The 254,487-nt window shown below is 41.5% G+C and overlaps 3 protein-coding genes and 1 pseudogene across 5 annotated transcripts; 1 reads left to right on the top strand and 3 right to left on the bottom strand.

Annotated features, from left to right (window-relative positions):
- The first annotated feature begins 9,862 nt into the window (after window positions 1-9,862).
- NIPAL1 (NIPA like domain containing 1) lies at window positions 9,863-34,635 on the top strand. The gene is made up of 6 exons (XM_072749049.1): window positions 9,863-9,980; window positions 21,070-21,336; window positions 25,920-25,976; window positions 28,149-28,239; window positions 29,865-30,025; window positions 30,783-34,635. Exons 1-6 carry the CDS (start codon window positions 9,935-9,937, stop codon window positions 31,400-31,402), a joined length of 1,242 nt encoding a protein of 413 aa, XP_072605150.1. The 5' UTR covers window positions 9,863-9,934; the 3' UTR covers window positions 31,403-34,635.
- Window positions 34,636-44,391: 9,756 nt separating this feature from the next.
- TXK (TXK tyrosine kinase) lies at window positions 44,392-109,147 on the bottom strand. 2 transcript variants are annotated; one of them, XM_072749048.1, is made up of 15 exons: window positions 109,022-109,147; window positions 91,606-91,660; window positions 90,437-90,539; window positions 89,383-89,588; window positions 86,553-86,618; window positions 80,235-80,289; window positions 72,125-72,204; window positions 71,091-71,218; window positions 63,444-63,518; window positions 60,356-60,527; window positions 57,158-57,374; window positions 55,539-55,603; window positions 53,072-53,190; window positions 51,425-51,582; window positions 44,392-48,406 (listed from the first exon to the last, which is right to left on the bottom strand). In XM_072749048.1, the coding sequence occupies exons 1-15, from the start codon at window positions 109,107-109,109 to the stop codon at window positions 48,338-48,340; spliced, it is 1,656 nt and encodes a 551-aa protein (XP_072605149.1). In that variant the 5' UTR covers window positions 109,110-109,147; the 3' UTR covers window positions 44,392-48,337. The 2 variants fall into 2 exon arrangements, with proteins under 2 accessions (XP_072605149.1, XP_025872326.1); XM_026016541.2 differs by having other exon boundaries at window positions 91,606-91,836; window positions 109,022-109,124.
- A 2,495-nt stretch (window positions 109,148-111,642) lies between these two features.
- Window positions 111,643-242,455, bottom strand: TEC (tec protein tyrosine kinase). Of its 2 annotated transcripts, none has more exons than XM_026016533.2 (18): window positions 242,360-242,455; window positions 193,808-193,993; window positions 145,579-145,683; window positions 143,975-144,056; window positions 143,178-143,306; window positions 141,039-141,079; window positions 139,727-139,902; window positions 136,857-136,922; window positions 131,376-131,430; window positions 128,571-128,650; window positions 127,048-127,181; window positions 122,733-122,807; window positions 121,821-121,992; window positions 121,481-121,697; window positions 116,368-116,432; window positions 113,573-113,691; window positions 113,334-113,491; window positions 111,643-112,106 (listed from the first exon to the last, which is right to left on the bottom strand). In XM_026016533.2, the coding sequence occupies exons 2-18, from the start codon at window positions 193,943-193,945 to the stop codon at window positions 112,023-112,025; spliced, it is 1,896 nt and encodes a 631-aa protein (XP_025872318.2). In that variant the 5' UTR covers window positions 193,946-193,993; window positions 242,360-242,455; the 3' UTR covers window positions 111,643-112,022. The 2 variants fall into 2 exon arrangements, with proteins under 2 accessions (XP_025872318.2, XP_072605148.1); XM_072749047.1 differs by lacking the exon at window positions 242,360-242,455 and adding an exon at window positions 194,084-194,134.
- Window positions 177,733-178,086, bottom strand: LOC112933359 (eukaryotic translation initiation factor 1 pseudogene; annotated as a pseudogene).
- Window positions 242,456-254,487: the final 12,032 nt, after the last annotated feature.

The following is a 254,487-nucleotide window of genomic DNA, read 5'->3' as shown; positions in this document are numbered from 1 at the left end:
CTGTGGACCTTCTTAACATTCTCACTAGATACTACTTCTTGGGAGTAAGGGTTTTCAGAAAATTGCTACTAACGTGGAACTCTTTTGTTCTTAAATCTAGTGTTCACTTTGCCTCTGCCTTTTTTTATGCCAATTATTGCTACCCACTTTTGGGGGGAGGCGGTTTCTGTGACACCATGCTAGATTTAAATGCAGAGGTTTCGGATCACTGGCCTGAGTTTGAATCTCAGCTCCAGCATTCACTGGCTCCGTGAGTGAAACATCTGAGCTTCAGTTTCAGTTTTCGTGGAACAGACATGATAATATCTTGCAGATATGTCATGAGCATAAAAATGAGCTCTAGTAATATGTAGAATTTATTTTAGACCCAAGGCATAGTAAACACTTGATAAGGGGCTGGTATTATACTTTTTAAAAGACAAGTAGCAGAATTAGGATTTATTTTATAATAGTTTGTTGTCATAAAGAATTAGGATTTATTTTATAACAGTTTGTTGTCATGAAGTTGCCTGGTTTCTCTTAAAAGTCAAAAAGACATTTTTCTGGGTAGGAAATATACTTGGTCTAATTAGAGCAATCTTTTTCTAGCCCTATGTCTGACGTGAAAGACAAAACTAAAACAAATACACCTAAAAATAAAACAAGATGACAAGATTAGGAATCTGTTCCCATATAGAGCCATGAAATATTCATTTCCTCTGGATTGTTTCTTATTTGAAACTTTCTTAAATGATTTAATGAGTTAAATAGTTGGAGCAATAATTCTAATAAACCCTTCTTCCTCTTGCCAACTTGACTTCCCGGTTGACATCATGGAACTTCAGAGAACTTGTAATTATAAAATAGCTCTTGCCCCAGTGAATTTTAATGTGAGGTCGTCGAGCGCAACGGCCAAGCAAGAATTCTTGAGACATTTACGTGCCACTTACCGAGTTTATGTAAGAGGTTGGGGGACAGGACCCTTGGGCGTATTTTGCTGTGTGAGGCTGGTGGTTATGGACTCAGTAACCATAGGGAAGGCGGCCTGCAGGAGTATCAGATTACAGAAGTTTCTTCGAATTTCTTTGAATTTCTACTCCTAAAACGACTTTTGCAAGATTCCTCTGGTGCTTATCATTCGGTTCAATATTAACTATTGGTGAGATACAGAGGCAGTGGTGAGACCCTTAAAGAATGTAGCAAACAACACATATTTGATCCTCATCCAAACTATGCAGGCCTTGGGTCAGCCCTCTAGGCTGAGATTAAACATCATCCTGCTTCTGTTCCTCATCAAAGCCCTCAGTCTCACCCCCTCTCTTTCTCTATCTCTTTCTCTCTCTATCTCTTTCTCTCTATCACACACACACACACACACACACACATGAAATTCTTTACCTCTTTGCAATGACTCATTTGTTTTATTTCAAACGCACCTCTCTTTACTGGCTCTCATACTTCTTTCTTGTGCCTTTCCCACTCCACAGCCATAATTAAGGGTAACTGAGTTATTACTGGTTCTTGGGATAATGCCCATTAGCTGTGTTGTCTAGAGAAAATGACTTAATCCCTCTGAGCTTCGGTTTCCTTATCTGTAAAATGAAAACGTAATGCCTACCTCATTAGGTTTTTGTGAAGGTCAATGGAGCAAGGCTCTAGCGCATCACACACTTCTGGTGCACATGGTAAATGTGCTCTCACTCTCCTTCACTTTCCTCTAAGCTCTTGGATTGCATCTAAACAGGAGCTTTGCAGCACATGGCTGAGGCCTCCCCTGTCATCCCTACGCTGTCACAGGACCCCGGTAGCCAGGTACATGCAGCCAGTAAACAGCTAACTTGTGTAAAGCTGTAGAACCATTATTTACACCTTGTTTCTAAATAATGTATCATATAATTCCAGGAAAGCATGATCAAATGAAATAATTCATTGGTTTTATTTTTTAATGAAAATCTGTATTTTATGTATAGAGCTCCTAACACTGTGAAATGATAATCCTTTATAAAGGCATAGAAATTGTTCGAGTTTTGATTCGTTCATTCAACACATGAACGGCCCACACTGTGCTGGGTGCTATTTGAAGGTCTGGAAGCACACGCAAGGCTTTCCCTTGAAGGCAGTACACAGGAGGGAGGTGGGCCAGAGAAGGGATGTTTACAATACAAGGTGATCAAGAGCTGAGGAGGCACTTACAAGGAGCCCTAAGATTTAAGGAGAAAAATCTGGACCAGAAAGCTGGACCAGAAGGCTGCCAGGGGAAATTATCTCTGCTGAAATTGAAGGTATGTGGGAATGTTATTTTTGCACCTAAAACATACATACTAGGATATTTTTCTGATTTATTCAAGCTGGAGAGGGTTAAGAGTGTGTTTTATTTTGTTTGGTTTGGTTTTCTCCTCCAAAGTGTGATTAGCCTGACCTAGTCTATCTATCAATGGATTTCTTTTCCTGGGACCTGCAGTAACCTTGACTGGTGGAAAGAACATAGCCACATTGGATTATCTGTTTAGTAGGCTACTTTTAGTCTGGTTCTGGGAGTTGCTTTGTCAGCTCCCTCTAATCTTTATAATCCTATTTAAACTGCCTCTAACTATAAATGCTCATTTGCATGACATTGACTCCTATATTTTCATTTCAAAAATCATGTGATTTGAGGGATTCTGAATCTTGACCTTAAATTACTAAATATTTGATATCTCTCTTCCAAACCACCAAGACTTTTAAGCCAGAGTAGTCAGTGATGTCTCGTCAACATTTATAACCATAATAATCAGATGTTATGCAATTAACTGTTTAATGTTCGCCTTCCCTGGAAGAACTGTACACTCCATGGAGGCAGTGACTGTGTCCATGCTGTTCATTCCTGTATCTCTACTGTCTAGCATCATTCTGTAGTAACTGAAATTATAAGGCCCCCTCATAAATTATTATGCAATTTAAAATAAATAAAATATCTATTATTATGTCCAAATTTAACTGGCCTCAAAAACTTATAGAATTTTGATTAATCCTCTTATGTATAAGAAGGTGAGTAAAAGAACTTTAACATCTATTGTTAATAGTTGCTTAGAATATCAGAAATAATAGACTTTGCAGTCAGACTAATGTAGACTTGCATCCTTGGTCTTGGGCAAATTATTTAAGTTCCCTACGCCTCTGTTTTTTCATCAGTATAATGGGAAGACTTCTTTTTATTAGGTTATGGTAGTTAGAGATAATCTACATTAAAATTCTTCCCATAGTGTCTGGCACAAATCAGGTCCTCAATCATGTAACTATTAAGATTATTATCATTTTACTGAGGAATAGTTCCTGGAGCTTACTATTAATTAACAATTTACTGTTAAAGTAGCGAATTTCTAGGTAAACAACATAATTAGATAAAGAAAGACTCAAAGGGATTCAGAGTAGGAATGAATTTCTCATGGAGAAGTGGATGGTTGTACCAGAAGATTTTAAGTCTTTTAGGTAAATATTAAAGCATTTCAAATTTTGTAACTTTGTGCCTTCCATATGCTGGGATTTTTGCAGAGTCTACAGTGGAAATATTGTTTGTAACCCTTCCCAAAACTGGCTTTGGATTCAGCTTTCTCAGATAAGCCAAATAATCTGTATGATACGTAACTTTTTAAATTTTGTTGCTGTGCCACTTCTTCCACAGGTCTACCCCTAACATCAGGACTGAGGCAAGAGAACAAATAGAGGCCTACATACCACATGCCTAAATACTTAAAATTCAGTTAATAAAGTACTAAATAAAACGTGTTTTGTTTTTACCTTGAAAAATGTAACTTTGGGGACGCCTGGGTGGCTCAACGGTTGAGCGTCTGCCTTCGGCTCAGGGTCCCAGGGTCCTGGGATCAAGTCCCACATCGGGCTCCCTGCAGGGAGCCTGCTTCTCCCTCTACCTGTGTCTCTGCCTCCCTCTGTGTGTCTCTCATGAATAAATAAATAAAAATCATTTTTTAAAAAAAGAAAATAAAAATGTAGCAATGTAACAAAAAATAATGATCAAATCTGTAAAATGATTGTTTCAATGTGACTGAAACCTGGCAAACTGTTGAAGACAACTAGATTTAATTATTGCACAGGTCTAGGTGGGTCTGTTGATGGGTCAGTTCATATTAGTAATAAAATATATACATAAATGATAAGTTATTATATGTTATATATAATTTTTCTGTCTTTTCAGAAAAATTACTAAATACCATGTACTAATCAAAAGTTTACATTATTAGTGTTCTATTGACAGGAGGGCCGAGTTAGATAATACTTCTTTTCTTTCTTTCTTTCTTTCTTTCTTTCTTTCTTTCTTTCTTTCTCTCTCTTTCTTTCTTAAAGCATTTACTTTGAGACATGATGGAAAAATCTTACAAGTACACATGGAAAAGTAAAACATGATTACAGTTAATAGTGAAGACCATCTAACCAGGAAGCTTTAACATCTGTCGGCTAATGTGGAAACTAAAATTCTGAGTGTGACATGCTGCAGGGCTGAAAGGAATGCTAATTCATATTCCTCTCCTTCTTCTTCTCCCTCTCTTTCAACAGAATCCACACAACCTCCTTATAACCTTCTCAAGGGCAGCCATGCCCTCATGGGCCTCAGAAAACTTTCCTTCTTCCATGCTCTCACCCATATACCAGTGAACAAAGGCATGCTTGGCACACATCAGGTCAAACTTGTGGTCCAGGCGAGCCCAGGCCTCAGCAATGGCTGTGGTGTTGCTCAGCATGCACACAGCTCACCGTACTTTAGCCAGGTCTCCACCAGACACCACAGTGGGAGGCGGGTAATGAATGCCAACTTTGAAGCCCGTGGGGCACTGGTCCCCAAACTGGATGGTACAGTTGATCTTGATGGTGGCAATGGCAGCACTGACATCTTTGGGAACCACATCACCACAGTGATGGCAGCAAGCCATGTGTTTACTGTGGTAAGGGTCACATTTCACCATCTGGTGGGCTCTCTCAAAGCATGCATCGGTGATCTCTACTACTGAAAGCTGTGCAGGGTAGCTTTCTCAGCAGAGATGACAGGTGCATACATGGCCAGAGGGAAGTGGATGTGGGGATAGGGCACCAGGTGTGTCTAGAATGCCATCAGATCAACATCCAGGGTTCCGTCACACCTGAGGGAAGCAGTGGTGGAAGAAATATCTGGCTAATAAGGTGGTTAAGGTCAGTGTAGGTTGGGCATTCAACATCAAGGTTTCTACGACAGATGCCATAGATGCCTTCATTATCTACCAGGAAGGCTCAATCAGTGTTGCAGGGTGGGCAGTAAGGAGTTGCAGGGCTCAACTACAGCCGTGCAAATCTGGGGAGCTGGGTAAATGGATACCTCCAGCTTGAACTTCTTGCCATAATCGATAGAGATGTTCTATCTGCAGGGAGATGAACCTGGAACCAGTGTCCCCTCCAAAGCTGTGTAAAACCAAGAAGCCTTGAAGACCCACACACTGGTCAGCCAGTTTCTGAATTTGGTCCAAGACAAGGTCAATGATCTCCTTGCCAATGGTACAGTGCCCTCAGACATAGTTATTGGCAGCATCTTCCTTGCCTGTGATGAGATGCTCAGTGTGGAAAAGCTGGCAATCGGTGCTGGTGTGAACTTATCAATGACTGTGGGTTCCAGGTCTATAAACACTGAAGAAGGCGTTGAAGGTGTGCTTGCCAGCACCCATCTCACTGAAGAAGGTGTTGCAGGAGTCATCTCCTCCTTCAGTGGTCTTGTCACTTGGCATCTGGCCATTGGGTTGGATGTGTTCCAGGTACTAGAGTTCCCAATGGGCACTGCTGATCTGGAAACCAGCCTGGCCAATGTAGATGGAGATGTGTTCATGCATAGTAGTTGCTTCATAGCAGGTGTCATGACAGGAGCAGACACCAATCCCAGTTATCATCACTGACAAGCTAAGAGTCACAGTAAGTAACACACTCAAGTTAGATCATACTACTTGAGTCATTGTAGAGTTTATATCGTGTTATTAATTTCTATGTGAGCAATCTTTGTGCTGTTTGTCAATACAACTCATAAAATGATACTTATATTCAGAAATGAATCATAAATTTTAAATATCACATTCAAACATTGAATTTGGCTCCTATAAATCACCTATACTATGGACTTAGCTTTGGTTCCTGACAATGTAGCTTGACTCCAGACTGGACAAAAGATATGAAACAACTGTCTTCAAAAAGTAGACAACAGACAGCACAGGCATGTGATACTTGAGAGAAGGAGAGAAAATGAGTTGAACCCTGTCCAGAGGCAATTTCTGAACTGTGATGGAAGAAAAAGGAAATCAGGCAGAGCCTAATGGTCTTGCTTAGTTGAGGAGGCTGAAATATGATCTTGGAGACCAAACTGACTAGAATTTGCAGAACAGAGTTCCAGTGAGGAGGAAGCTATGCAGAGAAAGAGCTCCAGAAATCTGCAGAGGGGTCTTCTCAAGTCTTTGATGGAATAAAATAAAACATCTTTATGTCATTTATAAGAAATTGGTTTTTTTTTAAAGATTTTATTTATTTATTAAAGAGAGAGAGTGTGTGAGTTGAAAGGAGAGAGAGAGAGAAAGGGAGAGAGAGAGAGAGAGAGAGAGAGAGAGAGAGAGAGAAACTAAAGCAGACTCTGCACTGAGCACAGGGCCCAATGTAGGGCCCAATCTCATGACAGTGAGATCATGCCCTGAGCCAAAATCCAGTCAGCTGCTCAACCAATTGAGCCACCCAGGAGCCCCATTTACAAGAAAGGTTTTAAATATAAAGATAAGTTAAAGGTAACAGGATAGAAAAAGGCATAACATGTAAACTCTAGTAATAAAAGAGCTGGTTTTGCTATATTAATATCAGAAAAAGTAAATTCAAATAAAAAAGTATTACTAAAAATAAACAAGAACATTAAATAATGATTAAAGTGTCAATTCATGAAGAACATCTAACAATCCTACTTGTTTATGCATCTAATGACAAATCTTCAAAAATTCATTAATCAAAAACTGACATCATTGTATTTACAGACAAAGTCACAATTATAGGTGATTTTAACACTTCGTTCTCAGCAACTGATAGAACAAATGTAAAAATCAATAATAAAGTAGATTTTGAGCAACAAATTTAACCTGACTTTTATGTAACACTATACCCAACAACTGCAGAATATAAATTCTTTTAAATTTTACTTGGAACAAAAATAAATGAATAATCTAAATAAATAAATAAATAAATAAATAAATAAATAAATAAATAAATTTTACTTGGAACATTCACCAAGATAGGCCATATGCTGCGCCAGAAGCCAAATCTCAATAAATTTCAGAGGACTATCAGTATAAAGAATATATTCTGTGTTCAAAACAGAATTAAATTTAAAAAAACAGAATTAAATCATAAATCAAAAGAAGGATATCTGGAAAATATCTCCAAATATTTGGAAATCAAGAAACATACACCTAAATTGTCCATGATCAAAGAAGAAATCACTAGGAAAGTTTTAAAAATACTTTGAACTAAATGATAAAAACACAACACATCAAAATTTGTTGTATACAGCTAACACTGTATTTGAAGGCAAATTAGTTTTCAATGTTTGAATTAGAAGGAATAAAGATTTAAAATCAATGATCTATGTTTCCACCCTAGAAACTAGAAGAGTAGCAGTTAAAGTCAGTGTAAAAAGGAAAGAAGTAAAAATAAAATAATAAATATATATATTAAATACAATAAGAATACATCATCATAATAATAGCAGAAGCCAATGAAATTTTTAAAAATCCGTAAAGAAAATTAATAAAGGTAAGAGTTGGTTCTTAGAATAATTAATAAAATTGAAAATCTCCTAGGGGCCGAACTGGCTCAGTAGATAGAACATGTGACTCTTGATCTCACGGTTATAAGTTTGAGACTCACACTGGGTACAGAGATTACTTAAAAATAAAATCTTTAAAGAAAATTTAAAAATTATTGAAAATCTTCCAAATAGACTTGGAAGATTCTCCAAATTGAGAAAAAAATAAGGGATCACAAATTCTCAGCCTTAGACTTGGCCCAGCCCACCAGTGGGCCAGTTGGGGATTTTTCAATGTTTTTTGGGGGGGGGATGGTTTACATAAACACCATGCTTTTTGTTGGGAATAAAAATCCCCCAAATTAATGTCACTCAACACAGTCTATGGTGCTGTAATAGCATAATATCCAAAATCATCTAGAAATAGGCCATATAAAGTTCTGCTAGGCAACATTTAAACCGAGAAAACAAGGATCCTAAATCAGTTTAAGTATTTTTTCCTGAGTGTTTTTCTCCTTATTTTCAGAAATGAAAAACAAGAATTACAGCAAAGTGCCTCCTACCTAAAATAGACCCAAGTAAGAAACTGGAATTCAATTCTTAGAAGGAATGATCTGGGTGGTACGTTTTTAGTGTTGTTGTTTTTGTTTTGTTTTTTAAAAAAAATGCAATCAGCAAATGGGTTAAGAGCATTAGTTAGCATCCCAGCTCCACCACTTGCCAGCTAGGTGTCCATAAACAAGTTAATTTCTATGCGCCTCTCTTTCCTTATCTCTAAAGTAGGGATTGATATTCGTATTGTATCAATCCATAATGATGATTCAAAAAGCAAATATTTATAAGTGCTTAGAATAGTGCTTGCTCACATAAATGCTCTATCGCTGCTAAATCATAAATAATATTTTAGATCACATTTACTATCATCAACAATCATTTTTAATAAAGGCAAAATTTTCAAGCTTGATGTTCAAACAAAACGTTTAAATAGAAATCCAAGTTTTAAGGCTTATTATCCAAATTTGGCATAAATCTCCCTCCCTTCCAACTTTCACCCATTCTCCCCATGCTATTTCTTCCCCATCAAGCCATCCACATGCGAAAGTGTGTGCCTTGTTTTGTTGAGCTGACTGTTCTTAACTCTTCGTTCATCAGCCTAGGAACAAGAAAAGCAAGATTGAGGCCGCTGCTATGAAACTCTTAGGTAATAAAGTTAATAGCACTGTTTATACCTAGAGCAAAGGCAAGGTGAGCCGAGGAGAGACTTTTTTCTCTTTTGTTGAAGTCCCAGAGCACAGAGGCACCTCCTTCCTGCCAGGAAGGTTTTAGCAGGAATGATACCCATTTCGCTTTGCATAAGGACCTACTGCTTAAACTAACTAGTTGGTTAAGTTACTTAACCTTCCCTTTGCCTCTGATCCCTCATCTGCAAAAAGTAGCCATTTATAGACTAGATTGTGAGATTTAGGGTTAATACAAAGTGCCTACGTATGCATGGCAAGGCAAGAATACCAGAAATGTTAGCTATTACTGCTTTGTGGGAATAAGCCGATTGAACTTGAGCATTGCCTCTGCTTTAGGATTTATTGCAAATAACTGCATGACTTCAAAAAAGGGAGTGGGGGGAGGTGTTGGGGGACGAGGAGTTTGAAGCTGAGGGATCGCGGGGGGAATCTGATTGCACCAGGCGTGCAAAATCTGTCAAAAATAATAATAATCAATTTTAGCATGGTACCCAGAGCAAAAGCCAAAGGCCAACCACGTCCCTAACGTCCGCAGCAGGGCCTCGGCAAAACTTTTTTGGACCGCGGGAGAAGCTAGGAAGGGGGCGGGGCCCAGCCCGGGCCGCCCTAGGGCGGGAGAGTTGGCCCCGGGACCTCCGCGGCCCCAGCGCGTCTCCCGCCGGCCCCGCCCCCGCAGCCCTGCAGCCCCGCCCCGGCGCCCGGCCCCACCTCCCAGCCTCGGCCTCGGGGGCGGGGCTGGCGCGGAGGCCACACCCCATTGGCTGAGGCTGCCCGGGGGCGGGGCCAGCGCGCCCCGGGCGGGGCCCCTGCAGCTCCGCCCCCTCGCGGGGCCGCCGGCGGAGCAGCCCCGGGAGGAGGAGGCGGAGGAGGCGGAGGAGGAGGAGGAGGAGGGAGCGCTTGCTGGGAGAAGCCCCGACCCGGGGCCATGGGGGGACAGGTGAGGCTGCCGCCTGGAGAGCCCTGCCGAGAGGGTGAGTGTCTGCCCCGAGCCCGGGGAGCCTGCATCTGGGTGGCGATGAGCCCGGGGAGGGGGGGGGGGTCCCGGTACCTGCAGGGAGGAACGACTCCCCCGACTCTCCCGACATCACCCGGCGGTGCCCGCACGCAGGTGCCCTGTGCGGACAAGACCGACTTCCGCGGCTCCCGCCCTGGCCCGGGGGTGGACCCTTCTAAATGACCGCGTGCTGAGTGTCAGACGGGGGGACTTCAGGGTGCTGAGGCGCATCCCCGAGACACGCCTGCCAAGGACGCTGGCTCCGGCCCCCCGCCCCCGCGGCGAGACGTCACCGGCCGGCAGAGCGCGAGCCCCGGGGTCGGGGGGTGTGGTCCCGGGGGGGGCGTGGGACCCGCATCCCTCCTGCGCCTCCAGACGCAAACCTTTGCAGCCCTGCTGGCCGCGTCTGACTCGCCGCGGGGTCACTTCTTGGCTCCTTAGGGCGAGGGACCAAGCGGAGGGGGACGGGGGATGGGGACGGGGCAGGAGGACGGGGGATGGGGACGGGGGAGGAGGACGGGGGAGGGGACGGGGGAGGGGTTCGGGGGAGGGGCCGGTCCGTTCTTGCCCGCGCGGCCCCGGCCGGGTCCTGAGAACTCGCTGGGCGAGGCCACCTGCCCTGCGCCAGGTGTTTACAGCCCAGGCGGACTTTCTGGAGTCCCAGGGCAGAAGGCGCGCGGGGGCCAGAAGGAGCAGGGGCGGGAACCCCTGGGAGCCAGGAAGGGTGTGTCTCAGCCGAGGTGACAGTTTTCGCCGAGCCCGGGCGGGGGCGGATCTCAGATTTACCTGGTGCAGGACCAGGAGCAGGAGGGGAGAGGGGCGTGGCGAGAAAGCCTTTCCCGAGTTGCTGGCAACTTCCCGGGTTTCCTCCCTTCTTGGGTTTCTCCAGATTGTTCTTTTTGTTCATAAGAGACATAGAGAGAGAGAGAGGCAGAGGCCCAGGCAGAGGGAGAAGCAGGCTCCACGCAGGGAGCACGACGCGGGACTCGATCCCAGGTCTCCGGGGTCACGCTCTGGGCTGCAGGCGGCGCTAGACCGCTGGGCCACCCGGGCTGCCCCAATTGTTCTTTGATGCTGAAACTTTAAACTAAAAAAAAAAAAAAAAAAGGAGGCCAGAGAGTTGGGGGATGGGGTGGCAGTGACCTAGTCAAAACTTTGGCAGCAAGGGAGGTGCAGGGGGTGGGGGGACACAGGGAGAAAATGCCTGGACAATTCAGGTGCCGCTCAAAAGCTGAGGTTTGGGAACTGGTTACTAAAGCGGCTGGATCTGGAATTATTTCCTAGATAGGTTGCATGACCTTTGTCTAAATAATTCGTAAAGCAGCAAGTCAGACTGTGGTAGCCGTCCACCCTGTTTATTTTACCCAGGGATCTGTAAGTAAGGAGGGTTTGTGAATTACCATTCACTCGCTTATTCCAACTTCAGTGTTTTTCCTGCTTTACTCAATGCATTTAGTTCCAACAAGATATACTCAGGCTCAGTGCTTAATACCTGTGATTAATTACAATTAATTGTGTGAGAAAGACGAGAGTCCTTATCAACAGTGGGAAGAGATTAGGCTTTGGCATCGATCTTCTCAGCTATGACTTAACCTTGGGCCTTCATCGAGATAGGGGAGTAATTTGTACAGTTGTCAAATGACATGAAGCACATGGTTCGGAGCCTGACGTGGAGTAAAGCCTCGATTTTTTCATTTATTCATTTGTTCAGATGACAGGAGTCTATGTGCCAGGCACTGCCGTGCGTGCGGCTGTGGAGGGATCCTCAAGATAGTCTAGGCCTAGGCTCTAGTAAGCTTCCCATGCAGCTTACTGTGTAGAAGGCAGGTAATATGCAACCTTCAAATGAAAAAAAAGGGATATTACAAGAGTGGTAAGTGTCATGGATAGTGTATTGAGAGAGTTGAGGTTGTTTGGATTGGGTACTCAGGGAAGATCCCTTAGAAAAAGTTATGTTTGAGCTGATATCCAGATGGCAAGGAGTCCATCATGAAATCTAAGAACAGAGCATTCCAGTTGGGCTTCCATAAAGACAAAGTTAACCCCATCCTGTGGCTTTCAGTCTTAAAACCACAGATGCTTCAAAAGACCTAATCCAAAATTTTTTATAAAAAAGAAAAAAAATGTAACACATATGGAAGGTTTTTTTCATTTAGGTTTTTGATACTATGTCACATATTTCACAAATCTCATTTTGATCCAAAAGCCAGTAGAGGCTTATTAATATGAAACTATGACACCATGAAAATACGATGTAAGAAATACACCCATCACCCATGAGGTACCAACTGCATGAAGATCATGTGCATGGGGACTGTACGGGGTTATGAAGGAAATGAGGGACGGGAAGACTAGGCTGTAAGGAGGACAAACCATATATCCCAGTGCATCTGCTTGAGAATTCTGACCTGGTGTGGCAGTAGGGAGAATAAACTGGCAGTGGGGAGGGATCCAATCACTGGTTTTCAAAGCTTTCTTTGACCATGGGGACCACTTTTCCAGGGTGCAGCCCAGCCAGAAGAGCAAAAAATGACATAGATGGTTTTTAGAGTGGATCCAGCCTGTCATGGTTTTGGGAGGAAGAAATTGAGGAACTTCATTCTTTGAGAATTGGCTGTATCTCTCTTGTACTGATTACGATATGTCCCATACTCATGATATAATCTTAAATTTTCAAAATGGGTTTGCATAAAAATGTAAAAGCTTACCGTCACACATAATTAAATTCTGTGAGTTTTATTAGGTAGTCATTATCTCCTTTTTACAGAAAATCCAAGGCCCAAAAAAATGTAATAATGTTTCATAATTTGTGATCAAACCAGGCACAAAATTACTTGTTTTTCAGCCGGTGCCCATCCCCATTCTCTGGCTTTCCTGTATTCAGGAGTATTCATTTTAATTATTCTGAGATTTTACTCTTAAAAAAAACATCTATGTCATAAACATTTCTCAAAATTCCATCAAATGAACACAACTTATATAATCAGGGAAAACTTCATTTTTATGCATGATATATGGCTGATTTTCTATTGCACTAAAAAAATAAAAATTCCTCCAGATTTTTACCAGTTGCTTTTCCAACCATCCATAGATTTCCTAAGTGCTGAAGAGTTAAGGGTAGTGAGAATTCTCCACTAAAGGTTGTTCAAAGAATAGTATCCTAAAAGTAGTTTAGTCTAATATTTATTTATTATGAACTGTACATAATTTTTTAAATTTATTATATTTATTCTGGTTAGTTAGCATACAGTGTCATATTAGTTTCAGGTGTACAGTATAGTGATTCAGCACGTCCATACATCACCCAGTGCTCTTTAATCTCATCCCCTATGTCACCCATGTTCCTCCCTACTCTGGTAACCATCAGTTTGTTCTCTATATAGTTAAGAGTCTGTTTCTCTCTCTCTCTCTCTCTCTCTCTCTCTCTCTTTTAAGATTTCTTAATTTATTTGAAAGAAAGAGAGAAAGCATGAGCAGGGGGTGGAGGGAGCAGAGGGAGAGGTAGAAGCAGATCCTCACTGAGTGAGAAGCCCCACAAGGGGGCTCGATCCCACAACCCCATGATCATGACCTGAGCCAAAGAGAGATGCTTAACCGACTGAGCTCCCCCGCCCCCCCGCCCAGGCACTCCAAAAGTCTGTTTCTTGGTGTATCTCTCTTTCTCTTTTTTCCTCCTTTGCTTGTTTGTTTTGTTGCTTAAATTCTACATATGAGTGAAACCATATGCTATTTGCCTTTCTGCAACTGACTTATTTTGCTTAGCATTATGCTCTCTAGATCCATCTATGTCATTGGAAATGGCAAGATTGCATTCTTTGTTACGGCTGAGTAATATCCCATAGACACACACACACACACACACACACACATATACCATACGTATATATATAATACATATATATGCTCCATTTCTTCTTTTTTTTTAATTTTTATTTATTTATGATAGAGAGAGAGAGAGGGGCAGAGACACAGGCAGAGGGAGAAGCAGGCTCCATGCACCGGGAGCCCAATGTGGGATTCGATCCCGGGTCTCCAGGATCGCGCCCTGGGCCAAAGGCAGGCGCCAAACCGCTGCGCCACCCAGGGATCCACTATATGCTCCATTTCTATCCATTCGTCAATCAGTGGACACTCGTGCTGCTTCCATAATTTGGCTATTGTAAATAATGCTGCTATAAATATAGGGGTGTCCATATCCCTTTGAATTAGTGTATTTATATTCTGGATTGTCGGGTAGCTCTGTTTTTTACATTTTGAGGAACTTCTGTACTGTGTTCCACATTGGCTGCACCAGTTTGCATTCCCACCAACAACGCAAGACGGTTCCCCTTTCTCCACATCCTGGCCAACACCTGTTGTTTCTTACATTGTTAATTTTAGCCATTCTGACCGGTGTGTTATCTCGTAGTTTTGATTTGCATTTCCCTGATGATAAGTGATAATGAACATCTTTTCATGTGTCTGCTGATGATCTCGATGTCCTCTTCAGAGAAATGTCTGTTCATGTCTTCTGCCTGTTTTTAACTGGATTATTTGTTTTGCAGGTGTTGAGTTTTATAAGTTCTTATCTATTTTATCTTTAACAATTGAATAACTTTAGTGATATTCAGGTTGTAAAGTATGAAAAGAGCAGCAGTTTATGAAGGAAGTCTGATGGTCAGCAGTCCTAGAATACTTGGCTTCCAAACATGCTGATAGTGGTAAGACCTTGTTTATTTTTTTTTAAAGATTTATTTGTCTGAGAGAGAGAGAGAGAGAGTGCAAGTGGGGGCAGGGAGAGGCAACGGAGAAAGAGAGAGAGAGAATCCTCAAGCAGACTCCGCTTTGAGTGTGGAGCCTGACAGGGGGCTCAATACTAGGACCCTGAGATCATGACCTGAGCTAAAATCAACAGTAGGTTGTTTAGCCAGCTGAGCCACCCAGGTGCCCCAGGAAGTGACATTTTAAAGTGAGACTCATGGGACACCTGGGTGGCTCAGTATGTTAAGCATCTGCCTTCAGTTCAGGTCATGATCCCAGTTCCTGGGATCAAGCCCCACATTAGGTTCCCTGCTCAGTGGGGAGCCTCCTTTCCCTCTCCCTCTGCTGTTCCTCCTGCTTGTGCTCTCTGGCTCACGCACACGCGCACGCTCTCTCTTAAATAAGTAAAATCTTTAAAAATAAATAAATAGAGACTCAATGAGGAGGGGTTAGCTCTGCCTGCAACAACCAAGGCTTTGAGGTGAGAAGGAATTTGGCCTATGAAAGGAACAGGGCAAATTAAAAAAAAAAAAAAAAAAAGAAAGAAAGAAAACCCCACAATTGTAGGGAATGTGGTTAGAGAGATACCTGGAGGCAGGATTCTGTAGGCCTTTTTTGATTGTGGTGGGGATTTTAGATTTTTCCTAAATGAGAAGGGAAGCCATTGTAGAATTTTAGAGGGAGAAATGACAAGATTGGACCTACTAATCTAAAGATTCATTTCACCTGATCTTGCCTCCTGCTATACTTTGACCTCATCTCAGGCTATCACCCCAGCCTCAGCCTCAAGCACATTCTTGCCTCAGGGTTTTTGTTATACATAGCAGTGAGTTTGTCCACTTAATTAAAAAAAAATTCTTTTATGCTACTTTTACTGCTTTCCATGACACTCAACGTTTTATATAGTCATTAGTTCACTTGTTTATTTTGTTCCCCTCATTAGAATAAATATGAGAGCAGGAATTCTATTTTATTTACCATTGTATTCCCAGTTTCTAGAAAATGCCAGACAAGTACATAGTCAATAATGGTTGAACCAGTGAGTAAGAAGACAGCTAATGTTATTTCAGAGAATGAGTGAGAAAGAGGTATCAATATGATGTCAGAGGTGAGCAAGCTTCAGCACATGGAAAGCTTTTGTTTGTTTGTTTATTTATTTATTTATTTATTTATTTATTTATTTTTCATGGAAAGCTTTTAAAGAAGCCAGGATTAGTTTAGATTTTCTTATCATTGCAATGAAAAGAAACTAAACAGAGGAGTGACATAATCTGATTCACACTGGCTGATGTTTGGAGAATATATTTCAGGAGATGTGAAGAGAGTCATTCATTTTTTTTCTATGCTAATAGGAATAGGCAGGTGTGTCAGTCAGCTATGGCTACGTAATACACAGCCCCCAACTCAGTAGCTGAAAACAACAATCATATATTCTTGCCTATGTGTCTGTAGGTCAGCTGGTGGTTGAATGATCTAGCCTGGGTTCACCAGGGTGTCTCTGCATCGGGCTTCTTCGTGTGGGGTGAGCTTGGATCTGCTCCATGTGTTTCATTCTGGAGCTCGGGCTGAAGGGGCAGCAGCTCCTTAGGGAAGCTCTACTCCTGAGCTATACAGAGGCACAAGAGAGTAAATCTAAGTACATAAGTGCATGTGAAGCCTGTCCTCCTATCACCTCTGCGGCTGTCCCATTGGCCACCAACTCACTTTCAGCCTTGACATCAGGGGAAAGAATAGTCTGCCCACATCAGGAGGGGTAAGGGAGTAACTATTTGCTGAATAACAAATTAAACTAACACATAAAATAGATGATGAGACAATGGTTTCCTCAAACTGGAAATATCTTGCAGTGATTAAAAATGCAGGTTTATGCCATCATTGACTTCTTAGGAGTCAGCTTTCCTACCGTATGTAATAAACTGAAAAAAATTATTATTCTCTCTCTATAGGCAAATCGTACTTGAAAAAAAATTATTCAAAGTATTTAATCTTTGTATAAACATTAGTAATAACTTTCAACTGACTTTATTCATACTTTATGTTTTTACCTTTCTGAAATAAAAAGAATACTGGCCTGGGAACTGGGTTGCTGCTTAGCTGTGATTTTGACAATTATAGGGCTTTGGCAAGTCACTTATATCTTGGCATCAGTTTCTTTAAAACGTCTTTCAACTACAAGTGCGCATGAGTTTAAATTTGGTGTATCTGCAACATTTATGAGCCACTGGGATTGTAAGTAAATTACTCTGGGAACAGAGATAGCACATGATCAAATCACAGAATTATAGAAGGCATCTATGGAATCACTGAGTCAAACTCCCTTATTTCAGAAATGAGGAAACTGAAATCAAGAAGAAATATTCAACTTGTCCATGATTATAGATAGTAACAGAGCTCAAGGTGAGGCAAGGCCTTTTCATATAGAAGATATGTATTAAGTTCAAACGAAGCTACTGTTTTTATGGAGTCAAACACTGTCAAGTATCATTAGTGCATGTGTTTCATCATAACGAAGAATGTTAGCAGCACTCCTTGTGAGAATAAAAACATTGTACATTACTCAGATGTCCACCAATTATAAAATAGGAAAATCAGTTGTGAGATCATCATCCAGTGGAGCTCTGTAGAACAGTGGGCAAAAACAAATCCTACAGCCACATGCATCAACAGTGATAAATCTCAAAAACAAGCAAGCCCCCCCCCAAAGAATACATACTGTATAATTTACATTTTATAAAGTGCAGGAACAAAACTAAACAATTATTCAAAGATATAGCCGTAAAAGGGAAACATTTTTTTTTTAAGAAAATGGATCTTATGCAGGAAATCAGGATAGTTATCACTTGTGAAATGTAATATTTTATTTCTTAAATTAGGTTGTTGACACATTGGTGTATATTGAATTATGTTTCTTTATAACTGACACATACTTCCTAAATATTAATTACTCAATATCTAGAAAAACTAATAATAACTATACCAAAGAAGTCATACTTGCTCCCTGGTGGTAGGAGTATAAGTTGGGACAGCCACTTGGAGGGCTATTATAGTGTCTATTAAAATAAAATATAATAATGTAAAAAATATATATATATAATGAATGTAATAGATTTTTCTCTATGTTGAATAAAGTTTAAACTCCCTGGATAATAACTTTGCTTATTAGAATCTTAAGAAGCCAACTCCACTATCTCCCGATTCCTCTGAAACCCTGTGCACACATTCTACTTCACCCATCAGTTTGTATCTGGCCTCCCATTCCACAGCCCCAACCCATCCTTGTCTCCCCCACTCCCTCCTTCAGTCACATCTGCTGTAGCACCACTCCTCAACAGCCACCCAGAACATAAAACAATTTAAGTTCTAAGGTCAAAAACTCGATACAATTTTTATTATTTTTCCAGCCATAAAACTTGCAGCATTAATAGCTACTGTTTGCAATAGGAACTTACAAAATCCAACAAAGATTATTTGCTTTCCCTTATCACCCTCTGCCCTCACACCCCCTAAAAGGTTGGAAATAGTTTGCTATGTCAACAGCTTAGAAAGAATATTGTTCCACTGGAATGAGACCTGCCCACACTGTTTTCAGAGATGGAGTTTTGGAATGGTTATGTTAAATACATAATAAGTAACACCAGTGCAGTCATAGAATTCACTAGCAGGTCAAGTCAGATGTTTTCTCAGGAATGAATGTAATGGAAATTCTTACTATGAAAATCCATTCTTGGGTTTAGATGAGCTGGACAGTGACAGGAACACGATTGCTAAGGGCTGGCTTATTTGAAAATTTGCAGCAATTCTTATTTTTTTAAAAGATTTATTTATTTATTTTTATTTGTGATAGAGAGAGAGAAAGAGGCAGAGACACAGGAGGAAGGAGAAGCAGGCTCCATGCTGGGAGTCTGACGTGGGACTCGATCCCGGGACTCCAGGATCGCACCCTGGGCCAAAGGCAGGCGCCAAACCGCTGAGCCACCCAGGATCCCCTGCAGCAATTCTTATTAAAACAACCTGCCTGGAGATCCCTCAATGTTACTGAATTTCCCTAAAGCCACATAATTCTCCTTGGAATATTTAGAAGTTTTGACTTAGAGTTTATTCTGTACCTTTGAAACAAAGTTGATTCATTTTCAACTTATTGAAATAAGTGAAATAATAATCATGAAAAGCTTGAATTCAATTATTTTACCTTTTTAGGGATCTGAACTTTATCATTATTTCTTAACTTTGTAAGTGGTAAATTCAGATAACTGCATAATATTTTGCCAGGGAGGCATAGGTCCAGTTACCAAAACTTTGTCCCTAAGATATCATTGGAACAAACTATCTTTTGTTGATCATATGCCTTCTTAGGATTTTTGAGATGTAAAACTAATTTTTTTTCATTGCATTCTAAAATTGGAGTTGATTCATTTTTCTTTGCCTTTTTTGTTTAGAATAATTCAGGATGGGAAAATGTGCTTTTTCAAAGAAAAAAATAAAACTAAAAAGAAAAAGAAAAAAATGAATTAATGTAACACCGTATGTTAATTATACTTGAAATAAAATAATGGGACACCCGGGTAGTGCAGTTGGTTGAGCATCCAACAATTGATCTTGGCTCAGGTCATGATCTCAGGATCATGAGATTGAGCCTTGTGTTGGGCTTCATGCTGAGCTCGGAGTCTGCTTGAGAGTCTCTCTTCCTGTCTCTCTGCCCCTCCCACTCATGCTCCTGGTGCAGCCGCTGTGGAAAACAGTATGGCCATTCCCCCAAAGAGTTAAAAATAAATACCCTATGACCTAGCAATTGCACTACTAGGTATTTATCTAAATGATACAAATGTAGTGATCTGAAGGGTCACCTGCACCCCAATGTTCATAGCAGCAGTGTCCACAGTAGCCAGACTATGGAGGGAGCCCAGATGTCCATCAACAGATGAATGGGTAAAGAAGATGTGGTGTCTATATATATATATACAAAGGAATATTACTCAGCCATTAAGAAGAATGAAATATTACCGTTGGCAACAACATGAATAGAACTAGAAAGTATTTGCTAAGTGAAATAAGTCAAACAGAGAAAGACAATTATCATATGATCTCACTCATATGTGGAGTTTAAGAAACAAAACAAAGGATCATAGGGGAAGAGAGGGAATAATGAAATAAGACAAAACCAGAGAGAGAGACAAACCATAAGAGTCTCTTAGCTATAGGAAACAAACTGGGGGTTGCTGGAGGGGAGGTAGAGGGAGGGATGGAGTAACTGGGTGATGGGCTTTAAGGAGGGCACTCCATGAAATGAGCACTGGGTGTTATATGCAACTGATGCATCACTAAACTCTATCTCCAGAACCCATGATACACTATATGTTAATTAATTGAATTTAAACAAAACTTTAAAAAATAAAAGGGAAAAAAAAAAGTTGAGAAGAGGGTCAGAAAATCTAGTCACAATATCACCTTGTTGACAGCTACCTTTTCAAGTGGAGAACAGATTTAAAAGTTCCTTATATTGTCTACAGTGGGTTCATTTTGCATTTTAGGGGTTTAGATGTGAAATTCCAAGGCCTTTATAATAATAGGTCTGATTCAGTAGATTTATATGTTTACTTGAGTCTTAGTCTAAGAAAAGCCTACCGATGTTTAATTCTTTCTTTCTTTCTTTTTTTTTTTTTTTTTTTACTGGATTTTATTTTGTTTAGGAGAAGGCAGACTAGGAAAGCTAAAAAAATCATTCTTTTCAGGGAAAGTGGTACGGAAACCAAACCCACTTTTTTTTCCCCCAAACCCCCTTTTAAACACATCTTCTGAAATGCACTATCAGATGGGTTAGCTAAATCTTCTGTTACATGCCCACCGGTGGATTGCCGTGCCTGGCCCTACACTCAGGCATCACGAACACTACTTTCCTGGAGCTGTGCTGATCATGTGAAGGCTGGAGGTGGGTCTCGGGGGCCGGGATGAATTAGCTGAGCCCACTTCAGGTGTAGACAGCTACATGCTACTCTTGCTACTCTCATACGTTGCTGTTTTGCTGGAACAAAGAGAGTCAAGCAAGTAAGGCCAGATTCTCCAATTTATAAGAGGAAGGGAGACTTTCAGGTGAAATCTCTCATTTTGAAATGATGACAACTGAACAATTTCTCAAACACTTTTAAGAACCTGTGTGAGCCAAACTGGACGTGTCCACAGGCGTGTGGACCGCTGGCTGAGAACTTTCCTCCACGTGGTTAAGCGGTTTCAGTACTGTCCACTCAGGTTTCTTTCTTGCAGAAAAGGAGTGCATTCGGTGTATCTTTCTTTTGTGTTTGTTGATGTTTCCTTCTTTCCCTTTTTTCCAGGCTACGTGCTGTCTCTGGTCTGCCCCAACTCCTCCCAGGCCTGGTGTGAGATCACCAATGTGTCACAGCCGGTGGCTTCTCCCATCCTCTACGAGGACCTGAACTCCAGCATAAGCAACTTGGGCATTTCTGCAAAAGTAGAAAACAAGTACAGTCTGTATGTAGGCCTGGGGCTGGCAGTAAGTTCCAGTATTTTTATTGGCTCCAGCTTCATACTGAAAAAGAAGGGCCTCTTGCAACTGGCCAAGAAGGGCATTACCAGAGCCGGTAAGAAACGGATGCAACTAGCCAAGTCAGGCCTCGGCAGCAACTGCACAAATAATCCTGTTGTGAGACCTCAGTGCTACCGTAATAATGCTTTACTGTCTCTCTCTCAGGCCTGTCTCTGTGCTTAGCAAATCTGCCCTGCAGCTTCCAGGATTGAGCCAGCTGGGGCTCCTTTCGGGTAAACTGAAGTTCCTGTTTCCAGAGGTTTAGAGTGTGGTATGAGTTCTTCTTTCATAGCTTTTGCGCGCAGTTTTCAGTGTTCAAGGTCAGACGCTGCCTTCCTGCTTAAAACGTCGGTGGCTTTTCTTTGCACTCAGAATAAAACCCTAACAGCCTTCAACAGTTTGTGCAGCATGGCCCTCGCAACCTCTCCAGCTGTGTCCTCTGCTACCCTCCCTGTCACCTACTTTTTTGTGGTTCCTGGAGTAGACTGAGTTCTTTGTCGCCTCAAGGTCCTTTCCCTTTGTCTGGAACTCTCTTCTCCCTGCCTTCCTCATCCTTCAGACTTCAGCTTAGGTATCATCACCTTCGCTGATCTTCCTCTCTGGGGAGGTGCCCCTCACCACCATCCCCGTTACTCTCTATCATGGCTCTAGGGGTTTCCTTCATGGTACCCGAAATAACCTGTTACTGTACATTTATTATTTGTTTATTGATAGTAGATGCACAAGAGCAAGAACCTTCTCCATGGGACCCAATAAATATTTGTTAAATCAATAAATGGATATCAATAGAATTAGGTTGCTATTTATAGTGACATTTCACCTGCTGCTGAGTAACTCAGCTTGACTCCCTTTCATTAACCATGAATTTCTACTCATTCTTTTTTTCCATTTTATTAATGTATAGTCATAAATATTTCGCATGTTTAACATATACAATTTGAGGAGCTTGGACGTAAGGACATACCCATGATACCATCACCATAATCAAGATAATAAACATATATAACCTCTAAAAGTTTCCTTATCTCCCTTTTTTATTTTTTGTTCATCAGAATACTTAACATGAGGGCTACCCTCCTGTATTTTTTTTCTCTTTCAGACATTTCTTTTTATTTACAGCTTATGTTCAATGCAAATCAATTGTATAACATGAAACATGAGAAGTTACAATGAATCAAAGCATAAATACACAAACACAATATACAATCCAAGATAGATATCCAGCATCCAGGTGTGAAACAAAACAGAATTCACACACACAGTAGCTTGACATCTCTCGATAGGGTTGTTTCGGTGTAGGTTCCTAAGGTGGGAAAAAAAGACTTTGGCTATCAAGACCACTGTGGCCATATTAGATATTAGAACATCTAAGCATCAGTGCATGACCATGTAAACAAAATTCCTTACTGTGTCTATTTTTTTTTAAGATTTTATTTATTTTTTCATGAAAGACACAGAGAGAGGCAGAGACACCGGCAGAGGGAGAAGCAGTCCCCCCCACACCCCACCACCCCACCGCCCCACTGCCCCATGCGGTACTTGATCCCAGGATCCCAGGATCATGACTGAAGCCAAAGGCAGATGCTTAACCACTGAGCCACCCAAGCGCCCCCAGTGTCTATTTTTAAAAAGCTTTCTGTGCATCAAGGCAAACATTCAAGAATAGTTAAGAGATGATTTCTTTAAACGTGGCTTAAGAAGTATGGATGTGTAAAGTTCCACCTTGAAAATGAGAATAGATTTTATCTTACCTAGATATAAAGGATGGGATGTGAACAGATTCATCAGTTTTCATTTGGTCTGTTAAATCCTTAAGGCCATGAAACAGGTAATACAGAAATCTTCCATGATTGTATTTATATGCACATTAGAAGGAACTTCCAGGTGTCACTGTAAATCTTCAATGCGTTGTTTCCACAGTCCCACCTTAATGCATATGTATTCCAGATAAAGGTTTACTTTGTTAAGCTCTCACTGTTTCTTGGGAACTGAACTCTTTCCTCTGAGATTCTGTTCATTCTTATCAAGAATATCATAAAAGAGCTAAGTATTATTCAAAGGTTCATATGGAAAAATGACTACAAGTTGCAAACAAATTTATAAAAGTACTATTGGAGGAGATTTGCACTATCAGAAATAAAACATACTATACTGCTATCTTAATTGAAACAGTTTGGTACTGGCACTAAAAAAGATAAACAAAATAGTGAAAGACAATTGCCAAGTACATATAACAATTTAATATGCAATTTTTGAAAGTGGCATTTCAATCCACTGGAGAAAGGATGGATTATTCAATCACAAGTGTTAAGACAATTGGCAAAAATTAGAGGAAAAAAATGTAAAGAGTTCTACTTCTTACCATTCAGGAACTTAAAATGAAATGATTTTTCTCAAAAAAAAAAACCTAAAAGATGGTATTTCTAAGCATTCAGATAAAGGAAGAATCTATTCTGTATAAAGGAAGAGACTACCTGGATTGATTAAAAAAAAAAAAAATCCTACATGGAAACACCTTAACTGAAACCAAAAAGCAAATGACATATGATATATATGGGGGGGGGGGGGGTTTCCAAAATATATGACAAAGGATATTAAGACCCACAGCACAGCATATAAAGAGTGACCATAGTTGATAAGAAAAAGATTAGTACCCTAAGATAAACAGGCAAATACATAAACAAGAAACCCACAAAATAAGAAATACAAGTGGCCAATAAACATATATAAATAATTGTTATTTTGCTAGTACTAAAAAGACATACCATCATATAACAATGAGCTCCTGGGGTTGTTGTCTACTATTTTTTTCTTTTTTTTCCTTCTTTCTTTTTCTTTTTCTTTTTCATTTTCATTTTCTTTTTCTTTTTCTTTTTCTTTTTCTTTTTCTTTTTCTTTTTTTCTTTTTTTTTAGGGAAAGTGAGGGCAGGGACAGAGGGAGAGAGAGAGAATCTTAAGCAGGCTTCACACCCAGCACAGAGCCGATCATGATCCTGAGATCATGACCCCAGCTGAAATCAAGAGTCAGATGCTTGTACGCTTAACCAGCTCAGCCACACAGGCGCCCCTGTTGCCTACCATTTTCATAAGTTTTGCTTTTTCTTTAAAAGGCTCTATATTGGTAAGGGACTTTGGGAAATAATTTGCCTTCCCAAACATTGCTGAAGGCAGTATAAATGGGTACAAACTTTCCTAAGAGCAATATGGTAAAGCTTAAAAATGTCAATGTCTTATAACCTAATAATTCCACTTCTGGAAATTTATCTTAAGATGTGAACAAGGATGCCACCTATAGTTGCATACCAGAATATTTATTTAAGGTTTTTATATAACGAGAACAAATGTAGACACTCAGTGTGCATGTGTGTGTATGTGTGTAGTTGCACACAGGTTAAATAAATAATGATATACCAGATTTTGAAATAATATTCAACCACTAAGGACATGAGAAACTATTTATGATATATCTAGTTTTTTAAAGACAGATTGTGAAATTGTAATACTCATACTCCATTTTAATCATTTGCACATTCTGTAAGAAGAAAATCCTAAATAAACACTTTGCAAGATAATCTTCACCGCTAATACATCCTGTTTAGTTTAATTATAACAAAATCAGAGAGGTCAAATACATAGGATTAAACATATTAAAATTGGTGAGAAAATTCCATTTCCTGTGGCAAACATAACAATGACTTTAGGTCACAGATTACAGTCCAGAGAAGATAACTCTTTAAATACCTCAGGAAAGCTTTTTGTCCTTGTCAGTGGACTAGAGAGAAACTCAACTTCATAATGCCAGCCAAGGTAAGGAATAAGGAGAGTCCAGCTGGCTAAAGCTTGTTATTCTCTGGTTGACTATCCAAAATCTCAAGAGCTCTTATGTCAACTATCTTCTTCCTCCCTTTGAGGTCCTCATTAGGTACCGATATAATTTACAATTTGTGGGTTTCTGTATTTAATTTTAACTGTAGCTGAAATAAAGTATGATATTCTGTGTCCACACCTGTGGCTGGCATAAATATGGTAAGCCTAGTGATTAAATAAAATTTTCTTGCAAATGAAAAAACTTACTTTCTGTAGAAAGCAGTCCAAGATCTTTAGAAATGGCCAAGTAAGTAAGCTGAAGACTAGCTTTACTGAGTTGGCCTTAATGTGGGGTCTGAATGGCGTGTCTCTCGATCAGATGGGGGCCCCCAGTTGTGGGGCAATGATAGGGTGGAAGCCAATGGTGTGGAAGGTGAAAGGATCCACCTGAAGCAGAACAAAGGAGACAGAAGTTTATTAAATACACCTTAAGGGAGCAGTGGGCAGGACAGCAGAGGAGAGGCTGTCTGCCATGGGGGGGGGGGGGGGCTGTTTTTAAAGGGGGAAGATGAGATATGGGGGACGTGTGGAATTCTCTCGTTTTTGGTTAACTGTGCTTAGTTGTAAGTAGCCCAATGGTCACATGGGGCCTGTGGATGTCCTGAGGTGGGTCACCTGATGGGCCTTTTCAGGCTCAAGACTGCCTGAAAGTGGCTCCACATTAAAGTCTTGGCTTCTCCAACCATATTCCACGCCCTCTCCTAGCGATCAGTTCTGCGAGCATTCTCCCTCCAGTTTAGAACTTAATTGTAATTTTTATTATTTTCTTAGGACAAGGTGGACATTCTTACCTCAAGGAATGGCTCTGGTGGGCAGGATTACTCTCAAGTAAGTCCTTACTGGTGAGAATAGCGTGTGCTTGGAAAATTGATACATAAATCACCCTGGATTGTTCAAGATTGATTATCTTCCTAGGAAGGATGGCATGAAAGTCTAGAAATTTTTGTGTGGGTATAATATCTTACATATAAAATAAGTCATATATTTTTAGAATTAATTCCTCCTCTTTTCTCGCTGCACCTCCATGTTCTCAACACTGCCTTGGAATGCAAAGGGAAAAGTTAACATTTAAAATATCTTATCACCCACTTCTCCTTCGGTCTTCCTCCCCAGAGCAATTGAGGAAAATGCCTTCTTCCCACATTTCCCTGCTCCTAATTCGAATCTGTGACTGTTCTTGCTGCATGTCTTCTGAGGAATGGGTACATTTTCCTGGTCAGGACCAAAATATGGGTATATTAAAGTCCCCTCTGGCTGCTTAGCTCCGAACAAATGGAGAGAAGATGAGGGTTGTCAGCACTCCCTCCTCCCAGACTTGCCCTGGGGACTACATGAGACTGTTGGATGGAGACCACTCTACAAAGGCTCAGATGGGGTGCAAAGGGAAGACAGTGTTCTCTCTCTCTCCCAGGCACTTTTGCAGATTTCTGTCCCTCCCCTAACTCCCCTGATTTTTCTTAAATCCCAAAGACAGGAGCTCATAAACTATAGTTTAACCTCACCACCCACTAGCCGACTCCCTCTGCAGCAAGAAGCCTTCTGACTCTCATTGATTCCCACACCAACTGACACAGTTCAGGACTTGTGTGGTCCTCTTATGCAACAGAATTGGATGACTTTAATGTTAGAATCTAAAAATATGATAAATAAAAATATTTAGATTTAAACCTGTATAGCCCTTTCAGTTGTTTAGGTGTTTTCTGTTTTCTTACTTCTTCGGAATAAAAGTTGACAGGGAACGTACTGAGAAGTTTCCCGATAGATATTTTGGATGATTTCTTTTTTCTCCTTTTCTCTCTCCTTCTTGTGTCTCCCCACCCTCTACCCGCACAATAGGATGAAGATCTAAGGAGAATGTTATGTGGCTACATTTACAGTTTTATTCTCATCATGTACAAAGTTCACACTAGTATTGAAGAGAGAAATAGCAGAAGTCTATGACATTAGAGATTTTGCCTAGTGACAAACATACAGCACTTCAATCCTGAAATTAATATTTTCCTGGAAAGCTGTCTGTAGAGATAAAAATATAAATACTATCAAGTATTCAAGATAGGTTCATATTTGAAGAAAATTTGCCATGACTCCTCTTAGAAGAGCAGTCTCCCAATTGTTCTGTTCTGGAAGCTTCTATCTGTTTCATGATATTTTCCCTAAACCTGAGTACTCCTGCAGATTTGGCCGGGGGAGAGGGAAGGCTGGGAGCATAGCAACCAGAGGGAAAAAGAAAAAGTATTCTGGTGTCTTTTATCTGTCCCAGAAGCTCTCTCTACAATGCTAGTGTCTTCCTGGCATAGGTTGCCCTCATGAAATACTACATTCTGTGGGCAAATGTACAGTTGTGACCCCTAAGAATAATTTAGCTCCAAGACAAGAGTCCTGTCCTTGGAGTTTCCCTCTAGAAATCATCTCACCAAAGTCTAGAGTTCCTCAGAAAAGACAAAGATCGCAGGAGCTCATCCTTATGACTTTAAAACAACCCTTTGGATCTCCTTGATACTTCTAAGCACACTAAGGTGCTTCTGGATCATCTACAGTTCAGAGACGCCCGGCCGCCTGGGCCTGTGGTAGGCATTTCTGGCTATCCCCTGCCAGGTCAGTAGATCTGTGCAAAGCATTCTAATTTGCCAGCAGGTATGCTTGAGCAAATAGAATAGTTCTTTGCTTAGGCCCAAACTACCTCTAATTAGATTCTGTAGAAGTGACCAAATACGGTTTTGGTTGTGACATAACTAAAATCTCTACTGGAAGTCGCTTACAGCGTGTATTCATCTGTCACCCCTTTTTGCATCAGCTGAGTTCCTATCACCAGGTAATCACCATTTAGCTACACCCCTTAGTGCCAATCCTCCCCAACCCTCCATGGCAAACAACGTCAAATGGTTCCTTTTAGTGGCCCCGTCAGTATCTTTGGGACAGAAGTCCACCGCTTTGCCTGTCATTCATTTTTCTCTCCTGACAAGTCCATCTCTCACATGACTACCATGGCTTGCTTTCCAGTGGGAGCCGGAGAAGCGGCGAATTTTGCAGCTTATGCTTTTGCACCTGCCACCTTGGTCACCCCGCTGGGGGCTCTGAGTGTGCTCATAAGGTACGTGAGAAAAGAGCTCGGCTTCTGCCGAGATGTCAGGGCCATGATGAATTTAAACCACAAGAAATACGTTGCTGAGCGTATCTCAAAATATCATGCAACTCATTTGAGAAGACACAAGAAAGCGGTAGGAGCGGGGAATAAATTGTGTTATTTAATTGTGTTATTTAATTAATTATTTATTAATTATTTATTTAATTATTTAATTGTGTTATTTAATTTAATTAATTAATTATTAATTTAAATTGTGTTATTTAATTGGGGAATAAATTGTGTTTAGAAAACCTGTGAGAGTGGGCCTGGCTTCCTGCTAACATAAAGTAATCATGTGTTACGTTTGTGTTTATTCAACTAAGTCTAGTGGGTTTTTCTCTCTCTCTCATCTGAACACATGACCACAGTCCATTCAGTCCTTTCTGTCGTCATAGTTAACGACCATAGTGATCAGAGGACTTTGAAAAGCATAGTGTTTGGGTTAAATTTCAACTTCCACTTAAAGTCTTTCATTATTTTCTGGATAGTTATGCTTGGAGACCTTTTCGTTTCTTTTAGCCCTGGAAACAGGAATAATTCTCATATTCATAGAGTGCAGATCCCATTTTTTTTTAGTTGTCTTTATTATGATCCCAAATGAATGTGTTCAATGGGCACATGAACGCTTAGAGCTGAGCGACTGTGTTATTCGTTGTATTTTTCTATCTCTTTTGTCTTCATTCATTATCCACCTGTAGTAGAAAGCCTATGACCAGGCCAACCCTCTTCATCTTCTTTGTAGGACTCTTGTGAGAAGTAAATGAGTCAGCACACCTAGAGCACTAGAACACTGTCTATGCGTGGAACCAGAACTCTTAGTAATAGCAGTGTTTTGGCTGAGGCTAGTGTCCTCACAAGTGGCCACATGAGGATGACTCTAAGAAGGTCCCAGGTAACGGACCACGGTCTCAGGTGCACATTGGCATAGGCAATACCCTGGTGGGAGTGCCAGGGCATCAAGGGAAGGAGGCTGGTGTGCAGGAGCCACAGCAGACCTATTTGGAAGAACAGCAGGATAGCATAGTCTGGAGTCCATGGTGGTGCCAACAGAACTTCCTGGGGCCATGGCACAGTAGTGGGGACTATTGGATAAATGTAGGTATCAGGGCAGTAGCAGCTGGTAAGGAAATACTTCAATATTTTGACAACCTGCATGGTAGTGCCTTACATACTAGCTAAAGATCAGCCCTGAGCAGAGCGACTCTTCTTTAGACATGTATCTTCCTTTGAAGCTTTCACGAGCACACAGATTCTCAGTCGTGCCAGTAAAATGTAAAAGATCTTCCATTTTGCTTGGGTTTATGGGAGAAGATGGGGAAACTGGAAGTTAATTGAGTGGGACCTCTCTCTTGGGAAGATGCCATGGGTACAGAATGTCTGTTAAAACTCTTTTGATAGAAAAGCAATTAAGCAGATTTGATTGACCATTTCTGAGTATTAAGACTAATCAGGTTTTTCGGCATCCTGGAGCATATTCCGATCAGTTGATTGGCAACTGGGGTAGAGTGGCCAGTACCACAGTGTGACTTCCGAGCTGCTATGGAATCCAGTGTTGATTAAATAAGAGTGATTTTTTTTTCGTCTCCCAACAGTGCAATATTGTCTTCCTACTTTTTAAATGAGCACTTGAACATTCATGGGAAAATAGGCTGCATACTAAGTATATTGGGGTCAACTGTGATGGTTATCCATGCCCCACAAGAAGAGGAAGTCACTTCTTTGCATGAAATGGAAATGAAATTGAGAGACCCAGGTCTGTGATTCAACCAAAAGAAACACTCTGATTCTATTTCACTTTCTCTCCTCATCAAATGAATTTGTAATAATACTGTAAAAGGCTCTCTTCAGGCCCGGTTGTGGGTTGTGAGATGCAGTAAGGTTTGACTGGATTACAAGTCTTGTGTAAAGGTGACACACAACTTAGCATTCCATCCATGCGTGTCCTCTACACAATTAAAGGAGATGGGAATAGGAGAGGCAAAAGCATGTACTTCAACCCAAACTTTTGGCCACTTTCCACCTCTGAAAATAAAGTCATTCAGGGACACCTGGGTGGCTCAGTGGTTGAGCATCTGCCTTCGGCTCAGGTGGTGATCCCAGGGTCCTGGGATCCACCTGATCGGGTCCACATCAGGTTCCTCATGGGAAGCCTGCTTCTCCCTCTGCCTGTGTCTCTGCCTCTCTCTCTCTCTGGATCTCTCATAAATAAATAAATAAATAAATAAATAAATAAATAAATAAATGATAAATAAATAAAATCTTTAAAAAAAGTCATTCGGATGATACCTGCCATGGTGTTATCTGTGAAATTCAAATGATACATTTGTGAAAGTCCATTGTAAAATACAGAGAGCCATGCAGTAAAATGTTGTTTTGTTTTTGTTGTTCTAATTTAATCTCACTTTCCTTCCTGAAACACCTATGCTTCTAAACTCATGACTAACAAGATTTCTCAAAGATAGGATCCTATTGGCATTTTCTGAAGTCTAATTCTTTTCTCTTCCAAACAGGATTTATTTCCTTTGCTGTGATCATAATTGTGATCTCGTTGGTGCTGATTTTGATCGTGGCTCCCAAGAAGGGACAGACCAATATATTGGTCTACATTTCAATCTGTTCATTGATTGGAGCATTTTCAGTTTCTTCTGTCAAGGGCCTGGGAATTGCCATTAAGGAACTATTGGAATGGAAGCCAATTTACAAGCATCCTCTGGTCTTTGTTTTGCTGGCCGTACTTGTGCTTTCAGTGATGACACAGATTAACTATCTCAACAAGGCACTGGACACCTTTAATACAGCTCTTGTGACTCCCATTTATTACGTATTTTTCACATCCATGGTAGTAACTTGCTCCGTCATCTTATTCCAAGAATGGTATGGCATGAAAGCCGGAGATATCATCGGGACCCTGAGTGGATTCTTCACCATTATCAATGGCATCTTCCTTCTACATGCTTTTAAACACACTGACATTACCTGGAGTGACCTGACATCCACTACTCAGAAAGAAGTCCTTTCTCTGAATGGTAATGAAGACAAATATGTCTTACTAGAGAACGCAGAATGTTCGACCCCAGGATTCAGTGATGACATTACCTTGTTTAGTAGGACTGATGATCAAAGTCTCTAGAAACCTTGAATTTGAGCCAATATAAGATACTTGGAGAGAACAAGGAATATCTGATTTCTTGAAGAAATATTAGGAGAGCTGGAATTTTTAAAGTTCTAACTAATAATCTAGATGTGAACCCCCCCCCCCCCCAAAAATGCCTTCCTTTTTGGCCATCAAATTTCAAAATCAAGGTTTGGATCCTTCTCCAGAAGACCTCTACTGTTTCGCATGTCTACAAACCTGAAATATTCCCTAAGCACAAAAGAAGTTAAAGAGTTACATGAGTCTCTGAGTAATCTCTTCTGGTCATAATATTTTAGCCTCTGCCAGGTGGATCTTCATTTCTTTGGCTGCTATTCTTAGTAATTCATAGATAAACTTAACTGTGTGCTGATAAGTAGAGCATCAACCATCATTCTCTGATGAGTCATCGTCTCAAATTATTAAAACTGAGAAGTGAGATTATTGATGCTTCCCCCCCACCTTCTATAATGTCCTTCTTTCTAAACTAGATAGCTAAAGAGTAGAGCATTAAAAAAAAAAAAAAAAAATAGGCCTGCCTTGGAAATCTGCTCCTTGGTGGGCTAGAATGTGCAGGACACACAGCCCATGAAGGACTTATGAATTGTAATTTATCGCCATGTGAGAAAAGTTTATTACCAATTCAAAAGAGAAGAGTGGAGGAGGGAGAGAAATAGTTAAATGAAACACAGTGGGGTTTTTTTGTTGTTTTCACAAAAACAAAGGCAAATGATTACATTCAAGGCTTCTTTTAACTCAAACCTGAGCAATGTAAGACAAAATTGAGTTTCTGGAGAAGTCCAAGTGATTTCATGTTTGGAGTTCCTTATATTCACTTTGTCCCTTTCTCTGTTATCCCAAAGGCCATTTTTTCCTGTTGACAGAGAGACTTTTGTAAAAATAACTGGCACATTACTTTAGGATTATATTGTACACTTCAATTTTTCTCAAATGTCTAATCCCCAAAGGGTTAAGTTTTTCACAGACTGTTTGGAAACAATTAGAAAAATCTTTGCCAAAACCTGAATGAGTTATCATAATTGTTCTCTTGAAATTTGGCACTTTTCACGTTTATTAAGGAAATTCTAGTTAGTCACTAACCTTTTTATTTTTTTTCTCACTAACCTTTTTAAAATTATACATATCCTACCACAATAAGTGGCAGATTGTCTTTTTCTGTTGAATTTCATCCTGACTATATTCTCCATATGTTTTATTGATAAGCATTTTGGGAGAATAGGAAGGAACGTTTACCTCCTAGAATACAAAATATTGAGGCCTCAGGGAATGCTACAGGAAAATACCTTTCACATATAATTTTACCGTCTCCAAGTGCAACACGAATAACATTGTTGGCGGGCTTTAATGTTTGTGGACACTTATCACTCACTGATTTCATGAGAAAGAAATTACACATTTCCAGGCCAAACTTATTTCTGTTAAAACAAAAATCCTAGCCAAAAAGTTACAACATTAAGGCAAAAACAAAAACAAAAAACTCTTCAAGTTGATTCAATGTTTCTGTTCCAATATCAGATGTTATTAGTTTTGCTTGTTTGTAATCTAGCTCAAGTCCATTCCAGGTAATAATAGTAAATTCTATTATCAAGAATCCTGTTAAACTGACTTTAGCATTTCCCAGTTCTGTTGAGCTCTGACTGATGTTCCCAGGGATGTCCTGAGATGACCGTGAAGTTGCAAAGGGCTGTCAACGTCTCTTCCAGCACAGCTCAGTGTTGAGTGCACTTCAGTGTGTTCTCATTTTTGAAAATTGATAATCCATGAAAGATACATGTGTTGATACCTCAGGTAAAGTACGTGTTTACTCTGCTGATTGCCGTTTCATTTTAATTGTATATCAGATATATAAGCTATGAACTCAAGTTTGTAGGAAAAGTGTTTTTGGAAAAGTTAGTATTTAAAAATCATAGGAATTCTTTTAAGTTTTTTTTTTTTCTATTGAAAACTTTTACTGATTCCTCCAGGACACTTTCATAGTGAGGAAATTAATGGCATCGAACCTGAGACTGTGGTGGTTCTCCACTCCAGGGAGATCCAGTGTCAGGTATTTCTTAAATGTCACCTATTACAAAGCTTTGCCCTTGTTATATTGAGCCCAGGCTAAAGGTTCGTGGAACACAAGAACTCATGTGTATCCTGGATTGGAAAATGAACCAGTGTTGACATATATGCCCAGGAGAAAGGCTGAGAAAGGTTTAACAAGTTGAAACATGTTAGAGAAAGAATGAAATATTTTTAAAAATCTAAAAATCCCTACTGGGTATATGCATTGAAAAGCCAAAGTGTTATCGTAAATCTAAAACTCACAATAAAACAATGATAATAATAAAAAATAAAACAATAATTTTTCCCAAATAGGAAGATATTATCTAAGGAGGAAGAAAATGCTGGATCCCTGTATTCAGACTATGTTAGTCTTGACTCACATAGATACGTCTTTATCTCACATAGATATCTTAAGATTTATTATGTGAATATCTGCATATGGGCTATTAGGGGTTACAAAGCTGTCTTCACACAGCCAGATTGAAAGCTTTCCCTAATTCTGCGAATATCTTGGTTTTATTTTAATTTTCAACATTAGGTCAATGGTCATAATTTTATTCTTAGGTCAATGGTCACTTTTAGTTCAGATTGCAGAGAATGTTCTTAAAAGTCTTTAGATTTAGCAGCATGCAGTTAACACCTTTCAGAGTACTAAATGACATACATGGAAGGTATCCTGTATCATGCTTGATGTGTGAGGCACTTAATAGAATTTAGTTCTCTTTGAATCAACATTTTGATTCTTATAGTCTTATTACTAGATAAACACCGTTAGTTGCCAATTTTCATACAGTCTTCATCTTAAGTCGTGTCACATTAGCTTGTTTTAAATGATCCAGGAGAATATGAACTCCATCATTGTAACTGTCTCAACACCCAAACAAAATGAATCCAACAAAAATATTTTTTCTTACAGCCCATAAAACTGAACTGAAAATGCAATTGTCACCTTCTAACAAAACTTTGTGGAAACGTGATTTGTAGGAATACATATGAAGATACGTACTTAAGAACACTTGACTGTTTTGAATAAACTCTATAGTCTGGCGATTTTCTATTTTTCAAATGTTTATACGTACTGTTCATTTTTAAAAGTTTATGAATTTTAAATAAATGTTTCTGTATATTTTTATTTGCAATAAAATGTGGTTTAATTATGCTTATTGGAGTTCAAGGTTTCATTTATTGAAGTTAAGTATATGTAATGGCAAAAATATCCCCATTCAGATTTGAGATTCTTTTTAAGTTTTGAGGTTAAAAAAAATAATCTGCACTTAGGTTAATTTTGCTGTCATTTCCCTTAAAATTGAAATCTGTCTTTTAGAAGAAGGTTCTCCACAAAACTGTTTCCTGTACAATTGATTTGGCACCTGAACCAAAGGTAGGAGAAACGGTCTTATCTTTACATGATTATTTGAACAAGACAGGTGTTCAAAGCAGTCAGTATAACGAAATCTCTCAGTTCAGAAATTTAAAAGGAGAAAGCGTTATAAAACTACTTGGCACCACTGCATTTATATTAAAGTCATATTTGCAAACTCAGCAAATTGAAGAAGCAGAGGAAGAGGGAGAAGGCATTATAAAAATATTTGATAGCATTGCATTACTTTAAAATTTACATTTACAAACCCTCAGTGAATTTCCTCCTAGCCCCGCCCTATGGAATGGGACCCCCCACCCCCAGGGGATGGCGTGTCGCTGGCTCAGTCCCAAGAACATGCTACTCTTGATCTCTATGCTGTGAGTTTGGGCCCTGGGTTGGGGGTAGAGTTTACTCAAAAAATAAATAAATAAATAAATAAATAAATAAATAAATAAATAAATAAAAAATAAAACCCCTTCACATATTGACCACATCACTATGACTTTATCAATTTTCCCTATTTTGATTTGAGCTCATGTTTAAGAACAACTCTCTCAGTTGTTTCTATGGAAATGAATGGTCTGGGGTACAAAAGGCCTCTTCCTCTGTCCCACCATGGTATAAATAAAGAAGTAACACGCAATTCCTTAAATCACACAGTTCCTTAGGGCCAGAATGAGGACCAAAATGCAGGCTTGCCAACACCTCGACCAACTCCGTCTACTGAATGTAAGCATCTCTAAGGAGGGCTTGCTGGAGTTGGCTGTGTGTAGAAACACTGCTCTCAGCAAAGGGTTCATCAAATGTTCATCAAACATTTCAGTACCTGGCTTCGGTGTACAGGAAGCCTCTCAGAGGTAAGCAGAGGTCACAAAGAGTCTTAAATGTTATGTATTCCACCGGCCAATGTATTTTTCTCAACTAAAAGCTCTGATTGGTCACAAAAAACAACAGAAAGCCTTTTGTGAGAGTTGGCGGCCTGAACCACCCTTTTACCTCTTCAGCTACAAATCATGAAAGACCTCGCTTCTGGAGGGAAGAGTGCATCTCTGTAAATGCCACGCGTATGGGAGAAAACCTTTGAGTGGGAAGGCAGTTTAGTTTCCATCTGTAGAACTGCCCCTGTGGCCCAGGGGAGAGTAGGGCCTCTGCAGGCCAAGCTCTCCCAGCCCTCGAAGACAAGTGTCACATCAGTTGTCTGTACTGGGGCACTCGGAAGACCACGTCCTCCCTGCCACCCAGGCATGAGTAGATCCCAGCAACTACTTGACTAGCGGGGAAGCCGATGCACAGGGTTGGCAGCAGAGGTAATGGAGCCGCACTCTGACTGCCGTGTCCCTAGAATCCGCTCCCATTTTCTGCTTCTGTGATCCAGCCAGGAACTCCTGAGTGCCAGTAAACAGCACCCATGCACCCTGGCTGGGGAACTCATGCACTGCTTTGCTTGGCTTCTCCAAGGACTCAGGGACCACAGAAAGCATATCCAAGGCCCTAGTCTCTAGGGAGAAAGCCTGTGCTCTTCCCTAGAATGGATTCTAGGGGAATCCTAGAATTGAGGCTACTCCTCATGACATGAGGCTACTCCTTGGGTTCATTGCACCTAATAAACGTCCAGATGGTACAGTCAAGGACATGCATGGTCTAAGCCAATGAAACATTATTTCATAGACCGCGAACGGGCAAAAGAGCCCTCTGTCTGGCCCAGGAAGCCCTCCCTGTCTCTCAATGAGCTTCTGTCTTTGTTTTCACCATTCACATCTCATCATATCACTAGAAGAGTTTTAAACAAAATACACTTGGATAAAGGAGATTTCTCTTCTCCTTAACTCACGGAACCAGAAAGCTGGGTTATAATGGGTGAGCCTCGGTGGAAGCAGACACAAAAATCCCTATCAGTAGAATCAGATTTTATTTACCCTGTTACCTGGCTTGAACCTAATTCCTTCTGAGTAGTCTTGCGTGCACAGGGGCAAAAGGACAAGGCTTTCTACCAGTTTGGAGTCTAAGTTCAGGATCACAGGGTGCAGGCTTCGTAACGCAGCCGCTCAATCTTTCCAGCAGCACCGAGGTGCACGGGCAGGACGGGGAACCAGCGTCTCCAGCTCCACGACCTGGTCTTACTGGGAGAACTGGGCTGGCTTAAGGAATCCAGCGCCGTTCCAGGCTCACGGAGCAGGTCCGCTGCTGGGCAGGTGCCTGCAGATTGAAGATTAGCCTACGGCCAGAGGACAAATAAAAAGCGTGGAGGAACTGGTCAAACAAGGTCAAGTGGCACAGACGCCGCGGGAGTGGCCGGGCGGCGCGTGACCGGCCTGCGGGCAGCCGGCGAGCCCAGGAGCCGAGAGCCCACTCGCGCCCGACACACCCGTGGGGCCCGCGTCTCGGACTTAGAAGCGTCAAGAAACACTAAGGATGAGCTCTGATACCTGTAGCTACGCAGAAACACGTTCGACTTTGTCACCGAGCGCACAAGACAGCGAGGCGCCCTTCGGAGTCCCAGGTGAGCTCAGCTCGCTTGCACCTGCACCAGCCGGACTGCACAGCACACGGTGTCCTGTGAAAAGAGCTGTCCTCGGGTCCCCCGGGGCTCACATGCAGCGGGCTCCCCCGATGGGACAGAGGAGAGCCCACCCCTAACCTGCTTCTTTAAGTTCTCCTGCAGAGCCCCCGACAGCAACAGGATCCTGTCCCCAGTGAGAGGACCCTACAAGCTCCCCGCCTCCGGGTCTCGGGCTCTTTGCAGAAATGCACTGGGTTTCTGGACCCTCAGCTCCGGTTGCACAGCCGCTCAGTGAGGGGACCCTGAAATCTCCCCACCTCTGGGTCTCGGGCTTTTTGCAGAAACTCACTGGGTTTCCTGGACCCCCAGCTCCGGTTGTACAGCTGCTCAGTGAGGAGACGCGGGCGCAGGTGAGCGAAGGCCCACGTCACATCGGCAAGGGGACAGCCTGTGGAACAGCCCTCCGCCAGCAGTCATCGAGGGGACCCCTCTCGTTCGTTGCTCCACCCCTCAAAAGCCTTCGTAACAAGGCTTGACTCCGAGGAAACGCGTGCACCCACACATGAAGTATCTTACCCGGTGCGATGATTTCGGGGCCCGGCCTGCATAATTACTGACACTGAGGAGGCTTTTAAAGATTACCAGGGGCCTGGGCCCAGCCCCAGACCAATTAAATAAAACTTCTGGGGGAGGACACAGGCCACAGTGTTTGTTAAATGCTCCCCAGATTGTTTTAATAAGCAACCAGGGTGGGGAACCACTTAGATTGAAATCTAAGACCTCACCTATTATTATTATAAGTCACGTCCTGATTTCAAAGTTGTTGGGTTTTTTATTATTTATTTATTTATTCTTCAAAGATTTTATCTATTTATACATGAGAGACACACACAGAGAGAGAGAGAGAGAGAGAGAGAGAGAGAGAGGCAGAAACACAGGCAGAGGGAGAAGCAAGCTCCCTGCGATGAGCCCGATTCGGGACTCGATCCCAGGACCCCAGGGTCACACCCTGAGCAAAAGGCAGACGCTCAACCATTGAGCCCCCCAGGTGTCCCCAAAGTTGTTTTTTTTTAAGTGCTGAAATAGACCCCTATTCTATGGTTGTTTTCGATGTCTTGGGCTGATTTGAACAGTCTTTGGAGTCGGTACCTGTAGCAGGTGCGCAATCCGCACGGAGTCGGATCGCGGAGGAGGAGCTGCCCACGGAGGCAACTGAGCTGACCCTTCGGAATGGGCTTGGCTTCGGGTAACTGAGCACCAGGCTAGTCGTGGCTTAAAGAAATAAGTGTTCATTCGTGTCATCTAAGAAGTCTGGAGGTGGACAATTCAGAGCTGGAGCAGGGGCTCCTCCAACCCTAGGAGGGACCCAGGCTTTTCTTTCTGCGCCCCGGATGGGATTGCCAGATTTAACACAAACAACAAAAATGCAAAGACGAGCAGTTAAATTCGAATTCCAGACAAACAACAAACAAATTTAAGATGCATATGTCTCGCATGAAACATTCGGGAGTACTTGCTGGGATGGTCTGACTGCGTTTTCTGATGTCTGCTGACAGCCCTCGAGCCCCCCCTACTCCTCTGGCCTCTTCCCCCAACACCTAAGCAGGCTGACAGGCCAGGCCCGCTGCTTCCCAGCTTGGTACCAGACGGAGGTTCGACCCACAGCACCTCCAAGCCCTTCAGCTCAGCCGCACCCCCATTACCAGGAAACTCCAAGGAGTTGCCCCATCCTGCGCCCCCAAGCTGGTCTTGGAGCTGCTGGGGATGTCCCAGCAGATGTCCCCGGCAACCTTCATCATGGGAGTCATTCGCCTTTCATACCCTCTGGGTACCGGTATGGTGTCAACGGCCTCAACATCTGAACCGAATTTGGGATAGGAGGGGCCCACCCATGTCTGGGGCTAACCGTGACAGGAGAGGTAATCCCAGCATTCAGGGTTCAAAATTATCTGTTGTTGATCTGAAATTTAAGTTGGACCGGACATCCTATGTTTTATCAGGCAACCCCATCCACAGGCCCTCACCTTCACGCCTGTTTCCTCAGAGTCACTGTACTTCAGGTGTCAAAGCCGTGCTCCAACGGGAAGGGACAAAATCTTTTCTTTCTGATGAGCCTTGGCTTTCTGTTTGGGAAGGGAGGGTCTCCTCGCGCTCCTAGCTGCATTTCATTACGTGAAACTTGCCCGAGTAGGAACACCTGCTGCCGGAGAGCCTCAGAAGCTGCGTAATGTCCCTAACGGGGACAGTACAGGGTTGAGGCTGGCTTTTGGAAGATAAGCCCACAGCACTACTGGGAAGTTGTCTGTTGCCATGTGTAATGGGTATATTGTCAAGACATCTTTACTTTTCCATAAGTCAGTGTCCCGCTCCCTGACTCCTGTTAGCCTGCAGGCTATGGGGGTGCAGAAGGATATGATCCAAGGAACTGCACCTTTGACATTGGCTAGGAGCTTGTAAAAATGCAGGATTCAGGACACCCGGGTAGCTCAGCAGTTGAGCATCTGCCTTCTGCTCAGGGCGTGACCCCGGGGTCCTGGGATCGAGTCCCACATCGGGCTCACCGCAGGGAGCCTGCTTCTCCCTCTGCCTGTGTCTCTGCCTCTCTCTGTGTGTCTCTCATGAATAGCCTTTTAAATCTGAGGTCCCACTGAATCAGAACCTGCATTTTAACAAAGTCTCCAGGCGATTGTCTATAAAGTATAAAAACAGAGACAGAAGAACACTGCAGAAGTGAGGAAGAATGTTTTCTGAGCTATTCTCAGTCCCCCCGAGATGTGGATGGGACCCAGAAGCTTCCATATGTGCTCCAGGTGGGACTTGGAAAGCTCCTGAATTAAGACCCAGAAATGCTGTCGTGGCACCTGCCATACAAGAAGGGAGACGACCTGAAGCCTCTGCTGCAGGCCCAGCAGCCCAGGCCCTGGGACCAGTGGAAGCCACGGTGGAGCCCACGAGGGGCCACTGGGGCAGCAAGGCCAGGGGGAGGTCAAGTCAGCCAGGAAGGGGCCCTGACTGCTCAGGAGAGAACACACCGCAGAGCCGCCAGCTTGGTCGCCAATGCCAGCAGGGCGAGCAGCCAGCAGGCTGATGAGAAAGATTGTGGAGACCAGAGGGGCCAGGGGGCCCTGCTCCGATCCAAACAGGCCTCACACCCACAGCACCAGCACAAGGTCACCTTCCCGGGCTGAGAGCCCCAGTCTGCACCCAGTAGGCCAGACGGATGACTGGTGGACAGGCACCCTGACTGGCCTGGGCCTGGGCCAAATCAGTCGTTGAATACTTTGCATATCGCCCCTGGACAAAGCCACCCCTCTGCCTTCTACACCCAGATACCACCTGGGCAGACCCAGAGGGAGGGAAAAGCAAAATCTGAGCCGCTACCCAATTCACTTATGGAGACTATTTCCATTGGCATGCCGGGCTGAAGCTAGGAGATGGAGCTGAATTGAATTTCCCCAGCATAACCCAGCACGCGGGGGAAACTAAGGCAAACCAGGGAGTTGCAGACACAATAAAGTAGCTACAAATGTCTGCATTTGGCAGTAGAGGGGGGAAATTTCCATCGCTGCCAGGGACATGAGGATAATCGACTTCCTCTATTAAATACGTCTATCTCTATGGGTTTCTATTTTTCCGTGGACTTATTCACAGGTGTCCTTTTTCTCGAATAATCAGATGTCAATCCCTAACATAACGTATTTTGTGTTTTTCTGTACATAAGGAGGGGGAAAGGGACGTAGAGAATTGTGTGCAAGGTAGATTGTTCTGGAGAAGGACACAAGAAGAACTGGTGACTCCCTGAGGTTACCCGGTACAACCAGAGGGGAAAGCAGTCCCGGGCTGTGGGGAAATGTCCCCGAGTCCCCAGGCACCCTGCCAGTCACGGGAAGAGCAATACGCCAAAGACAGGCTTTGATTAGAAAGGCACTTAGCAAAAAAATAAATAAAAATTAAAAAAAAGAAGAAGAAGAAAGAAAGGCACTTAGCTGTGTTGGGGAGGGCACCTGGGGGAGAGGTGCAGCGCAGAGGGCGGTGCTGGCCTGGAGGACTTTAAAGGGGTGTAGTTAGTTAGGGGAGGACAGTGGTCCCCGATGCTTCTGGCTGCCAAGTGACTCGATGGCACCAGCCACGGAGCCTGCTTGGAGCCCCTAGGCCGGGCGAGGAGGCCTGGCCCCCCGGCCCCTGGGGCTGTGCACACCACTTCGTTCTGCGGAGGAGGGCGAGGGCTGCCTGGGCAGGGGGCGGTCCGTAAAGTCGTCTGTGTGACCTGTGACAGGACAAGCATGTTGCTGGGGGATGGCCGGGCTCATCAGAAAGCTGCCAAGGTGGCTCGCAGGCCTCCGTGGCCCGGGAATGTTCGGGTCCTTTCCTCCCCAGGGCCAGTGGTGTGCAGATCCCAAAGAAGGCAAACGAGTTCCCTTACAGATCGAGGGCCTTAGGTCATGGAGCAAGGAGGGTGCTAACTTGAAGGGAGTGAGCCCTCCAGACCACGACGGGGCCGGGCTCCCCCAGAAGCCCCGAGACCAGCGGCTTGTCAGACTCACTTCCACCTCTGGCAGATGAAGCTTCTGGAGAGGCAAGCTACTCCCCGCCCCCCCACCCCGGTCATTCCATGAATATTTATTTAGCTTAACTCTGTGCTGGGCCCTGTTCTGGGACCCGGGGATGAAGCAGTGAACGAAACAGACAGAAACACCTGACCCGGGCAGCCCGGTGGCTCAGCGGTCTAGTGTCGCCTTCGGCCTTGGGCCTGATCCTGGAGACCTGGGATCGAGTCCCACGTCGGGCTCCCTGCATGGAGCCTGCTTCTCCCTCAGCCTGTGGCTCTGCCTCTCTCTCTCTCTCTCTCTCTCTGTCTCATGAATAAATAAAAAAATCTTAAAAAAAAAAAAGAAAGAAACACCTGACCCCTGTTACCGCTGCCGAGGGGGGGGGGGGTAGAGAAGGAACAGACAATAGGCTAATTAAATAAGTAGAAATATATGGTTTGTTATGTAGCATTCAGAGGAATAGAGAACAATTGTGCAGAAAAGGGCAACAGGGAATGTCCGCGGCGAAGTTATGATGTCAAATAGGGCAATTCGAGAAAGACTTGAAGGGAGGATAGCATTTGAGCAACAGCCTGCAAGCCTCGAGGACGCGAGGCGGGTGCACGTGCGGAAGGAGCACCCCCAGTAACGGGACTAGCAGGTGCAAGGCCCAGGGGGAGCCAGGCCGGGTGCAGGTCGGGGACCAGGTCGGGGGGGCCCCAACCAGGCAGCGCCTTCGTCCACACTCTCCACCTTCTGGGCGACTGGTGGGACAGCAGAGGTCCCCACCCGGCACCTGGCCCCACAGAAAAGCATCTGCATGGGCTCTCCAGCTTCTTCCCGGGAGCACCCCGCGTTGCTAAGCTCTGTCTCTAACCGTGAGAAAGCTTACTCGGGATCATTTCTAGAGGTTCAAGGCCTGGGGAAAACTCTTAGCATCAGCAAATTCCCCAGTTTTCTTTCTTTTAAAGGATGTTATTTATTTATTCATGAGAGACACAGAGAGAGAGAGAGAGAGAGGCAGAGACACAGCCAGAGGGAGAAGCAGGCCACATGCAGGAGGCCAACGTGGGACTCAATCCCGGGACCCCAGGATCAGGCCCTGGGCTGGAGGCAGGTGCTCAACCGCTGAGCCCCCCCAGGCGTCCCTCCCCAGTTTTCTAACCACGTGGGAGCTGCTCTAGGTCTAAGAAACCCGGATCGTGGCAGGACGGCTCCAGGTGGTGACCGAGGCCAGCGGGCCACGCGGTGCACGGCAGGAAGCGGAGCCTGGGCCATGCACGACTTTCGTGCCAGCTCTGTCCGCAGCCCGGGCACCCCGCCGGCTCCACAAAGGCCACCTCCGAGTGGTGGCGGGCGAACAGATCCGTCCCTGGCCCTTGTGGGAGGCTGAGCCAGCCGAAGCATTCCACGCCTCGAGCTGCAGGGATTTGTTCCAGGAGGCGTGTGGCCCTGAGCCGGTGCGAGAGACCATCGGGCTCTGGTACGAATGCTGGGACGAGGATGTGTTCTCCCTTTGGATGCTCTTGGGGGTCAAGGCGAAGCATGTGGGTACAGCCGCCACTTTTCATCCAGGGGTGGAGAGGGGAGGAGGCAGCCTAAGGACCAAGCAGGGGAGCTGGAAGTATGATGACGTGGTGACTTCTGCACCCCTGGACCTCACGTCAGATGGTCCGCTAACCCCCCACTCAACCCAGCACTATTGACCTGGGGCTGCATGATTCCTCTTTATAAGGGAAGGTGCTATGCCCTGGCAGATGCTCAGCAGCATCCCTGGTCTCTAGATGCCAGATGCCAGGAGCACCTCCCTACCAGGGCTGATAGTCAAAAATGCCTATCTCTCTGGGATTGGGCTTTTATTTTCCCCCTCTTGTTTTGGAAGTAGAACGGAGCCACCCTGGCCTCCCGGGAGATGTGAGGCACTGACCTCTCTCCCTCCAGCTAGCGAGGTGTGGGAGCTCTGGAAGGGAAGAGAGCCTGAAATGCTTGCCTGGAGTTGGAGCCCATGGAGGTTGGAGGGGCCCGTTGCTGTCCAGCTTCCCTTTCTGTGGCCAAACGTGGGAGCGGTTGAGACTCCACTCATCGGCCCCCATCACACTCATCATAGGAGTAGAAGGCAGGTGGAAGAGAGGTCGTGCAAACCAGAACTGAGGACCAACCCTGACAATGCCTGGGGGAGGGGGACAGAGACGGCTCTGAGGATGGAAGGCGCCCGGGGGGAGGTACACACTGGGGAATCAGCCCACAGCACCGGCCAAACTGAATCCTCAAGAGGCTTCTGTTAAAGCAACGATAAGCAGCTGGTCAGTTGTGTGTGGTCCAGCAAAGACCTTTCCAGATTCAGAGATTCAGTTCAATACAGGGGTTCTTAGCTTTTTTATGCTGCAGATCACTGTGGAAGTCTGGTGAAGCCTTTATACTCCTTCTCTGAATAAGGTCTCTAAATGCATAAAATAAAATTACATGAAACTAATAAAGGAACCAATTATATTGGAAATGTTATGAAAATATTTCCAAAACACACTTGTCCCTTAGTAATATGTCTTTTTTATTGCATTAATTCACCATTAGACATGTAGAACGATGGTCATAGCAGCACCTACCCTATTAGCCAAAGACTGGAAATAACCCAAATGTCCACCAAGAGTAGAACAGATAAATCATCCGTGGTGTAATTATACAGTGGAAGACTAAACAGACATGGGATTGGTAAGATATAACTATATGCAACATGGATGGATTAAACAAACATATTAAGTGAAAGAAGCCAGGCACTAAAGGGTGCATACCACAGGATTCCACTCACAGAAAGTTAAAAAAAGCCCACACCAATTAATCCGTGGTGTTGGAAATTAAGATATTGATTACCGTTGGATTAATGACTTGAAGAGGAAATGAGAATGGATTCTGAAACTCTGGAATGTACCATTTCCAGATCTGAGTGCTAGTTACGCCCATCTATTCGCTTTATGACAACTACACCACATCCACGTGATTCTTGTACCTTATTACGAGCAAAGTGTTTGCAGCAGACCTGTATTCTTTTTCTCCCAGACCTAGGTCCACCCGGGAGGGTTTAAGGTTTGTCTTCTCTCAGCACTTGAATAGCACAGTCCCTTGACTATGTCCCAAGGTCAATCGGGAATGTTGGGTCCCAGGGCCAGGCACGTGTGTTGAACACCGTGAAGATGTCTGATCTGTGAAACGGCACGTGGGCTGGGAGACCTGTGAATTGCAGGCCTGCACGACGGGTGGGAAAGCAAGAGAGAAGCTTCCTTGGTTAAAGATGAACTGCACACACCATCGCCTCGCACCAGCAGTCGTACACACTTTCTCACGGGTGAGGAGGGCCCCAAGCCTCTAGGCACATGGACAACTGGGTGGCTTCTTTGAATCTGAAGGGTGTGCATGCTCTTTCCTGTCCTGAACCCCTCTAGCGAGCTGAGCAAACAGTGCTGGATCAGATGCTATCGTGTCATGTGAGTCAAATGTGTTGCCAGTGCGACAGAGGGACCATGCATTGTACTGATAAAAAGTCTACTAAGGGGAAAAAAATCCTATGACTGTTCTTGCCAAGTGGGTATTTACACTGAACATAGTTCATGCTTGGCTCCAAATCCTTTCCATTTTTCTGGGCTTCCCCTCTCTCCTTTGACCCCCCTGTCTTCTCTATTTCATGGCTCTCACTCACAATCAACCCCTAAGCTTCCTGCCCATTTCTTTTTTTTTCTTTTAATATTTTATTTATTTATTCATGAGAGACAGAGAGAGAGAGAGAGCAGAGACACAGGCAGAGGGAGAAGCAGGCTCCATGCCGGGAGCCCGACGTGGGACTAAATCCCAGGTCTCCAGGATCACGCCCTGGGCCAAAGGCAGGCGCTAAACCTCTGAGCCACCCAGGGATCCCTTCCTGCCCATTTCTTATGCAGAGCTGTGTCTTGCACTCTCTCACTCCAAACCATGTAAACTATCCACAGAGAATGCCAGTTGATCAATAACTAATACGAAGATTGGTTGCAAAACATAGTTCCCTCCCAGGAGAAGCTGTGTGTTTCTTTAAAAATTTTTTTTTCTCATTTCCTCTTTAGTCTTTAAGAGATTTTTGTCTTTTGCCAAGGAATGCTGAATGTCTGTCTAGACAAAGACATTCCAAATTCACACATCATCTGGAGCCTCAGTTACATACATGATGGCCCCAGTTAACTCCTGTTTCTCGGTACCTCAAACTTTCTAGAAGTGTTACAACAGAAGGAAGAGAGCTTGACTACCGCCACCAACGTACGTACATGGACGTGCCAGCGGCTGCCACCGACCTCCAGGAGTGACTCATCTCTGGACTCATTCTTGGCCTGTACTCCGTCTCCCTGCATTGCCTTGATGGCAGATGCTCTCTAGTTGACCCTAAGTTTCCAGTGTTTGGGTTCTCCGATTGTCATAGCATGTACCTTCCCCTCGCCTTGGCTTTTGCTGTTTGATAGTCCCATGCCCTCTTGCACTAAACTTCTGCATATCTTACTCGATCTAAGGTCTCAGTCATAGGAGCCTTGTCTCACCTCCTGTAGTCATGAGAGAAAGGGATATGATAGTCTCAGAAACACCACAGGGCCTTGTACAAATATTTCTGAGACCACTACTTGAATCACCAAAAAGTTGAACATTCTCGAGCCTGGTGCTCATTATTTCAGTGCACATTGCCCAAGTACCACTGATAGTCAACAATCTCATTTTTGGAGTGGGGAAATATGACTTAAAAGCCACAACTACTACCGGCCAGCGACTTAGACCATGATGCCGGGTGGATGGCATACAAACACGAGGCCGCCGTTGTGAAACCCGATGGTGAAAACATTTCTACTTTCTGCCACAACCTTCTTCCTCCGACAATTCTGAAGCACTCACAACGATAGAGATAAATTTCCAGTCAGTCCTACAAACGATGCATGAGAAGTTAAGATTGAGTCATGATGACTGGGTATTTTATCTTGAATTCAAAACCCTGGACTTCAGAAGTAATGGAATGTAGGTAATATTTGGATTTCTCGGTTTTTCCCTTACTCGTTCTTATGGAAAAAAACAAGTCATCTTCTAGAAAGTTACTGGACGTACTTTCTACAAGAAAAATGAGGCTTCTTACAAAATCAGACGCATAAATACAGAGAATGAACTGATGGTTTCCATAGGGAAGGGGAGGGAGGGATGGGCAAAATGGGTGAAGGGGAGTGGGAGATACAGGCTTCCAGTCTGGGAATAAATAAATCACGAGAATAAAAGGCACAGCATAGAGAACACAGACCATGATATTGTAACAGCATTCGTGGTACAGGGACAGCCGGTAGCTGCACTTGTGCTGAGCACAGCATAACATAGAGAGATGTTGAGTCACTACGTTTTACACCCAAAATTAATATCACATGTGTGTCAACTATACTCAAGAAAATTTTTTAAGAATTTAACTTAAAAAAGAGGAAACCTCCAAAATGTAGAACATTTCTTTACCTAACTGTGCAATAAGCATTCTTTTACACCATGAGAAAAACAAAAGATACACAACAGATGTTTCTTAAAAGCCTTCTGAAATTGTTCACCTCCACGGACACAAATTTTAGACTGAAATTCAGGTTCTGAATCAACCCTGACAATGGATATTACTGCAAATAGAAATGTCACCAGGGCCTGTTCAAAGAACTTTGCCTTCGCAATGCTTAAAACTGGAATGTGGTGGGGGCGCCTGGGTGGCTCAGTCCACTAAGCATCCAACTCTCGATCTCAACTCAGGCCTTGATCTCAGGGTGAGGAGTTCAAGCCCCACGATGGGCTCCATGCCTACCTAAAAAACAAAATCAAAAACAAAAACAAAAACAAAAAACAAAAAAGCCTGCAATACAAGAAGCTATCTCCAAAGGAATCCGGTATGGGTAAAACTGATTAGTTAAATAACATAGAGAAGATTATAAAAGACAGTTTAAGAATGTTCACATTCATGTGGTTTGTAAAGGTGCATTTTCCATAAGGATCTGTACAGCTCAAAAGCATTAAATTCTGCAGGGGAGGCTCCTTTATTTCAGGAATTAGCTGAATTTCTTTATTTCAGCAAGTCACTGAAGTAACAAATATCACTCCTCTACAAAAAAAGAAATGTCCTCAGCCCTGTAATGGGTCAGGTCTTCATTTACCCTCAGGGGCTCTCGGGGCTATTGTCATGAAGAGCACTGAAGACTGCGATGGAGCATTTTTCCCTTCTTCGTGTATGGGACATGAAGAACATTACAGAAAAAGCCCCTCTCAAACACCTGTGCAGAGAAATTACTGCCAGACTCTTCTTAAGCCTTAAAGTTTAAAAAGTCTGTGATCTTTGCACTGTTTCCAAGAGTCAGCAGCTCTGAAGGAAGGTGTTCACCATCAGTGACCCCACACAGGATTTCCTCTTGTGATAATTTTGCAAGATGATCCTCCGGGTGGGCATTCCATTCAGGTCACCAGGTTTCTGCGATCTCCGTGAGAACCTGCAGTAGCTCAGCAAATGTGGGGCGGCTTTTAGGTTTCTGGAAAAGGGAAACAGAGATGGTCAGCTCAGCCTGAAGCTCACTCAGGAATCAGCTCTGGAATTTGCAGGCAGGGACCTGGATCAGGCTGGTTCTCCACAAAGGGAAGAGGAAGAAACCTGGGCTGACCCATGGGGTGTGATTGGTAGCTGAGTGAAAAATTCTAAGAGTAGAGAGTGCTGCCAAAATAAAATAACTTGAGCTGCAAACCCAAGCCGCCTGTGGCCATTTAAATTTAAATTAATGAAAATCACATACATTTTTAAGTTCAGTTCTCAGTCACACTAGGCACTTTTCAAATCTTCAGTAGCCAGGCGTGAGCACCATAATGGATGCCACATTTCCATCATCACAGAACATTCCATTGGACCACACTGCCCTAGGGATCTAGGTGGGTGACTTGATATGCATGGGGTAAAAAGGAAGAGCTGGGAGAGAATGGGCCCCCAGAGTTCCAGGCTCTCAGGCTCTGCCCACTTATTTGCTAGACTTGATCCCCTGTAGAAAGAAGGATTTCGGTCAGAAAGCAAAAGGTGTGTTTGCAGGTCCTGGAGCAGACACTGTGCTGTCTTAAAGGTTCAGTCAACAAAATCCCTGGTCACGGAGACAAGGATTGGAACATTTTTCCTATTTCACCATGGGGTGTGGTTTGGCTTTGGCTCCATGAGGAAGAAAAGATGACACTGTTGGCATCTTTAAGATCCATGGGAAATAGGGCACCTGGGTGGCTCAGTGGTCGTGATCCCAGAGCCCTGGGATCGAGTCCCACGTGGGGCTCCCCGCAGGGAGCCTGCTTCTCCCTCTGCCTGCGTCTCTCCCTCTCTCTCTGTGTCTCCATGAATGAATAAAATAAAATAAAAAATAAATAAAATCCTCAGGAAATAGAACCACTTTCGTAGCCACATTCTCACAAAGATTACTGGCAGCAGGGTTTGTGGGGAAACACCACCCCCAGTGGTTTATAAACAGAGGGCATCACAGTGAAACGCCGGGACACCTGCACCCCGATGTTCATAGCAGCAATGTCCACAACAGCCAAACTGTGGAAGTAGCCTCGGTGCCCATCGACAGATGATGGATAAAGAAGCTGTGGTCTATGTGTACAGTGGAATATTCCTCAGCCATTAGAAGCAATACCCACCATTTGCTTCAATGTGGGTGGACCTGGAGGGTATTGTGCTGAGTGAAATAAGTCAATTGGAAAAGAACAAACTTAAATGGTCTCATTCATTTGGGGAATAGAAAAATTAGTGAAAGGGAATAAAGGGAAAGGAGAGAAAATGAGTGAAAATAACAGTGAGGGTGACAAAGCATGAGATACACCTAACTCTGAGAAATGAACAAGGAATGGTGGAAAGGGAGGTGGGTTGGGGGTTGGCACTGGGTGACGGGCACTGAGGGGGGCACTTGGCGGGATGAGCACTGGGTGTTATGTTAAATGTTGGCAAATTGAACTCCAATAAAAAAAATAAAAATAAATAAAAATAAAATAAACCAAAAAATAAATAAATAAACAGAGGGCATCAATAAAAAGGTCCGAGCAGAAGGGTGTGTAAGCACACATTGGAGTTCTTGAGATGCCAGGAATAATTTCTGGAATTTTTTGAGGAGGCTCACGTTCTGCAGGTAGGAGAGCCTATGAGACACTATCAGTGTGTGTGTGTGTGTGTGTGTGTGTGAGAGAGAGAGAGAGAGAGAGAGAGAGAGAGATAATATAATCACATTTGAATGTAAAGGTGCTTAAGCACCTAGGGTATTTAGATCATCTTCAAAAGTTGTAGGCAAATCACCTTTTGCAAACAAATAAATCAGCATAACCAAAAACAATGTTTTAATCAATGCTCTGACTACAATTTGAGACTCAACATCATTTACTCTGCCCTCCTGCCAGCCACCCATTTGCTCCCTTTTCTGTTTCCTCTCCACAGATAAATAAAATCTCAAAAACTATTGTGTTTTGTGCACATGGACATGGATGCTGTTCCACATGCAATATATATTTCTGAGCCACTGCATTGTTATTGCGGAGAAGCTCTCCCGTTTGCTACTAATGGCTCACTTGACACTTGCCTATGTTTTCCAAGGCCCCTTGCAGAGCAGTTCATCACACATAAGATATTTTCATGCATCAAGGATCTTTATAAGATTAATACTTCTCCGGAATGTGAACAACTACATTGCTCCTGAAATATTGAGGTTTTCAGGGTTCATGGGTTGCGGATCAAGTGACTTCTTTTTCAGCCAGGAGGAAACTCCTCACCCAAGTGTGGGTTTTCTGGACAGATACTGTCAGCTAGAAAGAGAAAGCTGTCAGAAATCACAGAGGAGTCTGATACGAAGGGGAGAGGTGTGTTGAGTCTGTGCCCAGAAAAGACAGGACGCATCTGACTTTATTTTTAAGCTTGGCATTTCAAGAGGAAGAAAAACTAAACAGACACCCTTCCCTCCCCAGAGAGAATTTCCTGAGTACAAGCTCCTGGCATACTTTCTGCCTTTATTCCTAATCTATCAGGAGTCTTGAGTGCCAAAAAAAAGAAATGAAACCCATTACTGTTAGCCTTGGGAAAGCAAGACAAACTACAGAGGAGTCAAGTAAATAAAAACAACACCTTTCTCTTTCAATGTGGAAGTTTACCAAACCTGATTCTACCCTTAGTGTCCACCCACCAGTTTTCAAGGGGAGTAAAACATCTCATCACTGAGGCTCCACTAACATCAAGAGTTTTTGCAAGAGCCAGTCTCAGAAAAATAAGACTTGAAAAATGTGCTGAAAAAAAAAAAAAGAAAGAAAATAAAGAAAAATGTGCTGAATTCCTCAGATGAAAGGAAAACAAAATGGGTTCATGACTTTGTAGTGCGAGTGTCAGATAGAAATAGCACTTCTGACCCTTAGCGGTCACTCTTCAGAAACAGACCCCTTTTCCTGCCGTGATGGAGACCTGGGGTCACGTTTGACCCTCAGGTCTGTTCTCAGTTGCTGGGACTGCCAACCTACCCAGGAAAGTAGGGGACACTCACCTCATGCCAGCAGCTGTACATGACTTCATATATGGACATTGGTGCCAATTGAGGACGGTAGAGCCTGAAGCCTTTGGAAATGGCTTCCACAACTTGCAGATTCGACTTATTTTCAAACGGCATTTTTCCTTCTGTAAAAACTTCCCACATCAAAACTCCTACACACGAAATGCATGCAAACAAGAGGTTGCTTGAAAGAACGGTTTCAAACCACAAGGCCTTATTTTCCTCTTCCAGCCTTTGAATTATAATCATCCAGAATGAGAGCAGCTCTATCTAGGAATCAGACCATGTGCGTCTCCATTTGCGAACAGGCCTGACATCTGAAAATACTCCAAGTGAAAACAAGGCCTTTCTTTTCCAGGCCTTAACTGCCTCCCCATCGAAAGAAAATGCTGCCAGTGTTTTCATTTCTAAGTATGTTCGTGTCTTCGCACCCTGAGATCAACAAGCCTCTCTTCCATCCCATAGAAAATGATGGAACTGTGCAAGCCTCTGATGCCTGCCCAGGCCAAGAGTTTACCAGCCAGTAGATGGCACGTGTTCCCCTCTTCCCACTGAAAGGTTAGACAGCTGGGTAGAGCAGACTATCTAGCAGGAGCTCGGGACCCACGTAGGTGTTCTAAAATCACTGATAGGTTGATTAGTGAGACTTCCTCAAACTCCCATTTGGACTTCATTTCATTATTCACTTATTCTAAGATGTATTACATATTGATTAGAGGTCAAGCATATGCCAGAGCCAGAAGATTCTAAGAAAGAGGCCGGTCCCTGTGCTCAGGAAGCTCACTGTCCAGAGGGAGATGGAGACAAGTGGTCGGATAAAACTCAGAAATTCTAAATTGTTCTGCAACCACTTGATGAGGTTCCTGTGTTATCAGACATGTTAGTCTGATTTAACTGCTCTCCTGTAGAGCTTAAAAATCTCACCTGTCAAAACCACCAAAAGGCAGGGGAGAGCTAAAGGGTTCAATAATACACACTTAACCTTATGTGGACAATAAAAAATATTCGCACCCTTTTGAGGGTGCAGAGCTCTCTCCAAACCAAAGAAGCCATCCAGGGAGGTCTGGGCTAAAGAGAATAGATAGGTTATTGAACATTTACTGCCACCTTTTTGAAAATCAATTCAAAGAACAAACTCCGCTGGACATAGGTCTACAACATCTCTTTCTCAGTGAAGAACATTACACAATATAACTCCAACTGACAGTCCCCAAGGAGGCCGACAACTAAATTCCACAAAATTTAAAGGTAATGAAGCAAATGCAGTTGGTGCTTCTTAGTAGTTAGACATGAAGTTTATTAATGACATGTGAAATTCAGTGACACCTTAAGATCTATTTTCCTTGCAAGTCTCTGTGGTGTAAAAAAGGTGGCTGCACCTTTTGCTAGATCAGTAGACTCTATGTTATGGCTTTACTGCCATACGTAGGTTCATTGGGAAAGGAAAGATCCAAAAGGCAGACTTATATAAGAAGGTGTCTGACACCAGTTGCCAAAGGCAGCCTGGGTATGTTTAGAACACCTTAGACAGTTACATGAAGACCTTTCTAGGATGCCACATCATGCTAAAAAATCAAAACTTAAAACAGATTGGTCTTTTCTTAAAACAATCTCCAACAAATGAACATCAAATTTACTCACCAAATGACCAGACATCAGATTTGCTGCTGTACTTGTTGAAATGGAAAACTTCAGGAGGGGACCACTTAATTGGGAACTTGGCTCCAGAAGAACTGATATATTCATCATCCAAAACGTACCTAAGGTCATGAGATTCAAAGCACATTGTGCTAATTCCCTCCAAATTCTACTTCATTCCAACTCCCTTCATCTACTATAATTTCTAAAAGAGAAAGCAGGGGATGCCTGGGTGGCATCTGCCTTTGGCTCAGGACGTGATCCTGGAGTTCCAGGATCGACTCCTGCTTCGGGCTCCCACATGGAACCTGCTTCTCCCTCTGCCTATGTCTCTGCCTCTCTCTATGTCTCTCATGAATAAATACATAAAATCTTTAAAAATAAAATAAAAGAGAAAGCAGGGTTCCTGAGTGACGCTATTGGTGAAGTGGTCAGCTCTTGACTTTGGCTCAGGTCATGGTCTCCGGGTCATGGGATCAAGTCCCCTGTAGGGCTCCATGCTCAGTGAGGGTGTTAGCTTGAGGATTCTCTCTTCCTCTCCCTCTGTTCCTCCCCAACTCACTCAATCTCTCTTTCTCTCTCTCTCTCAAATAAATGAATCTTTAAAACAGAAAGCATTTTTACCCCTGAAAATTTCTCTTCTTGTTACCAAAATGGGAAAATATCCTATATAGTGATTCCTCCCCAAACCAAGCCTCATTTGGGTTTGAGTCTCAGAAAACTAGAACGATTCTTCAATCCAAAATCAATTTGAGTCAAGAACCCACTGATTATGTTAGTTTACAAATTCTTAATTCTGCAAAGGAGCATGCTGAGTAGTCTAACAACCAGTGTCGTAAAAAGTACATAAAAGATAAATATATATGGCAAATACATAAAGTCAAAGTTGGATGCCTTATTTTTTCTTCATACATATGTGTTTTATCAGGCAGAGAAATGAGAGTATTGAACATAATACATTTAATGTGAAAAATGTTCAATGCATTACCATGGCCCTATATGAAATCAGGAATAACTACCACCTCCTTTTAAAAAACTACAACAATATTAAACCTCTCTCTGTTGAGAATTGTAGGCAGGAACATCAAGTATGAGAATCTAGAGAGAAGAGAGCCTGGAGTGTGCAGTCTGGTATTTTTGAATTATTTATTAGTGCTTCCTCACACCCTCTTTTTTTTTCCCCACATCCCCTACCTCACACCTCCTTTAAGCGCTTTCTTGAGCCAGAAGCCATCCTACTAAGGGGGAAAAGTAAGTAATAGAAAACAAAAGAGAAAGAGCAATTTTTCATAGCTTTGAGTTTCAAAAGTCTAGGCTTTTCAGAGAAGGAGGAGGATGGAGCTGTTAATAAACTATTTGGGAGAATGGCTCATAAAATAAGAGTAATATCACCCCCCACACACACTCCTGACCACCACCATTCATCCCCCTAGAAAATGACCTCTGGAGCTGGGAGGTGGGAGAGGAGAAAGGAAAGGCGGAGGAGTGTTAGACATCTGTGGGTGGCTGAGGCAGGGTCCTATATAGTATTCACTCTACCGGCACTGCCCAGCTAGCATGGCAGGCAAAGAAGGCCCCACTACAGGTTGCTGGGATTTAAGAGCAAAACAGAGCCTATGCTTCTTCCCCAGGTCAAGCCCCTGGAAAGGCAAAAAAGATTCCAGAAAACAAATAGCTGCAGATGTGCCTAAGGCAACAGGGCCTTGGATATCTCCAGGCATTTTCCTAATCATGGAGAATGTCAGTGCAACAGCATCTTGCAGACAGAAATTGGAGATGAGTCAGCAGCCACCTATGCAGATGTTCAGCCAAGGACAAACAGGAAGATGGTGCCCGCAGGCTACCAGTTGTCAATGGGTAACAACAAGGACCAGACATGCCATCTCCAGTACGTGGCCCCATTAGACATACAGAATCTGAATTTGACCCTAAAATGAGTCAGAGAGAAACCCTGGGTTCACGGGCACTGAATTTTTAGCAGCCTGAAGGAAAGGGCATTGCACTGAGTTGCAGAGAATGAGGTTAGATTCTCCACACTTGAGTTGTCATCTTAAAGTCAACTGTTACCCTTGACAATAGAGTATGAAGATGACATAGAACAATCAGAGCTAAACCAATTTATTTTTTTATCTTTCAGAAATACACACATGTCGGAAAAGCTTTTCTCCTCAATCTTATGCATATGATGAGTAGATTGAGACATTTCTAAAAATGTTATGACTGAGAATGACCTTTTGAAAGAAGATAAGAGTTGTCTCAAGTGTCCATTTGCCTCACAGCTAACATGGGTTTGTGTCAAATTCAAAGCAGGGCAACACACCAAGCATCAACATCAACATTTTCCTCACAGGATTAAAAAAAAAAAAAGAAAAAAGAAAGAAAAAGCAATGCTATCAAATTCTTAAATCTGTTAGGAGACAGATCTAAGATTCCCTCTTATGAGTAAACAAGAAATATTTATATATTATACCTCGTCATTCCAAAGTCCGATATTTTTACTATACTTGCAGCACTGACCAGACAATTCCTTGCTGCCTATAAAAAAGAGAGAGAGAGAAGAATCCATATTTGAATATAGTTTTCTTTCAAGAGTTTCTACTCTCCTTTTCCTCAGTTTACCTGGACCCCCACACTACTTCTCTGTGTGAGCAGACATGTTTCCTTGGTAATACCCATCATGCTATATATGATCAATATATCTGCCCTTACGATGGATTGTATCGATTCTTCAAAGAAATAACAAAAAAAAGTAAAAAACAATTTTAATACTTTTCCTTTTAAAAGTTTTTTAAACCCTCTCAAGAAGTATCTTTGATAAATTGCAAGACTACAGCAGAGATGTTAAACTATGAATCCGGTAATTTAAAAGTGTGCATTAAACCTCTCTCTTGTGAGAGAGAAACCATGTATTTGATGCCAAAATAATCTATTTTCAGAGACCTTAGTCAAAGAAAATCATTGATTTGGTTATTAAGCCCTGTGTAAGACAATAGTTTTATAGATTCTGTTCTCTTCTAAGGTGATATGTGCTTCAGTTAGTCCAAAAACAAAAGCAAAGAACTTAAAAATGGTAAGCCAGGAGTCAGTTTAGAAGATTTTGACAAATGCTAGCAAGGATTTCAAAACCAAACCAAGAGCTAAGCCCTTGACAGGGGAAAGGCTCATGCTTAGCTGATATATTTTAAATGGCATGAAGGTGGATAAAATTTAAAAGGCAAGACTTCAACCCAGCCAGTCTACCTCTAGAGCAGTGGTTCTGAGTCGTGGCTGCCTATTGAACTCGCCAGGGCATTTGGGCTAAGACAAGCCTTAATTTTTTTTTTTTCTTAGGATGTAACGTCCTGAACATTTCAGAACACAATGATTTAACGTTTCCAGTCCTCCTCAGGAATGCCAGGAATGCTGCTGTGATACTATTGCAACCAAATCACCTCCACATGAAAGTAGTTTCATCCCTGGATGGGAGCCAGTAGAGCTATCCTTTACTCCTGTCATCTCCAGCTCCTGGCAAGAGTGCTTGGCATGTACTGGCATTCAATACGTATTCGATTATTGGTTGAAAGGAAGAAAAGTAGAAGTTAATGAAAGAAGAGAGGGAAGGTGAGAGGAAAGAAAAGTAAATTAGTTTTGGTTAGTTGGTTATCATAGTAGTTAATTAGTTCAAGGCATATTTCGGGTAATACCTTATTTGGCCACAGCATCAATGGGCAATTAAAAATAAAGCTACATTTTCCAGAGAATCACATGAATAGAAAAGTGGTCAGAAATTAAGCCAAAGAGGGGCACCTGGATGACTCGGTTGGTTAAGCATGTGCCTTTGGCTCAAGTCATGGTCCTGGTGTCCTGGTATCCAGCCTCTGCATGGATGGAGCCCCCATCAGGTTCCCTGCTCAGTGGGGAGCCTGCTTCTCCCTCTGGTCCTCATCCCTCCCCTATTGTGTTCTCTCTCTCTCTCTCTTTCTCAAATAAATAAAAATCTTTTAAAAAATTAAGCCAAAGATATTTTATTTTAAACACTGAAAGTCCTCAACTGCCATATTCCTCTGAATATAATGCATAAAATAATCAGCGAATTTGTATCATACTTACTAAATCCCTATGAATAAAGCAGTTCCTCTCCAGATACTCCATCCCTTCACAGATATCCTGGCACATGCTCAGCAGCATCTCCCTCGTAAGCGTTCCCCTCCTGTCTCTGAGATAGTTCAGCAGGCAGCCGTTCTCCATAAACTCCGTCACAATGTACAGGGGCTTCTGCTGTATGCACACCCCATAGAGCTGGACTAGCCTTGAATGAGATAATTTCCTGTGGAGGAAAAAAACACACCAGTGAGCAGGTTGGCTTTTCTGCACTTTCAAGTGCTCAGACTCAATGGGTGATATTCACCAACTCTATGTAATTTTTGACACCAAGATATGATAAAAATTAACCCAACCACAGAGAAAGTAGGACAGTTTCCTTTCCACTGTAGGCGCTGAACAAGTGGGGTCAGAGTTCAAGCAGTAGTTCCCAAGTCTGCAGATAAAGAATATTACGTGCTCCGTATTCTATTTTTTCTGTTTGTCATCCTTGCAAGTAAGCCTTTTGCTTCCTTATTGTGACTTCTTGCTCAGGTTTTAACAGAGCTCCTGCTCCTTGAGTTTCAACTTTCCGAACTGCAGCTGCTCAGACCAAAATTCAGGACAGATTGAAGGGAGGAAACCGTGATTGGTGTATGAAGGAAAGGAAAGGAAAGGAAAGGAAAGGGAAGGGAAGGGAAGGGAAGGGAAGGGAAGGGAAGGGAAGGGAAGGGAAGGAAAGGAAAAAAGAAAATGAAAATTAAATTCTAAAAAATAAAGGCATTAAAAAAGAAATATTTAGATAAAGTTGGAGACTGAAAAACACTGGCCAACTTGAAACCCTGCTCTGTATTTAGCAATCACACACACACATACACACACACACACACACACATACACACACACACACACATCCTTGAATATTGTCTATTAAAATACACATGGAAAAAAAAAATACATGGAACCTTTAGTCATCTAAACTTCCAAAGTTTATTGTTCCTTCTGAAGTATAGCATTCAGTCCCTAAAGGCCTGTTATGCCAACTAGGCATCATGGAAAACAATATTCAAGTTAGTGTTTGTAATTTTTGAAGATGTATAATAAGCCAATTTCTGTTAGTCAAAAGTAACTTGAAATGTCACCTCTTTTCATTCATAGAGGCAAAATAAAATCAATGACTCAGGGAGATTATTTATCTTAAAATAATGTATATGGGTGATCAATTGACATATTACCATATAGTTAGCATGCAAAAACACTACCAGTTTGTGGGAAAGAGGCGTTCAGAGAATCTATACATGATTTTAATCTGTAGACATATATCTTGTGTATTTTATCTGATTTATCTCTCTAGTGTATAAAGATATTTTATAAATTCGAAATTTATAAAGAAAAATTTATTTTCAGTTAAGAGAGACAATTCATATGTATACAGAATAATGGCAGGGAAATCACTCTTAACATAGAATATTGATTTGCCATGAGAAAACTGTAACACTGATACCCACGTATAAACATCTGAGAACTGAAACATTACACTGTGTTTGCTTAGCAGTATCACCGGAGTAGTGACAAGGACGGCGAAGGAACTAACAAGTACAGTGAAGGTAAGACAGTGTGACCCAGTTGGGTATTCTTGGCAGATGGAGCTCAGTGTGTGTCAGCTAGGTAATTTTGTAAAGATGAATGGATTTGCAACAGGGAGTTAGAAGGAAATCCTTCTGCCTCACTTTCAAAAAAAAATCAGCAAAAAATAGACTGTGTTCAAACCCAAGAACACAGTATGTCTATCTGAACTGACTTAAAAATAAGCCATTAGCTTCACTCTTGCCTCTGTAAACATCTAGGAGCCATTGATACTTCCACACTCTGCATGTCTTCCACCATCCTCAAAATATCATCCCTGGAAAAATGTGCCCCCAAATGCCCAATAAGGCTTGATCCTTTCAGGAATCCTCTCACCGTAACATCGGACATCTCCAATTCTTTTTTGTTTCATAGAAATTCCAGTATGGCTTCAACTTTCCCCGAAGCACGTTCTTATAACACCTATCTAATCAACACAGGAATATAATAATTTGTCTCTCCTTTAGATGTAGGAAAACTAGGGTCTGATGCAGGTGGTATCAAGGAATATAGGCCAGGGGCCACCTAGCGGCACGAGATCATCTTTGGGAAACTGATATCACTGGAAAATTGTGTTTAGCATAACTTTCCTTGAAGCTCATTTTGTTGTAACTGACTGGAAAGGGTATTTTAATAGGACATTTGCGGTACAGGTTGAGAGTCCCAAGAGATAGCATTGCTCTGCTGTTAAAGGAGAATGGGTCCAGTTAATCCCTTCTAGTTTTTTGGTTTGTCTGTTTGTTGGTTTGCTTGTTTAGTTGACATCTGTATTTTTAGAACAGAACTAAATTTCTTTGGATAACAGAATCTAGGTAATGCCATCTGGGGTTTTCATTTTTCACCACATTGCTGCTCCTTTAAGTGTTGAACAAATACTTATAGAAATTTGATGGCTTTGATCTGTACCAAATTGTTGGCTTGTCCTGATCCAGCCCAGATTATAGACATACACCACGGCCACATATTCAGCTGAGTCGTAATGTTGATCTGGGAAATCACAGAAGTGATCCCATAGGAACAGCGTCCAAAGGGCCACAGAAGTGACTGTTAGAACTCGGGATTCTTAAATTTTCTGAAAGCAAATGCTTTATCCTTATATCACGATTTGGACAAAATCAACATTTTTGCTTCCAGGAAAAGCCAAAGAAGAAGGAGGAGGAAGAGGAGGAGGAGGAGAAGGAGAGGAAGAGGAAGGGAAAGGGGAACAAGAAGGGGAAGAAGGGGGAGGGGAAGAGGGGAAGGGGAAGGGGGGAATGAGAAGGGAAAGGGGAAGAAGGAGAAGGACAAGGACAAGGCAAAGGAAGGAAAGAGCCCTGAAAAGAACACGCATGCTTGTCACTTTCGTGAATTATCTCATTTAATTCACACACTGATGCAGTGACAAGGCTACCATTATCTCCATTTTGCGGGTAAAGAAATCGAGGCTTGGCAAGGTGAAATAACTCACCCAGGTCATGCAGAGGTCAAATAATTTGCCCAGGTCACACCACTAGCTTGGACAGAGTTGTGACAGAAATCCAAGTGGGACTGCCCCAAAATCCATGTTCTTTCCATGATACCCCAGTGTTGTCTGCTATTTATCTGGGTATTGCTTATACTTACATCATCACTTTAGCCTCTTCGATGAAATCCTCCTCAGACATGGAGCCTTCGCTGATGGCCTTGATAGCTACCCGGATGTGCGCTCGCCATTCGCCTAAATGGACCACCCCAAACTGACCACTTCCGATCTCCTTTACAAAAGCCAACTCAGTGGGATCTATCTCCCACTTTTCTAGAAAAGTAAAACATCCATGTTACAAAGTAGGGAAAACTTTTAGAGCTAGAACAGATTCAGGAATTATCTAGACCTACTCTCTTCTTTTATACAGAGGTTAAAATTTTTATAAATGTAAAGGGGGGGAACTGTAACCATTTTCAATACTCTCATGGTGGAATTCCGTGTGCAGTTCCAGAATTCAGGTTTAAAGATACAAACTCGACTTGCTTGGAGAGGAAATTATGGATATCAGAACATTCTTGCTCTTTCCAGAGAGACCCCACATGAAAGGCCTTTTGAAACTAAACCTACCTACCAGAACTAGACCTGGCCCCTTCCGTCTGTATGTCCCCATCAGTTTTTGTCCTGCCAAGTAAACTTGTGAGGCAGGAACATATGGCCCCGTTTCCCCATTTCACTTCCTTCTATGCTCCTCTGCCCATTCCCACCCCTAAGGGGCTTTTCTTGCCTTAGTAGGGTCTTCTCCCTGGAGAAAAGTCTAACAAATTCATCTAATAACTATGTCCAACGCTAGGGTTCTAACTCATATGTATCTAAGTGTATGTTTGAACTGAATTTCACTTCCCTGGAAGCCAAATGAGGGGAAAAAGAACTTTTTAAAATAACCCTCTTGGAAACACTTGTGAAGGAGCCCATCTTTCCCCTTGTAGTATGTCCTTTTCTACAGCAACACTGCCATCTGCTGGAACTTTAATGCGTTTAAAAGAATTGGGACACCTGGGGGTTTCAGGGGTGGAGTGCCTCCTTGGGCTCAGGGTGTGACCCCTAGGGTACAGAGATCGATTCCCGCATCAGGCTCCCCCTGGGGTGACTGTTTCTCCTTCTGCCTATGTCTCTGCCTCTCTCTGTGCATCTCTCATGAATAAATAAAATCTCAAAAATAAATAAATAAATAAATTGCAAAGGCTAATGACTTTCAAGCCAGCTTTGCAAAGGGCTCCCTCTCCCAATAATAGGTATGTTTTTAAAGGAACATGGGAAAATATATTCATGACTTTGATATTGGCATAAATTTATTCAGCAGAATACAGCCATAAAGGAAAATATTGACAAGTGACGCTCCATCAAAATTCTGTTTGTCAAATATGCCCCATTAAGAGAGGGGAAAGGTAAGCTGAAGATTGGGCAAAGATATTTCTGAAACATGTAACCAGTAAAGCATTCCTATTCAAAATATGAAAAAAAAACTAGAAAAGGGCAGATTATATTTTTAAGGGCTACAAAACGTGAATATTCTTTCACAAAAGAGAATATCCAAATAGCCACAAAACCTATAAAAAGTTGATCATAATTATTAGTCACCAGGGATATGCAAATTCCAACCACAGAGAGATACCACTATTACACACATCGGATTGTCTAAAGTGAAAACCAAAGAAAAGAACCCATGAGAATATTAAATATTGGCCAAGGCAAAGGCGTGGGGCAGTGGGAACTCCCACATGCTATTGATTGAAGTGTAATTTGGTATAAGCTTTTTTGAAAACTAACTAAATCTGAGTGTGTACGCACTCTGTGACCTAACAATTCTACCCTCAGGTGTGTATCCAGCATTCCTGGAGCTTAAACGTGTACTGAACTTCATCAAAAGACATGTAGGAATGTCCATAATGATATTAATTATGAGGTAAAAATTGGTTACAACCCAAATGGCCACCTAACGAAGGATGGGTAAACGGTGGCATTGTCAGGCAGTGTCGCACTACACCACAGGGGAGATGAACCAACCACATCAACAACTATGGGTGAAGCACAAGAAGCCAGATACAAATGCATGCTGTCTTATTTATTTCTATTAAATAGTCAAAACCAGGCAAAACTGAGTTGCGGGGTTATGAGTTGTACACCATTCTACATGTTAAAAATTGAGATGTTTATTTTTTAAAATTTTGAACAGGACCACATGTAACTTAAATAAATAGTTAATGGCAGAATTTTGTTATCCACATTGTCTTTAGGGGCAGAGGAATAACCCAGGACCCATGTATCCTGAATCATTCTCCCATTCCAATTAAAATAGAGCCCCTGGGGTCCTGGCTACCTGTTACACAACATAACTATGTTATCATTTTCTCAGAATTTTCTGATTCTCATTAATGAGAGAAATTTAAGGGAATCGGGTGTCATCAAATCACAAAACAGAATTCCTTGGCTCTTATTTGTTCTCACAGTTTGCAGGTATACATCTGCTAGAAGATAGTTCGGATTAAACCTTCTACAAGTTCTATTTTCAAAAGGAGAGGACGACACTTTTAGCAGCTCTTTAAAGCAGGTTCTCTTGGAGGGCGGTCATTTCCCAGCCGCCTTTGTACTGGGAGAGCAACAGCTCAAACACCCAAATAAAAATGAACTAGGGGTGGTGGCAGGGGAGGAGGGCAGGGGGTGGGGGTGAATGGGTGACGGGCACTGAGGGGGGCACTTGATGGGATGACACTGGGTGTTATTTTGTATGTTGGCAAATTGAACACCAATAAAAAATAAATTTATTATTTTAAAAAAATCCTAATTTATCAAAAGAGCTCCTGCTAACGAACAAAGGGTAGTGGATGGGGAGGTGGGCAGGGGGATGGGATGACTGGGTGGCAGACACTGAGGGGGGCACTTGATGGGATGAGCAGTGGGTGTTATACTATATGTTGGCAAATTGAACTCCAAATAAAAATATATATTTAAAAAAAGAGCTCCTGCTAATGTGTAAGGAAATTTGAAGTCAAATTGAAACATTTCTTTCCAAAGTTGAAATTGCTGTTGTGAGATGAATATACTTAAGTATTTCAGAAGGAGGATTTAAACTTTGAGAGGAAACCTGTCTAGGCATCTCATTTGAAGGAGTTAAAGAATGTAGAGGGAACTTGGGACAGGTTCTTTACTGGATTTAACATTGTACTTGGGTACGTGTGCATACATTACCATAGCTAAAGCCAGCTGTGGCTGGCAAACAGCTGCCCATCAGTCCAACTGGGTAGCGGAGACGGGTCATGAGACCTGGGGAGGGAGAGAAATCAGCATTTCAAGTCTACTAACTAGCATAAAAGAAAAAAACAAATATACTAGAAGACAGTGCCAGGCTTCAAATAAATTAGGCAGAAAAATATTCTACATTAGTCTATTTACCTATTTTCCCCACTTTGCATAAAGCAACATTTGCTTATTGGACATACATTCTAAAATCCAAGAAAATTTAAAGACAAAGTAAAGACCTCACAAAATCTCGGCAGCCAGAGATGCGCTGTTATCATTTTGGTGAACACTTTTGCAAAAATCTCTATATAAGTGTTTGAAAGCATATACACACCCAATAAGCTTTCACAGAAAAGTAAATGTTTTGCTGTAAACTTTTTACACTCAGTATATCATTGATATATGTTAGTGACTATCAATAGAGCTTTAAGTTATTTCTAAGATTTCACTACTGTAAAATATGCTGTATGTTCTTGAACATAAATCTTTATGTACCTCTCAATTTACTCTCTCAGAATAAATTCCTTAAAATGTGATTTCTTGAGCAAAGCATGTATAGAAAAATTGTACTAATTCATTCAACCACCAACAGTGTTTAAGTGTACTCATTTCATTACCCTACTTTTTGAGAGTAGTTTTGTTTTATTTATTTATTTTTTAATAGCGTGGTAGTGGGATGCCTGGGTGGCTCAGCATTTGAGCATCTGCCTTCAGCTCAGGTTATGATCCCGGAGTCCCAGGATCGAGTCCCACATCGGGCTCCCTGCAGGGAGCCTAATTCTCCTCTTCCTGTGTCTCTGCCTCTCTCTGTGTGTCTCACGTGAATAAAAATAAAAATAAAATAGAATGGTAGAGTAAATGAGACTTCTTTTGATTGGATCAACATGTAGTATTTTGTTACATCAATTTCAATTTAGTTCAACAAGCTTTTATTATTTATTTCTTCAACTAATGTTGATTAGGGGTCTGCTTTGTGCCGAGCACTATCTAGATGGTGGGAGACAGCAATGAAGCAGTGAATAGGACAGTGATGGTCCCTGCTCCCATAGAGCTTACATTGTAGCAGGGGAAGAGAAAATAAGTGCGCACACACACACACACACATACACACACACCCAAGAAGAAGCAGATGATGAGTTGCAAGCAGAATAGATAAAATATAGCTTCCAGAGAGTGGGTGCTCAGGGAAGGCCTTTCGGACAAGATGACAGCTCTGCAGACATTAACTGACAAGGAGCCATCCTACAAAGGTCAGGAGGAAGAGCATTCTGAGCAGATGGAACAGCAAGTGCAAAGGCTGGAAGACAGAAGCAAACTTGGCCGGTATAAGAACAGAAAGAGGCATCATTAAGTGCCTATTGTGTGCAAGCCACTCTTCTAGGTAGATCTCAAATATTCTGAAGGACCAAAGATGAATAAGGTGAGGACTCTGCACACAGGGGCTCCATCTCAGTGAGGGAAGACAGGCAGAGAAAGGCAACTGCAATATAGAAGGAATAAGTCCTGTGCTGGAGGTACACAAGATGCTCCAGGACATAGCACCTTACATACTTTTGGATTCAAAGTAGTCTAGATGGAAATGATATCCGAGACGAATGTGACAAATGAAGTTAAGCCCTGAAGAGAATCTATGGAAAACATTCTAGGCAGAGGTAACAGATGAGATGATACCTAGAGGTAGGAAGCAGGATGGGCTATTTAAGCAACAGGTGAGAGATAGAAGAGGCCAGAAATTATCCTTGAGAGGTAGGTCATATTCTGGTTACGATAGGCCTTCTAAGCCATGTTAGGGAACATTACACCATCCTGCAGGTAAGAAGGAGCCATTGAAAGTCCCCAATACGGGAGTGACGTCGTCAGATTTACATTTTTGGTAGATCATTCTGGCATCAGCGTAGAGGATGAATTGAAGGGAAGTCAACACTGAAGATAAGACCAGTTAAGAGGCCATTACAGTTGTCTGAATGAACAATGATTAGAGCAGCACTAGGAGACAGAGGCAGGAACCTATATGAGGCATACTTGGGATATGAAACTCTTTGCACTTGATAATGAATCAGAAGTTCTAGAACAAATAGTACTAAAATTTGTCTGGAATCACAAAAGGGCCTGAATAACCAAAGCAATCTTGAGAGAGAGAAAAACAAAGCTGAGGTATCACACTCCCTGACTTCCAATTATATTACAAAGCTATAGTAATTAAAACAGTATGACATTGGCACAACAACAACGGATTGATAGATCAATGGAACAGAATAGGAAGTCCAGAAACAAACCCAAGCTTATAAGATCAATTAATCTTTGACAAAGAAGGCAAACACCTACAATGGGGAAAAGATGGTCTCTTCAATAAATGATGCTGGGAAAACTGGACAACTATATGCCAAAGAATGAAAGTAGACCACTTTTTTACACCATGTACACATACACACAAAATGGATTCAAGATTTAAATGTAAGACCAAAAAACATCAAACTCCTAGAAGAAAACAGAGGTAGTAAGTTCTTGGACATCAGTCTAAGCAATATTTTTTTCATCTGTCTCATCAGGCAAGGTCAACAAAAGCAAAAAGAGACAAACGGGACTATATCAAACTAAAACGCTTTTGCACAGTGAAGAAAACTCCCAATAAAACAAAAGGCAACCTACTTGAATGGGAGAAGATATTGGCGAATGCTATGACCTAAAAGGGGTTAATACCCAAAATACATAAATAATTCCTACAACTCAATATAAAAAAAATTGAGTTTTTAAAATGGGCAGAGGACCAAAAAAAACATTTCCCCAAAGAAGATATACAGATGGTCAACAGACACATGAAAAGCTGCTCAGCATCACTAATCATCCAATACACAATGAGATCTCACCTCACACCTATCAGAATGGCTAATATCAAGCAGACAAAAATTAACAAGTATTGACAAGGATGCAGAGCAAAGAGAACCCTCCCCACTGTTGGTGGGAATGCAAAATGGTGTGGCCACCATGGAAAACAGGGTGGAGGTTCCTCAAAAAAATAAAAATAAAACTACCATACAATCCAGGAATTCCACTTCTGGGTATTTCTCACCAAAAAAAAAAAAAAAAAAAAAGTTTGAAAAAAAAAACCCACTAATTTGAAAAGACATATGCACCCTTATGTTCATTGCCGCGTTATTTAAGCAGCCAAAACACAGAAGCAAACTAAGTGTCCACTGATAGACGAAGGGATAAAGAAAATGTGGCGGGAATAATAAAATATTCTTCAGCCATAAGAAAGAATAAAGTCTTGCCGTTTACAACAACGTGGGTGGACCTGGAGGGTATTATACTAAGTGAAAAAATCCGGGAAAGAAAGACAAATACTGTATGAATTCACTTATATGTGGAATCTAAATAAATAAATAAATAAATAAATAAATAAATAAATAAATAAATAAATAAAGCAAGCAAGCAAGCAACCAAAACAAAACTGAAACTTATTCATAGAAGCAGAACAGTCTGATGGTTCCCGAAGTGAGGGGGTTAGGGGGTGGTAGGATGGGCAAGATAGGGAAAAGGGTTTAAAAGGGACACACCTTTTAGTAGGACATACAATTTTCTTGTAGGAGTTACAACGTATAGCATAGAGAATATAGATAATAATCTGTAACGACTTTGTATGGCAAGAGATGGTAGAGTTCTCCCGGCGACCCCTCTGTGACGTATATACATGTTCAATCACTATGTTATACACCTCAATGTACCATTGTATGGCAACCACACTTCAATTTAAAAAAAAAAAGTTTTCTAATAACTAAAGAAGGAGGAGAAGGAGGAGGGCAAGGGGAAGAGCAGGAAAGGAAGGGAGGTGAAGGGTGGGGAAGGGCGGGAGAGGCGAGGGGGGCAGAGGAGGGGAAAGACATTTTCCTCTAGGGAGAGTGGAATTGTCTCTTGTGACTCCAATGTTTCCAGCCCCTGTAGCCAGCAGGATGGTGACGCTCTTATCTGAGATGGGCAACAGGAAGAGGAGCGAGCAGGCTGGGAGGGAAAGCAGCGGTTAAGATGAAGAATTCCATTTCATCACTGCGGTTCAGGGCCTGTGGGACTGCAAGTGCCTGGGACTCCCAGATGGAAGAGTCCTGCAAAGGGAAATGTCTAGGGCGAGGAGAGAAGAGATCGGGGACAGATCCCTGCAGCATGCCAATGTCTAAGAGCAGAAGTGAGACCCATTGGGAAGAACTTCGAGGAATGATCTGAGTTCAAGAACAAGAAAAGGCAGTGTCAAAACATCTGGAAAGCAGGGAGCTTTAAGGCGTGACACTGCAAATAGAGCAGAGAGGGCGGAAAATACAAGAACTCAAAAGCATCACCCTGTAGGTCAATTCGTAAAACAGTGGGCGACGGAGGCAGAAGCCAGAGTGCAGACGTTTAAAAAGCAAATGGAAAGTGAGCAAGTGGAGACAGGGGATGTGGACACATTTTTCCAAAAGTGTCACTTGGAAGAACAATGTCTAAAGGAAGAAAGGACCAAGGGAGGGCTTTATGGGTTTGTTGGTTTTGTTGTTGTTGTTTGTTTTGTTTTGTTTTGTTTTTTGGCTTTTCTAATAAGAAAGTCTTAAACATGTTTACAGGGTAAAGGGAGAAGGTAAGAAGAAATGGACAAGCTACAGGAGAGAAAGGGTGGTGGGTGGTCTCAGCAGCAGAAGAGTGTAGGGAGCAGGGGCCTAGGCTCGTCCTGGCTACTACTGGAAGGAGGGAGGTGAGGCTGAGAGCTTGGCAGTGGGAAGACAAGGTCGAGGGAGCTCATGTCAGGTGACTTCAAATTTCTTAATAAGGTGGATGGCAAGGGGTTTGCTGATAGGGACAGTGGACAACACTGGAAGTGGGGTCTTGAGGAGAATGGTGAATGTCTGAAGAGAGAATAGGAAAAGCTACTTCACTAGTGACTCTGAAGACTTAGCTGAGGTTGGAGCCCTCATCGAGTTGGGATCCTATAATGCATGATCCGAATGAAGAACAAAATGAGGAATTTCTTTAAGACCGTGATACTTTCTTCTAATTTTCCAAGTTCTTGTTTGCTCAACATTTTTATTCTGTGATTCTCTACCAGTGGTTTAATGAGAGTCTATCTCTCTGACAGAAGGAAGCCTGTCACCCTCTTGGCATTGTCCTTACTTCCGGGAAAGAGATGGATTGTCATGAGCTAAATAGACCAGAAATCAAAAAGTAGACAGGATAGTCATGGGCTCTGATTCACAGCCTCCTCTGAAACTGGACCCTCCCAAGTACTGTCTAATGATAGGACGTGTCTCTTTCTGGAGGCTACAGCAGCCATTGAGTGCAGACTCTGGCGCCAGTGGGTTCAATGGCTCCAATGGTCTCAAAGAGTCCTTGAGTTCCAATCTCAGCACAAACACTTTTTAACTGTGTAATTGTGAGTACCAATCATGCCTCAGTTTCTTCATCTGTAAGATGGAAATACCAACAGCACCTACTTCATAGGATCGTTCTGAAGATTAAATAAATAAATAGACATAAAAGCACTCAGAGCAGGGTCTGGCCCAAAGTAAGTCTTCACTAAGCATCCACTATTTTGGGGTCCCATTCCTTTCCTCTTATCGTCTTTCTTTCTCATTTTCTTCTATATTTTTTAATTTTCTTTTCTCCCTAATAAAGAGCAATTAGAGTTGGAAGGTTTTCTTCTGTTGTTGTTTTGTTTTATCCAGCTTTTTCTTTTCTTCTTCTTTTTTTTTTTTTGTATATAATAACCTCACACTGTCTTCTTCTTTTTTTTTTTTTAAGATTTTATTTATTTATTGGACAGAGAAAGAGAGAACACCTGCAGAGGGAGGAGAAGCAGCTGAGCAAGGAGCACCAATGCAGGGCTCAATCCCATGACCCTGGGAGATGCTTAACCAACTGAGCCACCCAGATACCCCTGATGCAGTTTTCTTTTTAAGTGATCTATATGGTATTTTATACATTATAAGAATAATCATGTATGCTGTAACAAAAAATATCAAACCCTAAAGCGATCTTATAAGGCAGAAAATATAATCTTCCCTTACCCCAGTGTCATTCCCCAGAGGTAAACATTAAGTTTGTAGTATGCTATAATCTTATTAGTTTGAAAATTATTACCTATACTTTAAACAAAATTTCTCTACACACACATGTGTGTATTTTTGTTTATAAAAGTGGGACTATATTCTGAGATATTGCTTTGCACTTTTTTCTCTTTACTGAACAACTTATCATTACCATCTTCTCATGTCAGCACATCTTGATCTACATTAGTAATTTTTTTTTTAATCACACTAGCATAACCACTCTGTTTCTCAATTTTTTTCTTTGAAGGGAAGGAAAAGAGGACTGTAGAGAAAAAAAATTCAGGACTGATCTGATTCTATTTCTATCTCTAGACACAAATATGTCCTCTCTAGCCCCACTCAGACTCACTGCTACTTCCTCTCTAACCAAACTCCCAGTGACCATCTGGAATATCTATGCAGATTCATCCCATAAATGTAGAAAAACTTCCTTTGATTTACTCTTGATATTTGGAAACTGTGTAGTGGAAAAGTGGCCACTTTCCAAAAGGATTTTTTTGTAAACAACTTTTCATGAGAGAAATCTAAAAAAGTACTTTAAAGTACTTTAGTACTTTAGTACTTCTTACAAGAAGTCAAAATAATATGAAAAGTTACAGTAGGTTCCAAATTCTACAATGTCGCAGTTAGAAGATTCCCCGATGGCTTCAAAGTGGTCAAGGACAGGTTGAGTGAGGGCTGAAGGCTAAAGCTGTGATGGTCATTGTGGTGAAATTTTCTAGAATCCTAGATCTTTCCATAGATGATACGTTTGAAAAATTATTGCTAAAGTATTGCAAACACTTGGGGAAGAGGTCAAATGATGATGCCTCTGCTTTATTTAAGTCAAATTCTGCCTGTGAAAGGCTGTGTCCTCTACAGCTTTTTGTGTTCACCAAACAAGAAAGAACAGAGAAGGAGATTTTTTTAAATATTTTAAATTTTTTTTCAATTTATTTAATTTATTTATGATAGTCACAGAGAGAGAGAGAGAGATAGAGGCAGAGACACAGGCAGAGGGAGAAGCAGGCTCCATGCACCGGGAGCCCGATGTGGGATTCGATCCCAGGTCTCCAGGATCACGCCCTGGGCCAAAGGCAGGCGCCAAACTGCTGCGCCACCCAGGGATCCCCAAGAAGGAGATATTTAAGGGTAATTTTCCTATAATTGAAGTAGAAAACAAATTTTGGGGGGCAAAGATAAGGAAGCATGATTATTTAGGACACTTGAAATTCCATTACACTTCACCCTACATAAATTTCAAGAACTAATGCATTGATGATTGCATTGCCTTTTGCTTCTCTGCCAGCTATCATTTTTCTAACCTGACAGAAATGTAAAAATCAACCTACCTCTTGTCCCCTGACTAGAAAAACAAAGAAGCATCAGTGAGGAGACCTGTTCAGAACACAAGTTGTATTTCAGGCTCTTATGCATTTCTTCAGGGGGTGGGGTATTTGCTCCTGTTCAGTATCTGACACCAAAGATGCATTGCCTGTCTGGGGCCTGGCTCCCTGCCTCTCTTCACCTGAAGCTCCTGACTTACCTGCCGCATTGTGCTGGTGATACCAGATTAGCTCAGGGATTGATGGAAAGAGGTGTCTTTCAGCCACGTACCACTGTCCCGAGTCATTCTTTTTAATCTGATAATGTTTGATGGTAGCCTCCATATTTCTACAATCAATAAAATGTGAATTAGTAAACAAGCAAAGATCACTTTGGAACTAAGTCAATTCGTTGAGCAATAGGATTCCACCTTTAAAACTTTTTATTCCAGTGACACTACACACTGCAGAGTGGGTTAGATCCAACTGGTGCCTCACAGCCCCTTGGTAAATTCCTTAGTTATCTTATTGGGTCCATAGATTTGAACATAACTTCAGTCAAAGTTGTCTAGCTGACAATTCCAGTGTCCAAAAATGTAGAGCCCATTAGGGACACGTATAAGTATTTGAGGAATGCCAATATCAGTTCAATGAGTGAATAAATGTACCCCAAGGGGTGTAAGGAGATATCAAACAAAGAGGAAAACTGATAGAGGGTATATGGATGAGCAGGTTTGCTATGAACTACCAGGGCTCTAGGAAGACACAAGAGACTGTGGAACACATCTGAGAATTGTCCCACTAAAGTGCAAAGGAGCTGAGGAGGAGACCTTCCATTCCTCATTGATGGAGAGCTGCTCCTAGGGCGCTGACTCTCAGGCATTCCCAATCTACCCAGGGGGACCATGAGTTCCCACAGCCAGAGAACATCCTCCAGCAGAAAGGCACAGAAGCTTCCTGAGTGCAGGAGAACTCTCTGCAGGAAAACCCCAAGGTAAGCCAAGGAATGTGAGGAAAGCACCGTCACTGTCTACAACTAAGCCAACTTCCTCATGGTTAGGAAAAGGAGATGGCTAAGTCACTGCCCACACACAGAGCTGGTTAGGGTTACAACTTGAGAGGATCAGATGTACTAACTTCCAGGCCAGCAACCTTCCATGCTAAGATCTCTCTTTCTCTACGTGATGGTGTCTCCGTAAGAAGGATTGTCCCAAGGAGTGTTACCTCTAAAGTGATCAAAATCATAACTGCTTACCTTCTAGCTTTTATAAACACAGAAATTGTGTAGGATCCCAAATGTCTTGAGTCTCTGACAATAAATGCACCTTCTTTAGACTGCAAAACAATTCATTGTACACATTTATTCCTTGTTAGGAAGAAAGACAAATCTACATCTCAGGAATGAAAACCAAACCGTTACTAACTTACTATATGTGAATGAGACTGTTTTCACAAATATAGGCAATCTTATCTCCCTTATACATTAAGAAGTCACACCTCTAAAAATACCTAATTGGGACAAGAATTTGTAACATATGAGTATTTTTAAAACCTCGTTCCTGGGAAGCCTGGGTGGTTCAGCAGTTGAGCGCCTGACTTTGGCTCAGGGCCTGATCCTGGATTCCCGAGATCAAGTCCCACATTGGGCTCCCTGCATGGAGCCTGCTTCTCCCTCTACCTGTGTCTCTACCTCTCTTTCTGTGTCTCTCATGAATAAATAAATGAAATCTCAAAAAAAATAAATAAAACCTCGTTCTTGATTTTTCTAAAAATAATCTGCATTTTACAATCATGTACCCCACCATTTATTTTGGTTATTTTTAATTTTTTAAATTTTTATTTATTCACGAGACACAGAAAGAGAGGCTGAGACACAGGCAGAGGGAGAAGCAGGCTTCCCACAGGGAACCCAATGTGGGACTCGATCCTGGGACCCCAGATCACACCCTGAGCCAAAGGCAGATGCTAAACCACTGAGCCACCCAGGTGTCCTCATTATTTTTGTTATATTGATCAAAATAATAGATAAACATAGCTAATGAATAGGAAGCACTCTGAAACAGATTGGCAGGTTGTATTGTGGAAGAAAAACAACACAGAAGGTAGAGTGAGGGAGGCAAGGAGAAACATATCTGGAAAAGCAGGAAGTGGGGAAAGTGAGCAGAATCCATGCTAGGGATGGAGAGAGAAGCTTTGAGAAAGTTTGGAGAGAAGAGTGTTGGGAATCATCTTAGTTTCTCCAGAGTATAGGAGAGACAGGCAGAGAATTGCAGGACAGAAGAATATTACATGTTTGGTGTTAGGTTATGAGTTGGATTCCCACTGACATCCTCTGGGAAATTCCAAGAAAGCTGTGGATTGTTTTCAAAGGACGTTGAATGTTTGGTTTGTGTTAGTTGTTGATACTGTAAGAAGTTTTCATCTTTACTGAATATGTTTACACTTGTGGAGAGTGAAACACCTCAGAAGCTTGCCGAATGTGTGAAAGTTGACACTTAAGAAGTGCCAAGAAGTTAAGAACTGTCCAAACCAAACACCATGATGTGACCCTTAAAATGAACACCATACATTAAGCAGAGTCTTCTCTTTCTTCTAGATGTTCACCAAGGAACAAGCCTCATTTTCCAACCAAACTTTTAAGCCAAAAAACCTCTTATAACCATTTAAAATAATAAAAATCTAGCTTTTATTGAATTCCTACCATGCACAAAGATTGTGTTACATACCATAGAGGACCCAAGATGTAAAAGATGTAAAATACTTAGATATATAAAGCAAAGTTTTATGTACAGTATATAGTATGTAGTGTATATACATAGACACATATGCATCATGCATTTAGTCAAGTTGTATAAGTAGTGACCTCCTCTTCAAAGTGGAAAAAGTACAAATAGTCATGATCACAAAGCAATAAAAATGGAAATTAATAACAATCCCCAAAGGAAAAAGCTACTACTACCTGTATATTTTTAAGTTCTCTTTTATATAATTCAAGGAAATTCAAATAAAAATGAAAACATCTAGAAAATAATAAGGAAATGCCATATATTGAAAACTCTGCTATTCAGTCTTATTACTTGCATCAATAAACAAAGGAGATGCAAAGTAAATGTATCTACCTCAAGAAGTTAGGACAAGAACCAAGTCAAGTAGAAGAAAGAAATGAAAAAAGACAAAAGCAAAATAACAAATTATAAATACAAAAATATAATAGAGCTGGTAATTAAAATCAAAATCTTGTTATAAAAGGAAAACAAGGAAATAGGTAAGTTGCTGACCAATCTAACCAATAAATAATGTGGCTTCAAAAAGTAAGCGACAAGGATCCAGAGAAAAAATGAAAGCATCACCTTGACTCTACACATTTGAAAACTTGAACGAAATGAGTGATTAAGTAGCAAAACATAAATTTTATCAAAATTGATTCCAGAAGATCTAGAAATGTTAATGGATCTACTACATGGGAAAATGGATACGGTTTTAAAAGAGCTACAACATTAAAAACACCACAGAGACATACTGTAATGTTGCATAATTCCAGAGCATGTGAAATAAAGAGAAGCTTCTAAATTTTTACATAAAGTGGGTTTAATATCAATACCAACAACACAGCAAAGATTGTGCACAAAACGGAAATCTACTAGCAAGTCTCATGTCTGCTCAAAAATCCTAACTAAATATTAACAAACTGAATCCGGTAGCACAGCGGAAAAACAATATACTATGACCAAAAGGGATTGCAAACAAGAATGCAAAAGTAATTCAATATTAGGGATTTTATTATTAGAATTCCTTCTATTAATTGATCTGAGGAGAAAAATCCCATGAACATCACATAGACATTGTAAAGGCATTTGAAAAATTTCAACTTCTAGAATCAGTTTTCTTTACATTCTCAGTAAAATAGTAATATATACGTGCTTCCTTAACACAAAAGCCCTAATTTACATTTAGTCCCCAAGTCCAGCATTATGCTCTCTGTGGGCACCATCCCAACTAAAATCAAGAAAAAGAAATGCCCACTGCCAGCACTGGTATTTAATACTGTTCTGAAATACCAGCTCATGCAATTAAATGAGAGGCAAAAAAAAAAAAAAAGAAAAGAAAAGAAAAGAAAAGAAAGAAAAAAACACACCAAGAAATATTGTATTAAATTGTAAAAAAAAAAAAAAAAGCAGTTGAAACCATACTGTTTGCTGTTGATAAAATTCTACCTGAAACCCATGAGAATCAACTGAAAGACTACTAAAAAAACTGTGAGTTCACCAAAGTCGTCAATTACAAAATTAATTCACAGAACTCAAGAGCTTTCATAAGTAAAAAAAGATATACCCATTTATAATAGCAACAACAACAAAATATGTTAAAATAAACTTACAAATAAATGTGCAAGAGCTATACGAAGAAAGCTATAAAATGCTCCTAACAGGGCACCAGGGTGGCACAATCAGTTGGGTGAACACACACTCTTGGTTTCAGCTCAAGTCATGATCTCAGAGACTTGAGATCAAGCCCCGTGCTGGGCTCTATGCTCCTCCCAGAGTCTGCTTAGAGTCCTTCTCTTCCTCTCCTTCTGCTCCTCCTGCTCCTCACCTACCACATGCTCTCTCTCAAATAAATAAATAAATCTTAATAAATAAAGTGCTCCTAAAGAATACAAAGATATTTGCATTTCTCATTAGGTTTTCAGTCCATCCAAGATGTATTTTTGCTTGAAGTAGGGACCTAATTTTAATTTTTTCCATATAATTAATATATGGGTTAAATAATTAATATATGGGTTCCAGAACAAATTGGTCCCAAAACCCCACTGATTTTTTAATGTCCAAACAATTTCCCCTAGGTTATTCTGTAAATCTAATGGACCAGTGAGAAGCTTTTTAAAACTAGGCAAAGTAATTGTGATATCTGCATGTATAAAATATATCTCCAGAGTATTTCTGAAAAAGAAGAGTGAGGGAGGCTAGCTGTACAAAAGAAGCCTCAGTATTTGAAATATTATAAAGTCATCACCAAAACGCACGAGCTGATTAATGAAACCAAGTAGTGAGGCTGGATGTAGTCCAACATGGGAGCTGCATTTATGATGAAAGTGGCACCTCAAATCAAATATGGAAAACATAGACACTTGGTAACCATCTAGAAAAACAATAAATCAGATCCATACCTCACTCTGCATCATGAATAATTACAAATGAATCAAATATGTATATGTAAAAACTAAAACCACTGAAGTAATAAAAAAAATAGGAATTTTTTTTTCATCAGCTCATGATGGGTAAGACAATTCTAACCTGACACAAACCCTAAAGCTTTACAAAAATTTGTATGATAAATTCAAACATATAAAACTCAAGCACTATTCACAGCAAAAAAATAATAAATAATAAAATAAAATAATATATATATGACAATTGAAAAACTGGGAAGAGTATTGCCACATATCACAAAGAGCTAACATCCTTAATGTCACTACGTAGTCCTACAAATCGTGAGGAAAGCATTTAAACAGAAAATTTGCAAAGGATATGAATAGACAGCTTACAGAAAAGGAGATACAAATATATAAAATTTCCTATGCACAGAGATGCTTAGCACTCCTGAGATAAGAGATGTAAACGAAACCCACACTGAGGCGAGATGTCAGAGAGCAAAGTGCCACATGTTTCATTAAATACTTGCTGGACAGGTTGTGAGGAAATGGGCTCTCTTACACTTTTAGGAGGGATGTAAATTGTACAACTCCTATAGATGGCATTTTAACACCTACCAAAATTAGAAATGTACATTCCCTTCCACCCAGAATATCTACCTTAGGGAATTTATCCTACATATATACTCACATAAATGGGAAAAGCTGTGTAGATAGGTTACTGATGGCAGCACTGTTTTAATAGCAAAAGAGTATATACCATATAAATTCCCATGAAATTTCTTTTTTAAAAAATATTTTATTTATTCTAGAGAGAGAAAGAGAGAGAGCACAAGAGGTGGGAGGGGACGAAGAGGAGGGTGAGAGAATCCCAAGCAGCCTCCGGGCCAAGTGCAGAGTCCCACACAGGCGATCCCAAGAGCCCATGATTAAAACCAGTTGGAAACCAAGAATCCAACACTCAATGACTGAGCCACCCAAGCCCCTGTCCATTAAATTTCTTAAATAAGTTGTGATATGTCCAAAGTAAGAAATACTATGCAGATGTAGACTGAATAAGGACACTTTCTGTGTACTGACATGAAAAGTTTCCTTTCCAATACATATTGCTAAGTGAAAAAAGTAATGCACACAAGAATATATATAATATGTTACCATTTGTGTAAAAATAATGATATAAGAAAATATATTTCTATTTGTGTGTGTATTAAACATCTCTGAAAGGGCACAAAATAAACTAATAATAGAAGTTTGTCTCTGGGGAAAGGAATTGGTGTCTTGGGGACAAGGATGGAAGAAAGCTCCAAAATTTTTTGATTTTTAAACTCTATGAACATACTGTTGAAATATGAATTGAGGGCAGCCTGAGTGGCTCAGCAGTTTAAGCGCCTGCCTTCAGCCAGGGCGTGATCCTGGAATCCTGGGATCAAGTCCCACGTCGGGCTCCCTGCATGGAGTCTGCTTCTCCCTCTGCCTGTGTCTCTGCCTCTCTCTCTCTCCCTGTGTCTATCATGAATAAATTAAAAAATCTTTAAAAAAAAGAAATATGAATTGAATAAATTTATAAGATACTTCTATAAAAATTAATGCAATAAATTTGAAAATAACTATAAAGTAGGCAATTCTTCACATAAATTATCAAACATCTCGAGAAGAAAATTAGGGGATCCCTGGGTGGCGCAGCGGTTTGGCGCCTGCCTTTGGCCCAGGGCGCGATCCTGGAGACCCGGGATCGAATCCCACATCGGGCTCCCGGTGCATGGAGCCTGCTTCTCCCTCTGCCTGTGTGTCTGCCCCCCTCTCTCTCTCTCTGTGACTATCATAAATAAATAAAAATTAAAAAAAAAATTTTATTTATCAAACATCTCGAGAAGAAAATTAAATCAGTAGTCAAATATCTATTTGAAAAAGCAGCATGTCCATACTATTTCTATGAGAGATATATATTACTTCAAGGAGCAAATAACTTCTATTCAATATAAACTATTTTAAAGATTGGAAAAAGAGACAAAACTTCATGTCAAAAACAAAAAACTTCATGTCCCAACTCATTTTACGATGCTAATATAGCCTTTATACTAAAACTAAACAAAGAGTGTAGGAAATTAGAAGCCAGGCCTCCTTGTGAGAATAGGACAAATGCTAAATAAAGTATTAGAAAACTCAAACTATCAATATATATGTTTTAAATGCCTCATGAACAAGTAGGGTTCAATCCAGATATTTCTTAAAAAATAGAAAAAAATAGAAAATACATAAATTACAAAAATATGTGAAGATATATACAGGAAAAATATGCATATTTTTTTAAAAATCCCAACACGTAACACACATACACACTTTAGACAGATTAAGACCTAAATATGAAAAGCAAATCTTTAACCATTTAAAAGAAAATATAAACTTCCTTCATTACTTCAGGAGAGAGAAAAATTTATTATACTAAAAGAGGAAAAAAGAGAGATCACAAAATTTGAGACATTTGACATTAACATATTTCAAAATTTAAAATAAGAGCAGAAAAAAAAATGTAGGGCCAAAACTCAGAAGAATATCCTGGTAACATGTAACTGACAAAAGATTCAGGATATACTTTAAAAATACATATTAAGCAGTTACAAATGCAAGCACGCTGTAGAGGAATGAGCAAAGGGTGTCAGCAGAGGAAGCCCGACGGCCAACACACATATGCGAGGTCACTCGACTGAATTGTTAATCAAGGAAAATGCACATTTTTATATATTTTTATAAATATATAAAATATATTTACAGCGTCTCAGAGAATCAAAGAAAAGTATGAAGCTACCAACTGTTGGCAGGAGAGTAGGGGACCAGTCTTCCCTTTCCTTGTATGAGTAGAAATTAGCACAAGTACTTTGAACCACTATTTCAAAATATCTAGTAATGTCAGATCTGCTCATAGTTTCCGACCAGGTCGTTTTTGGGCCTAAGCAGAAGAAATCCTGGCCCCTGTGTACAGGAGGACGTATGCAAGAACGTTCTCGGCAGCGTTGCTCATAAGGCGAAGCGGTGAGCAACAATCCGAATGTTTATCAACCAGACCCGGTTTACTCCTGTAATCAAACACGGCAGCTAAAGCAATGGGTTGGCTCCAGGTGTATCCATGGCAATTAAATGGAAGTACAATGCTTCATTCAAAACTGACACACCAAAAAAATAAAGAAAAAAAATCGACACACCTATGATCGACCTCATGTCAGGGGTTAAAACACATAACCTGGTAGGTGGCTCACGCACCTCTGCATGAGAAAAGTATAAGCACCTGGCCATCTCACCTGGCCCTAGCTTGCTCACCAGGCGCCTAGTGGAGAACTTTCCTTCCCTAGCTCTGCCTCCTTGGCACTACCTCTTTGTCCGTTCCAGGCCTACTAGCGTCACTTTACAGAAGGCCACCTGCTGGCACCGTGCCAGGCGGGCCCACCTTTCCTCCCAGGCAGGTGAGACCGGCTCTGGGTCCCCCTGACTCCGTGTGACCAACCTACTTGCCGCGCACTGACCTCCCCCGGTGTCTTGAGCCATTACCGGCATTGACTTCTTAGCTACAGAAGCGATTCTCACTCATATTTCTAGATTTCCTCAACATCCGACGGCAGTGCAAAATGACACACATACGTCTTACCTAGTTTCTAGGTTTGACTCTACGTTTACCCACAGATCATATTTACCGGCCGTTGGAAACTGTATGCAGTTTTGTTTTGTTCTGACCTAAAAGAGCAGTTTTGATCTGAGTTTGATATGCTGGCTACCCTACTGTTCCTTTGGTTTCCAAAGAACAAAGAAAGCGCAGCCCTGGGCTTGGGTCTGTATCTGTGTCCCTTAGCCCAGGTCATGAAGACAGACTGCAGACTGTATGGTCTGTGATGCAAGGTGCACGGGCCGGTCCCCCGCTGACTTGACTGCAAAGTGCACTTTGGGGGCACGGGGAGTTTCGGTAGGTTGGATCTGAAACCGGTTCAGGAAAAGCGCACCTCCGAAGTTACAATGAAAGTCAGTGAAAAACACGATCTGATACTAATACATCTGGTTTACAACTTCTCGGAAAATGTGCGGTACAGAGAAAGTTGTGATCGTATTTTAGGACCGAAAAGAACAGGAAGTAATAAACCTTTTCAGTTTGGTCGTATCTTTACAATGCATATCTCTGGGAAATTTCGAAAATACACGCAGGATATTAGTGAACAAACTGAATTACCTCTTGTCTCAAAACACGTTCTGCTTGATTTCTGGTAATGTTTCTGTGGTACCACCTGCGAAAGCCGTAAAAAGTCACTTTAAAAATTTATATTCCATTTTTTCCCCAAGAAAAAAAACCCTTGCTTTCATTTCCTTCATTTGTAAGAACTTTACTCCAGAACTGATTTCAGAAAGTTTAGTGTTTTTTAATTCTGATAGACAACAAATGGATTATTCTGTGTCATTAATTCTGCATAATACAGTTTAATTAAGCCCAATACCTGATTTATTCTATCATATCTGAATTCAACTTTCTGACACACACTTAGCATATGATTTGGAGTGGTTTGATCCCCTAAAAATTTTCATAAAAGGTATGTGGTTAAGAAGTCATCATCTTCAAAAAAAAGAATTCATCATCTTCAATAAACATTTACCGAGCTTTGATAGACAAACCAAAAATTGGTAAAAATTGGGTTAAAAAATGGGTAAAAAATACCCATTTCTTTCTTTGCTCTCAGGAATTTCCTACCTGCATGCTTTTTTTTTTTCTTTTTTTTTTCCTGCATGCTTTTATATGTGCTGTATTACCTTTCCAAAATTAAAACCCGCTCTGACCCATCTAACTCCCCCAAGAATGTCACCTTGTAGTAAAGTTAGTGGTTTAATAACTAGCATACACCTTGCTCCCAACATCCTCTTATCCTTCTGCTTGTTCATCCCTCGTTGCTAAGCTCTGGCCACATTGTAGTTTTCCTTCCTCAAATTCACTGAGCCCCTTTCTGCCTCCTCTCTTGCTGTTTCCTCTGCAGGAAGCGTACCATTAAATGACTTCAGAATATCAGAACCACGTATGGCAAATGAGTATAATTGAAACCTATAGTATGGTCGGACAAGATCTAGTCAGTAAGCAAATATTGTACAGGAAAGAGAGAGGAAATGATAGAACAAAGGGAACAGAAGACAAATGGAAAAGCTTTCATTTCAAAATAAGATTTTAAAAAGGAGTTAATGTAATATTACCAGAAATGCTATTTTTGTGAACAGTGAAAGGAAAAATGCATATATAACCATACGCTGAGGTCACAGTGGGTAGGCCAGAGAGCGGCGACATGAAACTCCTATATCTGCCTCTGAGGATGGAATCTATCATATCTTGTGGACTTCTCCTTCAGTAGTAAAAGGCTGCCACTAAATTAGAATGGTCAGGTATTAAAAACACTAATGGCCTCAAGTTAAAAATGAACTTTTAAAAAGATAAGCATAGAGGATGATTACAGGTGATTCTAGATGAAATCATTGGACTACCCATCACTGGTGGGAACAGGACTTAATTGTGATGTTGGACTGTGAATATCAGTATTTTTTAATGAATGTTCACACTGAGGGAGGGACTTTCAGAATGAGTCTGAGACCTCTTGTAGAAAAAAGAAATTCTTTCAAAATAAATGAGACAGTTAAAGACATGGGGTACTAGTTTATTTATTTATTTTTAAGATTTTATTTATTTATTCATGAGAGACACAGAGACACAAACAGAGGGAGAAGCAGGCTCCCTGTGGGGAGCCCAATATGGGACTCAATCCCGGGACCCCAGGGTCATGACCTGAGCCAAAGGCAGATGCTCAACCACTGAGCCACCCAGCTGCCCCCAAAGGGACTAGTTTAAAGATGCTCCCACTCGCCAAGTTGTGAAATGTAGGTGCTAAAAGGAAAAAAAAATGATTACCTCTCACTAAAATATACAACAGGCTGTGAAAAGCCTAGACTGCATATTGATACTCCGAAAGTTCATATATGAGGCACCTGGGTGGCTCGGCCTGTTGAGCATCCAACTGTTGGTTTCAGGTCAGGTCATGATCTCGTGGATCTGCGAGATTGAGCCCCATGTGGGGTTCCGTGCTCAGCGGGGAACCTGCTTGAGATTCTCTCTATATACGTTTCCCCCTACTCATGCTCTAGAGAGAGCATGATTCTTTCTATACACCCTTCCCCTACTCATGCTCGCTTGCTCTCTCTCAAATAAATAAATAAAATCTTTTTTAAAAAAAGAAGTTAAAAAAAATAAAAAATAAAAATAAGTAAAAATAAAAAAGAAGTTCACTTAAATTGTTTTTCTCTAAATGTTTCTCACCTGCACTCACACTGGTGTTAATTGTGTTGTTTCGTACTTATTTACTGTCATGATACATAATACAAGCAAATATATTAGTTTTGCCTAAATGTAAGTTAAAAATCCATCCATATGTGGATGCCATTAGAACGACTTCAAAGTAGTAAGAGGAGAACCAGAGACAAGTATATGATGAATTTAATATCCTTTAAAATAATGCAGAATTTCAACAGGCAGAAAAAAGAATAGAGGGATATGATATAGGAGAGATGGGAGCATGGTGTTTCAGAATTTCACCCGGTTAAATCAGATAGTGGAAGAAGAATTTTGTGGGGTTTTTCAGTAGGTAAGGCTGCAACTCTTAGACCTAGACGACACTGATAGTAAAGCCCACACTGAATGATGTGGACAGAGGGCCTGGGGCGGGGCTGCTACTGGTGTATAAAACCATCCAGTATGTACGGAGAGTACAAATGTCTTGTATACACGTGGGCCTCAGGTTCCCAGTCTGTCTTAGGATCAACAAGTAACAGTACCATGGCCTTGAGTCTTCAACCAAGAAACCCTATTAGATCTAAAACGGTGAATCTGTATCTCTTTAGTCATTTTCTAATCCTGAGAAGATGGAGTCAGTATAGACATAATACAATAAATCAGGCTCAGACTTCTGTAAAATTCAGCATAAGCAATATGTTTGATATTTAAAGTATTTTTTTGGAACGCCTGGGTGGCTCTATCTGTTGAGCATCTGCCTTAAGCTCGGGTCCTGATCCCGGGGTGCTGGGATGGAGGCATCAGGCTCCCTGCTTAGAGGGGTGTCTGCTTCTCCCTCCCCCTCTGCAACCCCCCCTGCTTGTGCACTCTCTCTCACTGTTTCTCTCAAAAAAAATCTTTAAAAAAATAAAATATTATTTTAAGAGAATCTGACATATTAGGTTTTTGCCTCTGATTTTAAATGCATAATTAATTTTAAACTTATAATTGAAAGTTTAAGGAAATTTGACTTTTAAAATATTTGTATGGTTAAGAGAATTTGGCTTACCACATCTAAGTTTAACTTATTAGATTTCCGGGATCACATGTGGACTTACAAAGGGCTATTGAAATTGTAAATTTGCCCTGCCAGGCATGTAAAATATTTAAACAGAAAATTGAATTCATTGAGTTTATTGATGCAAGTGAAATGTTTCAGGAAATTTAATTAACTGAGCTTATAAATAGGATTGATTGTTTAAGGACACTGTCAAATTTGAATTAAAGTGACTGTTCTTATTTTTTTAGATTTATAAACAGACTATCAAGATTTGAAGGCTTACTGAAAACCAGATTTTCATGTTGTAATGTTGATAATTTGGACATTAATTTAAAACCAAAGTAGCCGGGACGCCTGGCTCAGTACTTGAGCATCTGCCTTCAGCTCAGGGTGTGATCCCGGGGTCTTCGGATCAAGTCTCCTCGGGCTCCCTGCATGGAGCCTGCTTCTCCCTCTGCCTGTGTCTCTGCCTCTCTCTGTGTGTCTCTCATGAATAAATAAATAAAATCTTTTTAAAAAATACAATAAAACCAAAGTAGCCATAAATATTTCCAAATATAAAGGTACCCCTGAGTGGTCAGAAGCCTATGCTATGACACAGCATTCCCTCCCCATCGACCCCCTGACTACTTCCTACTACCTTTAGGCCTCAAGTCACTTCCTCAGGTCCTCCCCATCCCAACATCCTCACCTCTGAGCCTTCCCCATTGATTTATCCTAGTGTCCCATCCTGTTCCTTTATAACACCACAATTTAAAATTTTACATTTATTTGTGAATTTGAGGTTAATATTTAAAGTCTATTTCCCCATGAAGCAGAAAGTTCCATGAAAACAGGGAGTGCTTCTATGCATTCCATGTTGTATCCCGAGTACCTAGAACAGCTAATACCTGGTACACCATAAGTGGACAAGAAATACAGACTGAACAGATGAAGTGACTTGGGCTGAAGTAACTATGAAATGTGGTACATCTGTAACAGCAGGAAAACTGGAAGTGCCCTTCCTGTTAGCTTCACAGTTCTAGAATGCATCAAATATTTACTACGTCCTATATGAGATGGGTATCATAGTTCCCAGTTTTCATATCATTTACAGGTTTGTAGATATTCGGTAATTTTGCCCAGAGCCCAATACTAGTCAATGGTGATATCAGGATTTGAACCCAGATTTCCCCAATTTCTAAGCCACATTCTAGTATTTCAGTGGAGGGCAGTAATTTCTACACAGTCATTAGAATGGTGCTTGGAACATAGAAGGGGTTGATATATTTTAGTGATTTATATTGATAATTGTTATATTTTAATGAACCCCTTTAAAAAGAAACAGAAATAAAAATTTTCTCACCATTAGATAATTTTAAAAGATGACTTTTACAAACAATCAAGAAAATGAGATGATTGTTCTAAATTCAGGGTAGTTTCATTCAAACTACCCAGTATATACAGTATGAACAAGCTCTTAAGGGCAGACTACAAGCCTCATCTAAACTAAGGAAGCAGCAAGCAAATTAGTTGATAATGAAAGGAAAGAAAGTCACATTGTTGATTAGTGAGCAGAGAGACAGAGACACAGGCAGAGGGAGAAGCAGGCTCCCTTACAGGGAGCCCGATGCGGGACTCGATCCCAGGACCCCGGGATCACGTCCTGAGCCAAAGGCAGACTCTCAACCACTGAGCCACCCGGGTGCCCCTTAATGGGAGATTTTCAAACCAAACTTCTCCTGACTGGCCTTCAGAGAGACCTATTGTGTTGTGCAGCTTCAGTTGGGGGCAGTGGTGAGCCCTCCAAGGGGTTTGCTGAAGTCACAGTAGATAATCGTGAAACTTTTCTCAGGATGGTGTGTTTGGCCACAAGGGCCTTCATCCTACTGAGTGGAGACTAGAATTTTGGGGCAGCTGAGCTAAATGACTCAAGTCAAGAGAGGGGGCATGACAAGCTGAGTGCAGGAGGAAAAAAGGGTACTGAGGAGAGAGCTTTGGGACAAGGAAGAGAGTGACTAATAGAGAGGCCTGGCAAAGTCACGTGGAGGTGTCATGTGTCTTGTAGTCATCCCTTTGCCCTCTTCAATAAAGTCTACATTATTCACCAATGCTTTTAAAGATTTATTTGAGAGAGAGAGAGGGCATGTGTGTGCATATGAGTCGGGGGCAGAGGGGAGGGAGAGAACCCCAAGCCGACTCCCACTCAGGGCTCCATTGCACAACCTGTTAGATCATGACCTGAGCCGAAACCAAGAGTCAGGTGCTCAATGGCCTGAACCACGCAGGTGCCCCTCACCGGCACTTTTAGAATTGGATTTGCTTTAGGGGAGGGATAGGCTGAGTCTGGCCTCCAGGTGGGGCTTAAATTAGTGGCAAGGGCAGACAGACACCTCGGGGCTGGGAGGGAAGGGTTGGTTCTCATTCAATTGCTATTTGCGGCCTGGTTCTCTGAGAAGCACCTGTTTTAATGTTTCAACCCGCATCACCTACCTCCTCACGCTGGAAGCCAGTGCTAATTGCAAAGCAAGGACCTTAATTGGGGGAGAAGGTCCTCAAGTGCTCAAACAGTAAATCTGAATTTATAAGAGACTGGGCCCACTCCCAGCTCTGGCACTCTCTACATGCAAATTATCCTCACAACCTCAGTTTCTGATCAGCAGAATGAGGGGCTAGAGGAGGGACTGCTAAGATCTCCATCTTCCAGACCTATCATTGTAACCAAAAATAGGTTTCTAAGCAGAACCTAAGCAGGGGATGCTGAAGTGAACACGCCAAAAGCTCCCCCAACTAACTACAATCATTAGCCTACTTCTCATCTTCAGCTATTTCTAAAACATTTCAAAACATGAGCCAAAATACAGTTGTGTGTCTCTATTTGCTACTCATTAAAAAACTAAGGTCAGTTTTGAAATAATTATTTCTCCATTTAGGACATAGAGTCAAACAAGAGCAAATGAGTGTTTGGTTTCCATGTGGCACTGTTAAACCAAAAAAAAAAAAAAAGAAAGAAAAGTGATCATACAAAACAAAAACAAAAGGAAGTTTAAGAAAAAGAAGTTTCTGAATCAACCATCCAAAGGATCAAAGATCTCTTGAACTCAAGCAGCCAAATGTGTTACTTTCTTTTCCTTTTGTAGACCCACACCAGCTTCTCAAATGTACCTGATTTTCATAGATTAACCATAGAGCATATTTCGGAGGAGACTTACTCATATATTTCTAAATTGGTTAGTTTGTTTTCAGTGACATAGTTGCTGGGGATTAAGCCTTCATTCCTACAACAAAAGACAAAGCAAAAATCAAAATGCTTGGCACATTTGTGGCATCATCGTGACAACAATCCTTTTAAAACCCCAAGGACATAGGACGGAAGCAAATTCGTTTCACTGATTTAATTGCTAAAAAAAAAATAAAAATAAAATAAAAGACGCAAAAGGGTTTTTCATTTCCATATTTAACCAGAATCTCTGTATGATAAATACTAAGATTCCGACTTACAATGGAAGTAATCTAATGTTTTGTGACGTCAAAATTTTTCAGAGAGGAAAGGTGGCACTTATGAGATCACCGAGGTGTCATAGTAACTGGATGAAAAAGCGCAGCAATTACAAAGACATCAACTTCTTTCTTTGTAATTGCTGCAAATAGAATAGATACTTGAGTTTAGCCATGTCCCTGTTATAGCAATGCTGTACAGAAATACATGAACACGCTTTCCTGGGCACAGAGAGAAGTATTTCTCTAAGACAGATACCAAGCAGGGAAATTGCTGGGTCACTAAATATGTGCCTCCCCCAGGAGATGCAGCAAATTGCCACTGAAGGAAAATATATCAATTTACACACCTGTCAGTAGGGCAGGGGTTTCTCTTTTTCTATACCTTCACCAATGAAATTTGAAATTATAAAATAACAAAAAGATCTCTGTGACATTATTTGAGAAATCCAAGCAAGTTTCGGGACAGTGCATAAATCATGGTAAGAATCAGGTAAGCTAAATCTGCAAACAATAACGTATATATCAATATGTGCATGAAAGCGCACTGAAGATTTTCCAGAAGGGTACTCACTCAGTAAGTGAGTAACGGTGCTTGGGTTTGGAGGCATTATTTATCATGGTTGCATATTATAAAAAACGATACTCACTTATTAATTTTGAAATGAAAATTAATCAGTTTTTTTTTTAAGTCTGAGCAATACCAACATCCACCTGCAGGTGGATGGAGGACAAATTACATAGTCCTGAACTACTCATACCTCTTTGCCCACTCAACAGTCTCCATCATGTTAAGTCCAAACTAAAAACTGGTAAAAGAGACATATCAGCAGGAAAATATAATTAAAGAAAGAGATATTTAATCTAGATCCTTCTAATACTTAGATACTTCTAATCTCCAAATCATCACAAAGAATAGAAATCAAATGCCAGTGTTCTCTCCCAGGCAGCCCAGATCCCCCTCAGGATTGTCTACCTCGGACTCCAGTCAGGTGCTACAATCTGTTGTCAACAATGACAATCTATTGCCCCTGACATGATGAAGTCTGTTTGCATCCCAAGGTCTTCTTTTACCTTTGGCAAGGACTGCAATGTTTACCTCCAAAACTAGTCACTGCAGAAATACGAAAGTTAGTGAGATACTCTTTCTGTTCCCATCTTAGAACTTAACAAAAACAAACAAACAAACAAACAAACAAACAAACAAACTGAAAACTCAAAGTATCAATCAGAAAAAAAAAACCCTACTATATGGTAGAAATTTTTATCTCCAATTTACAAATAAAGAAGCAAAAACTCATTAAAAAATAGAACTACCGGGGATCCCTGGGTGGCTCAGCAGTTTAGTGTCTGCCTTTGGGCATGATCCTGGAGTCCTGGGATCGAGTCCCTTATCGGGCTCCCTGCATGGAGCCTGCTTCTCCCTCTGCCTGTGTCTCTGCCTCTCTCTGTGGGTCTCTCATGAATAAATAAATAAAATCTTTTAAAAAAATAGAACTACCATATGATCCTGCAATTCCACTTCTGCTATTTATCTAAAGAAAATGAAAACACATCAAAAAGATGTGTGCACTCCCCATGCTCTTTGCAGCATTGTTTATAGTAGCCAAGATATGGAAACAACTTAAGTGTCTATTGATGGATGAATGGATAAAAGATTTATATATATATATATATATATATATATATATATATACATATATATGTGTATATATGTATATATATATAAAATCAGAATATTAGTCCTAAAACAGGAGAAAATCTTGCTATTTGCAACAACATGGTAGACCTCAAGGGCATTATGCTAAGGGGAATAAAATCAGACAAGATAAAGGCAAATACCGTATGATCTCATATACGGAATCTTAAAATTTTTTAATTAAAAAAAAAAATCCCAAGCTCAGAGATACAGAGCGCAGACTGGTGGTTGCCAGAGGCAGGGAGCGGAGGGTGGGTGAAATAGGTGAAGGGGGTCAAAGGTACAAAGTTTCAGATATAAAATTAGTCATGGGGATGTCATGGACCCCAGGGTGACTAGAGTCAATGACACTATATTGCATAATCAAACATTTCTAAGAGAGTAAATTGTAAAAGTTGTCATCACAAGAAAAAACTTTTTGTGACTATGGGTAGTGATGGAAGTTGACTACACATATTGCGGTGATCGTTCCCTAATCTATATAAATAGCAAATGATGATGCTGCACGCCTGAAACCAACATAATGTTACATGTCGGTTATACCTCAATTTAAAAAAAAAAAGGAAGGAAGGAAGGAAAACTCAGGGCAAGTGGCTTGCGGAAGGACACACCACAGCAAGTAAGGGCACTGAGATGTGAAGCCAGGTGGGTGCAGCTCTGCGACTGCTGAAATCAGGGTGCTGGGATGCTCTCACACATGGGAGGTGTGGGGACAGCTTCTCCTCTGTGCAGGGGGAGGGATGACAAACCCAGAGAAGTCGGGCCAAAAGGCAGATTTTATGCTTCAGGAGTCCTCAGAGGATAAAAGAAGGGGAATTTGGTGAGGACTGTGGCACCAGGCTTACCCCAAACGGTCTCTCGCCTTCCACCAGTGCGGGTTATACTTCTCCAGTATCAGGTACTCCTCTGCTCTCTTCAAAGCTAAATCACATGGCTCTCTGGGCACAAAATCATAGAGCGCCTTTACTTGGATCTTCTCTTCGGTGACCTCGGAGAGCGGGAGGGGAGGCAGAGGCTTGCGTTTGGATGGCTGCGTGTGGCCTCTGTTGGACTGCAAAAACCAAGGAGTGGTTTGTGGTACTGATGTTCTAGTAATCTGCACGAAAACAGACTAGGGACACAGTACATTTCCCTGCTGCCCCAATTCTCCCCTCACCCCACCCTGCTCCCCAGCTGCACCAAAGCAAAAACCAGAGTAGGATCAACATAGGAAATGACTACAAAACAGCTTTTGAATCCAGCAACACACTCATCATTTTGTATGTTTTCAAGATCACAAATGGTCTTGCCAACATTGCATTGCATTCTTTAAAAAAATATATATATACATTTTTTTTTTTAATTTGAAAAGCTCTATGCTCAATATGGGGCTTGAACGCATGACCCTGAGATCAAGAGTCTCAGGTTCCATGATGGAGCCAGCCAGGGGCCTCCTGGATGTTTTTTAAGCCACAATTCTTAAAATTTGATTTCCACCCCAAGAGTTTCACTTTGTTTTATGGGTTTTTCTTTCTTGAGAAAAGAAAAAGAGCCCTTCCCTTTCACAGGCTGCAAACTTGTGTTTGGGTTTATCGCGCTTCTTAAGAGCAATGTTGCCTCCAACACTGAACTGAAAATGAATCCTGGGTTCAAAGTGGCAGTAGCCAGAGTACATTTTCCCCCCATTCACTGTCTAGTTTCAAGTTCTGCCGAAACATCGCCCAGTCGGCTGTTGTAACTGGTCTTTTTCTCTTGGGCTTTCCTCTAAGGCATTTATTCACGACGTGTTTATTAAGCACTTGTTACCTGCTGAGCAGGACACTAGATTCTGGGTTTCGCAGCAAACAGTACCCCGAGGAGGGCAGACCCTAAACATACAAGTCTCCTCTGTTCCTTTTCCCCCATCAAGACGATACTCACTCGCTTCTTACTTGGCAATTCCCTGAACCATAGCCTGCGACGTGGAGTGTATTTTTCTGAAAATTCTTCATCTTTGCTCAGGCTTATTTGTGTTCTTACTTGTCTGAGATTGAAAAACAACCATGTTACCAACGATTTTCTGAATTCAGGGTATCCACACATTCACCACATTGTCATGAATCTTGTCATGAAAGCTCCTGGTATCTTTCTAACTTTTTTCTTACTCAGGAGAGTAAGGTCAGGAGACCTTCCATGGGCAACTTATCTCCTGGAACTGCGTTTTCCTTATTGAGGAGCTAGAGGTGCTAAGAGCATGTGGAGTTGTTATGGGATAAAATTAGGAAAACATATGTCCCATGCCCACACCAAACCTGGTGCATATTGAAGTCATAAAATGATGATCATGATCATGGAAAACTCACTCGGCAGCATGCACAGCGTTGATCATTTTACATGCCTGACCTCAAATGAGATATTTGATGGTATCCATTATTAGAAGGAGACATGGGGTCGCGATTAAGAACATAAGTTTGAATCTCTGTTCTACCATTTCAAAGTGTGGCCTAGAGGAAGCAATTAGAACCTCTCTAGGCCTCAATTCCCTCGTCTATAAAATGGAGATTATAGAAACCATAGGTGTTTTTGAGACTTTGAGACTTACTTGAGCTCAAAAATCCAAATCTTTGAGCACAGTCTTACACAGAGGACACTCCCGTTAAATGCTAGCTGTCCCTATTATCACAGTACATTGCATTTATTCTATACAATCGTTTGCTAGGCGTCGAAGTGCAAGAGACCCTGATCACCTGGGGGAGATAGTCAAATGAATAAGACAGGATTCTCACCCTTAAAGTGTAAAAATTATTGAGCAGAACACAGATAGGCAAAGAGCACACACAAAATAATATATTAAATACAGACCCAAGCCACATGCTGGGGGAAGGCAATGGAAGGAGCAACTCATGCCAAAGGGATCCAGGATGGGTCAGGGAAGACTTACGAAATTTGACTTATGCCTTTAGATCAGTGGACACTCGGCAGGGAGGACACAGTAGAGGGGTTTTCTGTGCAAAGGGAACAGGAGCTCCAAAGAGACACGGACACTCAATAGGCAATGAAGAAACTGGAGGAGTTGATTTCCAGGAAGTTGCCCTGGGAAGTAGACTTACCGCTTCTGCAAGGAACAACAGCAACAGCAACAGAAAATGGACTGGATGGTGTTATCTGAAAAGCAGATCATCGTGAGAGGCCTTTAAGTCCATGACATCGGCTAGATGAGGCTGGTGGTGCTACCCCAAAGGAGTAAATTCCCAAGGGAAATTCCCAAGGAGTGTTGGGAATTATGAAGCAGAGGCTAGGTCTTGACTCTGCCCTCCTTTACTCCAGTGGCAGAAGAGAAACTGTCACAAAAGCAAAAAGAAGTTACTGGCACCCTGGCTGGTGTGGTTTCCCTTCGCAGACTCCTCTAGCCGGGTCTGGTTATGCATTTCCTCTGTCTGTGAATGACAAGTGACCACTGTATTCGACTCTACCGTGATCAGAGCTAATGTCAGCTAATAAATGTGCCAAAATACAGGATTCCGAAAGCAATGTTCTCCTGGGAAATCTGTTAGGGATTTTGAGTTAGGTCCATCACATTTCTTTTAAAACATATTTTTAAATATTTTGTGAGTTAATATGTTGTGTTCCTTAGGACCTGGATTTCCCAGTCAGCTCTTTCTCATAAAGACGGCTGACAATGACGCAGTAAGGACGCAGAGTAGGTTAGACACAAGTTCTGAGGTTAGACAGACCTAGCTTTGGATCCTCATGGTGCCGGTTACTATATCTGGGACGAGCCCCTTTACTTCTCTAAGTCTTTGTCTTCCTACCTGCAAAAATAGGACAATCAGACCTAACCTCTTCTCTTCTAAGAGAAGCCTGAGGAAGCAGAGGTTAATCTCTAACTTTGTGGGTTTGAGGAAGTTACTGAACTGTTCTGTGTTTAAGTTTCCTCGTCTGTAAAATGGGAATAATTGGATACTTAGCCCATAAGGCAACTGGGTGGATTAACTGAATCAATTCTTGGAAAGCACCCAGAACGATGCCAGGTATAGGGAGGAAGGTAATCAAGAAGACCTGTTATTCCTCTAGGGTTGATGAGAAGACTAAATTCGACATCATTTCGAACGTCCCAGGAAAATAGAAGAAAGCTGCAAACAGAGGACGCGCAGTACAGTCTACTCCCCAGCATCCACCCTGTGCCCCCAGAACAGGGGACGCAACGGAGTTTCATCAGCCGTCATGTCAGCACCAGGTGATGTACTGCCATCTGAAGCTTAGTGCATTAACGATTAGGATACTTTAAGTAAGGTTAAGGGGCCCCTGGGGGGCTCAGTGGTTGAGCATCTGCTTGGGCTCAGGTCGTGACCTGGGGTCCTGGGGTCAAGTCCCAGGAGCCTGCTTCTCCCTCTGCCTGTGTCTCTGCCTCTCTCTCTGTGTCTCTCATAAATAAATAAATAAATAAATAATCTTTAAAAAAAAAAGTAAGGTAGGGAAGGAAATAAAGAGAAAAGAAGAGTACATAAAACATAGCTGCTACAATCCCCACATCTACAGCTGTCCCGAGTCCTAAGCTGGTGATCACAGATGCCTCTGTCACTATCCAGCCCATGTTCCCCTTTGCCTTTGCCAACAAAGGTAAAGAAGAAGGTGCTCTATCTGATAGAATAATGTGCGTTCCTGTGGGATCCTTGTTTTTGGTCTTGTTTTCATGGGGCTTTTATAATTTTCCACTGGCCAGGACTATTTTGAATATTTGGAAATACAGCTGGTAAATTCTTGGAGCTCCAAAGTCCTCTTTGTCCTCTCTATGAAGAACCAACCTAGTTCCTTCCTAGTAATCAGGATACTCATCCCAGCTGCACTGACCCCTTTCTGGTCCTATCAATTTAATGACACAGGAATCCCAAAATGGCCAGAGGGCAGTCTCAACTTCCAGTATTCCCTAAGAAACGGATCCTTCTCCAAACCCACCAAACCCAACGTCACAGATAAAAAGATCAAGAGTATTCCAGTGGGTTATTAGATGAAATGGTGAGGGGACCACTCCTTAGTTCCCCAACTCACACGTGCTGGCTACACATGTGCTGCTGGTTTAAGACATTTATTGCATCTGGGGGCACCTGGATGGCTCAGTGGGTGATCCCAGAGTCCTGGGATCGAGTCCCACGTCTGAGTCTCTGTTCAGTGGGAGCCTGCTTCTCCCTCTGCCTATGTCTCTGCCTCTCTCTCTGCCTCTCTCTGTGTATCTCTCATAAAAAATGAATAAATGAATGAATAAATAATTAAAAATTTTAAAAAGACATTTATTGCATCCTATAGAATACCACTCCAACAGTACAAGATGTTACCTCCCAGATGTTATAGTAATAACCGGGCCTTTAGCAGACTCTCTGTCCTCTATCCTATTAAGCCAACTGCTTCTGAATTATGCAAAATCATGGTTAAGAGTATTCAGAGAACCACCGAAGAACAAATGAAACTGAGAAAAAGCTAACAGAATGGATCCTCGTGTAGACTTCTGATTTTTATCTTCCCATTCTGTCCCCATTCCAAGGGTTTCAGCCATATCCCGGATCTTGTCACAAATCCCCTAACCTTGTATTTTCCATGTTCCCAACTAGCAAACCAGCTTTTGTTTTTTTTGTTTTTTTTTTGCCATTGCTCATTAGTTGTCATAGATCAGTATCTCAGACTATCTTTTCCTAATGAAGTATAAACAAACTAAGGCATGTTTTGAAGTGCTGGGAAGATTTTATTTCAGCACCGTCTTCCAGGAGACCTATGAATATGGCCTAGCACAATGAATTTCCCATTCACATGTGCTCAGGATGCAGATCTGTCTACACATCAGGCTTGTTGAGGAGCTCCTCTTGCAGCCTCGCATGTGAGTTGAAGAAGAAGCAGAAAGAACAGGTACTATGTGAAGATAAGTCACCTGCTCAAGAACTATCTTGAGCCCTCTGGATCTCCTGGGGCCCACTTTCAAATATACTGCTTCCCTGTTGTAACGGATTACTGCTGTTCGTGGCTAATTTAATGGTTCATTGAATCAGATAACATTCTGTTTATGATAGGCGGTTTGAATCCCATAAATGTTTCATGATCCGTGGTTGACCATTCAGTCTTCACCAGTAGCAAGCCAGCAGTTACTTTTCAAATTAAAAATAATTGTCAGCACAGTGTCAAGGCATTACTCCTAATTCCTGGGGATTGTGCTATGATTTTCATCCTGAGACTTTACAGAAGATCCACACAGCTAGCGTTTTGCCCTTCATTCCAGGCTGCAACCAATGATAATTCCAGTAATTGACAATTGAGTTATTTTCCCCAACAATGAGGTTTCCTCTAAATATATGACCAAATAAATCTGAGATCCAATTTTGACTCGTTTTCCTGGGGCCACTTCTGATGCCAATTACTGTATCAGTCAGCGTTCCAATATGACACATGACATATTTAAATTAGAATAATTTTTAAAGGGTTCATACACAGAGGAAGGTGTGTTCATATACATCGACAAAGGTGTCGATGGGGGTAAGGGAACCACAAAGGATTATAGGAAACTGGGTCTAACAGTAGTGGAAGTGTCACCATCCCTTGGTCCAAAAAAGACCAGGAAAGTGAGAGAGAGTGAAGTAGATCCAAGACCTCTTTGATAGGAGCAATGATCTGTCGGTGAGGGACATAGCCAACTCAAGGCAGCCTCACCATAACCTCCTTCCAGGACTCCCCATTAGTGTAATCCAACCAGAAGCCAGGGCTTGGAAGCATGTTGATCCAACCTTTCCAAATTAAGTTCTCCAGGTAGAGAAGAAGGAATACCAAGAGACTGGGCTCACTGAGCCATCTTGGAAGCTAGCCACATATTTAATCCCTGTGGATCATCTTTCCAGGGTAATAGGATAGAAAAGAATAAAGATACTTAACACTGTAATAAGTGTATGTTAGCTCCATTTCCTTTCACAGAATTTGACCTTCCGAATCTAGATCCATGCGTTAGTTACTTGCCTTTCTCTGATTTGGGCTACAGAAACAGTGGTGGTCCAGTGGTAAATGTCTCATTTCACCGTGGAGACATAGTTTCAGTGCAAGCCCAGATAAAGACTCATCTCTCCTCCCACTACTGGCTTATCACTCACCCCTGACTTCATAACTTTCTCACTTCTTTTGCCTGCACCCAGAAATCAGCCATTTTCTAAGGATCATTCCAAGGTTTCTAGACATGAAAATAAAAAAAAAAAATTACTGAGCCCCCCAAATCTGCATTATATTGTGTATTATTAGGTTTGGGGATTTCAACTGCTTCTGTCAATTTTCTGGTAGTGTCAGCCAAATGGCCAAAACGCTCCAGAAAAAGAGGGTACATTAGCCCTAAGGGGATCTATTTTGGTGGGACTGGGTCTAATTTACATTCTGGTCAGTTGATTCCAGTATTGTTTTAGAGCCCCGTATAGATCTGTATCTAGCCAGGCCAAGAGATGCAAAGTCAAATGTAGGTTACACAAATGAGTGAAGTGGGTCAGAGTATGGTTTAGAATGTGGCAAAAATTGCCTCTCGGCCTCTTGTCTAAGATCAACTGTAGAATGTGGCAAAAACACTGTGGCCTCACATAGAGGTATTCACATTCAAAGTTTTAAAAAATACTTCTCCCCTCTCTGGTACCACCATTCCCCTCTCCACTGCATTCTTGCCATCAGCATACGCATATGCTGTGACTTCCCTCATTAAAAACAAAAGAAACTACTCTTGATCTTATTTCCTTGATCATGTTTGCTCCCCATTGACAGTAAAATCTAGAAATGAGTAGTCTTTACTTGCTGCTTCCAACTTCCAGTTCTTCTCTCATATTCTCTTAACCCATTCCAGTCAAGCTTTTGGGCCTCCCACTTCTCCCAAACTGCTGTTGTTGGGGTCACCGGTGACCTATGCACCACTCTATCCCATGGTTAATTCTTTGTCCTCAACCTTACTTGACCTCTCAGCAGCACTCAACACTCTTCTTCTCTTGATTTTCTCTTTTCTTGGTCTCTTTTGCCGCTTTCTTCTCTTCCTTCCTACCTTCTCGGCCTGCCTCAAAGCCTTTGATCTCTTCTTTTCTCTGTGTCATTCACTTCTTTGATTATCTCATCCCTGTCTGTGTCTTAAAAACCATCTGTCTGCTGATGCATCCAAAAGCATATCCAGTTCCACAGCATTCCAGACTTGCGTACTCAAATGCAGTCTCGTTTTCTGCACTTGGATGTCTAGTGGACACCTCCAATTCACATGAAGAAATCTGAACTCTTTCTCTTCCTTCCTTCCCAGACTGGCTCCACCCATCCTCTCCATTTTGTCAAGAGCAATTCCATTTTTCCAGTTGCTCAGGTCAATAATCTTGGAGTCGTCCTTGACTCTTCTCTTTCTCTCAACCCTAGTCCAATCTGTCAGCAACATGTTGACTCTGCCTTAAAAAAGTATCCAAGAGTTTCAGTTTGGGATGATGAAAATGTTCTGGAGATGGATAATGGGGACGGTTGCATAATAATTCAAACGTACTTAATGCCACTGGACTGTACACTTACAAATAGTTAAAATAGTAAATTTTGTGTTATGTATATTTCACCATGGTTTAAATCTCTCTCTCTCTCTCTCTCTCTCTCTCTCTCTCTCTCTCTTTCACACACACACACACACACACACACACACACACTGAATTTTACTGCTTCTCCCAACCTTCTATTCCTACTATGGTCTAAGCCATCATTCATCTGGATGATACCAAGAGCCTCCTGACTTCTTCCTGCTTCTGACCTAAACTCTCTATGGTTTCTTCACAGCATAGCAGTCAAAGTAATTAATTTAAAATCTAAGCCGGATAGTGTTGCTCCCTGTCTCCAAATTCCACAGTGATGCCTCATTTCACTGACAGTTACAGCCGAATTTCTCATACTAGCCGATAAAACCATCTGTGATCTGGCCTCTGGTTGCCTCTCATTTCTGTCCAATATGCCCTTGCTCACGTCACCCAGCCACACTGCCCTCCTCGCTGCTTCTGAGGCACGCCAGGCCTGCTGTCCCCACATTCTTTGCTTTTGACCACTCTCCCTTCCAGGCATCAACCTTCTTTTTTTAAGATATTTTTTAAATTGAAGTATAGGTGACATAAAATATTGTATTAGTTTCAGGTGTGCACCACACCGATTCAACAATAACATACATTATGTAATGTTCACCACAGTAAGTGTAGTCACCATCCGTCGCTATACAGAGTCACTACAATATTATTGACTATATTCCCTATGCTGTACTTTTCATCCTTGTGACTTATAACAGAAGGTTTGTACCTCTTAACCCCTTTCACCTATTTTGCCTATGCCCCCATCTCCCTCTCTTTCTGGCAACTACTAGTTTGTTCTCTGTATTTATGAGTCTTGCTGTTTTTGTTTGTTCATTTGTTATGTTTTTTAGATTCTACATGTACGTGAAATCACATGGTATTTGTCTTTTCTGTCTTGTTTCACTTAGCATAATACTCTCTAGGTCCCCTCATGTTGTCATGTTGCCATGAACAGCAAGATTGCATTCTTTCTCATGGCTGAGTCATATCCCATTATATATATTTACTACATCTGCTCTATCCAATCACCCATCAATGGACACTTGGGCTGCTTCCATATCTTGGCTGTTATAAATGATTTTGCAATAAACATAGGGATGCGTATATCTTTTCAAATCAGTGGCTGTTTTCTTCAGGTAAATATCCAGAAGTGGAATTCCTGGATCATATGGTATCAGGAAAGGACCAAAAAAAGGAAATCACTGGGACTACATCAAACTAAAGAGCTTCTACACACCAAAGGAAACCATCAACAAAATAAAAAGGCAGCCTACCGAATGGGAGAAGATATTTGTAAATGATTCATTGGATAAGGCGTTAATACCCAAAATATATAAAGAACTCATATAACTCAAATCAAAAAACCCTCACATAATCCGATTTAAAAATTGGCAGAGGATCTGAATAGGTATTTTTCCAGAGACCCATGAAAGGATTCTCTCAACATCACTAACCCCAGGGAAGTGCAGATCAACACTACAATGAGATGTCATGTCACACCTGTCAGAAGGGCTATTATCAGAAAGACAAGAAATAATAAGTGTTATTGAAGATGTGGAGAAAAGGGAACCCCGGGCATCATCGGTGGGAAAGTGAATCGGTGCAGCTATCGTGGAAAACAGTATGGAGGCTCCCCAAAAATTAAAAATAGAAATACCATCCAACTTTCTTAACTCTCTCCACTCCTTCAAGCCTTTGCTGGAATCCTACCTTCTCAATGAAGAGTAAGTACCCTGACTGATTATGGCTGCCACCTGCACTCCCTGACTTGGCCATTCCTTACTTGGCTCTACTTTTTCTTTTCTTTCTTTCTTCTTTCTCTTTCTTTCTTTCATGGCATTTCTTACCTTTCAACATACTATGCAATTTATTTATTTATTTATTTATTTATTTATTTATTTATTTACTTACTTACTTACTTACTTATTTATTATTTTACTATCTGTCTCCTCTATTGGAATGTAAATGGGGATCTTTGTCTATTTTGTTCAATTATGTCTCAGGAGGCTAGAACAGTTGACATATATATCCAGCAAATATTTGTAGAGTAAATGGATACATTTAAAAATTCATTTGAAGGAGCATCAAATTACACACCTTTTCAGAGCCACCACCCATCTTGATTCAGTCCCAATGGGAAAATGAAAACTGTATTTGAGGACAGAATAAGCAGGTACAATAGGAAGTAGTGAACAGTTAAGAGGGGTGATGTAGGATTAGATCATGAAAGTCCTTGAAATAAGGGAGGATAAGACCCCAGGTGCCCTGAGTAGGAAGTCTTTTTAGATACTGAAGATGAGAACAATTGAGCCACGGGCCAGAGCAGAATAAACTCTGTACTCCATCTATAAACCTTTGTAAGATGGTCCAGCAAGGCGAGCGATGACCATCTATGGCCTCATGCTCTAATATAAACTAAAACCATTTAGTATTGTCAAGGCCAGGAAGGGTCTATAAAGGTCACTTTACTCCTTGAATAGTCACTAGCATGCTATAGTATTCTCTTTATTTGTCCAAATGCTTGAAATATCTCAAAACTAAAATTCATAGATTAAAAAAATTATAGAAAATCAGATAGGTCTGTGGTTCAATAGTCAAGTGCCTATTTCAGGACTGAGAACTTTTTACATGTACGATTTTTAATGATAGTTGAAAAAGTCTTATTTCTCTAATTCAGCCACTGACTCACCATTTGCACAACCTGAATTCTCATCCTCCCCACGAGCTCCAATAAGAAATCTATCCTCCCCACTCCCCATGCCCCCGTCTCTCTTCTCTGCACTGGGAGCTGCTCTCCTGCCACAGCCCCTCATCTCCTGAAGATCCCCTCTCAGATGTTGAGCCGGTCACTGTCCACAGTGGTGCTAAAACCACCAGAAACGCTGATAAATGAGGGTGTCAGCAGCCCCACATCACCTGACCTCACTTATTCCCAGCCACAGCTTCTGAACCAGTGCCATTTCAAGGGACACTGATAAAGCAGCCAAGTCCACGGGGGCTGGTGGGGCTGTGGTAGGAGTGACGGGCTCTAGGACTGGTATTGGGCCTGTGTTTGACAGCCTCACATTGGTCATGCCAAGAACCCTCTCTGGAGCAACAACTCTTCTACCCCATTCTGGGCTCTGTCCTCTTGGCTGTCATGGGGCTCCTTTGCTTGATGGTGGCCTTTCTCATCCTCTTTGCCATGTGACAGAGCCATCTCCACCTCCCCATAGGTCTTTTTCCTGTGTCTCATCTACCCTATATATCCCATTTCCTATACCTCCCCAGGCAGGCTGGGGAAAGTGGTTGGCTCAGGGTTTGACAGAGAGAAGGCAAATAAATACTGTATTAATAGGGAAAGAGAAAGAAAGAAAAAGAAAGAAAGAAGAAAGAAAGAAAGAAAGAAAGAAAGAAAGAAAGAAAGAAAGAAAGAAGAAACTAAGAAATAAGGAAAGAAAGAAAACTACGCTATTGATTCTCCTTTCTAATCTTCCCAAGTCTGAGTATGATTCCACCACAGAAATCTTGAATTATTCCTAGCCCCATCCCTTATATCCAATCTGCCACAAATCTCTTCAAATTGTTTGGTTGTTTACTTCTTCCCTTGTAAGCCCTCATCGGCCCACACCTGCATTTCTGTGAAAACTCACTTAATCCTCATTTAACCCTGTGAAGTAGGTGCCACTTAACAGATGAAGAATCTGAACCACAGAGGGGATCCTCCCTGCCGAGAGCCAAAGCACTTTCACATTGACAGCCAGGATGGGACCCAGGCAGCCTGACTCCAGAGACTCTGCTCTCAACCTCTGGGCACCGTGTTCGCTCCATGACTGAATGAATGAAAGTCCCTGCCTCTGAGCCCTGCTCTTGAGTGTTCTCTCCTTCACTCCACCCTCTGAGTTCATTTCCCTAAAACTCTGTCTCAGCCAACTGCTCTCCATCCGCAGTTCCTAAAAAGACTCTCAACTACACATGGCATCAAGATTACACCTTCCTCTATGTCCCTCCCTTATGTCCATTGCCTGCCATGACCTGGCCAACTTCCGTCCTACTCTCCATGTTCACTGTTCCTCTTGCACCAGCTTCCTCCACTTGCTCTGTTCTCACAAACATCTTGAATAGTTGTGCCTCCAGCCTGAAAAGGACTTCCACTGCAATGCACTCCCATCTCACGGCCCTCTGGGCTCCCAGAGCACAAGCAATCGGTCCTGCCCTGTGGCTCATAATTGGGCGCCATGTTAGATGGCCATTTAAATGACCATCTTTGTGTAGGCTCCATCTCTCATTGGGTTTCTCAACCACACCACAATTGACATTTTAGATTGGATGGTTCTTGGGGGGTTGGGGGATGCTGTTAGTTGTAGGATGTTTAGCAGCACCTCTATGCACTAGGTGTCAACAGCAACCCCTCTCACCCTTTTCACACCCACCCACCCCCCTTCTCAGTTGTGAAAACCCAAAAAACTCCTAGGCATTGTCAAATGTCCTCCTGGGGCGAGGGAGGTAGCAAAATCCTTTGATTCTGAGAACCACTGAGCTACACTGTAAGCAATTTGATTTCAGTGCTTCCCCAGAGCGTCCAGCATTGGTGCCTGGCCACACAGCAAGAACTCAAAGAACAGGCCTCACCAATACCTACACCACCACATGACACCTCTACTTTTCAGTAGCTCCTTCTACCACAGGACATCTCATGGCTCGATGCCGGCCACAGAACAAGCTAGGTTGACCACAACCTTTTGACTAAGTAGAACAGCAAAGTTGAAGAAAACAACTTCCGGAGCTTTGGCTAGTACTTGTAGGTCGTAAGTCCGATGTGCTGCCCCAGAAACATTAAATTAAAGAAGTAACTTAACCAAAATCAAGCACCCATCCCTGAGATGAGAAATGAAAGAGTGAAAACCTCTCTGGTGTTCGACTGTTTTTTCCATATTAGGACAGCGCATGGGGTGGAGTGGGTTTTAGGGTCAGACCTCCCTGCAGTCAAATCATGGCTCCATTCTTTTTGTGGCCACAGTATGATACCTGGGCCATCGCTCAGCAGCCTTATCTGAAAAATATAGGGATGAGACCTATCTCCTAGGAAAGGCAGTTCCCCAACACAGCCCTTACTGTAAGCGGGCGCCCTACTAAGATCTCACCATACTAACTCAGGCCCTGAGCTGAAGGCAGACGCTCAACCACTCAGCTACCCAGGTGCCCAGAAACGTATTCTTGGTAAGGTAAAAATGACGTCATAAACAGATATAATAGTAAACAGGTTGTACTACCTTGTGCTTCTTTTAAAGGCATTTTCGTGTCTGTAAGCACAGCACCTGTGTTAGGGGGAACGGAGAGGTTCATTTGCAAGGGATTGGTCCACATGACTGTGGGGACTGGCAAGTGCAAAATGCAACGGGGTGGGCCGGCAGGCTGGAGACTCTGCGAAGAACTGGGTTTGGGGCTAAAAAGGCACCGCTGCCAGAGTTCCTTCTGCTTAGGTGAGGTCAGGCTTTGTTCTTCTGATGAGATAAAGCCCACCCACACTGTGGAGAGGAATCTGTTTTACTCAAAGATCACCGGTTTAAACCTCAACTTAACTCATCCCCCAAACATCTTCACAGAAGCTTCCAGAATAATGTTGACCCACCATCGGGGCCACATGACTCAGACAAGTTGACCCATAAAATTCCCTGTCTTGATACTTTGCATTTAAATACACAGAACCTTCCAGGAGGAACTGCGGGTGTCAGTCCACGGGTAGGAAAGCTACCTGGGGACTAGGATAAGGCCTTCCCCTACTCCCTGGAAGGACTGCATGCCCACAGGGTGGATTATGAACCCCACAACATCCCCAGGGTTACTTGTGCTCTCTTCTGCAGTCTGCGATTTTCAAAAATACTTCATTTTCCAGATTCAGTGGTGAAGACAGTTCCCTTCAACTAACGGTGCAGACCCTCTGCCGCCACTGATTTAAGTATGAGAAGGTTCTTCTTCTCCCCTCGGAGACCAAGAGCCGCTGTGGCGGGAAGGCCAGCCCTGCCTGGTTCTGCTCCAGCCTCCTGCCCAGCTCAGCTGCTGTCCAAGACACAATTGTTGAGCAAATGAAAAAACAAATCGTGACCCCTGAGAGGCTCCCCAGTGGCCCCTCATTTGGCACAACTTTCCAAGCCCCTAGGCGTCTTTACTTATAGATTGAAATACCGATGCCCTCCAAAGCAGGCATCCACCGTAGGAGACTCGCCAGCGTCTTCAGTTTGCAACAGCACACAGGTCTTGAGGTCTGTGAACACGCGGGGCCCCCTCGGCCCCCCTGATGACAGAAACCCTGGTGAGCGGGCCGCCTGCAGGGAGAGAACCCCTCGGTGCCCTTGGAAGACGCCCAGGTTAGGCGGGAGCTCCTGATATCCCAGGCCTCTGCGAGACTAAGATGCCCCAGGGACAGGCTGAGGCCGAGGATTACCTCCCTCGGGAGGCAGCGTTGCCGCCTCTCTCCATCTGCGCGGACCTTTCTCACCTGCTCCGTATTCCCCAGCAGGTAGCTCTAATTGCACATCAGTATGGCCAAGGCAGGAAAAGGGCACCGCATCCCGGCCTAATCCCTGTGACCTTTCTGGACGCTGGCTCTGCTTCTCGCGCCCCTGCAAGGTGCGTCTCCCCATCTCCCCTGGGGGCTGGGGGGAGGGGGGGTGGGAGGTTTAGGCTGTAGGGGAACGGGCCTCCAGCAGGGGGCAGTGGAAGGGAGCAGCTGAGAGCAGCTCCACCTGTCAGGACAGCTCCCAGGGAGGACGCCTGTCCCTGCCTGGCACCAGCACCTGTCCTGCCCACCAGAACCTGTTGGGCACCAGCACCTGTCGGGCACCCGCACCTGTCCTGCGCACCAGAACCTGTCCTGTGCACCAGCACCTGTGCTGCTCATCAGTACCTGTCCTGCGCACCAGCACCTGTCCTGCTTACCAGCACCTGTCGAGCACCAGCAACTCTTCTGCCCACCAGAACCTGTCCTGCTCACCAGCACCTATTTGCAACCAGTACCTGTCGGGCACCAACACCTGTCCTGCACACTAGCGCCTGTCGGGCACCAGCACCTGTCCAGCACACCAGCACCTGTTGGGCACCAGCACCTGTCCTGTGCCCCAGCACCTGTCGGGCACCAGCACCTGTTGTGCACCAGCACCTGTCCTGCGCCCCAGCACCTGTCCTGCGCCCCAGCACCTGTCGGGCACCAGCACCTGTTGTGCACCAGCACCTGTCCTGTGCCCCAACACCTGTCGGGCACCAGCAACTGTTGTGCACCAGCACCTGTCCTGTGCCCCAGCACCTGTCGGGCACCAGCACCCGCTGGAGGAAAGCTGTGGCCCCACCGTCTGTGAAGCAGCGCCGGCGCCTTCTCTCCGTTTCTAAGGCTTGAGGTTTACAGCAGCATCGCCGCGCCCTCGTCCCCCGGCCTCTCTGACGTCACTGTTGCGTTTTGAGCCAGAGCCTCAAGTGAAATTCAGTCCCCCCGAGTTTGGTCATAACCGGCAGGTGGCTGCCGACCTTTATTCGAGAACGTGACTGAGTGGCTGGGCTTCAAGAGCTGCCTGGAACCAGGGACCAGGCTGGCGGCCCGACGCACACGGCCGGCCGCGGTGTTCAGGCAGGAAAGCTGGCGCCCGCGGCCCTCCGCTCGGCCGGGGAGAGGGAGCGTGTGGCTGTGGGCGCGCACGGGGGCCTCCACCCGCCCTTCAGGACATGCGCCGCCGTTTCCAGAAGGAGAAGGCCACTCCGGATGATCACAAATCCCCACCAGGAGATCTGTTTCTTAAGGGCCTTTTAAAGCCAGACACATTGTGGGGCTTTTGGGGGGCCCCGCGGTTGAGTGTCTACCTTGGGCCCAGGGCGTGACCCCGGGGTCCCAGGATCAAGTCCCACGTCGGGCTGCTGCATGGAGCCTGCATCTCCGCCTCTCTCTGTGTGTCTCTCATGAATAAATACATTTAAAAAATAAATTATTATATCAGACACATTTGAATTGACCGAAGTGACGTCATCTGGGAGGTGTGACACCAGCTAGCTTTTCCTTAGCGTGAAGTTCCACCTCTGATCAGTTACCAGAAAAGGTTTTCCAGATGCCAAACCAAGAACCCACGCCAATGAGGGAGGGGGGGAGGGAAGGAAGGAAAAGACGGAGAAAGGACAAACGGACGGGCAGGGGGGAGGGAGGGAAGAAGTAATACACCAAGGATTTCATAGAGATGATTATTCGATTTAGAAAGCGATCCTTTATCCCGGGTGTACACTTTATATACCTGAGGTGTCGGATTATCCCTGTTTTGTGCATACACTTCCTCTTGATATTATTTTTTTAAGGTTTTGTTTATTTATTCATGAGACACAGAGAGAGAGAGAGGCAGAGACGGGCAGAGAGAGAAGCAGGCTCCATACAGGGAGCCCGATGCAGGACTTGATCCTGGGACCCCGGGGTCACCACCTGGGCCCAAGGCAGGCGCCCAACCGCAGAGCCCCCAGGTGCCCCTCTTCTTGATATTAAAAAGACGCCCCTTCTAGGGCAAATCCTCTAAGAACACTCCAGTGTGTTGCTTTTGGACATTAAATTGTCCCTGCTCCTAAGAAATGAGGGTCACCAGAGAGGTCAGCGCTTTTGAATGTATTGACAAAACAATCTAACAACCCTACATGAACCCCCAAACCAGTGGTTTGACATCACCTCGGCCTGACCTTGGAGGAGGACAAGTAACCACTCGAGGGGGTTCGTCGGTCACTAACAGTTAGTGGGTTCGGAGCTCACGGGACCCGAAACTGGTCAATCTGGTGGAAGACAGAAGGGACCCTCGGCCCGGCCGGGGGAGGAGGTGCTGGCACGGGTGAGGCCTGAGGAGCCGGTGGAGGCCTGAGACGCTGGGTGGGAGCCGGGGCGGGAGTGACGGAGGCCGTGAGGGAAGGCAGCGCCCCCGAAGGCCGCCCGGCTGCCCCCCAGCCCGGCCTCCCAACGTCCTCTGTGCAGGAACAGGGAGTCCCCCCGAGCGGGCTGACGCCAGGCCGGCCCTCGTGCACAGGGCCCCTCCGGCCCCCACATCCCAGAGCACTTTCGGGAAGACTCACGTCTGCGACCTCCAAACTCAGGGCGAGCTCACAAATCCCGAGCCAGCTTGGGGGCGCCGTGTTGAGCCCCCAGGCCCCAGACGACGCGGGGACCTGAGAGAGGCCGTGAGGGGCGGCGACGCCCTTGGCACCTGGACCCACTCTCGGCAGGTGCGGGGCAGGAGCGCGATGACCTACAAGCCCAGAGGCACCTGGGGAGTGTCCGTGACGAACATGAAGCAGCAGTGAAGGGCGGGAGGTTCCTGAAGGCCGGTGCGTCAGGCCCATCCACGTCCTCGCTCGCGGGCCGCGTGGCCCCAAGGCCCGGAGCTGCCAGCCGAGCCGCGGCCCTGCTCCCCCTGCTCTCTCCTCTTGAGATCGGGGTTCAGCTCAGGGACTTGAGGGCAGCAGCGCTGGGGCCTTCTCGGGGGAGGCCAGGCAGCTGCCCCCCGCCCCCGGCCTTCATGCTAATAAGAAGGTAACGACAGAAGACGGCGGCTTATAGGGTTGGTGTGGAAATCGCATGCAACGAGGAAGGAGAGAGGGCTTTAAAAATAGGGGCCCTACATGGGGCACCCGGGGGGCTCAGCGGTTGAGCATCTGCCTTCGGCCCAGGGCATGACCCCGGGGTCCCAGGATCGTGTCCCACACGTTGGGCTCCCTGCATGGGGCCTGCTTCTCCCTCTGCCTGTGTCTCTGCCTCTCTCATGAATAAATAAGTACAATCTTAAAAAAAAAAAGGGTCCCTAGAAAGGCAATCAGGGATGCTTATCTCACCCCCAGATGGAACCATGGAGGGGAGTCTGGAAACCGGCATTTTATCGGGATGCGTGCACCCTCCAGGCACGCTCAGACTTAAGAATCACTGACACACATCGTTATCTTTTTTTTTTTCCTCTTCTACTTCATAAACAGGGAAGAAAAGATAGGCAAGGAAATTAGGTGAAAATGAGGTGGAGGGGAAGGAAGCCGTGAGTCTTCGAAGCCCCAGTTCTTCTCCCTGGGCTTGGTCTTCCAGATAACTGTGCTGGGCGGGGTCTGTCCTCAGGGCCCACCGTCGGGGGGGTAGAAACCTTGACCGTACCCCACTATGCTTCCCCAACTGAACTTCTCTGACGCAGGCCCCCGAGGGCTCGCTCGGGCTCTCCCACCACTCAGGAGGGCAGCATCTCACCTTGCCCACCGTCTCCTCCCACCTACTGCAGCCTGTCAGGCTCCTGGGGTCCTCTTTTTTTTTTTTTTTTTTTTAGGGCCGCTCTTAAAACAGCAAACACGTTTGCCAAATGACCCTGGCCTGGCAAACACACACAAACATTTGCTGATTAGCAGTAATACACCTGGAAGCATCTCTTGGCTTCCCCTTATCAACGGGAAACACTTAGGGTCTTGACCCAGAAGCAAGTAGGGCCATGTCTCTGTGTGGTTCACGGCAGGAATGCAAAAACGATTCTCACATCGAACAACTTACCAGAAGCTGGAAGGAATGGTGAACATTCATCAAACCATGCCCTTCCAGGCCAGCCAGAATGATCCTCAAAACTGTCCCACCAATAGGCAGGCTCCTATTTAATCCCCTGGGCCAAGCAATCCTGTCCCAACCCTCACCATCATTTATTTTATGTATAACCAAATCTTTCCTGTTAAAATTTACAGCCTTTTCTCTAGTTCTGACCTAAGGGAAATGAGGAACAGATTCTCACATAACTTTTAATAAAAAGGTTATTAAGTCACTGCTCACCTTTGTTCTACCATTGGAGGCGGTAGGGACACAAACTGTCGCTTCTTAGCTCCGTTTGCTTGGCTCTGGTTCACCGTATTTCTTTTCCTTTTTTCTTTTTTTTTTTTAAGATTTCATTTATTCATGACAGAGAGAGAGAGAGAGAGGCAGAGACACAGGCAGAGGGAGAAGCAGGCTGTGTGGGGAGCCCGATGCAGGACTCGATTCTGGGACTCTGGGATCACGCCCTGGGCTGAAGGCAGATGCTCAACCGCTGGGCCACCCAGATGTCCCAGGTCACCGCATTTCTGATAACAGGCAGCCCCATTTTGTCTTTGAGTGGATCAAAACTGTAAGTTATACTCAGGTCAGCACAGCTGCAAGAGCCTGCTTTATTTTTTTTTATAAATTCTACCAACAAGTGTTGAGTCCCCTGAGGTGATGTGGCTTAAACAGATGACATTTAAAAAAACTGCCATCAGTTTCTCCTTTTGCCTCTTTAAAGATCAGAAATGTAAAAATTTTGCGAGCTGGTCCCCTGATTGCTTTTATCTGGTATGGCCGAGCTTCGTTAAAACTGGGTGTTATAGTCGTTCAGAGCTAAAAGCAAAGACAGTATTTTCCTTCCTTAATTTTGTTAAAGGAATTTTGCACCTTAAGGCCCTCATACAGAAGTAAATTAATAAGCATTTTCAAAATTGCACATGGAACTGAACAGTCTTCCAAAGCAACTCCAAAATTACGCTCAGGAAGGATGCATCATTTTTTTAGCTCCTGTTTATGGTACCTTGTTGGGAGGTGGGCAGAAAGAGGGCACCACTTTACAGATAAGGACTCGATAGAAGAAGTTGCCAAAGGTTGACCCAGCAAGGCTGCTGCGAATCCAGAAACTAAAACTTGGTCTCCCAGCCCTCAGCTCCTGAGTTCTTTATGCACAATATCCCTCTAAACACCAGCACTTTTCAAACTGCAGGTCCACGGAGAGATTTAAGGACACGGTTTTGTCTCCCTTTGCATTCTCAACACTGAACACTAAAACTGCCTCGCTGCGATGGTCATCTCGAACACAGAACCCTGTCATTGCATCTGGGAAAATTATCCACAAGGCTCCACAAGCCTCAGCTCAAGAGTAACACCCCCAGAACCAGCCCTGAAGGTGCAGGACAAAGTCATCTTACTTACAGGTGGAAAGAATCATGGCTGGGCTTCTGCAGGGAGCAGACCAAACAGCCTTCAGTTCTCGAGCGGCGCTCCAGTCACAAAAACACATCTTTTAACTGAAATCATAGCTCGCCCGAGATGTTTCTCACGAGCAAAGTTAACCCCACCTATTTTCCTGTTCTGAAAACCTCAGAGAAGTATGTGAATGACAACCCAATGGCCTATATAAGAAAAGCTCAATAATCTACATCCAGATCTCTGAGGGTAGTTGCTATGGGTTCCTCATTCCCAACTGTGTGGGTGACTCCAGCAAACAACATTTTCAAGAAATCACAAACATTTTCATGAAAGGGACCTTAAAAAATAAAAAATAAAAAAATAAATCAAATCCAACTGCCCTCTCTGGACAGAGAAGGAAATGGATGCGCCAATAGGACGAGGGACGCAGTGGCAGAAACAGGACGAGATTCTAGGTATTGAAATCTAAAATCTAGAATGTTCTGTCCTCCCACTCAGTACTGACAGTTCAAGGACCGTATTATGAAACTTCTTTGTGTGCGTGTGCGTGTGCGAGGATGGAAAGCCAATGCAACAATACACCTAAAAGGGGAGTGAGCCATGGCTGGGAAATGCAAAAACAACATCGATAAAAATTGCACTTATGGGTTGCACTTCATCCCCTTGGAAAACACAACCAAAAATTGAAACTAAAGGGAACAATTCTAATGAGCACATAGCATCTTCGTATTGCTGCCCTTCCTATTTCCTGCTTTATAGATTAAGATCTCTTTAAGCATTCGGGGTGGATTCTTCTATCTTGACTTCACTGTTTGCCTTCGTTGTGCCTTTAAACGAAACGGTTTTTAAGTCTTGGTGAAAAATGGAGAGAGTTTTGAGGACCATGTGTCCCAAATGTTGCCAGGTATTGTCCATCCCGTGTCCACATCAGTAGTGTACGTAACAATTAGTACAAGGACTATCTTTTGGCCCCCCTTTCTCCAGTACCATCCGGCACTCTGAATGCAGCTCCTCCAGGTGAAAAGGGAAGTATGGGACCGGACAGGGAGGTGTGGGAGGAGGCAGGATGAAGGAGAAGAGGAGGAGAAAGACATCATGGACGGTACTGAGAATCCAGGCTAACGAGACTGACCAACTCCAACGAGTCAGTTAAAAGGTTCGTATGTTTTTGCGATGGGGGTACAGCTACACAGGAAGGTGAGGAGGAAGGTGGCAAACAGACTGTAACAAGCCCTAAGATAATTTTTTTTTTCCATTATAGGGAGGTTAAGGAAGGGTAGACGATAGTTCTCGGTGGATGGACAGGCCAGGAGGGGAAGAGATGGGTCTCCAGGGTCGCAGGGAGACACTGCTCAGAGCAGCCAGCAACAGCTCTACGTTCACACAACAGCTGTGCTACAGGGGACACCACAGCAGTCTCCAGAGCAGTTCAAACTCCAGAAGAAAGGCCCTGCATGTTGTGTGCACCTCGGCTTCCTACCCCCCAAATACCAAGAAAAATGTGTGGGGCCGTACACGGCCTTGGCTACTGACGGCAGAGGCTGTTTCTTTCTCCTGGGCTCAGGGGGAGAAATGAAGGTTCCAGCTCAGCGGGTGTCTTTATCAGCGACCGTATGGGTCAGAAACCCACTCAAACTTGACCACAGAGTCTACCATGAGGCTCTTCTAGGCCATCTCACGGATCCAGGAACTTAAGTCCATCCAGATCTCCCTAAAGCCGTCCAGGAGGCAGCTCAATAAACCATGCTCTCCATTTTCCCTCTCTGCCACAATGGAAGCTTGCTCCTGGGTCTTGCTGGCAGTGGAGGCGGCTTTGTTGGGAACATCACCTCATCATGCTGCCCCAGAGCCCACCACCTCCACTGATGGCATCTATGCCCTGGGGCAGATTCTTAAGAGGTAGAAAGTCACTACTGGTTGGGACGCCTGGGGGCTCAGCGGTTGAGTGTCTACCTTTGGCTCAGGTCATGATCCCGGGGTCCTGGGATCAAGTCCCGCATCGGGCTCCCCACAGGGAACCTGCTTCTCCCTCTGCCTATGTCTCTGCCTCTCTCTGTGTCTCTCATGAGTAAATAAAATCTTTAAATTAAAAGAAAAAAAAAGAAAGTCACTGATTGCCCCTCATTCAATTTTTTACCTAACTCCAATTAGTTATGGATACTAGGGGCAGGGTCACTCAGCCCAAACATGGGGCTGGTTGGGGACACCCCCAAACGTGTCTGCCTATGTGGGGAGGAGGCACTAATGGTAGAAGGGTCCGGGCTTCTTTCTCTTCAGTATGGCATATTTGATCCCTGGGGGAAGAGAAATTAACAGCTGTAAGGCACAGCCCCTAATCCTAAAAAGGTAAACTCTTATGTTACAGAATTAGAATTTTTAATTAAAAGACAACTCATGTTTCTTATAAATATATATCTTTATATATTATATATATTTACAATATATACAGCATACAAATATTTTTTAACAATACTCATGGCAGTCTTGAAAACAGATGTTTTCAAAACAAAGGATGCGTTCTTATCCAAGGTGGGTTCCTGATTCACTCAGAACCCACATTCTAGACAAAGCCTCAGGCCCAGATTTCTGTAGAAGTCAAGGAAAAGAGAAGGGCTGCTGGAATAAGATTCTAATTCCCTTTTCCTTCCCAAATAGCCTGACCTTCCAGTGTACCGGTGTACCAGCTAACGTGGCCCTCCATACACCCCTAAGATGGGCAAAGCGTGGGGCCCGGGCATAGTACCTAGCACACGGTGGGCACTCAAGTACTTGTGGGATGGATAAAAGCGAGTGTTCTTAATCACCCTCCCTAGGCAGCATTTCCATAGTTGGAAGGATTCAGTCCCAGAGCTCCCATTTGGGCTAGAAGCAAATGCTTTAGGTGTTTCCACTTTGTAAGTAAAACCGTCTACATGTCCAAGTACTAAATAAATTAAAAGTTAGCCACAAAGGGCCATCTCTTCCTCATGCTTCAGAAGCTGGATGCCACGGATCACAACACCACTCATCGTCCAAAAGTTTCTTCGCACTCGACTAGCTCATCTATTGTGCGCAGCAAATCTTCAAAGGAAGGCCTTCCCTCTGGTTTCTACGATTCAAAATCAAAGAGAAGCTGTGGGTTCCAGAATTCATCCCCCAAATAATTTCTCACTGCTCAAACTCACGTCACATAGCACACATTGCTTCGGGACTAGAGCACTCAGGTGTCTCCAAATGGGTCTACTCTACCCCGCACATACTGTGGCGAGTGGCGAAACGAACCTTTCTATACGCTGCTTGTGGGTCTCCGTTCAAGGTCTGACAGAGCTCCTTACCGCCTGCAACACCAAGGCCTGCTGACCTGCAGCGCCTCTATAACTTGTCCCTCCTGCACCCTCTTGCTGCCCAATTTCATTTCCCACAAGAACCCTCATGTTGGCTCTCTACTCACTTAGACCAATCTGTACACACCCTGCACTCACTACCACCATCTGACCTTTGCTCCCACCGTCCTCTCCCACCCCCAGCAACACTTCCTGCTCAGGTCTCTCCATCCCAATCAGTGTTCTTTGGAGACAATAATGTCTCCAAAGACATTATTGCAAGAGTTCAAGAGCATGGGCTCTGCTTCTCTATAGCAAAGTGGCCTTGGGCAAGGGTCAGCTTCAGAAGCCCTGGTCTTCTCATCCACAAAGTGGTCACAGTAAAAATCTCTGCATCTCAAAAGGTTCTTCTGAGAACGAAATCTAAAGCACGTAGTACAGTGCCTAGCACACAATACACGTGAGCTGATATTATAACCTTTCCACACAATACATGTGAGCTGATATTATATAATCTTTCCAAAATCATTTTGGTGTCTCATCTATGAAGTGACGTTTTAAAACACCAGGAAGGAAAACTGCCAAAGGCTGTGAGGAAAGAGACCTGGGGGAAGTCGACGTTTGGTGAAAGAAACCCTCTCTGGTCGAAGAGTTTTATACTTCAAAAATCCAAGCAGTCCGGTGAAAGAAGAGCTACTTCTCCGGACTTATTCCCTGAGTCCCTAACTCGGGCAACTGTGACAGGATTTCCACTTGGGCTTGGGGAATTGTTGACTGAATGTCCACAGTTGACTGAATTTATGATTTTAATTTTTATCGTTTTCCACTTCTTCACCACCTTCTTCTCGTTATTCAGAACTGACTTGAGAGGGTTGGCTTTCGACCTAGGGTTTAAAACCATATACACCACGTACTAACTCACCAGGCTGCAAAGACTATACACTCTTAATCTACCAAGCCCAGATACCTAAATGTTTTAGAGATTCAGAAAGAAAGCACAAAAATTTTTCTACCTCCTGCCAACATCTCAGCATCACCTCGTATACGTATTTGGACGCCAACTTCGGCCTGTAGAGTCGGTGGCCCCGGGTAACCATGGTTACCACTTCATAGTTGGTGTTTTTCTCAAAGGGCATCTTGCCTTCAGTGAATATTTCCCACATTAAAACACCTAGGAAAGAATAAGGATTACAAAGGATGCATCCACTGCCTCATCCAAGGAGAGCTGAGGAAAAATGAACCGTGTTCTTACCAAATGACCAGACGTCCGATTTGCTACTAAAGCGGCTGTAATTAAACACCTCGGGTGGACACCACTTCACTGGAAATTTTGCACCAGAAGAACTTGTGTATTGATCATCCAGGACATACCTAAAGTAAGACAAACCATAGGTTTACGCCTCTGAGTTACGAATTACATGTTGTACACGTTCTTTACATTTTTTTGTTCCTCTTAGAATCAAAAACACAGTTGACTGAAGTCCAAGAAGCATCCGGTTGAAGCTAAATGTTTGCCTCAGTGGCCACGCCTGGTGATTTCCATCTTCCTCTCAGCTTCACTTATGTGCTTGAGATGGATGCCCTGTAACATCAGAATCTACACTTTCATTTTTCTGTGCGTTTTTCTTTTTTATAAGGCGATAGGGGCAGAACACATTTAAAGAGTTAGCAAATTTTTTTGTTTTTTTTTTTTTTGCGGGGGGGAGAGGGAGGGGTTAAGCAATTTTGTTCTTTAAACAGAATTTAACCCAAAGGCCCCACATGTAAAACATCTAAAGCGGAGCTGCTCTAAAGGAAGTGGTGCAGGGCGTTTGGGGAGACACGTGCTTTGGGCCCCCACGATTCCACAGAGTACAATTTACACCTACTGCAAATGAAAAAAGCAAATTGCAAAATGACATATGTCAATGGTGGCATATATATTTATATACCATGACATCCCTCCCACACACACACGCACACTCACACACTCACACTCTCACATACACTTTCAAAACAATACTCTGTGATCTTTGCTATGCAAGCACACTTACATCTTTCTGGAAGGACACGCGCCACCTGCAAACTTCTGGCTACCTCTGGGAAAGACCCGTGAGCAGGTGGGAGATATGGAGAACTCAGCCCTTCCTGTGATGTGCTCAGTATGTATTCACAAGAGGAATGCGTTTACGTAGGATCGGAATGTGTAAAGCTAATTTCTAAAACCTCCGTGAGAAAACATTCAAATAATGGCACAAACTTCCTTTGCTGCATGGTAACCATGCTGCCACGAGTTGGCTTAACTTGCCTGTCCGTTGGGGTGGGGGGCGGTTCTGAATTTAATGTCTAACGAGTGTTTTAGAGGGGCTGGTGCAAAAGCACACATTTTCTGAAAGCCAAACACACAAAAAAAATCAAACGTGAAACTAGAGGACTGTCAGGAGCTAAACGTGGCCTGTGTGTCCTGGGGCCGACGTGCCTGGCCCTGGACCAGCAGCCCTGGCCCTCTCTCAGCTCCTTGAGTAGGCCACGCGGGCCCCAGATTTTAAGCTTTTATACTCGCTGTTTCTTCCACCTGGAAGAGTTTATCCTCAGATCTCCACCTAACTGGCTACTTCTGTCTTTTCGGTCTCTCTTCAAGCAGCCCAGTCTCGAAGGGCCTCCCAGAGCTCCAGATCTGAAGCAGCTGCTGCTACCCCGCCCTGCACCATCGCTCAGCACTGCACCACCCCCCACCAGTCCCATGTGCCCCCTACTTTAGGGGTGAGCGCATTTTTTCTGTAAAGGGCCAGACCATGAATATTTCCTATTTCTCGGGCCATACAGTCTCTGTCACCGCTATCCAACTCTGCCTTCGTCGTGTGAAAGCAGCCACAGACAACACCCAACGAGTGGGGCTGGGTCCCAATAACATCTTATTTATGGACACTGATGCCTGAATGTCATATGATTTTCAATGTGTCCGAAAATTCTTTTCATTGTTGCTGACCATTTAAAAATTGGCAAACCACTGTCGGCTCACAAGCCGACAACAACAACAAAAAGGTGTTGAGTTACAACCTGGGCCAGAGGCCTTAGTACGCTGACCCCCGTGCTGGCACATCACTGTGTTTTTCCTCCCTTGGCCATCTCTCAGTTCTTCTGTCTCTCTTTCTCCTCCTGAATACGAGCTGCATAGGGGCAGGGGCTCATATGCCTTACTCCCTGCTATGGGTCAGCCTAACACCCAGCTACACGGTAGGCACCTGAGGGATGTACTACAGAGGGATGTAGGGATGAGTGAATAGAGAGAGAGGAGGGAAAGGACAAACAATACTTTCTAAAGGTCTCTTCTAACACTCTTTTAAAAATGACAAAAATTAAGAGAATGAAAACACAACAGACTTGGGGATTCTAAGAACGTTTACCCCTAAACACATTTCTGTGAAAACAAAGACTCTAGGAACCCAACTCAGGCCAGGGAGAAATGAAAGTAGTATATTTACCAGGCTCTGCTACCACCTAGTGGAGAAAATTATTAACATCGCAATGTATATATGCCTTTTTTTTTTTTTTTTTTTAACAAATTTATGTATCTCACAGCAGCTAACAAGATTTCCTTGCTACTTCATCAGTGCAGATTACCCCCCGGGCTTATTAATTCTACAAGTTAATGTGACTATTACCGGACGCCACATAATAAAGCATAAAGCAGTTATTATTTCTCAACAATTTGTTTACCTGAGAAGCAGCCCATGGTAACAGTCAAAACGGATACATTCAGCAAAGAAAATTTTCAAAATACAGATAATCTAATTTATTTTATTGCCCTACATCAAAAACACATGAAGAAGCAGAAAAGCCAATTAGTTTTCCCATGAAAATGACGGATCCTACAAACATTTTGCTAACAGAACAAAAGATGTGGTTTAAAAACAGCTCTTCGGCAGCCCTCAGAGAAAGAAGCTGACACAGTCAAACTCCCAAAAAAAAATAAATAAATAAAAGGTCAGGCTTTCTATGCCTTCAAAGGTACGTATTAATTTAATCCAAAATTGACAGAAAATATTCACATAGACTCAGCCTTACCTGGCCATTCCAAAATCTGACACTTTCACAACTCCTGCCTCATTTACTAGACAATTTCTGGCAGCCTGGAAAGTAACATTTCAATGGTGTATTAGTTACAAAGCTTTACAGGGTAGAAAAATGTAAATTCTGTTTATATTAAATTTAGTACATCCCAGCCAACATGGACAGAAGGTGGAAATGTCCCTTGATAAATTGGATTTATTGCTATAGAAATGTCTTCAACATATATTTGAAACAATGGGTAGAAAAATCAGAAAGACATAAGTGCGATAAGACTTGATTACATGACTTTACCAACTATCACACCTAAACGAAGACTAACCTGCTTTCCCCCCTCCCATTTCTCTTTTTACTAAATTGTCAGGTTTTCTTATTGATGATGACATCTCTTGAAGTCCTTATTCCAGGTTCTCACTAGGTGAGTTTAATAACACACAACAAAGTGAGAGGTAACTGATCTTTTACCCAACAGGTTTTGCTCAGTGATTGATCATCCTGATCTCAGTCAAAACAAAACAAAACAAAACAAAACAAAACAAAACAAAATGCCAGCCACATGTAACGTAGTTGCCTTGTCATTAAATAATCCAGTATATTGTGATATGACATACGAAATTAGTCAAATGTAATTCTGGATTATTTAATGTATATTTTCTTACCCATTCTTTAAGGTTACAAGACTCAAGAAAACAGTTTGGTAAAAAGACACAGTATTTCTCAGAAGGAAAATAATATCTTTAATGCCATAACCTATGGACTAAGACACATTTTTTATTCCTGACACTTCTAGCATTTTACTCTCTGTAGGTGGCAATTCCACTTATATGAGATTATTCCTGCTGAATGTATTTTAAGAGTCTCTTCTCAAGTTCCCCAGATTTGCCCCCCGATCTTCCTATGGAGATACCTTATAATTACTTCACTTCATGGTCAACAGCATTCTTTGCCCAAAAGGAGCATCACAATCCTCCCCTCAAGGGTGATACAAACTTACTATCGTGATGTCAGTATAATGAGCGCAAAATTATCGGAACTGCTTCCACCAAGATATGATCTGTGTGGACAGATGCAGTCTGCCATATGCAGGTAGGCACTGGACTTTCAGCAGTTTTGAAAGTACAAAATAAAAGAGGAAGGTGCTCAGTTCACAACTTCATTATTTTTTTTAAAGATTTTATTTATGTGACAGAGAAAGGAGAGAAAAAACAAGCAGGGGGAATGGCAGAGGGAGAGGGAGAAGCAGGCTCCCCACTGAGCAGGACCCTGGGATCATGACCTGAGCGGAAGGCTAACACTTAACCGACTGAACTACCCAGGCGCCCCAGTTCACAACTTTCAATATGACAAAGAGACATTCTTTATCATCACTGAGCATAACAACAATAATGAATGTTACATATATATCGCATCTGTTTTACAGACTCTTTGCCCCAATCACATAGTTCGATCTTTAAAACAGTCCTGTACAGGAAAAGCCCAGGGCCAGATGGCTTCACTGGTGAATTCTATGAAACATTTGGAGAAGAATTAACAGCAAATCTTCTCAAGCTCTTCCAAAAAATTGAAGAGGAGAGATTATTGTCAATCTCATTTTGTGAGGTAAGCATTACCCTGACACTAGAACTAGATGAGGATACTACCAGAGAAGAAAAGTACAGGTCAATATCCCTGATGAACACAGATAAAAAGAAATCCTCAACAAAATATTTGCAAACGCAATTCAACAGCACATTAAAGGGACCATACATCATGATCAAGTGGGACTCATCCCCAGGACACAAGGATGGTTCAATATATGCAGATCAATAAATGTGATATACATACCACATTAACAAAATGAAAGATAAAAATCATATGATCATCTCAATAGAAGCAGAAGAAGCATTTGAGAAAATTCAACATCCATTTATAAAAACTCTCAACAAGTCAGTATAGAAGGAATGTACCTCAACAAACTAAATAAAGGTTATGTATGACAAACCCACACCTAACGTCATACTTAGAAGCTAAAACCCTTCCTCTAAGATCGAGAACAAAACAATGATGCCCACTTAACCACATCTATTCCACATTACTGAAAGACCTAGCCAGAGCAACTAAGCAAGAAATAGGAACGGCATCCAAATTGGAAAGCAAAATTAAAGTTTCTGTTTGCAGTTGACATGATATTAGGTATTGAAAACTCTAAATACTCTACCACCAAAAACAAAAAAAAAAAAATAGAATAGATGATCTCAGTAAAGTTGCATGATACAAAATGAACACACAAAAATCAGTTGCATTTCTATACACTAACAATAAAATAGCTGAAAGAAATTAAGAAAACAAGTATACTTAAGATAGCATCAAAAACAATAACATACATAGGAATAAATTTAACCACAAAGGCAAAATCCAGACCCTGAAAACTATAAGACTTCTGATGAAAAAACCTGAAGACAACACAAATAAATGGAAAGCTCCATGTTCATGGGTTGGGAAAATTGATATTAATGAAAAATCTGTACCACCCAAAGCCATCTACAGACTTGATGTAATCTCTTTCAAAAATCCTTTGGCATAGTTCACAAATAGAAAAAACAACCTAAAATTTATATGTAACTACAAAAGACCTCAAGGAGCCACAAACAATCTTGGGAAAGACTGAGAACAAAGCTAGAGGCATCACATGGTCTGATTTCAAACTGTATACAAAGGTATAGTAATCAAAACAGTATGGTACTAGCAGAAAAACAAATACAGACCATTGGAAAAGGATACAGAGTGCAGAAATAAATCCATGCATTCAACTAATCTTTGACAAAGGGGCCAAGAACACACAGTGGGGAAAAGACAGTCTCTTCAACAAATGGTGCTGACAAAACTGGATATTCACATGCAAAAGAATGAAATTGGATCTTGATCTTATACCACACAGAAAAATTAACTTGAAGTGGATTAAAGACTTAAATGTAAGACCTGAAACTATAAAACTCCTAGAAGAAAACATGGAAAAAGCTCCCAGACACGGTCTGGGCAATGAATTTTTGGTATGACACCAAAAGCACAAGCAACAAAAGCAAAAATAAATAAGTGACCTACATCAAACTAAAAACCTTTGCACAGCAAAGGAAACCATCAATAAAATAAAAGGGAAACTACGGAATGGGAAAACATATTTGCAGAACCATATATCTGATAAAGAGTTAATATATAAAATACACAAGGAACTCATACAACTCAAAAAAGTAAATAATCCAATTTTTACAAGGAGCAAAGAACCTGAATACACATTTTTCAGAAAAAACCCCACGTATACAAATGGCCAAGAGGTACATGAGAAGGTGTTTAACATCATTAATTATCAGAGAAATGCAAATCAAAATCACAATGAGATACTATCTCACACCTGCAGGATGGCTATTATCAAAAAATGCAAGAGATAACAAAAGTTGGCAAGGAAGAAAAAATGGAGAAGGGGGAACCCTTGCATACTATTTGAAGGAATGTAAACTGGCACAGCCATTATGGAAAACAGTATGGAGTTTATTAAAAAAAAAATTGAAAGTATGATCCAGTAACTCTACCTCTGAATATATACCAAAGGAAATGAAATCAGAACCTCAGAGAGATCTCTGAACTCCCATATTTATAGGAGCATTACTCACAACAGCCAAGCTAGGAAATAATCTAACTGTCCATCAACTGATGAGTGAATAAAGATGTGGTATATCTATACAGTGGAATATTATTCAGCTAAAAGAAACTTTAGGGCAACATGGATGAACCTGGAGGGCATTATGCTAAATGAAATAAGCCAGATAGAAAGGCAAATACCGTATGATACCATTTATATGTGAAATCTTAAAAAAATGTAGAAGTCAATATGTTCTGAGGATCTAATGGATAGCATGATACCTATAATTCATAATACTTTATTGTTTATTTGTAATTTACTGAGAGTAAATCTTAAGCATTCTCACCATAGTGAGGTATGGATACAATAAATATGACTACGATAATCATTTTACAATGCATATATATGTATTGTTATTATGTTTACTTTAAATATAAGCAATTTCATCAATTATATCTCAATAAAGCTGGGAAACAGTCTTGTGAGCAAATGAATATTATAACCCACTCACAACTTATAAATACAGAAACAGATTCTAAGAGACATTCGATAACTACACTACAACACATCAAGAAGTCAGGCCTTCTATTTACAAACTTTCAGCTCTTAATTATGCCCTAAGTTCAGAGAAGAAAAAGAGAGGAAAAAAAAAAAAAAGAATGGAGGAGATAGGGAGAAAGAGTAGGAGAAAGGAAAGATTGTCTCCACCACCATATTTTAGAACCAATAATATTCCTTTCTCTAGTATTCTCAGGAGTTAACATGAGCCTCCATGTTTACCAAGTGATTTGAGAAATCAGAAAAATAAACCAAGGATTTCTGTTATAGCTTCTGCTTACATTGTGTGAGGTGGAAAAGAGGTCAGGATTTAGTGAAAGGAGGAGTCAACCCTTACACTCCCCCATTTATCACCTTACACAAGTCATTTCACTTCTCTCAAGCTAATTTTATCTGTGAAACAATGATGATCAGAAAGCCTGTTGCGACTATCAGATGGGATTCTTTTGGAGACCAAATAGTTAATATATGTTTAAGTTGCTCAGGAACAGTGACCTATATAATTATGTATTCTTTATACAACTGCCTATGTAATTATGTATTATATGTATTAGATTTAATCAAGATTTTTCTGTCAAAATTATGAGGCGAGTTAAATTTCCCAAGTTTAAAGGTAATGGTAAAACATTGTTGAAAACAAATTGGAGGGGAGCCTGGGGTGGCTCAGCGGTTGGGCATCTGCCTTCAGCTCAGGTCATGATCCTGGGGTCCTGGGATCCAGTCCCACATCGGGCTCCCTGCAGGGAGCCTGCTTCTCCCTCTGCCTATGTCTCTGCCTCTCTCTCTCTGTGTCTCTCATGAATAAATAAATAAAATCTTAAAAAAAGAAAAAAAAAAGAAAACAGAAATTGGATATTAACACGTCACTGCTCATTTGTTGCCCCAGTATGACGAAGGACTTCGGCCAGGGAGGAGAATACAGGTGGTTATGATTACCAGATCTCTGTGGATGAAGCTGTTTCTCTCCAGGTACTCCATCCCTTCACACACATCTTGACACATGCTCAGCAGCACATCTCTACTCAAATGACCTTGTCTCTGTCGGAGGAAATTCAGAAGACAACCCCTTTCCATGAACTCGGTGACGATGTAAATTGGTTTCTGCTGGGTGCACACACCGTAAAGCTGCACTAGCTTCGGGTGTGTCAGCTTCCTGGGAGGGAAGTCATGCATACATACTGTTAACTATAGGAAAAGAAAACCGCAGGCCTATTAGGCTGGTGAGGGGCTACTTTCTGATGCAAAAAGAGGAATCAGAAAGCACGTGGTCACTTACATCATCACTTTAGCTTCTTCTATAAAGTCTTCCTCACACATGGCACCTTCCTTGATAGCTTTGATCGCCACCTTGTACTGGGCTCTCCACTTGCCGAGCCTCACCACTCCAAACAGTCCGCTCCCCAGTTCCCTCATAAAGGTCAGCTCTGAAGGGTTGATCTCCCATTTTTCTGTCAGACAGAGGGGGAAGGTGATAATGTTTAATAAGGAGAACACAGCGTGAAACAGCGGGAAGCAAAGAAACTACAACCAAGGGCCATGTCAAAGTTACAGGATAATGCAATTAGCAGTAAAACATAGACTTGCAACCTGCATCTAAACTACAGAAGGTGGCTTTCCACACCCTGGGGAGGATGCGTCCTTCAAAGCTGTCACAGTGCAAGTAAAGCAAACAGGAGAAGGCAAAAGATGCTGAGTAACAGGCTAATAATAATAGAGCTTAAAGGTACTTAGGAATAAACCTAAATCAAATACTACCTTCTTACCATTCTTCCCCCCTGCCCCCAAGACATCAGCTTGGAAAGAATTTAATCTTCTGTTTAAAAGGCTTTTTGCTAGAAGCAGCAAAGACAATCAAGCTGGATGCCTTCTTTATTACCTTCATCCTTACTTTCCTGTGAGTAACCAATCAAGCTGGTGAGAACCACAAAAGGATTTGATTTATTTTAGAAATGACATGGTAATGCTTATTCTTCACCCAGAGGAAGTTTTCTGCTGCATTATGAATAATGATGAAAACAGAAAACCTAGGGTTACCATAGCTACTAGTATAATCCCCCAAAAACCCGTATTATAAAACTATAAAAGCAGTTCCACTTATGTGGAATTCTAAACCTCTAAACTGGTCTTGTGGTAATGGGTTTTTTTTCCCCCAAGGAAAATTAGCCAATGCAACTAAAAAATGAGTTACCATAGCTGAATCCTGCAGTGGTTGGTGCATTCTTCTCCTTCGTACTAACTGGGTACCGCAGCCTTGTGACAAGTCCTGGAAGTCAGAGAAAGCACTGTGATTGAATTCATTCTAAATCATTCTGCATGGAAATGCACAAACTTAGATGCTCATGTATAAAGGTCATTCATTTATTCACTTAGTGCTCATCCACTGTGTGTACACGCAGCACTCTGCTATATGCTAACAAAATATGAAAAGAGCAGAAGGCAGGCAGGAAGATGATCCTGTTCTTTGAACTGACAATTTCATATTTTTATGGAACATAAAAAACTTTTTAAAATACATTTTTATTCACCCAAAAAACATGGCCTTTTCAATACTAAGTGTTTATCGAGCACTCTGCTAGCATATTCTCAAACATTTTAAATTCTTTCACGTTCTTTTCCAATGTGATCTGAACTATGAAAGGGAATTACAGTAGTCTCAAAAATTAACATGAGTCACCGTGAGTAACTAAACACTAGCAATCTTATCATAAATATGGAGCTCTAAGATATCAACAGCAGGGACCCCAAGTCGCCAAAGTAATGCTGAAAAAGAAAAGCAAAGCTGGAGACATCACGATTCCACGTTTACAAGCTATATTACAAAGCTATAATCATCAAGACAGTACAGTACTGGCACAAAAACCAACACACAGATCAATGGAACAGAACAGAAAACCCAGAAATGAACCCACAGCCATATGGTCAACTCATCTTCAACAAAACAGGGGAAGAATATCCAGTGGAAAAAGGACAGTCTCTTCAACAAGCGGTGTTGGGAAAACTGGACAGTCACATGCAGAAGAATGATATTGGACCATTTCCTCATACTGTACACAAAAATAAATTCAAAATGGATAAAAGACCTAAATGCAAGACAGGAAACCATTAAAATCCCAGAGGAGAATACAGGCAGCAACCTCTTTGACCTTGGCTGTAGCAACTTCTTATTAGACATGTCTCTGGAGGCAAGGGAAACAAAAGTAAAAGTGAACTACTAGGACAAGATAAAAATTTCTGCACAGCACAGGAAACAATCAACAAAACTAAAAGGCAATCTATGGAATGGGAGAAGATATTTGCAAATGACATTATTTGGTAAAGAGTTAGTATGCAAAATTTATGAAGAATTTATCAAACACATAATCTAGCAAAGAAATGGGCAGAAGACATGAATAGACATTTCCCCAAAGAAGACATCCAGACGGCCAACAGGCACATGATAAGATGCTCAACATCACTCATCAACAGGGAAATACAAATCAAAACCACAATGAGATCACACCTCACACCAGTCAAAATGGCTAAAATTAACAATTCAGGAAACAACAGATGTTGGCAAGGATGTGGAGAAAGGGGAACCCTCTTGTACTGTTGGTGAGAAAGCAAACTGGTGCAGCCACTCTGGAGAAAGTAGGAAGTTTCCCTGAAAAGTTAAAAATAGAGCTACCCTATGACTCAGCCATTGCACTATTAGGCATTTACACAAAGGACACAAAAATACCGACTCAAAGGGGTACATGCACCCTGATGTTTATAGCAGCATTATCAACAACAGCCAAACTATGGAAAGATCCCAAATGTCCACTGACTAATAAACAAATAAAGAAGATGGGGCGTATATATAAAATGGACTATTACTCAGCCATCAAAAAGAATGAAATCTTACCATTGGCAATGACATAGATGGAGCCAGAAGATATTATGTCAAGCCAAATAAGTCATTTGTCAAGACAAATACCACATGATCTCATTCATATGTGGTATTTAAGAAACAAAACAGATGAACACATGGGAGGGAGGAAAAAGAGAGAAGGAAACAAACCATAAGAGACTCTTAACAATAGAGAAAAAACTGAGAGTTGATGGAGGGGGTGAGTGGGGAATGGGCTACATGGGTGATGGGTATTAAGGAAGGCACTTGTTGTGATGAGCACTGGGTGTTGTATGTAAGAGATGAACCACTTAATTCTACTCCTCAAACCAATACTGTATGTTAACTAAGCAGGATCAAATTAAAATTTGGGGGAAAAAAAGGATATAAAATATCAACAACTGGGAACACCCAACTACTGGAAATCAGTGAGGTAGGTTAGACACACAGCACTAAACATGAAGAAATGGCAGGTATCTCTCCTATAAGCACCCAGAGCACTCTTCGGTTACGACATATCTCACAGTAACTTTATTTTTTTTTAATTTTTATTTATTTTTATGATAGTGACACAGAGAGAGACAGAGAGAGAGGCAGAGACATAGGCAGAGGGAGAAGCAGGCTCCATGCACCGGGAGCCCGACGTGGGATTCGATCCCGGGTCTCCAGAATCGCACTCTGGGCCAAAGGCAGGCGCTAAACTACTGCGCCACCCAGGAATCCCCTCACAGTAACTTTAAATTGTTCTATATCTCTGTCTCCCTCACCAGATGGTAAGATGAGAGACAGGATCTTACCTGTGAGAGTCACCAGTGACGCCACCATAATCTCCCTAGAGCCAGGCAATAGTTCCTGGCGTGTAATGGGCACTCAAAACATGTTTGCTAAATGAGTGAATTTAGATAATGGTGAAGAATAAAATTTATACAAGAATACAGACACATAAAGAAATAAGGGAATGTGAATAGTAAAAAAAGAAAATAACAGAATAAGAGATCACAAAAAGTTCTTTGGGGGGATAAATTGATATATAAGAAGCTCCCCACATGTTAAACACAGAATTAACACATAACCCAGCAAAATCACTCGTAGGTAAGCCACCAAGAGAAGTGAAAGATATTTCCATGCAAAAACTTGTACACAAATGTTCACAGCAGCATTATTCAGAACAGCCAAAATGTGGAAACACCCCATATGTCCACCAACTGATGAATGATGACAAAATGGATAAATGAAATTAACACAGTAGATTCTTATTTTTCAATAAAAAGGAATGGAGCACGTACAGAGGCTACAATATAGACAAATGTCAGAAACATCACATGAAGTCACACAAGCCAGTCACAACAGACCACATATTGTATGATTCCATTTATATGAAATGTCCAGAATTGGCAAATCTGCAGAGACGGCAGACAGGTTACCAGTTGCCAGGGGCTAGATGAACGAAAGGGGGACAAGGGGTGACAGGTGATGGGTACAAGATTTCTCTTGGGGATGACAAAAATGTTCTTAGATTACGGTGATAGTTGGCACCACTTTAAATATACTAATGACCATTTACCTGTATACTTTAAATGGGTATATTTTATGATATTTAAATTATGCCCCAATGAACTAGTCCTATCATTAGCTAAGGAAATGGGCACCAATGCGGTTTCTGTTTTTGGTGTTTGGTTTGTTCCCATTCTGGTAGTGAGAATAGCAGAGATTCAAGAAGATGGAAAACTTCATGTCCAGGACACGATGACTCCAGTCTTTGGAAGCCAATAGCATAGCCCTAAACCCTGAGCTTGTCTGGCAGCTTCGGTAACAACTCTAACATGGACATACCTTGGGTGTTCGTTTCAGAACCGCTGAAGAAAGGAAACCAGTCAAAGACACTTCTATAGATGGTATAAAGCACACTGTATTCAGGACCACTGTGATTGGAATATGGACCACTGCAATGGGGTTGTAGAGCTTGAGAGAGATTGGGCTCAACTCCAAAGCATGGACAAATGGGAATTTATAGCCAAGGAGTAGGGTAGGAGTCAGTGGATGTTAAACTACTAAGAGAAATGCTGGGCAGTAGGGGTTTCTGGGATACACCAATCTAAAAGGATCTTGCTGAAGACAAGCCAGGGTGACCAGACATCACCTGGTGGAAAATAAGGAACCTGACCAGATATTGAGCATGAGCAGACATCAGATGTCAAGGTGGGAACTCTGGTTCAACTGACTTAGCAGAGTTATTTTGAAAAACTGGATTTTACAAGAAAGTGCACAAATGGGTCTAGAGGATGGTTCAGGAGCCTGACTGACGATTGGTCAGGCAAAGAGCCTTTGTCAGCACCAAGGGTATAAATCACAGAAATGTGAACATTTATCATATACAACAAGAATAACTCATGTTCTAAGGTCAAGACAGCTTTTTATGGGATTTAATATTACTTCCATTTTTTTCTTTGTGTGTGTGTGTGTGTGTGTGTATATATATATATATATATATCTCACTTCCTTAATATGCAATAATTTTTAATCACATTCTAAAATTAACTACAAACTGAAACTGCTCAAGGCAAGAATTCATCACAGTGTCTGTTCATTTTAATCACTACCCTCTATCTGAAAAATGTTTTAATAGATCACTTACCTGCTGCGTTGTGCTTATGATATTCAATAATCTCGGGAATTGAACCAAAAGCATGTTTTTCGGCCAGATAATACTTCTTTGGGGATGTTGTTGTTTCCTTTATATGATAATGCCTGAAACCTGATGAGCCCTCCCTGAAATGGAAATCCAAATGTGTTAGCACCAAGCTGGAATCACGTAACTTCATTCTTAAGATATTTTCCACCAGGCAGCCACAGGTCTCTACATAGAGTCCCTTCTATTCTCTGTACGACTTTATTTTTCCCCATGTTCTTCTTAGCTTCGCCTTTCACATTAACAGGTGGAAGTTCTTAAAGTGGTCACTGATAGTGTACTTGGCCCTTGCATGAGATTATGAAAGAAAAGATTTACCAATTCCATTTACCAACAGTTAAAAGTCTTAAAGTCACTATATTAGCTGGCTACTGTTCTTTGCCTTTGCTATTTTTTAAAAGATTTTATTTATTTATTTGAGAGAGAGAGAGAGCACAAGTGGGGAGAAGGGCAGAGAGGCAAAGAGAAGCAGACTCCCCACTGGGCAGGGAGCCCAACCCGGAGCCGGATTCCAGGACCCCGGGATCATCACCTCAGTGGAAAGCAGCCACTTAACCAACTGAGCCACCCAGGTGCCCCTGTCCCTGCTATCGAGGCAAACCTGCAAACATTCAGAAGACCTATACTTCTAAAAGTGAAAAAACAGACTTATAAAAAGTGTACAAATTCTATTTTTAGAAAGCTTTCTAGAACACAGATCAAGTCATCCCTGGCCAAAAATCCTTTCAAGAGAACTGCCTCTGCTCTTAAAATAAAGCTTCTTGACATTGACGTGACCTGACCTCTACTTTTATCTCTTAGGGTTCCCTTTCCTCCCTACCCCACCCCTCCCATTCTGGCTATAATATGTTTTTGTCAGTTCCTGGAACTCACCATATTCTCACTCAATTCTGGGTCCAAGCAGTTTCCTAAATCAGAAACACTCTTTCCCCTCCCTCCGACTTCTGCCTGCATCACCCATCAGGTCTGGCTAGATGTCTTCAGACAGCATTGGCGACTGACTGGGATACCTCTGGGCTATGGTACCCCAACCCCCTCCTGCCGCCACATACACACATTCTCTCCGAGCATAGGACTTTATGTACTACCTTAAGTGCCTGCTTGCTTGTCTGAATCCCCCACTAAGCTATTGGAGGGCAGGGTCGTGTGTCTATTTTGTTCACTGTGGTATATTTAGTGCTTAGTGAAGCACACGGTCATTATTTCTTGAATGTTGCTAAAGTTTCTGTAGACATTATCAACAGATATGAATGGAAAACCATAAGAAAATTACCAGGTATAGGAAATATGGATATAAGGAAATATGAATAAAAAAAATAGGGCAGACTTTAGAAACCAAGTTTAGATTTCCTTGTTTAATGCTGAAATGCAGCATATTTTTTAAAAATTAGGAATGCATACAAACTATATAGGAACTTCATACAAAAAGACTTAGAGAGAGATGATTGATTGATTGATTGATCACTTACCCTCCAAACTTTGTATAAAGGGAGACGGTGTACATGCCTGGTTGACTGGAATCCCTTACCATAAAACCACCTTCTTTATCCTAAAATCCAAGGTAAGAAAATTTTTTCAACCCAATAACAAGTATCAATGGCATAGAGAAGATTCAAGAAACCAATCTTACAATTTCACGATTATTCTTTGCCTAGAAAATCTGCTTTGGAGAAGCACAATTTACAAACAGGGTGCATCTGCATGACTTTCCCCTTCACGTTACTGTGCTACGAGATTAGCTAAAGAATATACTCTCCCAATTCCCCACAATCACAAATCTTCACATACACCAGCATGAGACATTTCATCAATAGATCTCTCAGGGCCCTTCCAGAACCAATAGACAAGATTTTGCAATTCCTTTAAGTTGTGGACATGTGGGAAAACATTTACTAAAAACTGCATTTCTTAATAACAGGGTTTCATTTCATATACTTTTCATGTTTGCTATAAGCTTTGAATCCTCACTCAATATCATCTTCTATCCACATAGCATTTTCCCTGTAAATATCTCAGTGCTCTTTATAAGAACATTTTTAAAAAATCCCTAATTCCCCTGGAAATCAATGTTAAATATCACTGTTCGGAAAAGGAGAGATGGAAGCACAAGTAAATCAAGCAGAAAAAGCCAAAAGACAAAACAACATGGAATGACTAAAGGTAAGTCCTCATCAGGTTTGAAGCCAAAGAGCAAGAAGCAGAAGCTAGGAACCTCCCATAGCTCTCCACCAATAACACCACAATCAGTCTCCAGCTCTGCAATTGCTTTAAGATGAGAGTGCGTTTAATAGTTGAAAAAAATAATAAATTTTATCATTCAAAGGAAAGACAATGAATTAAAGCCCCACAAATAAATCTGATGAAAACAATTAGGTGCAATTAATGATCATAATAGTTTACCGATCAGTAAAAAAGCGTTTAATAGCTACCATATACTTATTGAGAGCTTACTATTGCTTTGGTGTATGTTCTAATATGTGGATCTATTTAATCCTCATAAATGTCCTATGAGACAGGTATTACTATTAACCCCGCTTTACTTCACAGGTAGGGAAATGGGGCACAGAGAGACTGGATAACTTGCCCCAGATCACACGGCTAGTAGGTAGCAGAGCCAAAATCTGGACCCTAGGCTTCCTAGCTACCCACCCACCTACAGCTGCTTCTCATTGTGCGGGGTCACAGGCAGGCATATAAGGGGAGTAGGTATGATAACATATCATTTGAATCAAGTAGTCACCTGCTTTTGCTCTCTCTCTCTCTCTTTTTCTTTAAAGATTTTATTTTTATTTATCCGAGAGACACACAGAGAGAGGCAGAGACACAGGCAGAGGGAGAGGCAGGCTCCCAGCAGGGAGTCCAACCCGGGACTTGATCCCAGGACCCCGGAATCATGACCTGAGCCAAAGGCGGATGCTCAACCACTGAGCCGCCCCTGCTTTTGCTCTCTTAACATAAACTACAGATATAAGTGTCTAGCAAAACCCTGACTGGTGGTAATAAGCAGGAGATAAAAAGAGAGCATGGGTTTAAAAAAATTGAGAACTACTAAGTAGAATAACAAGATCATAAATGCAGATAATTATACAGATCATCATCTAATCCAACCTCCTTATCTTACAGATGGGCAAAAGAGACTAGAAAAGTCACAGCTAGACTCAGGTCTCCCGACTTGGTCCACTGTAGCTTCCTCTATACTATATCTTATCCTTTCATTTATTTATTTTTAAAGTGTAAGAATATTAAAACACTTATTATTATTATTAGGCATATTTATCTCTAAAGGTAACTCAATACTTATTAAAACTTTATTTATAAAAGATATCAGGTAATACTGATGTAAATTTTTTTTTAAAAGTAACTTCAGGGATCCCTGGGTGGTGCAGCGGTTTGGCGCCTGCCTTTGGCCCAGGGCGCGATCCTGGAGACTCGGGATCGAGTCCCACGTCGGGCTCCCGGTGCATGGAGCCTGCTTCTCCCTCTGCCTATGCCTCTGCCTCTCTCTCTCTCGATGTGACTATCATAAATAAATAAAAATTTTTAAAAAAAGTAACTTCAAACAAAAGGGAAAAACACATTTAAGTACTAACATCAAGGTAGCAAATAATAAATCAGTGAGAAGGGAAGTAATGAAAATGCTACCAATGTATTAGCTGGTACCTATTTTTCGAATGTTGGTCATTAAGCTTTAATTAATTAGCCCAAATATATTAATTCAATTAACCTACTAGGTATAATGGTATGGGTTCGTTTCCCCCTCAAAAGAGGTACGTTGGAGCCCTAACCCCTAGTACTTCAGAATGTGACCTAATTTGGAGATTTACAGAGGGAATAGGGCTGAAATGAGATCTTTAGGCTGGGCCCTAATTCAATGGTGGGATCCTTAAATGAAAGGGAAATCTGGACACGGAGACAGACATGCATGGAGGGATGAAACACAGGGGAAAAGGCAAGAAGCCTAGAACAGATCCCTCCCTCACAGCCCTCAGATGGAGGAACCCTTCTGGCATCCTGATTGCAGATTTCCATCTAACTCTAGAACCATGCAACAATTCACGTCTGTTGCTTAAGCCACTCAGTTTGTGGCTCCTTGCTTTGGCGGCCCCAGAAAACTAACACTATACCGATCCTCCATTTTAAATGATTAAAAAGAACCACTTACATCACAGTGTTTTTTAGGCTAGAGAAACAGTTGTGTGAAATCATTTCTCAGAGATTTGTCATAATTATTTTGTGCTGAAACCAAACCCACAAAACAAGTACAAAACACTTACTTCACTTCTGAGAAGCTGCTCTGCTTTGCTTCTGTTCGTGTTTCTGCAATACCACCTGAACAGAAAAAGGATGTTGAAAGCCTCGGGTTTTTTTAATTATTTTTTATTCTTTGTAGGATTAACAAGGTAATACTGCTCATCAACAACAAATAAAATTAATAAGAACAGAATGTTACTCACAAGCTCAATAATATAAGCAACCGCTAGAAACATTTGGATACATATACTTTCAGACTTCTTCTACCCACCTCTTTTTATGAGGATACACACACATGCCAACATTCGTATTTTTTTATTAAAGTGGGATCAAATGATACTTGCTATATCATAACCAGAATTTTTTTAATATAACAGTATATGAGGCATTGTTGGAAAGCAATCTAGTTCTCTACATCATGGTATGGATATGACATAATTTATTTAAGCTATTCTTCATTATTTAAAACAAAAATCATTTCCAATTTTTCACTATGGTAGGGATAACAAGAACAAATTTCACTGCACAAATTCCAACATGTAGGAAACATTACCTTCCTTTCATTATTGTATGTATTTAATTCAAATTAAATCTTACCCAAGCCCCCGTCCCACCAATAGGCTGTAGATTTCATCTCAAGTCTAAACCGAGGCTCCTCCACTGAATTTCACAAAGGTCCCAAGTGCCAGAAGAAGCAGAGCAAAATAGAAGAGTAGGCTTCCTGGGTCTTCTAGACTTACTAGTTGCAACACACCCCCACCCCTCGGAGGACATCCGAGGCTCTACTGTAGGGATCGTGCCATAGCCACGCAGCAATGCCTGCCCTCCTGCCAGTCCTGCCACCACTCCATGCTACTCCACTCCACTCCCAAACCGTTGTAGCTCAAAGCTCCTTCTTAATCCTTGGGATATCTTTTCCAAGGAAAGGTGGAAACTGCCATGGCCCACCTCATCCTCAGAGACGCTTGGCCCTCTCCCTGCTTCCCCAACCCAGTCTTTCCATGATATTATAAGTCGGCCAAAGAACATGAACTCAGACCGTCTTCTTTGGCTTTCTGTTTTAAACTTTTTATTGTTGTTTGTTTTGGTCGGCTTGCTTTAGACGTCCTTTAGTGAGCAGAGAACCTTCCACCACAGTCCAATTTCTTGAGACTTCCAATGTTATGAAACCAGAGTGACCCCTCTGGACATTTTTGTTTCCCATCACTGGTTCAGCCTTTTATAAAAGAACCAGCACCTGCCTTTGACCCAGCAAGCACCCTGAGACAAGCGAAAATAAAGGCCTTCCCTGATTGTGGAAGGGAAAAGTATAAAGAACAAAATATAAGATCTTTTTTTGGCCTAGATTCTTTTTTTATTTTTATTTTTTAAATATTTTTTTCTTTACTTATTTATGATAGTCACAGAGAGAGAGAGAGAAGCAGAGACACAGCCAGAGGGAGAAGCAGGCTCCATGCACCGGGAGCCCGACGTGGGATTCGATCCCGGGTCTCCAGGATCGCGCCCTGGGCCAAAGGCAGGCGCCAAACCACTGCGCCACCCAGGGATCCCTGGCCTAGATTCTTTATGCACTTGTAGCAGTCAAGCTACAATCTCAATACAGTAACTCTTATTTTCTTTGGAGCCTGAGGTTAATGCTCCACAACTGGAGTTGTGGGCATTAAGATCTCCTTGCGGTGGACCCCACTTTATGAACTGAGACCGAGTTTAACAAAAGTGCAGCTGTAATCAATCAATTTCTGGATGCAACAGAGAGATACAGTAAATGAGGAGAATGGAATGGATTCTGTCCCTAAGCTTTTCCACTGATAAAGACACATTTGTCAGAATGTCAAAAAAGTTATAAAAATTAATTAAGGAAAGGCAACTAGAGCTCTCACGGTGTATTGTAAACCAGCAGGACCTGAAAGACTGGGGGGGGGGGTGGAATTATCTTTATAAATAACAAAGACCCAACCCCGTATCTTCACAGCAAGAGTAAGCAATGGAGGTTTAGTCTCGCATTCAGATGGAAGAAATCAGTAAGGCTATCTCAAGAGGAAATTATATTTAAGATATTCAGAGACAGAATGAGGTCCTTTCCCATCTAGTACATTCAGTTCTTGGGAAGGACAAGGGAATATAAGAAAGAAAAGGTGGGACACCTCGGTGGCTCAGTCATTGAGCGTCTGCCTTTGGCTCAGGTCATGATCCTGGGGTCCTGGGATAGAGATCCACATAGGGCTCCCTGAAGGGAACTGTTTCTCCCTCTGCCTGTGCCTCTGCCTCTCTCTCTGTCTCTCATGAGTAAATAAATAAAAATCTTAAAAAAAAAAAAAAAAAGCGGGGGGGAGAAAGAAAAGGAATCCATGCCACAAAAGGCAGGTAGGCTTTTAAAAATCCTAAATAGGATCATTCTTTATGGCATTTGCAGATTCCCTGGAAAGGATATTTTTCCCTTCCTAGGATATAAACCCAGACCTTTGAGAATATGTTGAAGGAAGGAAAGGAGGAAGGGGTGATAAACAAACAGATGAATCAATTCTTGGTGTTTCCCAATGGCCTGTTGTGAATTCCCTCCCTCCTCTGTGATACTTCTCACCAGGGGAGAAGGGAGGGACAGTGGTGCCTCTGCGGCACTCATCCTGGTGAGAACTCTACACAGAGGTAATGGTGAGGGAGCCCACCTGGTGAGCAGGAGCCCTGGCACAGATGCCAGCCCACCTCAATCTCTCCTCGCCCGTCGCAGAGACATCTCTCTGAGAGAGAGTGTAGTGAGCTCCCCCTGATGAAGGAACTCACTCTACACCCAGAAAGAATGGCCTAGGATTTGTAAATAACTTGTCAGTCCGTCCGTCCCTAGATATCAAAACCCGATGTGAATGAGGTTTTCAGATTGGCTAGTCATTTCGAAAACATTCTGAGGATCAGGACTTCACAATGGTGTCCGAATAGAAAAGGAGATGTGGGGACACTCTGTCTTTTCTGGGAAGTTCGGATGCTGGGCAAGCTTCTTGGGGAGGATGCGTTGAATAAATCACAAAAGGAAGACAACCAGCTTAAATGAGGGAAAAACAGAAACCAACAAACCAACCAACCAACCAGCTATAAACCTTTGCTGGTTCTCTAATTTGACCCTTTCCTCCTGAGCCACCCACTCAAAAGCCTTATCCTAGACTTTGCCCTGTTCTAAGGCCCTTTCCTGTCTGTCACCTCCTGCCTTTAACATCTTTCCATCAAAAACATGTCATGACCATCACCAAGATCCCACTTTGTCTCCTGCAGCAGCTCCTCTGACCTTCTGCTCCTCAAACAGGAGGAGCCTGGGTGTTGCCTCGGTGTGGAGGTCAGAACTAGATTCAGATAGCCCTGGGAGCCTCGGGCCTGGCAGTCCTGTGTCCAGCCCTGTGGACAGTCTGTTGCCTGGGACTCCCAGGCCCAAACAAACAGCAGAAGAACTCTTGATTCAATAGCTGGCAAAAGGTTTTTAACCCTGGGGACATTCAAGACGTGTTACAGCAGGGGCTGTAGCGAAGAACAACACAAATCTTGTCATGGGAAGAAAGTGAGAGAAGACGGGGGATCTCCAATGGTCTACTCTGAGAGGAGGTTTCATCTTTCTCATTGAGCGAGGCACGGCACATGCCATGTGGAATTCCTGACCCTGGGTGGAGGTCTGCGGGGATTCCCATGGCAGACCCTACACAGCAAATTCACTTAGTCACACTGAGGAAGAGGGGAGTCCCTTAGAAGAGAGGAAATTTCCAAACTAAGATAAATCCAAAAAACTCATGGCGATGAATCATAATCTCCATAAAATCCTTATTTGTAATCCCATGAGTCCAGGGAGTTCTCACAGTTAGATAAGGATTATGTGGCTTCCAAGCACAGCCCAGAAACATTATTTATTTTACATATTTTTTGTGCTGTTACCTATTTCTTAAACAACTTCAGGGGAATCACATCACTGAGTGCTATTCATCTTTTTCTAGATTTTAAGGTACACTCACATTACAGAAAGTGCTATGGATGGAAGACACAGCTTTTTAGTGCTGGTGGTGGTGGTGGTATTTTTTTTTAAAGATTCTATTTATTTATTCATGAGAAACAGAGAGAGAGAGGTAGAGACACAGGCAGAGGGAGAAGCAGGCTCCCTGCATGGAGCCCGACATGGGACTCGATCCGGGGCCTCCAGGATCATGCCCTGGGCCGAAGTCGGTGCTAAACTGCTGAGCCACCCAGGCTGCCTGGTGGTAGTATTTTTAAATAAGTGAATGAAGCATCAGAATGACCACAAAAGTCTATTTGGTGTATATTAGCCTCTTCTCATGCACTACTAGTGGGTATAAAAATAGTATGCCCATTGCTTTCTCTGGAAAGTAACTGGACAGCATGTATTAGGAATCTTTTTCTTTTTTTAAGATTTTATTTATTTATTCATGAGAGACAAGGAGGCAGAGACATAGCAGAGGGAGAAGTAAGCTCCTTGCGGAGAACCTGATGTGGGACTTGAGCCCGGGACCTTGGGATCACGACCGGAGTCGAAGGCAGCACGCTCAACTGCTGAGCCACCCAGGCATCCCAATGCATTAGGAGTCTTAACAAGTTCATAACTAGCCTTTAGCCCAGTCCATAAATTTTTAGAGATCAATTTAAAACAATAAGCAGAAAGAGGTTATCAAACACCACAATACCATACAAATAAGGAAATGGTTACACAAATTATTGCACATCCATGTGCCATGTGCCTGGTTGTATCTGCTAAGGCCTAGCACAGTGCCTCAGACATCCTAAGACCTCAGTAAATACTTGATGAATTTATGACTGAATGAAATATAATGCAGTTACGAAAATATTTTTGAAGATTATCTAATGTCATGAGGAAAATTCACATTCCATATACTGTGAAGTAGAATAAAGGAGATAGGACACATACACAGCATGATTCCATGCCGTAAAAAATTTGAAATGAAATTCTCATGTTAACAGAGGACAACTCTAGTTGAGTTAGGGGTAATTTTTCTTATTGACATTTTTCATATTTTGAAACAATTTTAAAAACAGTACTCATATATTGTTATTATAGTTAGAAAAAAAGCAACAAACATTTTTTTTAAGATTTTTTAGTAATCTCTATACCTAATGCGGGGCTCAAACTCATAATGCCAAGATCAAGAGTCACATGTTCTACTGACTGATTCAGCCAGGTGCCCCCAAAACATGTTTTTTTTTAAGGCTACTCTTGGAACTGTATTCTGATTTCTTGAATGAACAACAATCTGTATTTCAAAGTCAGCTAAACTTGATTTGTTTACAATCAGTTCAATTGTATTTGCCCGTGTAACTCCATTCATACACAGTTCCTTCAGGTAACATGTATTGCAGGAACTAATTCTCAGATCTTTTACCACTCTAGAAAACTGAGTTAATGGAAACTATCCATTAATCTCCCAAATGCCTTAAATAACTAGGAAAATGAAAACATATTTTGGTTCTCCACATTCACAAAACAACCATTTACTTACTCATATTGGTCTAAGTTGTTTGATTTCTTTCCTGTTACATAATTACTTGGGATATATCCTTCACTCCTGGAAAAAAGGAAAATGCTTTAGGTAAACTGAAACTATTTTACTGAGAGGTTATTAAAAGAAAAAATATTGCTCTTATGAAACAGTTAGAGCATTATATTGCTTAAAGCTTTAAGTAAAACTAGTCAATTCCCAAGAATTCAATATATCTATAGCATTTGATGCTTTACAAAGTATTTCCTCATTTGACCTTCCCTACAATTCTGAGGTAGGCAGGCACTACTGTCCCCCACTTCCTGGTGGCCAAATCAAGGCTTAGAAAGATTAAGGGACTTTCTCCAGGTCCCAAAGCTAGCCAGTAATAGGGCCAGAACTTAAAATCTGAACTTGTGACTAGGTATGGAGCTCTTCTGAATATTCCATGATGCTTCTCTGGAATTTACAATCTCTTGGGATGTTTGAAAGAAATCACTATTTCAGAAACATTGAAGTGTCAGATAAAAACACCCATTTTGCCAATACTCCAACAAGTGCATGTAGAACACTATTTCATAGAGGGTACATCAGCATCATTTGGGACACTTGCTAAAAAGACAATTCTTGAGTCATACCCTAAGAAAATTGAATGAGACGGTCAAGGAAACTTCAGTTTTATCCCAGATGACTATTACACACGTTAGAGTTGAAGAAGCCCTCATACTTGAAACTTGCTAGAGAAAAATCTCAAATGCTCAAAGGAGGGCTCTTTTCTTGATTGTGCAAATCATTTCACAATGCATACATACATCAAAATGTTACATTGTACACCTTAAATACATGTAATTTTTATTTGTCAATCTTACTTCAATAAAACATAACATTTTAAAAAATTAAAAAAGAAGCAATCATAATAGGAAGAATCTTGGTTAACAGTCAAGATTTGTAGTATAAAAGACATACATGTATAAAATTTTAAAACTGAGTAAAATCCTTATAATCTTAAATTTGAATTGGAACTTTTAGTAAGAACTCATACACACACACACACACACACACACACGTACATATATGTAGCTCTGTTGTACTGAGAAAGGCCTAGAAACAATAACATTCTAGGAGTAATTAGAATCCTAGCAATCCAATTGTTGTCCAAACACTATCTCACTAAAGAAAAGCCAGGATTCCTTGGGAAAATGGCACACTGAAGGTCTGGCCAGGCAAAATACAAGATGAACTTGAGCTGTCTCATTTTACCCAGAAAGCAAGGAAGCTAAGAAAGATCAAAGAGGTCCCAACCAAAACCAGCTATCACTGACCAAAGATGGGTCAATTCAAGCAAAAAAGAGTAACGACCACAATGGTTGCAATATGCATCCATAATAATCCTTAAAACAATTATTGGTTACCACTGTTATCACTAGAGGAGGCTCAGTCATCAACTGATTATCATTCTGAAAATTGATAAAAGGAAAAAAATCAAACATTTTTCTTGCCTTTGTTGCACAAACTAAATAAACTGGTTGATGAGGCAGTTCTTTAGAGAGTCAATAAATGCAGACAGAATGACAAGAGTTAGAAAATTACTATTTTACAACCCCTAATGAAATAATGGATCCAAGCACTAATCACTAATGAATGCCAAAATCATTAGGTGAAACCCTGATGAAGAACTTTATCATCACCTGGACCACTGAGTCATCTTCACCTCATTAGAAGTGGGACAACCAGATATCAACTTCTAATGATCAAGCCTCTAGATTACAAATTATAGGAAATAGAGGCAGAGACATAGTAAATGACACCATGTGAAAGCAATTAGCTTAATCTAGATTGTGGCTCATTTTGTAGGGTAAATGACCTGGTTTCATCAATAAGTCAAAAATGGGGAAAAAAAAAAAAAGGATGGGAACTATTGTAGAATAAAAGACAAATCAGCCAAAGGCAATATGTGGACCTTATTTTCATCTTAACTAAACCAAATAAATATTTATTAGAGCTAGTGAAGGGGAAATGGAATTACATAATCAGTACCATCCTTAGACCTTGACCAGAAGGTCCCCTGCCACAGGAACTCAGAATTTAAACAGGATTCTATTTCAGAGATAGGCACAGGATATTGTTTCTTTAATGAAGCCTAAAAGATACCCCTCTCCTACATTTACCCATATTTACTCATCACTTACCAATGCTAAGGTTGAAACGACTGTTCCCTTAAATCCAAAATTATCTTGTACAAATAATGCTTGTTTTTAAGCATTTCTTTCTCTTTTTTAGATTTTTAGATTTATTTGAGAGAGAGCAAGGAGAGGGAAGAGCAGAGGGAGGGGAAAGAAACTCAGACTTCAGCTCAGTGGAGATCCTGATTCAGGGCTTGATCCCACCACCCTGGGATCATGACCTGAGCTGAAATCAAAAGTCAGACACTCAACAGACTGAGCCACCCAGAAGGCCCATTTTTAAGTGTCTTGCTTATATGTGTATATATGTATTTTTTACAAACACACACATGCACGTATATGCACACACATATACACATACACACATTCTCTATCTCAGAAAAATGTAAGATTACTTACCTCAGGTGAGAAAAACCTACAATGTCACTCCTCCAGGATCAAAATAATCGATTAAACATATAATGAATGAGAAAGAGACAAATGTAATACATTCTAATTTCTAGAAAGAAGTGGCTGATCCATTTACATTTATTGAGTCATGACTAAGAATACGTTGTGTTACTGCAAAGTAATAACGTGTACTTTCATTTACCTTTGGCTGAACTAGTCTCATTACATAATAGTTACAGATGATCCTTTTCTCACTCAGCACTTAACTTCCAACCCAACCCACCCACTGCGTGTCATACACAGAGAGGAAACGCTTACCCGTATTTATCTCTTGCTCTCCACCAATGAACATCATTCTTTTCTAATATAATATACTCTTGTCCTCTCTCTAATCTGAGATCATGTGCCTCTGTTGCTTGGAAATCGTACATGGCTACGACGATTTCTTCACTATTATCCTCTTCTTCGGGTGGAATTGGTGGGGGAGGCCTTCGCTAAGGAAAGACAACAACATATGAAAATTTAGTCATTCTGTTTGAAACTGGGTGTGAAGTAAAACATTAAATGACTCACACACCACCAGAGAATAAAGCAGAAACCTCAAGTCTACCTAATACAATTTGGGGAACCCTCTCGTGACTTTGATGATATGGGTGCTACTGGGTTTCAGAATATAGGACATGAGTAAAAACCCTCTTTAAACATCAAAAAGCCTTTGTTTGGTGTCAGGGTAGCCCTCCCAGGACAGCAATGCACAGTATGTGAGTAGAAACCAGAGGCCCAGTGGCTCAGCGATTTAGCGCGGCCTTCAGCCCATGGTGTGATCCTGGAGACCTGGGATCGAGTTCCACGTTGGGCTTCCTGCATGGAGCCTGTGCCTGTGTCTCTGCCTCTCTGTGTGTGTGTGTGTCTCTCATGAATAAATAAATAAAATCTTAAAAAAAAAAAAAAAAAAAAAAAAAAGAAAAGAAAAGAAACCAGAGGACTAAAGGTAGACCTACCATTCAAATGGCCTGCAAAGGGGAAAAGGTACACTGGAAAATGAGTCTTTCATCAGGTCTCCTCCCAATCAGAGCAATCTGCATTTCTTTGTGCCTACTATGTGCAAGACATGCACTTAGTACCTAACACACTTTTTCTCATTTATTCTTAATATTGATGCTACGAAACAGAGCATATAATTCCCATTTTACAACTGAGGAAATAGTGGTTTAAGTAATCCACCCAGAGTCACTCGTACCACATCACATTGGATCAGGTGCTATCTGGGTCCCAAGTACATGTGTTTCCAACCCTCCCCCACTCTTCAAAGGCATATCATTAAATCACTGAAGTCACTTCTTTGTCATAATACTGTGGTCTTACAACTGAAATATTCCTTTGAAGTCCCACACCTCTTCTACAATTCCCGAGGTCAAAATACAAGCAAAATGCCAGATGAAGAGAGGGCTCCAATGATAATCTCTGATATAATTAAGTTAATATTATTTGATACCAAAAAAAATCAACAAATCCTTAGTATATCTGTTTCTGATATGATATGTGGGGGAAAAGGGGCAGAATCATGTGAATGAGCATAAACTTAATTTATTCAAGCTGCAAATACTTCCAAAAGGTGAAGACCACCTACCTTCTTTGTTTCTGGTGCTGGAGGTAGTGCTTTTTTTATACCTGAAAATGACAACAACAAAAGTAGGTTAAAATGCCAGCTACCAATGACTGAGAGTTTTAACAAAAAAATGAAAATGAACACATAGACAAGAAATCGACTTGGAATCTCTCACTCTGGTGCACGTTGCTTGTATCACTATTTCAGAGAAGAATTTAAAATGCTATAAGCTTGTCTGTTTTCTGCCTTCCTGAATGGGCTAAATGCCAGAGGGATCAGGGCACCATTCTATTCTTGGTAAACAAGTGAGACTGCGACAAACTAAAAAGCTTCTACTCGGCAACGGAAACCATCAAAAAAATGAAAAGGCAGCTTAGAGAGGAAGAGAAAATACTTGTAAACCACATATCTGATACAGGGTTAATATCCAAAATATACAAGGAACTCATGTAACTCAATAGCCAGAAAACTCAAGTAACTCAATTAAAAATGTTGCAAAGGGCCTGAAGAGCTATTTTTCCAAAGAAGACATTCAGATGGCCAAGAGGTACAGTAAGAGGTGCTCATTGTCTGTCATTCATCATCAGGGAAATGCAAATCAAAACCACAATGGAATGTCACCTCAAACCTATCAAAACAACTACTATCAAAAATACAGGAGGTAACAATTGCTAGGAAGGTGTGGAGAAAAGGGAAGCCTCGTGAACTCTTGCTAGAATGCAACCACTATGGAATACAGTATGGTGGCGCCTCAAGAAATTAAAAATAGAGTATCATATGACTCAGCAATCCCACTCTGGGTATATACACAAAGTGAAGGAAAGCAGTAACTTGAAAAGATATTTGCATTTCCATATTCATAGTAGCATTATTCACAATAGCCAAGGTATGAAAACAACCTAAATGTCCATCAACAGATGAATGGATAAAGAAAATGTGTGTGTGTGTGTGTGTGTGTGTGTGTGTGATGGAATGCTGCCCAGCCTTTAAAAAGAAGGAAATCCTGCCATTTGCAACAGCATGGAGGGCATATATTAAATGGATAAGCCAAACAGAAAAAAAAAAAGACAAATATATGGTATCACTTACATGTGGGATTAAAAATAAAAAGTCAAACTCATAGTAACAGAGAATAGAAAAAGTGGTTGTCAGGAGATTGGCAATGAGGGAAGGGAAATAGAGATGTTGGTAGAGGGCACAAAGTTTCACTTTTAAGTTGAATCAGGTCTGAAGGTCTAATGCATAACTTGGTGACTCGAGTTGACAACACTGTAGTGTGTAACTGAAATGTACTAAGAGAGTAGAACTTAAATATTCTCACACATACACACAAAAAGGTAAAAACACGTAAGGTAATGGATGTCATAACTAACTCCATGGAAGAGTTCTTTCACGACACATAAGTATACCAAATCATCACACTGTACACTTTAAATAGCTTGTAATTTTATTTGCCAATTAGACCTTAATAAAGCTGGGTGGGGGAGGGAAGCTGCTGATGGTGCCACACTAGGTTCACACTTTAATAGGGTCGCTTTGAGCAGGCTTCCATATTGTGATAAAAGCTCTAGGGGCACCTGGGTGGCTCAGTCAGTGAAGGGGCTGCCTTCAGCTTAGGTCATGATCCCAGGGTCCTGGAATCAAGCCCTGCACTGGGGCTCAGCAGGGAGCCTGCTTCTCCCTCTCCCCCTACTTGTGTTCTCACTCACTCTGCATACTCTCCAATCAATCAATCAATCAATCAATCTCTTGAAAACAGACCTTTTGATTCCATGGAGACAGCCCCACTGCTAAATAAACATAATTATTCATACAAAATACACCCACTGGGGATCCCTAGGTGGCTCAGAGGTTTAACGCCTGCCTTTGGCCCAGGGTGTGGTCCTGGAGACCCAGGATCGAGTCCCACGTCAAGCTCCCCACATGGAGCCAGCTTCTCCCTCTGCCTGTCTCTGCTTCTCTCTCTTTCTCTGTATTTCTCATGAATAAATAAATAAAATCTTTAAAAAAAAAAAACACCCACCCTACACTTACACGGTGCTATAAGGTGTAAAGGTCATAGTTAACCAACATCAAAATCAAAACCAAGCCACTTTCACGCTATACCAATGGTATGTATATCCTGCACACATATAATTACAAAATAAAATAAATACTTACTACTCTCAAAAAGATTATATTTTTCACATCCAGGGGCTAATTTTTCAGTTTGTCTGCAACACTGATAACTTCCATCTGCCCAGAATTTAGGATGATATTTAATCATGATATTATTGTTGTTCTTTATTTCTGTAATTCACAGACACATTAAATGATTAGTGATGTAAAAACAGAAATGACAGAATGTTTTGTACATAACACTGTCGATCATTCTCGATTTCTCAGATGCTACATTTATTATGAAAACACCTCATACCATTATACAGCCCCGCATGCAGAAAATCTCTATGCTTCTCTTTGACCTTCTTATTTTCACAAAGCCCCCTGTTAGCAGAAGTGACCTCTGCTCTACCATGATGGATAAACACAAAAGTCAGCCCACACCATTCTGTTCAGCAGAAGAAGAGATGGGGCCTGCCCGGTGCAAATCACCCATTTAGACACTCTACACGCAAGTCAATTCATCCACACAAAACACTTACTACATAGGCAATTTCTTAGAAAATAAAATCCTATTATCTTAACAGCCCAGGGCTTTCTCATCTTTAAATGTATTAGACATTAAATGAAAGCAGGCATTTTTTGGAAGCGATGTGTATACCCCTAGAAAGAACCAGATTATAAAAAAAGGAGGTTGTCTTCAACATGGATCAAAGTTGCAGGATGTCCTCAAGAGAAACACTTATTATGGATTAAAAGATTATAAATGTAAAATTCATTAGCTGTATTTCTCTTTTAGTGGTAACAATGTTATATCCTAAAATTATGTGCAGTTAATACTTCATTATGAGTTTTACCTTCTTTTAACTTCTTCACCCACCGGTCCCTGCTTTGTGCACTAGGTGCAAAAACGTAGAGTGTGTTGGCATCGTGAACCACCTAAAATAAAACAAACGATGGGATAGGTGAGAAATACTTCGACACAGCACTACTATCTAGCACAGAGCCCTTGGAACCAAAGGCATCCATAAATGATTCTGAAGTGATCAAATACAAGTGACTTACCTCAGATCCAGAGAACCTACCTTCCCTTCTTACAAAAGCTATCTATTCTTCGTGTCTAGATCAAGTGGGAAACACATTTTGCAAGGGTCTGTGTTTTTATAGAAAAAAAAATATATAGAGGCAAAGAAGCTTCACTAATCTTATTTCTTACAATCTAATTAACTGAAGATCCTCAAGTTTGATGTAGCCTGGCATTATTCTAATCTTGTATTTTTCTGACTAATATTTTACACGAATGGACTACTCTTTCAGCGTCACTGCTATACCTCCCTTTTGCCACTATAAATAATGGCAGTAGCTTACTTTATTAAATACTATCCTGACTCTATACTATGTGCTTTATAGGCATTAACACAATTAATCCTACCAGTGAGGCATCAGTATTTACATTTTACAGAGGAGGAGACTGAAGCTGCCCCCCAGACCTTCCACTGCTGTCTAAATCCAGGCACCATTCATGTACAATACACTGCACAGGGTGCCCCCTAATGTTGTGCTACTTAATCTGGTCCATCTCATCTGGCTAGTAATCCAGAAAACCAGGATCCTGACTGCACAGCCCACTCTGTGAACCACAGTACCTCTTTTAGAGGTAACTCCTGATGCGAAAGTCAAGTCTTATTCTTAATATATATTTTTTTAATATTAGTAATAAAATTCAGCCTGGGAAACTAACCCCCACATTTTGTCTTTGGTCTGTCACTTTACGCTTGATCACAGTCACAAGGCAGGAGCACCCTGACTGGCTAACAAGAAATACAAGGCTAGAAACCCCCTCCCTTCTGACACAGAAAGACAAATACTACATGATCTCACTCTAGGTGGAATCTAAAATAGTCAAATTCATAGACGCAGAGTGGTGGTTTTCAGGGACGGGGAGGAGGGGTAAATAGGGAGATGTTGGCCAGAGCATACAAAGTTCCAGTTAAGCAACACGAATGAGTTCTAGAAATCTAATGTACAGCATGGTGACTACCGTTAATGGTACTGTATTGCATATCTGGAATCTGCTAAGAGGGTAGGTCTCAAGTGCTCACACACAGGAAGGAAGGAAGGAAGGAAGGAAGGAAGGAAGGACGGAAGGAAGGAAGGACGGAAGGAAGGAAGGAAGGAAGGAAGGAAGGAAGGGTAAGTATGTAAAGTGATGAATATGTTAATTAGCTCAACTGTGATCATTTCACAATGGATACATATATCAAAACATCAAGTTGTACACCTTAAATATATACAATTCCTATCTGTCAATTGTACCTCACTAAAGCTGAACAAAAAAATGTTTTTAATCAACCAACAAAGCGATGGCAGGAAACTATAATGTCAAATAGTAAGCATGACTAAAAGCCCAGAATTACACTGTGGCAAAAAAAAAAATTAAAAAAATAACATGTCAGCTCACCTGAAATGGGTATTTATTTTGGCAGGGAATAACAACATCATCATTCTTCACTATTTCCACACACTTGATTTTTGAAACATCAATAAATCCCTTCCTGTATTTTTTCTGTTAAAAGAAAAAAAAAGAACTATTGCAATCATAACATCTAAGAAAAAATGTTATTAATAGAAATGTTTGTTAATGAAGTCATGGATTCAAAATATTACAATTTTCTCATTAATTACCTAAATCATGTCTCCATTTATTGTAAAACTGTTCAAAATACTAACATTGTCAGAACTGTAATAAAAGAGATTATTTTTTTTTAAAAAAGCGATTATTTTCATTTATTTCTAAAGATTAGATTTTCCTATCCTTGCCCCCCAAACACTCTAGAACACAGGAATGGACTCCTTTTTGTCACCTTCCCCTCTTAATCCAATGCCTTGATGACAGCACTCCATCCCCACTCCCCCTGCAACACTGAAGACCAAACCAAGCAAAACTCCAGGTACTTGCGGGGGCACCTGGGTGGCTCAGTTGGTTGCATGCCTGACTCTCGGTTTTGGCTCAGGTAGAGATTTCATGGGTGTGATCTCAGGACTGTGAGGTCAGGCCCTACCCTTGGGCTCCATGCGCAGTGTGGAGTCTACATGAGAGTCTCTCCCTCTCCCTCTGCCGCTCCCCCCGCAACCCACATTCTCTCTCTCTCTCTCTCTCTCTCGCTTGCTCTCTCTCAAATAAATAAATTAAAATAATAGGGATGCCTGGGTGGCTCAGCGGTTGAACATCTGCCTTTGGCTCAGGGTGTGATCCCGGGGTCCTGGGATGGAGTCCCACATCAGGCTCCCCGCAGGGAGCCTGCTTCTCCCTCTGCCTGTCTCTCTCTCTCTCTCTGTCTGTGTGTGTGTGTGTGTGTCTCATGAATACATAAAATCTTAATTAATTAATTAATTAACATAATAATAAATCTTAAAGAAAAAAAACTCCAGGTACTTGATCACAGATGCAAATTCTAACTAGTTACATCTCCTGCAACACACAGAACTCAGGAGGATGTGAGGTGGACCTGGGGTATTCACAAAGAACTTCCATTCAGATTCTATTGTTGGATGTTCTACTTTACTTCTCTATTGCCCTCTTTCTGCTCACTGCAATTCTACCTCCATCAAATAACTAAGGACATATCAAGACCTCCCTCCACCCTTAAGCATAGTAATTTCACACCAGAGAATTTATCAAAGGGAAAAAAATCCATAAGGATACATACTAGCATGTGCAAACATAAGTTGATAAAATACACCCATTAAAATCACATTACAAACACAATGTAGAAATAAAAAATGTTTACTGCACAATAGTAACTGATGTATTACACACACACATACACACACACACACACACACACAAACTGTATAAAGACTAAAGTTACTTTTGGGAAGAGGGCAGTAGATATTCACATGATAAAGAATAGAAGGAAAAGTAGAGAAAGGAAGATCCCTGTAATATTTGGGGTAACCCAGCCACCCCCTGGCACTAGTCATTCAAAATTGCTTCATTGAATATTCTAAAATTGTCCTCTGGTCACAACCTTTGGGCCCCCTATCTGGCTCCCAGGAACCTGCTCTGGCTGGTCACCCTAAGACTTTCAGAGCTTCCCACTCTCCCAGACCACCAGCTCCCATCTGACTGACTAGACGATTCCAGAGGTCATTTCATCATTTCATCTTTCTCTCTCTTTCCTCCCTCCCCCACTCCCTGCACAAATCCCATATATCCCTTGACTATTTTATCAGTGCCTAGTTCTAGCCACACCGTCCTTATTCCTTCACACCTGATTGCAGAAGGTCAATGATAATCCTAATTTTCTTTTCTATGCTTACCCAGGCCCTCAGTGCTGCTCCTCATCTCCTTTGTCTATCTCTAGCGAGAGAACCTGGTGGCCTCCATGGAGAACACCGGTCTTATCAGAACTACAAACCCTTCCCATTCCCTTTGTCCCAGCAGATGAACTCCCTCACTGCTTTATGGGGAAGAGAGCAGCCATCCCACAAGTACATCCTCCAACTTCTTTCATCTGGTGATCAAAAGCATTCTAAGATTTATCTTTTCTCTCTCTCTCTCTCTCTCTCTCTCTCTTCTCTTTTATCCTGTCTCTTGGAGAAGTTAAGGAAACTGCAGCTCAGACCAACTAAATATATTACCCAAGAACCCCAGCGGACTCCAAAGCCTACTGGGCCCTAGCATATCCCAACTGCAAACAAGTAACAGCACGAATGGAGCCAAGTCCCCAGGGAAGGGCAACAAGGATTCTGAGCATGGACCAAGCTTCAGCCAGGGTAGAGAGAGGAACATTCTCCCAGCTGTGCTTTTCTGAGGAACTTCCTTCTACCTATAGACACATTTGGGCCTCCCATCCATACCAAGAACCCTTCTTCTGGCCCTGCTATCGCCCTCACTTTTCTCTTCCCTTTCTGAAATAGAAGACGACTACACCCTTAGCCTTCATTTCCTTCCTGCCCACTCCTCCTCCTTAGCCACTCACAATCTACCTCCCACCTCACCACAGCCTGCTAAGCCGGTCTCAAACACATCACCAGTGATCAAACCCAACAGCCTTTGCTTGACTGTAACCCACTCACATGAGGTCTTTGAAAGTGCCACCACTCTATTCTCCCTGAGTGGCCTTGACTTTGAGTCATCCTAGGTTTTCTTACTCTCTCTTTCCTTCTGTTTCCCACATGACAATACCTGTCCTGTGTCAGCAACTGTGTCAAGGAATACACAGCCTGAGGGGAGCTCACTTCCTGGGCCTGTAGCTCAAATATTATGCCATTTAGTCCTCACAAACTCTGTGAGGGAACTATTACTAGACGCATTTTACAGAGGGAAGGAACTAAAATGAAGTAACTTGCCCAAGAAAGACAGTATTGAGTATACTATGTTGTACATACTATATATAAAAATGATGCACAAAAAAAAAAAAAAAAAAGACGCGCATGGACACAGAGGAGCTGGAGCTGAAAGGCCAATTCTGGAAGAGAAATGCTGATACGACAGGGAGTGACTGAACAGCACATGACAAGGAAGGAGTAAACAGCACCTACGAAGAAAAACATAATCCAGAATGACCTCAGCTGCCTCATATGGAAAACAGGAATAATAGCAGCTAGGAGAATTAAATGACTTAGTATTTACCAAGTGCTTAGAATCGTGTCTGGCTTAGAATATGATGTCTGTAAGTTTGCTACAGGAAATAAGTAAGTAGCAAAAAAAGGCCAGTGTGGCTGAAGTACAGGGTGCATGAGGCAGCATGGAAAGGTGAGCAGGCCTGGTTTGTGAAAAACCTGAGACATGGCGTTAAGAGGTCTGGTCCAACAGGGCCACCCACCTTGCTCCTGGGGCCTGTGCCGGGCAATGGGGTGGAAGAAATTGCCAGAGCATCATCCTCCTATTAACAAATCACATGTGTTCACTGTAGAAACCTTAGAAAATACTAACAGCCTGAAGAAAATCAAATGGCCCTTAGTCTCCCAACCCTGGAGAAAATCACTGTTGACATCATGGTGTTTTTCCCGACATTGCTCTCAGGGGTCATTTATCACCTGACAGCCTCTTCACCCTTGGGCAGCAGGCTATATATGGTCTGTTTCTGAGATACTCATCTCCACCCACCACCTGCCCTTGCAATTAAACACAGCTGTTAAATGCAGATCAATCTATACCAGAAAATTTAGGATGGCCTGTATATTGGGTTGACTTATGCCCCCTAAATTCATGTTCTGTGATATACAATCTATTCATGTACTGTATTAATATTGGGATTTGCAGATAAAGGTTCAAATGTAAGCTGCTCATCCATGATTTTAACTACCGCTCCAGCAAACCCTGATCAGACACCAAGCATGACATTGTGTGCTGGAGCTTCAAAGTTACGGAAGGGGGTTGAGGGTCTCCCTAAGAGGGGTTCACAATAATATACTGGGTGAAAGGAGAAGAGACAAATGATTCATATCAAATAATGACAAACCCATGTGAACTCATGTGTTATGGAGTGGGCCAGTGATTGGGCCAAGAGAAGTTGGAGAAGTTTCAGGGGGGAAGTATCACTTTGATTTGGTTTCTAAAGGATAAGTAGGAATTTTCCTGTAGAGAAAGTAGAGGGGGAAAAAAACTTCAGGCAGAAGCAAAAAAGCACTCATTTAGGGAACAGAAAAAAAATTCATCGTGGCTCAGGGTGGTTGAGGGGAAGTATAGGAAACGACATCAAAAAGGTTATTTAAGACCAAATTAGTAAGATGCCTACATGACCAGCCAGATTTAGGAGTCTGGAATCAAGAATGCTGTGCTGAGGTTTGTTTTTGAAATGGCAAACGTTAATGGCAAGGTGACAAATGGATGGAGACAGGGAGGCTAGCCAGGAGCCTGCTGTGGCAGTTCAGGTGACAGATGATGAGGTCACGAACCCAGTCAATGGTAATAAATCGGGTGAGGAAAGCAGGGACACCCGAGCATTAGAAGAGAGAGTCCACAAAACTCTGGCATCAATTAAGTGTGGAGATTAAGTGAGAGGAAGGAGGCAGGAAACCTCAGGGATTTTGAGCCCGAGTGACCAGTAGACACCAACACCATGAACCACCACAAGGAAAACAGAAGAGTCAGATTTGAGACAACGTTGGGACGTGTTGTCTGAGTTGACTATTGGACAGCCCACTGGAAATGTTTGGAGGGAATTGAAAATATGAGGCTCGTACTCAGCAATGCTTATCAAAATCTCTACAGTAAAGAGAATTCTCAACACATATGTTGTATATATAGCAGAACCTTTTTCTAGTCACACCTCAGGGAACCCTGGGAGGTTAGGTAAGGTTGAGGAAGAAAAGGTTTGGAAGGATTAGGAGACCTGCCTTAGGGAACCCTAAGAGTTACTGAAAGAGCCATGTGCCTGCCCTCTTAACACCTGGTCTTCACACTCTGGTGAACCAGAGTTTACACTGAGAAGAGACATATAACAGATTTTTTTCTCCATTCAGACTATTTATCACTGCTTCGTGATTACTGAAGTATGCTATACAGTATTGTTACTATTATGGCCCAAGGAGAAATACCCAAGGTCGCTACAAGTTTCGTGAGAAGTTTCCCTTTTATTTCTATACCCTTCATGCTGCCCAGATTGAAAATCACGATTAAGCCAACATGTCACCTTACTCATGTTTGAATCACGCAAGCTGAAAAATCTACCTGGCACTTAGCAGATGTTCATTAAACGTGTGTGCTGAGCTAGTGTGCAAAGAAGTCTGCATGACACTGTGTGTGTGTGTATGTGTGTGTATAACACAGGATATATATATCTCCTCTCTTGCGTGCATATCCTCTATATACTTTACCAAGCTTGAGAATGAGTTATGTAATAGCCATTTTACACATTTCTAAACTAGCACAAGTGGGGAAACTAGATCTAGAGATGAACTATAACTTGCTTCAAACTATGCATCAACTGAATGCCAGAACTAGGAGGTAAATGCAAGAAATCCTGTCCCCCAGCCAGTCTTAAAGGTATTCTGTTTCCCTCTAATTTCCAGAACACTCAGTATTTTAAGAATATCAATCCTAACTTAGTGAAATGACATTTTTTTAAATGTATGCAAGCATCCAGGGCTGGCTCCAGGTAAATTTGGGAAGTCAGCCATTTATCTTCAGGACACCCTTTGTCCTCCCTACTCCCCAGGCATTCAAGTCCCCATTAGGCACAGTGAAATACCCAACCAAAAATGTCCTCCCATCTTACAAATGATCCCTCCTCTTTTCCCATCACAGCTTTTATTCCTAATGGGGCTATTCTCAGCTGCATGCCACAGAAGAAATGTGCTGGATGAATCACTCTCACATTGCCATAGGATCTCAGGAAGAGGGCAAGAGCTATGGAAACAGGGAGACCCTGAGAGCGGGCTCTGCTTTGCCACTTAGAAGCCGTATGGCCTAGGGCAAACTCTGTCCCTCTCTCTCAGTTCCCCTGTCTGTAGGAAGAGGACACTACTATTCACTTTGCTAAGCTTTTAGCAGGAATAAAGTTAATGCACATAGGTGCTTAGTACAGAGTATGGCATATGAAGTCATTCCCCTAAATGCAACATTTACTATTAATTAGTTTTCACAACAACTCTGGGAAGTTGTTATGAAACTATGAGCAGTTACAAGATTGGCTAAGAGGTGAGCCACAACTGAACCCAGAGCTCTCAAAAACAAGAATGCGTTTACTTGACTCCAGGTCTCTCAAGCTAGAATATTTTTGGACTCATGATAAAAATTAAAATTATGTCAAAATCTAACAATTGTGGAGCACTCACTATGAATCAGGCACTTGTTAACCTCTTCACAGCGATGATTCAATGAATTTTCACAGCATTATTTGAGAACTGTTGTCACCGCATTTAACAGATGAAGAAATCAAGATTTAAAGGGCATAATTGCCAAAAGTTACACAATGAACCAGGATTTGAACTCTTGTTTAATTTCTCATCTTGTCACACACACTTGAGTAACTTGATATCACTTTACTAACTACACACATAAAATAAGTGGAAATTTCTTATGCTTATGGCTCTTAATGCCTTTAAGACCAAAGCTAGTTCATAAATTAAATACAAACAAAACTACACAAAAAAATAAGATTTAAATTGCCATTACTTGAATGTGATGCATGGATGTTTGCTGGAGTTGAATTTCTGTCCCAAAGCCAGTTCTTTTGGCATCTACAAGCTTGCATTACTATAGCCTGTGTGACAACCACCTCCACCCTTTCTCTCAATTTCAACTACCGGAACCTCTGCTTATACACATGCTGCCATCCTGGCATTAGGCCTCCATTTGGCACTACTAAATTGCTTAGTGTTCAATCAGCCACTGTTTCTTTCTCAATAGGCCACAACAATTAAAACATCATAAATACAAACCCAAAGATGGGCTGCTGACATGGCATATTCAGTGACAAGGAACTACCCAAAAAATACAGACAAAAAATGTAGACAAAATACAGACAAAAAAATTTTTTATATATGTGTGTGTGTGTATATATATATATATATATACACACACACATGCACACACACTTATTATATTGCTGGGGGAGTTGTATAAAATATTGCCATCAAATTAAGAAAACAAAATTTTAAATTCCTAGAACCTGCAGTCCTCAGCAGATGGGTAGCGCGAAAGCTGCTGTTAGCACTCACTGCATTCCATCAGGAGGGTGCTTTCATTTAGCCACATTTATCAAAGACAGGTTTGGCTTCCCCCTACCACCCGCAAGGCACAGATACCGAAGAACCATGATGGAGATGAACAAGTACAGAATCTCTTGGTTTTAAGGTGTTTACAACCAGACATTTGCTAAAGGTCAAGGAGAAGAACAACAGTTGTTCACAAGGAAAGTCCAGATGAGTCAATACGACATAGCTAAACAATTCCTGTCAACTCTTAAAAAGGAAAGGAACAGGGCACCTGGGTGGCTCAGTCAGTTAAGGGGTTCCCTTTGGCTCGGGTCATGATCCCGGGGTCCTGGGATGGAGCCCCATAGTAGGTGCCCTACTTAGCAGAGAGTCTGCTTCTCTCTCTACCCCTCCCCACTGCTTGTGCTCTCTCTCTCTCTCTCTCTCAAATAAATAAAATCTTTAAGAAAAAAAAAAAGGAATGAAAATGACGTAGTCTACTAAAAATCTCCAATGAGCAAGGCCTATTTTATTCATGAGGGTAGTTCTTTTCCCTTTCCCCTCAGGACACAGTTCAAAGAATGGGCCTAAGAGCAGCAGGACACATTAATCATGAGAAACAAAGAAAACCTCAGGATAGATTTGACTTTTGTGTGTATGTGTGTGGATACTGAGAACAATTTGAAGTAGATCTCTATGGCATCAGGAGAAGTAAAATAAATAAAATTTATGGCATTTCTGACTTGATGGCTGTATGATAAAATGCCTCCTTCTTTACCAAGGGCTGAATTCTATTGAAAAATGAAAAAAAAGTAAAAATGAAAACTTGGCATCCTTTTTTTCCCTCCCTTTTAAACAACATATAATAGCAATTGACCTAAGTGCCTCACATTTTGTAGAGTGCTTTTAAACACACACACAACAAAACAAAACAACAACAACAACAACAAAACCCCACAAGGTTTCTGGAGATACTATTTTCACCATATTTAAAAAGTTTTTTTTTTTTCTTTTCTTTTTTTAAGATTTTATTTGTGAGCCTGATGTGAGACTCAATCCCAGGACACAGGACCCCAGGATCATGACCTGAGACAAAGGCAGACGCTCAACCACTGAGTCACCCAGATGCTCCCCAAAAGTTTTTTTTCTTAAATAGCCATTCCCTCTTAGGACTTTTCTATACTTCTGGCAACCCCCTTCCCAAATCACTTTTGTGACCCAAAAACATTTCTAGAAACTATTACCAGCTAGGTTTATTACAGTAGAAAGCAAAACTTATTAACATGTGTGTTTTGAAATAAGTCTAAAAGTGATTTTACTAGTTTAATTTTTTTAATAGGCAAAAATTAGAATGAGTTAGGTAGAAACCAATACATATGGATCCTTTAGTTCATAAATTTCCTGTTAACAGACTTCAGAATTCAAGGAATTCCAGACTTACTAATTCAATCCAAAGATTATAAACCCCTGGGAGCAGAGATGATGCCAATGATCTCAGGTCGCCACATTTTCTTCTTTCTGGGTGCCCAGCTCCACTGTATTTTCTCATCATCATGCGTTTAGGTGAGGGCATAGAACTGAACTCTAGCCAGGGGAGTGCACGTGGAAGTGATCACTACCTGTCCTCTAAAACCTTGCATACCAAAATAAAATAAAATAAAATAAAACCTTGCATACCATCCTTCATGTTTTATCACCTCCTTTGTGATCCAGTTGGATGAGAAAATCCAATGGAAGATTCAGGGGACCACAAGACAATCGGAGTGCTGACAGGCATAAAATTTCTTTTTAAGGGGGGCGTGCCTGGGTGGCTCAGTCAGGTCAGCATCTGACTCTTGATTTCAGCATAGGTCATGATCTCAGGGTCCTAGAATGCAGCCCTGTGTCTAGCTCCATGTTCAGCCAGCAGTCTGCTTGAGATTCTCTCTCTGTCCCTCTCCCTGTGCCCCTCACCCTAGGCACACTCATGCTCTCAGCTCTCTCTCTCTCTCTCTCTAAAATAAATAAGTAAGTCTCAGCTACTTCTCTCCTCAAAGATACACATTCCTACACAATTCCCAATGCCTACTTGTTCCTATTCCACCGAGTTTCAATAGTCCTTACTGATAAGATCCAGAAAATGCAGAAAATAGAGACTAGGTTTTTACAGCAACATTTGAATCCTGGGGCAGTTCTCTTGTTCGGACACATTTACTGCTGAGACTGGTGCACAGGTATATCTTTTAGTGGGAAGTAAGAACTTATCTGAAACTCGGTGTTAGGATTTGGGTTCTGAACCTGACAGCATAGGTGTGAAATGATGAGACGCCCTGGGTGAATAATTGCATAATAAACACAATAATAGGTTATTTGAATAATAAACATATTTGAAAAATGCAGTAATAGGTTGACATGCAGAACTATGTGCCAGCGACTGTCCTATGAATTGATAAAGGCAAACTCAGTTAAGCTTTCTAATAACCATTAGAATAACCATTATTATTATTATTATTATTATTATTATTATTATTAACATTATACTACCCCATCTCTCCAAAAATGTCAAGAGGAGAACACTGGAAAATCTGCAACCAGGCCACAGAGGCAGAAAGGGCTCTCACATGGCAGAGTGGTCAGAAAGGACAGCCCATAGCCAGTACCTAATATATGAAATACCATATGTTTGGCGTGCTGAGCTAGATACCATGGGATTCAGGATGCTTACCACCAGTATATCCTTCAACATTTAGGCCTGTAAGCACAATATCATGGAAATAGTTCAACTCTCCTGACTACTTTCCTATAATCTGAGTATATATGCTGATACCTGGAGCCTTATTTCATATAGTAAAATAGTAGGTAAGTGTTAATCAGATTATAACCATGAATTTTCCAGTTTTTAAAACATGAATCAATTCTATGAATTGCCATACCTAAACACGAGGCTGTCATAGGCCTCCTTTTAAAAAGAGAGAAGCAAGAAGTCACCTTCTACACTAGATTCTGATTATGTTATTACTCCCAAATTAACAAAGCTCTCTTACTCTCACACTACAGTGTTCCTCCCAGGTGCATGTGAAATCTTACTGGGAGATGACCTCTGTAACTCCAGGATTTCCAGCTGGAGTGAAGTCAGAAGACTCTTTAGCAAGAACTAAGAAATTTGGGACACAGGATATACTTCCTACCTGCAGAGACCTTATAATCTAGGTAGTAAGTAAGACACACACACACACAAACACACATTTTGATGCCCAACAGGACTAATGAGGGTTCTCAGCCAAAACTTACTTTAAATTTTGGGCAAGAAGGGATCCCTGGGTGGCGCAGCGGTTTAGCGCCTGTCTTTGGCCCAGGGCGCGATCCTGGAGACCCGGGATCGAATCCCACATCGGGCTCCCCGGTGCATGGAGCCTGCTTCTCCTACTGCCTGTGTCTCTGCCTCTCTCTCTCTCTCTCTCTCTGTGTGACTATCATAAATAAATGAAAATTTAAAAAAAAAAATTTAAATTTTGGGCAAGAAATAGAACAGTAATTACAGACAAAACATTATCTTGGGTCTGTTGGATCTGCAGGTGCCAGACAGCCACAAGTTCCACTGCTAGAGAACAAGAGACTGGATATTTCTGTCCACCTAGAACTCTGCCTAATAGGAGGTGATCAGAAACTGACTGCCCAACGCAAGTGATGAGGAGTATAAAAAGTGACTTTAAATATAAAGTCAGAAGTTATGGGGCACCTGAGGGACTCAGTGGGTTCAGCATCTGCCTTTGGCTCAGGTCAGGATCCCGGGTTCCCAGGATTGAGTCCAGCATGGGGCACCCTGCTCAGTGGGGAGTCTGTTTCTCCCTCTCCCTCTCCTCCTCCTCCTGCTCACGCACTCACTAGCTCGCTCTCTCTCAGTCCCTCTTCCTCTCTCTCTACCTCTCAAATAAATTTAAAAAAAAAAAAAAAAAAAGGAAGCATCCAACTCTTGATTTCAGCTCAGGTCATGATCTCAGGGTCATGAGATGGAGCCCTGCTCTGTATCTGGCTCCAGGCTTAGCAAGGAGTTTAAATGTTTAGTTTAAATGCCAGCTCTATGGCTCCATGCAAATGAATTAACCTCTTTTAGTTTCCATTTCCTCATCTGTCAAATGGGGATATTAAAATGACCCAATGTAGATTATCACGAGGACAAACTGTGATATGCTCATAAAGCACTCAGCATAATATCCAGCCTGTCATAATCATTAATAAAGTTTATTTTTGGGCAGCCCCAGTGGCCCAGCGGTTTGGCGCCACCTTTGGCCTGGGGTGTGATCCTGGAGACCTGGGATGGAGTCCCGGGTCAGGCTCCCTGCATGGAGCCTGCTTCTCCCTCTCCCTCTTCCTGTATCTCTGCCTCTCTGTCTCTCTGTCTCTCTCTCTCTCTCTCTCTCTCTCTGTCTGCCATGAATAAATAAATAAATCTTTAAAAAAAAGTAAAAAAAAATTTTTAAGTTTATTTTTGCATAATTATTTTTTGCCTTTAAAAGTAAGATTTCTAAAAAATTTTTAAATTAAAAAAAAAATAAAAATTAGATTTCTAAAGATTTTCAGCATTGAAATTCTTTTTTCCCCCAAAGATAGTCTCTATTTTTGTTACAGATTTCAATAAGAAAAGAAAGATTTAATGGAGATCTTTTGAATATTTTACTGGCTTTTACATTATTTCTTTGGGTAACATACCAATATTTCTTCACTTTCTCCATTGAGGAATTCAGTAAATAGTCCAAGAACTTCAAAAAAAATTTAGGAGTAGACAATTAAGCTTGACTATAGTGTATAAAATACCACAGAACATACTAGGGAAACAGGACAATAGCAGAACTACTCTTTCTCTTGAAACAAAGCAATATTTTAGGTAGCAATTTTTAAAAGTGCGTGAGTCTTAACCTATCAATTACCATACAAAAGTAGGAAAAATCCAGCAAACTCTGAGGACAACATTTGCTGGTATCTACTAGATGCTAGATAATGTGCTAAGCACAAGAGATATGGAGATTAATACAATACAGTCATTGTATTAACTCAAGATAAATGAAGGCATCTGAGCTCACAAAGACGTGCACAAGAATATTCATAGCAGCTTATTTCTAATAGCTGAAAACTGGAAACAATCCAAATGCCCATCAACGGATGAATGGATACACAAATAGTGTTACCTCCATACCATGGAATATGACTCAGTAATAAAAAATATAATATTGACACAACAAAATAGATGTATTTCAAATTAATCTGCTGAATGAAAGAAGCTAGTTTAAAAAGAGTACGTGGTAAATGACTTTGTTTATTATAGAATACTTGTACATGCAAACATGCTAATCTATAGTGTCAAAAATCAGATCTGCAATACCTAGGGAAAGTGGGACTACAAGGAGAGGTAATGAATTACAGAGGGGCACGAAGAAGCTTTTGGGGATGATGGATGTGTCCATTATTTTATTACAGTGATGGCTTCACAGGTGTGTACATATATCAAAACTCATCAGATAATACAATTCAGGGATGTGTGGGTGGCTCAGTCAGTTAAGCATCTGACTTCGGCTCAGGTCATGATCCTAAGGGTCCTGGGATCGAGCCCCATGTCAGGCTCCCTGCTCCGGAGGGAGTCTGCTTCTCCCTCTCCTTCTGCCGCTTTCCCCTGCTTATGTTCACTGTCTTGCTTGTCTCTCTCAAACAAAATCTTTTTTCTTTTTTCAAATAAAATCTTTAAAAAATAGATAAATAAAAAAAAAGAAAAAACAACAAATTCAACAAGAGAGAAAAAGAGAGGTGTCAAGATGAAGCAAAACAACCTCACTTTGGCATTTATTCCAATTTGCAAACAACTCATCTGCCCGTCTAATTCATCCAGCATTAAATGAATTCCTGATGGAGAAGTAGGATTGATTTTACATCTTCCCCCAAAGTAGGTACCTGGCCCTACCCCTTTTTTTTTCTTTTCTTTTCTTTCTTTTTTTATTTTTTTTTTATTTTTTTTTTTAAGATTTTATTTATTTATTCATAGAGTCAGAGAGAGAGAGAGGCAGAGACACAGGCAGAGGGAGAAGCAGGCCCCATGCAGGAAGCCGGACTTGGGACTCGATCCAGGGTCTCCAGGATCACACCCTGGGCTGTAGGCGGCGCTAAACCGCTGCGCTACTGGGGCTGCCCTCTTCTTTCTTTTCTTTCTTTTCTTTCTTTCCTTCCTTTCTTTTCTTTTCTTTCTTTCTTTCTTTCTTTTTCTTTTTCCTTCCTTCCTTCCTTCCTTCCTTCCTTCTCTCTCTCTCTCATTACTCCCCTCTTTGAGGCAGGCATGGTGAAGGCTACCAACCGGAAGCTCAAAGGGGACGGGCACCCTGCCCCACAGCACCTACGCGATGCTGGCCTATGAGCCTGGCGCAGGGCAGGTGCTCACTGACCCCGGTCGAGCAAGTCATGAGCCAGTGAGGACACACATGAACAGCAGGGCTGCAGTCCTAAGCAGGACTTCCTTGGGTTGAGCTTGCATTATTCAGCCAGAACCACTACCGGACTCTCCGAGTTCACAGGACAGTCGGGCTGCCTGTCTTTTTGCCATGGCTCTCTCGGGAGCTGGCCAGGCAGCCGGTCGCAGGTGCCCTGCTCCCTCGGCCCCTTGCCCAGCCCGGCGAACGCTGCACCAGTGAACACCCGGTGCACAGTGAAGGTCCCGTCACCACTGTCAGAGGCACTCGTCTACTGTCAAGGGATCCGTCCTCGACCACGGATGGTGATCACTGGCTATGTCACTGCAAATCTCTCTGCTTTCTGGTTTTTTGAAGCAGCAGAAGAGAAGGCTCTTCAACCTAGCTGTCGGTTCTTGCGTCTTGGGGGTTAACACCGACCAGCAGCACTTGGTGTCAGGACTAGGGATTCTGAGAGCCGTGTGTACGTGCGTGTGTGTGCTTGTGCACGCACGCACGAGGCTCTCCAGCAGACACGTCACATGTGCAGGCTTTTTTTAGTGACACTTTTATCTATCTTTATGACAGTGACAGCGGAAATACCTAGAATCACACAAACATGATCTCTTGTTAAAAGGCACTTGCGAGAGGGAAGCTTTGGGAGCTTCACGCGGGGGAGGGTCAGGTAGCCGACGGGGCAGGACAGAAAGTGCAATTTCCGGGATAGGTGGCGGGTGGCGGTGGCGACTGGCAGACACGCAGTGGCACCTCTGTGGCCTCCGCCTGCAGCACGAGTGGCACGATGCCCACCCGACCCCGCGTCCCCGTCACAGCCCAGCGGGCTGATGAAAGCCATGAGCGGAGAAGGGCGGCCCTGGACGTGGGAAAGCCCTTGGCCGCGCTGGGCCTGAGACGCAGCACCGTGTTTCTGCACAGGTGCAAAGTGGGGAGGCTCGCAGGCCCCCCAGGACGTTCCTTCCTCACTGCCCACACCCAAGCAGTTCCTCCACTAAGAGGCCCCCACCCTGACATGAGCAGAGAGGGCAGAGCTGCCTGCACACCCGTAGGAAGTGGAAATGCGAATTATTTAAAACTGAACTGAGCTTTGCTAGGATCCCCCCAAAATAGAACATTAACTTGGTCTTTAAATCAACTTCTCTACACTTCTCTAGTTCTCTCGAGTGTTAAGAGGATCACTCTGCAGTTTGTTTTCTAAATATCTCTCAAATGTTAAGCTGCACATATTGGCAGCTTCTCTACACAGGGCCAGTCCCTTTTCTTCCTTTTTTTTTTTTTTTTTTTTTTCAATCTCAGTGAAGACAATCAGCCACTTTGGGAACAATACCTTCCTTTTGCTTCTACCCAAGCCTGGTGGGTGGGGATGGGAGAGAGGAGAGAGTGAGGGGAGGAAGGAAGATGGGGAGGGAGGTGTGGAGAAGAAATCACCACAAGAACAAGGGCAAGAAAGACAAAACATCAGTCCTAGTCTGAGGTCTCTAGTAAGAGAAGAACTGCCCGTCGACTCTCCCCCTGAAAGATATTCAAAGAAAAATACAGAATGGCCTCACTATGAGTTTCTGTGGGCCTAATGGGTACTAATTGTTCCTTTACTATGGTTTCTATAGGAATATTCACTTTGTGTTGCAAATAATTTGCAGAAAACTTTTGTAATACAACCTCTCAACTAGGAACCCTCGATAGATAAAATTATTTTTTAAATAATTTCTTCCAATGACTGGGTGCGTAACGCCATCAAGGAAGCTCTGTTGATATGTTTTGGGGTGAGAGTATTATAAGGTTCTATATAAGATGGATGCTGCCTGTCTTCTAGAGATGGGTACTGAAGCATCTGTAGAAGAAATGACATGACTTCTATAAGGTAATGGGAGCGGTGGGATTGAGGCGATGAGGGTGGAGTGAAGTGTGAGTCAGGGCTAAGGTGGCTGGGTGCTGGTACATGGGGGTCACTGTGCCACTCTGCCTATTCGAGTACATTTGAAATGTTCTGTGATAAAAGGCAAAAAAAAATACTTTATTCCATCACATTTTTCTTAAAAGCCTTTAAAAAAAAAAAAAAAAAAAAAAAAAGGAAGCTCCACACAGGGCTTAAACTCATGACCTTGAGATTAAGGCCTGAGATGAAATCAAGAGGCAGATGCTTAACCAGTAAAGCCACCCAGGCATCCCTACATTTTTGAAAATCATGATCAAAGTTGTAGGATCTTCTAATGAAAAATTTTTTTGCGAGAACACAAGCAGCACCCATTACGAATCGGTAAAAAGGCAGAGATTATCACATCATTTCGTCGCCACTAATAAACCCTGGGCTACATTTGTGGTAATGGGTACACTGGGATTCAGAAGTGGAAACAATCCCAGATGTTCACACAACTGCTCTCGAGGTCACAGGTACACAGCTTCCTGCATCCATCAATCTGAAAAGGATCAGCAATTAGTTCTAGAACTGCTGACCCTGCTGCAGTAATGAGTTATTTAGCCATCTGCTTTTTGCAACGGAGTAAATAAGGCACTGAGGTCAAACAACTGACCAAGGGCAAATGGAAACACAGAAGTCCAGGTTGCTCCACCAGGCCCTTCGGTGGCTATCACAGCTGGGGGCCATCGTTACACTATTCACCCCTTCCTACTTTGCTATTGCTAATGCAATCAGCTCTTGAATACTCCGGCAAAAGTTCATTCGTGTCCCCGAATGCATTCTAAGAGATTCTCCCAATGCCAAATACAGGATCCCCGTGGCCCAAGTAGCCAGTCCACTCTCTGCGAGTCCACCAGCACCTGCAATGGGGATGATATCTGCTTGGTTTTCTCTTCTTCATTCCCTTATCTCCCTTCTGGAAGGACAGAAGCACATCACACCACCCAGACACCAACCAGCCTAGGGAGGCTTTCCAGGAATGCATAGGAGTTTAACTACAGTAACTCCAGTGAGTAGATCTGAAACCTCCACATTACCATGCACGGGCTTTTAAGTGGATTCAGAAAGAGAGGTGGCATTTCTCATCAATTCACTAAGGTAATATATCAAACCATAAGAAACTGCCAATCCAAAACGATCAAGTGGTGATTCCTGATTGTTCAACTTAATTACATTTCACATATTTAATACACTTTGGTCCTACTCACACATCTCACACTCTGAAATACAAACCGTTTGTACTGTTCCTAATTTCTACTTAATCATAATGGTAGTTACGATGTGTGGGGCTCTCAGTAGGTACCCGATGCCCATAACAGACCGAGCAATGCATGAGAATGGGAACAGTGCCCTCCTGTAGTGATCACCACCAGCACTCAGCACAGTCAGAACCCAGTCAATAATTCATACTGACGACCCAGGAAAATGTTGGAATTTGAATTAGGTTTAAGTTAGACAAATTTTAAAAATCAGTTCATCTAGAATAATAGCAGTTCTTCTAAATCATACACTATTTTGATCACTTGATAGCTCTTTCACCATTGCGTGTTTCATGGCTACCGCAACTATGAACTTTGCAGTTTGCAAACTTTTTATTTGTTTTTTAGATTTTATTTATTTATTCATGAGAGACACAGAGAGAGGCAGAGACACAGGCAGAGGGAGATGCAGGCTCCCCGCAGGGAGCACAATGCAGGATTCGATCCCAGGACCCAAAGATCACAACTTGAGCCAAAGACAGATGCTCCACACTGAGCCACCCAGGTGTCCAATATGCAAACTTTTTATTCCCAGTTACAGATGGAAGCAGGTCACACTGAATAGTTTATGTCCCCAAATCAAATATCTTATATGGCCCATAGACAAGATAATAAGTAAAGTCAGAAACTAACTGAAATAGTCTCACGCCTTCTATTGTCTCCCTGACGCCACCACCTTACCCTTTTCACTCTTCTGGACAACATTTATGTAGCATCTGCTGCTCTCGCCCTCAGGAATTTCCAGTGACTGGGAAGAAATGATTACTCATAAGGAAATGAAGAAGAGGTTAATTCCTCCAGAACAAGAGTCAGAGAAGGCTGCATCAGAAGGTGCCTCTTTGAGCAGAGCCTTGAATCACAAATAAGAGTTTTCTCAGCAAAGAAAGGAGAGAAGATTGTACAAAAAAGAGCATCACAAGCAAAGGCCTGTAGTTGCAAAAGAGCGTGGCAGGTTTGAGGACTGCAAGCATGTCAGGGTGTGGTGTGTTGAGATGCACTGAGGGGCAGGCCCGAGAGGCAGGGGAGGAAATCGAGAGGCTGAATCGGGATCATCTTATGAATGGCTCTGCATGTGCATTATTAATCTTCCAGGCAATGAGGAAATGTGGCCTCATGTGATTATATTTTAACTACTGCCAAAGAAGGAAAGCTAAGCCTGGCTCTGTTATTTGGGGTGCTGCTATTCTTCAGAGAGAAGAAAAACTGGGTAGCTTGTTGACAAAATTAAAGGATGAACCACTTTACTTTGTCTTACATATCCTATTATTTCCTTAGACTAAGAACCAGCAGGATTCTGCAACAGAGCTCTTAACTGCTTAAGGGCAAAAACTCTGTGGCCAGACAGCTTGAGTTTACATCCTGATTCTGCCACTTATTTACTTGCTGTGTCTCCTCAAACAGGTTACTTCACTTTTTTTTTTTTTTACTTCACTTCTTTTTGCTTCAGTTTCCTTAGCTACGCAATGGGAAGGAATGATAGCAAATAACTTCATGCATTTGTCATAAGAATTTAAGAAGTCACGTCATGTTCAGCTCTTGGAACAAAATGGACAAATGGTTAAGTGCTCAATAAATTTAGCTATTAGAATATTTTTTTAATTTCTTTTTAAAGCTTTTATTTATTTATTCATGAGAGACAGAGAGAGGCAGAGACACAGGCAGGGGGAGAAGCAGGGTCCATGCAGGGAGCCCAATGCAGGACTCGATCTCAGGACTTCAGGATCACGCTCTGGGCTGAAGGCAGGCACTAAACTGCTGAGCTACCCGGGCTGACCATAGAGTATTTTTTTCAAACCATATTAACCGTAGGGAAAATAAAGGCAAAAGCCACCAGTTTTGTTTAAGGCAAGTCCCTCATACCCACCTTCTAGGCTCCAAGAAAGATCTTCTGGGAATGATATCAAATTTGACTTATAAAATAAAATGAGTATGAATGAGATTATTCCTTGGGCTTCGACAAATATCAGTACCCTAAAATGACAGGACACAATAGAACCAACCAGTATCTATCAATATCTACTCTTTCCAACCAGAAAAAAAAAAAAAGAGAGAGAGAGAGAGAGTAACCTTTACTTATTTGGTTTTACAATTCTGTTTTTAAGAAGGACGGTTGATGCTTCATGTGACTGTGCTATTTTTACTCTTTGAAGCTGTTATTTTAGTTCTGTCTTACAGTATGAAACTAATACTGAATCAGCAAGCGACTTATATTGGCACTTCCTTTTTATGTTAGAAACAGTTAATCTCTGGTAACTCACAGCCTTAACACACAACAGCAGAGAGCACATCTGGTCAAAATTTGGTCAAAGTTTCTCTTCCTACAGAACGTAATAGTAGTTTTATAAAAACACATGTTTCCCAGTCATCAGGCTTCCCTAGAGGCTAATTCATGGTCTAATGACTATAAAGATTAATATGGGTCTGATCCTTACATAAATACATATTAAGCTAGCCAGAAAGTCACAGAATTAACCCAGAAGCACTGCAGTGTAATAGTTCAGAGTCTGAGAATCAGACAGCCTGGGCTGGGGTCCTGGCTCCGCCTCGTAGTGGCTGCTGTGAAACCTGGAGCAAGGTGTTGGACCTCTCAGGACTTCAGTTTCCTGAGCTATAAAATGGGAATGACAACTGTATCTTCCTGACAAAGTTAAAAGGATCACAGTTAATGATTAGGAGGCCCACAGACCCTGCAGGATACATGGTAAGCACTATGGAAGATCTTGTAAATTAAAAAAAAAAAAAAAAAAAACTGAAAAATTTTTAAATTAAATTAAATTAAATTAAATTAAAAAAAAAAAAAAAGCTTACAAAAATCTCCAAATCCCTTCTCCTCCCAAGACCAAACAGCAATCTTTTATGTTCACGATGCAAAAGGATGTATGCTCAGGAGGACCAGAAAGTGACAGAAGGAATGTTCTCATTGTCTCTGCTTTTAAAATAGGAATATCTTCCTTCTTAAGGTTGGTGTTTGTTTTTTTTTTTAACCAGACAGAAAAATTTGCAATATTCCCACCTGCCAGATACTCACATACAAATGACCTTGCAGGCCAGGTATTTTCTCCAATGGTAGACAAAGAAAATGAGACTCAGAGGGTTTTATCAACTGCCCCATGTCACAGCTGGTAAAGGACAGATCAGGTTCATAGCAGATCTGTCTGGCTTCAAAGCCCACTGCGCGTCCCATCAGGAAGCTGCCTCCTTGTGGGACAAAGGGCACTAAGCAGACTAGATCTGACGATTTCAGATTTATTTCTTGAATCCCACCTTCTTACTTGCGCCTGATTCTGAGCATCTGACTCCATAGCGGATACCTGTCCTTTGGTCGTTCTCTTCCCTCTGTGTAGCGCGATTCAAAATAAACCTGATATACACATCCTTGAACCTAAATCCCACTCAGTCACTCAACAACCAGTGATTACTCGCCATAGGTTGCTACACAATGCCCCCCCACCTGCCCTGTGACGTTTACAGATTACAGAGAGACTGAAAACAAATTTTTTTTTTTTACATAGAAAGAGGTGATAACAAAGTAAAAGTGAAAGATGAAATTCTACAGGGAAAACGGATCTAAACTGGAAGATCAGAAAGACTGTACGGAGGAAGTGATATTTAAGTTGAAACCTGAGGATGTCAGCCAGTCGAGGGAGGGGAAGCGTGCGTTCTCGACGGAGGACACAGCAAATGTACATGCTGTGAGGATGGAAAGGAGCAGGATGCCTTCCAGGAACAGAGGCACTGGTGAGCTGGCAGGCTGCAGCGAGGAGCGGAGGGGACAGCCGATGACCACCGACAGGCGGGCAGGCCGCTGCACCACAGGCCATGTGGAGGACTTTCAAGATTTGACCTGGGGAAATGAGAAGCTCCCAAAGGGCTTTAAAAGCAGGGGAGGGACATGATCATATTTGTGTTTTTTAAAGATCACTATGGCCTCTGGGTACAACAGACCAGAGAGGGCATGCACGAAGAGAGGGGCCTTTTAGGACGTGGCGGAGATTCCCAGTTGCCTGCCTCCAGTACCCCCTTCTCGTCGATAACGGAACCCCGACTTTTTCTGGGGTACGCTGATACTGAGACTAAATGATACTGACACTGTTTCTCAGCTGCCTTTGCAGCCAGGTACGGGCCATGCGGTTACACCGTGGTCACTGAGCTCTAGGTGGAAGTCCTGTGTGCGGCACGAAGCTGGTAAAAAGGGACTTCACTCAGAAGGGAAGAGTCCTTTCTTGCTTTTCCGTCCCTCCTTCCTCCAGCCTGCAATACAGTCGAGATGGCTGGAACTCCGGCAGTCATCTCGAGCCAAAATAAAATCTATAAGCTAAAGATGATGGAAGGGAAAGGCAGGATCCAAGATCCTTGGGTTAGAGCCACCACAGGACAGCCTGCTTCCAGCGTTCCCACCAACAGCAACAACCCCCCACCCCACCAATATTGAAAAAGAAAAAAAAAATCTGTTTTGTTTAGGCTACTATAATCTAGGGGTCCTATGTGCTCTCTAACCTCAATCAAAACTAACCGACACAGAGGCTGCTGTTCACTCAAGAGGAGGCAGTGGCAGCTCGGATCGCGGTGGCAAAGAGATGAAGAGAAGGGCCAAAGTGAGATATATTTGGGAGATAGAATCGGCAAAGCCCGTCGAGGGTCCAGACATGAGAGAGGGGGAGGGAGAAGGGTCAGTTCAGACCAACTCCCAGGTGTCCGGCACGAGCGACTGGGTGGACAGGGTACAGTCACTGAGCTGGAGACGGCGGGGACAGCTTGAATTTCTTTTCAGATATTTTGAATTATTTGAGATGCGAAGAAAAAAAAAAACCACCAACCTCTTAGACCACAGAATAGCTATCAGGTTGGGAGACGCGGACTGGAGAAGTCATCAGCACACACTGGCCGTCCCCAAAGCCACCGGAAGAGATGATGCCACTCAAAGCGAGTCCAGAGCGAGAGAAAAGGCCGTGGAAATGGACCCTCGAGGGAGGCCAACTCCCGAAGGAGACCAGAAAGAGCAGCTGAAAGGAAGCCCGCATTAGGAAAGAAAGGCCAGCTCCTCGCGGCTCGAGCAAGAGGGCTTGGGGCTCTCACAGGGGCAGGGGATCACTTCCACCTGCGGCGTCAGCAGGATCTAGGAGACACAGGCAGCCGGAGGAAGGAAAAGGAAAGAGGGGAAAGGAACAGGGGGCACCCGGGTGGCCCAGGGGTTGAGCATCTGGCTTTGGCTCAGGGCATGATCCCGAGGTCTTGGGATCGAATCCTGCATCGGGCTCCCCGTACGGAGCCTGCTTCTCCCCCTGCCTGTGTCTCTGTCTCTCTTGAATAAATAAATAAATCATCTTGGGAATCCCTGGGTAGCTCAGCAGTTCAGCGCCTGCCTTCGGCCCAGGGCATGATCCTGGAGTCCCAGGATCGAGCCCCATGTCAGGCTCCCTGCATGAGCCTGCTTCTCCCTCTGCCTGTGTCTCTGCTTCTCTCTCTCTCTCTCTCTCTGTGTCTATCATGAATAAACAAAATCTTTAAAAAAAAAAGTTTATAAATAAATAAATCATCTTATTTGAAGGAAGGAAGGAAGGAAGGAAGGAAGGAAGGAAGGAAGGAAGGAAGGAAGGAGAATGTTCTGAGTCTGGCCTGGCAGGAGGGGGCTTGGAGACTCGAGACTGGGAGGGGGTGGCACCGCGGGGCAAGGGGTGGAGAAGTGGCTTCCTTTCTCCGCCAGAAAACCGGGAGCCTGGTCAGGGGCTGCCCAGCTCCCAGGGCAGAGCCGCAGGCGCCGTCCTGGGCCTGACCGGTTCCAGCACTCGGTGGCTGGTTGTCAGGTGAGCGCCCGGGAGCTTCTTTCAAACAACAATCTTAGGGTTTCTGTGGTTAATTCCATAAAGTTTTAAAGGAGTGTGGGGCCCAGGGTAAGGGACTCAAAGCAGCAGAAGCAGTCAAAAAGAGCAGATTTTTACATACCCCGAGGGTCTAACCCTAACAGCACCATCACCAACTTTTCTTCCAGGCCCACTCCAGCAGGTTCTGTTTTACATTCCTTTACTGCAGGTTTTAGATGCATATCTCAGCTGAGTCCCCTAACAGCCCTAGGAGGTGGTAACCACTATGGTCCCCATGTCACAGAGGAACCTGGGGTGCAAAGTACTGAAGGTTCCCTTTAGTCTTGACATATACACTAGTGAGTGTCAGAGCCTGGGATCTGGACACCAACGAGCTAACATCAGAACCAATGCTTCTGGTTTTACTCAGAAAACTCACTTCTCATGGGCCCCCCGGGGGTGCTCAGCGGTTGAGCGTCTGCCTTCAGCTCAGGGCGTGACCCCGGGGTCCTGGGATCAGCCTGCTTCACCCTCTGCCTGGGTTCCTGCCTCTCTCTGTGTCTCTCATGAATAAAGAAATAAAATCTTTAAAAAAAAAAAAGAAAGAAAGAAAGAAAATTTGCTTTTCTTAACTCTTAAAAAAGAACATTTCCAGCCATTATATTAAAGAAGTTAGTGGAAAAATAATTATGCAAAACCATAGACAAGAAAATAATTTCTACTTCACTTGAAAACTGAGAGAACTGGCCAAAGAGAAGGTAAGTTGTTTTTCTTTTCTTTAACCGGTCTGTCTGGTAACCCAGAAAAAAAAAGGAACCCGGGTCTTAGTCAGCTCATGGTATCCTGGTCTGCTCTTCCCCAGATCTGTTCCTCCAGAGCAAAGCCCCCCTCTGGAGGTGCCTGTGACAACCGGGGACCGTGCACACAATTCGGTCACCCCCCGCCCGTGGGAACAGGAACGTGCGAGCCCATCGCGGGACCCAGACGCGGAGGAGGCGGCCAGGTGCAGGAAACTGTTCCACTTTTAGCCAAAGTACACCGACGTAAAAGTGAGTCTGAAGCAGTGTGTCTGGGGCACTGGAACAAAAGAAACGATGTTTCCACCGGGGACCCAAATCGCAAGGCTCGGTGTGCCCAACGAAGGCCTCCGTCTCGGGGCAGAAGAGTCGCTGAGAGCTCAGAGTCGGGTCACCAGGCCACAGTGCGAAGCCGGGGCTACGCGGTCATAACTGGGCATGATCTGGGTCAAGGCAGAGAACCTGGCAGGCAGCACCCACACGTGCACACACACACACAGAAGCAGAGTATCAGACTGAGGATGTGCACGGCCCCATGAGCCATTAGTAGAAACCCACCACACGTCGAGTTGTTACGCAGGCGCTGGGAGGGGGAGGCAGAGGCAACAAGACACAAACAGGCCCAGTCTCTGGACTTTTCTCAATCTTCTATTTTTGCATTTAGTTAGCATGCTGAGAAGAGTTAACGGTGCAGGCTTGAGCAAGACTGCTACTCGTAGAAAGGCCTCCTTGCGTTGCGACAGCAGGCCCTTGGTTGGCATCGGGGGACGCAGGCCCTGAGAAGCTCCCACCATTCCCAGCACTGGGAGCACAGCTCACTGTGCCTAAACCGATGCCACAGACAATGTGGCTTATGCTGAGCACCTGCTTGGCCTTCGGGACTCTGGAATTTTGGTACACACTAGACAGGGGGTGCCCCTATCACCAACCAGTCCCCAGTAAAAAAAAGCCTTGGGCACTGAGGGAGTCTCCAATGAGCTTTCTTGATAGATAATATTTCACACATTGTCACAGTTCCCTGCTGGAGGTTTTATGCATGTCCTATGTGACTCCACTGAGGAAGGGCTCTCGCAGGCTTGCATCTGGTCTCCTCTGGACTTGACCCCAACTTTGGGGGGCACCTGGGTGGCTCAGTCGGTTGGGCGTCTGCCTTCAGCTCGGGTCCTGATCCCATGGCCTGTGATGGAGGCCTGCATCAGGCTCTCTGCTCAGTGAGGAGCCTGCTTCTCCCCCTGCCCCCGCCTGCCGCTCCCCCCTGCTTGTGTACTCTCTCTCCCTCTTTCTCTCCCTCCCTCTCTCTCTCTCTTTCTCTGTCAAATAAATAGATAAAATCTTTACTTAAGGAAACAAGATCCCCCAGGGTGATGGGTGTTAAGGAGGATACAGGACAAGCACTGGGCGTTATACTCTATGTTGGCAAATTGAATTTAAATTAAAAAAATAAATCTTTAAAATAAATAAATAGATCTTTAAAATAAATAAATGAATAAATTAAGAACATCCCAACTTTGATGCTTATTCAGTTGTGAATCATCAGTTAATCAACATGTTCTCTAACCCTTGGATTTCTCTGACAGTAAGATAGTAAAATCTGCTTCAAAAGACTGTGGTGAACATTAAATATGTGGTAGATGGTCTATGTATACAATGGAATATTCCTCAGCCATTAGAAATGACAAATACCCAATATTTGTTTCAACACGGATGGAACTGGAGGTTATGCTGAGTGAAATAAGTCAATCGGAGAAGGACAAACATTATATGGTCTCATTCATTTGGGGAATATAAAAAATAGTGAAAGGGAATAAAGGGGAAAGGAGAGAAAATGAGTGGGAAATATCAGAAAGGGAGACAGAACATGGAAGACTCCTAACTCTGGGAAACGAACTAGGGGTGGTGGAAAGGGAGGTGGGCGGGGGGTGGGGGTGACTGGGTGATGGGCACTGAGGGGGGCACTTGATGGGATGAGCACTGGGTGTTATGCCATATGTTGGCAAATTGAACACCAATAAAAAAAATAAAAAATAAATAAATATGTGGTAGACACTCAATGACACTATATCTTTTCCTCTTGAGACTAATGTGAATGGCAGCCCTACAGTTGGGCAGTGTCCACCCTGCACAATACCAGGGAGCCCAAAGGAGGCTCACTTTGCTCCACTGATGCACTAGTCAGCTCATGCCAGCTCATGAGAGCCTACTGTGCATACCACTCCCATGTTCCACTCTCAATGTCCTGTAGGTGGCTGGCAATCTGCCACGGTGGGAGCATAGTCTCTGGACTATACTATTTTCAGCAAACGCTGAAAATCAGGGCTTCTCCCTCAACTACCATTGCTAAACATTTACTAGGACACCACTGTGCCCTTCGTTCCTGCCAGATAGGTGGTTCTGTGTGTGTGTGTGTGTGTGTGTGTGTGTATTTTGGGGGGGGGGGGGGCTAACCAGAGATGGCAAGTATATATGCATTTTTAAAAGAAATAGGCTGCATGAAAAGAAGTTCAACACAATTAGCCATAAAGGAAATGCAAATCAAAACCACAACAAGCTACCACTTCACACCAAGTAGGATGGCTAGAATCAACAAGACTGATAATAACAAGTATCTCACCGAGGATATACAGAAATTGGAACCCTGATACACGCCTGGGGGGGGATAGAAAATATTGCAGCCCCTTTGAAAAACAGCCTAGCATTTCCTCAAAATGTCACACATAGTTATCCAATGGCCCAGCAAAGGAAATGAAAACATAGGTCCACGCAAGAATGTGTGCATGGATATGCAGAGCAGCTCTAGTCACAACAGCCAAAAGGTGAAAACAATCTGAATACCCATCAATGGATGAATGAAAACATGACAGAATATTATTTAGTCATAAGAAGGAAAGGGGGACTAATACATGCTACAGTATGAATGAGCCTTGACAGCATTATGCCAGGTGAAAGGAGCCAGACACAAAAAGTACCATATAAGTCTATTTATATGAAATATACAGAAGAGGTAAATCCATAAGGACAGGAGGCAGACCAGTGCCAGGGGCCGGGAGGAGGGGGAAATAGGGACTGACGGCTTGACACATATGATCGAGCTTTCTTTCTTTTTTCTCCTTTCCTCTTTTCTTTCTTTCACTTCTTTCTTTTCTTTCTTTTCTTCCTTTCTTCTTCTTAATCCATTGGTTTCCTCTCCTGGCCCTCATTGTATCATCTTTAGGATTCTATAATGTTTAGTATATGTGTTTACATGGGCAGCTCTTCCCTTTGAATATTTTAGTCACCTTCTAGATAGCTTCCAGCTGTTTTCTTTTTTCTCTTCTTTTCTTTCTTTTTCTTTCTTTCTTTCTTTCTTTCTTTCTTTCTTTCTTTCTTTCTTTCTTCTTTCACTTCCTTCCTTCCTTCCTTCCTTCCTTCCTTCCTTTGTTTTGAGGAATGATCAAAGCTATATGTAGTTTTTTTTTCAAGTGTTAATTATGTAATTTTGTGCCATCTGGATTTACATGATCTAATATTTTCTGACTTTTCAGATGATTGATAGATAATGGCAATCAAATGAGCATTAACAAAAACTATTTTTTTAAGATGCAAAATATTCTCATCAACGTTTTTTAATACGATTTTCACAACTGTGTGAAATAGGTAAGGCGTATGTTACTCCCCCTGCCCCTGCTCTTTAGGTACAAATGATTGAGGTTCAGAGTAATCATGTGACTCCCTGGTCCCAAAGACCAAACCAGCATGAGACTTCAAGTTAGCTGACTCCTGATTCTTAAAATTGATAATCATAAAGACTCTCAAAAACTAGAGGTAAAAGGGCAGAATGTTATAAGTAGAGCTTAATAATTTAAATTGAGGGACTAGAAATAATTAGCAAGAATCTATACCTCTTTCTAAATAAAAACAAAAAATATTTCTGGTGATGGGCAGGTATCACCGATAAAGGTGAAAGCTACATGTTGACATGCTCAGGAAGCCTCATTTACTCTTGTGCAATATTTGTGAATCTTAGTGCTGAGAAAATTTTACTGCAATTTAGGAACCAATGGATCATCTCACAGAATGTATGGGAAGCGGCTCGTTTTTACTTTCAAAAGATGCTTTAATGAATTTTTTATGTAAAACAAGAGAAACTATGAATTCTAAGTGTGGGTGTGAATTTTTTTGCTCCCGATCACTTTATTTTTAAATGATTTTAAATATCTCACCTCCTGCTCTCCTTCACCATTTCTCCCACCCCAAACTCCCACCTTGGGCAACCACCAATCTGTCCTCTGTAGCCATAAGCTTGGTTTTCTTGTCACTGTTGGGTTTTGGGTTTTATTTTTAGATTCCACATATAAAAGAACTCATACAGCATTTGTCTTGCTCTATTTCACTTAGCACAAAGCCCTTGAGGTCCATCCATGCTGTCACAAATAGTAAGATTTCATTCTTTTTATGGCTGAAATACTCCACTGAAATACTACCACATCCTCTTTAGCCATTCATCCATTGATGACTACTTAGGTTGTTTCTTTACCTTAGCTATTGTAAATAATGCTGCAATGAATATGGGGGTGCCTATGCCTTTTTGAGTTAGTGTTTTTTCCTTCAGGTAAATACCCTGGAATTGCTGGGTCATACGGTAGTTCTATTTTTAATTTTTAAAGGAACTTCCATATTTGTTTCATAGTGTCTGCACCAATTCACATTCCAACAAAGCACAAGAGTTCCCATTTCTCCACATCCTCATTAACACCTGTTACTTCTTGTTTTTGTGATAATACCCATTCTAACAGGTGTGAAGTGATATCTCATTGTGATTTTGGTTTGCATTTCCCGATGGTGAGCATCTTTTTCATGTACCTGTTGGCCATTTGTATGTTTACTTTGGAAAAATACATTTTCAGATCTTCTGCCTATTTTTTTAAAAATCAGATTGGTTTTTCTGCTACTGACTTGTATGAATTATTTATATATTTTGGATATTAACCCTTTATCATCTATATGACTTGCAAATATTTTCTCCTATTCAGTAGATTGCCTTTTCATTTTATTGATGGTTTCCTTTGATGTGCAGAAGACTTTTAGTTTGATGTAGTCCCCTTTAGTTTTGATTTTGTTGCCTTTACCTGTGGTGTCATATCCAAAAAATCATTGCCAAGACTATATCAAGGATTACTACCTATGTTTTCTTCTAGGAGTTTTATGGTTTCAGGTTTTATGTTCAAGTCTTTACCTATTTCGAGTTAATTTTTGTGTATAGTATAAGAAAGTGGTCCAATATCATTCTGTTGCATGTGGCTGTCCAGTTTTCTAAGCACCATTTATCAAAGAGACTATCCTTTCTCCACTGTATATTCTTGCTCCTCTTCATAAATTAATTCACCACATATGCTTAGGTTTATTTCAGGGATCCTATTCCCTATTAATCTGTATGTCTATTTTTATGCTGTACCATACTGTTTTGATTACTATAGCTTTATAATATAGTTTGGAATCAGAGAGGGTGATGCCTCCAGCTATGTTCTTCTTTCTCAAGATTCCTTTGGCTATTTGGAGTCTTTTGCGTTTCCATACAAATTTTAGGATTGTTCCATTTCTTGAAGAATACCATTGGAATTTTGATAGGAGTTGCACTGAGTCTGTAAATCACTTTGGGTAGTATAGACATTTTAAAAATATCAATTCCTCCAATTCATGAAGATGGAATATCTTTCCATTTATCTGTATCTTCTTCAACTTTCTCCATTAATGACTTATAGTTTTCAGCAAATAGGTCTTTTACCTCCTTAATAAAATTGATTTCTAGGAATTTTATTCTTTTTGCTGTAATTTAAATAGGATTGTTTTCTTAATGTCTCTAATAGTTTGTTATTAGTTTGTAGAAATGCAACAGATATTTTTATTGATCTTATGTCCTGCAACTTTGTTGAATTCATTTATCAGTTCTAAGTTTTTTCATGTACTCTTTAGAGTCTTTTACACATAATGTCATGTCATCTGCAAGTACTGATAGTTTTACTTGTTCCTCTCCAATTAGCATGTCTTTTATTTTCTTTTCTTGCTAATTGTTCTGGCCAGGACTTCCAATACTATGTTGAGCAATATTGGTGAAAGTGGACATCATTGCCTTGTTCATCTTAGACGAAAAGCTTTCAGCTTTTCACTACTGAGTATGATGTTAGCTGTAGGTTTGTTATATATGGCCTTTATTATGTTGAGATATGTTCCCCCTATATCTGCTTTATTGAGAGATGTGGTTTTTTTAAGATTTTATTTATTTATTTGAGAGAGTGTGTGCATGCACACACGACTGGGGGTAGAGGCAGAGGGAGAAGGAGACCCCCCCAGCTGAGCAGAGAGCCTGATGCAGGGCATGATCCCAGGACCCCGAGATGGTGATCTGAGCCGAAGGCAGACTCTTCACTGACTGAGCCACGAAGGCACCCTGTTGAGAGTTTTTATCACAAATGGATGTTGAATTTTGTCAATGCTTTTTCTGCATCTACTGAGATGATCAAAGATTTTTATCCATCATTTTGTTAATGTGGCATATCACATTGACTGATTTGCAGATGTTGAACCATCTTTGAGTCCCTGGAATACATTCCACTTGATCATGGCATATAATACTATAAATATACAGCTAAATCAGTGTACTGATATTTGGTTGAGGATTTTTACGTGTATGTTCATAGGAATATTGCTCTGTAATTTTCTTTTCTTGTGACATTCTTGTCTGGTTTCAGTATTAGGGTAATGCAGGCCTCATAAAATGAGTTTGGAAGAGTTCCTTCCTCTTCTACTTCTTGGAAGACTGAGAAGGCAGTTTAGCGCCGCCTTCAGCCCAGGGTGTGATCCTGGAGACCCGAGATCGAGTCCCACGTCGGGCTCCCTGCGAGGAGCCTGCTTCTCCCTCTGACTGTGTCTCTGCCTCTGTGTGTGTGTGTGTGTGTGTCCCTTATGAATAAATAAATAAAATCTTTTTAAAAATTGATAGTATATAATTGTTCATAGTAGTTTCTTAAGATTCTCTGTATTTCTGTGTTTTTACTTATTAACAGCACTTTTGTTTCTCATTTTATTTCTTTGAGATTTCTTTTTTCCTGATGAGTTTAGCTAAAGCTTTGTTGATTTTATGTTTTCAAAGAACCAGCTCTTCACTGATCTTTTCTATTGCCTTTTGAGTCCTTATTTCCTTTATTTCTGTTCTAATCTTTGTTATTTCCTTCCTCCTAACTTCAGGCTTCATTTGTTCTTCTTTTTTTAGTTCCTTAAGGTATAAAGTTAAGTTGTTTGTTTCAAACTTTTCTCATTCTTGAGTTAGACATTTATCACTATGTATTCCCTCTCAAAACTTTTTTGTTGCATTCCATAAATTTTGGTTTATTTTCATTTTCATTCATCTCAGCATATTTTTTATTTCTCTTCTCACTTCTTCATTGATCCATTAGTAGTTCAGTAGTATTTGTTTAATCTCCTTATATTTGTGCTTTTTCCAGTTTTCTTCACATAACTGATCACTACTTTCATACCACTCTGGTCAGATGCCTGATACGATTTTAATTCTCTTAAATTTATTTAGACTTGCTTCAGCAGTTTGCAGTTCATAAGAGAGTGGCATGATAAAATCAAAGAGCTGAAAGAAAAAAACTTCCAACCAAGAATATTCTACCCAACAAAGTTTCTCAGAATCTTTGGAAAAGCCAAAGGAGTTCATCATCACTAACCTGGCCTCAAGAAATGTGGGTTTGTTTGTTTTTTGTTTGTTTGTTTAAGATTTAATTATTTATTTGAGAGAGAGTGAAAGTAAGAGCAGAGGAAGAGGGAGAGAAAGAGAAAATTTCAAGCAGATTCCTCCACTAAGTGCACAGCCCAATATGGTACTTGAGCCCAGAACTCTAGATCATGACCTGAGCTGAAATCAAAAGTTGCTGCTCAACTGACTGTGCCACCCAAGCACCACATGGCCTTACAAGAAATGTTAAAGGAACATCTTTGAGCCACAAAGAAAGGGTACTAATGAGGAACAAGAAAACATATGAAAGAATAAATCTCACTGGAAAGGTACATATATATTAAAAGTAATGGGTTAATTACTTACAAAGGTAGTATGAAGGTGAAAAGACAGGAGTATTAAAAATAACTACTTAATTGTAATAATTGATTACAATTACTAATAAGGGATACATAAGATTAAAAGAGTAAAATGTGACCTCAAAACATGAAGCATGGGGGAGAGTAAAAATGTAGAGTTTTAGAATGTGATCAAACTTAAATTGTTATCAACTAAAAATATATAAGTTGTCATATGTAAGTCTTGTGATAATCACAATGCAAAAACCTACAGTAAATACATAAAAGATAGAAAGGAACATAAGTATACCATTAAAGAAAGTCATCAAACAACAGAGAGAAAAGGAAAAAAAAAAAAAAAAGGATCAGAAAAGGAACTACAAAAACAGCCAGAAGACAATTAACAAAATGGCAATAAGTACACACCTATCAATAATTACTTTGAATGTAAATAAACTAAATTCTCCAATCAAAAGACACAGAGTGGCTATTTGGATTAAAAAAAAAAAAAAAAAACCAAGACCTATATATATGCTGCCTACAAGAGATTCACATTTTTTTTCTTGGCTCTTTTCTGTTTATTGCATGAAGGAGTTACACCATTCCAAGTTAAAAGCAGATCCCAAATAGTAAGAGTCTAAAAGCTGTGAAGTTTTTAAACTTGTGACAAGAGACAGAAGGGAAATTTGACCCATTTCAAGGAAATCCTCACTTAAGCTTCAGTGAGCCAAAAGCACTTAAAACCATGAAGCTTCAGCTGGTTGTCCTCAGCAAATCCAATCTCTGTGAATTAGCACATGTTCTTGTACATTGATCATCTTGGAGCTGAATTACTTCTCCATATTCTGGATGCTCAATTACAGTACCATTACAAGCAAATTTCTTCTTAAACACCTTTTTATGGTAATCATAATGGATCCCTTGGACAGTAGTAAGGGTCTTCCTGCTGTTTCTCTGTTGAATTCGTATATGGATATAGTCCTCAGTGTCAGCAGGAAGCAGATCATCACCCTTAACTTGAATCAGAAAAAAGGTCAAGAGAGTGGAGAGTCCAGAGAGCAGACATAAGATATGACTCATTTTTCTGGATAGAAATGGCCTGCAGAAGGTGGTGGCAGGAGAAGGCCAGCATGGGGGAAGAAGCATCAAGAAGCAAGAAAGCTCAAGGGGGAGGCTGCTGAGTCCTTGGAAGTGGCTCAGTGACTGGGGCCAAGAGACTCACTTCAGATGTAAAGAAACAGACTGAAAGTGAAGATATGGGGGATGCCTGGGTGGCTCAGTGGTTGAGTGTCTGCCTCTAGCTCAGGGCATGATCCCGGGGTCCTGGGATCAAATTCCTCATCGTGCTTCCCGCAGGGAGTCTGCTTATCCTTCTGCCTACATCTCTGCCTCTCTCTCTGTGTCTCTCATGAATAAATAAATAAAATCTCAAAAAAAAAAAAAAAAAAAAAAAACAAAAGAAGAAGAAATGGAAAAAGATATCCATGCAAATAGGAACCAAAAGAGTGTTGGGCTAACTATACTTATATCAGAAAAAAGACTTTAAAACAAAGACTGTAATAAGAATCAAAGAAGGCCATTACATAATGATAAAGGGGTCATTCCAACAAGAGGATATGATATTTGTAAATATTCATGCACCCAACATAGGAGCACCAAAATACATAAAGCTCCTACAAAATACAAATACAAAATACATACTAATCAACTTAAAGGTAGAAATACAGTAATAGTAGGAGTCTGGAATACCCCACTTGCATCAATGTATACAGCATCTAGACAGAAAATCAATAAGCAAATGTCAGCTGTAAACGACACGTCAGACCAGATGGACTTAAGAGATATTTACAGAACACTCCACCCAAAAGCACCAGAATACACACTCTTCTCAAGTGCACACAGAACTTTCTCAAGGTTTCTGTTTGGGGTGATGAAAAGCTTTGGAACTAGAGAGGGGTGCTTATCGCACAACATGATGAATGCACTTGCTGCCACTGAAGTCAAAAATGGTTACAATGGTAAATTTTATCTGTATTGTACCACAATAAGCCAAAAAAAAAAAAAGGCAGTAGGAGACTTCAAAGACAAGCCACAAAGTGGAAATAAGTATTTGCAAAGCATATATGGGCAAGGAGAAAATAAAGAAGAAAAAGTAGAAAGTCTAATTGAAAAAAGGAGGAAAAATACCTAAATGGGCACTTCAACAGAGAGTACATACCAATGGACACTGAAAATATGTAGACTTGCTCATCCTCTGAAGTAATCAGAGAAATGCAGGTAGAAAAGACAGTGAAACACCACTATACACACACCCACACATGGCGGCCCAGAGGCAGGGGTGAGGCTCAGGGCTGAGAGCAGGGAAGTTCCAAAGTCTGAGCAGAAAGTAGGTCTTCTATTCCCCATAGCCAATAACTACTGCCAATATGGTGGACACTTAATAGCTATTTAAAGATCTGAGAATCATATTTGGCCATGAAAAAGATTCTGGTTAACTATTTGCATAATCCAGAATCCTTATTTTAAGGTAGAAACTGGGGCACTGAGTGGATTAATGACCTCCCCCAGGTCAAACTGGCTAGCAGAGCTGAAACTAAGCCTCAAACCTTCACACTGCCAATTCATCTCCCCCTGTGCCACAGAGTCTTGATGTGCAAGGGCCAAATTTTGTCACTCCCCACTCATAACCCTCTAAAATCTTCCTATCACATTAAAAAAGAAAAAAACCCAAAGTTTTTTCCGTGCCCACAAAGCCATTCATGCGTGGGGTGTGGTGACTGGGGGCCTCCTCCTCAACACATCCCACCCCACCCCTGTTCCACTTCAGGCTCTCTGCTGTTCCTTGAGCAAGGAAGCACCTGCTGACCCTCTTGAGGTCTTGCATTCCTGGCTTCCCCTCCCCCAGGGCTTCCATGTGGCCTGCCTTGCTCTTTTTAAGATCTCCATTCCTCCCATCACCTACAAAAAAAAAAAAACAAAAAAACAAAAAAACACACATGCATGCAAGGCTCCACCTCTTCTATCCTGCTTTGCTTTTCATCATGGCAGGAGATATTTATTGGCTTCTTTTGTGCTATCTTTCTCCTCTAAAATTTAAGTCCAGGAGAATAGGACATATGTCTTATCTACTCCTTTGTGGTCTCACGGCCTAGAGCAGTACCTGCCACAAAAGAGGCATTTAAAATATTTTTGTTAAATTAACTTTTTCAAGTAAGAAGTTTTGCTGTTGTGGTGGTTGTTTTTAGCTAGAAAATTAGGATAGAGGTGTCTGGAGAAATGGCCCAGGTTTGAATCTTAGTACCCCACTAATTGGTAGTGATTATGAATTACAAATCTAGATTTCTCTGCCTTTACATTTTATATTTCAATCGATTCAGAAAATTTGCAGATATCGGTTATGTACATTCTTCCACCATCCCCCATCAATCTTTCCCTCCAGCATACACTGTTTATAGCTTGCTCAGCAAAGAAATATTTAATCCCACCCACCCTTTTGAATATTTGTACTTGGAATTTAAGATGCTTTTATTTTTGTTAACTTTTTAAAAACTGTTTTCTTCTCATTATTTGGATTAAATGTAACAGAAAATAACCCTTTTCTTTTCAAAAGATTTTATTTATTTATTCATGAGAGACACACACAGAGAGAGGCAGAGACACAGGCAGAGGGAGAAGCAGGGTCCTTGTGGGGAGCCCAATGCGGGACTCGATCCCAGGACCCCAGGATCAGGACCTGAGCTGAAGGCAGATGTTCAACCGCTAAGCCACCCAGGTGCCCCAGAAAATAACCCTTTTATAGCAAAATTGGCAATAGAAAATTGTGCCTCTATGTCATATTTAGAAATAGCACAGTATACTGGTTAGTTACACAATAGATTTATAAAGATCCAGAGCTTGATTATATGTTCACAATACCTAATTCAAACATTCTATGAAGACCTATAACCATAAACACTCAGGAATTCATTTAACAAGAAAAGTACGGTACTTTAAAAAACAACTCTGAAAATATTAAAGAGAAATAAATGTAAGAGAGGTGGATATATATCACTCTGCTCTTGAAAGGAAGACTTTTCAGAACATAAGCTAATTAGAAATGTGCTTGATTCCTTAGTGATCGTACAGCAGAGACACCTGCAGGTATTTCACTGACAGATTTGTAGACGCGGTCAGATATTAGAGCAAATAAACTCTTCTATACTATGCAGAAACAGATCCAGGGTTTGTTATTTAAAATAAATTTTTTTTATTGAAGTTCGATTTAGATCTAGATTTCGAGTGGCCTGATGCTTATACAGGTTAAGTAGAAGGCTCTTTTTTTTTTCAAGTGCAAAATTATGAGTAGAAAACTGCTAGGATCTTTCCAGGACCCTGAAAAAGGGTTCTGGAATTAAGCCTCTAAGGCTTGCTTTTCTCTAACTTCATAGTAGATCTACCTGCGGTATATGAAAATGTCAGACTGAAGGAACAGTACGTCTCTCACGAGCACTACACTGTCACGTGCTCCACCAACACACACACCCAGGGGAAAACATTCAGAGCAGACGGTCCCCGATGAGAGTCCTACCAACACAGGCCCCGAGATGCCTGGAACGTGAAGTAGCCCTGCTCTGCGTATGCATTTCCACCAGTTACCCCAGCCCCAAAATGCAACTGAGATCAAAGGGAATAGTGGACCCCCTGCGACACCAGGAGAACGGCACAGCTATACTTACTGCAAAAATGTCTGGATCTGGGAAAAGTCAGATTCAAGAGCAAAAACCCTGAAATGCATTCCAAAAAAGGACAAAAGCGAGCGACTGGGCAACCTGCCTTGTGTGTATAGCTATTACAGCAACTGCAGGTGATTATATGGCACTTACTGTATGCCAGGAGCTGTCCTGACCATTTCACTTGTAGTGACCCATTCACTCAACAAAACCTGGGGTGGGGTACTACTTTCTCCCCAGTTTGAAGATGAGAAAAGTGAGGCATTGACCTTAAGTAACTTGTCCAATTATACAAGCTCAAAAGTAAGAAATTTAGGATTTCAATCCAGGTAATCTGGCTCCAGAGTCCATGGTCATAATCTCTCACTTGCAAACACAAAGAAATTCTTGTTAGCTTGGAAATGGGCTGCAGAACACTACTGAAGTTCCCTATTATTAAGAGGGAACAGAAAACTGCTGATAGCTGATTCCAGAACCTCAGGAAATATACTATTTCATCCACTGGATGTTGGTTTTGTTTCCTGTAGATATTTCAGTCACAACCTCTATCCTTAGAAAGTGATTAAATGTGACATGTGAAAATAATGGCCCTGTTAAAAAGAAATTCTGAATTACATATTTGACCTTTAGCATAAAGCTACTCATTCTTTTTCCAAGAAAATTCAAATCTCTATCATTTATTTTGATGATGTACTATAATCAATCCTAGTCAGGACTGAACTAACCCCAAAATCTGCTTACTCTTGTAAAAAAAAAATGTTAAACTTAATAATCTATTATAGAAGATTTAGAGGAGGTCCTTCTCAGTGGTGACACTGTTCTCTCCTGTTAGGGTTGACTATGAACGTGAATACATTCATACTGAATTGAGTTACTTGAAGAACAGCTTTAAGTATTTCTGCAATGAACTATTTAACCAAATCCACTTTAAAGTTCTTAAGAGTTACCATCTGAGTATAACCCTTTAAAAAAAAATTCATTTATTTATTCATGAGAGACACAGAGGCAGAAACACAGGCAGAGGGTGAAGCAGGCTCCCCGCGGGGAACCCGATGTGGGACTCGATCCCAGGACCCTGGGATCATGCCCTGAGCCAAAGGCAGATGCTTAACCACTGAACCACCCAGGTGCCCCTAAGTATAACCCTTTTCAACTTCTTTCATATAACCATTCCCAGAAATATTTTCTTCCTTCTCTTCCACAAACTCCAATTTACTTGCCTGCATAGACTCCCACCACCTCACAGTGGAACAGTGACGAAAGAAGAGACACAAACCAACAATATTAAAAGAACTCCCTTTTCAAGGGCTGATACATAAAGCCAAAGCAGGGAAGGAGGAAGGAAACTATGTATACAGGTGGTCAGTGGAGTTATGTTTAAGGAAGTCCCCCTTTGCGGTCAGTAGCACAATGTGGTTTAACAGATAGCACATTAGACAGAAAGACAAGACATGTTGGTTCACCTACTCAAGTGGGATGTCGATTCAGAGAAGGCGACCTGACTTTGTCCCCCAGTTTCTTCACTTGTAAAATAAGTGGTGGGTAAATGGGTTGGTTATCTACAGATACACTTAATGGGGAGGCTACAGAGAACAGAGCATTGCAAGCATGCATGCAAAACCCTTGTACTTTTGTGAAATCTACAGAAAAATGGAAAAACAGAAGGAAACCCTGAAATCCTGTATGTGTAACTACTCCATTTACACCTGGAAACCCAAGGGCAAGTGAAGTGAAAAGGTCATAGGCCAAGGCAAACAATAGGTGGAGCAGAAGGATGAGAACTCCAGCTCCAAAGTAGAGCAGATACAACATAAGAAAGTTGGTCAGGGGGCACCTGGGGGGCTCAGCGGTTGAGCGTCTGCCTTAGGCTCAGGTCATGATCCTGAGGTCCCAGGATGGAGTCCCGCATCAGGCTCCCTGAGCCTGCTTCTCCCTCTGCCTATGTCTCTGCCTCTTTCTGTGTCTCTCATAAATAAATAAATAAAATCTTAAAAAACAAAAAAGTCAGTCATTATGAACCTATAAAAGTAGAGCTATCTCTTACCTAGACTGTAAGCTTAACAAAGCCAGAATCGTGTATCTTTTAATTCCCCAGTCCCTAGCATACTGTACATAGTAAATCTTTGCTGTACCACTAATGAATAAACTAAAACAAATGAGGTGAGTCCCACATAACAAACAAAAGTGTATGGACTTATGGCCTCTCTTCTGCCACAAAATATATAAATAAAAAACATATTAATATATATTTAAATAAATATATTTAATAAATATATAATACTTTGATATATAAATTCTGTAACTTATAAGTACACAATTCTATATATAATTTATAAATATACAATTATATATGTAACTTACATATCCCTCTAAAATAAGAAAAATTCAGGGGACCCCTGGGTGGCTCAGCAGTTGAGCGCCTGCCTTTGGCCCAGGGCGTGATCCTGGAGACCCGAGATCGAGTCCCACATCAGGCTCCCAGCGTGGAGCCTGCTTCTCTCTTTGCCTGTGTCTCTGCCTGTCTCTCTCTCTCTCTCTCTTTCATAAATGAATTTTTAAAAATCTTTAAAAAAATAAAAAATAGATAAACTAAAATAAGAAAAATTTACATTACAATCTCATGAGCCAGGAATTATACCCATTCATGTTCCTTTTTTGTGGCAAATAAAATTAAGGCACAGCTGTACCTACGTGGTTATGTGGAATCAAGATAGAATGGAAAAACATTTTCTCATACAACTAGGATAATGAGGGGGAGGGGATAATTTTTAATCTATTAAAAATCTTGAGAGATTTACATCTCTTACTTACACATTTAATTTTATTTAGCAAGCAACTATATTCGGTACAATTTTTCATTTTAGGTGTTTAGTTGTGTGGAATCATGTAAGCATTATAGACAATTCTCTATGATTAAAAATTTTTAAAGTAAATGGCTTTGGTAATAAGACAATATCAATGTTTTTAACAATCTCAAGTAGCAATCATCAAACTTCAATATTTTATCTGAGAAGAACACTGTATTCACAAAACCTAAATGCCAACAATGGCAGGAGTTCTCCTATTAGTCAGAATTAATTGCTGAATAACACAGGTGTTTCTAAGCTCCATTCTGCAGATAATCCTCTACAGGCACCTGACCAGCATTGACCAATGGCTAAGACTTAGCATGTCCTGAACAGCCCAGAAACAACTCAACAAGCAGTTTCACTTTCTTAAATTGCTGGGTGATTTCTTCTGACAGTTGAGACTCTAGTTGTTTAAAATAATGTCCACATTTCCATTTGGGGGAGAGGATAACACTAATAAATACCAAATTAAGAAAGAAGTTTTGTTTCTACACTTAAATAATGCATCTCCTAACTAAAACAACAACAACAAAATTGCATGAGAAATAACTATCACAACGTCTCTAAAGATCTCTTTGCTCCTCAGAACAATAACAGACCACCACCATCATAATTATTGCCAACAAAGACTTTTTTGAGAGCCCAATGGGTACAAGGCATTGTGTGATATGTTTCATTTATGAGGCAACAACCTTTGCCCTTGAGAAGATTATTATGTAGTTCATGAGGGGGGAAAAGGCTATAATAATAAAAATATAAAGAAATTTAACAATAATTTTAAAAGGGCAAGACACTTTCAGCTGATGGGGGTGGTACTACAGTTACAAGGAAGAAAACTATTATGTGCAGCAAGAGCCTTTGCTCTTTCTCTGCAAAGGCAGAGAAGCGATCAGTATTTTTAAGCAAAGGTACCTGAAGAATCACTGGTAGTGTCTAGTCTGTGAATAACCATATTGTACCAGCTGTGTAAGTGCTCTCACCTACTTGGGCAACCCAAACACATCCTTTCCCGAACTAAGGCAGTACAATCAGAGGCTAACTCAGGAACATTCAGATCTGGGTCTTGGTCCAGGCTTAGCAATCAGCTTAATGGGTGAACTCGAGCAGATCACTTCCTTAACCTCAGTTCTCACAAGTGAAAAATTTGAGGGTCATTCTTTAAAATACCTTCAAACTCTAAAATTATATAATTCTTTATTACTAACAAACCAACTATCCCCTTGTATGGGCAACTGTCAGTTACAGAAATCTACATAGTTCTAGAACAGAGCAGTTCCACAAACATACCAAATCCCCTTCTACCTCATGGCCTTTGGACATGCTGCTCTCCCTGCATGGAATAGGCACTCCCTGGCCAACATTGCTCATACTCCAACCCTTGGCCAAGTAGAGGCCTTCAACCCTTCCCCAACCTCCACTACCCCCTAAAATCTACATTTCTGCCACCTCCACACATATAATTTAATAATTTAATAATATAACTTAATATAATTTAATAATCCACCTTCAGCTTCCTCCACACATATAATTTATTTGGCCTCTTCTTTGTCCCTCAGGATAAGTGCCATCATACTTATCTTCATCAACAAACACTAGAAGCTACTAATTACAGAAGTAGCTTCAAAGACTTCTAAGAATCCCCAGCCCAGTAGTTCATGATGCAACAGGGAAAAAATAAAACTCATATGTTACAAAATTCATGATGTCAAATATAGTTTTCTTTTTCAAAAACTGCAACAAGTTTGACACACTTCCAATGAAGAGAAGTTTCTTTCAAGATAGGCAGGTGGGAAACCAGAGGTGAGAAGAAACACTGTTTATTTCAACAGTGATGCCATTTCCAAACATTCTGGGACTTGGTCTTTTCCCAACTGCCTTCAGTGCCTATGGCACAAGTCTTTTGAATACATTCAGTGGGAAAGTCGCTAAATAAAACTTTGAGGGAAATCTGATTTTTTGATATCACTAAAAAATGCTAAGAGCCAAGTCTTTTTTGAAAGACTTATTTATTTATTTTAAAGAGAGAGAGTGAGAGAGAGTGTGTGCACACACGCGCACGTCGGAGAGGGACAGGGAGAGACGGAGAGAATCTCCAGCAGACACCACACTGAGCACAGAACCAGATGCAGAGCTTGATCCCACAACCCCAAGATCATAACCTGAGACAAAACCAAGTGTTAGACACTTAACCAACTGTGCCCCTCAGGCACTCCGCTGAGAGCTAAGTCTTATGAATAAAATTAAACTAGGTAATAGCCTATCTGAACAAAAATACTGATTTTCCTTATACTCTGTCTCAAATAATCAATGAATAAAATACGGCGAGGACAGCCAGATCCAAGAATGTTTTGCAAAATATGAACTATTTTTATTATTTCTACTTTTAAGTAGCACAAGCACCAAACCTCTGATTAAACTCCCACTTCATTGACTAATAATTATTAATACTATACGGTCCTTCATAATATGCCTTATATGCCTAACAACTATTTTGAGATGGAGGAATAAAAACTTAAAACTGAAGGTGGGAGGAACATATGGAAACAAGAATAAGTCATTTTTACTCATCCTAATGGACCAGGCTAAAATAATCTCTTTGTCAGGAGGGGGATCTTCATCTCCTAATGATGACCATGAGAATGAGAGAAGAACAGACTATAACGGCTTTTAGATCTGATTTCATGTTTATGGACGTTCACACACAAAAAACCTGATTTCATGTTTATGGACGTTCACACATAATCACTGAGTATTTGTAAGATAGCTGGCATTCCATAGTATGTAACCAAAAAACAGCATTTCTTCTATACAACTCTTCTCCTTGCACCACGTTTAAAACCTTTGTCTTGACCAACAAAATGCAATATATAAACTGGGATTGGATCTTGAACTTGGCAAGGGGAGGAGGTTGAGAAATAGCTATGAAGTCATTAGTGGCATGATGAAGGAAATTTGACCACAGACTCTGGATTTGATCAAAGTGTTGAATCAGTGTTAAAAGTCTTGACTTTGATCATCATACTGTGGTTATAAAAAAGAATGGCTGTTCCTAGACAAAACACAAAGACCCTTTCAGTGGTAAAAGGGGCAACGTCTACAACTTTCTCTCAAATGGTTCAGAAAACAACACACAAAGAGAAAGAGACCAAGGGAACGAGAGAGCAAATGGGGCAACTAGAGACCATACATGAATCTCAGTAAAGGATACTTGAGAATTCCTTGCACTATTCTTCCAATTTTTCTTTAAGTTGAAACTACAGCAAAATAAAAAGTTACCCAAACAATTTCACGAGTGGTATTTTCCCCCCCTTCTGTCTTAAATAAGTTTCAGGATGCCTGGGTGGCTCAGCGGTTGAGCATCTGCCATCGGCTCAGGGCATGATCCCGGAGTTATGGGATCGAGTCCTGCATTGGTCTCCCTGAGAGGAGCCTGCTTCTCCCTCTGCCTGTGTCTCTGCCTCTCTCTCTCTCTCTCTCTCTCTCTCTACCTCTCTCTCATTAATAAATAAATGAAATCTTTTTTTAAAAAAAAGTATTATATAAGTTTCCACTTCCTAGAGAAAAAAATAGTAACTTATGACATAAAAATAAATTAATTTGGCAAATTAAGGAGGTAAAGGACTTCAGACCTGCATCTTCCCCCTTTAACATGACTAATGATGAGGAAACTCAGATCCAAGTCCCTAGAATATAAAACAGATACAACCGAGAAGTAGGAGAAGAGACACAAGAAAGGAAACTGAGACACAAGACATGGAGCTGCTACAACCTAATTTCAGAAACAAGGAAGCTCAACTGCCAATAAGAAAATGAGTTTTCATGGGATAATATAGCTGAGAATTTCCAAAGCCAAAAACAAAACAAAACAAAAAAAACCAAAACAAAACAAAAAAAAAAAAAACAAAAAACCCTAGTATACTAACTATTATATTGTCTGTGGAGTATTTAGAGCTATCCCATTTTTTACAAGCTGGTTGAACTACCTAGTAACCTCTAAAGTCTGATGCAAATGCTTCCAACTGACCTGTAAAAGAAATGATTTTCCCCACTCCACACCCACTCCCCAGAATCCTAAGAAATGCTAGAAGTCATACATGTTCAGATAGTTATTAGAAGGGCCCTGTAATGCTATGCTTCCCACTGGGAGGTCTACCTCGCTTAAAGATAATAAATAACTAAAAAGGAAACATCACATCATCTCAGAACCTTAATAGGCTCTTATCTCTATATCACTAAGAGTCTCCAGGTTCCCAGGCTTGGTCAAGAGAACAACCCTATATGACCCAAAAGACAGAAATATAGGTGGCTGACCAGGGTATTCAAGAAACGTGTGTCATTGTAATTATATAACTCATTGCCGGGATCCCTGGGTGGCGCAGCGGTTTGGCGCCTGTCTTTGGCCCGGGGCGTGATCCTGGAGACCCGGGATCGAATCCCACGTCGGGCTCCCGGTGCATGGAGCCTGCTTCTCCCTCTGCCTATGTCTCTGCTTCTCTCTCTCTCACTGTGTGCCTATCATAAATAAATAAAATTTAAAAAATAATAATAATAATAATAACTCATTGCCTCTACCATCCTAAGAGTTAACCTGTGTAAAAGATTAAAATTTCAATAATCTCATTACAAAGGGTGCATGAATAAAGCACGGGAAGCACCTGTGCATTATAGGAGAGCCTCAAATGCTGTCTCTTCTACATATGAGCAGTGTGACAACCTTTCTGGTTGATCATGATGTATGTTTAAGATAAACCTGTCCTGCCTGCTTCTAAAGGATGAGGCTTGCCCATTCCTCCTTTGATCCATCCAGCCATCCACCATGTACCGAGTAGTCAGCTCTAGACTAGACTCTCAGAAATACAAAGATGGAAAAGCTACTAGCCCTGCCCTCAAAGAGCTTCAAGTCCAATGGAAGACACAGATATGTAAATAAAGTCGGGTAACCAAGATGCCAACAACAAAAGTAGGTATACACAGGATGCAGAGAGCTGAGGTGGGCGGAAGGGATTCCCCCTTTGGTGAGAGGGATACAGGAAAGGCTTCAGAGAAGATAGGCACTGAGGTGAGTCAGAAAAGATGAGTATATGCTAGGCACTCAACACATTTCTGATGGATAAAATAGATAATGGGATGGACAGATGGATCCTCACAGGCTGGTACAGAAATACATCACTCCAAGTACACTGAACAATATTAACAAAGGTATATTGAGAAAGAGAAACTGTAGGTAGAAGACATAATAGGAGGTGGAGAATGGAAAGAGGGAAGACATGGAAAACTGGTATCAAGTACTTTGTTCTCCAAGCTAAGGAGTTTTTACTTGAATCTAGGAGATGAAAAGCTACAGGTTTTAAATATCCCAATGATGGCTGCATAAATAAAATATTAAGGTCCAAGAGGAGAATCAAATAGGGAAGTAATCCAACAAGAGAATGGAGTTGGGAATGGCTATAAGGTTGTAGCTAAAGGAAGGTGAATTCATGGCAGTAGGTTAAAGATCAGATGTGTGTTGTATTGAAATAGAAATGACAAAGGAGGAGTTGAGAGTGTAAAGAGATATATGGGTTGAAGAATATTGTTTATAAAGTCCAATTAGATAGTGGCAGAGCCAGGACAAAAACCTTCCCTAGCAGTGATTTTCTTCAACCAAAAAGAAGTTTTTTTTTTTAAATTATAACCATAAAAGTTCCCGATTTCTTAGCTAATGATAATTGATTTACACACCACTTGAATTTTTTTTATTCCAAATCTCAACACCTAGAAATCTCTCCACCCCTTGTTTTCTCACCAGTTTGTTTTTTTGTTTATTTTACCATTGTTTAATATACCTTTTTCCTGATTAAGCTCCAGCCCTGCTCTTCCCTGAATTCCATCTCAACTCCACATGGAGGTTCCCCGACCATGTCAGGGGGTCTAACCCATGTGTCATTAGTTCCCTGGCCAGAGAATAAGATCACTTACAAAACCCCTAAACTTACTCATAATAACAGCTCTGGGTGTTATGAGTAAGATCAAACAGCATCAATGCCAAGAAGATCTCTTATCGGTTCATTAAAAAATGCAGAAACATGAGCTAATTGAGGGCAGTAAGAGCAAGAAGAGAAAACCAAGAACAGCCCACAGCAGAAACACAACTTTGCCAATATCTGACTTGGAAGAAACAGCTTGGCTGAATTTCTCATCATCTAGCACAGAATTCCTTAGCATACTTTGAAAAGCACAATAAAATACATTTAATAGGAAGAAAAGCTTGTTGCCATCATGTTGGAGGAGCTGGGTTCAGAGAACCAGGGGAGCATGGATGTCTGAGTCACAGTATGATTAACTGAGAGTTTTCATAAAGCATTAATGGCACTTAATTGCCACGAAGACACTAGGAATCATAGTGACTAGATCAATCAAGAGCCTGCCACTATTTTTCTTTTAAAAACAGAACCATGAACAACTAAAACATCTCTAGGGCTATTTATCCTCACCCCTGAATGACACCCAGGGTTTTGGGGGGGGGGGTAAGATTTTATTTATTTATTTATTTGACAGAGAGCACACAAGCAGGGGGAGCAGCAGGCAGAGGGAGAGGGAGAAGTAGACTCCTCGCTGAGCAGAGAGCCTGCTGCAGGGCTCAATCTAGGGACTCCAAGATCATGACCTGAGCCAAAGGTGACACTTAACCGACTGAGCCCCCCAGGTGCCCCTCCCATGGTTTTTCTAATCTACCTCTAGTCTTACATGTTTCAAATACCTATGATTCTTACATGAGTTACCTACATCACAGCCCCTTTTGGGTCAGAGCTTCTAGGGCTGGGAAGATGGAAACCAGAACATTCGTCCATGGAGGATGAATGAGAAAGAAAGAAAGAAAGAAAGAGAAAACATTAACTGCAACCGGGAAGAAACATGACACTGGAGCACTAGGGGGCTTACCCAGAAGCCAGGCCAAGAGAGTTGTCATGCAGGAACTCAGTCCACTTTTGTCAGACTTTTATCTTTACAAAAATTTGAATACTTATCTTAAAATTCCTTACCTTTTTAATATGGACAATGATTTGTTTCTAACTTTGAGAGGCAAACAAATCTGCAACCCTGTTTCAAGCTGAAAGTCCTAAATATATTAGTGAATGTCTGTCCCTGAGAAAAAGTAATCCAGGAGGGATCATGGGAAGAGAAAGGGTTAAAACAGGACTAGACTCCCTGGGCTAATCAGGTCAGAAAGGAGGTGGATCCTGATGCTAGGTGTCAGAAGCGGGGTATTGTGACAACTTCCTCCTCCTGTCCTTTCTGATTCTCTTAGTGGCTAAGGTTGCTCCTAGGCAAGACAGTGGGCCAGGTTCTGAAATAAAAAAAAGTTCCACTGTTCTCTTTATTCCACTTAATCTAAAACAATTAGGGCACTTTTAATTTCATATATTTACCATTTTCAAAGTGACCTAACAATTGAAACATCTCAAATGTATCAGTCCATATTTCTAAGCAGGTAATATTGGCTTCTGAGGTTTTTTGGTTAAGAAACTATTAGGCTTTACCACTTCCACAGTTATATTTCTATTCTTGGTACATTAAATTCAAATTATAACAAATAATTGTCATACAGTAAAAACATTGTTTTCCCTTAAAATCTATACTAGATTTTAAAATAATTTTATTTCTGTTCTTATATGAAACCCTTTTGGAACTCTGAATTTTTCAGATTTAATAAATGAAATATAGCACAAAGGGGCACCTGGATGGCTCAGTGGTTGAGCATCTGCCTTTGGCTCAGGACGTGACCCCGGGGTCCTGGGATCGAGTCCTGCATAGGAATCCCCCTGGGGAGCCTGCTTCTCCCTCTGCCTGTGTCTCTGCCTCTCTCTGTGTCTCTCACAAATAAATAAATAAATAAAATCTTAAAAGAAAAAAAAAAGAAAAGAACTATAGCACATATACCATATACGTATACTCCCAGTGGGGACTGGGATAGCCCCACATAAACAAACACATTAATATTTCTGCATACGTACGTGCAAAAAAAACCCAAAAAGTCCCGGAGACTAGGATAAATTAAGACCAAAAATAGTTTTACAACTAAAAGAGTTTTTCCAGTTTGTGTCTTCAGCATTTCAGGGATTTAGGAAGTTTCATAATTATATGAACCTACAGAATTCCACAAGTTGGAATGACAAGCCGCAGCAGAAATTAATTTCAGGACAACCAGAAAGAAGCAGATGCCATTCTCCCTGAAGTAGGAGAACATAAATACAGAGAAATCAGTGGGAGTTAAAAAAAAACAAAAACAAAACAAAACAAACAACCAAAAAAGCAAATCAATTTCTGAGGAAGGCACTCTTAGGTTTAAAAAAAAAAAAAAGAATCAGAATTAAATAAAACCAAAGAATAGGATCACCAAAAATCCACTGTAACCAACCAGACAATAGCATGTGGTGAACGAGGACAGCACATTCCCTGGAATCCAAGAATATTTGTGGTAGGGAGGAGCATGGCTGGACTTGTGGTCCTAGATGCTGCACTCCCAAGATGTCAGGAGAAAAAAAAGGTTGGCCAGAGGCAACTATACATTCACAAACCTCCTCTAGTGGTAAAACCAGAGGCTAAAACAACTAAAAAGCAAGGAGCTGAGTGACAACTTGCCCTCACTATGCCACATGCTCCCTGACTAGGCTTTCAGCAAGCCACTTCTCCTTATCCCATAAAAGGTACTTTGCGGTAGCTGCTTATCACAAAAAAAAAAAAAAAAAAAAAAGCAGTTCTGCTTTAGCTCAACCTCAGTAATGTGCTGGATCCACCTAATCACTAACCAGTTTTAAATAATTTCCACTTAATAATGAATAACCATTCATATAAAGTAATGGACACAGACACAGTGTACATGTGCTAAAGAAGACTTTGATACCAAATACAGTCATTTATGGGAAGGAGCCATGTGTATACAATATACTTAATGAATTCCACGAGGATCTAAAACCAATACGGAAATCTGTATCCTTGAACAGATTAATTCAGTAGGCTGATATAAAATGTAGACCCATAACTACTAAACCATAAAAAAGAGACTTAGGAATAATTTCTCACCACACTCTAAGTTCTAAGCTTTATCATTCAGATCCAAATGATAACAAATTATTACCTTAACTTCTTTTACCTACAGCTTATTCCATAAGATTTGGGGGGAAGGGGGCGATATGATAAAATATTACCCACATAGAAAGCCGCAAAGTAAATTTTTATTGTCTCCTACCTCTGCTCGACCCTCATAGTAGGTTAACATGGACTTTGTTAGCACAAAAAGTCTCTCTTTGTAGTTTAAGGGCGATGTCTTCTTTTTCTGCTGTGACCTTTTAATAAGAATCTCTTCTAGAATAGTGTTAAAATTCATCTCGGTCTTCTGATCACTCTGTCTCCTGCCATTGAAGATCCCAGTATTCTAAAGTGAGAAAATAAACAGTTGAAATAAAATGCAACATCTTAATTTTCCAAAGCTATTCTCATTCCAAATTACCAAACTAGAATTTACCCTCACCACAGCTGGAGCTAGTGAATGTTAGTCTACAAACCAGGACTAAAACTGCCCAGGGCACAAAAGCTCAACCTCCTCTTTATCCCCAGGCTTATCCTGTTCTTCCATCTCACAAGAAAATCAAATCACGGATTGCTGTGATGATGAGTCACTCCTTTGTACCTTCCCAGCATCCCTTAGGTTTCTGGCACATTCTTCTGCTATCTGACTGCAAGGAAACAAGCATCTCGGATGAAAAAGTACATTTCATCACCTGCTCAGCTGATTTAGGCTGGTATTTAAATTCCCTCAGGATCCTGGTACACAAAACAGATGAGCACATAGACCCAGTGGACGTGTGAACACAGTGAATTTCCACAGTGGTGGATATGAGTCAATCTCCAGCTCTGATAAGAATGTAATCTTGATCAAACATCCTAGTTGCCAGAGCCATGAGAATGTTCTCCAGTGTCTACACCATGCTCCATAGTTCTCCTTCCTATGGCTCCTGTCTCAATCTCAAGAGAAAAGGAAATCCACCTGGTCACAGCTAACCTACTCAGAGAAGAACCTATCTGGACAAGGTCCTCAGCCCTATATTTGGATCCCCACACGCCGATGAAGCCTTTTAAATTCAACAATATTTAGGTATCTGAAAAACCCAAAAATACTCAGAAAAATACATTAAGATTTTTATTTGGTAGAAATTGAATTGACAACAGCCTTTCTTTTCTTCCTTTCACCACACATTAGAGTCACTATACATCAAACCATACAGGTAATAGGAGTCACGCGAAGAACACAAGGGGTTACCTGGGAGCACAGCCAGAGCCTTGACACCGAGTTAGCCACTAGAAATGCTACCATCTCCACATCCAACCTGATGCCTTGGAAGAACCCTGCAACTCCCTATTCCCAATCTCTCATATCCAGTCAGGACCCCCGTTTCTGTAAGGTTACTTCACAACAGTTTAACCTCTGTAAGAAAGAACTTGCTTATAATGAAAACTCTATACAAATGTTTACTATAATTATTATTTTTTTTAATTCCACTACCTTTTTCCTAGCTCAGAGCATTATAGTCTGGACCATGGTAGCAGCTTTCCAACTGGTCTTTCTTTTCACAAGCTCTTGCCTCATTTTGTTCAAATGATTATACCCCTCATTCCTGCTGGATCAATCTTCAAAGACACTGCTTGCACCATGCCAGTTCATTCACCAGAAATCCTCAATGCCTCCTCAGAAGCCTCCCTACCACCTGTAGGATTAAGTTAAAATTCCCATACTGACACAATCACAATCTGTCTACAACCTATCATCCAATCTTTTCTTCCACTGCTCTTCAAACAGTTCCACACCCAGTCAAAATAGTTGGCATGAAAAGTCCACTAGCTCAAAACTCACTTCCTCGATGAAGGGTTTCCTGATGACTACAATTAATTAAATGCCTTCCAATTCATGCCCCATGATCCCTGTATCACTTATCATAGAGCTCATTATAGTCTTCCATATTCTACAGCAATTAATGTACAGTTTTTAACTTTCACCTAGATTTAAAGCTCCTAAGAAAATAGTTCTCAACCTTAAGTGAACATTAAAATCACCTAGGGAGGGGCACCTGGGTGGCACAGTCAATTAAGCATCCAACTCTTGGGATTCAGCAATTCGGTTCAGGTCATGATCTCAGAGTTGTGAGATTGAGCCCTGGGGTGGACTACACACTCAACACGGAGTCTGCTTAAGACTCTCTCTCCCTCTCTCTGTGCCCCGCCCTTGCCCTCGAGCATACTCTCTCACTCTCTCAAATAAATAAATCTTTTTTTTTTTTTAAACATTTTTTTTAATCTTTATTTATTTATGATAGTCACAGAGAGAGAGAGAGAGGCAGAGACACAGGCAGAGGGAGAAGCAGGCTCCATGCACCGGGAGCCCGATGTGGGATTCGATCCCGGGTCTCCAGGATCACGCCCTGGGCCAAAGGCAGGCGCCAAACCGCTGCGCCACCCAGGGATCCCTCAAATAAATAAATCTTAAACAAATAAATCACCTAAGGAGATGTTTTGAAATGTTCAGGCCCCACCCCAGATATTTTTATTCAATTGGCCTGGGGTGGGGCCCAGGATATTATGATTTAATGTACAGGTGGATATGAGAGCCACTATCTTAAAGGAAGAGATTGGGCTCTCAAACTAACTATATATTTATACAAAGCACTCTTTGTATTTATGGTAGCCTCTCAGTAAGCAGCTGGATGATGGACCCAATGAAGCCATCATTATTCTAAGAAGTCATAGAAAAAAGCTCTTGCTTCAGGGAAAGCTGTTGTTCTTTTGCATCTCAGTTGGTCCTCCTTATTCTAAATTAAAATTTTCGTACTTTTTTTTTTTCTGAGACACTGGTTGACATGTAAATACCACTTCAGAAATCATCTTTTCATCTTTGTACAACACATTTTTAATGCAGGTTGAAAACGACAATTCAAAGAATGGATTGTTAAGCAAAAAGCAGGCTATGCCCTGGAAAACAGGCCATATGCAAACATGTAGTTCCTAGGCCAGGGAGTAATACAAGAGTTACCAAATAGAAGGTAGATTTTTGGAAGGCGGATATAGGGTGGTTCATCTGGAGTTTTAGAAGCAAAAGATCTCAACATCCAGGAGCAGAAGAAAATACATCATGTTAAATGCATTGAAAAAAAAAAAAAAGCCCCTTATCTGACTTATAGGAGATATCAGTAGTCTTACAAAGAACACACTATTTGAGTTGAAATAAGTGTTAGCCATCATCTATCTTACTCATTTTGCAAATTAAGAAGCTGAGGTTTAGAAAAGTTTAGCAACTTGCCCAAAGTCACACAAACCAAGACTAAAAGAAAAGTCTGGGCAGCCCGGGTAGCTCAGCAGTTTAGCACCGCCTTCAGCCCAGGGCCTGATCCTGGAGACCTGGGATCGAGTCCCACGTCAGGCTCCCTGCATGGAGCCTGCTTCTCCCTCTGCTTGTGTCTCTGCCTCTCTCTTTCTGTGTCTCTCATGAATAAAATAAATAAATAAAATCTTTAAAAAAGAAAGAAAGAAAGAAAGAAAGAAAGAAAGAAAGAAAGAAAGAAAGAAAGAAAGAAAGAGAAAGAAAGGTCTCCTGGCTCCAAGTGAAGGGCTCTCTCTACCATTTGATACCATACAATTAAAAGCTCACTGTTGTTTTAATAATTCATTGTTTAATGGTAAATCCTGGCTAAAGGAAATTATTGAGGTCCACAGAGGTAAAAACAAAGGAAAATTCTCCTCATATAGACTTCCAGCTAAAGATAGAGGGTTGTATGTGCACAGTAGCATTAGCTCCCTTCTGAAATCCCATTAAATCAGTCCTTTGTTGTTGTTGTTGCTGTTGCTGTTGTTGTTGTTGTTGTTGTCATGAAGAAATTAACTCTTGTGGAAATAGAAAACAGGACAAGAGATAACAACAAAGTTTGGGAAACTGATAAGCAAATAAACATGTGGTAGTTCCAGCTGCAAGGAAGCCTAGAAACAACCCAACTTATGCTGCAAAGCCTCCAAATAATTCAAGAATCAGTAGAACTTGGTGTGTCTGTAAGTGGTGGTGAAGAAGACTTTAAACAAAAGGATTGTTTTCAGGTCTGTATAAGAAACAGGCTCCCCTCTCCTGTGCCACATTATAGCTAGGTGACTAATCCTCCCCAATCCTAGGAGAAAATTGCAGGGTTATTTTCCGAAGGCTATAAAACAGAAGGTCTCTATCCTGGGAGAAACTACAGTTGAGGTGGTACCTCATACTGCAAAGGGGGACTTAAGGAAACCTGTACAAGCATATATACTCAATGTTGAGACCACTCAGCTCTCTTCTTCCACCTGACTCCACAATACTGGATAAGGACCAGACTAAGAGGAAAGCCCTACAGATACAGACACAGGAGAGCTCCTGTGGCCAGAAATGGCCCAGCCAGATCACCCTATAGGAAGTCAGCAAGTGCCACCCACAGCACAAAGCTTCCAATAGACTTTTGGAGCCTAATTCTTGAATGAGAGAAGGCCAAAAATCACCAAACTAAGGAAAGATTCTAATATGAATTCAAAAAAAAAAAAAAAAAAAATAATATGAATTCAAGGTCAAACAATAAAAGGGGGGGGGAGCAACTTGTAGGAAACAAAGACTGCAGAGAAAGAAAATGCTTAAAAAAAGAAAAGTAATAGGGGCAGCCCAGGTGGCTCACCGGTTTAGTGCTGCCTTCAGCCCGTGATCCTAGAGACCTGGGATTGAGTCCCATGTCAGGTTCCCTGCATGGAGCCTGCTTCTCCCTCTGCCTGTGTCTCTGCCTCTCTCTCTCTCTCTCTCTCTCTCTGTCTCTCATGAATAAATAAATAAGATCTTTTAAAAAAAAGTAATAAAAATTAAGGGAAGATACTGTGTACATGAAATGAAGTGAGGATACAGCTAGAATAAAGAACAGAGAACAAAAAAAGAGGAGCATTGGCAAAAAAAATAAAAATAAAAAAAATAAAAATAAAAAGCTCAAAAGAAGGAGTAGAATATAATCTCCCAAGAAATAAAACTAAAAGCAAAAAATATATATATACAAAACTGGAGAGGGGATATAATAAAATTAGAGGACCCATCCGGAAAGTTCAGCAATTGAAAAATAAAATAAAAAGGAGTTCCAGAAAGAGAAAGCAAAGAAAACTAGTGTAAAAACTAATCAGAGAAGAAATTTAGGAAAATTTCCCCACAGGGAAGGTTATTTTCAAATTAAAATAGAACCAATTCAAGGCACAACTCAAAAAATTTCAAAACCATGGAGACAAACAGAAGATTCAGCAGGCTTAAATGTAGGTTTCATGGAAAGGCTCACACTTCAGAATGGCAATCATCAGGCAACATTGGAAGCTGGAAAATAACAGAGAAAAATGCCCCTCCAAATTCAATCTCTAACCTAAAATTCTATGCTCAGCTAAACTACCAATGTGGTAATAGGAGAGAAAAGACACTTTACAAATATGCAAGGCTTTACAAAATTTCTCTTTTTGCCCTTTTTAAAAAGCGACTTGAGGGGTGCCTCTGTGGCTCAGTCGGTTAAGTGTCTGCCTTCGGCTCAGGTCACCATCCTCGGCTTCCCCTGCTCGTGCCCTCTCTCTGTCAAATAAATAAATAAACTCTTAAAAAAAACAAAAAAAAAAGCTACTTGAGAATGTAGTCTACCAAAATAAAAAGTAAACCACAAAATACCTGGAATCCAGGAAACAAAGGGTTCCAGCACAAAAGAGAGGTTAAGAAGGGGGCACCTGGGTGGTTCAGCCAGTTAAGTGTCTGCCTTCAGGTCAGGTCATGATCTCAGGGTCCTGGGATTCAGCCCTGCGTTGGGCTCCCTGCTCAGCTGGGAGTCTGCTTCTGTCTCTCTACTCATGCTCTCTCCCTCTCTCTCTCTCTCTCTCTCAAATAAATAAATAAATAAATAAATAAATAAATAAATAAAATCTTCAAAAAAATTTTTTTAAAAAAGAAGAAAGGTAAGAAGAATCTCCTGGATGATGGTGAAGGGACATCCTAGGATGACATTCAGCTGCAGGCCAACAGAACACTCAGGCCACACTAGATCAAGTTAGAAGGTTCTGGAAAAAAATTCTTCCAGGATATGAACCTGAAAGCACTGGGAGAAGATCTGTAATGAGTTAGTAAAACTTAGCCAACTTAGGAACATCTGGGTAGCTCAGTGATTGAGCACCTGCCTTCAGCTCACAGTGACCCTAAGGTTCTGGGATCGAGTCCCTCATTGGACTCCCTGCAGAGAGCCTGCTTCTCCCTCTGCCTGTGTCTCTGCCTCTCTCTGTGTGTCTCTCATGAATAAATAAATAAAATCTTAAAAAAAAAAAAGCTTTGCCAACTTAAAAAAATAAAATCAATGCATCCCAGTGAAAACAAAAAACTGCAGAAATGGAAAAATAATCATTCTCCAGAGTTCATAATAATGTAAATAATAAATAATATTCTTCTTACTGTTATAAATATATTGAGGGTGAGTGCAGGAAATGTGCTCGTGTGTGGGTGGGAGGGTAACTATGAAAGAGCTGTATTCTCCATGGTACTAGTAGGAAGTTAATAGATCATACCTCAAACAGAAAAAGCAAGAAGTAGCAACTGACATATGTTACTTACAGATGGACAGTACAAAAATATTATTAAAAAATAAGAGTGATTGCCTCTTAGAATGATTGGAAGATGGCAGTGTAAAGGCATGTGTTCTCTACTCTCTTCCCCTAAAAAAACTCTATTAAAACAATAAAACACGAAAACCAGAGGAAAATAATCCCATCGTCCAATGAACAAAAAGATGGTCTTAACTCCAAACTTCAAACTGTGAATACATATTCCTGAAATACTCTGAAAAGTGGACAAAATTGGGAAGACGGCTACATAAATTTCCCTAAAAATAAACATCACTGTCCTAAAAGGTCAATCTAATGAAATTTTCACAAGATCAGTGAAATCCAGAGAGATAAGCAGATCATGGGAAAATTAGGAAGTATCCCTACAGAATGACTATTTATACAGAAAAATAAATAAAAATTATTATAATCACCATTATCAAGCAAAATAGTATTTTGCCATGAGTTAGTACTATTCTAAGCACTAAGCATTTGTGATGGATTAAGTCACTTAATTCTTTCAACAAACCTTCTCCAGTAGGTACTATTACTATTTATATTTTACAAGTCACATTGTAAGAATAAGAGCCAGGTTTTAATACAGGCAGTCTAACCACGGAGCCTACTATTAACAGAAGGAGAGGGAGAACCAGGAAAGAGCATAGTTAACAAGTCACTTCTAGCCTCCTAGTTTAGAGAGATTGCTAAAAGTAAATTACTTCAACAGAAATAATTTATGGCTTCCAAGGCATCACTAAGAGAGAGTGCACCATCTACTCAATTCCAAAAACTGAAGGGAAATGTGCTGAGTGAAGGAAATAATTGGTTTGATAGTCTAAATTAGAAAGCAAAGATGAAACAAAATTTCAGAGTTCCCCAGTTTACTCTCCCAGCTATTCTCCACAAGACAAAGAGCTGACCCACTCAGAAGTAAGAATCACGGGGTGCGTGGGTGGCTCAGTCAGTTAAGTGTCTGCCCTCAGCGCAGGTCATGATCCTAAGGTCCTGGGATTGAGACCCACGCCACCACCACCACCACCACCACCACCACCACCACCGGGTTTCCTGCTCAGCAGGGAGTCTGCTTCTCCCTGTGCCTCTCCCCCACATTTGTGCATGTGTGTGCACATACTCTCTCTCTCCCCCAAATAAATAAATCTTTTAAGAAAAAAAAAAGGAGAAGAATCACAAAGGAACCAAAGCTAGGTTACAAATATCTGCTTAAATACAAGGCAAGGCAGAGCTGCAACATAAGACCCTTGTATCTGTCCCATTGGAGATGAACAGAAGAATGCTATTCTCTTTACCCTGGTTGCTAACGATTAAAAGTTTAGAAGACTTAAAGAACAATTCTAAAATCTCTGTGGAACCATAAAAGACCACACATAGCAGAAGCAATCTTAAGAAGAACAAAACTGGACTCATCACACTCCTTGATTCCAAACTGTATCGCAAAGCTGTAGAAATCCAAACAGCATGGTATTGGCACAGAAATAGACACAAAGATCACTGAAACAGAATAAAGAGCCCAGCAATAAACTTACACAAATATGGTCAATTAATTTACAACAAAGAAGCCAAAAATATACAAAGTGGAAAGGACAGTCTCTTCAACAAATAAATGGTGTTGGGAAAACTGAAAGGCCAGATGCAAAAGAATGAGATTGGACCACTGTCTTACACCATACACAAAAACTAACTCAAAATGTATGGAAAACTTCCACATAAGATCTGAAACCATAAAACGCCTCGGAGAAAACACAGGCCCTAAGCTCCTTGACATAGGTCTTGGTAATTTTTTGGATCTGACAAAAGCAAAAGCAATAAAAGCAAAAATAAAGAACCAAGACCACATTGAACTAAAAAGCTTCTGCACAAAAAAAGGAAACCTTATCAACCAAAGGAAAGTGCAGCCTATTGAATGGGAGATAATATTTTGCAAATTGTAATTCCAATAAGGGGTTAACATCAAAAATATATAAGCAACTCATACAACTCGATAGGAGAAAATCTGATTAAAAGCATGGGCAGAAGATCTGAATAAACATTTTTACAAAGAATACATACAGATGGCCAACGGGTACATGAAAAGGTGGTGTTCAACACCACCAATCATCAGGAAAATGCAAATCAAAATCACAATGAAATGTCACTTCACACCTGTTAGAATGGCTATTATAAAAAAAAATGAAAATAACAAGTACTGGCAAGGACATGGAGAAAAGAAAACTATTGTGTAGGAATGTGAATTGGTTCACCCACTATGGAAAACAGAATGTTGGTTCCTCTAAAAATTAAAAACAGAACTATCACATGATCCAGCAATTCCATTTTGGGGTATTTATCTAAAGAAAACAAAAAACACTAACTCAAGAAGATATATGCACCCCCATGTTCACTTCAGCATTATTCACAATAGCTAAGACACCAAAACACCTAAGTGTTCACCAAATGATGAAGAGATAAAACTGTGGCGTATGTATATATACAGTGGAATATCACCCAGTCATAAAAAGGAATGAAATCTTGCTACTTGCAACCACACGGATGGACCTCAAGAGCATTATGCTAAGTGAAATCAGGCAGAAAGAGAAAGATAAATATCATATGATCTCATTTATATGTAGAATCTTAAAAAAAAGAAAAGTAAAGAAAAGAAAAGAAAGAAAAGAAAAGAAAAGAAAAGAAAAGAAAAGGACCCATCCCAAGCCCGTAGATACAGAGAACCCACTGGTGGGGGATGGGTGTGGGCAAAATAGGTGAAGCGAATCAAAAGCTACAAAGTTTCAGTTATAAAATAAATTAGTCCTCAGGATATAATGTACAGCATGATGACTATAGTTAATAATGCTCTATTACATATTTAAAAGTTGCTAGAGAATAGATCTTAAAAATTCCCATCGGGAAAAAAAAAATGTGTAACCATGAATAGTGATGGATGTTAGCTAGACTTATTATGGTGATCATTTTACGACGTGTACAAATACTGAATCATTATGTGGTACAGCTAAAACTAACACAATGTAATGTACTCATTACACTTCAATTTAAAAATTTTTAGATAAGTATATTTTTAAAGTTTGGAAAACTTAACACATCACTCATTGAAGACCAATATTCCAAAGTAGACAACAGGACCTGTCACTGTTTCATAAATGAGAAACCCAAGCCACCAAGAAGTTATATTTTTTTGTCCAGTGTTGTAAATCTGAGTACCAGACTAATGGCTCTCAATTTCATGGTCTGGTAATTCCAGCCAAAAGATCTTAGAACCTTTTTCATCATGAAAGGTTCTGAGAAAAAAAAGGATTTTTTTTTTTAATTTAAGTAAGAATGTACTAGGACTGGCCATCCTAATCCATACAACTTTTCATAATATTTTTAATCAAAGAACAGAGCTGCTAACCCAGAAAGGTAGTCAGAGACAGACGAAAACAAAGGTGATTATGAGTTATCAAATGATAGGATGGTAAAGAGCCCAGGAAACAGGAAACAAATAGCCTAGTTACCAGAGGAGGGAAAGGATGCACTCTTTACAGGGAAAAGCAAAGAGTGACTTAAGGTCATTGAAATTCTCATCTTATTAGGTTGAATCATGAAATGGCCAGTATCCAGCAGTATTTCATCTACAAAATCATCAATATGATGCAATTCAATCTAATACTCGCTGATGCCCTAAGGTTAGTAGAGCACTAAGCCCCCTGGTTTCAGAACTTCATCAGAACACATTGCCTATTATACATCTCCTCGTAGGTTTGTGACAAGGTTTCTATTTGTGATTTTGGGGAAGCAGCATGAATACACATCACACCGACATCCATCTGAGAAATCAAATACTCTGCGCCTGCCAACAGGATCTGTAGGTTTTATTTCAGTTCCAAAGTACCTAAAATAGGTAGCTATTATACAAGAACCAGTGTAACCATGTTCTCTCCTGCAAGGTTTCATCTCAGCATAAGCCCCGATTTCCTTTTGTAAAAGGAGGAATAAGTAGAAGTAATACAAGCAGAAGGGAAAAAAAATGTTAGGGACGCCTGGGTGGCTCAGCGGTTGAGCATCTGCCTTTGGCTCAGGGCATGATCCCAATTCGGGGATGGAGCCCCACACTGGGCTCCCTGCAGGAAGTCTGCTTCTCCCTCAGTTTCTCTGCCTCTCTCTCTGTGTCTCTCATGAATAAATAAATAAAATCTTAAAAAAAAAAAAAACATGTTAGGATGACTTCAATCAGAATAAAGAGTACATTCTCGGCTCCCCATTTAACAAGACAAATTGGATCTATTCCCAGATTAGGCAACACTTGAGCTCTCAGAAGAAAGCAACCCTCTGTCTTCCTAATCTATTAAAAGAAGGCCCCCAGACAACCTGTATGTTCTTAAAATCTTAACTATTCTCCCTTTCAGCCAGCTGACATGTAGTGGACTACACAGTTTTGAGTACTTGACCTACTGAAGCTGAACCAGTGAGGAGGAATCCAACCATCAAGACATCTAGCAGGGGTGTCTGGGTGGCTCAGCCCGACTCTTGATTTTGGCTCAGGTCATCATCTGAAGGTCATGAGATGGAGCCCCCATTGGGCTCCGCACCGGGCGTCGTGCCTGCTCAAGATTCTAGCTCTCCCTCTCCAACCCCTCCCTTCCTACGTTCACACTCTCTCTCTAAAAAACAAAACAAAACTAGTAAAGCCATAATCACCTAGTACTAACAACATCTAAAAGGAAGGTAAGAGGAGACTCGATGGGTGAAAAGGCAAGAGGCCAGCTGACTTGCCTCATCTCTCCTGGCAATCCCACCCCAGCCCACTGCCATGTGGTGGATGATTAAGGCAGCAGACTGGGGCAAGGGAACCCAGAAATAGACTAAACAGGGCCACACTAAGGACAGTTCTTGCGCTCTGTCCATATCACACTGATATACGCATTAATCTAACACGCACTCCTTAAGAGAGGTTTGGATCTCACATTGTAGTTTCTTCTTGTGGTCTTTGGCTGTAATGAGGTGGGGAGCCTCCCCACTGGAAAAAAAGAAGGAAAAAAAAGAGAGATAAAAGGAGTAATGAATAGAGAAAGACGTCTTGAGAAAAGAAACCATGTGCGATACCTCTAAGCACTGAGAAATATAATTACTATACAGGAGATTCATAGTTAAGTGGTTCTAGAGAGAAGGAGAAATGGTCGGCACATGAAAATATTCATTAATCAGCTTGCCCATGGGCCTCAATCAAATAGTCCTTCCATGGTACTAGGTTCTGCTTCTTTGCTGGTCATTCTGTCTCACTGAATGAGGAACTCCAACAGTCAATAATATCAAATATTCAAAAGATGGGGGTCTTCAAGAAGTCAATAATGGGAGTGATGGTGGAGAATTGCTTTTTTTTTAAAGATGTTTTTATTTATTTATTCATGAGAGACACAGAGATATAGGCAGAGGGAGAAACAGGCTCCCCGCCGAGCAGGGAGCCCAATGTGGGACTTGATCCCAGGACCCCAGGATCATGACCTGAGCAGAAGGCAGATGCTCAACTCCTGAGCCACCCAGGTGTCCCAGTGGAAAATTGCTTTAAACATACTCAATGCCACTGGCAAATGAGGACCTTGCAGTTATAGTTAACTTGTAAAAATATGAAATGAAATGAAATGAAATGAAATGAAATGAAATGAAATGAAATGAAATAAATGAAATGAAACAACAGAAGTACCAAAACATGATTTAAAACTAAAATGCTAAGATACACCGTGACAGGCTATCTCTTGCATCCTCTCTGCCCTACTCCCTCGCCCCCTCCATTCCATCCTTCCTGGACAGATGGGCTAGAGGTATTTCCCAGCCTTCTCTGTAGTCAGGTGTGGCCATCTAAGTTACAGCCAAAGGGATGTGTGCAGAAGTGGTAAGTGGGCCATCTTCAATTTAAACACAAGCTACTTTCCCTGGATTTGGAGCATTCTCTACCTTCTTACAAGCTGGCACATGCACGTAACAAACTCAACTCTCCTGAGGCATTCAAGACATTTTGCAGGTCCTTAAATGACTCCATGGAGCAGCACTGTCCCACCAACCTAGGTTCACTAACCTACTTTGGCAAAGAGGAATATACTTCTATTTTATCTTAGAAACTATATATATATAACGGTTTCTCTGTTATGGTGGCTTAACTTTGATTCTACTCCACAGGCATACCTTTGTAAAAACCAATAAAGCTTTCTCATGCTTTTTTTTGGGGGGGGGGGACGCCCTCCTTAGAACTGTGCTGATGGGGGATCCCTGGGTGGCGCAGCGGTTTGGCGCCTGCCTTTGGCCCAGGGCGCGATCCTGGAGACCCGGGATCGAATCCCACATCGGGCTCCCGGTGCATGGAGCCTGCTTCTCCCTCCGCCTGTGTCTCTGCCTCTCTCTCTCTCTGTGACTATCATAAATAAATAAAAAAAAAAAATTTAAAAAAAAAAAAAAAAAAAAAAAAAAAGAACTGTGCTGATGAATTCAAATATTAAGTGGTCAAATTTTTGGCTGTGCATTTTCATCGGATAAATTATCTCAAGGAAACAACTAATACTTGATTCACACTTTGTTCTAAGACTTAGCAATTATAATCTAAATGGTGCCACACATGCTTTCACTTTATTTTTCAGGAAAAAGTCTGAATCATAACAGTTTTTTTTTTCTTTTACTACTTACTATGTTATGTAACTAGTAGATTCACTATAAGCGACAATACTCTGGCACTGATTCTCCTCCCATGAGGCATTTGCTGATACCCAACAAATGTTTCTCTTTCTGCTTCTTGCTGCTTCAGAGGGAAATAATCACCAGTAGAAACAAGCCATAAAATAGGTAGATGATTTTTAGCACCTTTTACTAGGAGAAAACGTGAGAATTCTTTTAAAAAGTAATTTGGAAGTTATATATAAATACTCAAATACCAGTATGTGTTCCCTCGTTGTGGTATCCTAAATTGTTTTTACTATGAAGCATTCATCTGTGTCAATTTATTCTTTTCTTATTGCATTCAATGTTTTTACAGAATGAGAAAGTTTCTTAACAGAAAGTTTCATGGGGACACCTGGGTGGCTCAATGGTTGAGCATCTGCCTTTGGCTCAGGGCGTGATCCTGGGGTCCTGGGATTGAGTCCCACACTGGGCTCCCCACTGAGAGCCTGCTTCTCCCGCCTGTGTCTCTCATGAATAAACAAAGTCTTTAAAAAAAAAAAAAGTTTCATGAACAAAAGCAGAGAGAGATTAAGGAGGACCCAAGAGATTTTAAAAATCTTCGGAAACATCTTAGCCAGCTGAAATGTAAAGGATGACTATGGCAATGGTGATATGAAGCTTTGCTGGTAAGATCTGTCTGGTGACATTAGGAGTTGATAATATTAAGATAGTTAGGTTGTTTTAGAGTTTTCTGAAGTGTGGTAATGGTATTGCGATTGTATTTTTAAGAGTTCTTATCTTTAAGAGACACATACTAAAAAATTTGCAGATAAAATAATGTCTGTGACTTGCTTCATAATCGAAGGGGAATCCCAGGGTGTAGACAAAATAAAATTGCTCATGAGTTACTAACTATTGAAGCTGAGTGAGACATACGGAGTTCATTATGCTATCCTATTTTTGTTTGTGTTTGAAATTTTCCACCATAAGACATTTCTAAAATATTCTTAAGGAAATAGCCCGGTTTTCCATGTGCCTGTTATCCAACGCTTTGCAACCGGGTAAGAAAGAGAAGAGAAAAAGGTAAAAAGAGGAAGAGAAGGAAGAGAAGGGAAGGAGCGGGGAGAAAAATAAGAACCAAACAGACAAATAGAAGCCGAAAAAGGTGAGTGGGCTCTTCTTCCTCTAAGATGTTATTGCTTCCTATAGGTAGCTCATCACAAAAGCTTTTCCACTGATTCCTTGAGTCAGCAGGGCCCCATGATAGTATAATGTGATACCATTTCTTCTCTGAAAAACAGGAATATGTGGTCTGCAGCAGCCAAACATAAAACCACAGTCCACGCAACATTTGTCTTTGTTATAACTCCTCTCTCTTCTCTATTTCCACTCCTTTCCCCTGTTCAAATTTCTTTTTTTTTTTTTTTAGTGATATCTCGTTATTTTTCCCCCATTCAAATTTCATGGAGGCAGAAGTTAGCTTTCCAAGTCTACTGCATGATAAGAGGAAAATCCTGTACAAATTAATGAAGTACCAAAGCACAGCGAGCAGTCAGGTGAGTAAACTCAAATTGCAGCCTTTTTGTAAAAGAATCCTCAGAGGGGCACTGGGGTGGCTCAGCCAGTTAAGCGGTTAAGCGACTGCTTTCAGCTCAGGTCCGTGATCCCAGGGTCTGGGATGGGGCTCCACGTAGGGCTCCGTCCTCAGCAGGGAGTCTGCTTCTCCCTCTCCCTGCTGCTCCCCCTGCTTATGCTCTGTCTCTGCCAAATAAATAAATAAAATCTTCAAAAAAAATTATTAGAAAGATCACAACAGTATCACAACTGAAACACAGAGCACACTAAAGGAAGAAGGCAAATTTGACCAGAGAAATATCTACCCTTGGGGGGTTGGGGTGACTGGGTGACAGGCACTGAGGGGGGCACTTGATGGGATGAGCACTGGGTGTTATGCTATATGTTGGCAAATTGAACTCCAATAAAAAGAAATTTTAAAAAAGAAGAAGAAAAAAGAAATATCTACCCTTGCTTCTAAAGCTTGTGGGGCTCAGTTAATGGGGAATTCCCAAAACTGAAATGCCAAGTACTCTACACTTGATCTCTACAAGGAAAATTAGTAAACCGATAAAAATGCTAATTTCAAAGAAAATATTTTCATACATCACTTGTAACAAATAAAAACTATAAACCACATTCAAAAAGTATTGTGAATATAAGTCATGTTCTAATGATTGTTTGAAAAACGTCCAGGGATCCCTGGGTGGCGCAGCGGTTTGGCGCCTGCCTTTGGCCCAGGGCGCGGTCCTGGAGACCCGGGATCGAGTCCCACGTCGGGCTCCCGGTGCATGGAGCCTGCTTCTCCCTCTGCCTGTGTCTCTGCCTCTCTCTCTCTCTGTGACTATCATGAATGAATAAAAAATTAAAAAAAAAAAAATATTTGAAAAACGTCCAATGACCGTTTTCATATGTCCTATCTCTAATAAATTGATCACTGATAATATACTTTCCTGTTCTTTGCTTTATCCAACATCATCATCATCTGGCCCATTTGTGATATTGTAATGAGGCAGTTTTAGAAACAGATGCAAATTCATTGACACTCCTCCCATTGAGAGTCAGGGTCTACATCTCTTCCCCTTGAATCTGAGTGGGTCTTTGACTAATATAGGACAGCAGACAGGATACAATACGATCCCTGAGGCTGGGCCAGAAAAGGCCAAGTACCCGATCTGGCTCTTTTGGACTTCTTACTCTGGACAGTTCATCTTGGAATGTAGCCACCATACTGAGAGAAGCCCCTGCCAAGTGGAGAAGCCACACGTAGGCGTTCTAGTGCTTAATTCCCACTGAGCCCAGTCTTCTAATCATCCTAGCCCAGGAGCTAGGCAAATGAGAGACATAACTCTCAGATGATTCCAGCTCCAAATGGTCCAAATCATCCCCAGCTTTCAAGTTTTCCAAGAAAAGAGATATTATGGGGTAGACCCAAGACATTCCCACTGCACTGTCCAATTCTTAACCTACAGAATCTACCCATGTGATGAAACGGTGGTGATTGTGTGTCTGTACAGTTCAAGTGGTTTGTTATATAGCAACAGTTAACTGGGACATATATATACCATATCATTCTTGACTACCCCATTCCCTCATTCCATTCATCTCTAATCTGTCAGCCTTCTTCCTTCCCTTAGAATGTTTCCTCTTCCTCACTCATCCATCTTTTTACCATTCTCGGTTCATGAGCTAATTTGTCCACAGGAACAGTTTTAGACATTCATGTAATCATGCATTCTGACATTTATAGCACAGTCATAATGTATGAGGAACTATGCATTACAAAGATGAACAAGACATGATCTTTGCTCTAGGGAGGCAGGCAGGCATAGGAACAAGTGACTTGAAAACAAAAAGCCACAATATAGTCTGTTAAAGGCTAGAAAAGTGGTACGGGCAAAGAGTTTCAGGACACAGCCCCCAGAAATCGTTAATACATGATCACTGAAGGGGAAACCATTACCCCTCTTCTAAGTATTGTGGACCACTTCAATAAAGAAATGACATACGAACAGGATTTTGACAGTTGGCTAGAGATACATCAAACATATGAATAGAAGTAGATACTAATGTTTGGCCTTTATGATGACTTTCACATATAAAGCATATAAAGATTCTTTCCTAAAAATAGTTTGACGTTAGGGGTGCCTGGCTGGCTCAGTCAGTAGAGCATGAGATTCTTGATCTCGGGGTTATAAGTTCAAGCCTCATACTGGATGTAGACATTACTTTAAAAATCTCTTTAAAAAGTTGTTTGATTTTGATAACTATTAAGAGGAAATACAAGTTAAAAATGGAGGGTGTATGGGTGGCTCAGTCAGTTAAGCATCTGACTTTTGATCTCAGCTCAGGTCTGCATCTCAGGGTCATGGAGTTCAAGCCCAGGGCTGGGCCCCATACTGCATGTGGAGCCTACTTAAAAAAATTTAAGGGACGCCTGGGTGGCTCAGTGGTTGAGAGTCTGCTTTCCACTCAGGACATGATCCCAGGGTCCTGGGATTAAGTCCCACATCGGGCTCCCCTCGGGGAGCCTCCTTGTCCCTCTGTGTCTCCACCTCTCTCTCTGTGTCTCAAATAAATAAATAAATAAATAAATAAATAAATAAATAAATAAATAAAATCTTTTTAAAAGATGTTTTAAAGTTAAAAATGGCACGTGTTCACTATGTCATTCTCAAATTTTATAGTGGCTCTCCACCATGAGTTTTAATTTGGGGTATTTTGTTAATGTAGAAAAGAAGTTAAAGAGAAAATAGCCCTAGTTATGGAAGAATGACTTTTTTTTGAGTATAGATGGAATGCAATGTTATACTAGGTTTAGGTGTTAAACATAGTGATTTGACAAGTTTACACATTATGCTACATAAGTACAGCTATCATCTGTCACCCCACATCACTATTACAGTATCATTGACTATATTCCTTACACTATGCCTTTTATTCCTATGACTATTCACTCCATAAGTAGAAGCCTATATCCCCCACTCCTGACTTCACCCATTTTGCCCAAACCTTCATTTCTCTCCCCTCTGGCAACCATCAGTTTGTTCTCTGTATGTTCAGGTCTGATTCACCTTTGGTTTGCTTATTCGTTTTTTTTAAAGATTTTATTTTTGTTAAGTAATCTCTATACCTGACGTGGGCCGCAAACTCACAACCCCAAGATCAAGAGTTGAATGCTGTACCAACCGCTCCAGCCAGGTACTCCCATTTTTGGGGGGTTTTTTGTTTGTTTGTTTTGTTTTGTTTTTTGGTACTCCCATTTTTATTCTAGATTCCACTTATGAAAGTATATGGTATTTGTCTCTCTCAGCCTGACTTATATCACTTAATATAACATCCTCTAGGCCTGTCCATGTTGTTTCAAATGGCACAATCTCATTCTTTTTTATGACTGATAAGGAATGACTCTTAATTATACAGATTCTTCACTTAACAGACCAGATGCCTTCCAAATACATGGCTGAAAGATTAAAATAAAATTTAACTAGAATAATTTTCCTATTTGGATTCAACTACATTCCCATAGGAAAAAACATTTATTCAGTACACATGATAGAAACCTTCAGAAAGAGTAAATAATGTTGGAATCCAGGCCATCTGCATGTTAGAGAATTGAGGAATGGTTTCAGAGAACTTCCAGGATTTTTCAAAGGCTTAAACTGAAATCTAGTATTTTACAGAACTTTCACTTCACCATCATCTGACTACTTTCTACTACATTCTCCAGAACAAATATTTCTCACTCATAAATATCACGTAACCATACAAAGATTTTCAAGCTAAATACTTTTTTAGGGTGATATCTGAGTATTAAATCTCAATCTTACGTTTTACCAGCAGAGGATCACATATTTCAGTGAGCCTGGAAATTTCCATTATTTGGGAAGCCATCTTCTATTAAAAAAAAAATTAATGCCCAATTTTTTCCAGTGTGAGATGAAATTCTGAAAATCAAATTTACCTAAATAAGCAGCACAGATATTTAGAGAGCCCCACAACTAGTTAATATCTGTATATACGTATGTGTATACCTGCATTACATACACATAAAAATCATTGTTTCATAGAAATTTCTCAAAAACATATTTCCAAATTGTTTTTTCCCTCTGAACACTCTTACACAAATCAAAGACAGGAAAATATAATAGTTGGCATGATCTAGCAACCAGTTCACTACCTGAAACACAGCATATATTCAGTAGGTACTGGAGGACTTAATGATTTCACTTCATTTACGCCTCGATGGTATTTACTTCAGAAGCTAAACCTCAAAGGCAACGGAAGGATCTACTTCAGACCCTTCACTATTTTTAGTTGCTCTTGTTGTCACTGGACAGACTTGAAAGAAAAACCTCATATCAAAAGTATATCCATCTGCATTTTAAATCAGCAGGGTCGTAGAATCACAAATGATCAAACAATCAACAGGATCCTTTTCCACTCGGACAGGCTCCTGAGGATGAATTCTGTCCCAGGCAAGAGGTTCTCTTTTCCGAAGGGGCTGACAGCTTCGAGCTCACACATCACAGAGGCCCAGGCCTGAGTCCCCTCCATCTCCCACGTGTCAAGTGGCAGTATGTCCATCAAGTTTTCCTGCTCTCATCTCCTGAATGTGACAGGTCTTTGTCCAGCCCTATTCCAAATCCCCTGTTAAAATGTAGAGGAAACTTCTCTGCCCTCAATTGAAAATGCAATCGAGAGCAACCACACAAACTGGGAGGGCCCTGCGATGTCATCTGGGAGATTAATGCCCTGAAGCTGATATCTCTAACAGAGTCTCTGGCCCTAGACATTCTAGAAATCCACCTGTTCCCCATACTACTACTACTCTCTGAAAAACAGAAAATTCGACCATTTAGAAGACAGGTCTATGACCTTTCAAAATAATGAACTATCCAAATTTTAATTAATCATCTGATAGAGCTGGAAATACATGAACAGTGGTTCTATCAACATGACCCTAAAGATGTCTTTCCCTTTGTCACCCTCCATGATCTTATTTCACCAATTACTTATGTTGGAACTCCTGGCTGAACAGCAATGAGTTAGTGGAAGGAACCTGAAGAACCTGACAGCCTGACCGACCTGGCTCTAAATTGTAGCTTTGCCATTTATTAGCTGTTTAACACTATGCAAGTTACTTAACCCCTCTGAGATTATTTCCTTATCTGTAAAATGAGGACAGTGGTACCAACCCTAAAGGAGCATCAAGAGGCGTAACTTAGAAAACTCACTTAAGGCTTCCTACCCAGAGCAAACACTCAGGAAAGCTGCTGGCCATTTGGTGGTTGCTTTACCTTTGTTCTGAACTTGTACACATTTACACATTCAGCAACTATCAACTGAGAATCTGTTGAGTGCCAGACATGTTATCAGGCTCTGGGGCACAGAACGAAGCATGAGATACCCACAGCCTAGGAGAAGGAACAGATATGACAAAGCTAACAATTTGTTACCATGTAATAAATGCTGTATCATAGATGCATAAAGCTTCAACTCTGTCTGGAGATGGGAGATGGTTAAGATCATCAGAGAAGATGATGTCCAAGTTGGGCTAAAAGGCTGAAGTAGCCATCACCTGTGGAAGATGGTGAGGCAAGGGCACACCACAGACCAAGGGCCTAGCGTCACAAAATGCAAGGTGAGTTTAAAGACAAACAGTAAAAACAGCTTCTATTAATTGAAGTTTATCCTATTGCAATAATCCTTCCTCTTTCCCACACCCACCCAAAGACACACAGATACTCTCAAAGGAAAGAATGCTTGTTTCACTATTAAAAAGAAATAAATAGTTGCCCAAAGGTTAACATATAACCCAAAATTATTCATTTCCAGCCTGTGTTTATCTGTTCATTCATTTTTTGATGTTTATTTATAATCTACTCAGTATCAAGCACTGTGGCGGGGATACAACGGTGTAAAGGAAAACACAGGCCCTGCCTTTGTGGAGCTTATACTCCAATGGGGTTTCAATCTGATGTCTTAAAGAGCCTTCCCCTGCAACATGCTTCTCAACTCCCACACAAAGGATAGGGGAATGTATCAAATCCAGGTCATTTGATTACAGAAAATGAAATTGAGGCACTCTAATAACCAGAGATCACTGCTCCAAACCTCTCAATTGAGAGAAAAATTAAAGTCCAGAAAAGGTGATTGGATAAATACTACCTCCCACTCTTTGTTCATTAATACTATTACCAATATCTTACTTTTTAAAGATTAACTGTTCACCATTGCTATTTTTTGAGAACCCTGGGTTAAAATTATGCTTTTTCTCCCAAATGTCACTCAAAAGGTAAGGTTTCACACACACACACACACCACATAGTCCTTTAACTTTTAAAACTATATCCACTCAGTATTTAATTTTATTAAATGAGTTAATAAACATAAAACACTCAGAACAGTACCTGGCACATAAGGCACATCTGCTATCAGCCTTATCATTTTAATTTCCATAATATCACTACCAATCACTAACAAATTAAAATGTGAAGGAGTAGATGATACCTTGGCAGGTACCATTTTATAAATGAATAAATAAAAACAAAGAGATTGTAACTGAAATAATAATAATACCTTTGAGACCAGAAATCTAGTATCCTTACTCCCAGATTTCTGGAATAAAAGTCTGGCTACATTAAATAGCTGAAGAGTTACACACACACACACACACACACACACACACACCAAAAAAAACATTTATTTTTATTGATATCTAATTGTACCTTGTATACATCCAGAGATAAATTGAAATACCTTACGATAAAAATACATGAACAAAATTTAACCAAGAAAGTGCAAGACTTGTGCATTGAAAACTACAAAACATTGCTGAAAGAAATTAAAGACCCAAATAAGTGGAAAGATATCCACATCCATGGATTGAAAGATTTAATATTGCTAAAATGGTAATCTTTTCCAAATGGATTTACAGATTGAGTGCAATCTCTATCAAAATTCCAATGCCTTTTTTTTTTTTGCAGAAATGGACAAGCTGATCCCAAAACTCATACAATAATGCTGAACTGTCAAATAAATCTTGAAAAAAAAAGAACAAAATCAAAGGACTCACACCCCCACTTTCAAAACTTAAAACATTACAGTAATTCAAACAGCATGGTCCTACATAAGGATAGATGTAGAGGCCAACAATATAGAACTGAGAGTTCAGAAATAAACCCATGCATCTATGCTCAGTTGATTTTTGACAGGGGTACCAAGACCATTCAATGAGGAAAGAATAGTCTTTTAGACAAATGGTGCCGGGACAAGAAGATGTGAATGACTCTGGACCCCTACTTTACACCATATACAAAAATGATCTCAAAATGGATCAAAGACTTAATATAAGAACTGAAATTATAAAACTCTTAGAAGGAAACATAGCTGCAAATTTTCATGACCTTAGATTAGGGAATGGTTTCTTAAACATGACATCAAGAGCATAAGCAAGAAAAAAAATAGGTAAATTGGACTTCATCAACTTAAAAAGCTTTGTATGTCAAAGGACATGATCAAAGAAGTGAAAGACAACCCACAGGATGGGCATCTGTCTTCAGCTCATGTCATGATCCTGGGGTCCTGGGATTGAGCCCCACACTGGGCTCCCTGCTCAGCATAGAGCCTGCTTCCTCCTCTCCCTCTGCTGCTCCCCCTGTTTCTGCTCTCTCTCACTCTCTCTCTCTCTCTCTCTCTGTCAAACAAATATAATCTTTTATAAAAAAAAATAAAAATAAAAATGGGAAAGAACTTAAATAGACATTTCTTCAAAGAAGATGCACAAATGGCCAATAAACACACGAAAAGATGCTCAACATCATTAGTCATTGGGGAAATGTAAATCAAAACCACATGAGATACTACTTCACACACTAGAAGGTCTGTAATTTTTTTTAAGGGGAAAATAAGAAGTACCGGCAAGAATGTAGAGAAAACTCATACATTGGTGGGAATGTAAAATGGTATAGCCACTGTGAAAAATAGTTTGGTAGTTGCTCAAAGGTTAACATATAACCCAGCATTTCTACTCCTAAGTATAAACTCAAGAGAACCGAAAACCTATTTTCACACAAAAACTCATACATGAATGCTCATAGTGGCATTACTCATAATAGTCAAAAAGTGGAAACAACCCAAATGTCCACCAACTGGTGACATTATTTGTGGAATGTTACTCTACCATAAAAAGGAATCAGGTTCTGGTACATTATACAATGTGGATGAACTCTGAAAACATTATGCTAAGTAAAAGGATCCAGACACAAAAGGCCACAGATAGTGTTAATTCCACATGTATGAAATGTCCAGAATAGGCAAATCCACACAGACACAAAGTACATAACTGGATGGGAAGAGGGGAGAATTGGCTATGTAGGGTTTCTTTTTGGAGTGAGAGAAATCTTCTGGAATTAGTGGTGATGGTTGCACAACATTGTAAATCTAAAAACCACTGTGTTGTACTCTTTAAAAGTGGTTTAAATAGTGATTTTTATTCTCAATAAAAAAAAAAAATTTAAGGGGACGCCTGGGTGGCTCAGCAGTTGAGTGGCTGCCTTTGGCTCAGGGCGTGATCCTGGATTCCCAGGATCAAGTCCTGCATTGGACTCCTCATAGGGAGCCTGCTTCTCCCTCTACCTATGTCTCTGCCTCTCTCTGTGTGTGTCTCTCATAAATAAAGAAATAAAGTCTTAAAAAAGAAAAAGAAAGAAAGAAATTTAAGAAAAAAAATGCATTGCAACATGTCAACAATATACAGATTAAGAATTAAAAGCAAAAGGACAAACCAGAAACCAAAAGGCAGGAAGACACTAGAGTGGTAGCCAAGCTCATGTGGGAGTTGATTCTCGCATAAGCACATATGGCAAAAACTGAATACAGTCAGAATTAGCCTTGACTATTTCCCAGAAGATAGCCACACTGGAGACTGACACATGGTCTCTGCAGATGTCCAAGAGCATCAGCAGAAATGTCTACTAGGACTGGAAGTTATATCAGCATTGGCTTTTAAGAAGAACAACTGCCCAAAAACCCCATTCCATAATTAGTAGCACAAAAACAATAAAAAGGTCTCATTTCTCATTCTGTAGGTTGGAGGGGCAATTCTAACCTAGCTGTCTAGAATGGTCTCACTCCCATTTCTGATACTTGCAGGCTATCGGCCAGGGCACTTCACTTCCCATCTATGTGGCTTTTCAACAGGTCAATTTGGGGTTTTTTTCTTATAGTTCTCAGGATCCCGTGAGCAGTAAGAGGGAGCAAGCCCAGTGCATGACACATTTCACATCTCCGAATGCTTTGCCTTTGCTACTGTCTCTTTGGCCAAGCCCAGGGTCAGTATTAGAGGTGACCACTCAAGATGGAGTAGATATGGGGTGGGGAATTATGGAGGCCTTTTTGCAAACAATCTAGCACAGAGAAAAGTAGATTTGGGGTTTGCATTGGATAAATTAGTTGGCTTGAACTTAGGGGAGAGTTGGCGTGAAAAAGTACTTATGTCTAATTACTGAAATCACGTTCAGCACTGTGAGATGCTCATAGAAAAACCTTTGCAAATTATGTGAGATGCTCATAGAAAAACCTTTGCAAATTATGACCGAGAAGGGAGAAGTAAGTGCACACATCTTCCAATGCTCGTTGAGTAAAATAGACTCATCCATCCTCTTTCAATTGTTTCTTTGCTCTCTTTCCTTTGTCGACCCACACAAAGTTGAATTCTCTTAAATCAAATGTACATGTGCCAACAATTCTGCTAAACACACTGATATCTGGAAGTCTGAGACATGTAATGCAATTGTGCATTAAATTTGGAGCTTCTCAAAATCCAGGAAGCAAAGGATAATATAGAGCCACATAGAATTGTAACTTTTTTATAAGAGATACTGTCCAAAAGAAAATTTTTTCCTGTGATTAAATTCTAAAAAACACGAGTTTGTGGGATCGTAAAATGAAAGATATTACATGCTACATCTTCAATAAGTTTGGGCAGAAATGATAATAATATTCCTCACCTGGTTATTTCTAATATTAACACCTGATAATAGCTTAATAAATAAATCCTTGTAAAAGCATTTCTTTGTGGGCCGAGCTAGCTAGGTTATGCCCTTATTAACTCAAGAAATAGGAATAAAGTATAGAAATAGGTAAATAAGTAATGATCCTTGGCCTGTATCTGTTAAGTATTATCTTGAATGGAATTCAATTTAATATTTGTTCTCCAATATGTGACAGAAATTTTAATATTATGTCAAGAATAGATAAAAATAGTATATTTATTGTGAAATGTTTTAAAGACTAATATGTATCTTGCCATGTATTTTCAGATGTGCGCTTCTGAACAACCCATTATAATAGAAAACGCCAACAGTTCCAAAGATCTATAGCTTCACACGAGAAGCATTTACATTTTAAGATTCTGATTTTATCTGATTTAAGCTCTGCTTCTTGACTCCATGGTATTTCTATGAACACTGAGCCAACACTCGTCAGACTGCTATATATAAGAATTATTAAGACTCTGGCAGGTGTCCTTTTCAGTATTATTTCTGCCAAGTCAGAAAGCTCTAAAAGGCAGAGTGGCAACAGATGTGGTTCTCAGTTCACAATATGAATTGCACAAGTGGATACTAATATTTTAAATGAGTGAAAGAGCAAAGCAGACTTGAAGCAATTGAACAAAAATCCTCCAAAGCTGTCAAAACAACTCTAAGATAGGGTACTGCATTTTTTCACACCACCATCCTCACCCACTAAACACAGGCCACATATCCCAGGAGGGTTGATGAAAATAGTTCCTTAAATACCACCAAATGTATTATTGAACTTACACAAAATACATTTTATTTTTTTATTTTTTTATTTTTTATTTCACAAAATACGTTAATTACCACTTCCTTAACACATTTGCTTTACATGACCGCCCCCTTTTTTTTAGATTTTATTTATTTATTCATGAGAGCCACAGAGAGAGAGAGAGAGAGGCAGAGACCCAGACAAAGGGAGAAGCAGGCTCCATGCAGGGAGCCTGACGTGGGACTCGATCCCAGGTCTCCAGGATCGCGCCCTGGGCTGAAGGCGACGCTAAACCGCTGGGCCACCCGGGCTGCCCTACATGACCCTTTAAAATTGAGTTTACACAGCTTAAAAAACATAAAAAGCAACATTTCTATCACTCAGCTAGAATTCCAGAAGGCATGCCTTATCTAGGATCTACCGAATGGCATTAGCCAATCACCCTAAAGTCTGCTAGTTTATCCATTAATGGTAATACCTATATTGCTGGGTGTAATTGGTTCTTATACCAGTATTCCTGGACAAGGAAATGGCTCGTTAATTTACATTCCCTTCTGAGCTCTGCCCGGGACCTGCCTAACTTGCTACCCATCTCAAAATCTAAGAAACTGAATTGATGGGTTTCACTATCATTATAAGAAACATTGAGCACCACCTACAGAGACAGAATGATTCCAAGGAGGTCTCTCCTCTACAACGGTACCTGAGTGAGCCTGATACAGAAATCAATCTGCCCAGTATGACAATAGAACTCATACTTCCCGACCCTGGCTGATGGCTGGAAGTGTTCCAATAGTGGATATACCCTTCAGTCCCAAAATTAGAAATAGAACATGGAACCCAAATATCCCTTGAAGAAGGTAACGCACGGACTCAAGTTCATTATAATTCTCAATCTCATCCTCTCTTGCCATCTCAAACACTTCTGGGCTGCAGTTACCCCATCCCTACAGTGAACAGGATCCCCTCTTGGGTCACTCCCTTTGGCATAGTTGACATCACTTATGTTCCCGAACAGAAGCTATTCCTTGACCCACATTATCCTCCAACAACCACATCGCTTCTGAGTCTCTATAGCAGAAATTCTTGAAAGACAATATTAGGGTTACTCTCACCCCATGTGCTTTCCTCAAATCACTCCTGTTGGGCTTCTGTCTCCATTATTCTACTAAGACTGCATTTGTCAAGGTCACCAAGGACTTCGTTGTTGCCAAACTCAGTGGTCACCTCTCACTTATCTTATCTCCCAGGAGTGTTGAACATAGCTGACCATTCTCTCCTTGAAATGCTTAGTTTCTCTTGGTTCTCTATGAAACCAATAGAGACGTTTGGACTTTTTTTTTTTTTTTCCAATCTTAAAGGCTGCACCTTCTCAGTCTCCTTTGCCAGCTTCTTTTTTTCCATTTTACTTCTAAACACTGGTATGTACCAGAGCTCTATCCTGAGCTTGCTTGCCTTCTTCATCCACTCTCCTCAGGGGTGGTTGCACCCAGTTGCATAGCTTGAAAGGCCATCTACATGTTGCTAACTCCAGAATCTACAACTTTAACCCTGTCCCCAGAAACCTCAGATTCATTTATCCAACTGCAAACCTGACATCTTCATTTGAATATCTAACAGATACCTCAAACACAACACATCTAAAACAGAATTCAAGATACTCCCCTAAAACTTGCTCTTTACCTAGTCTTCGCCATCTAAGAAAATGGCTTCCCCATCTCCCCAGCTACTAAGCCAAAAATCTAAGAGTTACCTTTGATTCATTCCTCTGTCTCACACCTCAAAATTAATTCATGACCATGTTCTTTGGACTGTACCTCCAAAATATCCTAAATCTGAATATTCAAGTCTTTACTTTTCTCCTCATTCATGCAATCTATTGCACTAATGGCCCTGATTATTCATACCTCTTGGTACCTTTTCACACCTCTCGGATCCTTGTCCCTTTGACAACATCCTCCCACACTAGCTTTGGGTGCACCCACAAAACTTGCCTTGACCAATGGGACAGTAGCAAGCTTGACACAAGCTAAAGTGTTAAAATCTGCTTGCTTGTTTCTACTCCCTTCTGCTTCTTTGCAATCACTATGAGATTATGACTGGGCCAGCCTGAGAATAAGCCCAGGCTACCCTACTAGATGGGCATAATATAAACGCAGAAGAAAGAAGAGTTGTCACAGCCATCTCCACTGAGGCCATGCCACACAGCTGGCAGTCTGATAGCCCTTGCAAACACACCACAGAACCAAGGCAATATTGCAGAGCTCCCTAGCTGACTCAGCGATCAGCTGAGCCGGACCCTGAACCATATCAGAACTACCCAGTTATTCCATCACCTCCTTACCCCTGTACCCCATTGAGTTTATGGGATGTTTGTTACATGGGATTACTGTGGCAATACCTGACAGAGCCACCATCATCCCTTGCCGAGACGACTGCAATATTCTCATAGATCCCCTATTTCCTGGTATGCCGGGGTGGCTCAGGTCACAATCTCAGGATCATGAGACTGAGCACTGCGTCATGCTCCATGCTCGGTGCAGAGTCTGCTTCAGATTCTCTCTCCCTCTGCCCCTGCCACTCATGCTCTTTCTCTCTCTAAAATAAATAAATAAATCTTTAAAAAGAAAATGGATCCACTACTTCCTTCCATATTTTCTTATAATCCTTTCTCCACGTAGCAATGAATGCAAACGTTGAAAAAAATTAAAAGATAAAAAGCATAAATCAGCTCATGTCCCTCAGTACTTTTTTTTAAAGATTTTATTTATTTATTCATGAGAGACACAGAGAGACAGAGACAGAGACATAGAGGGAGAAGCAGGCTCCCTGCAGGGAGCCCGATGCAGGACTCGCTCCCAGGACCCTGGGGGTCATGACTTGAGCCAAAGGCAGACACTCAAACACTGAGCCACTCAGGTGCCCCCTTCAGTCCTACTTAAATCCTCCAATAGTTTCCCCACCCTTAAGCCAAAACCCTGTCTCCTTAACCCAACGTACCACTTACTTGTCCGGCCGTATCTGGTACCACTCTCTCCTGACCCACTATTATTTAACCACATGAGCCTTCTTCTTGCTCTTCAAACACAGCAAAGTCATGGCATGGTGGTATCTTAGTAAATGATGCTCCCTCCACCCAGAAAATCATTCCACCTGCCCTCTGTTGCTCTCTCCCTAGTTAACAACTTCCTGTAACTCCCCTATCAGCTTAAATGTCACTTTTTCCAAAAAAGACCTTCCCTTGACAACCCAATCTAAAGTAGATAACCAGTCACTTTCAGGTCTCTATTCTAATGATTTTAACGATACTGATTATGTCAACTGTACTCAAACAAATGAGAGAATAAACAAATGAAACTTATCTCTACATGATATTTTTGATTATTTAAAAGCGTGTCCTCTCCCCACTGATTGTTAAGTTCCACACAAGCAGAAACCTAGTCAGTGTATTCATCACTGGATCCTCACTATCTAAAATAGTTCCCTCACATAGTAGGTACTCATTAAATATCTGCTGAATGCTACCTGACTTACGGAATAAATGAATGATCAGATCCTTTCTGAGATTAGGTGTTAATAAGGGAGAAGGAGCAAGGTAAGTTGAAATATATAAAATGAAGGTAAGAGTTTAGATTCTGGGCATCTGGGTGGCTCAGTTAGTTAAGCAGCTGCCTTCAGCTCAGGACATGATTCCAGGGTCCTGATATTGAGCCCTGCATGGGGCGGGCGGGGGGCAAGAGGGGGAGTTGTCTTGCACCACGGGGAGTCTGCTTCTCCCTCTCCTGAGTGCTTTCCCAAGTAAATAAATTTTTTTAATCTTTAAAAAAAAAAAAAAAAAAAAAAAGAGCTTGGACTCTGAAAATAGCCTAGTATGGAAGTTTGGCTCTGTTCCTTTGTAGCTGTGTGAACCTGGACACCCTACTCCCCAATCTGAGCTTGTGTCTTCATCTATTAAATGAGGTAATAATTGCTACTGGACTGATATAAAAATTAAATAATAAAAAATATATAAAATGCTTAGTATGATACATGGATCACGCCAATTACTCAATATTAGTGATAAAAATGGCGGTAGTAGTAGTAGTGATACTTAAGTCAGCCCTGCCATTATTGATTAACTTGGCATCATCGATAGCATCTCACTTAACCTGTTCAGTCTATCAAATTTTTTTTCAATTTTCAGGCATTTCAAATTGTTCCTTTCACCAAGATTGGAAGGAGCATAGAACCTAGAGCCACAGAGCTGGGTCCTAGTCCTTGTTCTGCCACTTACTAGCTGGATGACCTCGGCAAGTCACCAACTTCTGAAACCTGATGGTGACTTTGTCATCAGCTCTGTCCATGCCCAAGGCAGGAGATGCGCAGGAAACATTCTGTGGAGAGGTGAAGGAACTGGTGTAACACAGAGACATGGAGGCAAAGAGACAAGCAGGCAGCCAATCACTCCAGTCCGTTCCACAGCACGAACAGGAATACATAAGCACCTTAACTCCAGGCTTCCCAAACTGTATTTCTCAGAACACTAGGACCTATCAGGTTACACCAGACCATAACCTCATAATAGTTATGGCTCATCTTATCCTCTACCACAGGACAAATGGCAGTGCCATTGTCCTGGCACTACCATATGGCCAAGACACATGAAAGATGTTCAACATCACTAATCATCAGGGAAATGCAAATCAAAATGACAGTGAGATATCACCTCATACCTTGTCAGAATGGCTAAAATCAAAAAGACAAGGAATAACAAGTGTTACTGAGGATGTAGAGAAAAGGGAACCCTCCTGCACTCTTGGTGGGAATGTAAACTGGTGCAGCTGTTGTAGAACAATATGGAGGGCCCTCAAAAAATTAAAAATAGAACTACCACACAATCCAGTAATTCCACTACTGGGTATTAATCCAAAGAAAGCAAAAATACAAATTTGAAAAGATATCTATACCCCTGTGCTAATTGTAGTATTATTTACAACAGATAAGATATGGAAGCAACCTGACAGATGAACAGATGAAGATAGGGTATATATACATATCAGTGGAACATTACTCAGCCACTAAAAAAAAGAATGAGGGGATCCCTGGGTGGCTTAGCGGTTTGGCGCCTGTCTTCAGCCCAGGGCGTGATCCTGGAGTCCCGAGATCGAGTCCCACATCGGGCTCCCTGCATGGAGCCTGCTTCTCGCTCTGCCTGTGTCTCTGCCTGTCTCTCTCAATCTCTGTGTGTTTCTCATGAATAAATAAATAAAATCTTTGAAAAAAAAAGACTTAAATAAAAATAGAAAAAAATTTAAAAAGAATGAAATCTTGCCATGTGTGACAACGTGGGTGGACCTAGAGGGTATCATGCTAAGTAAAATAGGTCAGACAGAGAAAGGCAAAGACCATATGATTTCACTTACATGTAAAATCAAAAAAATAAATAAATAAAACAAATGAACAAACAACAAAAAAAGCAGAAGAAGACCCCCTCCCCCCATAAATACATAGAACAAACTGGCAGCTGCCAGAGGGGAGGGAGATTGGGAGGATGGGGAAAATGGGTGAAAGAGAGACGGACATACAGGCTTCCAGGTATGGAATTAGTAAGTCACAGGAATGAAAGGCACAGCATAGGACATACAGTGCACGGTGTTGTAACAGCGTCGCATGCGGACAGATGGCAGCTATTCCCATGGCGAGCACAGCCTAACACAGAGATGTCAAACCCCTGGAAATACACACCTGAAGCTAATGTGACATTGTGTGTCAACTACACTATAATTAAAAATAAATAAATAAAAATGAGGTTATTTCTTATTTATAAATAAATAAATATTTAAACCAAACCAAAACACACTATCATAAGATGTGCTTACCGCAGGCCTGTTGAATGAATGAACAAATATATTCGGGCAAAGCTGTATTACACAATGTGGAACTGGTTTCTTTTTTTTTTTCCGAACTGGTTTCTTAACGTGCGTTCCTCGTGGCCTTTTCTACACCCACAGGCTCCATGAACCACAGAGAATGCAGCCTTCCCAGCCCTACCTGATCACAGAACTCACTCTCCATCCCTTAAACCTCGTTCACAGCTGCCAGAGTTGTAGTATTCCATAAAACAGTTTGAGAAACACGTTAAGCCTACATAATTTCAGTCATTTTCGCCATCGTAAAACATACAAGTTCTCTCACTCTTCACACGCAGCAATCAAAGGCCAGCTGATCTGACTCAGATCTGGTCTGAGCTGTTTCCTCAACCTTCCGATCTCGCACCGCCCCGCAGGGCCTCCACGCCGCTGCCCCTGACGCGGCACGTGGCCTGCCCAGTTTCTCTGCCCTGTTGTAACCAGTCTGCTCTGCAAATCCTTCCACTTTTTTCTTTCACTATCCCTCCTGTCTACATCCCCAGACTTCTTATGAACTTTCTTAAACTGCTTTCAATCTACTCTTCTCTTTTTCCAATCAGCCCAATGTCTCAACCTTGTAATTTAGAGTATCATTCCACCTCTGCAACTTCTCCGAGTACTTCTCCCTTTTAGAATAAAGGCTGTTCCTTCCCTTGCATTCTCTACATTGGACTCTTTTCAGGGTCATTCCTTACTCGTAAGTAAACGTAATCATGTCAGATCCAGCCTGGGTTCCCCCCTTCCTTTCTTACCATTTATTTCCAAGAGTTTGAGAAAGCAAATGCACTAGGCCTTTTCACATCTCCATGCTTTTTTGCTTGAGTTGTTCGACCTGCTGAAATGCTATTCATTTTTTTAAGGCCCTGATCACAGGTAGTCTCTTTCATGAAGTGTCCCTTATTTTCCACTCATGCCATAATTAGCTATTCCCTCTAACCAGCCCAAAGGCAACTGGATAACTCATCACAGACATATCAAGCGAGTTGTGTAGATGAATGCAGAGATGGCAGTTTGGAAAGATCATGAACCAAGAGTCTATCAAGAGGTTGGTGGCAAAAGGAGAGACTACGAAGGTGTCTGCATGAAGGGCTCTACCTCTAAAAGGGAAAGCAGCAAAGGGACACCAGAAGGCTACAGCAGAGAGAGCTACAGAGAAGGGAGTGTTCTCATCATGTGAGGAGGCTGGGGTGTGGGAGCGTTGATTCACAATGGAACAATGCCCTTGGAGGCCGGGAGGAAAGATTGGGAAGGAAGCCAGCAGAAGAATGGAAGTTCAGAATCATAGGGAAGTTGAGAGTATTTAGGAGAGAGCTGATCAGAAAGGCTAGGAGCCAAAGAAACTGGGGTTAAGAGGCAGAGCCTAGGCCTAAGCTGGCTGAGATCCCAGATAATGTCAGAGGCCAGATGAGTTAAGCATTCAACAGTCTTTGATCAGCATTCAAAAGTAGGTTGATGAGTAATTTTGTAATGTCTACAAAAAACAGATTTCTCCAATGATATACCCATGGCATAATACTTATCCCTGTGTGTGGGCTCTGTAATGGGGGGGAGGGGGAAAGAGGTGAGGGGAAAGGGGTGAGAAGGGGGTGGGTGTGGTATCTCTCTTCCTTAGGGCAGAGCTCAGAGACCTAAAAGGGAAAAACCAAGATAAATACTCAGAGTCTCCAGGGATCAAAGGACTCCAGGCGAGGTACAGGCTACAACAGGCACCAAGGCCCAAGAAGCAGGGGGCTCATCCAAAGAGTAGATCAAGAATGACAATGAGGAAAGAATCTATTTATCTTCTGGAAAGTCTGTACATTAGGCAGGGCTTTGTCAATTGTAAATAACTTGATTTAAGTAGACAGCAACTAAAAAGGAATGTACTGGCTCACAAAACCAAGCAGTCTTGGGACACTTCAGGCACATCTGAATTCTGGGTTGGTTTTTTCCATTTTTCTTTTCTTTTTTCTTTTCTTTTCTTTTCTTTTGAGAGAGAAGGAGAGCACCAGGTGGTGGGAGAGGGGGCACAGAGGTAGAGAGAATTTTAAGTAGGCTCCATGCTCAGCACTGAGGCCAGTGAGAGGCTCAATCTCACAACCCTGAGATCATGACCTGAGCCAAAAATCAAGAGTCTGACGCTTAACCGACTGAGCCACCCAGGAGCCCCTGAATCCTGGGGTTTAAACAGTGCTTTCCAGCACTACTGGGTATTACTCCAAAGATACATTTGCAGTGAAATTCCGGGACACCTGCACCCGCAATGTTCATAGCAGCAATGTCCACAACAGCCAAACTGCGTGAGGAGCCACAATGTCCTTTGACAGATGATGGATAGAGAAGATGTGGTCTATACAGACAGTGGAACATTACCCAGCCATCAGAAAGAATAAATATCTACCATTTACATTAGCATAGATAGAACTGGAGGGTATTATGCTGAACGAAATAAGTCAATCAGAGAAAGACTACTATCACTTGGTTTCACTCACATGTGGAATCTAAGAAATAGTGAAAGGGACCATAAGGGAAGGGGGGAAACTGAGTAGCAAAAAATTAGAGAGGAAGACAAACCACGAAAAACTTCTAACTCTGGGAAACAAAGGGTTGTCGAAGGGGAGGAGGGTGGGAGGATGGAGTAACTGGGTGACAGGCATTAGGGAGGGCACATGATGAGATGAGCACTGGGTGTTATACTATATGCTGGCAAATCGAATTTTTAAAAAATAAAAAAATAAAAATAAATAGCACTATCTGTGCTCCCACCACTGCTCGGTGCTACGCCTCACTTCATGCCCGCCTCATTCATTCTCTATTACTTCAAACAGCTTTCCCCAAAGAGCAGGCAAAGATGGCCAGCAGGAGCTCCAAGTCAAATCATTCTAGCAGGGGGAAAAAAAATCCCAGAGGAAAAGAATTCCTCCCTTCCTAGCAGAGCAGAAATGGAGCTTCACTGAGCAAGGCTGGGTCATGTGCTAACCTCTGAACCAATCACTTGGTCAGGTGCAGGCTCTTCTCAGATAGGCCAAAACGAAGTCACATGGCCACCCCGGGGTCCACCCCACCCAAACCATGTGAACTATGGACGGAGAAGTTCCCCCAAAGGAAGGAAGTCCGGGCAAACAAGTCCACCAAGGTGGAGTCACTTGTGAGTCAGGCCCCAGATAACAAAAGAGATGCACAGTCCTGCTGCTTGAAGCATAAAGGGATGCGGGGAACAAAGGCAAAAATAAATGTAGATAAAATTAAATGTCCTTAGAACCTGCAACTCTGACAAATACTGGAGGCTGGCCCAGTACAGCATTCCTCCAGGAACTCCCAATCTTAATGGGAATGCCTTGCTAGAGGTAAAAACAACCTTAGCTGGACAATAGCTAGGCCTCCAAGATCCCATGTCTTCTTCAGCCTGTGAAAGTCATTCTGGAAACTTCCCTTTGTCTTTACCTGCTCTGACTCCATAGTGTAAAATCAGTGACTCCTCACATTCCACGGGCAGCCCTTTCTACCCAAGGGTCCTGTCCCCAGGCTTTACTAACAATCACTTTTTTGGCACAGAAGACATCTCAAGAATCCTTTCTTGGCCCTCAGCTCTGAACCCTAACATTTCCACATCAGAAGGGCTTTGAAGTCAGACAGAACTGGTTTTACATTTCAGCTTTGACACTTACTAGCTGTGTGACCTCGAGTAAATGACTTAATTTCTCAGTGTCTCAGTTTCCTCCTTATAAAATGGGAATAATGAGAGTACCTACTTCCTAGAGATGTTTGGAAAGAGTAAATGGAACAATGCACATAAACTGCTGGATACAACGCTTGACACAAAGTGATCAATAAATGGTCGCTATTATTAGTAATAATAACAATAATGACAGTTATTGTTTAGAACCAGGGTACCACATGAAGGGTGAGCTGTGACTCGGCAAAGAGAGAGCCATGTCAGCACCTGGAAAATCAGCCCTGGGTCAAGTTTCATTAAGAGCAACTCAGGACACAAGATAGGGGCCTGAGTGACACTGAGAGAACCACTGAAATCACTAAATGTGTTAAGCACCCACTGTGTGCCAGGCACTGTGGACACAATCATGAATAAGACACAGGGCTCGGAGGTAAACTACCTCGAAGACTGCAACTTGGTGACATTACTGGGGGAAGGCAGGTGGGAGAGGCCCACCTCATTGCTTTCAGCCACAGGCTGTGGGCACTGGAAAGTGCTCAGCACACAACGGAGCAATGCCTGGGCCCAACTGTTGGAATGCTAAGAAGGAATGACGTGAGTGACAAACAAAGGCAGAAGAAAAATGATTTCTTTACTACTTACGACCCATTGACAAATCCTTGAAACAGGCAGAGTGACCTTCCTCTGGGATCTCAGCTGCCCCCATGTCAACACTTGCCAAGGGCAAAAGGCAATCATAGGCTGACCTCCAGGATCCTGTAAGTCTACTTAACATATAAAAATTCCTTTGGAAGCTTCCTTTATCTCTACCCCCCAAGGTACATATTGGCGATCATCCCCCAAGCACATGACCCACCGATATACATCTGAAGAGTCTCATGACTGAGTTTTTTACTAAACAGTAATAAATGACCTTTTCCTAACAATAGCTAGCCCCCCTCCAGGTCCTGGAAACCTTGTTTCCAAAATATCTGGGAGGCTCACGCTATCCCTAACCCTCTACCAACTTGAAAGTATATCATGGGCCACTCCTCATGACCCCACTGCAGCTCTTTCTGTCCGCAGGTCCTGTTCCTGTGGCTTTAATAAAGCCACCTTTACACACCAAAGACATCTCTGGAATTCTTTCTTGGCCATCGGCTTCTAGCCCTAGCATCTTTCCTACATCAGGAAATAAGAACTACAATTACCTCCCCCCAAAAAAATGCCTTTGCATGAATTAGAAAAACTGTCTCTTCCTTTAAAAACTTTACTTCCATCTTCCAATAACCTGTCACAGTAAATAAACAAATCTCCTACATCTGCAATGCGAATGACACCCCAGAGTTTTACAGTGCCTAACCTACACAACTGTACATGATGGCCCTGGGCAGAGACAAGCAAGTTGAGCTGGGGACTGAGAGGGGTCAGGGCACAGGGGTGGGGACGGAGTATCTGGCAGTCTTGGGGCCTTTGAGAATAGAGAATAACTTTGCTGCACCAATCACTAGGGTAGCCACTTGCCACAAAGAGCTACTGAGCCCTTGAAATGTGGCTAGTGCAAACGAGGGGCTACATTTTGAATTTTATTTAGCTTTAATTAATTTTAATTTAAAATTTAAAACTGAAGCAGTATGAAATGTTTCTCTCTTAACCGCAGCTTTATCGTTTGGTAGGACAACATTTTACATTATCCACTGAACTGCACAAGACACTGTCTTGCACTGCATTGTACTGCTCATAAGCAAGCCCCCGAGTTGTTTCTGGCATCTCATTAATAATCACTGTATGATTAAACCGTGAAATTAGAATGTTTCTTAGCTATTGAGCTACACAAAATATCCTATTAAAGCGAACTTCACCTAGTGTGTTTGGTTTGTTTCACGTGGCTGGTAGGAGCTTTCAAATCACAGAGTATTTCCGTTCAGCCGTGCTGCTATGAAGACATCTCAGAATCTTCAGGGTAAGGGGCTTGGAGGGATACCCAGACCTGGTTGCTTTTGCTCTGTTTGATGTAGACTTTATATTTTCTTCTAGAAAATTCCGTTTTGTTAATGTTTCCATGGCGGGAAATCACAAGAGGAGAGGAGGGTCGCTCAGCGCAGATACTCATAGAACTATAAAAGGACCCTCTGGAGTCAGACTGTACTGTTGCCGGGCTCCACCACTAGGCCACATTTCCCGGAATCTCCAAGCTTCACGCTCTTCATCTGTAAGATGCTGAAAATAATCTTGCCCACTTCGTTGGATTGTAGGGTGGGTTAAATGCGCTAATCCATGTAACGAGCCCCACGTGGAGGCTGGCACATCTTATGGGCTCAGAAACAGTAACTACGGGGGATCCCTGGGTGGCTCAGCGGTTTGGCATCTGCCTTCAGCCCAGGGTGTGACCCTGGGGTCCCAGGATCGAGTCCTGCATCGGGGTCCCTGCATGGAGCCTGCTTCTCCCTCTGCCTGTGTCTCTGCCTCTCTCTCTGTGTGTCTCTCATTAGTAAATAAATAAAATCTTAAAAAAAAAAAACAGTAACTGTGGTGGCAGATGGTATATTATTTGGGACTAAAGAAGGTGCAAATGAATGGTCTCCCTGTATCACCGAGCTCTGCTTGCGTGGTACAAGAAGGCATGCCCTGTCCCTATGTCTCCTCCCCATTTATGCCTCTGGACTGAAGAATTCAATGGGAGTATTTTACTCAATCTTCTCTGCCACCAATAGATGTTTGCTTTTCTCAGCATCTAATATGACTTTAAGGTACACTGATGAAAAGATCTCAGATGCTGAAACTTGAAAATGAGTAGAATGAATTATTTGTAACAACACCCATGATTTGATTAGTGTTTTTTTTTTTTTTTGCTCCAAGTCATACACTTAGTGAATCTCTTCAGTTAAGAGCTCACAGTCATAGTGAATCTCTTTTCTTGCGTAAAAAACTGGAATGTCCATTTGCATATATAGATGGATTCATTTGACCTAAATGCATTCTTCACCACTGCAACACCTGAGACCAGCAGTCTGGCTTTTGGGTGCCCCAATATGTCCATGTTGACTGTCAACTTGGGAGTTTACACTGTGTACTCCCCCTTCTACATCTTTTTTTTTTTTTTTTCAATAATAATGAGACTAGTTTACTCACATTTGTGTTCTAGGAAATGTCCATCTATGCCTACCCTTTGTGATATCCTTGCCCCCCAACCTCCATTCCTGATTTATAAAAACATTTTTCAACTACTCCTACTGACTCAATTTATTTAACAGCCTTTGTGTCCATCAAGTCTTTTCATAGTTACTTTGAAAATCGCAGTTTATCTCTAGTTTCCAAAATTATCTAATGCCCTTTAAGAACTCCAGTGGATGTGTCAAACAGGATCCCCCCCTTACAAAGGAGTAGCCTATGCTTATCCCCGCAGAAGGTTGTACTTGCTTAAAAAGTGCAAAATCCACTTTCCCAACACATACGCACTCACGCAGAACTTATTTTAGATTCCACTTGTTCCACAAAGTTCAAGAAAAATTTCATAGACAGTACATGAAAGTTGCCCTCTGGTTCTCAGCAAGCTATTACCCTCTCAGGCTCACTTTTCTCCTCCGTAAAATGGGCAGACTATCGATGCCCTCTGCTAAACAGAGCAAGTCATCTCATTATTCATAAATGTGTATGAAACACTCTGAGAAACTCAAAGTCCTTTACAAGCATTAGGCCATGAATCTTTCTGAAGTGGACTGTTAATTAGGTGTCATTATGCTTTAATAGGTGGAAACCCTGAGGCATGGGAACATAATACCAGTTAATAGCCAACTTAGAAATCTAACCCAAGCTTTAAACATTATACAGGAAGATATCAAGGGAAAAATCTGAATAGGAATCTACTCTGCTCTGGTTCTTTATCAAGAAAGGATATTAATGCAAAATTCCCTAAAGTTGCTGGCTGACCTGTTCCTCCTACTTCCTCTTACAGTCCAAGAATGGGGAAATGGGTGGGAGGGCTGACGTTCCCGTAGGCATATAATGCCTTCCCCTGCTTACACAAAGGTTCATGAACCCTAGGCCAGGTACTGAGGTCAAATGCTGTTTCACAGATACCATAACAACCTCTCCACCTTTTGTTACTGATCCCTGGAAACTTTTCCTACCACATCCAACAAAATGAAATGCTATAGACATGACCAACCAGAACACAGCCTCCGCAAAGGGACCTGTTGGGTTACTCCGACTTTTTTATCTGGCCTACAACCTAGTCCATAACATGGCCTGAGTAGCTCCAGCTACACTGTATTTCTTCAACAAAGTAGATACTGTTGATCTAAAAGGCCAAAAAAGAGGATAACGGAACTTTAGTTAACTTGACATACCTAGTGAGCTTTTTCAAATTATTATTTTGTGTCCTTCTGACAATGATTAATAGAAACTAGAAATCCTTAGTCCCAGAGTGGTATTTTGAGAAAAACTCAGCAAGAAAATAACCCCCCAAGGGGAAAAGGGATAACAACACTACTCACTTAAAAAAGAGAGAGAAAGAAAGAAAGAAAAAAGCAAAGAACCTCAATTGTCCAACAATTGAGGAATGGTTCAAAATACCATTGTACATTAACAAGACAGTCACCTAGCTATTAAAAATGATCATTATTGCTACAAGAAAATGCCTATATGATATACTGTTAGCCAAAGAACCTTATGCCAGAACTGATTATAATCTCAAAAAGTAACTGCAAAAAAAATTAAAAATTAAATTAAAAAGTAACTGTATATATAGAAATAAATATATACACAAAGTATGATATATATATCTTTTTATATATTGCATATATATAAAGATGATGGAACTCAGTTACATTAACAGCTGCACACAATACTCCTTAAGCTAATTATTTTCTAGAAAGTTGTGGAAGATTTTTAACAAGTCATAGGATGATAGAGATGACTGAGAGGGGTTCACCAAGATTCTCTCCGAAATGGTTTGGGGTTGTTTTAATTTCTTCGTAGGCTTCAGCACTATTTAAATTTTTTAACATTGAGTATATATAAGACAATATTTTTGGGTGGCACCAGGGTGGCTCAGTCAGTTAAGTGTTTGCCTTCAGCTCAGGTCATGATCACGGGGTCCTGGGATCGAGCCCCACACTGGGCTCCACGCTCAGTGGGGAGTCTGCTTCTCCCTCTCCTTCTCACTCTCCCTCTGTGCATGCACGCTCTCTTTCTCTTCTCTCAAATAAATAAATAAAATCTTTATATACTAAATAAATAAACTATTTTTTAAGTGATGGAAGAGAGAATCCACAGAGCACGCTGAGAGCTGAGGAATCTCTGAGGCATCCAGGGATTTATCCGTAGTCTAGGTGAGGCAGGAGGGATGTGTCACCAGCTCTGAACCCCAAAGCCCTTTCAGCTACGACTCCAGAACCTGTGAACAGGGATTCTTTAAGGCAGTGCTTCTATAGCTGGCTTAAATGTCTAACAAATTAAGATGACAATCCTTTAAAAAACAAAATTAAAAAGCATTCATACCTAAATTTACATATCTTTTTCATTCATAACTCAGTTAAGTTGTATTTCTGCTTATCTACATGGCTACAAGATCACGCATTTTTACCAGTCAAGGTGGGAAAATAAGAAAGCTAACCATCTTCTATGAAACAAAATAACCCCAATGGTATAAACCAACTCGATGCACACTTAAATTATACCCACAGAAAAATAAACTTTGAAATCACTCCTTTGTAAGGAAACAACAACAACAAAATAACATGATTTCAGGGACCCTGGGTGGCTCTGTCGGTTGAGTGTCGGACTCTTAATTTCAGCTCAGGTCCTGATCTCAGGGTTGGGGGTGGACACTGTCCCATGTTGGGCTCCCACTCAAAGGGGAGTCTGCTTCTCTCCCCCTCGGCTCCCTCTGCTCCTCCCCCCACTCATGCACCGCTCCCTCCTTCTAAGATAAATAAATTAATCTTTAAACACACACACACACAATTTCATTTTGGGATTTTTGGGGGCAGTCCTGTGGAGAGTCTACATGTTCTGGTTGGAATATAATATTGGGGGGGACATGAGGACATGAGGACATGAGAGTTTCTAAGGAAATAGTAACAGAAAGAATTTGTTGGAACTCTATTCAGGACAAAGAGAAGTTAAAATCTTTTCTTATGAAATCAGGCTAGAATGGAGTAGGATATTCGACAGAGAGTTCTACATTAGAAGTATCTTATGTAGTAAAAGACAATTTAAAATCTGTTACTTTGGGGGCACCTGGGTGGCTCAGCAGTTGAGCATCTGCCTTTGGCTCAGGTCATGATCCTGGGTCCTGGGATCTAGTCCCCTATAGAGCTCCCTGCGGGGAGCCTGCTTCTCCCTCTGCCTATGTCTCTGCCTCTCTCTCTATGTCTCTCATAAATAAATAAGTAAAATCATAAATAAATAAATAAATAAATAAATAAATAAATAAATAAATAAATAATAAAATCTGTCACTTTGATACTCTGTAGCCAATCATTTCAAAAGCTTTTAACCTTCAAAAATAAATGACATGTAGTTACAAAAGGATATATCTATACACTGCTGAAATCCAAAGAGATCTTCCTCCTTTAAAAATGTAAAATTCACCAGTCTAAACAAGCTAATCAGCATGTATTCCCTCCCTCCTCCAAAAGCCACTCTTCTTGGTGATAAGAACCAAGACAATCATAATGCTATGCTAAGAGAAAATACACAGGTGAGAAAAAAAAGTAGTAGTAGTAGTAGTAGTAGTAGTAGTAATAGTAATAGTAATCCGTGTTGTCCTTTTAAGAATGTTTTCAATGAGGGATGCATGGCTGGTTCAGTCAGTGAAACATGCGACTCGAGATTGTGAGTTCAAGCCCCACACTGGGCATCGACATTACACAAAAAATAAAATCTTAAAAAAAAAAAAAGAATGTTATCAGTGAGAACTATTTCTAAGGAATACAAGAAACAATCCACGTGAGAAAACCTATACTGAATGTTCTATATTTCAGTCTATACAGCAAAAATGAAGTGAAAGTCTAATCCAGAATTTAATGAATTTAGGCTATTGGGTCCAACTTCGATCAAGTATCTTTTTTCTCCTAACGGCCAAGTGTCCACAATTATCTGGAAAAGTCATTCAGTGCATTCACTCGGTATTTATTAGGCGGTCTCCTCTCCTAACTGTCTCCTAGGACAGTTTACAATCCTGCTGAGAAGAATTTAGGGGAAGCACTTAGCACAACAGAGAAAAATATACCGCATGGAAAGAGAGGTTGCAATGGTTTCAAAGGTTCTATTAGAAAAGGGAAGGGAGCTCCGAGGGAAGAATGAGCACTTGCAGGTATTTCCCCAGGGGCCAAGTTTCCATTCATCATGATACCTAGCGGGCTCCCGCGTTTCTAACCATCTTATTATTTGCTGTCACCCCCCAGAGAGCAAGTCACTCCTACACTCACTCCAAGGTAGTGATTGCCAGCCCTGGTGCTCTGTATTCCCAGTGCATACGCATCACCTTGGAGCTAGAGCTTTGCTTTCTCTGCACAGATAAGATGGTTTGAGAACAATGCTCCTCCGACGGTGGAAGGCGACCCTCATCATTCCTCCGCATGTGAGCATCAAGTCAGGTAGATGTTGCCAATCTACCTGCAAGATCACACTGAGTTACAGACGCCTAAGGAGTGATTCACTCAGTAAAATGGGGTTGGGAAAGTTGTGATCATCCACGAGGCACTGGAGAGACCAGTCACCGCTGGTCAGCCCAGCCAGAAACAGGAACTGGGTGCACATTCCAAGAAAGACATGAGCTTTGAAACAGGAAGTGAGGATGCTTCTGCTGGTTAAGGCAGTGGTGTGATAAACTGGCCTCCAGAAGGAAACGATGATAACTTCCACTGAGGCCGTGCGGCCACCAACAACACCCGGCCTGCCTTTCAGATTAAGGTATGAGACCTACTGACGACAAGTTTCACCAAAAGGTAAGACAGTCAGAGGTCAAGGTGACAGAAGAGGTCCTCCCAGACTCGGTGGACTGAAGATATAGGAACAGGGAAGGGCTCGATGGCCAGAGAGCTATAGATGGTCCACACGAGGTCTAGAGGCTTGCCTCCCATGACGACTGGAATTTGCTGGAAGCGGATGCTTAAAGTGGTAGAAGAAGAAATTTGAGGTCCAACCTGGTCAAGAACGTGCTTACTGCTGGTAAAGGCAGGCAAAGAGCAGCACAGCGATAAGCCACACACATCTCCCAGCCAAGGCTGTTAAGGCCCCACTGGCAGATTGAACAAAACCTTTCTCTCCCGCCTGAAAGCCCAATAAAATGACAACAAAGGAATCTTTTTTCCCCCCTCTAATGTCTAAACCCACAAGAATGGAGGGAATGGAAGAAGAGAAAATTGTAAAACATCTTGGTGGGGAGATAGCCCCCCTGCCTATCCTTGCAAAAACACCTGGAGTTTCTTTCCCCACCTGCTCTCCCAGAGAGGGTCCTGGAACCGGGTACATCAGGGACAGCTCAGGGGCTCGACTGGAAACACCATGGAGGGGTTGCCTGTACATGTGGATGCTGAGACTTCCAGCCTTCTTCTCCACCTAGTTCCCAGATCACTGGCAGCCAGGCTCCCTTGCCACCACCCAGGAAAAAGAGTGGAAGAGCATTTTCTGAGGACTCTCAGAGTTTCTCCAAATAAAAGTCCCAGCCATATCACCAGACAGTGACATTCCCAGCCAACAAGCCCATATACACATCTTCAGCTTTTAAACCCCCACTGAAATGTGAGCAGACCCCACAGGGTGTTAGAAATATGAAGCAAACCTCTAACATGAAAGTTAGAGACCTAAACAAATAAACAGACAAAAGCAACTTGCGGAAAATGAGTCTGCGAAGGAAGAAAAAAAACTTTCAAAAAAATGAGACTCCTCAGAGAGATAAGACAGTTAAGATACTGAAACCATAAAACAAAAGCAAGAAATAGATATTGATGGGGCCAAGGGCAGGCCACCTCAAAATGCGTCACTTTGACATGCTGATTTTTTTTTAATATTTTATTTATTTATTCAGAGAGACACAGAGAGAGAGGCAGAGACACAGGCAGAGGGAGAAGCAGGCTCCATGCAGGGAGCCCGATGTGGGACTCGATCCCAGGACTTCCAGGATCACGCCCTGGGCCAAAGGCAGACATTCAACCACTGAGCCACCGAGGTGCCCAGCATGTTGATTATTTCAAACAAAAGTTACCTAAGAGACAGCCAATGCAAGAAGAACACTCAGACCCTCCTCTGTCTCCTGAAAGCAGGAAATAAATCTCCCATGTGAAAGGTGCCCTCCCTGTACCAGGAGGTAAAAAGACATCCTTATCGCCAGAGATGGGAAATTTAGGGCTGAGAAGGTTGTATAAAGAACCCTTGTTACTTTTTACTCTTTTACTATCACAGCCCAAATTGTGTTTAGAATTCTTTACTAATTGAAGCTCCCAAATTTTTCTTTGTCCTGTTAATTCCCCAAGATTTCTTGTTTCTTTCTCCAATCTATATAAAAACTGTCTGCTTTAGTTATTTCCTTAGGTCTCAATTCCATAATTGGGCCTCTGTGCCCTTAGAATAAAACTAGGTTTTTCCCCTGTTAATCCGTCTCACTTAAATTTAATTCTTAGTCCAGCTAGAAGATCTTGAGGGTAGAGGAGAATTATTCCTTTCCTTTAGCACACCACACACAAACACACACACCCACACACACACACACTCAAAAAACAAAAAGAGCTTTTAATTTAAAATATTGAAAATGTGATTATACTTATTAAAAACTCAGTGGGAGGACTGGATAATAAAATTAAGACAATCTTCCCAAAAGCAGAACCAAGATACAGAGAGAGGAAAGAAAATATAAGAAAATTAGAATATAAGAAATATAAGAAATATTACATAAGAAATACAAGAAAATATAAGAAAATATCTAATACATGAACAAGAAGAGTTTCTGAAAGAAACATCATAGAAAGTGGAAAGGAGGAAATCATCAATGAGTAATTTCAAGAAAATTTCCCAAACTGAAGGATATAGGTTTCAGGATCCAAAGAGCCCAGAGCAGTAAAAGAAAGTAGATCCATACCAAGGTACAGCATCATGAAATTTCAGAATTATGGAGACCAAGAGAAAATTCTATAAACTTCCATAAAAGACTCAGAAGCCTTGTAAACTGTACACAAAACACAGGCAAAATTTGAGGAATCAGAACAGTTCTGAATTTCTCAACAGCAACACAACCTGAAGGCAAGGAAGCAATGCCTCCCAGATTTCCATTCTAAAATTCTAAACTGTACACTGTCTGGTTGAAAGCAGCTATTTCCAGGCATATGCTGTCTCAAAAAAATTCATATCCCATGCATCTTTTCCAAAAAGCTCCGTGAAGTTGTGCTCCACCAAAACAAGGGAACCCATACCAAGACAGAGGAAGACATGTGCTTAACAAGAGATCCAACACAGGAGAGAAATGATGGGGATCTTCAAGATGATGATGGACATCTTCAGGGTGACCGCTGGGCCCCACGTGTAGAGGGCAACTGTTCCAGATTAGGGCAAGCCAGGAGACTCACCAACAACCTTTCCAGGACAATGAAATTGATGATACCTGATGCATGCGAAGCAAGTTTCAGAAATCTGGCCAAGAGTTTTGGGCCAAATTAATAAGGACATATGAAACTAAATAAATGAACAAACGAAGCAATTATTAACTCCAAAGAAAACAAAAAGTTGTGCTTGGCTTAGCTATGAATATTGATCTAACCAACATTACTGTTTAACTACTGTAAGGATGGGAAAATAAGGAAGCTGTGGTCAAGATGGGGGCGAGAGGAATAAAGGCAGCCACGTCATCATCTTCCACGGTGGGAAGTCAACAGATAATACTTCAAACTGCAAAACTCAAGAAGTAAGAACTGCAAGCAACAGATACCAAAATAACCAGCTCAAAGAATTACAAGTGGTTGTTTCCAGAGAGAGAGCAATGTAATTTAGATTAAAAGTTTATAATTTTTTTTAAAAAACTATATTGACTTCTGTGCCCAGGCAGTTTTACATTTATTTGCTTTCACTTTGTCTCCATAATAGCAATTTGGCAAAATTCCATCCTTGTTTTTCCCAACAAAGGAAAATGTAATTCTCTACATCTAGCCCATAGTAGCTATTGTCATCTGAGCTCTGAGCAGTCAAATGTGGTGGAAAAGGCAATAGTTCTAATCCAACCCAAGGAAGGACTGGTTGAGCTAGGGCAGAAACACAAAGACAAGTCCAGGTCAAGACGACTAAGCCCCTCTCTTCTGGGGTTCTTTTCAACAAAGCTATTCTCATGGCATAATCACATGGTACAGGATAATCTTACAATTGCCAACCACCATGAGCCAATTTCACTCCTATCTAATGGATTCAAATGTCCCCCTTTATGACACTAATCCAACCAAGGCAGCTGGCCCCTAAACCAACTGATCTGAGTTCAACTTCACTCCTCTTTACCTCTGTAGTCTGAATAACAAGAGACAATAAGGAGCACTTTCCTCAACAGACATTTACTAAAGCATCACGGGGGACCCAGCACCAGGCTGGATCAACATCCCTGTGTCAACTATGCAGATCTCATCTCTCTGTCCTGAAAAATAAGTTGCTTCTCCCTAAGGGTGGGAATCCAGGGAAGGGTGGAGCCGGGGTGGAAGCCACAAAACTGGAAGAGCTGGGGCAGGGAGAGGAGGTATCAGCTGGCCAACCTGGAGTAACCTGTAAGCAGAGGTGTGCTTGGAGGCCCAGGACTCAGGCTCCTACTACTTTGGATATGCAGAGGAAGGCAGGGAGTCCCACAATTCTTCCCCAAGCATAAAAGTAGACACAACCCTTCCAACCACCCTATCAACGGTCAACTTTCCAGAGTGAAGGTTACCATTCTCTGAGCTTTACCATGCTTTGATAAAATATAGCCCCTGCCCTGAGTATCTAGCTGCTGAGAAAACATGCTGACTTAGTACAGAATAATTAAACAGGTTGAAAGTGCTAGAGCATACATTTATATTCCATATTCTTTTCTATTTGGGAAGATGTGAAATTTTTAGTTCAAGGACCAATGTGAAGCTAAGGTTTTGCCAACTACAGCAGGGCACTGATGTGCATGAGTCTACAACACCTGCCCTGTACAGTTCCAAAAACTGAAACATATACACACCCTTGTGGGAAGAATCAAACTCAAAAAAAAAAACAAAACAAAACAAAAAAAGAATCAAACTCATTAGCATAAATACACTGCAGTCAGCATCATGAATTGGCAGGACGAGTAATATATTGATCAGATTAATTGGAGTACAGGGAAAGTATAGGTCTTTCCTAAACACTGAAAATGTAACTGAACTAAAAAATGCTTTCAGGTATGCCTGGGTGGCTCAGTGGTTGAGCATCTGCCTTAGGCTCAGGTCATGACCCCGGGCCCTGGGATCAAGTCCCAATTCAGGCTCCTCAGGAGAAGCCTGCTTCTCCCTCTGCCTGTGTCTCTGCCTCTCTGTCTCTCACGAATAAATACATAAAATCTTAAAAAAATAAATACTTTCCAATACACAATAGGAAAATTTCAACATACTTTCTTTTTCTCCGTGTAAGTCATGATATTCCATACCACATGTGACTCCTGCTGGCTGAGCTACCAATGTCACAAACCGATCTGTTTAAACCTAAACTTAATTGAGAAAACCACTGGTTTGTTAAGGTTGTTTTTTCCTCCTCAGTCCTTTAGGGCAGAACCATCTCAAAGAGAGTAAATTCTCAGAATTTCCTAAGAGGAAAATGGGCACTCATTGGAAAAATACAGGGTATACGCTTAACGATTTTGGATAACCTTCAAACCCACTTAGCCACCAGCCCATCCTGTTGTTCCCAACCCTTCTAATCAAATATTCCAGTTTCCAAAGAATGGCAATAGACGAGGCTGTTTCCGAACCTGGTACAGAGAAATGTGTTATTATTCTTTCTTGGGGCGGGGTGGGAGGGTGGTGGTGGGAATCGGATCAAAAAGCAAATTTAGGATCCAAAGAAAAGTGCACACTCCGGTCAAGGTCCTAGTGTTTCCAATGCATACATTCACCGACTCCTATTTTCAAGATTCAAACTATTTCCCAGATTAAAAAAAAAAAAAAAAAAAAAAAAAACACCTGTGAGGTTGGTGGGGTGAGGCCCTCGGGCACGTACGACTGTGGAATGTCTCTGCGGACTGTGCCAACTTTCAGCGGAGCCTGCGCGGCCGCCCAACCGCAGGGGGGGACCCCACCTGGCCGCGCCGCCGGGAGGTGACCCCGGCGCCAGGTGGCCTCGGTCCCGGACCCGAAGGAAAAGGCGGCGGGTGCTCCCCGGGAGAGGCCAGCGCCTGAGCCCACAGGCGGGCGGCGGGGAGGCGGCGGCCGCGGGAGCGCGCACCTGTCCCTTCCTCCCGGACCCGAGGGCCCGGGTCCCTCACCTGGCGTGGCGCCCCCGTGCGCGCCGCGCTGGGGAGAAAACCTTCCTCCTCCCGGGAGGGTCGGCTCCGGGCTCGTGGGAGCCGCCTCTCGCCTCGCGTCCGTCCTGCCCGGCCCTGCCCGCATCCCCCCAGTCCCCGGCCGCCCCTGCGGACCCGCCGCATCCTTACCTGGCGGGAGCGCGCGGGCTGCGCCGAGCCGCGGACACTGCGAAGTCCCGCGGGCCCCAACGCGTCCGCAGCCTGGAGCCCGCAGGCCCCGCCCTCGCCCCCGCAGGCCCCGCCCTCGCCCCGCAGGCCCCGCCCCCGCCCCGCCCCGCAGGCCCCGCTCCGCCCCCGCCACGCAGGACCCGCCACGCCCCCGCCACGCCCCCGCCCCGCAGGCCCCGCCCCCGCCCCGGAGGCCCCACTCCGAGCCCGCCCCTCCCAGCAGGCCCCGCCCCGCCCCGCAGGCCCCGCCCCGCAGGCGCCGCTCCGAGTCCTTCCCGCCCCCGCAGGCCCCGCCCCCGCCCCGCAGGCCCCGCCCCCGCCTCGCCCCGCAGGCCCCGCTCTGCCCCCACCACGCAGGCTCCGCTCCGCCCCCGCCGCGCCCCCGCCCCGCAGGCCCCGCCCCTGCCCCGCCACGCCCCGCAGGCCCCGCTCTGAGCCCGCCCCTCCCGCCGCGCCCCCGCCCCCTCAGGCCCCGCCCCCGCCCGCGGCCACCGGTTCCCACGAGCCCTGCAGAGGTTTTGAGCCCGGAGGCGGGAGTGTCGGGAAAGTGGGGAGCGTCCCTTGTGCTCCCGAACCAGGCGCTGGGACTCCCTAGGCCTAGGCTTCCTGCCCCAGGAGGACCGCCCCGCGGGCTTGGGACCACCCCCGCCCGGGAGAGCCCCGAGCAGTGCCACCTGTGGGTGACTGGGGACTCGGTCGGAATCAGGGACCGCACCTCCCCTTCCGCTAAGGGAAGCGGGCCAGGCGGGTGACACGGTGCAGTGGAGCGAAGCCAGAGTTTTACGAAAAGAATAAGTCTTTTTCTGTCAAGCCTAAGGCATCGGAGCGTATCTGATACACCTATAGGGTCAGGTGCAGTCCCTATTAATATATTAATACTTCGTCACCCACTGAAGAGTGGCAAACAGGACTTGTATAAGACTAGGTGCCCGGCACTGTTTCCATAGTTTACAGGTATTCACATTTCTGCAAAGTGTACATCAGAATCCCCCATTTTACATGTGAAAGTGAGGCACAGAGAAGCTAAATAACCAACCTCATGACACCCGACTTAGTAACCTGAAAAGCTGGTATTTCAGTCCGGGTCGTCCTCCCCGGGAGTCTGCCCTCTGAACCACTGCTACCCCGACTCACCAAAATCTGAGCGTGCACCAGGCCTGGTGAACAGTTACAGGCCTGGGGGACACAAGGGCTCTGTCCTCCAAGGGCTTTTTATTCTAGTCTGGGGAGAAAGACAGTAAGCAAGTACAAAATGGAACCACTGCACCTACAAGAAGTGTCCCGACTATAATGGATAGTGATGAGGAGAGAGAGGTTACCTTACACCTAGTGTCCTGGAGACTTGGCTGAGAAGGTGACAGCAGCGCTCAGCACTGAAGGAAAGGACGGTCCACCTGAAGATGAAGCTAAGGTAGTGGCAAGTACATTCATAGTTATTATAGCTCATGCTTGTTTGGGACTTTAAAACATATATTATCTCTCCTTTGACCATGCAATCACCTTGAGAAGCAGTCTGACAAGATTCATTTTACAGGGGAAAAAAAAAACCATAATCCTAAGGGTTGGGAAGTTTAATGATTTGCCTAAGTTATTAGTTAGGAAAATAAGGTGGGGGTGGGAAGAGGGCACATATTTGAACCAAGGCCTGATGCCAAATCTTTTCTCACTCTGGTGGAGTCCTTGAGTATAATGACCTGAACTTGGGATCTACTGTCTCTTGCCAGCCCCATCTCTCCTGCCTCTTATCCCATCCAGAAACTACTGTTGACTCATTGACATAATTTCCCCCAGGGCAGGTGTTCTTTGAGGGAGCAGAGGTGAAACTATAGGCAAAAAAAAAGAAAAAAGAAATAAAATTGTGTGTATGTAGAGAGAGAGTTATAATTATTTATTATGGTGATAAAGTTGGTTTTCTCCCAAGAAAAATGCTCATAAACATATAAGTGAGAGGACTTAACACTTCCATCAAATTGATCCCAAAAAGGTAGCAGAGCCACTGTCTTAAAGGGTTGGTTGATATTGTGGTGATTAAAAGTTCTCCAGAAAACCAGAGACAACTGATCTGTAAACAAAATATCTAGATAACAGAGTTCATTATCAGTGATAGTTGAGGTAGTTTCCACGATGTTATACTGTTTCCTAAAGAAGACATTCATCATATTATCAGCATAGGTAGGTGGTTGCCACAGGTGTATCATCCCCAAAGCATGCAGTATAGAGTACTGGAAATTGTTTTCAGCAGAAGGTTGATAAGAAGAGAAACAGAGATAACGACAACAGGAGAAACTTTTACAGAATTTCAGCTACACCAGTGAAAAGGTGTAAAACTGAACTCAGGATGTGGTGGGCTACAAAAACCATTTAATCTTTATTATTTCTTATGTGGCAAGTTCAGTAGCTTTAATAGAAAATGGAATACAGTTTAGGCCCATATAACTCAACTTTTACACTGGGCCCTCATAGAAAGAAGGAATCTGGTTGTGCCGGACTTTAAAAGACTTCTTCTGCCATCAAAGAGAAGATTCCAACAATATCATTACTGTCTTCTTTATTTTAAAATAACATTGAGGAACAGGAAAAAAGGCATTAATGTAGACTTCTTGGAGGCGGAGACTCGCTTCTTACAAGTTATCGCTGTGGCTTCTATAAAATTTGTATGTTAAGATGAGCAGTATCAGGTTGACATCATTTTGAGTGAAGTTCATCATTCTTTGAGTGAAGAAAATGGCTCTTTTTAACTTGCACACAGATTCCACATTGTGCATTAAAAGACACAATCAATGTGGAAGGTTTATAAATAAAATGATGTTTGTATTTGGAGCTCATCACACTTTTTTTGTCTTTCTTTTATAATTTTCTTCCTACCCAAAAAAGACCTGACCCACCCTGCATGAATAATTCATGTTTGTTGAATGAATGAATGATGATGCCAATGATGAAAGTAGTATAGACTTTATCAGTCTTTTATCAACAGTCTGTTCCGAGGAGAAAATGATGACTTCACTGTGGTGGTATGATATGTCTGCTTCTCTTTCCATCATGTACTGAAAGTACTTGTTTCTTTGAAACTACATAGAAGGAAAGAAAGTTTTTTTGGTTGTTTGTTTGCTTTTTTAAAGTAAGCTCCACACCCAACATGAGGCTTGAACTCACAGCCCTGAGATCAAGAGCTGTACATTCTACCCACTGAGCCAGCCAGGCACCCCCTGTAGGAAGTTATTTTTTAAGATTTTATTTATTTATTTATTTATTCATTCATTCATTCATTCATTCATTCATTTGAGAGAGAGCAAGCACAAGAGCGGGGAGGGCAGAGGGAGAGGAAGAGAGAGAATCTCAAGCAGACTCCCCACTGAGCATGGAGCCTGATGTGGGGCTTGATCCCAGGGTGCTGAGATCATGACCTGGGCCAAAATCAAGAGTCAGGCACTTAACTGACTGCACCATCCAGGTGCCCCAGGAAGGAGTTTTAAATGTTGGGTGCAAAATCAAGAATTACACTCCTGCAAACAGTTGCTACATAAATCATTCAAAAGAAAGAAAAAGCATCAGATACAAAGTATGTTTATAAGATCATCACTAATAATGAGGCAATAATTAAATGCTCAATAACAAGGCAATATTTAAACAAAACATCAATAGTATAGTATGTCAAGCTGTCACTAAAAATAGTATCTAGGTTAATAAAATAGAAATGAAGAGAAAAACATGAACATTAAATGAAAAAAAAGTAGAACACAATGCTTTATGTATCCTGTGATTGCAACTGAATAAAAAATCATGTGGGAAGTAAATCGTTGGGTTGAAAATAAGAATAATGATGAATAGTTATTGAGCAGGTTGCAGTGTGCCAGCCTCTGTTTTCAGTACATTAGATTAATTCGTCTAATTTTCACAACAGCTGTGTGAGGAAGGTACAGTTGTTATTTTTGTTTTACTGATGAGGAAACTGAAACAGGAAGATCTGAGTAATTTGACCAAAGTCACACAGTTAGTGAGTGACAAAGCTAGGATATGAATATAAAGCAATATGACTCTAAAGCTTGCACGCTTACCCAGGCAAATCTGGCAGAGAAAATAATGTTTGAATCATGGATCATGAGTTTTGGGGTGTTTTTTTTTAAAGATGTATTTATTTATTTTAGAAAGCGTGTGTGCAACCATGCACCCATAAGGTGGGGATGGGCAGAGGAAGAGGGAGAGAGAATCTTGAGCAGACTTCTTGCTGAGTGTGGAGCCTGATGCGGCCCTGAGATCATGACCTAAGCCCAAATCAACAGACATTTAACTAACTGGGCCACCCAGGTGCCCCAGATCATGGTTTTGTTGTTGTTGTTGTTGTTTTAATATTTCCTTGTATAATATTTTTATGTTGATTCAATCGTAAGCAAAAACTTTAAATTGCAGAGTCAGAAAAGAAAGCATAGAGGCTAGACCAGATTACACTCAGAAGAGAGATACAAAGGTAAAGATGAGAAACATACTGAGTGAAATCCTCTGGGTTGGGCCAGTTTATGTTTTGGATTAGGATCTAAATAGTGTTTTCAGGGATCCCTGGGTGGCGCAGCGGTTTGGCGCCTGCTTTTGGCCCAGGGCGCGATCCTGGAGACCCGGATCGAATCCCAGGTCGGGCTCCCGTTGCATGGAGCCTGTTTCTCCCTCTGCCTGTGTCTCTGCCCCTCTCTCTCTCTCCCTGTGTGACTATCATAAATAAATAAAAATAAATAAATAAATAAATAAATAAATAAATAAATAAATAAATAGTGTTTTTAAATGGGTACAATATATCAATGACTTGATAGTTTATGAGAATTGAGATAAAATGAGCTATAAGACAACAAATGTTATATTCATTATTATTGGTATGAATAAAAAGTATATGCTGGCCTGATGTTGTACGTGCTTTTCTTTCTGCCTAGAATGCTCTACACCCCGGACTTTTTGAAGCTACCTTCTCAACAGTGACAGTCATGAAAATGTGACCATCACTGCATTAGCAGAAAACTGAGAAAACCCTGCTGAACAATCCTGAAAAAAAATCCCTATTATGGTGGAGTATACATTCTAGGGAAAGGTCAGTCATTTAAAAATTGATTTACAGAGTACCTGGGTGGCTCAGTTGGTTAAGCATCTGCCTTCAGCTCAGGACATGATCCCGGTGTCCTGGGATCGAGCCCCAGATCAGGCTCCCTGCTGAGCGGGGATTTAGTTGCAAGTAAATGATTTCCCCTCTGGTAGGTGAATAATGGCCTCCAAAGATATCCACATCTTAAATCCCTGGAACCCAGGAATATGTTAATTTACATAATAAAAGGAACTTTGTAGATGTAAGTAAGTGAATTATCTTCAGATGGAGAGATTTTTGGGGGCTATCCAGGTAAGCCTAATGTAACCACAAAAGGGAGGCAGGAGCTTCAGAGCCAGAGAAGGAAATATCATAAGAGAAGCAGAACACAGAGAGCAAGAAAGAGATTTGAAGATGCTATACTGCTTGCTTTGAAGATGAAAGGACCACAAGCCAAGGAATTGGGGCAGCTTCTAGAAGCTGGCGAAGGCAAGAAAACAGATTCTGTCCTAGAGCCTACGGAGTCAACCAGCCCTGCTGACAACTGGATGCTAGCCCAGAAAAATTGATTTTGGACTTCAGACCTGAAGAACTCTAAAAGAACACATTTGTGTTGTTGTAAGCTAGTAAGTTTGTGGTGATATGTTCCAATAGCAGTAGGAAACTAATAAAACCCTTAGTAGGAGTTTATTTTTCTTTTATCTATAAGAAATCTATGTCAGACTGGCATGATGTCCATAGTGTCAGGGCCCCAGCTCTTTCTGTCTTTTCGTGTAGGTAAGAGAACATGGACGGAAATATGAATATCTCCAGAGACTCATGATTTGGGCATCAGACCTTGTAGTTACCCACATCAGTGTTTCTCAAACTGGTATATGGTATAAAGACCTCTCAAAAAAAGAGAATTATTGACTTTAGAGAGAGAGAACATGAGCAGGAGGGGCAGAGGGAAAAGAAGAGAGAGAAACTCAAGCACACTATGTTGAGCACACAGCCCAACACCAAGCTCCATCTCACAACTCTGAGATCACAACTTGAGCCAAAACCAAGAGTATAAAGCCCTTTTAAATAAAAACATTTTCATTTTTAGTCAGTTAACTACATGTAAATATAAAACTAGTCATGCATTACTTATGTTCATAGCATTTTATACATATTTAAAACCAAAATAGCTTTACACAATAAATTCAAACAAGAATACAAAACCAATTATTGAGGCCACCCACATTCCCACGCTGTAGTCACTGAAATTCACATAAGGAGCAGTAACAAGAAGTTCCTATCCCTCTCAGCCAAGGAGGCATCACTGAAAACCTAGGAAAGAGCTGGAACTCCCAACCCCATTAACAGAAATGGGGAGTACCTCCCTTGATTTTCAATGGAGGAAAAATGAAAGTGGGAAACCTGAACTTCTAATTCCAACTGGCCTCTCACGGTCCTCTGCCAAAGTAGTGTGATAAGAAGCCGGTTACAATAAAGGCTTAAATCTAATCCAGAATATCATAACATAATTCCCCAAATGTCCTGGTTTCAATTGGAAATAACTTGCTATATTAATAAACAAGATCTCAAACTGAATGAAAAAAAAGGTAACTAATAGACACCAACACCAAGATCACAGAGAAGTTAGAATCATGTGACAAAGATTTTAAAGCACCCAGGGGCACCTGGGTGGCTCAGTGGTTGAGCATCTGCCTTTGGCTCAGGTCGTGATCCTGGGGTCCTGGGATTGAGTCCCATATCAGACTCCCTTCAGGGAGCCTGCTTCTCCCTCTGCCTGTGTCTCTGCCTCTTTCTCTGTGTCTTTCATGAATACATTTTTTTAAAAAATCTTGAAAAAGATTTTAAAGCAGCCATCATTAAACCAATTCAATGAGGAGTTACCAACATGTTTGAACTAATTTTTTTTAAATAGAAAAATCTCAGCAGGGAAATAGAAAGTCTCAATAAAGAAATAGAAGACCTAAAAGTTGACCAAATAGAAACTTTAGAACTGAAAATACAAAAATTAAAATTTTAATGCCATGGATAGGCTTCAGCAGAATGCATGAGATATAGGAAATTAGTGAACTAGAGGGAGCAATACAAGTTATTCAATCTGAACAAACAGAAACAAAACAAAGCAAATCTGTGAACAGTCCTATGAGACTCTAACAAAGAATCTTGCATTTTTATCTTCAGAGTATTAGAAGAGGAGAAAGAATAGGGCTGGAAAAGTACTCAAAAAATAATAGCTGAAAACGCCATATTTTCAAAATCTATAAACTTACAGATCAAGAAGTTAAGCTAACTTCATGTAGGATAAAGGCAAAGAAATCCATACTAAGCCACATACATCATTATCAAACTTCTTAAAATTAAAGAAAAAGAAAAAAATCTTTAAAATAGTGGGAGAGTCATAACATCTTACCTATGGAAGGAATATAATTCAAATTCAGAAACCATGCAGAAGGAAGTGGCACAACAGTTTTGAGTGCTAACATAAAATAATGGCCAGTCAGCCCACAGTCCTATACCCAGCAAAAATATCCCTTAAATATGAAGGAGAAATGAACTCATTCTCAGATAATGGAAAATAAAGCCAACCTACCCTAAAAGAATGGCTAAAGGAAGTTCTCCAACCAGAAAGGAATTGGAAAAAGAAGGAATTTTGGAATATCAATGAAGAGAGAGCACAGTAAGTAAAAATATTTGTAAGTGCAATAGGCTTTCCCTATTCTCTTCCTTTTTCTAAATTATAATGGATGGTTGAAGCAAAGATTATAACATTGTTCAAGTGGTTCTAAAAGTATGTGAAATAAATATTTAGGACAATTATAAATAAAAGAGGATAAATATATGTAAAGGGAGTTAAAGTTTCTACATTCTCTTCAAACTGGTAACACAATGACACCAGTAGAAGTTGTGTATATATGATGTATAATCTAGAGCACCCACTAAAAAGCTCTACAAAAAGATAAATACTCAATATTTAAATTGAAATGGAATTGTAAAGATGCTACTTTCTTAATAGTTGATAGAACAAACAGACAGAAAACTAGCAAGGATGTAGAAAAACTCCCAATACCACCATCAACTGAGAGATTCTAATTGATACTTGCAGGATGCTCCACTCAATAGTGGAATACACATCCTTTTTAAGGGTCCATGGAACATATACCAAGATAGATTATATCCTGAGCCATAAAACAAACTATAACAAATTTAAAATAATTGAACCCATATGGAATATGTTCTCTGATCACAATAAAATTAAACCAGAAATCAGTATCAGAAAGATATCAGGCAAATCTCCAAACAAATGCTTGGGAATTAAACAATGTATTTGTGAATAATTCATGTATCAAAGAGAAAAGTAAAAGGGAAAATAAAAAATAAGTGGAATAATAATGAACAATGTATCAAAATTTGTAGGATACAGCTAAATAGTGTTGAGAGAAATTTATAGCAGTAAATGAATACATTAGAGGAGGAAAATTCTCAAATTTAAGCTCCCTTTTTAAGAACCTAGAAAAAGAAGAGTAATATAAATCCAAAGCAAACAGAAGGACACAAATAAAACTAAAAGCATAAATCAATGCAATTGAAAACCACAAAACAATAGAGACAGGGGATCCCTGGGTGGCGCAGCGGTGTGGCGCCTGCCTTTGGCCCAGGGCGCGATCCTGGAGACCCGGGATCAAATCCCACATCGGGCTCCCGGTGCATGGAGCCTGCTTCTCCCTCTGCCTGTGTCTCTGCCTCTCTCTCTCTCTCTCTCTCTCTCTCTTTGACTATCATAAATAAATAAAAATTAAAAAAAAAAAACAATAGAGACAGACCTGGTTCTTTAGAAAAATTAATAAAAATGATAAAACACCTAGGAAGACTCAAAGATAAAAAGAAAGAAAATCCAAGTTATCAATATCAGGAATGAAATGGAAGTATCATTACAGACCACTCCAACATCAAAAAGATGATAAAGAAATATGACAAAAAACTCTATACATATAATTTTTTAAGTGAAATATAATTGATATTTAACATTATATTGGTTTCAGGTATACAACATAACAACTCTGTATATATTGTAAAATGATCACAAAAAGTCTAATTAATGTCCATCACCATTACATAATTACAATTTTTTGACAAACATAAATTTGACAATTTAGATGAAATAGACCAGTCATTAAAAAGTACAAATTATGGGATGCCTGGGTGGCTCAGTAGTTGAGCATCTGCCTTTGGCTCAGGTCATGATATCAGGGTCCTGGGATCAAGTCTGGTAGCAGGCTCCCTCTGCCTATGTTTCTGCCTCTCTGGGTATCTCATGAATAAATAAATTAAATATATTTTTAAGTGCAATTTACTACAAATCACCTAAAAGAAAATAAGTGGGGAAACCTATAACTATTATGGATTGAAGATATCATTTTAAAGCTCCCCAAAAGAAATCTTCAGGCCAAATAGTTTTGCTGGAAAATTCTAACCAATATTTAAAGAATTAACACTAATTCTTCATAATCTTTACCAGAAAATAGAAGAAAGAACAATTCCTTGTTAGTTTTATATAAAGCAAGCATTACCCTAATGCCAAAACTAGAGAAAAACAGTACCAAAAAGAGAAACTGAAGACCAATATCGCTCATAAATATTGACATAAAAACTTTTAACAAAATAGCAAAGAGAACTCAGTTAAAAAGAGTTATACATGATGACCAAGTGTGATTTGTTCTGGAAATTCAAAATCGCTTTAGTATTTGAAAAACAAAAACAAAAACAAAAACCTTTGTGCCATGGAAAACATTTTGCAGTTTGTCAACAAGTTAAACAGATAATTATAAGACCCAGGGGAAAAAAAAAAAAAAAGACCCAGCAATTTCTTCCTAGATATCTCACAGAACTGAGAACAGGTTCCCAAGTAAATGCTTATCTACAAATGTTCATAGCAGCATTATTCAAAAAAGTGAAGACCACAAAAATGTCCACCAGTTGATGAATGGATGAACAAAATCTCATACATATACCATGGACTATTATTATTCCACCATTAAAAGAAATGAAGTACCGATACGTGCTACAACATAGATGGACCTTGAAAACATGTTAAGTGAAAGAAGCCAGACACAAAAGGCCACATGCTGTACTCATTTCATTTATAGGAAATGTCCAGCATAGAAAAATCTATAGAGACAGAAAACAGATTACTGGTTGCCAAGGGATAGAGGTAGGGAGGGAATTTAGGACAAACTGCTAATAGGTATGCGGTTTCTTTTGGGGGTGATGGAAATGTTGAGGAAGTAGGTAGCTCTGATGGTTGTACGATAGTGTATAAAATTTAAAAGACAACCTGAAATCTACATTTTAAAATGGTGAATTTTGAGCTATGCAAATTAGATCTCAATTAAATAAAACTTGGGCTCTGTGGAAGTCCGTGTTAAGAGGCTGAAAAGACAAGCTACACACTAGGAGAAACTGTGTGCCAACTGTATATCTGATAAAGACTAGTATCTAGGCTATATACAGAGCTCTAAAGACTCAACAGCAAAAAAACCCAAACAACCCAATTAGAAAACTTTCTGGGCAACCAAAGACATGAAGCGACATTTCACCAAAGAGCACACACAGATAGCAAATCAACACACGAAAAGATTTTCAACATGATTAAATGTTTGGTAAATGCAAATTAAATTATAATGAGGTATCATTAAACAACTATCAGAATGGCTGAGATAAAACATACGACACCAAATGCAAGCAGGATGTGGGGCATTGCTGGTGGGAATGTTCAATGATACGGCTCCTCAGGAAAATGGTTTGGCAGTTTCTTGAAAAACCAAACATCTTAGTATCATACGACCCAGCAATTGCACTTAGGCATTTGTCCCGGAGAAACAAAAGCTTAAGTTCACACAAAAACCTATATTCAAAGTTTATAGTAGTTTTCTTTGTAATAGTCAAAACTTAGAAAAACCTGCCTGTCCTTCAATGGGTGAATAGTTAAACTGTATATTATACCAACTGGTCAGCAATGAAAAGAAACAAATTAAACGCTCGTTTGACACACTCAGCCAATCTGGGTAAATCTCCAGCACTGTTATGCTGAGTGAAAAGAGCCAATAAAAATGATTACATACTATATGATCCCATTTATATAACATTCTAGAAATAACAAAGTTATAGAAATGGAGAACAGATTAGTGGTTACTAGGTATTATAAGGAAGTGGGGGAGGAACAACACGAGTATGGGTAGAAAAGGGCAATACTAGGGATCTTCCTGGAGATGGGAATGTTATCGTGACTGTATCAATATCAGAATCCTGCTTGTGACATGAGAAAATGCTCTGCATCACTTGCCATCAGGGAAATACAAATCAAAACCACAATGAGATACCACCTCATACCAGTGAGAATGGGGAAAATTAACAAGGCAGGAAACCACAAATGTTGGAGAGGATGCGGAGAAAAGGGAACCCTCTTACACTGTTGGTGGGAATGTGAACTGGTGCAGCCACTCTGGAAAACTGTGTGGAGGTTCCTCAAAGAGTTAAAAATAGACCTGCCCTTCGACCCAGCAATTGCACTGCTGGTGATTTACCCCAAAGATTCAGATGCAATGAAACGTCGGGACACCTGCACCCCGATGTTTCTATCACCAATGTCCACAGTAGCCAAACTGTGGAAGGAGCCTCGGTGTCCACCGAAAGATGAATGGATAAAGAAGATGTGGTTTATGTATCCAATGGAATATTCCTCAGCCATTAGAAACGACAAATACCCACCATTTGCTTCAACGTGGATGGAACTGGAGGGTATTATGCTGAGTGAAATAAGTCAATTGGAGAAGGACAAACAGTGTATGTTCTCATTCATTTGGGGAATATGAATAATAGTGAAAGGGAATATAAAGGAAGGGAGAAGAAATGTGTGGGAAATATCAGGAAGGGAGACAGAACATAAAGACTCCTAACTCGGGGAAACGAACTAGGGGTGGTGGAAGGGGAGGAGGGCGGGTGTTGGAGGGGAATGGGTGACGGGCAC

Source organism: Vulpes vulpes, chromosome 2 (genome assembly GCF_048418805.1).
Source record: "Vulpes vulpes isolate BD-2025 chromosome 2, VulVul3, whole genome shotgun sequence".
Lineage (NCBI taxonomy): Eukaryota > Metazoa > Chordata > Mammalia > Carnivora > Canidae > Vulpes > Vulpes vulpes.
The sequence above is the reverse complement of the archived record's forward strand: the minus strand, read 5'-3'. Positions and strand labels throughout refer to the sequence as shown.

Bases quoted from the DNA above. Each gene is read 5' to 3' on its own strand.
- NIPAL1 (XM_072749049.1), top strand. From the start codon at position 9,935: ATGGGGGGACAGGTGAGGCTGCCGCCTGGAGAGCCCTGCCGAGAGG. The intron at 25,977-28,148 runs GTAAGTCCTTAC...CTTGCTTTCCAG, and splicing joins GTGGGCAGGATTACTCTCAA to TGGGAGCCGGAGAAGCGGCG. The intron at 30,026-30,782 runs GTCTGTGATTCA...TCTTCCAAACAG, and splicing joins AATGAAATTGAGAGACCCAG to GATTTATTTCCTTTGCTGTG.
- TXK (XM_072749048.1), bottom strand. From the start codon at position 109,109: ATGTGTTTTTGTGACTGGAGCGCCGCTCGAGAACTGAAGGCTGTTTGG. The intron at 71,219-72,124 runs GTAAGCAGTTAT...TATTGATTGTAG, and splicing joins GTGTTTATAAAAGCTAGAAG to AAATATGGAGGCTACCATCA. The intron at 63,519-71,090 runs GTAAGTCAGGAG...CTCCCTCCCCAG, and splicing joins TCACCAGCACAATGCGGCAG to GTCTCATGACCCGTCTCCGC.
- TEC (XM_026016533.2), bottom strand. From the start codon at position 193,945: ATGAATTTTAACACTATTCTAGAAGAGATTCTTATTAAAAGGTCACAG. The intron at 131,431-136,856 runs GTAAGTAAATGG...TTTTCTGTTCAG, and splicing joins AACAACTTAGACCAATATGA to GTGGTATTGCAGAAACACGA. The intron at 112,107-113,333 runs GTAGAAAAATTT...TTTGAATCGTAG, and splicing joins TGCTGAGATGTTGGCAGGAG to AAACCAGAGGGAAGGCCTTC.